This window comes from Dryobates pubescens, chromosome 19 (assembly GCF_014839835.1).
Source record: "Dryobates pubescens isolate bDryPub1 chromosome 19, bDryPub1.pri, whole genome shotgun sequence".
Lineage (NCBI taxonomy): Eukaryota > Metazoa > Chordata > Aves > Piciformes > Picidae > Dryobates > Dryobates pubescens.
The window spans coordinates 14707619-14994144 of NC_071630.1; the positions used below are offsets into that span (position 1 = coordinate 14707619).

The following is a 286526-nucleotide window of genomic DNA, read 5'->3' on the forward strand; positions in this document are numbered from 1 at the left end:
AGCCACTCTAGACTCCATGTGGGTCACACCTGATATGTCCAACTAACTACCAGAGGTTTTCACACATTACTGCCCTTTCTGTTCTGGCACCTGTTCCACACCTTTGATGGACTTGCAGGAGCAGCAGAACATGCATTTTCCAGGACAAGGAATCCAAAGAAAAGAAAAGTTTGTGCTGAAGCCAGATGTCCTCAGTTCATACAGGCTGGCTGCTCGCCCGGACGGCGGCTGGCACGCTTGGGCTGACGAGGGACCACACTGCGCTGTTCTGCTCAGTGCTGCTTGGTGCTGCCGTGCAGGTTGAATCACAACATTTCCACCTGTTGTCCTGTGTCCTATTTTATTGCAGACATCTTCTGAGGAATGGTGCTTGGCTTTTTGTATATGATCTTCCTCCTTGCATTCTTGCCTGCCTTTCCACTCCACACACATTTCCAAGCCCAAAGACAGCATGGACCTCTTCCATATTTCACACCTGAGGCTAGCTGGAATTTTATAAGGTGCTCATCCCCCAGCACCTATCAAGTGCAGATATAGTCTGCTGCAGAGCAGCAGTCAAACAGAAGTTTCTTAGGATGTTGTCCAAGATCACTGTTAGGCTCTTCTCTATCTGGGAATATTTCAGCCTTTGGAGGGAAGAAGCAATAATCTTCAAGGTGCTACCTAGTGGAAGCTGCCTCAAAGGAAGGAGAGACATAATGGTGCTGGGAAAGGGAGTGGGACCTTCAAACACTTCATTAAATGTCAGGGAGTAACGTATCATCCAGGGGTAGTCTTTGGAGAAAAAGGAAATAATATGCAAACAGCCTGGATAAAGGGTAAAAATGTTAAATATACACTGTTCATGTGATAGAATAAGATTGGGTGCTGCAAGCCATGGCACGCCATGGCTTCCAGGAAACACAGCCCTGAAGAAGTACAAAGGGCCTTTAGTTTGAGGTAATGAGGTGCATCTAATTATATTTAAGAAAGAACAGCAAGAACTACTTAGGAATACACTTCCCACCCTTTTCCTTTCACCAGGGCCAGGCAGAATCCCAGTCCTGAGACACCACTATTTTATAAAGGGTGAGGGTTTCAGAGAACATCACAGAAAACAAGGTTATTTTCCCATAACTGTGGAAAAAAAAAATGGCAAAGGCTTTCTTGTCTGTTCTCTTCTTCCTCTCAATAACTCCCATTAGGGGAGGGAAAAAAAAACACAACAAAAAACAACCAGGCCAAAATAAGCCTGGCCGTCATGAGAAATGAAGGCTGTCAGAATGACATCTGACACCGTCGGGCCACAGCTGAAGAACAAGGGAAAAGTTTTCGGACGACTGTCACTGACCCATAGTCCCTCGCTCCTAACCTTGCTCTCCAACATATGTTTCTCATTTCCTTGCTTATAGCTGGTCCAAGCTAATGATATGTGTTTTGGCAGCCATCCCATGCTTGGCATAGTGCCTGCCTTGTTCTCATTGTCTCTGCTACTTACAGAAACCCCTTTCTCCGGCGTTCTCTCTCTCAGAAAATCAGCTTTGTACAACTCCAAGTATGCAAAGCAGCTCTTGCTGCCAGAGCTACCATCTCCAAGGCTCCTCCACCCCACATCCCCCGTCCCTGCCACCAGTGGCCAGATGCGTCGGCAGAAATGCAGGGAGACTGCCGAGGAGCAGGATTCGAGCTGGGGTGGAAACAGTGGAAAATCAAACATATTGGCCCATTAGAGCCTTGCTAAAAATACGGAGAGCAGAGCTATTCTGAGGGACGATGGCATGGGAAAGCTCTGCATGGAATCCTGGGTCCCTGCGAGCAGACAGGGCTCTCCGGCAGACGTGGGAAGGAGAACGCACTCCAGCTCCAAGGGGAAGAGGGCACCATACTTGGCAGACACACGAACATCACCAAATGGGGGTCAGGAGATGCCAGGACAGTTTGTTGTCTATCTGCAATCAATAGTAACTGTGAATGGGCTCAGGGAGTATGTCCTGCAGGGCACAGGACTGGCTGAGGAGCCAGCTGCCCCAGCCTCAGGCTTTCAGTGGGACTTAGACCAGACCTAGGCATGAGTTTGGTGATCCTGGGGCACAGGACAGTGCTGGAGGATAACAGCTGCTCTTGGCCTTGGCATGCTCAGGCACTGTCTTGTCTTGACACACAGATATTTGCTGTTCAGCTGTGTGTTGGCAGGGGGACAGGTCCCCTGGATCAAAAAGAAAAGGCCACTGCTTCTCCATAAGGCACAAACAACTGAAAACACCATAACAAACAGAACAAGTGGTAGCAGCAAGCAATAACCCCAGGCTACAAACCAGCTTTGCTGCAAAAGTGTTTTGATGAATCTTAATATTTCCTTCTTACAAGCTTCCCCATACCCAAAAATAATTTATGTTTTATTCTGAGCAGTGTTTTAGCTACTCTGGCAAGAACTGTGGGCTTTAGAAACTCTGCAGCTTCTTCTACAGCATGCTTTTTCATAAGACACAGAAGTGTATAATTGTATTACCTATCAAAGGCTCCATAACAGCCTGTCCTCTGTATATATATTATATATATCTCCTCTGTTAGTGTACAAACTAATCTTGCTTTTTACTAGCAGCAGAAGTGCAATGATGGTGAAGTAGAATCCAGCACACAGTGCTCAGAGTGAATTCTCGTCGTGTGCGTTCCTTAGGATTTTGCACCCGATGTGACAGTTCTTAGGCTATTGTCACCTTTCTTATATCCAGGGCAGGGTGAAGGACTCACACTAACTCCGATAAATCATCAGGAATTAATCTCTGGCAACAAGAAAGTTGTGCCATCGTTTTAAAGATACAGAGCCAATTAACTCCAGCAGCGCTCGCGCCGCCGCATTTGTTGCAAACTATTTATTTTCATTTTTGAAATAGGGAACAATAGAATTTCAGCAGTTAACTCGTACCCAGCATGATGAAAGTGAAACTTAAATTTTTCCTTCTTTCCTCCTCTCTTTTCTGACACTGTCATCTACTTTAGTGTCTGCTCTTTTAGAGCTTGGTCCAGTGTCACTGAAGTTAATGGGAGATTTTCCATTCTCATTGTAAGGGAGCAGGAGCAGGCCATTACCAGGGCTCATAACCTCCTCGCCACATTCAGCTATTTCCTCTTTGTTCCTGCTCCTTGTATCAAGGTCATTGCTGAACACATTTTATTCTTTCCCTGCTCTATCTACAGAAACTATTTCTTACACAGAAACTTTACTCTGCGTTCTGTGATCTCAGGCGCTGACTGCAGTGACCTCCACATTTCTAGCCTTCCTGGTTATCGTGGTGTAATTTAGGTGAGAAGGGACCTTTGGAGGTCACCTTGTCCAAACCCCCACTGAAAGTAAGGCCAACAGAAATCAAGTTGCTGAGGGCCTTCTCCAGTCAGGCATTACAAACCTCTGCTACCTCTCTGGACACTTCTTCCACTTTTTGACTACTTTCATGAAACATTTTTTTTAGCATCTGCTCAGAATTTTCCTTGTTCAGATGCCTGTTCACTGCTGCTCATCCTTCACTGCATACCCCTAGAAGAGCCTGGCTCCATCCTTTGGTGCCCTTACTGCCCAGCCCCTGTTTCTCAAGCTGTTCTTGCAAACCCCTCCAACCCACCCAGTATTCCAGGCTGCTGCCATGAATTTTCATTCCTCTCTGAAGCTTTGAGTTGCTGATGGCTCCATCTCCTGGTCCCCAGATTCTCAGGCCAAGGAACCAGCTAGACCCAGCCCCTTGTTTTGCACCAACAGGTTCTTGTGAGCAGGCTGCCCAGGATAGCTGAGGGCATTCCCACAGCCTAAGGGCTCTGCTGATGCCAAGAGCTCTCAACCCTGTTTTGGAATGATCCTGAACTGCTTCACTGGGGCAGCTGCAGACCAAGCTGGTGGCCATTGTGAGCTGGGTCTCTGCTCTGAGCAGGTAGGATCAGCATTGGCTCCACAGGCAGGCATTGCCATGGAAATAGAGAGGCTGAGAATATGAACTTCAAGAGCTGCTGTCTGGGGTTGGCCAAGAGGACATCCCAGCCTCTGCTTTCAGCAGCCAGCACTGGGTGCTTGTGGGGAAAATGGTCCTTCCCTGATGTCCCTGTGCTGCGCTCTGTGATGTAGGGATGTTGTGAGCCAGAGATCATGGCCACATCTTTGCACTTTGAAGTCGAACTTTTCATCCTCAAGTTTGCCTTTGTGCCCTGCCAACTGATTCCCATGTGGGACATGTAGCATCTCTGTGTCTTCTTTACTCTGTCCTTATCTCCCCCCAGTAGATCTGTGCCTGGATGTAAATCCAGACCCACTTGTCAGGTTTTAGACACATGCTTCTTTAGAGACTCAGGGGAATACAAAGAAATTTCCGTTTTGGAGATCTGTGCTTTCTGCAAACAGGCATAAAAAGAAGAAAGAAGTACCTGGATATTTTTAAGGCATATAAAGAGAGAGAAAAGGGCAAGAAGACTCATTAGCTCTCCAAGTGACATTGCTAAGTGGGTTATTAAAGGACAGTCTGACAGAAACCCTCAAGGCATGCAGATACCAGGTGCCTGCACTCCTCTTCAGTAATGCCATCTTTGCTTCCATGTAGAGTCCTAAGAAACACCTGTTGTGAAGGAACATCACTCAGGGGACACTGAAGTGTGTAGAAAGAAAACAAAAAAAAAATATTTTGGAGCCTTTCTATCGGTCTCTGTTCCCCTGTAAGAAAAGCAGCTCAGCTTAAAAGGACTTCAAAGCTCAGTGCAGGAGTATGTAGGATGTGAAATTCACATTCACCTTATGGCATGTCAGATGGCAAGGTCACCACTGGCCTTAAAACCCAGAGCATGGATTTCCGTGTCATGCCTTTAGGAAAACTGTTTGCTGTCCACCATGGCCCACAGCAGAACTCCTCCACTGCCTGGGTTGCAGGGAAACCCCCAGCTTCTCGTGGGAAGGTTTCATGTTTTCTAAAACCATGAGACATCAAACAGGGATGCAAGCAGGTATCAGAATTTCTCCATTGTAGTTACATGACTGTATTGCTGGGAAGATGGTGAGTTTTCAGACAAGGCTTTACCAGGTACAGGAGCATGTCTCTTGGTGCAAGGCTGCTGTCAGAGCGTGGGGTGGCTTGGCAGGTGCCATGGGCTTCAGCACAGGACAGGAGAGCTGGTGTTTAAAGGGTTAAAATATCACCACATTTCACTCGTCTTGGGTTTCTCATAAACATTCAGCAAAGCACTTTCATTCAATCACACATATTAACTACTTAAGTTCTCCTCTCCAAGGATGTGGATTGTTATTTTATGCCAAATGTGCTGTAATTAAGTTTGACATAAGCACATGGATTAAATATGTGGTTTGGTGGGCAAATGGGAGATGGCTTTTCCTTCTGGCCATATGGAGAGTGCAGGCAAAGGATGTGAGGCAGGGGAAGATAATTCTTGACTCTTTATTTTGTTATTTGGCATTGTCTCTTTTATTACAGTTGCACAGGTTCATCAGCTGGTGCCAGGAACATTGGCGTTATTTATCCACTTAACGCCAGTGTGACCCTGGCTGGCGTTGTGTGCTCCCTGTGAAATATGTGTCTGCATATACCTATAGAGATGTGATTTCTAGGGTAGGAGTGTTAGAGGCAGCGTATATTGGATAATAATAGATTATTACTGAATTGTCAGTGAAGTTTTTCCTGAGATTGACCACATTTATTTTTTTTGTCAAACCCTAGGAAGAATATTGTGCCTTTCAGTGCTACTTGTACATCAGTGTGCACCTTATCATTCACTTGTTGGATGTTATGTTTTGCAATGATAGAGACCTCAGTTGAGGGCTATTATTATTATTACTACTATCATCATCATTATAATTGTTATTATTATTTGTTATTATGTTCTACTTTTGTGTCAATAGCATCCGTATCAGGATATGGTTGTCATAGTGCTTGTCACTAAGCTCATGAGAAACCATGACACTTACTCCATAAATGTTATTATCTAGTTTAAGGCCAAAGAAAAGTGCCAGTAGTGAAAAACCTGAGGGTAAGGAGATGAGGAAGATGAAGATTGCAATCTCACAATCAGTGAGCACAGAAAGTGATAGTTACAAATGAAATGCTGCATTTAAAATGTCATTGGAGAACATTAACTTTCCACAAGTTTATATTTCCAGGTGAAAAGAATCACTGAAGTCACAGATCAGAATAATAGGGTTTGGAAGGCATGTCTGGAGATCATCTAGTCCAACCTCTGCCAGTTGGGTGGATGAGCAGTTTGGGTTTATGTCCTGGCACTGTTGTGTGTGTGTGTGTGTGTGTGTGTTTGTGGGAGGTTTTGTTGTTATTTTGGGGTAGTGTTTATAGCTAAAGTCATTGCAGGGCAGGGTGGAAGAGGAGCACATGCTGCAGTAAAATGTTTGGGTCTGCATCCCAGAACAGAGAGCAAAGGTTGGGATTTTGCTATACCTTTGTCTTCAGAGAAGTCAAAATTTCCAATAAGAAAGCAATTTTCTCATAGAAGCATGATCATTGTTCCTTTTATTATTCATATTTCTTTGCTGCCAAAGAAAAGAAACTGTCCCCACCATTCCTTGTGAGAAGTCAAACAAAACTCAGATGTAATTTTAATGCCTAACTGATCTATTAGGGATTTTTGCATTAAGAGCGTTCAGCAATCCTTATTTTCTTTTTTCTTTATGTAAATTAAAACATTTAATCTTAACACATTCTGTATAAAACTTTAATTTTAAAATGTTATTGTTTCTATAGTCTGTTTTCTTGCCTTGGACAAACCAGATTCTCTTTCCTTCTCTGTTTATTTTTCTCTTTAATTTCATAATTATCCAACACAAGACGAATGCCCCAATTCACTGAAGCACACAGACCTGCATTAGAAATCCATATCTGTTCAGGGAAGATATTAAGCATACACATAAATCCCACAAATATCAAAATTAATCATGTTGCTGAAATAGGTCCGTTGTTATTTTGCTTTGAAAACTTTTGGTTTATTGCTTCATTATACTGAGTTCTAGCCCCTGGTTCTCTCACTCCTTGTTTGCTTTGCTGAAGCAGAGCACCACGTGTTAAGGGTGATTTTATGACTATTTAACAATCTAACTGAATTATGATCCTTGTGGCTTCACTTCCCCTTAACTACAATTAGGCCTTTGTTATTATTTGTACCTAAAACCAAACACTTCTTTTGATAAGCTGTAAGAAGCATTTTCAGTATCAATGCTTATAAATACTTAAAGGGTGGGTGTCAGGAGGGTGGGACCAGGATTTTTTCAGTTGTGGACAAGAGGTAATGGGCACAAACCAGAGCACAGGAAGTTCTATCTAAACACGAGGAGAAACTACTTTGGGGGTGCTGGAGTACTGGAACAGGCTGCCCAGGGAGGTAGTGAAGTCTCCCTCTCTGGGGAGATTCCAAACCTGCCTGGGCACCATTCTGTGCAACCTGCTCTGGAAGAGGGCTGGACTGGATGATCTCAAGAGGTCCCTTCCAACCCCCACCATTCTGTGATTCTGTATCAGGACCTCAAGCCTCAGTGACTTGCTGCTTTATAAATGACCCTTCACATCCGTGTGACTCACAGCCAGCATCATCAGTAGTTCTCAGAATACACTTTTCTTTAGATGCTTTATCAAGAGTTGCTGCACAGTATGGAAACCTGCTTCATAATGATAATTTCTGTGTTGAGTCACTGTCACAAATTTCATGTTGAGTTTTAACTGGCACAATACACCGTGATGTGGTTTTCCCGCTCTCCTCCTGACGGAGTTTCACAGTCCTTGCCTAACATCCCTTAGCTTTTCATTAAAATAGCTCTCAATATCAGACAGCAAATGATGGTTTTCTTGTTTCTAAGCTACATTTGGTACCTTTTCCCTGGTTTCTCCCACGTCTTTCAGCTCATCTGCCGCCAAACCTTCCTTCTGCATGAGCTCAGTGTTGTCTTCCCTCTGGTCTCCTCCAGAGGTTCATCTCCACCACCTGCAGTATTCAGTACTGGTGGTGTTACTCATTTGTTTGAATGAGAGTTATGATTCCCTAGAAAGCAAAATGGTTTTAAGAGTTTCATCATATTCTAACCTGCTGAGCCCTGAGGGCATGAACAGGGAGGGTTCTTCCTCTGCAATCACTTTAGCACCAAAGTCTTGCCTTCCTGGACAGACCTCCAGTGAATTCTTCATGGAGGAGGACTCTGACATAAAGTTCTGGGTTCTTAATTTCTGAACGGAGGTCTGGAAGCTTTTCTGATAGACCTCCTTTGGGTAATCAGAGCTTGACACAGGTTTACAACACTGTTTAAAGTTAGATTGTGTGATTTGAGAGTTTTCACAATGAGTATCACTGTGAAAATTAAAAAATAATTACTTCCAGTGCACTAATGTTCGTTAGTGCGCAGCATATTTCCATCCTTCATCTCTGCGCTGACACATGTCAAGTGTTGACCTTTTATTACATCTATAGGTCAGTCCTGTGTACTTTTTAAAGACCTGCAACTGAACCTCCTCCCAAGTTTTCTGGATACATTACCATTTCTCAAAGACATATTAAGGATTAGCCCAAAGCCTTTGAAGAGTTTCCAACTGATTCCTTTAAAATTATTAGATGCAAGTGTTCAGGCTCGGTAATTTAAAAGTCTTTATATTTAACAGATGCTATTTAACCAACACCTTTACTATTATGTGATCATGATTATATATTTACCTCAAGGAGTTTGATTACAGATGTGAACCAGGAATATTTCTTCCACAGTTACTGACATTTTTACCCTCTCTGTTTAGCAACGGTTAATTATTGTGCACAGTAATCAATTATTAGAATTTATTCTATCAGTGAACTTTGAAAAGATCTCTGGTTTATTGTTTGTGTTTTGTTGGCAGTGCTCAACCCATCTGACTTTCCTCGCAAGTTCTTCCCATGTATTGGTTTTGGGTTGTGTCGATTGTCACAGATGTTTCCTTGGTTCATTTGTTATACTCTGGTTCCTGATTTTTATAACTGCTTTCAGATCCTCTTTCATCAAAGATGTACAAGCTTCCTTGTGCACAAAAATGTGCAGCTTTTGGGGCACCAAGTACATTGTTACTACACATTGGAAGTGTTCACAGACCATGTTCATGTTCTTTGTTCCAGCCCCCGCTCCACACAGGTGTCTTTAGGGTGGGGGAAGTGATTCCTGTTAAGTGCGTGTGAACAGCTGTATGTGAGTTTAAGGGCTATATCCTAAGGGTTATATCCAAGCTTGGCTCTTTGTGCTTCACTCACTCTAGTTTTGCTCACCAGGACAAGGTCTGGTATTGCACTGACAGGTCATGGCAGAGGATGTAGTGCGTGCTACAGCCATTTCTCTGTGACCTCCCGCCCTCACCAGGATCATTTCACATCTGTAGCATTGAATACATGAATCTTCCAGGCTCGTTCTTGAAGAGACTGCAGACACATCTTCATTCTCACAGCAGATCTTGTGTTTTAGAACCACAACAAACTAATGTGAGGAACAGGGGTACTAACTATTGGCACTTTGCTATAAATGATAGAAAATAGGATGATTTCCAGATTTTAACTATTTAAAATTTACTGAAAACCTGCTGTGTTTGCTTACTGGTCAATGTTTAATCATATGTAAATATGTCACATAAAGTCCAAAACAACAAGTTATCATTAAAGTTTAGTGACCTGACTGCTTCATGGGAAGTGCTGGGGTAATTTTCAGGCTGGTGAATGCTATTAGGTACAGGCTTCTTTTGGCATAGATCCTTGCCATACCATCAACATCTTCATTTCAAAGTGAACAAATCTTTCCTCAGAGCTGGGTAGATTCAAACCTGTTCAGAAATTACCATTACAATCTCATGCATCCAACACACTCTCTGCCAGCACAAGAAGGAGGCAGCACTTAAATTCATCTTCATGTTATCATATGCAAAAGATTGCCCAGAGGTAAAAAAAATCACACGCAGACTTCACATTTCTATGTTTGCTTTCCAGTAGACACCCTGGAAGCCCCTTTGTGGCTCTGACCGCAGCTCCATAAGATCTCTGTTGGTTTATACTCTGCCCAGGTATGGCAGCAGCCTGTAACAAGGGTAACACGACATATTTATCCTCATTTTGCACCAGGGACAGTAATTATCTGTGGTATGAGGCAGGTGAGAATCTGGCCCGTGGCTCCTCAGAGCCTCAGAGCTGGTGGGAGCACCAAGAAGTGCTGAAAGAGGAACAGGAAACAGATGGGAGATGAGATTTCTTAAATTGCACAAAGTTCTCAGCCTGTTCAGCCCAGTCTCACACCTGAGAGAGAGAGCAGCCTGGGGTGCTGTCACAGATGGACAAAAAGAGAGCAAGAGTGGAGGGCCAAGTGAATCTTCAGGTAACAAAGGAAGAACAGGAAGCGTTTTTCTACCCATCTGCATCTTTGTAAAGCATAAAATTTAAAAACTCTTTAAATCTACTTTCAAATGAGCAAGTGAGAGCATTTCATCAGCCTTGGCTTCGTGCAGCACAAAGAGGAGGAGAAGATGAGATGATCCTGGCTCACATGTGTGATGGCCCAGGAGTGCAGCAGGTACACAGTGGGAGCCACACCGGCCTTGGAGCCAACAAATCCAATTGTCCTTCCTGCGGTCTTCCTTCCCTCACAGTTTCAACCGTTCTCTGGGAAACTGGAGGGGTGCATTAAACACCGCCGAGGAGGAGGAGGATGTTGGTGACATCGTTGCAGAGAGGCCAGCAGGACCGGCGGTGCAGAGGTCAGCGGGAGGCAGCTCCCCAGGCTGTGGGGCGAGCGCCGGCACGCTGCGGCAGCTCTTACTCAGGGCGATTGTGTTGGCAGTTGTATTTATATTTTCCTTCAGAGTGGGGCTGAGCTCTTTAACCACGAAGGGAAATTTAATCTTTTTGCTGATAAGACGGTAAAATACTGCAATCCGGCTGACCTCCTGAAAACAGATCCAAACAGCCGGGTTGTCCAAAAATCCGAGACACCCCTCCCCCTGCCCCCAACTGCATTTCACTTGTGACCTCAGGCAGCCTGTGGCCAGGCAAGATCCTTTGAACCCATCCCCGGAGCGGCAGCTATTAGAGGCGCTTTGATTGCCCTGCTCGGCTGGTCCTTGGGGCTCCAGTCCCCGCGCCCCTGCCCTCTCCCCGGGCACGGCTCTGCTCGCTCGCGGGCAAGGTTTAAGGCAAAGCTCCTTCCTCCCCCGCCGGCCCCCTTTCATTTTCGTAGAGCGTATTAAACCTCAAGACGTAGTTAACACTAATCCTGATTTATTTAGGATTTATGTGCATTATTAATTCCAGTCATGTTGTGAAAAAGTACTAAGGGTTCCAGTTTGTATGTAAACTTGGGCTGTTCTGCAGAGAGGTTTATTTGAATCTTCTCCTTAAAGTGATATTTTAGCTGAAATCTCAGACTTTACCCTTTTTAAAACACTTCAGATGGGAGCTAGCCATAATAATTTGATTTATTGTTATTTTTTTTTCCCAGTAAATACCCTCTTGGACTATTTTATGCATTAATCTGGATTTGATGTGGATTTAAACATTTACAATGCAAAATAATTTGGGTTAAAAATAATCCCCCTTGATAAAGCTAAAAAACCCCCACAACTGTCACCATCTCTGACAGCCAGGCATCAGTGGTGATCCTTCAATATGCAAATTGAAGGCAAGGAGAAGCCAGAGCAGCAGGAACCAACCATGGTGTCTCCTCTGATAGTCCAGTCAATCAAGCATTTCAACCCATGAGAAGTATGAAGAATCTGGATCTTGAGCGACTAAGTCTCAAAGCTAAACTGACTCCTTTTGCTCAGTGAGTCTATCTGCAGATCCCACTGCTTAGGTTGCACATCCACCCTGTCCTCAAGTCTGAGATCCTGCAGGAGGGAAGCATTCCTCTGGGATCCATGCAGTGAGGTGGGTGGCATGGGACCACAGCCTCTGTCCCTTGCTCTGGCCAACAAATCCAGAGCCTTGTTCATAGACACAGTCTCCACCACAGAATGGGTTACAGGTTTCCTGTGTCCAGCACAGCTGTTGGAAAGTTGTAGAAGAACCAGCTCAGGCTGTTGGAAACCCTTAGTCACAAAAAAAACTGGTTTACTGGTGGCCACAGTGTGTCTGGGAGTCCTTGTGTCAACTGGGTGTCCAACCCCTCCCTCTCCACCAAGCTGAATCATGCGTTGTTCAGTCTGTAGTTGGGGTTGCAGCTAGATGCCTGCCCATCTGTCTTGGTTTTTGGAAGAACTGTTCAAAACAGTTGTTCATTGGTGTGGCATCCATGTTTTCACTGGAATCAGTGCTGATTTAACCAGAGTAGGAAAGTTCTAAACTGAAGCTGCTTAATCCCATATCCCATCTCTTCCATACCACTCAGAACTACCAAGCTACCCTATAAAGCCAGAAACCGGGGCTGAGGGAGCTGTGCATAGCAAGCTGAGAATCACTTCCACCCCTCAAAGAGCTGCTCTTGGCCCTTGGAAGAAGGACTGGATGGCAGCTGCCCAAGGAGTCTGCCTGGAGTAACCATCATCCCAAACAGCCCCTCCAGTAACCCTCTGGAAACCCACTATGCAGCACTGGGGCATGCTGTGAAACCTCTCTTATGTAGGACTCAAGGCTACCAATCCTATCGGTAATAAGCCATCAGAGGTCATTGCTCTCTCTGTTTATTCGCAGGATCTGACATGATCTGGCCTCTCTCCGGTCTGCAACTAATAGGTAGCAAGACCCCAGGTGTCTTTAGGAACAGACACTGACACAAAGTTAGTGAAAGATGACTGTATTTGGGAAAATAATTCTCAGATGCAGGTATTTCCAGTTTCCAGCTTCCATCAGTAGCAGTGCCAGTGTTTCGGTCTCTCCAAGGCTGAAGTGGTGCTGCTCCTCACACGCCTCTTCATGTCTCTTCTAAACCAGATTGCCAAGCCTATGGGGAACAATTTTCCAGAGTATTTATTTGTTTCCTGAATAGGCACTTGGGACACTGGCATCTCTTGATAATCTCTGCATACAGGAGCAGAATTGTGAGGGCTTCTGACAGCAAAAGGCAACACTGTGTTCCCCAAGTAAATCTTCAACGTGCAAATTATCACAGATGCAATTCCACACCGGTCGTGAAATCTGGAATTCCCTCTTGGAAAACAACAGGAAAGGATGAGGCAATGTAGAGTGTGGAGCTGTCACTAGTCAGGTGGAGATTGTGGGGATACAATTACTAGTTCTCTGTAAATACCTTTTTGGTGTATAGCAGTAATCATACAGTGTAAGGAGTTATTAGAAAAGAAGTAGAGAGAAATCATAAAGGTCATCATGCCTCTGTCTATGTCCCTTATGTGCTGCCTCCGGAATAACCTCTGCAGTTCTGGTCCTATCTTAAAAGAAGGCACAAGAGAATGGGAAAAAGGTCAGAAAAGGGCAAAAGAGGTGATGGGAGTAGGGAACAACGTCTGGACAGTGCAAGGGTATGAAGCAGGTACCACCAGTCTGGAAGGGACAACTGGCACATGATGTGGTGACCACCAGAAAATCATCATTCAATGAACAAGGTCAGTAGGGCATGTTGTCCCTGTCTGTCCTGGGGAGCCAATGAAAATTGCAGTCAGAAAGTTAAAAACAAGCAGACCAAGAAATGAAGCCACTTCTTCACACATGACAAGATTATACTGTACAGCTTTTTAATAACAAGGCTACAGGTGCTGCCAGTACTTGTTCAAAAAGCTCAGTAGCTTTATGGGGAAAAATCTGTTGAGGACTACTAAAAAATGGAATGTGGCTTATAGTTCAGAAAGTCCATTAATCACAAGTCACTGGTGGCTTCTGGGGGCACATCACTGTCCACCCCCTTATTTCATATTCTTGCCCCCAAGACTCTGCTACTGGCCACTGTTCATGACAAGATATTGGCTAGATGGACCATTCAGTTAATTTATCTCCTCATAATCTCTTAACTCGTGTAGAAATGTGATGTATGTGGTTGGGTTACCATACTTTCCTGATATGGCAGGTCCTAGAAATCCATCATTACATCTGTGGGCAGCAGCTATGGATCCTGCAGTCATAGGTGTTTGCCATCAACAGAGCAGAGAAATCTACCAATGCTTCCTTTCAGTTGTAGGTGGTACTGTGGCCTGGGGTAGACCAAAAGAGTCACAGTTCTGAGCCATTATCCCAAATTCTGGTAGTGTCTCTCACCTCCTGGTTTTTTAATTTATCTTCTTTTTCAAAACTATTTTAAATGGTTTCATGGCAGAAGGCACTGTGTGTAATCCATGGTTCCCTTGCAGGTCTGAAAGCAGGATACTTGTGCTGATACACAGGGTCTAGCCATGGAGCGGTAGGAGGTGAATGCCATTGCAGAAGCTCCCAAGTTGTCACCAGGAGTTTTTGTTCAGGCTAGAAAGACCAGCCCACAGCTGGCCATGAACCAGCAGGCTCCTGGCTGGTGAGCAGGGCTGAGCCATGCAGAGCCAGGAGATTCATCACAGGAGGAAAACTGGGCTGTCGATAGGCAGCTCCATGGGGCCGGTCAATGAACTGCCTTTCAGAAGGTTTCCGACCAGCCAGTCTCTCTGCAGCGGCAATCAGGCCATCTGTAGCTGCTATCAGCCACTTCCATCACCTCCCAGACTGGCAGTTTTCCAATAAAGCCGATACCCCCTCCCCCGGGGTACAGCCATCAGCAGGAGGTGGGCATTGTTTCTTTACTCCAGCAATTTGAGGACAATGTTGGCTTACACTCTATTAGCAGACGGACACCTGACCCCTGACCCTGGCATTGACCAGCAGCCAGGGTGGGTGGACGCAGGGAGTTAAGGTGGTCTGATGCAATTCCTCAGCCCAGTCCAGAGCAGGGGTGTCCACCAGGCTCATGGGCAGCCGTGCCAATGCCCAGTGACAGACGTGCTGGCAGGCAAGCGGTGAGTTAGCTCCAGGCTGTGATATGGAGGCATAGATCAGAGATGTGCTGTCAGCAGTGGGGCAGCAGAACACTGCAGAACAACTCTGTAGAAATCAGCATGAATGTCAGTTTTGAGTGCAGCATTTTGATGGACAGTTATAATATGCTCCAGTATCAGACTCAATGAGAATATGAAAGCCACTGGGATATACTGGATGGGTACCTGCCCACCATCTCTCTTCACCTGTGGTGTGTCTGCACTGGCCAGCTTGGACAATCCCTGTTCTGGGAACACACATCTTTGCACCAGTATGGGCTTCCCTCTTCATGGGGTGGGTGCAGACCCCTGCTAGAGGAAACTCCGGAGGAGGAACCCCCATGAGTCCAAAAAGTAAAAGAGCCAGAAAACACAGCCATATTCCTGCCAGACCAGGTTGTCTGACTCCAACTTCCAGTCACTCATCTAAGCTTTTCCCTGTTGAGGACTTAAAGGCCTCCCTGTCAATAAACACATTAGCTCACTAAACATTCGGATGCCTTTTCTTCTCTGGATTAACCCTTCGGGAGCTGGGGCTTCCTTTGGATTTGTTAGGATATTGATCACAGATCATGTTTGCCTTTCAAACTCTCTTTCTGCTTTGGACTTGACAGATAGTTTCAGTGTTGCAGTCAAGCAGCAAATTCACTGCAGCCGTGTGGCGATGGGAGCTGCAGGGAACAGCCCATGCTGTGCTTCTCCCAGGCTGGAAATTCCTCTTCTACAGCCCCCAAAGGATATGTGCTCACCATCATCAGGAGTCACTTGTTCTCATAAGGCATCGCTAATTAAGCAAATACTGAAATGTTAAACAATGTCAGACATAATATATGTATACTTCCAGTATTAGCAAAAGTTGTATTAAATTAAATTAAAATATTCTTTAGCCTAATTTAGCTCTTCTTTTCCCATTGAAAATCATACCCCTTTTCAGTAAGCCTCTGTAAATGTGCATGACAATTTAAAAGGAGGCCAGCTGAGATAGCCCCACTGCTTCTGGTTAAGAACAGATTAAAGAAGCTCTTAAGAGAACGACTTAGAAGAAACTTTGCAAAATGGAAAGGTCATATTTTGTGACCCTGCTGACCCAAATAGATGCAAAAATATCAGAATTAGTGACCTAGCCAGAGAGCAGATCTTCTGGCTTTTCCACACCTGTGGTAAGCTCAACCTCTCAGTCCCCAGAATGTGCCTGAGAATCTGGAATGAAAGGTGTGCTTGGTTTTATGAAAGCCATTTGCTATTGCACCTCTTATGTATTTCATGTCCCCTTTTACGCACTCTCTTAAAAATGCAAGTTCACCTGCCTGGCTCAGGCTTGGGCAAAACAGGTATCATGCTCCTTTGTAATCTGGACCATGTTCTCATGTCTTTGAGCTCCTGGTAAATCTCCTTGTGGATAACTTTGCTGCTTCTCTGCAGTTACTGCCTTCTCTTGCCACTCTAATAAATTATGTTGAGTCTACATGCTTTGGTTTTAGGGCTGTCGGTTAAACTTCTTAAGACCTTTTCTTTTCTTCCATCTAGTTGAGGATTTCTTAGGTTTTCCTTACTTTATGCTTTTTTTGAAGCAGGATTTTTTCAAACTGTGTCATGGACTGCATATGAGCCATGCATTTCCCAGTCCGCTGCACAAAGATAATCCTCTCACCGTACAACATCTAACTTCATCCTCTTTCTAGGCATTAAGTTTAATAACAAAACCCCAAAGAAGTTGGTACAAAACCCCATCCAAACTTTGCCTCCAGCCTTGGTTGCCCTTATGGTTCCTCAGTCTAGAGAGGTTTAACCCCTCTCCTCAGTCACTCTGTTTCCATCTATGTTCTGTTGGGTTTAACAGCAACAGCAGCTTCCTGTGCGTACCACCTGAGCTACTTTAACCGTTCCTGAGCAGGAGGAACATCAGCCAACAACACTGAAGGTTTAAGGCACAGAATACTAAAATACTGTAAAGGTATTACAGAAAAAATGATGACATGGGCCCCTGTAGTACACAAGCTGAAGCTCACGTGGCAGGGCAGGCAATCATCGCAGAGCTTTCATTTTGGTGAAGCATCCACATTTTGTGAATTTAATGTGCTGCTTCCCCCCACCCTGTCATGTTGTATTGAGATCACTCCGCTTCTTTCTGCATCTGATTTGCTTCTCAGTGTTGTTCCTGTTTTCTGCTAGTCCTTGTGTTTACTTTTTGACTTCTCACTGAGGCAGCTGAATTTTCTCATTGTCTCTAGAATTCATGTAACAGGTTTGCATTGTTGTCTGCGTTGTGCACTGGGGAAATAACCAATTCAACACCTAGCTGCCCTAAAACTTCCGTTCCAGCGCTCAATAGAGATGTGAAGCACAATGTTATTTATTGCCTGACTCACCTGACAGCGTCCCTGGCAACTTCCACACCGCAATGCCAGCATTGCCGTGGCTGTGTCTTAAAACTGTGCCCAAATCCTAGAGGGAAAGGTTCTCACCATTTTAATACTTGTGTCAGAGAAGAATCTGATAAGAGTCACAATTTAAAGAAGTTCTTATAAAGCTGGGAATAACTCTACTCCCAGCGCTGCTGCCGGCTTGCGATGCCATGCTCAGGAAGTCACGTCACTTCCGCGCTCCAGAGCGCTGCTGACAGTTCCCTCCTTGTTTCAAAGGCGCGTTGAGAGGATCAGTTAACGCTTTTCCATCATTTGTGCTGTATTAAGTATGAAGTGTCCCTGTGGTTGGCTGCTATGTGGGTAACAACGCGACGCTTGGGCTTATCGATCAGGCTGCTCTGCCAGAGCTTAGGTGGCCACTTGTCCTCCACGAGGCTGGATCCTGCTCTTCTTGGGGAAGGGGAGTCTGACTCCCATGGAGAGTATTTGTTTAAGAGGATTTCCTTTCTCATGCAGGGACAGCAGTAGCCATGCCAATAAGGGTGGGAGCGATTATGAGAGATTGACTGGTGGAATATAATCCCTGCACGATGCTGATCGGATCTGGTGAAGATTGCGTTTCAAAGGTAGCAGCTCATCCTTCTCCAGGAGTGCTGTTCCACCCATAAATAGGGCTCTAATGAGATCCGACAGGCCTGATTTCTCTGGTGATACAGTAAAACAACATGACCAATTCAGATGGTTTGGGGTCCTGACCTTTAACAAGGACTTGCGACGTAGGGCAAACTGCCCAAGAGAGATGGAGGGGCAGGAGGCCAGGGGGACAAGGTCGGCAGATAATGAAGTGGTCAGCATTGGATTTCTGTCACTCACAGTGGTTAAGTACAACAGTGAGGGACTTCAGGAAAAGACAATCTGAAAGAGCAAATGCAGAAAATAACAGAGACCAGGGAATCTGGGGAGGATTTCAGGTCCCTTTCACTGTAAACTTAAACAGTCCAAGTGACTTTGGTAATGGAGAGGGTGAGTGCAGGGATCATGGAAAGAGAGTGAGGGAATGGCGAGGGAGCAAGAGAGATTAAAGAGAACAGAAAAGGAATTCCAACAGGACTCATAATGTGAGCCAGTAGTACAGTCAGGTGCTGAGACCCAGAGAAAGGACAGGAAGCAGCTGCAGCAGCAAACCAGAGCTCTAGACCAGGGCTGACTGAAAACAGAGTCCTTGACTTACCCAACCAGTGCTGCAGCAACCATTTGTGGCTATCTGGCTGTCCCTACCCTCCCTGGCAGGTGAGGACAGTCCTGAGTGCTGCCCTGGCCAAGGATCTGCTCATAGCAATGGCTGATGAGGAGCAATGCTCTGACCACACATCCTTCAGCCCGGGTCCTTCCAACCTCATCCTGCCCCTGGTGCTGGAAACTTTGCTGGGGTAGCAGGGGTGGCTCGTCTCCTTCCAAGTTCCTTTGTACTGCCAGACCTAAATTTAGTGGGACTATTAGCTAAGAAAACAGCAGATTTGGTATCAGAGTACCCCCTGTGAATTCAAAGAGCAAACCAGTGAGAGATAAACTAAGACCTGTTACTAAGGAGGCACTGACAAGTGACTGTGTCTGAATTGAAGATCCATTTCCTTTTCAAGTGTCCTCCTTTAAACCTGCCTTTAATAGAAATATTTCATTACATCTATCTGGGCTGCAAGTGATAGAAATTAAATGCATTCAACCCAAACACTGAAGAATTACATTACTGAACAGCAACCCCAAAATGAACCTGACCAGAAACCAAAGTGAAAATGGAAATTCTGGACATGCTATTCATGCCCAGACATGAATAGGATGTGACTCAGGATGCTAAAAGCAACTAAAATGATGACTGATAAGTAGGAAACTGTCCTTTTAAACCACTTTAAACTCTGTAGCCTACTCTACTTTTATTTACATGAAGAAAAAAAATAATGTAGAGTTTTAGCACTGCTGATCCCTTCAGACATGTTCAAACTGCAAGGTCTACAAAACCCAAAACTATGAAATCAGATATGTGCAGTACTTTCTCGTACAGACGAAAATAACCCTTAGTCTCAGCTACAAAACTATAAGAAGGGTGGCAGAGAGCAACCTGCATCCATAGTGGCTTCAGTCGATGCAAGGTTTGCTCTTCAGCTGTTTTTGCTTTATTTGAGTGTCTGGTTGCTTTTTTCTTTTGTAAATGTGAACACTGGAGCCAGGCAACCTGTTAGCGAGGTGAATTGCATGATTACATTGCATTGTTTTAATTTGTCTCTGGATGAATTCTCATAAGCTTTCATGAGAAAATCTCCCATTAGAAGCATTCATTTAATTTAAGAACAGTTGGGAGAGGAAGGGTTGAGATGACAGATGGAGACTGTGGGTGTCTTATAAGAGAGAGCTGAGCTTTTTTGTATTTATCTTTTTGTGGCACATAGTTGCTGTTCGCTGCTGCTTCCATTTTTTTAATCTATGCTTTTTTGTGCAGTATTTCTTAGAAACCTCTCCTCTTTTGTACTGTAAGTCTAATAGATTTCATTAGTTTTTCCTGTACTGTGTCAGCTTTAAAACATAACAATATAACACTGTACAGGGATGCAGCCTGGTAAGAAAGCAGAATAAAATAGGCTGAGCCTCATCATGTGGCTTTCAATCCAGTTTAGAACTGCAGAGTATTTAGCGGAAGAACATACTGAAATAGAGAACTGGTTTCTTCTCTAAATCACCTTACTGATTGTCCAGCAAGTGCTGTGTGTGTGCTGGAGATCCTCTTCTAGCTGTGCCCACGCCTTTGCTTTGTAATTAATATTTCACTGCTCGAAAGTGACTTAAATCTCACATTTAACTTTTATTCAAATCAGTATAAAAGCAAGTATAACATTGCAAAGTATTATCTTCAAAAAGCACATACACAAAAAGTGTAGAATTTCTGAATGTCAGTGTGCACTGTCAATGCCTATGGGCCAGGCAGTTCAGTTTGAGAAAGCTGCATGAAAACCGGATACCTTTAACAGTGAAGTCAGCCAGTGACAAAAGTGAGGCCAAAGGCTCTGCTTTATAAATACCTAAGCCACCAACATTCACAAACCTGAATACACTCCTAGGAAGAGTCCAGCTGATGACAATATTTTGATAATCAGGACCCTGGTTTGCAAGTTACACCCCTTTAATGCTCTTTGAGTTATAATAACAGATAATGTGTATGCTGGAATGCCTTTGCATCAGGACTGCCAGGCCCCTTCATAGGACTAATTAAAATTTAAAAGTAAAATTAAATCCTGTTAAAGAAAGATGGAAAATGGTGAGATGTTTGTTCTGTATGAAGCTTGCTTTGCTCCACAGTATAAGTAGCCAGATATAAATATAGGGCAGAGATTTCAAGCATTAGTCTGACTTGTTCTCACGATATTCCGCATGAATTTATTTGCATCTCTATGTGCTGTCTGAAATTTGCATTGCACATGACAAAGCAGTCAATATGAGAAGCCAAGTGCATTCCTTAGATTCTTTCTTACTTCTCTGTGAGGTCTGTATCTTAGTATGACCAAACCAGAATTCCATTTTTTCCCTTACCCTTCACCATTTCTGGATGATTTGATCACTCACAAAGTCCCTCTTCCAGGGCTCTGCTCATCTCTACCTCTGATTATCACAGCTGCTTCTTTGTATGCCCCACATCTTTCAGTCCATATAAAACACACTCCCTTAACAGCCTCCTTAGTATTTGATTTGTCTGTTTTATCCCTTCAGATCCCTTGTTCTTTCTATATCCCTCCTTCCTAACAAGTCAAGCTTCAAGTTCACCAGCTCTGGTCCTTCCCCTTCCTGTTTAAGTTTATGTTCCCATAGTCTCTTCATCAGCTTATCAGAGACTGAACCTCTACACTTACTTCTCTTCTTTGAATCTCATAAAGACACCTCTGGCTTTCCTCCACCTGTATCATCTATAGCATCTTCCATAAACTGAACTGCAAAGCTTTTGCCTTCTCGTCTTTGAAGTCTGCACTGGACCTATATGACTTGGATTTTCCAAGGTGAGGTCTCCTGTGCTGATCTCAGAGCTGCATTCCATCACCATAATACTGAGCTCATTAAGGACTTGTATGTGGTGAGTTTGATTTGGCCATCACTGGTGCTGAAAGGACAAGCACAGACTCATTTGCTCCATAAGAAAGGGCAACATCCCACTTGACTCCAGGATGGTTGGCAGTGCCACACAGCTGTCTTTCTTTCTGCAGTCAGCAAGGAGGCATCTCATCCTGGTTAGCTCCCTGGGATCCTGACCTTCTCCTCCCTTTGTCGATACTCCAGCTCTGTAGGACAGCTAACCAGCTTCCAGCTTCCTCTTCCTTCCTCGGAGCATTGCTGGCTCCGTTACAAACTCCTTTCCAGCAGATTCTCTAATATCAGCTGCCCCAACCCTGGAAACTGTTATCCTGTGACCCATTGTCTTCATGAACAGATGGGTAGACAGGGACATTCCTACATCTGTCTTTCCTGCTGTCCTGATTTATTACTCTGTAAAATAATAAAACGTTAAAAAGGTTGAACCTGAACTGAAGCTATGACTATGACACTATTAATCAAACTGTTGGAGAATTACTTTATATTAGGTGCCTTCAGCACTGATCCAGTCCAGTAAATGTTGGCCTGAAACAGTCTAAATAGTGAGTGCTGGGCTTGATTGCTTTGTGTTCCCTCACCGCAAATGATCGTGCACTGTAACAGCAGCACTAATGTGAGCAGTTCAGAGAGGAAGACAATCAAAAGCTGTCCTGGTATGCTGAGGAAGAAGCAGACAGCAACAGGAGAGCTCCTCCATCTCCTCCTGACATGGGGCAATGCCACCATGTTTCTGAGCACCTTTTATACAGTACGAGTTCAGAGTGAGCTGCATCATTTAGAGAACTGTTATGTATGTGATTTGAATTCCAAAGTGCTTCCTGATGCAGAGATACCTCTGGACTGGGAAATGGGAGCATGAACATGATGGCTTCAGGCAGCAATAGCACTGCCACCCAAACAAGCCCACATGGCATCTCACCCACTTTTTGAAATTACTTTTGGTGAGCCATAACTCTTAAAACATCCCGTGCATTCAAGACTTGAAACAGCTTCTGTGGCAACTGCTGGTCCCACACTGGCATGAGAAGTGTCCTAGTCTCCAGCTGGCAGAGACTAGGGATGGAAAAATCTGTGCTGCTTCTCTGTGCCAAGCAAGTAACTCTTGCACTGGTCCTTAGCAGGATCCTAGGAAAAAAGGGCTGAAATCAAACCATTACTTTCTGTAGGTAAACTTGGTATTTAAAAACTGGATATGTTTGCTTCATGAACACCTTCCAGAGCGTTCCCATTTCCCGTCATGAAGAGCTAGTGGAGGCATCATAGTGGAGAGAGCATGTGAGGCCAGAGTACAGGGCTGGTGTGTGGGGTTCATGTGTGGGGCTGGTGTGGGGGGTTGATGTATTGGGCCCATGTGCAGGGCCTGTGTGCAGGCTCGTGCAGGCTCATGCTGGCTCAGAGTGCAGGGTCGGCATGCAGGCTCATCAGGCACTCCTACTCTGCCGGCCATCACGAGCGTCTCTTATCTCAGCCGTCGATGCCAGTCTCGCTTGATGTCTCAGTTCCGGAGCAGAGACGTTCCAGCTGCTATCTGGGAAGGCTCCAGCCCCAAAAATATTTAGTTAGCAGCCATTCAGTTAAGTGGAATTGACTTTTTATCGGCTTTCCTCTGCACGTCTGCCACCAGCGAAGGCTGTTTCCTCCTTCCCTCTTCTCCGCCTGTCAGTCCGCCCCGCATTCCTATCGGCAGCCGTTAGCTCTGATCAATACTAACCACTGTGTAACAGCTCACGCATGGCTGCCTTCGTTTGCATCGATCAGACCCCTCTTCCAACAGGTAGTGGCTATTTGAGGCAGTGGCTTGAGATAAACACCTACTTCTACTTCAGGCTAATTCATTGCAGAGGGTTTCAAGGAGACCTGGTGCCCTTCTTCAGGGACTTGCAGAGACCCAAGGCTCACAGCAACTTCTCTCCCGCCCCAGAATATACCAGACCTTGTTATTTTCCCCATCCCTTCTGAAATGCAGCCTGTTAAAATGGTGTTATCCAAATGCCTTCCAAGGACCTAGACTGAAATTACACGGCTAACTATTCTAGTTAGGGGAACTTGGTGGTTCGGAACATTAAGGATGTGAGTGCTGATTAGAAACAGGGATGGGATGACAAGCTGGGAAGGAGACATCTGTGACTGCCCTGTCACAGCTTCTTATGGCTTCTGTTGCAGTTTGGTGTCTGGGGGCTGTGTCTTCTTGAGCCACATGTGCTCTGGTAGGCCACAGTGTTCCTGGCCTCTGGCAGAGCCAGCCCAAACTCAGCACCAGGCATGGCCTGTGGCTCCCATAGAGCTAGCTGGGAGCCAAGGGGCACTCATCAGAGGAGGCTCGGTGCATCAAGGGGTAGAGCCAAGAAACTGTATCAATACCGACAGACATCCAGCATCCTGACACAGCAGATGACTCTGCTGAAGCATGGAACACATAGTTACCAGGATGGTACCTTTGGGTCTTCTCTCCTGTTTAGACACCATAACGTAACACAGCGCTAGTGCTTTGGTCAAACATTGGAAAAGGAAGGTGCTGCAGTCACCATTTGTGGAGGTGTTAAAAAACTGTCAGTGTGTCACTTCAGGACATGGTTTAGTGGACATGATGGTGTTGGGTTCTCAGTTGGACTTGGGTATTTTCCAGATGAAATGTTTCTATGATAGAGCACTGCAAATGTCATCAGGAGGAATTTCTGCAAAACTGACCAGCAGACAGCAGTGTGCTGGCAATCTTACTTCTCCTGCACTTGCTTCTGTCCCCTAAAGTGCCAGCCTTTAGGAAAGCAGTGACTGTTTTGAAAGAATCCTAACAGATGTCTTTGCACAGACATGCTCCACTCATCATGAAACAGACCTATGCTGCAGCTTTGGTCTGTAGCCTAAAACTACCACACTCAGCCAAGAGCAAGTGTCTTCACTAAAGGGGATGATGCAGTTCTCAGAAGCCTGTAGATCAGCCATGTTCACACCAGAAAGGCTCCTGAAGAAGTTGCAAGCCCCATTTCTGGTTGGTTTGTACCGGTGCCAGTTACAGAGGCAGAAGGGCTGCAGGGCTGCTGTAGCAGTTACAAACTTCCCAGTGAAATGAGTGTTTATTATTATAGGTTTGATGCTGTTCCCAAAAGGACCTAATCAACAAGTAATAAGGCCTCAAGAGAGCAATTGGAAACCTGAACTTTAACTCACTCATAACCACAGGGTAGAAAGCAACTTTCACTTTGGTTTGGGGAATGCAGCCTGCAATGTTACTGAGGAGGAAACAGTGACATCTGCCATCTGAAGTAACAGCAGATGAGTGCTCGTACAGTGAGGTACGAGGTTCATTTTTGTGGCAGGGTGAGTGTGTGTCTGGGAAAAAGCATTAACAGTTTGGGGGGATTCATGGCCAAATATACAGACTCTATCATATCTGGGTTTTTTCAATGCCTCTCCCTAGCTTTAGACAATCACCGAGGGCACTTGGTACCTGCGCACTTGCTCCCTTTAAAAGAAAGAAAAAAAAAGCCTCAGTTGTCCCACTTGTAAAATATCAACACTAAATAATAGTAATAATGATAACAACAACAATAATATCTCCTAAAATGCAGAAGCTTGAGATGTGTGGTTTTCCTGAAACTTGTTTTGAATGCTTTGGATGGGACATTTCAGACAGGAACTGCACATTGAGTAATTCTTGCCATAGAAAGTCACGTGGCTACTGGAAAGCAAAGAATTGCACAATAATATGTGTGGCCCAGCTGCATTGGTGAGCATTGCCCAAGAGGGTGAATATTCCTCAGGGGCTGCCTGGGAGGTGGAGAAAGCATTTGACTTTGCAAGTCTTTGCACAGAGCTGTGGCTGTGCTGACACACACCCACAGACTGTTAACGTGCCTGCTAGTGGAAACTGAAGAGGTTTGGTTCTAAAAAGCATGAGAGTTACAGGGGTTGATATCTGCCCTCTCCCTCCATCCCCCACCCCCTTTTTTTTTTTTTTTTAATTTAATTTTATTTTCAAATACCCTGTTAGAAGGTCATTTCCCCTGGCAGAACCTCTGTCTGTATGCAGAGAGGAGACCTGTGGCTGTGGTACATTTCCCTGTCAACAGGAACTATAGAGAGAAAGCAAATACCATGGCAGTAAAAGCCCAGAAGAAAAGTGGCAGCCTTCCAGTACCTGAAAGGGGGCTACAGGAAGGGTAGAGAGGGACTATGTGTACGGGCATGTGGTGATAGGATAAGGAGCAATGGTTTTAAACTGGATTAGATTAGACATTAGGAAGAAGTTCTTTACTACGAGAGTGGTGAGACATTGGAACAGGTTGCCCAGAGAAGTGTTTAAGACCAGGCTGGATGGAGCTTGAGCAGCCTGGTCTAGTGGCAGGGAGATTGGAACGAGGTGATCTTTAAGATCTCTTTCAACTAAAGCCATTCTATTACTCTATGAAAACTTTCTCCTGTATTTATAATACTGTTTGTCCATTTTGAATTTCTGAACTCCTCAGCAACCTTCTGGGTCAGAGCAGGATGAGCAGATTGACCTCTGTGCAGTGGTGGTCAGTGAGATGAGAATAAAGTGCATACATTTGTACCCTATTGGCTAATGCAAGTCCTCCCTTGCCGGTGAAGGTGGGGCGGGGGGCAACTAAGTTTGCTGCAGCCAGTGTCCTCAGCATACCTATGGCATCCATCTCCACTGTGTGTCCATCAGAACCGTCCCTGTTTGGTGGAGGCTTAATCCAGACAGGATGAAACCACTTCTGGCTGGCTAGGAGAAAGCTGAAAGTGGCAGTGGTGATGTCTGCTGCTATGCTGACAAGGACAGCGTGTGTCTTCCAACACCACCTCCTCTGACCAGCTCAGAACTAGTGGTTTTCCTGTTGTGGAGTTGTCAGTGCAGAAGTAAAGATAATACTGAGTAAAGTGTGAGAATCAGGAGAGGTATTACTGTAAGGATGAAGTCCTGCTGAATTGTTCCTTGGAGAGAAGGCAGGCATTTCCCCTCACTGAAGTGATTGCCATGCTATGGAATGATCAATATCAGGTGGAAATGGGATAAAACTCTGTGACAATGCTGTAGAGAAGTGTCCAGGGAAAACACTTCAATATATTCTTGTTTTCTCTGGCAGGTACATAAAGCCAAAAGGTGCTGGCAGCATGCACATGGCTCATCACGGCCCTTGGCCATGATGCAGTCAGGTATAGGTACACCAGGCTTGTGCAGTCAACAGTTACAGAGCTGTCAAAGGGAAATTCTGCTCTTTTTTTTTTGAGATGGGAACACCAAACCTAAACCAGAGCTGCCCAATTCCTACTCCAGACAAGCAGGGGTACTGATGGAGGCTGCATGGTCCAAAATGCCGTGGCCCAGCGCAGGAGACAGAGTGGCTCTGTCCCTGCCAGCCACAGTGCTTGCAGAGCTGAGCAGACCTTGGAGCCTAAAAGTTGGGGTAAACTTTTAGGTATTCAATCCTTAAACAAAGTTAAGGTCTCAAAAAACTTTGTTTGATGTATAAATGGAGCCAGCAGAGGGAGTGAAATGCAGAGACACTACCCATGAAGAAAGGAGCTGCTGGGGTTTGACCCAGGTGCAGCTGGTCCAATGACACCTCTCGTGAGCCATAGTGTGGACCCACCAGCTCAGTCCAAGGTCACAGGTAATATGGGTTGTTATTTGTGGGAGTGAGAGGCTGTCTACTGCACCATTAGCAATGTAAAAACGGATGTTTTGAGGGCTAACACTGTATGGTTGCAGTATGAAGAAGGTATCCAGAGGAACTCTACTCAGATAATTCATGTTCTGAGGGGATTCTGAGTGCTGTCCTCATAAGAGGCTTCAAATGCTGTATGTTTCAATTGTTCTGACATGTTCATGTGCTCCTGTGAGTGACCATGTAAAACACTGAGAAGCCCAAAACTAAGCATGCTGATGTTTCTGCCTTATTCTCTTATGCTTCCTGAGCACTGATCTTGACATTATCCTGAGCACTAAGTGTGAATAGATATGCTTACAAATAGCTGCTTGCTAATTTCCTAGGAAACTTCTTCAAAAATAGACATTTTGTGAATGGATTAGATCTTCAGCATCCACTTAGGATTTTTTTAGACTCATGTTTAATAGGTCTCCAATGATAGAAGTACAATTTCCTTCATAGATTGAGCATTGGACATCTTTGTTCACCATTTGATTAAAAGAGATACGAAGTGATCTTTATTAAACTATTTACAACATCTGATCTTCTTCTGAAATATTTCTGAAGGAGAACTGGCAGGAAAATGCCAGCTTCAGTGGTCAGAGACCACTGTGGGACTTGGACTGAGAGGTACAACACTCTCATTGTAGAGTTACTCTTCCAGGGCCTCTGCAGATGCCAGCAGACACCAGTTTACATGCTGCTGATGCAGTCAAGGTTCTATCTGTGGCTGTGAAGAACAACACACAAAAAGAAATTGTGTTATTACTTTTAACTCGAGCTGAAATCTCTGAGCAGTGATGCAATAAAATGCAAATTCTACACCCATGGTTTGACAAAAGGCCAGTGCTCTTTGCCCTGAGACTGCTACTGTGGATTCTGTAGCATAGCTCGGGGTGGGGGGAAATATACACACACACACACCCCAAATTTAATGAAAAAACCCCCAGGTTGGTAAAGCATCTCTTGGAGGAATGTTTTTTCTGAAACTCATCCCCAGCTGGGATATTTTCAGAAAGTTTCCTTTCAAAAAGTGCTGAGTACTTATTCCACTGATTAAGGTTATAAAGAAGAAAGGGAAGTAATTTTTTTTTCTCTGCCAGTTCAGTACTCTGATTCCTGAGGGCAGGTGAATGATGTGGTGAGCCTTAGCTTTCAGGACACTGTTTCATACCTTCAAAAGGCAGATGATGATTTCCCAGAGATATGGAGGGGGTGGTGGTGATGGTTTGAAATGTTGATGCAATGTGTAAGCACAATAAACAGTTGTGTTGTTCAGTGTGTGATCTTTTCTGTGCTGTATCCGTGTACGTAGGTCATAGCTCATAAATTTGACTGGATTTATTTCCAGCAGGTCTCTCTAGTGATGCTGACTGGAACAGGTCCACCTTGAGACCTCTTCAGACATATCCCTATCAAAGAGTTGGTCTCACTTGCACTCTTGCCACCCGAATTTGAGGACAATCTTCACCTGAAACACAGTTTAGGACATCATTCTCATTTACTTTGGCTTTTAATTTATTTTAGCTCATACTGCTGTGGTAAATACTGAGAACCAACAGTAGTCTTCTAGTCTAAAGTGCCTGAAAACTTTTGCTGTACAGGATGCAGGTAATGAACCTGTAACAAGTTCATCTCAGCAATTCCAACTCACTAACCATATGAGCAAGAGTTAGAATTAATGGAGCTGTATAAAAGTGGTTAACTCCAGAGTACCAACAGGCAAATTCTGAGGTACAAGTGTCTTCTGAGACTTTAGCTCTGATTCTTTTTTCACTGGAAAATAAATTCAATGCAGAAGTTGTTTGGGAAGCAAAATATGATGTGATTGGACAGCAGAGTGCCAAAAGTCAGTGTAAGGATCTACACTGGTTCAGTAACCAGGGCTTGGCAGCTATCTTCTTACTTTTCAGGACTGCTGTGAAATTTCCAACTTACAATCCTTTCTTTCCAGCATCCCACATTATTTTCAACTAGGAATTATTCATATAGTTCGTTTACTATATTCTTTGGTTTTGAAAAGACTGTGAATCTGTGCTTTAAAACTTAAAGTAAGTGTTTCCTCCTTGAAATGGGATTGTATTTGCACCTGGACACCAATCTTGAATTTGTTAAAGATAAAAATCAGAATAACCACTGCAATATTGAAAAGGTAAAATGAGAATAAAATGGCATTTGGCCAGTGTTTATGAATCACAGAATATGATCATGAAATCATAAGAATAACCACCAGAAGGTAAATAAATTACCCAGTCTACTACTTATTTTCATGTACAGTTTGACACAAAAGCTGATGCCATGAATGATTTATACCTGTTTGAACAATAATACTCATTTTCCTGAAAGATGGTCAGCACTCAGGCTGCTGTGGGCACCATGCCAGTTGTTGAAAGGTTAATGTCTCAGTAGCAATACATTAAATTATGAATTATACCAGTCCCAAAATGGAAGGTTATTAGCTCACTATGTTTAATTAGCCTGACTCGAACTTTGCCATCTGCTAGCGCTGCCCATCACTAATGCACGGCCATGTGGAATAGGAGGGTTGGAAATAAGATGCCAGAAGCAGGAGGCCTTCCGCTTCCTCACAGCCTGACCTCACCTGCTGAGCCTGCCTGGCATGTCAATCCTCTGAAACCTTTGGAGGTCCAAAGGCTGGCCCACATGCCCAGCTCTGGTGATGTCCCCCTTGGTAACAAAGTGATGCCCAGACCCTGAGAAGGTGTTGGCTGCAGCACAGACCACACTGGCCACAGCAGAGAGTTCAGAAAGATGAGGAAAACACATCTTGTTTTCTTCTGAGTCCATAGGGCTGTTCTCCTGCCAAAGCATTCCACTGATGTTTGTAAATTCTCTGTGGAGTTTTGTCCTGGTTACATCACAGACTTTACCATGGGATGAAAGGGAAGAGAGGTGAAGGCCTGAGCCGGGAATGTGCCAGGAAAGGGGTCCAAAGCTGCAGTGAGTGGAGGCACTGGCAGCACTGCGTTGGCTGGCTCTGGAGCAGCATGGCATCCGGCAGGCCAGCGCTCTAATATGTGGGAAGCAACAGCTTGTGGTGGATTTATTTGTGCAGCATCTCTTGCCAATAACTGCACAAGGCTGCAATATTTAGTTTTTCAATAAATATTTAAATTTTACTTCTATGCTTATTTATTTTTTCAGAAGAACAAACAGTAAATTCAGTTGATTTTTTTATTAGTTACAATTACGTGATACTTTAAAAATACAACACACTGAGTATGACCATAGCTAATTAATTATTCACCATTGTCATGAGGGGGCTTTTGGGGGGCTGTGTGTTAGAACTCAGGTCTGAAGCATGCCCTGGAAAGTGGAATGTACAAACACAGGGGAAGAACTGAAGTTGTAAGAAGTCAAACACAGTCTTATTTTTAATTCTTCTTTCTCTAGGTAGGATAACCTTGCCAAGGAGGAAAGGAATTTGGACAGACTTAACACGCAGCCTATGAAGCTTCCCTTAGCTGGACATTAAAATGAAGAGAGAGTTTATTCATTCCCATCCTGACACAGCCCACCAGAATTAAAAGACATTTTAATCTGCAAGGGAGATTGGGTCAAACACTAATACACCCCAGCCTGTCTACATCAAGAAGCCCACTCGATTCCTCTGGCTATCAAGCCTCCATTTTTCTGCCCTGGATGGGAAGAGTAAAGAAGGATTCTGCCAGAATTCAGAAGGCGTCCAAGTCCACGTAAGAGACGACACCAGGTAGAGGCTCAATTCCATTTTCTTAATTTTCTTGTAGAAATTATTCCTTTTTCTCCCCCTGAGTTTTTGCTGATTCCTTCTTCTTGACATTAGCACAGCCTCTGCACTTGTTCTTCTGGAGCAGGTGGCATGGTTGGGAAATCAGAGCAATATGTATTAGAGTAAAACCTGCAGACAAAAATAGAAAATAAATGGAAGATTAATTGATCAGAGGAAAGGCAAAGGATGGAGGGGATAGAATAAAGGGAAGGAAAGACGAGAACAATACCTTGCCTGTGTACTAGAGTAATTCATTATTTTTATATGGTGCCCAGGGTGTACAGTATCTGTTTTACTGAACAAATAGAAAGAGTTCTCAGCCCCAAACAGCCAACATATTAATTTACAGTGTGACAGCCTGACAAAACAAGCAGTCAGGCCAGTGTGAGCAGGAATAATTTAGCGCTTGCAGAGCATGAGTTACTTCATTGTGGTATCCACACATGTGTACCATCAGATGGAAGCCTCTGACTTTTGTAATAACTCATGGTAGAAGAAAAATTTCTCCTTCAGAAAATTTTGGGGCAGGAAGGGTGGAAAGGCAGTGTCTCAGAGCACCTGTTTTATCTGGAGGAGCCAACAGGCTCCATTTCACTACACTGTGGAAGGAGGAGGAAGGACCTGAATCACATCATGGCAGCAGAGGCTTGGGGGAGCACTAAAACCCTGCTGGCTGGGGTGCAGGATTCTTGTAGTAGTCTGAGACATGGTGGAGAGTAAACAGGAAAGAAAAGGACTCGGGAGGAAAAACTGGAGCCTTTTGTCAAAGCCATCTAAAGATGGAGTTCCTAATGAGCCATCCAGTTGGGACAGCAAGCAGATGACCTGAAACAACACACTCGAACGGGAGAGGGTTCCTGTGCAGACGCAAACCTGCCATGATCACAGAACCAAGGGAGCAATAGCAGAGTTGTTTTCCAGCACAGTTATTACTACTTCAATTGCAGTTTTATTCCAAAAGCAAATTCCAAAGTTTTATGTCCATAAAGGTTTAGACATAAACAAGAAAGAAGTCAGGAAAGTGGTATGTACTGTGTAAACAGTTCCACTTTATAATTAATGCTGGAGATCAGGGGAGCAGGAATAGCTGTGCATGTGTGGTCATTCAGATTTACTGTTGGTCTTATTAAAACCTAGTTCTGCAATAATTTTATGCCCAGGTAGGGGCAGAAAGAGAGCAGGATGCCCCCAAGCAACCCATAAATAGTGTGGTGAAGACAAAGCGTTTATTACTTAGCTTCACAAAGGCTCTGTAAGTGCTCTCCCAGGATACGTATACTTGTACCCCAGATGCCAATTCTGCAAATTAGCATTATTTCTCAAAACACTGTGTAAACAGGAGTCATTTGAATACTTGATTTCATCAGACAGAGTCACACATGGAAACGTCCATATCTTTGTTTCCCTTTTACAGAGGGAGCAGAGGTTTTGTGGTTTTATTTCTCTTGGAGTATTGTTACTGATGAAAAAAAACCTGGCAGTGTCTGGGATCTATACAGGACTTATTCTGCAGGACTTTTTCCTGTCTTCTTGCTCCATGCTATCTTAAGAGCAAGTCTGGCTTTCCCATTTATCACTGAAATGTGCTATTTTGAATCTTCTGTTTAACAGTTCCAATTACTATGCCAAAAGTTATTTTCTTGCTGAGACAGAGAGGGAATGGCAGGGGTCTGAGATCCTATCAAATTAGCTTTGGGATGTCCGTTTTTCCTAAGTAGAAAAGCCACCAGTGGGTTTTGCTGATGGGCCTTTATGTTGTTATTGTGCAGCCTACGATTAGTAAGTTGTTTACAAGTTTTTTAATCCATTTTTGCATTGTGTCGTATGTAGAAACAAGTACCTTAATTAATAGACTAACAGTAAAACAGGGTGAGGAAGACAAGTAAAGCTATATTTAAATGACACAATCATTTTGCCAGATAAAATATAATGTATGAAAAGGTAAATGTTTCAGGATTTTCCAGTGCTGAAGGCAACCATTGCATTTTATGGATATGTCTCTCTCCCGTTGGGTGGGGTAAAGATATACATTTAATACTGAATTTTGCAGCGCAGCATGTTGGACTTTAACAGCCTTACATTAGAAAAGATGCCACTGACCAGGAGGCCTGTGCAACAAGGAGGTGTGCATTTCCTGGGAGGGAGGAAGCACTGCTTCAGCAATTACTTTATTTTTTTTTAATTGTATTTGTTTGGACCTGATGGGGGGTTGAATTGTAAGAGCTAATTCTGTGGAAATAGGAAAGGAAGAAAAGGGCGAGTGAGCGCGATCAGAGGTGTGCTGATGGACGTGGTTTTGTGGAACTCCTCGCAGCTGGCGTCTGCACGTCTGGAAGCACATCAGAGTTTAGACCGACACCACACCTTATGTGCTCAGCTGCCTCGCACTGAATTAGTCTCATTCCCACTCAACAGAATGAGAAAATAGGACAAAAAGTGAAGGTCTGAGTTTTGAAGCCTGCTCCCATATGCCTTTGGTTTGGGGCACTTCTAGCACAGCCTGTGTAGTGCTCCGGCTAGTCCTGCAGTGCAGACAAGAAGTCTGTGGCAGAGCTAGGAATAGAAGCCAGGCCCTTGTTCTAAGTCCCAGATCCTCAAGAGTATTTTTAGGCACTTAATACCATTAATTTCATACTCTTTTTGGCCAAGGATCTTAGAAGCAAGATCATGCTTCCTCTTGAAATAATTTTTAAAATCATACTTATGTGCTCTTGGACAAGTTTTTTTAGGGATCATGTATAGTTTAGCCCTATTTAGGAATAAATGGGCTTCAAAATCAGTTTTGGGAAGAGTCCTGTGTGGACTGTGCTTTTGTGCAGCCTTGAAGTTTGACTAAGGATACAGAGGAGACAGTGCAGAGTCTTTGTCTTTTGCAGGGTGAGCAATACCTGTTTGAAAGGGGTTTAGGCAGAAGGCAAAGGAGAGCTTCATTGAATGGCTTTACACTTCAGGTTCCTTTCTTGCAACGTTCTGTGCTTCTGTAGCCTCTTTATTTTGGTTGCAACTTCCTTCTCTCAAACACAAAATATTTCACAAGACCGTTGTTCACCAGTATTTTGATTCAGATGTGCTGAGACACACAAGGCACCCAGAAGCCTTAAGGACACCAGGCTTACAATGCACTGGAGCGTCTCCAGACACCAAGGTGCAGGTCTTGCACGGGCAGCCCACCCTGGCCTGTCAAATCTGACTGAGAAAGGATATAGAAATCCACAGATTTCCACATACAGTCATATTTTCATTGTGCTAATTTGGCAAACCTAGTTGGAGCCCTGCTTCTACATCCTATCCATTATTAATTAATTGATTTCCTATAAGCTCATTATTTAGTTCGCTTTGACTTCCTCGCAGCACACACAGCTTTGCAGACAACAGAAGACAGCTCCTGTCACAAAGTACAAACACATCAAATACACCAAGTCAGGCAAAGGTGGGAGAGCAGCACAAGCAGCACATGGGTTTGCAGCCAGGCTGCTGCACACTCACACCTGCATTACCCTTTTAGTTTTGGGTATGCACCCCAAGATCTCCACAGCTTTTGCCAATGCTCACAGCCACACATTCTATCAGTTCTACATGTCTGTGGCCACATCCAACCCATGTTCCTCCCTATGAACATCCAGCCAGTCACTGGAACAGGTCGCCCAGGGAGGTGGTTGGGGCCCTATCCCTGGAGATATTCAAGGTGAACCTTGACAGGGCTCTGGACAACCTGATCTAGTTGAGCATGCCCCTGCTTGCTGCAGAGGGGGTTGGACTAGATGACCTTTAGAGGTCCCTTCCAACCCAGACCATTTTATGATTCTAAGATGAACACGCAAACAGGGTTTTACAGTGACCCCTGTCACTACTGAAGGAAGAGAGGGTCTTGAGGAGGTCTTGGGGGATCTGGTCACAGGCTGCTGTTGGAACCATGCTGGAGCAGCATGGCTGCCCTAGGGCGAGCACAGGCAAGAAAGGCCTCCCTGGACCTCTTGGGGCTTCTCTCCCTCGCTTTGTCCAGCTCTGGTGGTAAATGTGCTTATTACAGTGCTAATGTCCTGCAAGAGGAATCCTACCTCCAAGTGTATTAGGGTAATGAGTTCACACCTAACTAATGGAGACTTAATAGAGTTACTAATAGGCTGCCTTTTACCCCCACGGTTTATGACCCCGCAGGCCAGAGCTGTCAGGGGAGGGAGAGGCGAGAGGCCACGCTCAACCCCGCAGCCGCCGCAGCCCACACCTCGGCTCGGCCTCCAGCCTCCCGGCCTGCACTGGGCTGGCAGCTAGTTTCCAGGGACATCGTCTCTCCACCTTTCTGCGAGGAAAAATAAACGGGTTGAGGCTCCTGTGTCTTTATTAAACATTTCCTTTAAACTGCATATTTTGGCTCGCTGCCCAAATGCACCAAGAAAGCTTCCACAGAGCAGCTGAAGTCCAGAGCTCCGCTGCAGACTTCCCGGGATAAATAACCCCGGAGGAGCGAGCACCTGCACTGGCGGCTGTGGCCCAAGCTGTCCCCAAGGGCTGCCAGCTCCCCCAGCTCCTTCAGCAGAAGCTGATGCAGCTGGCAGGACTCCCCACATCAACAGCACCCAGAAGCCCTGGGGAGGAGAGCGAAGGAGGCGAGGAACCGGCCACGCGGTTCGCCTGGCTCCGCTCTACGGCACAGAAACGCAACGTGGCAGCGAGGTGGGTGGGGAGCAGCTGGTCCACAGCGGCAAAGTTCATCCAGTGCCATGGGCCAAGCGGGTTTGAGCTGTAGGTGTAAAGGGGGTTGGGAAACTGCTTCAGTCGGGAAGCAGGAACCATTGTATGCTTAGCCTGTCGCACCAGACAAATGATACGCCAGCGTTCAAAGCCGTGTGCTTCACCCGCTGTTGGTAGCACGGCTGACAGTCATCGGCGCGGGGTCGAGCGTGGGTTGCGTCCCTTCTGGCGCGGCAGCCCCCGTCACGCCCCGGGGCGCGGGGGGAAGCGGCGTGCCAGGCCGCATTGTTGTGGTGGACAGGACAAGATGTCTCTGAGCTGCCTCAGGAAGCAGCAGCCCCGCGGCGCGGGGAGAGGCTCCGCAGGCGTGGGCTGGCTGGGCAGAGGGACGAGGGAGGCGAGGAGAGGGGCTGAGCGTGGCGAGCAGCAGGGAGGGGGCACGCTGGTGGGTGATGTCAGCGTTTCCTTCTGGATCGGTCATGTGCGCTTGCCAGGTAAACAGTCTAGAAATAGATGGGAGGAAGGCAGCGGATGGAGCGTGCAGCCAGGCTGGAGGAGCTCTCCCTTCACCCTTTCCTTCCCGCTGCAGTCCTCAGGCAGCTTCTGCAGCCTTCAGTGAGGCTCCGGGAGCAGAGATACTGAACATAGAGCAGAGAGGAATAGTGCAAACCCGACTCTCCTGTGTCACAGCTTAGAGTGCAGTGCCTGCTGTGGAAGACAGTACTGGCAGATCAGAGGAGGCAGAGCTTGTTAATTTTCCAGGCACTTGTTTGCAGCAGACCTGCTTCATCCCTCTCCTTGCTGGCAGAGTGCAGGTGAGGTGGTGAGAGCACTGAGGAATCCTCTCCAGTCCAGGTCTCCTTTCCAGCCCCAGAGTCCTCTTTGGTCAAGGGGCCGCAGCTGCCATCCAGGCTGGTTGAGCTGGGAACAGGTTAAAATCCAGCCGTTTGTTGCAAGCACAGAAGCTGGCTTACACTGCAGTAAAGCATTCCCAGCAACAGAACAACACGAGTTCAGGTACAGAAAGCTCCACAACGTGCCAAGAATAGTCTCAGTTTGCTCTTCCCTCATTCACTAGAAATGTGCCTTTTCTGTTACGCTTTTCAGAGCAGCCTCACAGTTAAATTAGTAGCTATGATAAAAACTACCTGCGCTCCCTGGAGATGGGGTTTTCTAAATCCCCTGTCATCCCAAACACAACATGTGGACTGAGCTCCCACTGCAGCTGGGAGTCTGACCCTTCTATCCGTTCCCTCACCACTGAGCTCAGCAGAAAGAACAAGGGTGTCCCTGCCCATGGCAGGGGGGTTGGAACTAGATGATCCTTAAGGTCCCTTCCAACCCAAAACATTCTATGAATCTATGAAACATGCAGCACAGTGCAGGCTCCTGCCTGGGACAGGGACCATATCTTTTCCGGGCAGGATGGGGGATGTTTTTTCAAGCATTTTCCAGGTGTGATAGTATGATGCTCTGCATCATCCACATGTCTGTCCTGTCTGGAGCAACAGAAGGAGAACGGGAAGACACCCTCAGAAGCACTGCTGATAGCCAGGTGCCTGCTTCTCCCTGCTCAGCACTTTCCTTTACCCCCAGAAAACAAAGCTGCCGTCATAGCAAGTACCCATAAAATGCAAGGCATCCTGAGTGCAGAGATTAGTGGTAATTTTACAAGGACTCAAATAACGTTGGTCTGCAGGGTGCAGCACTGCCTTGAAAGGGAACAGCAGACATTTCCCCTGGAAGCAAGTTTCCTCTTTAGAGCAGTTTACAGCTGAGGCACAGTGTCAGATTGTGACACAAATATACTATCAGCCTTTGGGTTGGAAGACAGACATTTGATACCTCTTTCTGTTGCCGAAACGGGCTGCCCAGACACGACTCCCCGCACGGTTATTTTTTGAAGCATTATGTAATTGGATTGCATGGTCAGTAGTGCTTCCTTAACAAGCCTTTCAGCAAACCCTCTGCCTGCTGCAGCCAATCTTCAACCCTTACATACAGACTTACTCACGCAGGCTCAGTCTGGAGTAAACTCAGTGCTAAATACAGTTAGAAAATAGACGAAACCACTCTCGGAATAGATCATACATTCCCCATGCTACGTGAGATGTGGCTGAGCCCTGGGTGCCACTGTTGTGAAAACGGGGTTGTTCTGGTGTCTCCCAGCCAAGGGGTCACTGGTTGCCTCCTCTGCTATGCCTCTCTCTAACAAGGGAAAAAGCACTGCTTTTTGGAGCAAGGCCAGGCAACCAAACCTGGGGCTGGCTTCAGTGTTCCTGTGTTCTTGGGGCTGGCTTCAGTGTCCCTGTGCTCTTTTGCCTTGCCGTAACAGCCTTATGCATCAGGGACCAGCTTTGGGGAACCTCTCCTTTGGCACTCAGGCCTGGAGTGCCACCAGGGCCTTTATCTCCTGGGTTTTGGTTAATTTAGAGTGCTGACCTAGGAACCAAGTCTCCAGTACCAGTCTGGGTCAGCCCATACCAGTTCTGTGATGCAGCCTGCAGTGGTGCCTGGTCAGCCCCAGCCCTTGGCGGGTGTTTTGTGGGATCTTCCCTGTCCTCCAGCCACTGTCAGCCGGTGGGTTATGGCTCTGCTGAGTCACAGCTTCCTGTTTGTGATTGCTGACTAGTGGCAGCAGTTGCAGAAGCAATAAGAGATATTAAAAAGTGTGAACTTCCACTGGGACCAGAAGATACAATTAGAGCTGTGCCAAGAAACACACTGCAGCGAGCTATTGTTTAAAGGGATGCAGAGCACTGCAACCCCCCATTCCCTTGCTGCAGGAAGTAGGAAAAATGAACATCACTGGCCTTTTATCATCTCTGAACCCAAATAAAAATTGTGTTTGACATCTGAAACTCACTCTGGCTCTTTTCCATGCTCCTCCTCAAAGCATTTGATCCGGCCTTCCAGTCTTGGTCTCCTCTACCTGCTGCTGCTGAGGCATAGAGATCCTTGTTCCTTGCTTTCCCCTAAGACTGATTCTCCACAGAAAGCCTACGTGATGCTGTGTAAAAGGGGCTGCTTTAGAAGGCGTGCACAATTGTAATGCTATTTCCATTCTTTTTTAAATGGGAAATGTCTCTGGGGAAAAGCATGAAAGTATATGGAGAAGGTGCTCTTTGATCATTAAGATCTAAATGCAGCATCCAAACAGTGCGTCTGTGTCTTCATATTATGCTGAAATTCATCCTGAAGTGCTGCTCCTGGGTGGGAATTTTTCTGTTCCTCCTTTCTTGGCTTGAACATTTGGAAACATTGCCACCAGTTTCATCTCCAACCCGGTGATGACTGTCTCCAAAAGTTTTCTCTATCCTATTGTATACTGTGTTTATATCAGCCTTTCAATTTATGTTTTAATTCCCTAGTAACATTTAGCCTGATTGTCAGAATATATATTTTGGTTATTCAGCTAAGGACACATTCTATGGACTTTGTGTCACTTAATTGTGCCTAGGCTGGTCTTTCCTGGGTTGAACCTATACTGCTTTGCAGCTAAAAGAAAAATTCTTCACTTTTGTACTGATGTTAGACTGATTTGGGTTTTTTTTAACCCTGTGACAGACATCAGGCTGAAGACTGGCATAGAGAACATATACTGGGGGGGGGGAACCCTACCCCACAACCTCAGTTATTTCAACAAATACCAAAAGTGGATTGAGAGTGGATGAAGAGGAGGAGGAGGCAATAGTGAACACACAACACAGTTCAAGCTGGCAAGGAGCCCTTTCTTGAAGAATGTAAGTTTAACCTTTAGCATTCAAGTGTCTGGGCTTAAGTGTCATTATGAGCAATACTTTCCTCCAGCACAGCCTCTCCTGCTTGGAGGAGGGTTCTGTGCAACCTCATCAGTTTCCCCCTTTCCTTCACCGAGTATAAAAATGCATTTTTTTGTCTGCACATGCTCAGCAAAGTCACTTCTTGTGGCCATGCCTCACTTGGCAAAGCCAGGCTTTGCCTGGACAGGTGGGTGAGAGGGTCTGCCCTGGCCCGGCACCCGCAGTGCAGTGACTGGTGGAGGCTTTGCTGCGGCTATAGCCAGTGAATGCTCTGCCAGGCTGCTGTTCACTGGCTGAATTTAGCTTCAAGATTTCATGCCCCAGGCTCACAAGTAGAGCCAGGTGGCGAGGGTGAGGTGTGCCCCAACAGCTTCCTGTACCCCAGCTGCCCAGCTCAGGATCAGCCAGCATCAGGAATTGCTGCTGGTCCTTGTTTTGGCTGCATGAAGAAAGAGGATCTGCTAGTGAATTGCCTTTGCAAGAAGCAAACTAAAATGAGGAGGAGGGAGGGATGGGCCTCATGTTGTTACCGTCATCGCCTTCCCCCCCACCCCCAGTGCTAATCTCACCTTTTGATGAAGGCAACACAGGAAAAAAATTAGAGAGACAGCAGCAGACAAACATCAGCCCTGGCTGCAAATGGACAGGCTAGAGGTGCCCCCCAAAATCATCTCCAGCTGTAAAACACTTCAGGGCTGATAGAAACCACACGCATCCCAGGCACAGCCCGCTCTGCAAAGCTGCATTCCAATAAAAATGCAGCATGGAATGAAAGAAATCCTGCACTGGGCTGGGTGTTGGGCGGAGGCACCCCTCACCCTGGATGCACCCCACTGGGCATAGGGCTGGGTGCCTGCTAGGGCGCAGGGGAGCCATGGACCACCCCCCACCCCACCCCAGCCATTGCTGCAGCTCCCCAGTGCTGGGCTCCCTGTCCCAGCCCTCCCTGAACACAAATCAAAGCAGCTACAGCAGCTAATAGGGGAGGGTCGGGGTTAGCTGCAGGGTACATCACACTGAAATCACAGGCTGGAACCCGAATTTCAATAAGCACGCCTCGCTTCGGAGGCTGTGCTGCAAATGTCAGTTGTGCTTATGTTAAATACAGGTAATATTCTGAATGTACATCTGAGAGCATGATTCTTTCAGATTTCTTGTCTGATGAATTTTGCATCTTCTGTTTGTGATTTTTCCATGTGAAGTAGTACAGGTTTTAGAGGAATAAGAGCATATATTTAGAAAGAGGTAGAGATGGACTGTTTGATTAACTGTAGCAAAGATGCTATGTCAAATCAGATTTCTCACTGCTTGAGACTTAGGGTTTGAGCACATGGTTACTATACAGTAAGTACAGCTGGTGTTGGTGCTTGACTCACTGAATAATTGGATTCAGGCTTTACTTCAAATCTCCATCTTAATTCTAAAATAATTTGGAGGGGAAGGAGGTGGCTGGACTGTTTTCCAAGACATGCTTGGTACCTGACTTGCCAGAAAGATGAAAGATGTGTAGAGCTGCCACTTGTTCCTGGCCCACAGCAGGGCATAGCTTCAGGACTGTACTGGTAACCCTGGGACAGGGTCCCTCTGTCCCCAGCTCAGCCTCAGACATCCAGACCAGCCCCAGGACAAGCCACCTTGGTTTCATTACTGCACTGACACACTTTGAATTTTGTGAAAACTACCCTGTAAGCCAGAATCTTTCTCAGTGCTGAAAATAATTATTTCTTTTTGTTTCTAATTCTGTGGGAACTGTAATTTATTTATTTTTTGTAACTTATTTCCCTCTTTTTTCCCCTTTTAAGATGGTTCCCAAACATTTATTGTGGGATTTTTCATTTAAAATAGTTTTCTGGGGAAATTACTGTGACAGTGATTTAATTGTTTAATTAAAATCTGACATTGATGACAACATAAATACAATAGGCATGAGGTGATATAGGCATTAAACAAGTGCAATTGTGGAATACATCCATAGAGCACTCCAAGCACACAGAACAGCTCACAAAGAAATGGTGTTCAATATTTATCAGGTTAGTGAGTCCTAATTAAATGCCAAGACTTTTTTCTTCATTTCTCTAAAAAAAAGGCAAAAGAAACACATAGATGTATTCCAGGTGTTTATTTCCATCACAAACACATCCACTTATCTTGTGCTAAGGCCTAAAAAAAACCCCCAAAAAACCCAAACCCCCAAACCCAAATCCACATTAAAAAGCTGCTAGTTGACGTAAGGACGTTTCCTCAGCCTGACTAGATGAGCCAGAGGTTTGGAGAAAGCTGGAAGCCCAGTGATCTCCATTGCTCCCAGTGCCTATATCAAGTCCCGTGATCACAAAATGGTTGGACAGATTTCTTTTAATAATTGGATGAAAATACAGAAATATTGAGGACAAAAGAAGGGAACAAACGTTCCTCTGAATATCCCAAATCTCTCCCCAGGCCTATAGCATGTATTTCTTCTAGAGACAGACACCCGCTCTCCTCAATCACACCCGCACACCCCTCGGCAGTGAGGGAAGCAGCCCCCTGCCCATTAAATAACCCACTTGTGCCCCCAGAAGCGGCGTTCTCTGGCTGGAACTGCTCAGCAGCATGTCTCCCCAGCCCTCTCCTTCTGAGCCCTGCTGCATTTCTGCATCCCAACAATGAACGCGCTGCTGTTGGAATATCCCTTTCCATGCCTCTCGCTGGGCGTCTTTAAATGGTATCAGATCGCTTCTGTGGCTTAGACAGCCCTCTGCAATCAGTCGCTGCTGATCGGCTGCCCTTTCCCCCCTCCAAACCCCTAAATAACTGCATCTGCTCCAGCTAATTCATGTCAGCCTCCCCCACCTCCTGTATGTGACTTCAAGCAAACAAAGTTTCCAAATGAAAAGACAGCTTACCTGGACAATGCTTGGAGCATAAAGTAATAAAAGCTGATAAAGCCAGACATCCCAACTCCAGTACAGGGATTTGATTGCAAATTTCCATTGCAAAGGAGTAGAGGGAACTGGAAATCTGACAAATGCCTTCAAATTGACCTGTGTTTTTACAATGCACGCTGTGTTTAAAATGAATGGCAGACTTTATCATTTGGAGCCCCTTCAAGGACTCTGGCCCTCTGCGCTTTGTTCTAATTCTTCAGACATATTTCCAAGAAGCACAAAGCTGCATTAGAGGATGATATTAGGGAGATTTTTTTTTTTCGAAGCAGCATTTTTTTTTTCCTCCCTCCACAGTAATTTTTAAAGGCTGAATTTAATAATTTAGCCTGGAACTTTTCTCTTACTGTATCCATACATCAATCCCTTGTATCCAGTCGGCCTCTTCCACCCCAAAGCTTCAGCTCAGTTCCCCTAGTGCCAGGCGGAGGGAGGCCGTGGGCAGCCAGCCTGGTGCCCAAGAAATGCTAAAGGATTGTCGCTTCCAAAAGACTCGCCAGAGGCAACTGACTGGCCACGGCCCTGTGCAGACCTGGCCTGCTCCTGCCTTGGGACAGGGCTGCTCCTTGGCTGCTCCTCAGCTGCTCCCAGCCATGTCCTATTTCCAGGGGAGGAGTTGTCTGCTGGCAGGACCCAGGGAACTGAAGCGGCTCACCCCCATTCTATATGTCAAAGACAACAACCATCTTTTCTGCGAGTTGTGTCCAGAAAGCCATATGTGCTGCCACGGAAAATGTTCTGCTTCAGAGTTGTTCCTCTTAATCTGTATACATTTTTACAAAGAATAACCTTCCTTTAAAATGCTGGCATTGGATCCATCTGTTCAAAATAACAGAGAAATGAAACTGTACGATTCTGTGCGCAAATAGATCTGCTGCGAGACGAAAAAATAGGGTTAATCTAATAATTCAGCTGTCTTTAACAAGTTTCCTATGGGAAAAATCAGTGTTATTTTCCCTGCAGATCTGATACTGAGAGCTTCTTTCTACTAAGCACATTAAAAGCTATTTGAACCAAAAATCCTATCTATGTATGTGCAGAGATACACATATAGAATTGAGAGGTATCCATGGCATTACAGACGAGGCTGTATCAAGATCTCTAATTTGAGCAAGGGTAGTCCCTTCTTACATTTTAGCAACTGGATTGTCTTTTTGCCTAGAACAAAGAAATCTTAAGGGAAGTAAATTTTCTAGAGGAGGAACGCGTACACGTACGTGTAATCGCACCCAACGATTACAGTACAAATTATTCCTTAATTCCTTAGGTTTATTTTGCTATTTGCGCAGCGGTTTATCTGCCTTGTCCTGCAGTCATCACCTGCCCGTTCCTGTCTTTCCCACACACCCCTCACTACCTATTTTTGCACCTTAATAAAAATGGGAACCCTTCTGTTCCCCAGCCTCTGGACACTCAGGATTGAAGGGCAGAGCTCTGCCACCCATCTGCCTTGCTTCCCTTCCCAGCTTCATCTCCTGCCCTTGCCAGAATGGAGGGAAGATGTCCTAGGACTTGACCCCAAGCTCCCAGGAGGGTGAGGGGGGCCACAAGGCAAGCTCCCCTCTCCCTGCTTATCCCCTCGGTTCCTGGGCGCGGCCATGGTCTCGGCGCCTTGACCCCGGCGCCTGCTGCCCTCCTCCCTTTCGGGGCACTCGGGATCACCCTGGGAGCAGGAAAGAAGAATGCAGGAGCAGCGAGAGGCTGTCGCAGGAGGGCTGAGCGCAGCACAGCCAGAGGAGCAGCAGCATCGCCGAGATGGGGGATGTTTGGTTTGTGTTAACTACCCAGACAGATGCACTTCGGCATGTTTGCATTTATGGAATCCATATGTTGTCATGGGAAATCAGAGGACAGCAATACACAACTAGAACCCACGATGCAAACGCCAAGAAAACGTACATGGCTACCAGTCTGCGCCTGCACATGTTCCTGTGAAGGTGCCCATTTCTGGAGGACCGACACTTACTAGATTTGTTCACCACCTTCTTCCCGTGTTTACTTTTCCCTTGCTCTGCACAGCGTGCACAGGCAGCACCCACCCTCAGACCCGCCTGCTGATCTACATCCCCCACTAAAACCAGGCACTTCTAACTTACACAAAGTGCTAAAAGACAAGGGGACTTTATTCTCACCTCAACTACATCACTACAACATGCCTGTTTCTGTTTCAAATTCAGCAAGAAGTTACAAATCACAAGCACCTTTACAGATAGCACAGCAAGCCACCCTGAAAAATTCTACTGGCCCCAGGGCTTGTTGGTTTGGGGGTTTTTATTTTCCAGGTTGGTGTTAGTTTTGCTGGGGGGTGGTGCGAGTTTGTTTGCTTATGTGCTTTTTTGGAAGGTCAAGTCACATCAACAATTATTCTTCCATAAAGTCAGATTGTGGGTAGGGACTGACAAATTTTTAAGGGCAGCTTTTAAAGGCAAACTGGTAACATACTAGAGCCTGTGCATTAAACAAGCCGTATGAACTCTCACAAGAGCATACACACAGTAAGAGGACACATCAGAGCTGCATTTTTAACACCCAGATAACTATGGCACATATTAAAACCTGACTCTCAAAACCTGCATCTCCTAGAAGCAAAACAGTTCCAGTAACATCTCGACCAGTACAGTACAGCCCTGCTCTACATCTCCAAGTCTGTCCTCTTCCTTCATTCCCCCATGCCACTTAAAGGGACTTGTCAGAATTTCAAGTGTCTACCCCCACGGTAAGAAACACAGACAGCCTGACACACAGAATTCAAAACACTTACTAACAAACATGCAGTTTATTACCTTTCAGTATAAAATACACCTACATTAAGGTTCTCCCCAGTAGAAAAACTGACCGCAACCGCATTCCTTGTTCAGTGCTATGAAACAAATCGGGAAGTTAATTATTGGAGTTACTGGGAAAAATAAAAATTTTAAAAAAAAAAGAAAAAGAAAAAGAAAAAGAAAAAATTTAAAAGGCAATTTGAAAAGCTTCTTTAGATTTGCAAGAGAGATGATTTAATTCCGCTGCATTTCTGGCAGTAATAAAATATGTTACAGAAAGATGAAGAAAACATATTCCTGAAGCCTGGACAGAGGTTCTTTACTGCTTCACCTCCTCCTAAAATTCAAACCTCACACTCCCGGCGATCATCTACAGTTTTTTTTTTGCTAGGGCTGGAATGGGGAGGGAAAAGCTGCTGGAAATAAAAATTTTAAATAACAATCGCAGATGGACCCAAACAGAAAGTGAAAAATGTTACCGTAAGGCTACAGAAATATTTATTTAATCAAACCAGAGGTTCTGTTGGGACTGGAGGAATGTTGCCTCCTTTCCTAAAAAAAGGAAAAAAAAAAAAAAGAGGGGGGGGGGAGTGTGGAAGGAGGGGGTGGGGGGAAAAAGAGAAAGCAAGAAAGAAAAAAAGGCAGAGGCACAGCCGCCTCCTGGAGTTCCCCATTGTCCGGGGCTATAGAGAGCCCCAGAATGGCATTAAACTCACAAAAGGCATATTGTGCAGGGGACAAAAAAAGCCCCTTCTTCTACAATAACTTTTAGCTTCTTATTTTTAGAAAATGACAAAGCTGTTGCCAGCGATGGCTGGTGAAACCTGTAGCCCGGCTCCCAGCGCGGCCGGACGCGGCCGTATTGATCCACTGTCCCTGTCGCCACGGCGGCCGCAAAGTTTGCGGGGGAGCGCGGGCCGCGCCGCGGGGCCGGGATGCTGCGGGGCCGCTGCGCTCCGCCGGGGCCGCACAAAGTTGCGCTCCTGCCGGCCGCAACTTTCCCGGCTCCTCCCGGGGAAACTTCAGCGGTGGGGGCGGCGGCGGGGGTCGTCCTCGCCCTGCCCTGCGCGGGGCGGCGCGGCCCCGCCCGGGGCGCGGGGGCAGGTGGCCCCGCGGAGCGCCCCGCGGAGCTGCGCGGAGTGGAGCCGCCCGCCGGCCTGACGTCCCCCTCCCCGGCGCGGCGCTGCGCGGCAGGGCGCGGAGCAGCGCGGAGCGGGGCCCCCCCCCGCCGCGGGCTGGGGGCCGGCCGCTTGCCCCAAGTTTCGGTGCGGCGCCGCCGCCGCGCTCCCCCCGCCCGCTCCTGCTCGCTCGCTCCCTCCCCCGCCGCCTGGGCTGAATCTTATTGATCCAGAAGGTGGCTAATTAGCCCTTCCCGTCGTGCCTGGGTAATGAGGCACATGCGCACTGCACTAATCAGCCATTTTTTGCAGGAAACTAATTAGCAGAATAAAGATCCAAAGAGTTTTTTTTCTTCCCAATCATCAGATCTGAGTCCGGGCGCTTCCTGCTCCGGCGACCGCCAGCCCCGCCGCCCGCTCCGCGCCGCTCCGCTCCGCCCCGACCCGACCGCCGCCGCCGCTGCTGCTGCTGCCGCCGCCCGCGGCCCCCTCTCTCCGGGGGGCTGCAAACTCCCCGACAACGATGCTGCTGCTGGGCAGCGGCGGCGGCGGCGGCGGCTCCCGCTCGGCTCCGGCTGCTGCCCCCGGCTCCCGCTGCTGCTGCCCCGGGCCCCTCCGCGGAGCGCGCTCCTGCCGCCGCAGCCGCCGCAGCCTGCATGGGATCTGTAGCCCCCGCGCCGCCGCCCGGGATTAAAAGCGCCGCCGCCGCCGGAGCAGCGACCGCGTAAGTGGCAACTTTTCTGCCCTGTCCCCCGTTCGGGCTCCTCCTGCTCGGGGCGCCCGGGCTGCTTTGCATGGGGCTGGTCCGGCCCCCCCTCCCGCCCGCTCCCACCCACCGCCTCGGATCCCCCAGCAAACTTTGTGCCGCTCCGCTGTCCCGGAGCCCCGCCGCCGCCGCCGGGGACGCGCAGGTGCCGGCGCCGCGGGGGCCGTTGCGCGCCCCGCGGAACCCCCCTTGCCCCGCCCGCCTGCCGGCCATGGCCGCGGGGCGCGGAGCGGGCGCGGAGCCGGCCCGGCGCTGCCTGGCTTTGTGCGGCGGCAGGCGCGGGCATCGATCGGTGGGGCGGCGGGGGCCCGGCCCCGGCCCCGCGGGGACGCGCGGGCTCCGCGCTGTGCGGCGGCGGCGGGCGCGGGCGGGCTCGGCAGAGCCGGCGCCTCCCGGGAGCCGCCGGGCTCGGGGCGCCTCGAGCGGGCGGGCCCCGGGGGTGCCCCGCGGGCGCTCCGCGCCGGGGACGCGCTGGAAAACAAAGGGGCGAAGAAGTGACTAAAACTGCCCCGGCCGCGGGCGGCCCGGACCGCCGCCGCCTGCCACCGCCCGGGCCCCGCCGGAGCTGCCCCGCAGCGGCCTTGCCAGCCAGAGCCGATCCGATTTTTGTTTTCCGCGGGCAGGCTCAGTTTTGGGAAGAATGCGGCTAGGGGGATGGGAGAGGTGAAGGCAGCGAGCGGCTCTGTAGGCCGATCCTCCGTGCTCAGTTTCAGTTTTTAATTACTTAATGCCGAATCGCACGGCGCTTATCTAAATATTTGCCAACGCTCTTCGCTATCGATCGCTCTGTCCGAGCCCGGCTGCTCAGCCCGAGCCGCGGGGGGCAGCGGCTCCAGCCCTCCCGAAACTCGACTCGCGGAGCGCAGCCGGTGCTGGCGCGGGGGCCGGGCACGGCTCGGTTCGGCTCGGCTTGCTGTGGACACACGGGTGGATGTGGCACTCACGCGGGTTACTTGGTGTGAATTATTTATCGTTTGGGCTGCGAAGATTTTTTGAAATTGTTGACCTCCCCACCTCATTTTTTTAAAAATTACTTTTTTTTTTTTTTTTTTTTTTTTTAATGCCGAGGGAGGTTTGTTTCTCTTCCGAGCCGTGCTTGAAGCTGCTCCCGGGTATGTCCTGTACTTTGTGCGGATATGTAATGTATACGCGTCCCTGCCTCGGCCGGCTGTCTTTCTCCTCTCCTCGCTCCTGTTTAATATGGAGCAATTTTCTGGAGGCTCGGTGCCTCCCTCCTTAGGGTCACATTGAGTTCGAATCCGACTGAAGGTGCAGGAATCCTGCGACGGGGGAAATAAGAGAATAGAGAGAATGGGGTCAAGTTGGCTGCTTAGAGGCCAAAACTCCCACAGCTGCCTTGAAAAATATAGATATAAAATATTTGCTTTTCTTCACTGTATTACAAATCGCAGTCTCCCCTTTCAGGTATTTTCTTTACAGCTTAAAGCCCTCTCTTCCTTTTGCCTCCCCCCCTGCCCTTACCCCCTCCTTGTTAGGGGAGAAGTAGGGGAGGAGGGAAAAGAAAAAGAAATTGGGGGGGGGGGGAACAGAGAAAAAATAAAACCCATTGAGTTTAGGCAAATAAGGTTTGGTCTCCGTATCCTATTACAAAGCACTTTGAATATTCAAGACATCACACAAGACCAGTTATTCCAGTTACAACAAACTTAAAAAGACGAAAAAAAAGAGAAGCATGTTTAGATTGTAATTTGTTAGAGCGAGAATCGTATTTAAAACTCTGTCTTTTAATTTTTTTTTCCAGCCCTGCATTGTATCCAGCCTTTTTCTGATGTCTAGGGTTTTGGTTTTTTCATTATTATTATTAAAATCTTTCTGTTGAGTTTGGGAGGACTGCTGCGAGCAACACATTTTCTGTATTTTTGTTCCCGTATCTTGGAGGAGAGTTGGCAGGGATTCTGTGGTTTGCAGTTACACAATATGTTATCATGTTTTTAATCACTAAATCATTGCAGCGGTTATAGATTTACAGTCTTAGGGTATTACGGAGAGGAGCAGCGCAGACTGCGTGTATGGGAACATACGAGAGCATGCAGCGAACATGCTTGTGAACTTTGCTTTTAAATCATTTCCTGGCCGAGCTCTGGCGGAGAGGAGTGCGAGCACTTCGGCATCACCCCTCCACGCACTTGAGGAAAGTTTGTGGCACCCTCCCGGCCGGGCAGGAGCTCTGATGGGTGCTGTGCATGGCCCGTCCTGTGGCACTGGCGGTAAGCGGCGGGTCAGGGGGCATGAGGGTGGCCGATGGGCTGAGGGCAGCCACCTGCACTGGACTGGGGCATCAGCCACCCCGCTGGCTGCCCTCTGCTCCCGTTTCCCCCTTTATTATGTAACAGAGCCCTTGGCAGCATTAAAAATTCAGCATTACAAGCTGATTGTAATGCTCCCTCATTAGGGAGCACTGTCTGGTCCGGCATTAAGCACAAGACGGAGCGTGGCGTTTTGGCTGCAGCCCCGCAGAGTCTAGGGGCGGTGGTGGAGTGGATTGTCCTGGGCCCCCGACCCTTGGCAGTCCCTGTGGGACTGTGCTGATTTCCCCACCGCTGTGCAGCAGCAGTCCCTCAGCTAGGCCTAAGGTTTGCTGGGGCTCCTGCTTGGCCTCCTGGCTGAGGGCTGTCCTTTCATGCTGGCCTCAGTGCAGGGACCCAGCTTTCGAAGCCGCCCTCCTGCCTGGGTCCTGCTCTGCAGGCAGCCTTTGGCCAGGAACAAAAGCAAAGGCTTATTAGAGGGGAGAGAAGCTCCGCGTCTGAATGCAGAGGTTGCTTTGCTCCATTTGTATTTTTTCTTTCCTCTTTTCATTTTATGTGTGGGCATTTTGGGAGCAGTGGGCGGCAGGACGTTTGCTCCAGTCTCTCCCACATGGCAGTGAAACTGCTCACAGCAGTGCTGGCCCTTGCCTGCCGGAGCCCCTGAACCCTCCCTCCCGCCCACCGCTGCCTTTTGTTCCCGCAGGACTGAGCCAAGGTGCTGCTTGGGCGAGCAGCCCCGTGTGTTTGGCACCTTTGCCTGGCCTTGTTGCGGTTGCTGTCAAACCAGGGCCCAGCAGCAGCGGTTTTGACAAAAGCAAAGGCGCGTGTCCCTTTCATCTTGCTGTTCTGACCCCCGGCCCTGGTTCCTGTCAGTGTCGTGCCGGAGGCTGGGAGCAGCACAGAGGAGCAGATTTACTTTGGGCCTGGTCAGCAGTTGCACGGCTTCAGCAGGAATCACTAAATCCCAAACTGATGCACATATGGCCGGCTGTGTTAGCCTCCCTGTTAACGCTTCCTTCCACTTTCCAAAATAACCACAGTAATAATAAAAGTGTTGCACGGAGAAGCTGAAAAGCAGCTAGCGGGCTTTTACATCAACTTTATTCACAAGCCTGGTTCTGCTGGGGCTCAACTCCCTTGCAGTAGCGTTTTCCCCATTGGTGTCAGACTCGCTTGTCTGTGGTGGGAGAGTTTTCAGCAACCATCTTCTCGTGGGTGTTGGTGGTGCGCACGCTGGCCCTGCCGCGGTGCCGGAGCTCGAGGTGTGTTTCCACTGGAGAGATTGGTGTGGTTCAGGAGAGGCTGAGCGTTTCGTGACTTCCCTTTGCCAGAGCGTGGCTGAGATTCGGCCTTTGTGTGGCTTCAGGGGCCGTGCACTGGTTGGATGCATTGGGCTGGTGGGAAATACGGGCCAGGAACAAGGCTGGGTTGCACATGCTCCCCCTGCTTCCCCCCCTCCCCCCAACTCCAGCCTGGCCACTCACAGGACCCCAACATCGCTTGCGTGGCTGTTCCCATGCTGCAGTCTGTGGTAACTGACCATGAGGGCTTGAGCCTGGGAGAGGCCCTGGGGCTGGAGTGAGGTGCCCATGGGGGCTGCCCCCTATGCGCTGCTTCTATTTTCTGATGGTGGGGTGACTCCACATGCTTCTGGGAGCCTCCAAAGAGGCTGGCCTTGCTGTCCCTTGGGGAGGCAAGGGGCATCCAGAGAGAGGATCCCCTCCATGGGGATCTGGGCTGCCCTTCCCTCTTCCCTCCCTCATTCCCTCACCAGCTGAAATTGGGGTCGGATGTCCAGCGCGTGGCGGCGACAGGGCTGTCGAGGGTTGTCGTGGCAGGAGAGTGGGAATCAAAACATCTGTGCGCAGGCCTGGGCGCCGCAGCCTCTAATGGTTTTGACGGAGCTGTTGTGGTCTGTTGTCTGGAAAATCTGCATTCTGCGCCGTGCCCGAGGGGGGCCGCGGCACCGCAGACCGTGGCGGTACCTAAATATAACTGCCTCGCGCCGTGGGGTGAGGTGAGGGCAGGAGGCAGCAGGGCTGCCCGTCCCGCCTCCTGCTTTGTCTCTGATCTGCGATTCATGCATTTTTGTTTGCTCCCGAGGTTGGGTTTGTGTGTAGGCAGGGATTGGAGAAAGATAAATTTCAGCTAGTTTAAAAAAACGCAACAGGGTGGATGAGTCAGGCTTCCCTCGCTGCCGGCAGCTGGGAAGGCCGTGGTCCTTGCCACTGGGTCGGGGATCCCACTGGAGCTGGAAGCCCCAGCGTGCTCAGCCCACTTGCGTTGGTGTTTCTACTTCCCCTCGTAGATGCTGTGGGTCTTGCTTGAGTGCCACCATGCCGGCAAGGAGCCAGTGCTTTCCAGTACTTCCTTGTTGGCTTGGCTGGGCAGATATGGGAGGTGGGTGTTCTCCACAGCAGTGCTGGCTGGGCAGCGGTGGTATTCTGCACTAGGTGTGTGCTGAGTCTGTTTCCAGAGGTGCACTGCAAATGCAGGTTAAAGCTCATTTCCTTCTGAAATTATTTTTCAGTTGGGGATGTTGGAAAGTGACATCTGTGCCAGCAGCTGTGCCAGGACACAGCTGATATGTCCCGGGAGCTGCTATGGAGGGCCCTGGGGTCCTTAGTTGGCCAGCAAAATGAAAGGACAGTGGGTTGGTTTGGGTGTTGAGGAGCCCTGATGCTGGCAGGCTGCAGCCACCCTGCTTTGCCCTTGAGTTTGCTGCTGGGAGAAAGACACTTAGTTGTTGATTGTAATTTCATTATGTCACAAGTGCCAAACATGCCTCTTGCTAATAAAAGGCAAAGCAGAGCAGCAATATTTTTTTTTCTCCCCTTGGAAAACAAACATTTCCCTGTGTTTCCAACTGTGTGGGGCACATTGCTGGGGAGCAGGAGGGTGCTGACCCTGTAGCACCCGTGCTTTCTGGTGTCAAATCCAGTGAGCACTGAGCCGCACAGGTTCCTTTGCTCAGCAGTGATGCTGGAGCAGAAAATGTGCATGGCAGTGCTGGCAAAAGGTTTTCTCCCATCTTCTCCGGCCCCACCCCACCCCCTAGTATCTGGGAAAGTGAAGCCTGCAGGGCTCTTAGTAAGTGTTTACATTGATGGCCCAAGCATGCCTGCTGGAGAGTTGGTTCCTCCTCAGGAGGGATGGGAGCAGACGCACTCTGACCATAGTGCAGAGTTGCTCCTGACCCCTCAGGTGCCTGTCAGTGAAGCACCGTATGCCCTGCCCTGTGTTTGTTTTGAGCTTGCAGCCACTTCCCCAGTTTGTGGTAGCCCAGCTCCAAAATGGCTGGTCGGCTTGGTTTGGTAGCAGGAGCTTTAACCCTCCTTTTACTACATTGCCACAGGATGCCCTGTGCAAACAGACATGCTCACAGCAGAATTCAGAGCACGTACTTAAATGTTGATAGTACCATCATGATGATGTGCTTGATCCTGCTAGCATGGGTTGCTGGGTTTCCTGAATGTCTGTGACGTCTGGTGACGGGCTTGGAGGCTTTTGGTCTTTCCTTCTTGTTGTAACAGTTGAGTGCGAAAGAAGTGGAGGTGAGGAGGGTGCAGAGGCACAGCCAGCTCAGTTGCAGTCATGTGTGTATTGTTTAGGATGTGTGTTGCAGTCAGGTGCACATTATTTGGAATGATGCAAGATCTGGGGGTTCTTCAGGAAGGTGGTTTTGGTGAGATGCTGTGTAATGGGAAGACATGCTGGCAAGCCTGGAGGTTGGCTCAGAAGACTGAGCAGGGAGTATGTGAAGCCTAGAGCTACTATGTGTCTCTTAGGCACACATTTAAGAGTTGCAGAATCTGCTCACCAAGGCTGCTCCTGTGGTGTGAAGGTGTTCTGGATTCAGGCACACCAGCTTCTGCATTTCTCCTGTACCTCTTGTGTTGCAGAAGCTGGTGCACAGACCCTTGCCTACCTCTGGAAGCAGAGCAGCAAGGCTGCTCCTGAAGTGCTGGGGTGCAGTAAGTTCTGCAGTACAGCTGCAGAGGTGATACCATGAGGTCGTGGTTCTCAGTAGGTTTGCTGTGTTTGACAGCAGCAGGAGCTGGTCTCAGCTCAGCTGAGTGGTGTGCGGTGGCCTCTGTTGCTTTGGGGCTTGTGGGGGAGTGCTACAGCTGGGCAAACGTGGCTGCCTGGTCACTGCTCCTAGCAAGTGTTTCCTGGCTGGGTGAGGGTTGCTTTGTGCTGCTGGCCTGTGGGCCAGTGAAACCCTGCGGATGGCCGAGGGCTGCCTGGAGGAGCGGAGGGCGGCCGGCCGCGCGTCCCCGCTGTCCTTGCGCGGTTCCATCGGCAGCCCCTGACTGTGCCAGACAGAACTGTAGATGTCAGGCTTTGCACAGAAAGAGAGCGGGGAGGGAGGGCGAGGAGACAACGCGCAGCAGCGGGGCTGCCAGCTTCACATTAACCTTCTGCTTTGTTGGTGGCTAATGCGAGGTGCCCCCGGCCCCCAGCGTAACGCAGGCCAGAGACCTGGAGCCGGCGTGATTTACACGCAGCCACGCGGAGGAGTAGAGCTGAGCCCGCAATGCCAGGGCTGGGAGCAGGGCTTCCCTGCCCAGCGGTGCTGGGACAAGGGGATGGCAGGTGCCCAGTACACAATTGGGCCCAATCTAGTGGGTCCCACCAGGGCTGTCTGGGCTTGCTGCAAACCCAGGATGCTGCAGTCAGCACTTCCACCTCAGCCTTTCCTGTGGGAGTTGGGTCTTCAGCACCCAGGCGTTTGCTCCTCAAAAGCTCTTTCAGATGTCAGAGCCTAAATTTCTCCTTTTTAATTTTCGCCTGTTAATTTTGTCCCTTTTAGTCTTACATTTTTCCTTCCCTGCTTCCTTTCTTCTTGCTGTTTTTCATCTTCCGTGGAGACAGTTAAAAGCAGCTTAACACTGTGAGCTTGTTTGGAAGTCAAAAGATCCATTTTAGCTCTGACGCTGACTTTGGGCAAACCACCAAATGTTTGCCTCAGCCGGAGTATGAAATGGGATAATACAGAGTTCACAGGCAGAGACTGTGAGCGGGGGTTAATTATAAAAAATCATAACGTGTCTTAAATTCCTGAAGCATTGTTACATCCTCAAATCTTGTTCTTCATTGCTCTGTCAGTTTCTCCCCCTCACTCTTCCAGACAACTCGCAAGCTGTTACACTTTGTTCCCACTACTTTCTGGGTTACAAATGCCTTCCTATCCAGGGCTGCTGTGCTTGAGCCCTAACTGTGCTGGAGTAATTAGAGAAGGATGTCCTCTCCTCCTCCATCCACGTCATGGATGAAGTCATTCATGCTGTAGGCCTTCCTTGTTTTCCTGGTTCCGGGGGATTTTGTTCTCACACCTTGGAGAGGAGGAACGCTGCTGGAGTAAGTCTGGGATAACGTAGCAGATCTGGACCTGTCAGGCCAAACGTTGTGTGATACCTGTGTGTCACATCAGTGACCGCACTTCCAGATGGTGCAGCAGGGCCCTGTTCCTCTGCCTTCTCACTGCAGTGACCACTGGTGTTGGTCACAGGCCTCGTTCTGCAGATCATTGCCAGTCCTGCTTTGGTCAACTTGATTAGGGTGGGGGTAGAGGAAACAGGTGTCTCTCCTTGTCTGAAACAGGTTTTTCATTAGGGTGAGGTGTGGTGAGCACTCTTTGCAGAGTGGGATCTGCCTTGCTGGGGGCAGCTGAGGTACAAGAGGTGTCACCAAGTGCAGCTTGGCACCACCTGCCAGATAACTTACACTGGACACCTGCGCTCTGGTACTGGAGAAACAGGGTTGGTTGAGCTTTGCTTTGTGATATCCTTTCATCCTTCCTGAGTTTGTTGCTTCCTGGAGCAGATTGGAGGAGGCCTGGGGATGTCAGCCAAGATTTGTAGTTTTAGAAAGAGTCCAAGTGTAAGCAGAGCCATGCATGAAGGTGTAGGCAGGTGTACATTTTGAACTCCATCCTATTCCTCAGGATGAGCTCCTGTGGTCATCATGTTGATTCTGCAGTGCAGGTGGAGGGAGAGGTGGCCTGGAGGAATGTGCCAGCCTTTGGGCTGTGTTAGTCGCCGTGGAGTAAGAATAGCAGAGGAGAAGAGTGTACTGGCTCACAACAGGTTGGTGACGGAGGAGGACTGGTGGGATGAGGTTTGTGGCGGTACTGCATGGTTCATAGAGTGCAGAGCGGGTGGTGTGCCAGGGGTTGTCAGCCTGTGCTCTTTGCCTGCTGCCGTGTTGTATATGGAGCAGGACATGTGCTGTGTGCTGGTGTGGGGTGCCCCATCCTGAGAGGGTGGTCAGCCCACTTGTGCTCCTCTGCTAGTTCAGAAACCAGTTGCTTGGCTGAGGGTGGAGCTGTCACAGATTTTTTTTTTCCTTGGTTGCCTTACTTTAGCCAGCCTCTCCACTGTGTTTCACCTTTATTTTGAGCATTATGGAAGTCTTGGAACTTGCATGAGATCCTGAAAATTCCCCAGGTGGTGGGTCCAGCACCAGCACAGCCCTGTGTGAAAAGCTCTCTTCATGGCAGGATTGCAGCAGTTTCACCTGGAACTCTGCAGATGTTTGTGCAACTAAGTCAAGCTCTAGAAGTGCCCAGGGGATTACTCAAAACATGTGAAGTAGTAAGGTTGAGCTCTGCTCTATGCAGAGCTGCCTGGGGTCAACTTTGCAGTAGGGGCAGTATAAGTAACTTGTCTTCAGCTGGAACCTCCCAGCTGTGCCCAGGGCTGTTAGACCTAGTTGCCAGAAGCCCTCTGCAAAGTCCTCTTGCTGTTGGTAATGCAATTGGAAATGTGCAACCAATCACTCCTCCAGTGATGCTCCTGAATATTACAGGTGCCATTCAGAGCTGATGTTTCCTTCTGTTTAGTCCAAGTGGCTACTGGGTTGTGACCAGGAGAACCTGTGTGGAAAGGTATCAGAGTATAGGTCTTCTGCATTTTAAAATAAAAAAGGGAAACAACAAAAGTGAGTCTTCTGTCTAATGGGTCATGACAGGGGGTGAAAGGTGGTACTTTTGTCACAATTTTAACCACTCAAAGTACTAATATCAAAAGCTGTTTCTGTGCCTTGTTGGAGGCTTTGCTGGATTATGGAGCAGGAATGGGTTCTTTCTGCACTTCTGTTTTTATTTACCTTCATTAAGACTCTCTGTTACTGCTGGTTTCTGGATGTTGAACAGTTCAGCCCAAGCCTGTGAATGGTCTTGAGTGATGCTCCTTGCTGTGCCAAGCAAGGATCTCCTCCCAAGAAGAGGAGTCGGTGCTTTGGTGGCAGACTGGAAGAGGGAAGGGTGCAGTTGAGGCCAGGGCAGCCTTCTTCCTGCCTCTGTTCCCAGGTCGCCCTAAGTGTGACCTCACCTGGCAGATGTGGCCTGAGGATGCTAGGGCAGTTCTGAGCTGCACAGGTGATGTTTGTAACTGCTCCCAACTCTGACTGTTCTGAGATTTTAATAACAAATACCCTGAGCCTTCCAGACAACTAGAAATGAAAGGGGACTGAGGGTCTGATAGTGCAGATCATTTACAATGGGAGAAGATAATGACAAAATAAGGCTGCTCTGGGTCGAAGCAACCACTTTGGATACTGCAACAGAAAGGACAGAGGGTTTGTTCTTTAATGTTTTCATTGTGTATTGAGTATAAAAGTATTTCCTCCCCCCCCCCCCCCTTTTTTTTTAATAAAGGTTCCTTCTTCTTTGTATGAACCTCTTGTGCAGCAGAGGAAGAGAAACACTTAACAAAAATAGAGCATGTGTTTTCCTAAAATGAGATTGCTGTGGCATGTTTAGGACTTGAGACTGTGTGACTTTGAAGTTGACTTCATTTCACGCTGGTGATATCCTTTTAACTGTCTTAAGTAAACAATGCGATGCGGCTCTGAAAAGCATCTTGTGAAGATCTGTGCTCAGTTCCAACTCTGACTGTTCAGAGATTTTAATAACAAATACCCTCTGCTTACTAGCAGCCCTTCCTACTTAGAAAAGTTTGCATTGATTTGTTATTATTTTTCCAAAGGATTTACTCACACATCAGAGTGCCCTGTGGACATTATTTTCAGTTTGAAAATGGTTTGTTTTAGTTTGGCTTAATTGAATTGGAAACAGCTACAGGCTGTACCAGAGCTGGTTGATTTTGAACCAAAACAGGAATGTCTACAAGCAGGTTTACACTGGTGAGCAAATGGAGCTGTGTTCCCACGCCACACGTTGAATTTCCATTGTTTATTCGTGTACATGGACTCTGGGCACCTGGGTCCTGGAGAGGGCTCAACGCTGTCTGCAGTGCTGCACAGGAGGAAGAGGAGGCAGGAACAGGAGGCTGGTGCAGAGGCCATTGCTTTGCACATTGTGTTTGAGGCCAGTACAACTGCTCAGGGCAGCCTTGTCTCGGAGGCTTTTTCCTTTTGCTGGCACAGAGCTTTGGTGCAGTGGCATGGGGAAGTTGTTTAGGGAAGGGATCTGGGTTAGAAAAACTGGCAAAGGAGGAAAATTAAGTTCCTCATAATCTTTTCCTGTGCCTTTTTTTGCCAGCTTCCCTTTAATTTGAAATAAATGTGTGATGTGGTATGTGCTGGAGAAATTACAGTGCTGAAGCAGAGAGGGGATGTGCAGGGGCAGGATAAAGACTTTTCCTGAAGAAGTCACGGCAAGGGACTGCTGGTTCTGCTGCTGTGGAGCTTAGAGCATATGAGGCTAGGGCCCAAATGTGTGGTTGGCGTAGGGCTGCTGTGGAGGAAGGCACTGCTTTTAATGATTTGGAAGAGCAACAACAACAAAACCCTAGTATTTTACCTCCTCCTAGGAGTAGTGTATGGTTAAACCTAAAGGATTCCTGTGTAGCCTTCCAGCACTGGCTGTGCAGCAGCTCTGTCCTGCTTGGGAAGGCAGAGCTGGTCCCCAGAGTGTCATGGGCTCCTTCCCAGTGTTGTTCTCCTTTTGGGAGTCCCTGCAAAGGGAGCTGTTGCTTCTGCTTGGGGATTAAGGTGGGAATTGCTCAGCTCTGCTTATGGGATGCTGGCCAAGCAGCTGGAGCTGTTTGCAGCCTGAGGCCTCATCCTTGGCACTGCTGGATGCTGTCCCTGCGTTGATCCAGGCTCTGCCATGGGTTTGTGCCATGGGTTTGTGCCCTGGGGAGTTCTGCCACCAATCGTCCCACCCCTGCTGGGGCAGGCACGTGGAGCAGCCCTTCGGCCTGGGTGACTTCTGTTTGTATTTCCACCTATTGAAATAAATAAATCAATGTCTTTGCCTTGCTCTGGTCCTCTGCAGCAGCACTGGCTGATGTTACTGTGAAGACAATGTCTCCTGTTCTCCAAGAGGTTCAGGTGTGCCCAGGGTATCTCCATATCCTCTTTCCTGTCCTCTGTTTAGTGTTTTTTGCAGTTCTAAACCAAATATTTGCTCTAAGTTTTAAAATATTTTGCTTTTATTTGAGCAGTTGCATAATAACATTTAGAAGCAGTCTCTTTCAAGTCTTGCTAGCATTGTAGAGGTCTGGAGTGTAACTGGTTGTAGTGGAGGGGTTGGTGGAGAGCTGCACGGGCCACTGGTGAAGAGGAGGGCTGTCTGGGCACACGCAACATGCTTACCCCTGCTGGTAGGTTGTACTGGGGTTGGATTTTGCTCCTTGACGTCAGCTATGTTTGCATGGTATTGTTACTGTGTTTGTAAGTGAAGTGTGTTTGGACTCCATGGGAAGGTCTGTTCAGTCTGTCTATCCACAGCTGGGTGGTGAGGGCTCTGCTTGAGGCCCCCGCACATGTGCTGAGCACTGGCCTGAGCGGCTCCAGCACTGTGCCACACGCTTGGCCCCGTCACTCACTGCTTCTGCAAGCAGGACTGTGGGGGCCAGACCATGGGGACTGCTGCCCCTTCCCAGCTGTCTGTGACCAAGTGTGGGGTTTATCAACTCAAAGCGGAACGTGTGATAAGGCCTAGCCAAGTGAGAAGACAGCCAGGTTTGCCAAGATGCTTCAGATGGGGATGAAGCAATCCAACTCACGCGTGTTCTCCTGTGTGCTGGCACCTCTCCCTCAGCTGGCACCAGTTGTCCATGTAGGTTGTCACACTCAGTTGCCTCTACCAGTTGCTGTAGTGATTTAGCTGCATTCGTGCAACCTCTAGCTCCATTTCCCATGACTTCAGCCCTGTCCCTCAGCAGTTAGTAACATCCGTTGTGCAGATGCCTGTTTTCCTGGCCTTTGAGGAGTGATTCTTATTTACAGCTCCCCACTTCAGGTTGCTTCTACAAGACCAATGATTTCTTAGTGGTTTATTCTGCACAAAGTTATTAGTGAAGAAAATCTTCATACCCCAGAGTGAAAATGTGAGCTTAGCAACTGGCCTTCAAATCAGGACAAAGAATTACTCCTGCAACCACATACTCGAGAGCTCCAACAGGAAGGATGCCTTCTAAACCAGGCGATGCAGAACAGGAGAAGAGAAATTGCTATTAGAAGCATTTCTTTGATACTGTCTGTTTTGAAGCTTTGCATTTGTGGGGAAATAAACTAGTCTAGAATATTTCAACTTCTGTGCTCTTTCAGAAGAGTTTAGGTCTGTATCATCTGCTGTGGTGTGGAAGCTCATCCTTTCTGTCTTGCTTGATTGTTCAAACTTGGCTCCTGTTTAGATGTGTCATGCCGCAGCCTCTCTAAGAAGCCAGGCATGCTCCCTGGCTGCAGATAAAGAGGTAATGTATTTCTAAACACTAGTTTGCAAGTGCCTGCCTGGGTGTAGTTTAATGACTCCCATTTGCAGCGGGGGCTTCCTGTGTCCTTGGCGGGGAGCAGGCAGCACCAAGACGCTCTGCGGAGTCAGGGCTGCATCTGATTGCTTTCTGCCAGAGCTGACAGTCTGTGCTCAGAGTTGCAGTGAGGAGAGACTTGCATTTAATAAAAGTCACTGTGGAAGGGTTCTTGGGATCTTGCCAGGGAGAGTTTCCTGTTTAAAATTAGAAATTGGATTTTTAGGTTTTTTTTAAGCCTTGACATAAATTGTAGTTTTCTTTTAAATTCTAAGATACCAGTGGGGGTGGGGGGTGGGGGGAGCAAGCAGAACCCCAAAACAGTGGAATAGCAGATTTTGGCTTTTTGTGAGAGAAAAAAATAGTTAATGTTGTGTATTACCAAGACATCTGTGGTAATAAGTGACTCGTTAGGCAACGCAAAGCATGCAAATAGAAGGTCCAACTCTGTCCTAGTCCTTGCCTCATGTGCTGGGGAGGGTCAGGGCTGGCTGGGCTGTGCTGCTGAGTGCACCTGCAGCCTCTGCTGGTGCCAGAGAAACTGCTGAAAACCTCGGCAGCAAGGAGGCAGGTCAGGTGAAATACAGCATGATAAAGCAAACTGCTCTAGTTGTGGCTTTTGGAAGGGTAAACTTGTTGAACTGCAGCAGTAGCCCTGGATTTTTTCAGTTTGGGTCATTCTTACCGCTTCTGGCTCTTGGGGATGTGCCTTGGCACGTTGAGCTTGTGATTTGTTATTTATGGTGTGTGCGCCTTCTGCATCCTCCCTGGAGGAGAGCCCGGAGGTGAAGGCTCCTGCGGCTGTACGGTGGCTCGAGGAGCCAAACCTCTGCGTCTCCAAGCTCTCCTGAACGCACGCTGCTTCCCTTGCCTTGTGCTCCATCAAACAGAGGAGCAGCAGCTGGACCCAGCAGATGTGAGCCAGGTGCTTCACCCATGGCATGTCTGTGGGTGGTGGGTGCCCAGGGACCTGCAATGACCACGGCAGCAGGATTGGAGAGCCACAGGGTGTTGGACAGCTGCTCTGTACCCCTGGTACTTGCTGGGCATTGCCATCACTGCTGCGAGGCCATGGTGGCTGCTCTGCTTTTGTTCTGGGTGAGGAGGAGCATGGCTGCTGTGATGGGTGGTCACTGCTTTTGAGTTTTCTCTTGCCAGCTTTTACTTTGCTGTTGTGTGGGACTGAAGGATTTATCCCTTTTTTTTCTTTTTCTTTTTTTTTAATATGGAAGGAAATCTCACCCCTGTGGCTTCTGGTGCTGCTGGTTGTAGGAGTATTGGCAGAGATGAGGCCCCTGGCCCCTGTCATCCCCAGGAGGGGTTGGTAGCCAGCCCTTCTCCTGACCCACCAAAGCTGGCTGGGCTGGAGCTGCCTGTGCTGATGGGCTTGCCTTGGCCTGGCTTGTTTGTCATGATTTGTGGCTGCATTTATATGCAAATACTAACAACTTGCTGCTGACTTAATTAGCATTTTTTCTCTTTGCTTCCTGGAGCTATAGCAAAAGGTCTTTATTCTCCCCATTTTGGTTGTCTGACCTGCTTCACCCAATCCCCAGTGCCAGTGTCCCACTGCCTATGCCGAGGGTCCCCTGCTGCTTGCACCAGGGCTCCTCTGGTCCTTGCATCCCTGCTGTCTGCACAAAGGGTGATGCCAAAGCACGGGAAGAATGGTCTCTGGGTGCTTTGCAGGAGTCAGGCTGTGCTCTACTCCAGTTTATTTTGGGGAGTTCAGACTTGGTTGCATGAACTGTCCTGAGGCCATTGTGAACCCCAGGAGAAACCTGGCTCTTACGTGTAAGCACGCAGAGCTGGTCAAGGTGGTTGCCGTGGCTGAATTCTGTATCTGAGTGAGTGGTTTGCTGCCTGGCTCTGGAGATTGCTGTCTTGCAGAGGAGGAGAACCAAACCAACTTTTTATGTCCTGGTAATGCAGAGTGTTTGCTTTCTAACGTCAGGATTGGAGCATGTTGGATGCAAGCAGATGAACAGTTCTCACCAGATGAGAGGCTCTGAGGGCCTGTCTGGTGACCTGGACATGACAAAGATAGAGTGGGAATTGCTGGCCTTTGACATCAGCTGGGAGTTTGAGTTTTGCTTTTGTGGAGGGGAAGGCAGGCATTTCCTCCCCTCCCGGGAACCACTTCTCTGTGCCTGGTTGGGCTGGAGGGCTTTACACATTTTGATCTTTCATTCCATCTCATTTCTGTGGTCCCTGTAGGTGTTTGCTTTTTGCTGCATGACTCACAGGTTGGATGAGTTACTTGCCTTGCTTTGGGGCAGAGGTGGGAGGTGGGGGCTACAGCAAGAGACTGGGCACTGCTGGACTGAGCAGTGCCGGGGCTGTGGTTCCCAGTTATGATGGGAGCCTGGGAAGTTCTGCAAGCGTCTTGCACTCTCAACTGCTCTGCATGCTTGTCCCACCCTTCCTCCCTTCTGCCCTCAAGCCAAGGTTTTCTCTCAGTTACTGAGTCAGAACTTTTTTTGTGTGTGTGCTTTTAAGTGGTTGTTTTGACTCTGGAAGGTAGGGCCACTTCAGGAGGAGCCTGAGCCTGCTTCAGCCTTCCTTCTCTGCTGCTAGTGTTTGCCCTGAATGGAGGACCGAAGCTGTACCACTCGGCACTCCTTGGGGCTGGGACAGGACTCCCTGCTCTGGGAGCTTGCATACAAGTTCCTTGAGGTGGCTCGTGGTGGAACTGACTGTCCTTTACAAAAGCAGAGCTCATCTAAATGCCAGAAAGCATTTGGGGCAGGGGACAGTTTGTGGGAGAGGTTGTGATTCTCACTCCTCTTATAACCAGTTATTTGAAAAGTTCATGTTTGGGCTCTTACATTGATTCACTTTCTTATCATTTATTTATACACTGTTTAGCTCATGAGTTTTTGGGCATTAAAATGTCTTTAACAGGAACATGAGACCTTAAGGTACCATCTAACTCAGAACAACTTAATGCTTTGAGGCCTGGGATTGACAGTCTCAAGTGGGAAGTGGTGCCCCTTTGCTCCTAGATTGGCTCTTGTCATCCCACTCCAGCTTGGTCATGCTCAGAGCCTTGGTGCCCTGTTACATGATGGTGGAGGAGTGAATTGGAGGTGGAGCCGAGTAACTTCTGCAACACTGCATCTAGCTGTGAGAAGGTACTCAAAGTGGTGCAAAGCTCCACAGAGTCACAGGATCACATCCTCATATGAGAGCTGCTGGAAGTAGCAGCTAGGCAGTCAAGGGGCTTTTACCAGCTTCTGGGGCCTTGATTGCTGCATATTTTCACTGTCACCTCATGGCTAGTAAATTGGACAGGGTTTGGAGTATTTTATTTTCTTTTCCTGTTCCTGTGCCCCTCTGAGTTAACAAAACTCTACTTGTATCCAGCGGTGTTTGTCATTGTTGGCTTTTGGACCTGGGAGATGTGTTTTCCCCTGCTCTTACTTTTACTCTTCCATTTCACATCCTGCAAGACAAAGGGACACAGAATTGCAGACCTGTTCTGCTGCCACACTGAATAACATGGTTGTGATTAATCCAGGGGGAGAAAAGTCAGGTTCTCATAGCAACCCCGATGATTAAAGCTTTGGAAGAGGCAATTATTCCTGGTGCACAAAACTCTCCTACCACACTTGTCACGGGTGGCTTTCTAAAGCTCATCCACTGTGGCAAGTCACTGCTGCTGCTCATAGCAGCACTGGGAGACTTGGCAGCCAGGTGCCTTCCCCTGCCCCCTGTCCTGTCCTTCTGCTTCTACACCTGCTCTGGGCAGGGTTTTGGGGAGCTTGGCTGGGGCCCAGGCTTTGCATGCTGTGCCCAGTCCCCTACTCTCTGGCAACCTTGGCCATGCACCTTTGTCCTACCCCTGTGCTGCCCCGGGTACTCAAGGGACTCTCTGTGGAGGTGGTTTGCCTCTGTAATCATAAAAGCTTTTTCTTGGAGGCCTCTAACCCTTGGGATGAGAAGCTGGCATGGAGCAGCTGCAGACTGGCAGTCAATGGTGGTGATGGTTTGTGAGCTGGAATGTGTCAAGTGCCAGGTGGGTTCACTGACCTGGACTGGATGTCCTGTGGTTTCAGGGGTGTCCAATTATGACACCCTTTAGTCCAGCTCAAGGACAAATTGTCCCTTAAAAGTTCAGAGAGAGATTTTGTCCCTCCAAGCATTCCTAACAGATGCTGGAGGGGTGGTTATTTCAGAGCTTACTGGTGCTTCCCACCACTCCTACCGCTTGCTTTCCCAGGGATTTCCCTTCTTTGATATCTCCTTTCTGGGTGATTTGTTCAAGAGCTCCTCAAAGTGGTAGGTTAGACTCAGGCTTTGGCAGCTTTGGAAGCTGTACCCAGGGGTTCCCCATAGGTATTCCATGTGTCAGGGTCTCTCCTGGGGCTGTTTCCTCACGCTGGAACACCGACACTGACCTGGAGAGGTGAGGTGCACCGGTACCACTCACGTGCTGCTCAAAAGGGTGACATTTTGGAGGTGGGATGGGTTCAGAGACTCCAGCATTGATAGGAGGTGGGCTGAGTGCTGTCAGCACCAGTTCTTGTAGCAGAGGTGGTTTATGGGGAGCTTTGGTCCGAGCAGCACTTGCACCCCAGGCAGTGTGGGTTAGTGGCTAATGTCACTCTGGGGAACAGAGTTCAGATTGTGTCACCACAACCAGATTGCTCTTTTTGTTTTTCCTTTCCAAAATACTTTCCTGTTGGAGGAAAGGGCTAAATACCTGTTTACCTTAATGAACAGCTGAACATCTCAGACTTAGCCCCAGAGGAGCAGATAATGTGCTTCCCTGAGCAGCAGCTTTGAACAGCAGCAGTCCAGGGGATGGCTTCTTTGTAAGTGTTGGCTGGAAGCATGGAATTTATGCTCTGGTTGCACTGATCTTGTTTAACTCAGCCATGGGAGCCTGCTGAGGAGCCTGCAGTAAAGGTCCAGGTTTGCCTTCAATGACTTCCATGAAGTTTTTCTTTAAATCTTGTTTCTGCTCGGGCCCCCTCAGCTTAGTTCAAGCTGACACAGGCAGGCTGTCACCAGCTCTCTTGAAATGCATGCTCCTGTTGGCATCATCTTCCTCAGTGAAGCTGTTGGTGAGGGGGTTCTGCAGAGCAGACAGTGTCAGCAACTTTGCAAGACGTAGCTGCACGTTGTGGGTCAGGACCTCTGTGTCCCCTGGGACAAGAGGCGCTGAGGGACAGGGACCCTGTGTGTCCCACTCCTGCCTGGGACCAGGGATGCTGAGAGACAGGGACACTGCATTCCACACTGCTAGGGACCAGGGATGCAGAGCAGACTCTGGCGCCTGGTCCCTGCTGGGCCTGGGCTGGGCTCCAGCTGCCCGACCCTGGGTGAAAAGTTCAAATCTGCATTTAAAAAGAGGAGAGCCATTGAGGAGTTGGGACGTCTCCAGTCTGGTTGGAACTTCTTTATTTACAGCTGAGTTGGTCCCTTTGGAAAGGGAGCTGAGCCCGGGTGTGCTGCTGAGTGTGCTGCTGGAGCAGCATCGGGCCTCAACAGGGGAGGATGCAGGGTTGGATGCAGGGCTGGGCCGTGATGCAGAGCTGGGAACCGACCTAGGGCAGAGGGCCTGGAGATGGCTCTTCCCAGCAGTGCACAGAGCTCTTCAGAAGACCTGGGCAGCACCTATGAGCTTTCAGCTGGTTACAGGCGTGTTTAGTGCAGGTAGTTCAGCTCCTCTCCATGTGAGATTGGGTTACTGCTGTTACAGACTGGAGCATGACCTAGATGAGGAGGAACTTTGGGTTTTCAGGCAGTTCCTGTCCACTCTGATACTAAGATGATGTGTGGAGAGATGAATTTGTTGCCTCTGTTTGGGATGACGCTGAAGAGCAAGGGGACAGTGGACATCTCTCTCTGTGTGATTCAGTGAGGAGGTGGAGTGGGACATACTCCCACCCATTGCTGATGGAGAGTCCCAAAGTTTAATTTGGATTCCTTGGGTTCCTGCAGTTCTGCTGGCTCTATTGTCTTGCTAAGCCTCTCTACCTTGGTACCCCATGGAGGGACACACCCTCTGGCACAGCAAAATAAGGATTAAGCAGATGGGGATGTGGAGGGATGTGCAGCAGGGGTGAGGTTGGGTGGTTGTGTCCCTTACTCCCCCCAGAATGGGGCTGTCCTGCTGTCAGACAGCAGCAGGTTTGCTGCACACCTGTGGTAGTGGTAGGAAAGGAAATGGTCCATGAGCTTTGAACTCTTCATCTGAGGGCTGGAAATAAGGCTTGGGAGGCAAACAGTCACCCTTCTAATTTTCTGTGTAAGTTCAGAAATGCTGATTTGCGTAAAATCTTCCTGAGCAGATTTCCCAGCACTGTGGTGGGCTTTTAACTTCATAAAGCTAACATTTTGTAAGGAAACTGAGGTCAGCCTGGACATGGTCCAGGCAGGAGGGTCTGAATTTAGGCTCTTGTGGTGCAAATCACATTTTTTTTTTTAAATCTTGTTTCATTTGGGCTGGTGGGGACTGTGTCTGTCACAGTGGTTTTCTCAATGCAAAGGTCTAAGGTAAGAAGGAACTTGAAAAGGCTGTGTGGCATGTGAGGAGGCAAGTTAGCTCTTAATCATATCATATATTAGCCTCCTTTGCAGCAGATACATGTGCTGTAAAATGCTTAGTGCTGAGAACCTGATTGGGCAGCCCATACTAAGTGTTCAAATTCCTGCTGCCTTTTTTCTTCAAACAATATCTTCTGGCTTCCAGATTTCTGATAAATTGATAAGAGGAATTGCATGAGTCAATAGAGTTGTAGACACTTTGCCAATATAACCCTGGCGCTATTGATCTGCCAGTAAATTAAAGTCTTACTTAGAGGCTGCCGATATTTCTAATCTCCTGCCTCACCAATTACAACCTCCCAGCTACCTGGGAAAGACAGCGGATGGCAGACAAGGCTTCAGAGGGTTTTACCAGCGAGTCAGGCTGCAGTGGGTGGAGGGGCTTGGGAACAGCTTTTGGGGCAGCAGTAAGGGGTTCTGTGGTGTTCGTATTGGGGAATGCTGCGGAAGACTTTCTCCAGGTCAGGCTTATCCTGCTGCTGTTCTTGGGGTATAGCTGTAGCTGCTGAAGGATGGAGGTGGATGACAAGTCCCTGTCGCCAAGTTGCATCCAGCCATAGCTGGGGTGCTCTGCCTCTAGCCTTCTGATTGCCAGGGTGGCTGATGCTGTCACATCCCAATGCCATCGCGGTCCCAGCCCTGCAGGAGGCACTTGCAGGGCCCTGTAGCAGGGCAAGTCTGAAGGGGTGCTGCTGGAAGAGGAACCCGCTGTTCGGTGGCTTTTGCCCTGCTGCCGTCCTCGGGCTGGGCTCTCTTGGCTGCCCTTCAAGGCTGGGGACTGACTGGGGCTCTAGGACGATGGATCAGAGAGCTCCCGCCGGGGCTCCAGGTCTGGGGAGGTTTCAGCAGATCCTCCTCGATAAGCCCCTTTCAAGTCTCATTTACGTTTGAAAGTCCGCAGTTGGCTTTGGGAAGAAATCTCCAGATAAATGCTGTGTTCTTTCTAATACCCCAGAGCGAAAATCAATGGGAGGGATAATTCCTTCCCTTGTCCTACACAGACTTTCATGTGTTTCTACCTCCAACAGCACCTTTTAAATACAGAAAAGAAAGAGGCAAAGCCTTCCCCTCCCGATTCTGCCTCTCGGGGCAGAGCCCAGCTGCTGCTGTATCACCCTGACCTGCAGAGCAGTGTGATCAGTCAGGGGGGTTCTGTCTGCTCCTTTGGTTTAATTCAGACATCTATTGGGGTGGGGGGAGTCGCTGCAAACCCAGCGTGTGCTGGGTTTGAAGGGCTCCAAGCAGAGATGTTTCCAGGGTTTAATGTACAGAGTGGTCTGGCAGCCGGAGTGGAGGACCCAGGTCTTGAAGTTGGTGGTAGAGAAACACTGTGATGAAGGGATTTAAAAAATAAATAAATGCTCTTTTCATAAATCCATCGGAGTGAAGGTACTTGCTGTTCTAAAGCTGCTGGGCAGGTGGAAGATGTGCCCATAGTGTTAGGATGTTTTTATCCTCAGCTTGTGCAGAATGCTCCGGGCAGTGACGTCTCTTCTGCTGGGCATCCGGCTGTGTCTGTTTCGAGGCAGATCCAGTTTCCAGAAATACCTTGGTAGGAATTAGTAGCTGAGACAGGTACGAGACAACTCCTCAGACTGCCCTGGAACATGCTTATGTCTAAAAGATGCATCCTCCAGAAATTAAGTTGTTTGTCTGGCCACCTCTGTGCTAGACGTATTGAATTGTATTTCCCCTGGTGTTGTGAAGTTACCATATAGGATGTACATTAAAAGTTGTAACTGTTCCAAGCGCTGCTGTTCTGGCAGGGATTTGCTGAGTCCCATGATCCAGCCCATCCATAATGGAGCAGAAATGCTGAGCTGCAGCAGGATATATTTACACCAAAAGCTTTTTTGTGGAGGAAACATCTCAGCAGATGAACTGTCTGAATGCTTTCTTTAAATTCCTGGTAGTGACGGGGAAGGTGAAGAGGAGCAGCCTCAGGCACCGGGTTACCTGCCCTGGTTAGGAGGGCTGTAGCACTGCTGGAGAGGCAGCAATGGGGAAGCTGATTAAAATCTGACCAGATCCTCAAAAGAGGATGATGTTAAAAAGGTTGAAGCTGACTCTGTCCTTTGTGTATAGAGATATTTGAGTCCTGTTCACACCTACTGGTTGCCAGTGCCTGAGGCAAGGGCAGGTTGGAACAAGATTTCTCTACTGTTTCTAAATGAGTTTTCTGGCTTTGCTTGGGGTTTTGTGCTCTGTTTCCAGCTGAAGATGTGAACTTTCTTTCAGCAGCTTGTGACCGTTCGGTTACCACCGTAGTGATGGCCTGAAGCAGCAAAGGGGTTTCCTGAAGCAGTGCATTGCTGACTGTTGTTGTGATGAGAGCAGAAAAGGGCATTTCAGCACCCCGGTGTAATAGCTTAGGGTAATTACTCGCTATACCTGGAGGTGATGACTGCTCAGCCTGCCTCAGTGGTTCTAATCCTGGGTTCCCAGGGTGCAGAGTGGTGCAGCCAAAAGGTGGCAGTGCCTAGGGAAGACCCTGCAGGATGGCCAGGCCAGGTCCAGCCCTTGGGTTATGCACCTGTGGCCTGTGCCCAGGCCAGCAGACCCCTTGTGATGCAGTTCCAGGAGATGGGTGGGATCATCTCCCTGACCTGCTGCTTCACGGAGACCCGATTCCCTGCACTCCCTCCTGGCTGCAGCTCAGGGTCCCATGGTCCAGGGTTGGACTAAAGGGTCTGTGAAACTGTATGGTAGATAATTCCCTGCTCCTTTTAGGTGGCGCAGATAATGGACATGGGATTCAGCTTGTTTTCCTACAGGCTGGAGCTGCTACCCACAGCTCTCTAGTGGAGTGGGGAGTCACCCATCGTGATGTCCATCATAAACACTGCACAGCATTTGTCAGGGAGAGACAGCACCAGGATGAAAACCATTCATTAGCAGCATCTCTGTGTCTGTCCAGGTTTGCTTTTAGGATCAACTGAAGCACATTTTTGGTGGGTCAGTGGCAATTTCTCTCCAAGTGTCAAAGAGGCAGAACATGATTGGGCCACTGGCCTTTGCATTTCTCCTTTGGATCCTGAAATATTCAGCACTCTGTATGTGAACTTCATGACCGAGTAGGAATATTAGCAGGTTACAGTCCAAAACCTCTAATTCAAATGTCTCTTGACTTGCAGGAAATCTAAGTTTGGGATTTTCATGATCTCTGCCAAGGCTGGAAGTTCAAACAGTGTTCCTAATTTATTTCCATAAATTGGAGAGGGCTGTAATTTACTATTTTAAGAAGCACGTGGTTCAAAAGACCTTTAATTTAAAAAAAGAAAGTTCAGTGCCTGTCTGAAGCTAGTTCACAGGCAACTTCTCTGTGTATTATCTAGCAGGAAAATGGCATTCAGGTCTGCATGCTGGTGTTGAGACTGAAGCTTCTCTCCAGTTGTCTCCATGAATGGCTGATCTGATTAAGCTACACATTTTTCTACCTGGCTATTGAGCTGTTGTCCGTGACAGCACCGTGAAGCCGCTGGATTTGGTGCATAGAGTGGATAGCAAATGCTTTGTTGTCATGCAGAAATGAATGTTAATTTATGGTTGTTTTATTAGTCACCCAACTTCAGTTTCACCACAACTATTAGAAAGGAAGTTGAGGCTAGAAGTGTTGCTTTCATAAAACAGTAAAAGCTGTGTAAAAGAAACACTGCAGGAACAGTAACTTCAGAGGGCGTATGCTTACCTTGGGTTCACACTGAAGACCTGCTTAGAGGTCTTTTCCAACCTTATTGATTCTATGATTCTACTGTGCATGAGGTGTAAGACCACACTGGACCACATACGTGCTGTTTGTGTCCTCTTCCCAGCAGGTATTCCAGTATGGGTGTATAATACTGCTCTTGAGAGGCAGGTTCCCAGTGCAGGAGGTGGTGGGGGTGATACACGCCTGTGTCTTATCCCTGCAGTTAACGGGCTGGTGCAGCCTGTAAAATATTGTCACTGGTATCCTGGTGAGGTGTGGTGTGAGCCATAAAGAGTGTGAGATGCCCAGCAGTGTATTAAACACTAGTTGAGTACAGGAGGGCAGCATATCACAGGAGAGAGATAAGCAAAGTTCTCTGATTGTGGATCAATAAAGGTTAGTGACATCATATCTCAAAGTGAGAGAACCTGCTTTCTGCAGAGCCATTTATCAGATTGCAGGCTGAAGCAGTATTAACCTCTTCCTAACCAGATATCTGCTCCTTGCTGACTCCAGACCAAGTAGCCTTCCCTGTCTGCCGCAGAAAGCTCCCTGCCCTCACCTTCACAATCTTGGCACTTCAGCGTTAGTGTGGTTGTGCTGGAGAGGGGTTCTCTCCTGAGCACTCCGCTTGGCTCTTTGCTGGAGCACACTGTGCCCACGGCACAGCACTGTGCTCTGCCAGCTGGGAGATGGGTCATGGGATGCAGCACCACATGAAGTGTTTCCCATCTTAGTGTTACCTGCTGTTCTCTTATGCGATGTTGTTAGGACCTCGGTGAGGTTCAAGATGCTACTTGTCAGTGCTAGGACACAACAGGAGTTTGTTGTTCTGGTCTGGTGGTGTGCCAAGCATTTCAGGATGTGGTTGCAAAAATGGAAGAGGCATCCCTGGGTTAACTTGTTTTCTGTAGCAGCAGTGGCAGCAGAGTCACTATGGCACAGTTTTTAGAAGTTGTATGGGGTGGCAGGAGGCCCTGGATGCACTGCTGGGTGGCTGCCCTCCTTGAAGCCTTTGTCCTGGTTTTGCTGTTATTGTTACTGAAATAGATTAAAGCTAAATTGAATGTATCAGCCCATTCTGCAGTCCCATTACTTTGCTGTGTGCTGTGAGGCACCAGCTTTCCACATGAATGCAGCTTCTGAATGTAGAGAACGTGGAGCCGTGTGCCTGTGCTGGCTCTGTGTGGAGCAGGGAGTTGTGGGTGACCACTGCCTGTGGCTCCTCAGGCCTCTTGGAAACCTGCCCCAGCAGCACACAAGGTGGCTGGCCCAACCCAAGAGCATCCTCCAGCTGGCTTTTCCATTGCTTTTCCACTTCTGGTCTTGTCTTCACATTGTTGGTAACATTTGGTACCTGTAAATGAGCAGACTCATTTTTGCTGTTAAATACTGTGTGCATCGCTGGGCTAACTGGAACCTTTGCAGTAAGCTAGGCAAGAGCTAATGGATGGGTAGTTAAGACACTCTGTGAGTTGGTGACTTGGATGTGTTTAACTGCATTAAAGCCTGATGGTTTAAAACTTGCCTTGGCCTGTGGTCTTCTGCTCCTCACTGTTCCAAACACCCCAGTGGCATGGGTGGCTTTTCTTGCCATCAGTGTGCTTGAAGTGATGAGAAATCTTCTGTCCCCCAGTGAAAGTGTTGGGGCTTCCTCTGCACGTGGCAGTGTCTGCTTACACCGATGTTCTAAAAGCTTCCTGCTGATCCTCTGGGGCCCCCTTACTGCTGTGAAGCAGCTGGTTTAGTGAAAAATTCCAATTTTGTGAGGCTACTCCTTAAGACTTCTGCCTTGCTGCCAACCTCTGCTTGTGTCTGCTTACCAGTTCTCATCATGGCTTGTGTTCTTAGAGCATAACCCTTCTGGAAGCAGTCTGTGTGATGAGGTGTGTCTGTCTGGGAGCTGTTGTGCACTTTGGAGCTGTCTGGATGGCACAGGTGAAGTGCTTCCACAGTTGAGATCTTGAGACACTTTCAGCCCTACTTTTTCAGCAACACTGAACATGGAACACAGTTACAGCATGTAAAAATAGGGATGATTCTTCATTTTTCACTAGGTTTTGAAGTTTGTGGGTGGCAGTGTATATTAGGACAAAAATAAACACTCCTGTATGTTTGGAACTTGTTTTATATTCTGTGATCCAAAACAAATGACTGGCCTAATTCTCAGTGAGAGTCCTTCATGCAGTCATTGCAGTCCAGAGCGGCATTCACATCAGAGACAGGTACAAGAGCACACACGCATGTAGTGACAGATGGTTAAAATGAGTTGAAATTGTGCTGGGGCTGGTGGAGTGCTCCAAAGGCTTTCTCCAGGTGAAGGCATCCCAGATGCCTGGGGACTTGCAGTACAGCGGCTGTCAGATGGTGTCCTTGGCAGCAGAGGAGTGCTAATGATCCACTGGAACATCCCTGCCCTGGAGTACAGGAGTAGGATGTGGGTGTCTGTGCTGTGTGGGAGCAGGCCTCTGGATTTCAGTGAATGAAAGAAGAGGCTTCTGCCTGGAGGAATCTGCAGTCTGAGTGTAGAGATAAGAAAGCAAGGAAGGATGACAGACAGAGGGTAAGGGGCAAGAGCAGAGTTAATTCCCTGAATGAACTTCTGTTGTCTAGCAAGGAAATACTGTTTTTTTTCAGAACCTACAGAGATTTGAGTTATAAAGACTTTCTGATTACCTTTTCATCCTTTCTCTGCTGGTGATTTCTCCTCACTAAAGGAGCCCCTTTGCTGTGACCCTCTGGGCCATGCCTGGGGAGCAGCTGGGGCCATGCGGCTGCATGTCCTGTGGTCCGGGGGCCGCCTGCAATGTGAGCCTGGCTAATGGGCTGATGTCCAAGTGGAAAGTGTATTTTCAATGAGGAAGTGCTGAGATGTTAGTGGAGCCTGGATTACCCTGTGATTGTGCTGTCAATACTGCTGTATTGAGTCAGAGAGAGCCTGCACAACACAGGGAAACACTTAGCTCACTACTGCTGCTTATTGAGAAGCCAATAGCAATTTACTTGCTGACACTTGACATCGAATCCATTCCCAGAGGTGCAGCTCCTGCTGAACCACTCTTGGGCTCTCCTTCACACCTGCCTTCTCTCGGCCTTGGAGCTATAGGTGGGATGATGCTGATGCTCCTCCATATATACCTGCCCACAGGAGAAGCTTGCCCATGCATGTGGCCTTGCTCTGCTGGGACCATCAGGTAGGAACCAGCTTCCATGGGGCAGTGGGAAACCTTCACTCTAGTGAGCTGTTCTTACCTGGAATTAACTTTGTGTAGATACATTTCCTTTTTTTGCTTATATTCAGTGAAGAAGAAGGAATGTGGGTGCCTGGTCCTTCCATACTGAAAGCTTGAAGCACCTGCAGCCTCTGGGCCATCCACAATATCTTTTATGAAAAACTTGGGATCATCTGTTGCTGCTAAATACTTCTGAGAAAAATGAACTCTGGGATATGGATGGGGTGAGGACAGAGATGGAGTACTGATGTGAAATGACCAGAGAGGTCATGAAGAGAGAGGAGGAGGAGGAGGAAGTGGAAATCCGTGTCCCAGTGATGTACTCAGTCAGGACCACCAAGAGACCAAGTATACATTCTCAGCCCTAATGTGTTGGGGCAGTGAAACTCCCACAGGTTTTCAGTTGCAGCTCTTGCTGGTTCAGTGTATTGCCTGGCAAATAATTTTAACCATTCTCTGCTGTCTGTGGCATTGCTCTTTGGTACACTGTTCCCTTTGTGTTTCCCTTGTATGCCTGCACCTCCTGGGAGAGGTAGGAACCTGCATCCTAAATCTAAGAGGAAACAAAGAAAATGTGATGTGTGAGGAAGACATTGGAGCTCCTATTTTCTTTTTGCAGAAGTAAAATTTAGGTCATGCTGCAGGTCGTGTGTTAAATATATCTGTTGCTTTGTGCTTGCAGTTTGTGTAGCCTGTGTGCAGCTGCCTGGGCTCTGTGGGGTGTGGAGGAGAGGAACTGTTGTGATCTGGAGCCCTGGCAGTGTCTGGTTCCAGCCCAGCCGTGCAGGAGGGCACCAAGCCGCGCCAGGGTGTCTGCTCCTGGCGAGAGGAAGCTGCTCCTGATCGCCTGTGAAATGGCACAAGGCAGGCGATGTTTGGTCTCCTGCAGCTCCACAGCAGCAGTGAGAATGTTACTCTGTCTTCAGGCTCCTGCTGAAGCAGGGCTCTGTCTGGAGCATAGGTAGGGAAGGTGTTGTAGGTGCCCTGTGGTCCCAGCACATGTGGATCATGGTGGCTTTGCTGGCTGACCAGGCAGGCACTGACCTGCTGTCTTCGTTAAACGTCGTGTCCCTGCCAGGAAGCTCCAGACACACTGTGCCTGTTCCACCTTCCCTCAACAGCCCTGCTCTCGTCCCAAGGCAGATGTTCCTGTTTGCGGTCCCGAGCCAAAACAAGCAGCAGATGCCTGTTCTGGAGATTTGCTGCTCTATGTGCTGGCTGTAACTGGGGCTGGGGAACGGACAGTGTGACCAGGAAGCCCATCTGGTGACCTCTGGGAACTGAGCACACTGCATGGGTGAGGCCTGTCAGTGATACTGACTTCATGTATTTAAAAAATGAGCAAAAAAAGAATAAAAAATGATTTGGTGAGGTTGGAGGGAATAGCAGCAGTGGTATAGGGTGGGTGAGAACAGAAGCAATAGGAAATACAAACATCTGATGCCTTTTGAGCATCAGTCATTGAAGGAGCAGAACAGCAGCCATATGCTTTGGGATGTTGGATGGCTAGGATGCAGGTGTGACACCTCAGCACAGGCTTTTGTGGAGGTCCCCATTGCTTATTGTATTTTGTTCTAGTCTGTTGCTAATCTTGTTCAGCAGTTGCTCCTCTTAATTATTGAAGTACTTTTACAGAGATGGAGCAGATTAATCCTTTCTGTTCTGCTTCCTGCCAGAAGAGATTGTCACCATTATTCTCATGCTATGGAAGGAGAGGTTGGAGCAAGAAGCAGGGCTAAATTCAGAAATTTCCACACATGTGCAGTTGTGTATGGTGGCAGATACTGGTTGTGAGCAGTAAGAGGAGTCAAGCTGGGACAGTTCAGTTGAAATCTGGAGACTGACAGAGTCTTGAGGGTGCCACAGCGGTGCTGTGACCTGCCTGGGATTCCTCTGCTGCCCCTCTGCTCTTGTTTCTAGCAGGGAGGGCAGCTGACTGAGACATCACTTATCTGGTCCTTGCCTCATTGGAACACAAATATTAACTGACAAACAGTTGCATAATAAATGGCACCATCACTTGGGCCTGTTGATTTATCTTCCAACAAAGAAATAAACAAGGAAAAGTAGAGAAGTTAAGTTCTAAACCAGTAAACTATTACTGCACTTGCATTGGCATGGCCTGAGGCTTGCTCCAGGACTCCTGGGCTGATGTATCCCAGAAGATCAACTTGGAGAAAATAGAGAAATATTTACTTGTTAAATACACAGGACAACACAGTTGCTTTAGGTGCTGTGTTGTTGCACACATGCAGCTGATTCCAGTGGTGGGGGATCTCCCTGTTGCCTGCCCTCCCCAGAACATTTGCAGAACAGGTTTTAAGCCTGTTGTGGTGTGATGGTTTAACCCACCACCATCAACAAAAAGCTCAGCTGTACTCAGCACCTGGCTCTCTACACAGGAACCTGGTAATTGTCTTGAGCAGAGGTGTCTGATGTTGAAAACTGCTGTCAGTGTTTACTGAAGGGTGTCCAGAGTGGAAATCTAAGTCTGACAGAGCAGGTCCTCTGTAGAGTTGGGGTTGCCCAAGTTGCCTGTTGTTGGAAGCGTTAATGCTGGGCTGGGAAGACTCTTCCCTGCTGGTGCAGGTCTTGCTCTCTGAACAGTGGTGGAACAGTGTCTTCCCAGGACATGGACTGCAGCTGACTGCTTCCACAGACAAGTCCCTACCCTCAGCTGTTCTGCTGGTGTGCATGTCTGTCACCTTCCACATATGGCTCAGAGCCACTTTGGTTTGTGCTGTTGTGTGCTGGAGACCACCCATTCCTGTGGTTGCTCTGCTAGCTGCCTCCATCTGTTCACAGCCAAGTTTTCTCCTGTAGTGTGGTTGCAGTTGTACACACAATCCCAGCTGAGGCCTTGCTGTGCTGTTAGCATGTCACTTATTACTTCCTTATCTCCACAAACACCCTGGATGACATGTGGAGATCACGTTTACCACTTTCACAGCTGCATCCGTTTGGTTCTGCCATCCCAACTACTCTTCTCCCCTCTAACTCCTGGCAGGCAAACACTGAGTTTACTGCAGAAATTCAGAGAAACCTGCTGTATGTTTTATCCTGGTTTCTATCTATTGCTGTCTCTTCAATTATTTTTCCCTTCACCATACTCACAGCTTTGTCTGTTGTGAGATAAAGCAAATAAAACTCACCACAGTGTCTGCCCCAACCCTTTTCTAACACAGGTATTTGCTGCTCTGTACCCAACACAATTCATGAGCTGATGGATTGTTTAGGGATATCTGCTGCTGAATCTGATGTACTTGGCTGTTCTGAATTGTGTGCTGGTTGCTATTGTTTTTATATTCAGGCATTACATTTTCAAGTTTTGCTCTCTTCAGTTACACCAGCTTGATTACTGGGACTTTCTTCTTGTTACTTGTTCTGGTCTTTATTCTTTTTTTCCCCCCCTAGCATCTGTATCTTTGATGAAAATGGAGGTATTTAATCTCAGGGTCTTGGTTAAGTTTTTGTTTACACACACCATATGCCTGAACAGGAGAAGCCTGGACATACAACTCGTGATGCATCTGTGAACTCTGGGAAGTCTGAGCCTAATTGTCTTGCTCCAGTTCCTCAGGGAGGTGCTGACAGCTGTAATTATAGCTCAAATCATCAAACATTAAGAGAAAATGTGAAGGTATCTTGAAAGTTGAGGTGAATGGTCCCCACCTGGGAGTGAGGGGCAGGGAGGGGAAGGTCAGGTTTTTACAGGGTTTTGGTGAACAGAGCTAGCTCAGCTATTAATAGCTAATAGCAGTGGGAGGTTGCCAGACTCTGCTGGTTTTGCAGTCTGTCTTCTTTTGAGAAGAAAAGAGTTTGGCATGATTTGGAAAATTCTGCACTTTTCATTGTGAAAGTTAACTATAGTCCAAATCATGAAAAGTGTGTGTCAAATACGGGATATTTTTTTGACACTGTAGATCTGATCATGTTGGGACAACAGAGTGGGAAGGTATATCACACACTGTGGGACTGGGTAGGACATCCTTCCTCTCTCTGCAGCCAAACTTCTAGATAAAATGGGTTTCACTGCAAGCTTTGCCATGAAGCCAGTGAATGTGGAAGGAGGTTTGTTGGCTTGATTCTGAGGTTGTTTTCCATTGACTGATCCATAGGCCCTGGTGCTGAGTGCTGCTGCACCCTGGGCCTGAAAGTGAGGCTTGTCTTTTCTCTGTACTTCAGTTTTCACAAGAATTTAAACAAGAAGTAAATGAGTATGATGAATAATGGAAGCTGAAATGGTTATAATTGAAACATTTGAAAGAACACAAATTCTCCTAAAGCAGATGTCCTTCTCTGTAGGGATCTCCCGAACATGCTGCTGAGGTAGTTGTAAGGCAGCAGGAGGTCAGGATCATAAATTCCTTTACCCCAAGGGTTCCTTCAGGCAGGCTGAGCACCTCAGTGTGTGTTGGGCAGTGTAACTATGGTGGATGGTGGAAGCTTCCCTGCATGGCTGGCAGCAGTGGGTTTGCTGTGATGGTTTTCCTGCTCTTCCTTTTAGCTTTATTTTCACTTTCGATTAATGCTGCTGCATATATGGTCCATGATTTCTGGCACACAGGGTCACTGGATGGTTGTCCTGGTATGTGTTCTGGTGCCTTCTGCCTTGCATCTTTCTGAGGTGGTTATTCAGCAGCTTCCTTGTCTCTGTACCTCCGTGATCTGTTAAAGCTGGCTGCTGTTCCCTGTGTTCCTTGCAGTGCACACATGACAGCTTCTGACTTGCACTGTGTCTGATTTCTGCAAGCTCACACCACCAGCGGTGCTCCATATGTTGTCTGAGCTGTGGCTGTGACTGGTCATTCTGCCAACTGCAGCTTGTGATTAGAAAGAAAATCAGTCACTGTCATCTTGGACCTCAGCACCAGTGATTTGACAGTCCACAAGACATCAGCTTTTTCCTCATCAGAAGATCTGAGACTCAGGACTGCTCCAAGGGTTGTCCTCTGACTTGGGCTGCTACCAGAAAGCTCATCTAATTTTATGACTAGCACAGTGAGACACCCAGTTTTCCTGCCTGAAGAGGCTGTGGTAAGACCTGTGGGATCCTCAAATTCCAATTTTTTTATTCGATCTTCAGGGCCTCAGTGTATAGCTTCAGAAGAAGACGGGAGAGTAGGAATTGCAGTTACAGCTTCTGTGTGATCACACCCAGGAAATTCCCTGTATTGTGGTTCTCTGGGGAATTCAGAGCCATCATGCTGGCTTTTGGGCAGGGCTGGGACTGCCTGCCACAGCCTTGGGTTTCACAATTTGAGTGCAGATTGGTGGCTGCAGCTGAGATCATCTCACTCTTTTAGGAAAGAGAACTGGTTTGCAGCTCCACTTCCAGAGCATTGAACTTTGCATCTCGTCTGGCCACTGTGAAAGAGCAGCGTTTTCATGGTTGCCAAAGGTCTGATGATGATGGTCGTTGCTTCTGGCTGTGCAAGCTCATGGAACTCCCTACAGCCCTGTTGACATAAGGGATGATCAGAGAGGAGAAGGATCTGCTGTGCTTCACCCAAGTAACTAACTGGTCAGAGATCCCCAAAGGTCTAGGGTATGCACGTATCTTAGGGCTAATGTGCGCCTCGCTGCAAGACACTGATAGGCTGATTTATTTTCCAGAACTGCAATCCTTGGGAAAAATGTAGCCATGCAGGCTTAGCTTTTGTCTTCCTTCTTATTCCCACTTTTTGAGTTGTGTTAAAACTGGATTTTAATTGAATAGCTTGTTCCCAGCTGTATCTTTTAATGCCAGCATTTGCTGTTACTACTGGAGATACTTTAAATAAGATGGAGAGTCATCCATAGGATTATCTATGGTAATGTGTGGCACACATCAGGAAATTATTTAGGGAACAGAGTTAAGGAAGTGTTGCTTGTAGCATTTCATGAAGTTCTCACTTCCCTTTAAGAGTTCAGTGCAAGGAAGAGCTTTGGTTGAGGTGTGAAGGTATGGTGTGTTAATGTGTGTGTAGCTGCAGATCGTAGAGACCTGGAAACGGGTCTTGTGTTCTCAGCGGAAAGAAATGAGATGTGTGGTCTACCAAACATGCTGCCATGAGGTGGACAGGTTTCAAGTATTTGGTGGCTGGTTTTATGTCCCCTTGGAGCTGAGAGATCAAACGCAGGCTGGCAGGGCTCCAGCTCCCTCCTGTTGTGGCTTGGTTCATGGTATCACTGAGAAGGGAGAACCTGAATCGAGTGAGGTAAGAAGAACATTCAGGACAAGGCTGATGGTCAGACAGTGCCCCACACCTGTATGTCCAGCACAGGAGTAGAGGGCATATGGCATTCCTGGAGACATGGTTCCCAAGCAGCTAGTGTATCATTGCTACCAAAGTGAAGGTGCAAGAGGGGATATAGTGGCTCAGCTGAAAGAGGAAAACTGCTATGTGTTTGTGGTGCTGGAGACTGGGGTTCTGCTCAGCTTTTCTTCATGTTCATAATGGGCCTGAGCTAACCACTGGCTTTTCCTTGTGCCACTGCTTCAGAGTGGAGCAGAGATGCTGTGTTGGGAGGGTGTTCAGGGATGTCAAAGCCTTCAGGTATGGCTTGGGCTCACCTGCAAGTCCTGTTCATGGGGTCAAGTGGCATGAGTGACCTCAGCTGTGCTGATGGCTCAGTCTGTATGGTCACGGCATGGGCATGGCGAGAGCTCATGGAGAGGCAGATGTGCACTGGATGTTGCTTGCATGCTGTTGTCCAGTCTTTAGAGAGTAATGTTAAAAGGATATTAAAATGCACCTCAGTGGTTTTGAGGTTTTTCATTTATGGTGGGAAAGGTGTCTGTAAATGTGCAGCTTTTTAACAGGGACAAGCTAGAATGACCTATGGGTTGAAAACTGCATATTTCAACCTCCCTTTCAGACTGATCCTCTTGGATAGAGCTCACAAAGAGCTGCAGTCATTCAGCCTTTGATGCACAGGAGGCCAGGCTGGGTGATATAATGATTCCTTCAGGCCTTGCTTCCTGACACTATCTCCTTATCCTCATTTACCCAGGGAGTTAAAACCTTGCCTGCAAGCACATGGCAGGGTGCCTGCTGCTGCTCCCTGCCTGGCAGGGAAGCGATGTGGGAGTGAGGAAAGGAGTTTGTAAATTGCAGACTTGGTTTGTAAATTAGGTTGTTTGGTCTGACTTGCAAAGCTGGTACCTCTGCCTCACAGCTAGGCAGGAGGGCATCATTCAGACAGCCTGGGTGATGAGATGAAGCTTCCGGGCTGAGGTTCTTGGGAGCCTCTCTGTGGACCTGATAAGCTGTAAGATAAGAGAATATTGGTAAATGCCCTTGGACCTCCACTAGTCACTGAAAGGTCTTGCTGAAGTATTGTCCTCCTGATGATTGTGTTAGGAGCAACATGTTGGCTTTGAAACCAGGGATAATGAGAGTTCCACTCTGCTTAGGGGGAGAGAACAGCAAAAGAAGGAAAAGATGACAGCCAAAAGCTTTGCCATGGTAGCATGGGCTCCAGAGGAGTGGCCACAAGAGGCCAGTACTGGCCCAGGGTTTCATGTTTTGAGGTGGTTCAGGGGCATTTCTCCCTGGGCAGAGCCTTCCATCCTGTGGATGGGGCAGTCATAGTGTGTCCCTTGGTGGGTTGGTTCCCACTGATGTGTCGGGTGGGCTCAGCATAGCACTCAGCAGTATTGGCCCCTGCAGTCCTGCATGGCCATAGGTTGCAAGAGAGGTGTTGGGGTGCTTTGAGAGGAGTGTTGTAAGGAAGGGCAACACCTTCCTGTAGTTTAAATTCTTTCTTTTCCCCCTTCTTTTCATGTTGCCTCTTCTACAAACCTTTGAAGAAGGCCTTCTTAATTAAACCTTTCCCAACTGGGATTTTGCTTTCGAAAGAAAAATTGCTTTGCATTTGGGGGGTTTGATTTTTGAAAGAAAAATAAGGAACAGCTTTCTCATTTAACATCTATTCTGGCTGGTTTAAACTCCCTTGCTGTCTACCATAGTGAATTTTCTCTTAAGCTTGTGTTGTCTTGTGTATTGCCCCCTTTTTTCTCTCCACAGAAAAATCATGTTGCTGCCAACCCAGGCTTCTCTCCATGATGAGTAGTAGGGCTTCCTGAGTAGTGGAATCTACTGATCTTGTCTGTGTGGTAACATGACATCAGTTCTGGTGTGGTGGTTTTTCTTTTTGAAGCTCTTCTGGGCTCTTAACAGGAGTTGTTCTTCTTTTTGGTCTTTTCATTTAAAAAATGAGCTGTTGATTGCTGGGAAAAGTTGTATTTTCCCCCTATTGCTCCTAGGGAGGTGCCTGAACAGGGAGGTGTTCTCAGGCAGTTGCTGGTGGTATAGATGTCTGGTGTGGAGCAGGCGTGTCAGCATGTCCACAAATGATCCATGGGGTTTCAGGGCTGAGGAAATCAAATCAAATATGCAAATTCTGGTGAAACACTAACTCTGCTCTCAGCATGGGCAGGGCATGGTGGAAGTTGGATCAGCATGCCTGCAGGTACTGTGAGGAAACTGTTGTGGAGACTAAATGCATCTTCATTGGCTTGTGATAATCAAGTGCCAAGTCTTGGAAAAGCTGCACATTGTTCCAGGCTGTTTTATGACTGAGATTTTTATTTTTTTTCCATTTAGTAAAGGTGACCTATCTGACTCCTGCCACCTTCAGAAGCGTTGGCCATGGTCATTGTATGTATGTAGTGATCTGTAGCACGCTGGCACGGCTAGCAGTTGAGTGTGATTTAGGGAAGAGTTTCACATGTCTGTTCTGTTTTGAACCTTGACAAAGAAATAAGCTGCCTTTAGAAGTAGAGACTGGATTTCAAGCCTCCTGTTCAGATTGCTTATGATGTAGAAGTGGGGAATTTCTCATGTCATTCTCCTCCAGCTCCTTCCTTTGCTGACACCGGTGTGTACACCAGTTCAGTTGTTGAAGGGGTTCCTTTCTTTTCCACCTAACAGTTTTAGTTATTTGTGGTTTTGCTTATTTTTCTTCTTTGAGAAAGAACTCTCTTTCAAGTGTGAGAAGTTATTTGTACTTTGACACTTTATTTCAGTTATTCAGTTGACTTTCTCATCAGCCTAAAGGGTTTTTGCATGCTGTGTTGCACAGGTTGGTTTAGGTGGCTGCCTGTCATGTGGGAAGAGGTCAGGCTTTAGTCTAAGCTGCTGGTCTGGGTACTTCAGAATGGGTTTCCATTGTGGGGCTGATTTAACAAGGGAGAAAAGGAAGTCCACTTGTCTTCCATCACACATCTAGGATAGCTTTCCTATAAGATTCTTTGGTTCACCCTCTGCAGATTCATGCTCATCTTTTTACTCCTTTTCCTTCTCTGTGTTTTTTGGTGGGTTTTTTTCAGCTTTTCTTTCTACTGTTGCAGCTGAGGCATGGCTGCTGGAGATGCATGTGGTCCCTGGATGCCTCTTAGAATGCTCCTGAATGTTTCATCCTTAAAATGCTCAGCTCATGGAGGTTGTTCCTTTGCTGTGAAAGCAGTGATTTGTTTTCAGTGCAGGAGTGTGTGAGATCACTGAGACATTCCTGTGTTTGACAGTTAACCTATAGATTTAATGTGGGTGCTCAGACCACATTTGTCTCATCAGAGGGGAAAACATTCAGCTGGATGGATCACAAACCCTGCCCAGAACAGAATAACTCCTGTGGTTATGAGGCTCTCTTGTATGCTGTCTCACAGGAAAAGCGTTGCCCTTCTGGAGGGGAGGTGTAGAGGAGGCTGTGTTCAGACCTGGTCACAAGAGATGGCTTATTTGATAGCTTTAGCCCTGTTCTGTCTCTGAGGGACATCTTACCATTTGGCCTAGGCATGGAGAAGTTAAAAGAAGTCTTGCCTTAAGACTCTTTGTTCTCTGTGCCTGGGGAGCCTGACAGAACCCTCACCTGTTGGAGAGCAGCCCTGTTTCTGGGATTGGGAGCCAGCTCTGTCACCCCTGGGGCTCTTGGAGCAAGTCCCAGCCTCGGTCTGTTCCAGTCTCCTCTCACTCTGCCATGCACCTTCCCTTGCCTAGAGCCACAACAAGGAGCCAAGAATTAATTGTTTTGTGTTTCCTTTTTTCCCCTTGTTGTGTTGTGGTCTGATTGGTATCTGGGCTCATTGGGCACTGGAAGTGTTCATTTCCCCTTATGCAGATGCTGGAGAGCTGATGAAATTCTTGAACAGGGATCACAGGGTGGGCTGAGCCTCTTGGGGATCCAGGGGAGCCTCATGCACTTACTTGGCTCTCCTGGCATGGCAGTGGTGGCAGTGGGGTCACAGAATCCCAGAACCCCAGCCTAGAGGGAGTTGGAAGGTACCTCTGGAGATCATCTAGTCCAACCCCCCCTGCTAAAGCAGGGTCACCCACAGCAGGTTGCCCAGGATCACAATGTCCAGGCAGGTTTGGAATCTCTCCAGAAAAGGAGACTCCACAACCCCTGGGCAGCCTGCTCCAGGGTTCTGGCACCCTCACAGCAAAGATGTTTTACCTCCTGTTGAGATTGAACCTCCTGGGTTCCAGTTTGTTCCCATTGTCCCTTGTCCTGTTGCTGGGCACCACTGACAGCTCTTTGTGTGGGTAGCTGTGTTAGTTCCTTACCTGTTCCTTTTTATACCTTCTATGGGACTTTTGGGCTTTAGCATGTATCTGAACTCCAGTCAGATTTCAGTCCCATAACCTATGAAAAGAACTGGATTTGGGAAAGATGGGGGGGGAACATCTTGGTCACCTATTCTTTACAGGTTCTGCCCTCCTGGGATGGAATTGGGGAGCTGAGGGTGGCCTCAAGGGGATTACCCAAGTTTGAGGAACTTTGGGAGCTGGATATCAACCTTGACTGAACTGAGAGGGGGGATGATAGATGTGGTTTTGATCAACATTGACTGAAAAGTTTTGGAGCTTCATGACTTGCTCCTAATTAAAGCCTTGAATCCACTTATGCTGCTGGTGGTGGCCCATGGGACAGCCCTTCCCCACAGCGTCCTGCTGACATTTCACCTCTCTGTCTTTCTGCTTTCTTGAAAATGGCCAAGGCTGCCTCTTGGGGCTTTTTTGTGGATGTTTCTCATTTCTGGTATTTCAGAGAAACACTTGATCAGGAGACCATGTTTCTAGTAATTATACCTCATATAGACCTATTTTCTTATGCATTTAATGGGGCTCTGTCTTTGCAGCTTGTACTTGGCCTGAACTCCCGAGCAAATTAAATTATGTCAGGGGCCTTCTGCAAGATGGGCATTGAAATCTTTGATTTTTCTCAGGGCAATTATTGTGACCAGGTGAAGAAGAGGAGGCTCTTCGGTGAGTGATGTGGGGCAGAAGTGTTAAGACCCCTTCATTAGTAATGCTGAAGTTCAGATTTTCAAGTTCCTGACTTCAGTAGCCTGCTCATGCAGCGGGAATCCCATGGTGACCTGTGGGCTTTGAGCAGTGCCTGGAGATACCCCTTCAAGGGAGCTCATGTAACCAGTGGCTGCCTTTTAGCTCTGCTGGGAAAGTCGTTTCTGAAGATGAAAAAAAAAATTCCCTTAGTGCACCTTTAATTGTTCATTTAGGAGCAGAACTTTCCTCCAGCTGGGAGGGCTTAAGGCTGCTGTAAAGTGCTAATTAAAAGTAATGGTGATAATGAAAACAGATGTTTTCAGGAGAAGTGAGTGGTATTGGGGCACCAATCTGCTGTCCCTGGCTTCTCTGTGGGAGGAGCGCAGGCTGCTGTCCTCAAAGTTCATGTCCAGAAGAGCTGGAGCCTGGGCAGCTCCTTCTGCTTTAGCATGTGGGAATCGTTTTTATAAAGCATGAAGGTGCAGCACAAGGCCACCTCTGAATATGTGCTGCCTTCCCAGTATGGAGAGGTGGCTGTGTGAGGGTGGAACTGGGACCACCATACCCTGAAGTGGCAGGCAGGCTGCCACTGGCTACAGGGTGCCCCAGCGTGGCTGGAACCTTCAGATGCTGCTACAGAATAAACAATAAATAGTGCTGAAAGCAATGAGCTGCAAGCATCACCTGATCCACAGCAGAATCAACCGAGTGCTTCACAGTCCAGCAAGTATGGTGGCTTCCAGTAGGTTGACTTCAGCTTTGAGAAGATAAAGGTTAGGGGAGACCTTATTACTGTGTCTCAGGGTACATAAAAGGTGACTACAAGGAGGATGGAGGCTCCCTTTCTACAGGGAGTCACATGGAAAAGACAAGGGGTAATGGGTACAAGTTACTCCTGGGAAGATTCCAATTGGGCTCCAGAAGAAAATTTTTCACCCTGAGAACAGTTAAACATTGGAATAATTGCCCAGGGGAAGTAGTGGATTCCCCTACTTTGGACAGTTTTAAGACTCAGCTTGACAGGGTGCTGGGCTATCCCATTTAAACCATATTACGACCTACAAAGGTTGGACCAAATGATCCCTGCGGTCCCTTCCAACCTGGCATTCTGTGATTCTGTGACTTCATCACTGCTGCAGCCATCCTGGTGCCACTGGGGTTTGCAGGGGCAGAAACAACAGGGACTGGGGTAGGATGGAAATTCCATCTCTTGGAGCTGTTTTATCCTTCTTCTCATCTGTAGTTTAGTTTATTAGGAACTAGGAAGGTGCTGTTAGCTAACTTGAGATGGAGTTGAGCCTGTCTTTATTTTCTTGTTGTTGTTGTTTTGATAGGAGCAGAGCTGTATGTGGGTAGGTTGCAATCCCCAGTGATCTTTGCCAGAGAGTCTTTGTTTTCTGGTTCCACCATGATTAGTGCCAGCTGTTGCTGCCAGGGCCCTAATCACCGTGCCCAGTACTAAAACGGTTTACCTGGGGAGCTGGGAGTTAACTCAGTGAAGGTTAGTCCCTGGCTTAAGAGGTTTTCTGCAGTCTTTCTGAGCACAGAGGTATTAACAACACAGAGGACAGAGAAGACCACTTGAAATTTCTTCGACCTTGTTTGCCTGTTGTGTTAGGTTTTTTTGTTTTGTGTTGAGAAGATTGATCTGTCTCTCCCATTGCCTGTTCTCATTGACTCCAAGTGGTGACCTTTCCAGGCCTTAGTGGGAAAGTGTGGATGTCTGAAGGATGGGCTGGATGTTTAGTAGTCGTCTTCAGGACTGTTAGTTGGTTTATCCTCCTGTGTTGCAGAAACAGCCCTTCACACGGCTAGCAGGTTGATACCTTCTGTGGAAGCTTTCCTTGGGTGACTGGAGGATTTACTGTCTCATGTTTGTTACTGGTCCCTCCTTGACTTTCTAAGCTGTTGAGGTGCTCTCTCCATTGTTGAAATGTCCATGTTCTCTCCCATTGTATGGAGGAGTAGAAGAAAATTGTTTAAGACTCTGACTCATTTTCTAGAATACTGTTCTGGGAAAGAATAGAGAGAAAAAAAACCAAACCCAGTAAGGCTTCAGGAAAGTGTCTCCACTCTGGGTCTCAGTGAGTGTGGTCAGTGGTTGCTGGTTAATCTCCCAGGGAGGACCCCACAGGGCTGTGCTCCATGGACTGTGCCCTGCGGTGAGCTTGGTGCATTGATTGCTGCATGGTGAGAAGTGTGCAAGAAGCATCACTTGTACGGTTGAGGGACATGTGTTAGTGCTTCAGACAAAGAAGTCAGCTTTCAGACAGCTTGCAGATGTGGAGGTGAGGTTGACAGTGGATTTTCTGTGAACAACAAAGGGTCCCTTGGCTTGCAGAACATGATGCACTGGTGCTTGGGGGTGGCTGCAGTTTATTATTTTGCTCTTGCTGGCCCTAGTGGGAAAGGAAAGGTGGAGACTGGCCCTTTCTAAGGGGACTGGGAAGGGATGTCTTCTCCCTTGTCTAGATTTTAATGAGAGGATTATTTTCATCTTGGTTATATTCAGAACTCTGTCAAGAGTCTTCAAGAGTAGCCCCAGCCCTCTGAGACCTCCATGATGAGCTCTTTGAGGCTCTGCAGCCCATCACCAGTGTTTGGGCTGAGAAGGAACGGGTTTGAGAAGCTCACATCTAGATCTCCAGCCTCTAGGGTTGCTCATTGGAGTGCAATTTTGATCACACTGTCAGTTTCACTGTTAACCTTTCAACTGCCCTGCAAGTGAGCTGAGGAAGTAGAAGTTGTCCTCACAAGTCTGTTGTGATACAGATGTGCACAGGAAAGACAAGGCTAGAAAGGGGTTGATTCAGCACTGAAGAATGAAAGGATTGCAAGGATGTGTAAGGTTTTGTCCTTCACCCTGAAGAGCTTGGCTTGAGAATCCTGTGCTGAATCTGCTTGCAGAGGAAGTGGGAGCCTTTTAAAGGTGGAAGGAGGCACCAGGGAGTAGGGAGGCCATGCTGATGGGAGAGGTCACTAAGAGGAGGAGGAAAGGTTACAGCATTAGCCAGAAGCACCATCTGTGGTCTAATCCAGGTCGAGGCCAGCCTGTGCTCTGACTGGCGTAAAGTTTATTTGCAAATGCTGCCTGTGATTGCTTGGAGAAAGCAACCCAGGTTGTGTGAAAGCAGCCAGCCAAAACTGGAGTTGCACTGAGTACTGCCTGCAGTCTGCAGCATATGGTCCTTTGGGTTAATACCGAGATGAAGCTGTCAGAGCCTTGTCCATACTGGGAGATAATGGGACCCATACTCCATAATTACTGCCTGTAGAGCTGCTGACAGAACCCTGGAGCTTCAGCCCTTGTTAAACTCATTTTCAGCTGTCATTTGGCAGTGGTGGCAACGTGGAGCCCAGTTATGTTATAGTTCTTATTCTTGTTCCTGCTGATGGAGAAGTAATAGATGCTTTTGCCAGCGTAGATATCATCTGGCAGCTTGCATTTTGCTTATCTTCTGAAGACCAGTTGATGCCTGTTACTGTGCTGAATTTGAAAGAAACTTCTTAGTATTTGAAGTGACTTCAGAATCAGTGTGGTCTTGCTTTATGCTGATAGATCAGTTGCTCATGTACCTGGTGGCAGGGTGAAAAGAGTGAGCCCAGGATATGGGGTATATGTGTGCTAAGTAGTCCAGGGACTGTCTGCTTAATGTGACCTTCATTCAAGCAGTAGCTTGGAGGTGGTGGTGGATGGGGGTTACTCTTTGGCATAGTGGAGGCTCAGAAGGGCTTCAGACAGAAGATTATGCTCTGGCAATTCTTATTTTTGTAAAAAGCTCAAGACAGCACTCAGAGCATCTTGCAGGCACCCTGCAATTATCATAATAAACAGTTTTATCATCTGCTTGGCAATCAATAATGTGGCTTATGCTGCTTTAGTATCTCACTGGTATTGATTACCTTAACAACTGTGCTGCGGTCAGCTGCTGTTAACCCGTGCCCCGCTGATGGGGCTGCTCTGTCCTGCTGCAGGAGCAAAGGACCCAGCTTTCAACCCAGACATGCAGGAAGCACCAGTGGGACAGGTCAAACCCAGCTCTTCATCAGACAGGCTTGATGGTGGCATTTTGATCCAGGAGCGTGGAGCTGAGCAAGAATTCTCTGTGCGTGGTTATTTTTAAGTCAGAGGTTTGAAATGTGGTTCTGGGTTTGGGGTCTGATGAATTTGTGCTTTGTCAGAAGGGCTGTTCTCCAAGCAATGCTTGCCCCAAGACCTCAGCCTGTGGAGAAGGAGGGCTGCTCAATCTGCAGCAATGTTGTGAGGCTTTACTGGCTACCTGGGCTCTGAATGAGATAGGAGTGGGAACAGGCGCCGGATATCCCTTCACCCTCTCACAGCTGCCTGGCCTGTGAGGACAAGGCCATGGCACAGGGCATGTGCTGTGAAGCTCCACTGATGCCATCACAGCCTCCCAGGCCAAGCTGGGGGATCTGGATGCTGCTGCCTGCACCAGAGACTTTGTCTCAGCTAAGTGAACCCTCGGGGGTGTTCTGACAGCATTGCCTCCGCTTCTGGCAGAGCAGCCAGCGATTAAGTGTATCAGGTTAGTAACTCACTCCATTTTGGGAGGATGAAGGATGGCTTGCCGTGTCAGCATCCAGATGGGACTCCAAGGAATGACTGAACTTTCTGGGATTTGGGTGTTCCTAAATGGTTGGGTCTTGTGGCCCAGTATTTCTCCTAATGGAATTTCCCATCATTTACTGCCCTGCTGATTTCTGATCAATGAAAATAAAATTGCGTTGCCTCCTGAGAGGCAACATGTATGGCTACAGCCTCCAGCTGTGTCAGTTCCGGTAAGATAATCTCATCAGGCGTGCAAGAGGGTAATAGGAAATAAAAATAAAACCCACAATTAGCAAGAGGCCAAGCAGCAGAGTAACACTTTCAGTCCTGGAGGTCTGGAGAGGTGTGTGTAGCAGCCTCTTTCCTTGCCTCTGCAGGTGCCTGCATCCCTCGCAGGTGTGCCACCATGCAGTCCTGTATGGACCTGCCAGGCACATGCTTTGAAAGCCACATTTATCTGAATCTGTGTCAGCTCTCCCTTGTGGGATGGTTAAACTTTCACTAGAGATGTTTGTTCTGAAGTGTACCGCGGATGTAATGGCTGATAGCTGCATGCTGTGGACTAGGAGAGTGTGAACTTGAGACTTTGAGCTGTCAAGCGGCATGTGGTTATTGACTCCTGTTGGTTGCTGCGAACAGGAGGGCTTGTTTTGACGAGATTAAGCAAGTACCTAGGCTGCACCGGAAGTCTAGAGCAGGGCACTGTTTTGGTAGCAGGTGAGTATGCAGATGTTCTGTTCAGAGGAGCATGGGATTGCCTGAGTTTGCTAAAAGTTTGCCTAAAAGGCTCTCAAATGGGAAGGATTCCAAACCATACTGACAGGTTTCCTTACCTGTTTTTAGGGTTCTGGATTTTTTTAGGTTATCTTCCAGTGATACACCTGTGACTGTAAAATTTACTCTGTACCAAAACCTTTCTGAGCGTGCGTCCTGGTGACTTTCACAGTGAGGCTTTGCAACACCCATGTGTAATTCAGAACTAATGTATGAAAAAGCTGCAGTGTTGGTCAGAAGAACAAGCAGGATGATTAGTGAGTGACCTTACACCACTGAGCCTGCTCTCCTCATCCAAAGTGCTGGCTTTCCCAAAGGGTGGGAAAGAGCAATGGAGCCCAGGACCAGGCAGCATGTCTGTTTCCTAACAAGGACTGGATCTGAGCCCTGGCAGAGCAGATCTGCATGACTCGTGAATCTGACTCTTACCCTCTGCTTGGCCCTTGACACTGGTCTGGAATGCACATGTTGTTTGGGTAAATCAGTAGAAGGGAAGAGTGTTGGCAGGACTTCTCCCCTAAGTATGTGAGTCCACATGTGAAGAGCATTGATCAGAGAGAGCTGCCGAGCAGTGGAGTGTTAGCTTCTCGTGCTGGGCCCTTGGAGCTGGCTGGCTGCTCCTGAGGCTGTGCTTTGGGATTGGGTGAAGCTGGTGTTTGGGAGAGCTGGCTCTTGGGGCAGCGGTGCCTATGCCTCCAGTGTTTCTGACTGGGCAGGGTGCTCAGTGCATTGAATAACTGGAAGATGGGAGGTGATGAACCGTCAGCAGAGCTGCAGAAGCCAGCTGGAATACCTCACTGTCAGAAGTTGCTGCTGTAGCTTGCGTCCACCAGTTTTGCTGTAAATGTTGCACCACTTCTGAGGCTCAGGAACAGTGCTCTGGAGATTTAATAGCACCCTGAATTTGTTGATCTGTATCTTTGTGGTGTTTGAGACTCAGGGCTTCTCTTTTAGCAAGCATCTCTGTGGGTTGGGTGGCTGCAGGTGTTGCCTAGTACAAGGTTTTAGGGATGTACCTGCCCTTTGCAGTGGGATCTAAGTGACTGTAAGCTGCTGGACAGACTGCAAGGGTACAAACAAAGGAGAGGGAAAAGGCAAGCTTCAGACCATGGCCAAAGGGGAGAGCAGTGCGGTCCTCCTGTGAGGTGCTAAGGTAGAGGGGCAAATAGGGACTGAGGAGTCTGTGTGACAGAGCAAGGCAGCTTGTCCTCGACAGCTCTTTAGTTAGTTTTGGAGTTAGGTCAACAACAGTGCACTGAAACACGAACCAGATGCAAATTAAAGCAGCAGCAGAGCTTGGAAAACAGCATTGGACAAGAGATGCTGGGTTTTAGAGCAAAAGGTTGAATTGTGCAATCACAGCACCCTGGAATGTGTGATGTTTTGAAACTGACATGGAAACAAAATCTGAAACTTCTATGGTGTCCTACCCAGGAGAGAGGTTGGTGCAGGACCTGGAAGTGAGGTCCATGTTCGGGGAGAGTGTAAATGCTGTCACTTACGAACTAAGCAAGCACTTTGCTTTGTTTGGTAGAGAGAAATGTAACTTAAGCTAGTTCACCTCTGCTCCAAAATACTTGCACTGCAAAGAGTCTCTCTGGAGGAATAAACGCTCTTCTCCCCAGCTGCTCACTTAAACCCCTCTGGCACTGCTCTGGATTACGCAGCTCTCCATGGCAGTGGGTTGACGATTATATAAATATTTTTGTGTAGTACAGTAGCTGGCTCAAAGGGATCAGCAAACTTGGAGTAATAGTTCATAACAAAATGTTTTCTGAAAAGCTGCCTGAATCTTGTGTTACTCTCCCTGGCTCAATTTTAGCTGGTGTGAAGGATGGAATTAAAAAATGTGGATAATGCAGAAGGTTCACCTTTTCAAGGAGACCCTTTCTCTTAGTTCCATGCCAAGTGCTTGAGCCCTACAGCTTTCAGCCCTGTTTTGTTCAGTGTTTCCTTTGCTTCCTGCTGCTTGAAAAGCTGTTTATGCTAATGATCCTGTGAAGATCTGAGGAGCTGGCTGTGCCTATGCATGTGAGCTGGTGTGTGAGAGAGCACTTGCATTTTCTGTCCTGTTAACGAGCGTGCGCAGTGCAGCGCCTGTTTGTGTTGTCAGCGTGCCAGGTCTGGAGCACAGCCGGCTGCCAGAGGCAAGCCCTCCATGTGGTTGTCTTCCTGCTGGGAGAGGGCCATCCCGTCCTTTGAGGTGCCTGATGGATCTCTCCTTTCTGTAGACCACTGTGTGCTATTTCATCCTCTTCTGGGACCTTGTGCCCTTCAATACCCATTGGCCAGAATCTCTCAGAAGGGTGAGCATGCAGTGTTCAACAGGGGCTTCCAAAGAGGCATGTCAATTTACTGAAAGGGTCATCAAGCCCTGGAGCAGGCTGCCCAGCAAAGTGGTGGAGTCATTGTCCCTGGAGGGATTTAAAAGATGTATAGGTGCAGTGTTGAGGGACATGGTTTAGTGGTGGACTTGGTAGTGATAGGTTAATGGTTGGATTTAATGTTCTTAAAGATATTTCTAATCAAAATTATTCTAGATTTCTGTGAATTCTTGACTGTGCCTGGATAGCAAACTGGTTCATGATGACTTGCAGCCCTGAGACTCTTGTCATTAGATGTTGGAGGGTATGCGTCAGTGTTGGTCGGATCCCTCTTCCACTAGCAGGCAGTTCTGGCTTGCTGATTTTGCTCCTGGTGTAATGATGTTGGATGGGTCCCTGTGTCCAGCTGGAAACAGCACTGTGGGACTGAGCAGTGTCTGCAGAGAAGCTGGAGGAGAAGACTGAGCTTGGGCTTTCGGTTGGTAAAGCCTAACCGCCAAAGAGGAAGAAGGCCAAATGCAGAGCTCATTCAGGATTTGGCAAAACTGATACCTCGTTCTAAATACTTGGCAAACCGTGTTTGTTGATGAGGCAACTCTGCTGTGCCAAAACACTTCTTGGTCTTGCTTGGAAAGGTGCAAGATGTGACTTGCTACGTTAAAGAGGAAGATTAGTTTATAATGTCTTTAAAATGTTGAACTTGGCAAATAAATAACCAGTATTTACCGGCTGAGTTTTATTGCTGTTTGTTTTGTTTTTGTTAGAAATTGCATAAGAGGAATCCCAAGGCACTGATGTTGTAAACTGTTGATAGAAGCCCCCCAACTAGAAATCATTCTTCAAGCTGTGTCCCATGTTCACTATTATGCTTAGATTTTGGCTCATGAGTATCATTTTATGGTGATACTTAAAGCCCTGCTGCAGAATCCTCAACACTCCCCTCAGGCTGGCAGGTATTCTTACTACTTTCTGGCACGTTAATGAATGGGAGAAAGCTGCTATCTGTGTCTTCTGTTCAAGTTAGAAGATAAAAGCATTTTATGAAACTGGCAACCAAAACCATCTCTGCGTTGCTACCAAATTTGAAAATCCATTCCTTGTTTCTTAGGAAATTTAGGAAGGTCTTTCTGTTCTAGGAGGTGAATTTCCATGTGTTTGTGTGGTAACAGCTGCTGACTAAATCTCATGAAGTGACAACATGCTCATGCAACCATATTGTGCCTTCTTATGTGACTATTCTGCTTACTAAGTGAGGCCATGGGATCTTGCAATTAAGGACAGTACCATCCTGCATATGCATAAAGGAGCAAAATTAAAGTTGCTTTGGCAACATACCTGCTGTTCTTCCTTAATTTCTGAATTCTTAATTGTAGGTAATGATTTTTATCATGTCTTTACTCAATTGCCTAATTGTTATAAGAGTGTTTGTGGCACACCAGGTGCAGGGAGGCAACAGAGAGAGCTTTGATTCTCCCCGTTCGCTGTGTCACCACTCCATGCGGACACAGTAATGGCCTTGCTTCCTGCCTCCTGGACTTCCTGCTCTCAGGAGCTTTAGGGATCATAAAGTGTATTTGGCTGCATGGTCACTTTTGGTATATTCATCCCTGTCTTCCAGGCTGGAACAAGTGTCACCAAGTGCTGTCTCTGAAACAGGAGCTTCTTTTATGACTTGACCGTTAGCACTTACCTGGCTCTGTCCGTCTGAGGGCATTGCCAAAGGCCACGTGGAGCATGTCAGGAGGGCTGTGCATGGAGCATCTGAGTCCACCATTAGTCCTTATGTTCTCTTTGTCCTCTTGCTTCTGTCCCTTCTTGCTTCTCCTCAGAACACCAGCCCCTGAGCTGGAACTAATCTAGGGTAGTCCCTCAGCCTGTATTTACGGTATTGATTCGCAGAGCGGCTGTTGGCACAGGGGGTAGGTGTGTATTTACCCAGTGCTGGGGCCGTTGCTCAGCGCTCTCCGACGGGAACCACTCAAGTCCAGTCGCTGACTGTGAGTGTTTGCATGCGCCACATTTGTGGAGCCGTGGCCAAGGGCTTCAGAGCTGGCTGGGGCTGGAACCTCTGCTGCTGGCCAGGTTGCTCCGAGGAGCAGACCCTGCTCATTACAGGGCTCAGCTCTTCCATGAACTGCAGCTGGGGGAGTGGGTGAGGGGGGGGCTACCTAACTGGGTATCGTCCAGGGTGATGGCTGTGGATGTAATGCATCTGCTTGTCTCTTTTCCCTGTCCTCAGCACTCTTTTTCATGGTGCCATGTGGGTCATTAGCTGAGGGAACAGTTTCTCACTGTCTCTTTCTCCTTTTGTTTTCCTCCTTCCTCATTGCTTCCAGTCTTGGTTTACTGCCAAACAGCCTCTTGTGAAAGGGCCGCCTAATTAACCCTGTGCTAATTAACAATTTAAAATTACACAGCACGGCTGTTCATATTTAATTCTCGGGAAGCCTGGGCAACAGCAGGAACCCCCTCCTCCCTCCCGCTCCTGTCCCTGCCACCCGCTTATCCCTGGGGAGGAAACAGCCCACGCTGGGGGCTGGGGCTCCCCCAGCAGCTCCCATTTTGCCAGGGGGGTCCAGGGAGTTGCTTTAGCATCAGCCACTTCTGGGCAGTGGAAGCGTGGCGGTAGAATGGCACATCCATCCCTGTGTGGATGGGGCTGGGGGCAGTGATGAGGTGACAGGGGATTAACTCTGATTGTGTCCTGGACAGAGTGTGAGTGCAAACCACCAGCTGTGGTTAGTAGGAACTCGATGGAAGTGTGGGGCACATAGTGCAGTGCTTTCATTTGCACTGTGCCATACAGAGGTACCTCAGCTCTGGACTGCTATGGCTGCTGCTCCTTCCCTGGTGGAGCACTCCTTTTCCCACTGTGTCCCTGCTTCTCCAGCTGGGTCCCACATCCACTCAGAGGGGCTGTGAAGATGCAGCAGTGCTGAGGGGAAGGAACAGGAACTTGGGCAAGCTGTGTGCCAGGGAAAGCAGTAACCACAGTGGTGGGAGCAGCAGGAGCCTCGGGGGTCACCTGGAGCTGTGTGGAGCAGCAGTGAGATGTGAGGCTGGAGAAGGGACCAGGGAGAGCCCTTTTCGCTGCTGGGGCAGCAGGAGCACAGGGAGTCTCCGGCGCTTCGACTGTTCTCTCTGTAACTGGAGTTCATTGATTTTACGGGAACCCATGTTTACAGACAGAGTGCTGATCGACCTGACGAGTTGACTTCTGCCTCCTTAAGTAAGAACTACCTTTTCTTATTGACTGGCTGATAAACAGAGCAGAGAGCGTGGGGGAGAGGGAGAGGATGGAGGTGTGGAGCATACAGTGGGCGGGTGGTCCTTGTGAGCTCTCCTTGTCCCACACAGGTCTCTTTGGGGCTGTCTGGGATGGAGGAGGATGCAGGGCCTGTCATAGCAGACTTAATAACTACCTTGTATTCCTGCTTAAGAGTTTGCTTTAACAAGGAAATTGTTCTTCATAGTTTAAAGGGACAATATCTGTGCCTCTTGCTCCCTCAGCATCATTCTGCAGGAGTAGCTCTGGTGAGGCAAGAAAAGCTTGGGTGTACAGGGGCTTGGCCTTTCTCCAAGGGCTCTCCTTGGCTGTGTTTCAGCTGTGGGTGTTTCCACCTGCCTTAGAAGGGCTCCTTGTGTATTGAGGAATGAGAAAGGAGATACCTTCAGAAGAGCACCTCCTGAACCGGTTAACTTGGGAGGGGAGATGTTAAAGCAACCCAAGGCAGAAAAGCCCACCAATTAATTGGTAAGCGCTTGCAGGTTTGCCTGGCCTGGCCTGGCCAGGAGAAGAGATTGGCTTTCTTGTCAATAAACAAGTCCCCAGTGCAGCATCAAAGCCGCAGTCCTTTATCAGTCGTGGCCTCCTCTTCCCGCATGTTCCTGTAACTTACCAAGCATTTATTACATTGATTTTACAATCAGGCTGTTAACCCCCCCTGGCCCTGCTAACCCTTCTGGCCCAAGTGTCAGTCAGGCATCTTCCTGCCAATCAAGAGTTCTTGACAACGGACACACTCAACATTCACCTTGTGTCTCATCTGGGTGTGTTTCCTGGGCAGCTGTGCTGGCACATGGGATGTTTTTTTGTCTGAAAGCATCTGTGGGGTGCTTGAAGTCTGCATAGAGGTTGCCAGAACTTTTCTTGGCAGAAGTACAAGACTTGTGGAGGTTTTTGGGTTTTCTTACTTTTTTTTCCTCTTTTTTCCCCGCCCCCACCCAATATGAATGAATTTTGGTTTCATTTGGATTGCAGTTGTCAGTGTAGAAGGTAGCAGTGAGAGGGAGAGTGTTTCATGTGGTGGGGAGGTGAATATGGAGGATCTGGGATCAGGTTAAAGAAAACGCACAGCTAAGGACAAATACTCTGTTGGAGAGCTGGTGCAAGCAAGAACTGTTAGTGCAGTGCTGAAGTGCCTGTTTAGCTCAGGTAAGCAAAACTGGCTGATGAAGGCAACTGAGCCTTCTGGCAGCCGGATTATGATGCTGTCTTTATTCCACTCAGCACACAAGGTTATTTTGTTGCAGATCAAATCACTGTTTATTCCCAATGCAACCACAAAGACAGCAGCGTATGGCATAGGATACTGGGGACTGGAACTGCTGCAAGGCAGTGTGTGTGAACACTCTTGATCATCACATTGTTGTGTCTCTCTTGTCCTTCACCACACTCTTGGAGAAATGTTACTTTTTGTTTTCACAGGTAGTTGTAAATGCTTCTTCTCAAGACTCACCAGAACCATGAAATAAAAAAAAGTAGGGGTGGCTTCATGTAGTAAAGGAAAACAAACTGGTTGGTGATGAAACAGGGAGTGGGGGTGGGGGGTGTGGGAAGATAACACTGAATGTTGCTCCATGTTCTTTTGCTTGAACTAATTCAGGTAATTCATTCAGTGTTACTGTGATAAGTCACCTGCTTTGCAGCTGCTCAGGTCTTCTCTGGCCAATTTCAGTTCTTCTTATGCTTTTCCTTCTTTACCCGGTTGCTGAAGGGCCAGTTGCATGTCTGAACAGTGAGTCCCTGTCGTCTGGCACAGCTGCATGCAGCACAGTCATGCTGCACTTCAGGAGCTCTCAAGGGTCTTCCGTGTTTTGTGGGATCAAATGGAGCTAGGGAGGGCTGGAAACACTTTCTCTGATTACAGTGTTTAAGTTTAGACAGCAGTGTAGGCTGTCAAAACACTAACAGTCTCCATTGAAAGAGACCAAGGGTGTCAGCAGGCTGCTAGTGTGGTTTGAGCTTTTCAAGGGAGAGCCCTCAAACCCCCGAGGTGTCATCTGGGTGTACAAGTCTGTTGGGTGCAAATGGGTGGTGGGGGGGTCCACACCAATAGTCTGGTCTAGCCAGAGCTCCAGCACTGTGTGCTGCTTGGAGTACCTCATGAGCTGAAGCAACTGCTTGGAGGATGCTCAGGTAGGAGCAGCTTTAGGGAAGCTGTAGTAAAGGGAAGGGTTTAAAGAAAGCTTAAAACAGTTTATGTAACCTTAAATGAATTATTTAGACTAAATCCCACTGAGACAGTTTAAAAGTAACAGCATATTGCCAACTCAGAACTCCCTCTGTTCCCCAAACCCTTGTACTGAGTATCAGCAAAAACTCTCCCCAAGTGTCAGTGCAGTTTTGGAACAATGTGACAAAGTGGTGCTTGGTGTTTGTATTCAGTTGGTAGCAGTAAAAATACCGTGGAAAAATCAGTGCATGCCACTGATGACAATGGATCCTACAGTATGAGTTGTCTCTTAGTCACAGATGTTAGCACTGTGGGGTAGATGGCCTCTGCTTGCACAGCTTCTCTTGGTTGTTTTCGAGGGATGTTCTGTATCTGTATACCCAAGAAAATCCGAGGACCACGGGTTAAAATTCACTTTTACAGATGAATTAATAGTGGTTTTAGTTCTGCTGGTGTTTCCTTCCATGTGGCTTGTGCAGGAGCTCTCAATAGGAAGCCAACTACAGAAATGTTTCTGTGCTGGCAGGGTTCTTGGTGGGGTTGCAGCTGTCTCCTGCTGACTTGTGGTCTGCATGACAATGCTTCAGCTCCTAGAGCAGCACTGCCTAATCTCATAGGTCTGTAACCTCTCAAAAGGCTTGTCTTGCCAGACTGGTTTGGTTAGGGCTGCAGACAGTGTCTGCAGCAGCACACAGGGTCAAGGTGTCAGGGAGTAGTGGATGTCAGCCATGCTCAGCAGCCTGTCCTTGCTGCTGCCTGGCAGTCAGTTGGAGTTCTCCAGCTCATCATATTTGGTGGAGTAAAAATGGTGGGAAGTGCCTTTCCTTCTCTAGGACTTGTGTCAGATACTTGCTTCTTGGGGTGAGGGAAAGCTGGCTGTGCCCTGCAGGATCTCTGGGGGCTTCTTGGAGTGTGGTGGGCTGACTGCTTTCCGATCCCCAGGATGGACCCTTGTCAGATCTGGAATTTCCTGTTTGGTTTCTCTCCTGATGCTCTCTGTTTAAACTCTGTCCAGAACACAGCAATTAAATCTCCTGTGCATACCAAATGCTCTTACTCCAAAATCTCTGTGAGTTGCTCTGGGTCTCGTGATCTACCACAGAGGTGCATATCATAGTTCCGGTTCTGTGCTTCCCAAATCACTATTGGAAGGGAATTGCCAAAAAGTAACAGCATCTGGCTTAGGGAGCCACAGACTGCAATTGTTATGATGTTTTAAAGCTCCAGCACTGTTCAGTTGTAGTATCTTAATTCTGTTTCTGTCAAAGCTTTTCCATTATATTTTTGTTTGGTGTTTTGTTTGTTTTCTGACGATCTGTGGCTTTGGGGTCCTACTATTTTCCTCTCCTTCATGAAAGGCGTTGGGAGAGGTTTTTGCCACCTTCCAGGTCCCTTCAATTGTGTTCTCACTTCCATTGTGTTTCCATTGCTCGTTCCCAGTGGTGCATTGTGCAAGGCCAGGCCATCTGTTTTAGAGTCTGTCTTGGGGCACCAACTCTCACAGCCTTCCGTTTGATCCCGAAGAGCAAAGTTGGCAGCGTTTGTGGTGGGAGGTCTTTACAAGCACTGTTTCTGTTCCTTGGCTCACCTGCCTTTCTGCTTCTTTCCCTGACTGTAGGTCCGAGCCGTACCGGGTGCAATGAGCGCTCCGTGCCGGCCCTGCCATGGAAGGCTGTGACTCGCCCGTCATCCCTGGGAAGGACAATGGGTGTGGCATCCCTCAGCACCAGCAATGGACTGATCTCAACAGTACCCACCTCCCCGACACGGCCGGCAGCATGGAGCAGCCCGCAGCGGAGAGCCGCGGCCCCCTGGACAGCCTGAGGGTCCCTTTCCCCGAGCGCGTCCCCGAGAGCAGCGCCGCGGCCGGCCCCAGCGCCGAGCCCGCTGGCAAGGAGGTGAGCTGCGGCCAGTGCGCCGCCTCCTTCGCCGGCCTGCAGAGCTACATGGAGCACCGCTGTACCGGTGCTCACCCGCCCCCGCCGCTGAGGGGGGAGAGCGGGAGCGAGAGCAGCGAGGACGGGGAGGAGGAGAGCGACGTGGAGAACCTGGCTGGTGAGATTGTCTACCAGCCGGATGGCTCAGCCTACATCGTGGAGAGCCTCAGCCAGCTGGTGCAGAGTGGGGGTGCTGGCAGCAGCGGGACTCTCCCCTCGCTGCTCCCGAACTCTCTGCCCAAGCAGGGAGAGCCCTCCACTGCTGCTCCCGTTTACCCACAGATCATCAACACCTTCCACATAGCCTCATCCTTCGGGAAGTGGTTTGAGGGCTCAGACCAGGCCTTCCCGAATACCTCAGCCCTGGCGGGAATCAGCCCCGTCCTGCACAGCTTCCGCGTCTTCGATGTGCGACACAAAAGCAACAAGGATTACCTGAACAGCGACGGTTCTGCCAAAAGCTCCTGCGTATCCAAAGATGTTCCCAACAATGTGGACCTGTCCAAATTTGATGGCTTTGTGCTCTATGGCAAGAGGAAGCCCATCCTGATGTGTTTCTTGTGCAAGCTCTCCTTTGGGTATGTCCGCTCGTTCGTGACCCATGCGGTGCACGACCACCGAATGACTCTGAGTGAGGAGGAGCGGAAAATTCTTAGCAATAAGAACATCTCCGCTATCATCCAAGGGATAGGCAAAGACAAGGAACCCCTTGTCAGCTTTCTGGAACCAAAAAACAAAACCTTTCAGCACCCTCTTGTTTCCACAGCTAACCTCATAGGCCCTGGACACAGTTTTTATGGTAAATTCAGTGGTATTTGCATGGAAGGCGAGCAGGCCCTCCAGACTGGGGCAGCCGGTGGAACAGAGCCGCCGGCAGCAGGTGTCCTTGCCCCTGGCGCGCTCCTCAACCTGGGTGGGCTGACCAGCTCGGCTCTGAAGACTCCCATTACCTCAGTCCCCCTGGGCCCACTGGCTTCCAGTCCCACCAAATCCTCAGAGGGGAAGGACCCTGGAGTGGCAGAGGGGGAGAAGCAAGAGGGGGGCGATCAGGACAGCCTCTCAGAAAAGGCAGAGCCAGTTGAAGAGGTAGAGGAGGAGGAGGATGTGGAGGAGGAGGAGGAGGAGGATGTGGAGGAGGAGGAGGAAGAAGAGGAAGAGGATGATGAGGGTTGCAAAGGACTGTTTCCGAGCGAGTTGGAGGACGAACTGGAGGACAGGCCCCAGGAGGACACTGGGGCTGTGGCAGGTGGCAGCAGCAGCAGCAAAAAGGACCTTGCTCTCTCAAACCAAAGCATTTCTAACTCTCCCTTAATGCCTAACGTGCTCCAGACCCTGTCGCGGGGCACAGCTTCTACTAGTTCTAATTCTGCTTCTTCCTTTGTCTTTGATGGTGCAAACAGGAGGAATCACTTAAGCTTTAACAATGAGGGTGGTGGAGCCAGTGTGGCAGAGGGCAGCAGGAGGCTGGACTTTATCGATGAAAGTGCCAATAAAGACAATGCCACAGCACCAGAACCAAATGAGAGCACGGAGGGCGAGGACGGGAGCTACATCTCCCATCACCAGCATGCTGGACCCCTCTGTGAACTTGGGGGTGGGGAGTGCCCCTCGGGGAGCGGCGTGGAGTGCCCAAAGTGTGACACGGTCCTGGGGTCCTCACGGTCGCTGGGTGGCCACATGACTATGATGCATTCTCGCAACTCATGTAAGACACTCAAGTGTCCCAAGTGCAATTGGCACTACAAGTACCAGCAGACACTTGAGGCGCACATGAAGGAGAAACATCCCGAGCCGGGTGGCTCCTGCGTCTACTGCAAAAGTGGACAGCCACACCCGCGGCTGGCACGGGGTGAGAGCTACACCTGTGGTTACAAGCCCTTCCGCTGCGAGGTCTGTAACTACTCCACTACTACCAAAGGCAACCTCAGTATTCATATGCAGTCCGACAAGCATCTCAACAACATGCAAAACCTGCAGAACGGAGGGGGAGAGCAAGTCTTCAGCCACACTGCTGGGGCGGCGGCAGCAGCCGCGGCAGCCGCAGCAGCTGCAGCCGCCAACATTGGTAGCACCTGTGGGGCCCCCTCTCCCACCAAACCAAAAACCAAACCTACATGGAGGTGCGAGGTGTGCGACTATGAGACCAACGTAGCTAGAAACCTTCGTATTCACATGACCAGTGAGAAGCACATGCACAATATGATGCTGCTCCAGCAAAACATGTCCCAAATCCAACACAACCGGCACTTGGGCCTTGGCAGCCTGCCGTCCCCAGCTGAGGCTGAGCTCTACCAGTATTACCTGGCACAGAACATGAACCTTCCCAACTTGAAGATGGACAGCACTTCCTCAGATGCACAGTTCATGATGAGTGGATTCCAGCTCGATCCCACCAATCCCATGGCGACAATGGCTCCATCTCTAGGTGAGGCTGGAGGGTTTTCCACAGTGTCTGTGAGGGAGGGATTGTGTTTGCATTGCTGCAGAACCCTCGTACCGTGTCCTTCCATTACGTCTCTGTGACCCCCTGTGCCCTACAGGTGCAGTGTGGTTAGGAGTCTTTGTGTGGTGGCTGAAGGTGGAGACTATGCAGTGGAGATCCTTCTGCATTTCCCCAGACAAGTTCTTCTCTTCCTGGGAAAATGTTACTTTTCTGGTACATTTTCTAAGAGTTTTAGTAGGAAGCTAATAATAATAGAAACAGCTTATTGTTGAGAAACATTACATGTTCCTTCTCACTGTGGAAAGCTTCCTTACTACAGTGATCCATCCTGAATTCTCCTTGATTTGGTCAAGTGTGTGAGTAGTCTGGCAGATGGTTTTGTGAGAGGGTCTGATCAGCAGCTGAAGCTCTCAGGACGCTGATGGTGGACTGGTTTGTTACGTGTTGTGCTGTCCTGAGAGGAAAAAGGGGGGGCAAATTTTGAGAGCTGTGATGACTTGAGTGGAAGGTCTGGTATTCTGCTGAACAAACAGCTGAAACCATTCTAAATCTAGTGAGAGATACAAGATTGGAGGCTTGATCAGATGAGAATTGCTGAACTGGAGGAAAATGGCTAGAGAGAGATATTATTTCTCTCATCAGATGACAAGAGTCCTTAAAAATATGCTGCCATGCCAAGGTGCATTTTCCCTGAAAAGGAGCCTTCACCACGTTCACGTTGGCACTGTGTGTTACACTAGGGAAGTGCATACCTGGTCCCCACACAATTTAGCCTCAAAATTCGGCTCAGAGGGTCAGGTCCCGTTAGCTTCCTGCCCCGTGGCATTACATCACCCAGGGCTGGCAGCATGCACAGGCTGCCCAGCATGTTTGAAACTTGCTGCGCCCTGGGACAGGAGCTGGCATGGAGCAGACCCCCCCCATGCTTCAGGTGTGGCAGACTGAGTGCAGTTGCTGCCATCTGCCCTGGTTTGCTGCTGCTGAGAATTTTTCGCATTGTCTGAAGAAAGTGCCTGAAAAGAAGCGAGCCTCTTCACCTGCTCCCGTCTGAACTGATTTCTCAGTGCTGCACTCTGCCCTCCCTAACCTTCTCCAGCCATCGATGCTGTTATTACTGATGCATTCCATTACTGGTTCATTGGGCTCATGCATGTTCTCCTTTCCTTCAGCTATTCATAGCACAGCTCATTACTAGTCCAGAAGGACATGAAAGTCATATGAGAGAACAACAACACATGATACTAAAAGAAGTGAGAAAGGAAATGGAAGAACTCAAGTGACCATAAATTAATTATCTTTCTTTTTTTTTTTTTCCCTGTGGTGTCCCAGCTTGCATGTTTGGGAGGTCAAGGACACAATCTTCTTTAGTGTATACTCCAAGCTGCCAACAGACATAGTAGACAGACATCTGTAATATACCTTCCAGTGTATAAAAGTTAGTGTCATCTGTGGTGGGTTCTGTGGAAGACACCCTTTTGGAGCTCATAGCACCCCCTTGCAAAGCACAGGGCACTCAGCATGAGAGAAGTTGGGAGTATTTTAACTGGAGTTTCCTAAAGCACATTACAAGGTCTTGAATGGATCTGAGCTTGTCTGGAGAGTGATTTGTGAATTGTGCACTTGATGGTTGCAAATCTCAAGCCGAGGATTATGGAGGGAAGTCCTTCCCATGTCAATAAGCACTTGACACACGCTCAGCTTGTTAGATTCCTGTATGCACACAAAGAACTTTGCTAGAAGTGAAGCAGATTTTTCCCATTTTTACACTTCAGTCTGAAACTGAATTTGAGTAGAATATTAATATATTTTAAAAATCTGCTTTGGGGGTTTTTATTGCATGATGTGTTCAGGAGAGACTGATCTAAAGAGAAGATTTCAGAATATAGCCTAAAAGGGATGCATAGAAAAATCACTGCGATTAGGAGAAATAAACCACGGAAGGCAAGAGGTGGGTTCCCTGCTCTTTGGATGCTTAGTGAGCAGGTATGCAGGGTTAGCTGTGCAGAGGGTATAATTCCCCCATGGCAGGGAGGGATCACATGAATCAAGAAAGGAAAATAGTCACTGCTCTGATGAAAAGACAGGTTCATGGCAGTGCATGCAGGTAGAACTTTCCCTCTCCAGCCAGTTGCTCTGTGTGTGAGCATGAGATGTGCTTGATGAATGTGAGGTGCTGTTCCTCAGTGTCAGCATTCAGGTTGTCTTGTAAGCTGTAGCTCACCCCGCCAAGGACTGTAATGAATGTTGTGGTGTTGCATTTCTGCAGAAAGACAGCATGTGCACTGCCCCAGCTGTGGTCATAGACTTTCAGAAAGGTTAGTAATGGTTCTGCCAGAACTTTGAGTGTCCTCTCAACATTGGCTGTTTCTCAGCAAACTGGTTGAAATACAGGAAACTACAAGTTAGGGAAATAAAATCTTTTGATTGACTGAGTTACTGTTGACCCGAAGGTTCCTCTAATAAGATTAAGCTGAGCTGTGACGTAAGAGCAAGGTAAAATACCAAAAAGCTGAAGGAAGTCCATAAATACCTTTAAAATGGAAAAGGAGGACAAGGTGGAGCAAAGGTCCTGAGAAGAGGCTGGTGATTGGTCTTTGTGCTTTGGCATAAAAAGTTGGTCTTGAAAAAAGAAAGTCTCCCTGTCCATGTCTTCAAGGTGTTTGGATGTAAACAAGAGCTAGCTGCATTCTTTAAGCACATACAGCTTACCTCTTGAAGAGCAGAACTGACACTTAAAGACAGTGAACATCTTTCTGGTTTTCCTTGACATACTTTTGCACTCTTATGATTAATAGTGTTTTTCTTTTTGGGGGGACATACAAAGCATCTGTCAACACTGGGTTTAAAAGGCTGTCCACCATTTTGAGGTCTTGGACAAAAGAGGAGATCCAATAGCACAGGAGTGGCACTTCTCTGATTTCCTCCCCCCCTCCCCCCCATGCCACATTCTGCCCCACTGTCCACTCTGACAGCAGTGTGGTGACCTGACTAACTCCCATCGCTTGCACTTGTTACTGTTGACCTCTTTTTATGTGGCAGGGATGGTGCTCAGGTACTGTGTAAGGTAACATTTCCTGCTTCTCCAAGCAGACAAGGAAAAAGCAGGATAAAGCCTTCCACTGTTCTTGAAATGGCCATGGAGGCTTTCAGTGTGGTACCCAAGGAGTTCTTTGTCCTCTGAAAATTTGTGGGATTTTTCTGGCCACCTTTGGTGGGCAGGGGGTTGGATTCTTCTTCAGCATGTGGGTATCAAGGACTGCTGGGGTCTTTCCCCAGCCATACATGCTGACTGTGATTGCTTTTCTCTCCAGATACAGTACTCATGGTCAATGAAGAGAGATAAGGGAGGGACCTCTGTGCTTGGCTTTTGCTGTGTGTGGTGGGTGCAAAGGTTGCACTGAGAGCAGCAGATGTCTTGCTCTGTGCATCTCCTCTGCCAAGTAACAAGCTCAGCTTTTCTGACCTCTTTCTCCCCTTTTTCCTTCGTGCAGTGGGTGGAGAGATCCCCCTGGACATGCGGTTAGGTGGTGGACAGCTGGTGTCTGAGGAGCTAATGAACTTGGGTGAGAGCTTCACGCAAACAAACGACCCATCACTGAAGCTCTTCCAGTGTGCTGTGTGCAACAAGTTCACTACAGATAATTTGGACATGCTAGGCCTCCACATGAATGTGGAGCGTAGCCTCCCTGAAGAGGAGTGGAAGGCAGTGATGGGGGACTCGTACCAGTGCAAGCTGTGCCGCTACAACACACAACTGAAGGCAAACTTCCAACTCCACTGTAAGACAGACAAGCACGTGCAGAAATACCAGCTGGTAGCACATATCAAGGAGGGTGGCAAGGCCAACGAGTGGAGGCTGAAGTGTGTGGCCATTGGGAACCCGGTACATCTGAAGTGCAATGCTTGTGACTACTACACCAACAGCCTAGAGAAGCTGCGTCTTCACACGGTGAACTCCAGGCATGAGGCCAGCCTGAAGCTCTATAAGGTAAGGGTTGGCTTTGCTTCATCTTCTTTCATTGATCAAGTGCTGGAACAAAGGAAAATGTGTTTTGAGCCTCAGTGGATTGTGATCCTTTGGACACAAGCTGCTCAGATTTCTCCAATGGGACCCAGTCTCACTAGCATGGTACTGCTCTTCAACCTACCTTCTGATAGCAGCCACGGTTGTTTGTTTTAGGGCAGTGGGTGTTCATGTCAAGGTGCTTTCATGGGGGTTTGTATGTCTTACAGCACTGCAGACAAATAATACTCATGCACAAAGATTCACAAGGCACTGTTGCAAACATTGTGTGAGGTGGTATTTGCCACGTGTTCACTGGCTCCACTGTTCACTGTTACAGCAGGTTTTGATAACCTCTATGAGGTTCTTCGTGAGCACTCAAAGGCTTTTGCTGTCAGTGTTCATCCTAGCGTTGAGGCTGGGTGGGTGGAGCAGAGAGGAAGAGGGCTGCTGGCTCTGTGCTTTTATGTTCTGTACACGTTAATGCTGGGATCCATAAGCAAAGCATTGCTTGAGGCTGGAAGAGAGAGAAGGCTGAAGGAGAAACCTGTGTACGTGTGTGTGTGATGACCATGCACATGGGCACATTGTATGTGGAGGCACTGCAGGTTTTCATCCACAGCACTATTTCACCTGTGACTGCCACCTTGTTTTCTTGTACTGTTTTGGGTTTTTTCCTCATTTTGTGTCATCTTGATAACCATCTTCTCTTTCCTGACTTGTTTTTCAACCCCTCCCCTTGCTGGCCCGAGCCCTGTGGGCTGTAACCCAAGAGGAGCTCCGGATACAGTAAATAGTCCTTTCACTCGTGCAGCAGAATTGCTCCAGACGTTTCTATTGATTTTCACTGGACTTAAAGCTTCACCTTTTTCTCTAATCATCCCATAATGGCTTTAGTATGAACAATCAGGTACAAATGGCCATAAATCTAGGCAGCCGCATACCTTCCATTCACACGTGCTGTCCCCTCATTGTCTTCTTGGTTCCTTCAGCTTTTTGTGTGCTCTTTCTCTCCTCACTCTTCCCTTCCTGTTTTCCTCTAAATATGGTGAGGGTTTTTTTAATGTATATAGGTGCATATATAGACACAGACTGTATTTTGTGCTGCTTAATTATTCTTTAGAATATTTTTCTTTATGCAATGAGAATGCTGACACTGAACTGTACAGTGCCCCCCCCCCCCCATGTCACAGTGTAGATGGGCTAGGTTTCAAACTCCTGGATTTTCCTGTTGGATTGAGCAGTTCAGCAAATTCAGAGAGGGAAGGGACAGACCAGAGCACAGTACAAGGTTTGCCTTGAACTTGGATTGTTAGACCTGCCTGGAGTTGATGGGGAACTGCTCAAAGGAGGAATACGTTGCTGTTGAGCTTGCTATTGAGGCTAACGCTGCTGGCACCATAATCATCAGAGATCCAGAGCAACTCAGCAGAGCCTGACTCAGAATGGTCAAGTCTACATGTACATCCCTACTCTGAAAGGTGCAGGAGACCTGAGGGAGTAAAATCAACTTGGAAATGAGGAAAGAAAAGTCCCAGGGAGACTTTTAAAAGCCATCTGAGGAACTGAATCTCCTCTGTGGAATGCAGTTTGGGTACAGGAGTTGTTTGAAAGCTCTATTATGAGTTTTAGCACATAATGTTGTTTCCTTAAATAAACATTGCAAAAGTTTAAATATTCTTTATCTAGAGCCTTCATCTACAGGAGTTTTTACTGGGGAAGAAGCAGTCAGGGCACTAGAATTCTTTTCCTCTGAGTTTAACAAAAAAAAAAAAAGAAGAAAGAAAAAAGCCCCACCAAAGTCAGATTGAGGGACAGTGTAGATACTTGTCATAAAGATTCCTGAAATGCTTTCCTCAGACAGGCAAGAGGAGTTGTCAGGTTTCAGGTTCATAAGAGCAGCCGGGGTAGCTCTCGGAGCTCTCACAGCCCCGCATCACTTCTGACACAAAAGCAGTGAAACACCAGACAGAGCACAAGACATTTCAGAGTCATGCAGTCTGTTGGGTGGGCCATACATAAGCTTTCCAGTATTCCTGTGTAAAGCCTGTAGCAGGGCACAGCAGAGGACTGGATTCATGGCAACTTGCTCCAGCACAGCGTTTCACTCCATGGAAAATCTGTCCATGGATCAAGCAAGCTTCAGCACAGTTCCTCCAGCCTTTGAGGGGTTGTAATGTCATGTCTCTTTGATAGCTGGAAAGATGCAGCAGGAGTGGGGGTAGTTCACGGAATGGTTTCTCCTCTCTTAGGCCGTGGTGTGGTCTGCAGTAAATTGAGATTGATTGGATGTTATTTTTCCTCTTGCTAATGTAATCCATTAGCCTGGCACATGCATAATCAGTTTAGAGCACAGTTAACTGGATGTAATCGAGTTCTTCCCTGCCTGCTGGAGAAAATCCTCTCCAGATGCTGCTGGGTGAGAGCACATTCTGGGCTTATCACACACAATCCTCCTTATTCTGCTTTTTCTGCCATTTTTCTCTTAAATCACATCTTATTGGCTGCTTGCATTGCCCAAGAGCCACTTCTGTTAGTGCTGCTTGCTGCCAAAAAAATGTGCTCCAGAGACCCTGCTAGCCTGTAGTCTGGTCAACCTTTTAGTCTCCTGCAATGTTTCCAGTGCTGGAGGAGAAGGTCTGGTCTTCTGCTGCCATCTTTGTCCTGCACATTGCAATAGCTTCATCAGACCTCTTCCCATGTCAGTGCTGAGGGGTCAGGGAGGCCACAGTGGGGTCCTTGCTTATGACAAGAAACTGGGTCTGGTAATCTTTCTGTTATTTTTATCTTCTCCCTGAATCTCTATTGCCCCCTAGAAACCCTGCGACTAAACTGGAGATCCTGTCTATCTCGTGCTTGCTGGGGGAATGTGGCACTTGCGTCTCCCACCGTGACCACCTATCTCCTCAGCGTGGATGGTGGTTTCTATTTTCTGAGAAACCACCTGGGGATACAAGAGCACCATTGTAAATGTGTGTGCTTAAATTGCTGAGGTCGATATACTGGCTCAAGGCAGATGATGACTTTGAAGTCCCTCCATCTAGGACAGTCTGATGAATACAGTGAGACCAGGGTTGAGTTACGCTGGTGGGTGTAAGCAGAGAGGCAGAAACTGTGCAAACTCTTTGACAAGTGCAGGCTCACTGTAACAGAAGCTTAAGTCTTGTCTCCTCCTGACCACAGAGGACTAGATGAGACTTGAAGCAGAGCAGTATTCTGCACATCTGGAAGAGGTCGGGCATGAGTTCCCAGCATATATTGCACAGGTGGAATTTCCAGAAGGAATTAATCTACTCCAGCAAGAGCCAAGTTTGGACGTTTCCTACAACTTCCTGAAAATCTCTAGTTCAAAACCTACAACTCGGAGGAAGTTTAAACAAAGAACTACTGAAGAAACACATTTCTGGCCTGACTGCCAAGTGAGTGCGTTCAATGAGTTCATTCAGTGTCTTCCTCTTCAGTCTTTCCAAGTGCTGAGTTAACTTTTTTAGGGAATAAGGAGTCTGAAGGGAGAGGGTTTTGGTTACGTGATGCCTTGCATAGAGGCTCTTTGTTAATGAGGAGGTGAAGAGCATGCAGGAAAACAATTCCTTACTATCAGAATGCAAGACACTAGTGGTGATGAAACCTTGTGGATCTGTGCTGACCTGGAAATAAATGAAGATGGCCTGTGAAAAGGAAAATAAGAGGTGCAGCTGCAAACTGAGCAGAAGGTGGTGGGAGGTCCCAGTTCCCCTGCGGAGTGGTGTGTGCTCTGTGAATCCTGTCTGCCTCTCCCACAGGTGCAACAGGAGTGTGGTCAGCTCCTGGGAGCAGAGGGTGAGCTGGAGGAGGTGCAGGGAATTGCTGACCTGTGATGGGACCTGGGATCCAGGCTGTGTGGTTCCACACAATACCAAAAGCCTGTGTTCTGTGTGATGTGAGTTGAAGAGCTGTGGTGGGGCCAATGGTCTTAAATGAAGATAGTGAAAGCTGGTGGAAAGGAAGATAACCACAAGGACACTGCAGTGTGAGAGTGCATAATAGGCAGGAGTGACAGAGGAGTTGGGGTGACAGTGGGTGTTAACTTGGCACCAGTGTAACACCATAAAGTCCCCATCAGTGATTTACGTCACTCAGTTAAGAAGAGATACAAGGATGGTGGCTGTGATGTATTGGGGGAAACTCAACAGCCTACAAGAGGAGACGCTTCAGTGACCACTCTGCGGATGGGGTGAAGCATCACGGCAGCTTGTGGTACAGTGACGGAACTTCTGGAGGCTCAACTTGAAGAAACTTGTTGGAAAATCTTGAAAAGGTTTTAATCCTAGATGATGCATGGAATGCTGTACATGATGTTACTGAATGATAATTGCACAGTCAAGCAATATCCTTCCGTAATAGAAACAGGCCAAAGAGCATTTACCAAAATGCTATCTAGCTTTGAAGTTAGAACTGCATGAAAATGAGTGAGCTACTGTTAAAGCAATTAAAAGGGTGTGATACGTGAAGGTGACAGAGGATTTACGTAAAACCACATTAGGTGCTCGTGTTAAATGTGTACTACCCATGAGAAAAAGTTGAAAATAGAGCAGTGGGGAAGCCCTGCCAAAGTCCACAGCAAGTCCAACATGATTAAATAGGAAAGTATTTCAAGGAGAGGTAGAAAAAAGGAGGGAGGAGGGAAGAAGGACCACAGTATGAGGGGAAGGAGGAGTGGATGCTTGTCACATTCAGAGAGCTCAAAGAAGCCTCTTTACATTGGATAAATCCAATAAGTGGCCTCAGATGGAGGAAGAAGAAGAACTGGGATTACCAGGACTGCTCACTAAAGAGTTCTGTTGGAACCTGCACATGAAATGGCAGGCTCCTGGAAGGGATGTGTGCAAGAAACCACAAAGCATTAAGTCATCAAATAGAGAGAAACTTTAGTGAGAGTCTTAGTAGGGATATGGGTTAGAATGGGGTAAAAAGCAGGCTTTTGGAGAAGGTTCTCCCAGCAGGGCTCAGTATCTGGAGTCCAGGTAGGCTCCAGGCAGGGCTGTGCTGGTGCATGCAGGCAGTGGCTTTCCCAGAGCCTTTGCCAAGAATCTTCACGAATAGCTCTTGTGACTGGGGTAAGAGGTCTGTGAAGGATAGCTAGGTGAAGGATGAGAAATCAGTGTAGGAAAGCCCTGCATTTTGTCAGGTACAGGGTTTGAAAGAAATGTCTTTGATTTTCAGGCTTTAAAAGGATCAGACAATCAGCAGCATCAATGAGAAGCAAAAGAGCTCTTGGCTTTTTGCTCCAAGATACAAGAGACTAAAGTGGAAAGCTTTTGGATTTTTCCTCCTCAGTTAGTCTTTATCAGCCTACAAGGAGTTTGGAGAACACTGTGTAGTCCATCCTTTTGCAGCCACAGAGTTCTGTCTCCTGTCACACAGGACACAGCAGAAAGCTCTGCCCTGGCCCTTGCCAGCAAGTGGTGGCTCTGCCATCAGTCTTGGACCAGCCCAGCTCCAGCTCTCGACCCAGCAGGGCTGTGGCAGAGCTCAGCTTGGCACTGCCAGAGCTGTGAGTAGCTGCTGTGATTCAGCTTTGAAATACCCAAATGATTTAACGGAGGCAAAAGGAAACATGTTTGGGTTTGATTTTTATCAAAAACTTCCTTCAATCTCTGCCTTTTAAGGTTCTCAGGGTAAAGTTGCCCACAAAGAGTCTGTCGTGCTTCTTACAGAGGATTTAGAGCTGTGTTAACCTTTGATTTACTCACTGCCTGCCTTCTGTGTGTTTTGGATTTATTTTTGCAAGTTTATCTTTTGAACTACAGATGCAGCAACAGAGCTCTGAATTACACTGGTGAGGAACACAAATTGTGCCAGAAGCCTGTTTAAATTACAGACTATAAGGGACTTTTAGCTGATTTCCTACAAGGTCTTAAGTTAAAATTCCAAGAGCAGCTTCACAAGTGAAATACCCATTTGAGTCTTCCCACAAAGTTGTTTTAAAGCTGGTCTCCAAAACCTTTAATTCACATCTGCCATTCTCCAGGCTTGGTTAAACTCGTGATGAAAGATGAGCTTATGAGCTGAAGCCATTCTGAGGACTAGAGTGTGCTTAAATCTGGAATGAACTTTGAGCCTTGCTGAACCTGCAGCTGGAGAAACTTTGTGAGCTACGCTCTGGTCTGCACACATCATGAGTGGAGTCAAGAGGAGTTCTGGAGCTAGATCCTGTGTCTGGCAAGCTCAGCTCTTGGCTCAGCTTCCCAGACAGGGGTCCACTGCCCCAGCAGCACCTGCAAGCTTCTAGACTTAGAGACAAACAAGCAGTATTTTGCTTCTACACAAAACTGGTTTTCACAGTGCAGGCAGTTCTGGGTGGAACGAGCCCCTGTGATCTGATTCTACTTTCATGTTCTGTTGGGGTTGCCAAGGATTTTAATTAAAACCCCCTCACTGTCTGTTTAACCCTTTCAGAAACCTCCCTCTTGGGACTACGTGTTTCTCTGAGTGACAGATTGCTCCATCACATCACCCTGGCATTAAAGGAGGATTTTACCTTCCTTTAGGTATTCAATAATCAAGTACATTACAGGATCACAGAATTTACACTTCTCTGTACTGCTTTTTGAAGGGGCTGAAATCAGAACTGTTGAGAACACACAGCACTGTCTGCTCTATGTTTTATTTATGGACTTCAGTCACTTAGATTTTTTTTCTTTCAACAGTTTTCCAGTAAGTACTGAGCCATGTGCAACCAATAGCTTAGTGGAGAAACCACCCTGTAAAAGCAACTTGAATAACAAATGAGGGAGACTGCAACTGGAGCAGGGAAAGTGATCACACAGCAGGATCTCAGAGTTAGCCAAAACAGAGCTAAAGGCTTTGGCAAACAGGATTGAGAATTCAAAATATTGGTGGAAATGACTTTAAAAAACCAAACAAACAGAACCTGAGGAGAAAAAAGAAATGCAAACAGCAGAAAAACACCTTGACAGGCTTTTACCCTCATCTGCATAAACTGATGCTTTTTCACAGCTTCTCTTGCAGTCAGCTGTGAAGACCTGCCCACAGCTGCTTAGGGTTTTGGCTTCTTGTGGTTCACTAGGATGGGTGGGGTTTGGGGAAGACACTGAGTGCTGGGAACTGAGGAAGGTCTTGCAGAGCTGTCCTGGACCTCAGCAGATCTCTCACAAGCAGATGCCATCATTTTGAGGAAGTGTCAATGTGAATCTTGTAAGACCTTTGCCAATGCACAATGCCATTTTCATCTCTGTTTATTTTTCTTTTTTGACTGGTTGGTTTGGTTTTGGTGTTTTTTTTCCTTTGGGTATTTTGTTGGTTTTGGGTGGGTGGGTTGGTTGGTTGGTTGGTTTAATCCCAATGATTTTGGGACACATGGATGAAGGTTTAATTTTAAAAGCCAGGATTTTTTTGCAGTTCAGATGATGTTGCTTCTACAGACTTCCAGGGTGAGGACAAGGTGGTTATGGTCGTTGCATAGATGTGAAGCCATTGCCAGAAGTTCTAGCAGACCTTGATGTGGTGGTGTAAGTTTTTGGGGACCTGCTCTCCCTCCTCTACTAGCCTGGGAGGTTGCTGCTCGGCAGAGGAGTGTGTGAAAGGTGAATAAGTTGGAGATGCCAGCCTGGATTTGGGCACTCAGTCACTGAGCATAGGCTGGCACAGAGTGTGTGTGTCCACTCTCTCCTGTCTGTGGATTTAGCACCATGGTGGGGAGCTCCAGTCAGGAGAGCTGAAGTGAGGTTTGTCCAGGACAGGGAGCAGGACTGTTTGTTGAGTTCTTACCCTGATGAACACCCAGTGTTCTGCAGACACCTAGCGCCTGTAGTTGAAGACAAGTGAGTAGGACTGAAACAAGCTGGAGTGTGAGAGTGCTGGAGCAAGCATGGTGAGGAGATGGGGGGACAGTTTTGCAGGAGGCCGAAGTTGGTGAGTGGAGTTGCAGCACAGGGTTTGTAAGCCCCAGCTTGCCAGTGCCTGCTGGGGTTTGTGCTCAGGTGGTTCCCTGCCAGATGATCCTGTGCTCCCGTCTGGGCAGTCATGTTCCTCTTTGGGCAGCATGCCTGGAAGACCTGGGAAATGCTCTTAACTCTTTTCCTGGCTGGGGTGGGGTCAGGCTTTCAGCAGGTCCTGGCCAGGTAACAGCAGTGCAGCTGCAGGCTCTTTGACGACGAGCTTATTAAATAATGGATGCCCATTCATTAACATCCATCTCTAGCAGAGGGTTTATTTGCAAGCTGGGAAGGAAGCCATCAGGTACCTTCCCCAACCTGCTCTGTGTGACATGGCATGAACTGCTGATTTCTGCTGGACTATGCCAGTGCAGCCAGGCTCCAAGGTGCTTTGTCATCTCCTCTCCTGGACAACTGAGCTACTTCTGAGTAAAATTTTGTCACACTTAAAGTTCTAAAAATTACTGTGGAAGCAGCATGGAAGGTTCTGTGTTCAGTACTAGCTCCCAGGAAGTTCATTAAATTACAATAAATAATGTATGCATAATACATAACTTAATACAACAATGTTCTTTTGGTCCTCCTTGCCAGTCCTAAAAATTCTGGCCTCGCGCTGTAATGTGTGCAGTCAAGTTCTGCAATTCAGATTAGGCAATGAGTTACTCTTGTGCAACAGGTTCTCTAGAAGTTGTGCCTTTGGGTATCGTTGGACAAGCTCTGGTAAACCTTACTGCAGCTGTTTGAAGATACTTGTCTCTGGGTTACGTTGCTTCTCTGCCAAAGTGCCACCCACACAGCAGAGCTGCGGGGCACAGTGCAAGTGTACCATGCCGTACTGTGCCGTGACACGGCTGGAGCACGAGGCCATGGGCACCAGGCACATGGGCACCGTTGCCTGAACCACTGGAGCTGGCACAGGGAATTGTGGGCCTGCTGGGCTGCTTTGTTGATGGTACCCAGGGATGTAGCCCCAGATTTGAGGATATAGGTGAATATTTATTTAAAATATAGTGATACCAGTTTGCTCCTTTACTGCCTTCAGGAGTCTGCAGGTCCCTCTTCCAGGGCACAGCAAAGCAGCATGCTGTGATATATTGGGAGGGGTAGACCCTGCTCCTGGGCCTCTGGTGGGGACTAGGCATATCCACGCAGAGTAGAGTTGATTTTTTGCAGTGCTGTATCGTTGTTGTCCAAAACTGCCTTCCCACAACCGTGTTTTGAATCCTTTCTGTTGATGTGAGCTGTAAGGAATTCATTCTGGATGTTGGGGCATCCAGATATGGAAAAGTTGCTGGAGTCAACTCGCAGTACCAGTTCTTGTTTAGGGACCAATTTGGTTTGGTGTTGCCATACAGCTCCATTGTTTCCCTGCTTTTCCTGATACCAGAAAAGAATGCCTGGATTTCTTCCTGCTCTCTCTTGTTCTGCAGTTAAAGCAGGAAGGTGGTTTTCTAAGAGGGTACCTGCATTTGACCAGTGAATCCCTGGTGATGTGCAATTCATCTCAGGATTCCTCTTTGTCTTAAGCGTTAGTGCAGAATTTTCCTGCCAAGCTAGGGCTGCAGCAGCTGGGGTGGAAATGCCATCACTGCCTTGTTGCAGGGCTGTTTGAGTTCATGGTGACTCTCATTGTCACCTTGGGGCTGGGAGCAGAGGGAAAGTGAGAGGTAAGCTCAAGTGGGAGGTAGAGGCCAGGATGCTCTGGTCTGATTGAGGAGAATGTAAAACTCTTGAGTTGTGTCCCTTTCTTTCACCACTTGCGCAGACCTGCCCACAGTACAGAATCAGAAGGTTTGATGCATGCGGCTGTTTGGATTCCACCATGTCGAGTTGACAGTCAGGGTTTTCTGTGGTGGTCAGGGTCCTTCTGAGCTGCTGCCATTTATTTCCTTTCAGCTGCCTCGTGGCCTCATGGCTTCATTCCTGCCTGTCTTTCAGAGAGGGCATTACAGCCCTGTCCCACCCACTCCTCGCTGTCTCATGCTTGGAGAACAACGGTTACAAAGAAAATCACCTGGGGAAGTTTCAGGCAGCAGTAACAAAGCCTATCTCCACAGAGGGGAGGCTAATTACACAGCTAATTAATCCAACAGATGTCACTTTAAATGTCTGTTTCTTTGCAATTCTGTTGCACACATCATGCTGGTTAAACAGACTTCATGGACCCGGTTCAAAATGCCTGCACAGGCTGCTGGAAGCTGCTGGTTCAGCACCTGGTGTGTCCTGTTTGCTCCCTGAGGTTTGTACCGAGGAATGAATCTCAGCGAGCTCAGTCCAGACTGAGCTCCAGAGTGTACTGGGAGAGAAATGCTGCTTGATAGCTGTGTTGGATTTGAAAGCTCTGAATTTGCAGATGCAAGTGGTGAAGAGGTTGTTTACATTCCTGCTCTGCGCGCAGAGGCGAATCAGGGGAGACTGGGTCCCACTGCACCAGGAGTGCAGCTTGGCCTGAGGAGGAGTCTGGAAAGCTGAGCTGCTCCAGTGGGGCACCGGCTCAGACCCAAGGCTGGTGGAGGGCCTGGAGCCATGTGTCTGTCTGACGTGCATGTGGTCTGCCTGGTTACACAGCCAGCACCTCCTGGCCATCTGTGGGGTTCCCTTACACTGGCTCCCTAGAGTGAGAAAATGCATTTCTCCAACATCTTGAGTAACTCTTTGTTTGTTAGGACAGGGACCTGTCCTGGCTGCCCCTTAGAAGGAGGGAGCAGCTCCTTATCCTCTGCAGAGCTGGTCCCCTGCTGCTGAAGTCCAGTGGTCACTGCATGGCAGCTCTTCTCATCTCTGCTGAGAGTCCCCTGATTGAAACTCCTGCATTTGACCTCCAGCCTGCAGAATTTGGGGACACCTGTAATGATGCTGTGATGGTGGCACTGGTGGTTTTATACGTAGGTGCTATGGTATTTTCTCCCCTTTGTGGTGTCTGCAGGCTGTAAATATTAAGGCAAGGAGCAAATGCTGTAGCAGTGTGTCCATCACTTGAGGTAAACTCTGCTGTGGTCAAACACTGTCCCAGTTTGAGATTGTGATTCTGAAACATCTCATTTCCTGGGTGTGTGTTCTTCTGGCTTGGTCTTTTATTCCACTTTCATACTAGCAGAGTCAGGGGATTCCCTGCTCCTTACTGAGCAGATACCTGCTGAGTGTAGGAGACTTGCGTTGTCTGCAGAGCTGGACCCAGAGCCCGTAGCACTGTGCTCAGAGGGTGGCTGCTGGAATGGGGAGAACAAGCCCAGTGCTCTGGGTATAACACAAAAGTCAGTTCTGAAGACTGTGAATTGAGCTGCCTGGTGTGTGGGAAGCAGCAGAGATGCAGCTGAAGGGGAAGTGTCTTTCTTGGGGTCTCCACATTATCGGTAGATCACAGTTGGTGCGCTTGATTCAGTGTAATGGATGTGTTCTCATTTCCCACAGCTGATGAGGATTATATCAGCTTGGTTTAACAGTCTCATTTTCTGCTCCCAGTGCACACTTGTTTTAATGTGTTTCAGTTAATGAGGTAGAAGAGAGAATGAGGTGTTACTGTTTATGTACAGACAGCGAGTCTGTGCAGAGGACTCTGGAGCCCGTGCGGTCCCTTCCCATTGCTCTCCAAGGGACAGCATTAGCTGGCAGTTATAGAAAATTTATTGGCTGTGGTTTATCCAGGTAAAATTTTTCCCAGTGGTGCACAGTTCTCTCTCATGCCTTCCATATGCATTATTACAGGCTAGGAGATATGTCGCTAGCAGCCTTCTGTGAGAAGGGCTGTCAGCAGGCTGAGGAGGCCGGTGTTGTGTCTCACCAAACACTGTGTATTTGATATGGGCAAAGCTGCTGCCTTCCACCTCAGGTAAAAAGTTCACGTGTGCCCTGAAGTAATTTATGGCTGGGGCACTTTGTTCCTCCACTGTTTCACAGTGGTGTTTGCAGGTCCCAGTCAGGGTCAGGGCCACTCAGTACCAGTCATGGTGCAAGCTACTTCATTAGCTGATGCCCTCAGAGCATCAATCCAGCATTGTCTCCTTCCAAGGCAGGGTGTGCTGTGAGGTGCAGTAATGGGACCCTTGCTGCCAAGGCTCAGGGCTGCATGTCAAGTGCCCTAACGAGGGATTTGAGTCTACCTTCCTGAAAAACAGGTTGTCCTTGTGCTGATGGCAAATATTTGCCATGGGGTCGGTTGGAGCTGTGTTTTTCCCAGCTGCAGCCTGGCTGGCTGCTGGTGAGAAGAGCCTATAAATAAAGTTAACGCTGTTATCTAATTTCTGGCCAGGTGCCATGGGCTGGCATCACTTGGCTGACAGCACGCCTGAAAGGCCCTGCACATCGTATTGTGTTTGAAGGTAAAGCTGCTGTTGGTTTAAGCGGGAATTAAACAATTACCGCGTCTTAGTTCTCCCCACCTTTGGTGGATTGACTCTATAAATTGTCAGCCTGTTGACATTTTAATGTGAATTATGTCATATGGTATCCCCTTTGATTTCAACATGCCTCAGTTTGTAAATACACGAGCCTCTCAAAGGGTTGTGGTTAGCGTACACGCAGGAGGCCTCAGGGTTTTTGGTGGGGAGGGAGCACGGCGCTCGCTCGTCTCTCGGCAGCGAGTGTGCCTGGCACGGTGTCTCAGGCTCCGCTGGGCTCCAGCACGTGCAGTGAAGGCTGCGGGGGAGCACCACACGTCCGGGCAGCTCAGAGACCACCAGCTGGGCTGCTGCCCCCCTCAGAATAGGGACCCTCCATGGGTGGCTGCTTCCTGTTGCTGGTGTTTCTGAGCCAGCTGTGGGAACCAGGGTAGTGTTGGTGCCCTGTAAAGGCTTGGCACTAGACTGGATTTGTGCCAGCAGTTGCTGTCGGGGTGCAGATCCACTCCTTGATCATCAGCAAAAAAGTGTGCCAACAGGGGAGGAGCTGCATAGTCATGCCCAAAACTTTTTGAGAGTTAGGGAAGGTTTAGCTTGGACATTAGGTTGGACAATTTCTTCTCCAAAAGGGTCATCACCATCTGTGCCAGGGAAAGGAGGATCCTTGGGCAGGGTAAGCAGAGAAGCGAAGAAATGCAGTGATTAATGCCTCCCTTCAGCTATGACTCTCATCCTCTCCAGCAGTAAACCCAAGGGTGTCCTAATTTGGGACTCTGGTGGAATTGCTCACAGCTAGGTCAGGTTAGGACTGTATTTGTACTTCTGTGAATGGTTGGAGAGTGCACCTGCCTGTGGTACCTGCTGATGGGCCCACAGTCGATGCCCATAGGAGGAGGCTTGAAATAAAAGACAGTAGTCTTGGTTAGTTTTGGCTCTTGACCACCGGCTGTGTTACTAGAAATGGAGCTGATGCATGTGCCCTGGAGGAAGTCCTTTGGAGAAGACTGGCTGTTCCAGAGCTGTTTCTTGATCATGCTTTGACCGTATGTGGGAGATGTTTAAAGATTTTGGAGTCCTTCTGTGGATGGTGGTTTCATGTCATGGGCTCTGTCTTACAGACAGCCTCTCTTGACATGCTAACCCTGAGCAAGGATCTTTGCAAGGAAGTTAATCTCCCACAGTCACAGAAATTAGGATCTTGGGGATACTGGAGTCGGTGGAGTTACACATACAATGCCATTTAGGGTTTAAGAATCTGTCATCTCCTTGCACTTCCTGCCATGAGTGGACACTGCCCCCAAAAAAGATTTTGCCTTTTCTATTTTATTTCTGAATTGTAGGAGTCAATAATTCCTTTTAATGCTGGTTAGTGCTGCCTTCACAGTGTTTATCATTTACCCTGTGTGTGTTTCTGCAGGCTTCATATTGTGGATTACAGATCCAGAGCTGCTAAAACAAATAAATCCCATGCCTGGCTTTTCCCAGGAGTTCCTGTACATGTTCGTGGCACATGCAAATGGATACACTTAAACAAAGGGAGCACCTAAGAGCAGAGACAATCATCTGAGGTTTAGACTGGATGTTAGGAAGAAATTCTTCATAGAGGGAGTGATTGCCCATTGGAATGGGCTGCCGAGGGAGGTGGTGGAGTTGCCATCATTGGAGGTGTTTAGAAGGAGAGTTGATGGGGTGCTTGGTGCCACGGTTTAGTTGATTAGATGGTGTTGGATGCTGGGTTGGATGCGATGATCTTGAAGGTCTCTTCCAACCTGGTTTATTCTATTCTATTCTATCCTATCCTATCTCAAGTTTTATTCTGTTTGTCCCAGTGTGCTTCTGCAGGCTCCTTATCTTCCATTTCTGTAGGCTGTCTTGGAGGGAATAGCTGCAGCAATATACCAGTACAGAATTATCCTGTATTGAATTTTGGATGCACAGAGAAAAACATACATAAACATGACCATCAGGGTTCCAGATGGAGCAACAGAAAGTACCATATGAACTTGGGAAGCTCCAGCTGCACCTTCAGTAGGAATCTAGACAGGTGCAGGCACTGAAACCTTCTTCATATCATGTCATGCTCAGTGCTACATGAACCAGAGGCTAGAGAGCAAAAAGAGGTGGTGGTTGGGGGGGAGTGGTGGTTGTTTTGAAAAAACAGAGGGAAAATTACAGCCTGACCCAAAGAGTTGTGGTACCTTACCACATGCTTTGAATTAGGTCTCAAACTTCTGCTCTCAGTTACAAAAACTGATATTGGAAGGTCCTAGGTAAGGGATATCTTACTGTATCCTTGTGTTTGAAGTGTTAACTGTTCTTGCTCAGAACAGATGCACCATTTCAAGTCTGCTCTTATTTAGCTTAAGGTTGTGAGCACTGGATTTTGCCATGGCTTTTCCTAAAAGTGAAAGAAGCCTGTACTGTGTTTGCCAAGCATGATCGTATTAGTTGTTTGATTTCTCATAGATGAGGTAAAAGGATTGAACTGAAATCTCACTGTAATGCTTACTCGGCTCTACGGGCAAGTGTGCTGTTCATTTTAATCACCCAAGTTTCCAGCATGTTTGAGTCTGCTGCAGCTGTTTGGAAGCCTTGCCTGTTCCCCAGTTGTCTCAGAAATGTTTTTAATTCAGCCTCTCAGGACCAGGGGGGTTGCATTTACCATAACTGTTGGGATTGTGGAAAACATTGCCCCTATTCCTGCTGGTCTTGCAAGTCACAAGCCTGTTGTGGATGACCCAATTCATTCATAGTCTGCAAACTCCTTGAAGGTGCTTTATGTATTATGTGGGCCAGAGAGTTCTGCTGCTGTGAATTGCTATGGGTCATTGACTTGTCCTTTCTGCTGGAACCAGGTCTGCTAGGAAAAATTGTGTGCTCAAGGACTGAAGAGATGTTTCAGTTAAATTTGGAGACAGTTGTTGTTGGAAGGCTTCTCCTCACCAAGAACTTGGTGGCTTCCCTCACAGAGAAATTTCTTAGTGGTGTGGGGTAAGGAGCAATTGCCTGAATTTGTATACACAATTCTTAAAACATATTAGGGTCCATCCAGTTCATGGAAGCCCTCACAACCATCTTAAACATAGGAATATCAAACTTCAGGTTCCCTTAATTCAGCCTTTTGTGTGCAGGCATTATTATATTTTTTAATTATAAGTATTTACATACATATTTTTCCAGTAGGATTCTTGCCTCATTCTGTGAATGAGTAATTATTCTGTTTCTTTTTATCTTCCTCTTTCATTACATTGCCCCAGGCTTTGTCTAATACAATCCAAAGCTTTCACTGAATGAAGAATTATTTATTTTCTCATGGGCATTTCTGTGGTGCTCTGTGTTCTGTTTGTATGTTTCACAGACACTTAATGAACTTACCTTCACAGTGCTTGGCTGAAACCAGACATGCTCCTGTCCTTGTGTTTGGGGATACTGATGCACAGCAACTGCATCAAAGGTTGTGATCTTGGCTGCACAGCTTGGTGTCCAGCCCTGCAGTCTGCACCTCTGAAGAAGGGCTGCTCCTCTGGGAGGGCTTTGCTGACTTAAGTCTTGCTCTACTAGCTTTCATTTCACTTAAAAGGCTCAGGGAATAGTGTGTGAAGGATTCCTTTGGTTCTCCCATGTCACCTGCTCTTGAAAATCCTTTTGTCACCCACATTTTCAGACTGTCACAGCTACTTGACCACTGCTGTTGTCCTGCTGCTCTTTTGTTGTAGCACTCCCAGAGTGAAGACGGTGCCTTATCTTGGACTTCTCTGTGACCTAGGCTGACCCTGTAAGGCCAGCTTGATCAGGGGCATTAGACGAAGAGGTGGGATGCTGGAGAAGGGAGCAGAGGTCAGTGGTGATCTTGATGTCCTGCCTGCTGAGGGGGTGTCACCATACACCACCACAGGTGGAGTTTTGCGAGGGCTTTGTGTCTGGGGGTTTCTGTGTGGCAGGAATTCTGTGGTGAAGCAGGAGAACGGAGTCCTCTAGTTGACTGGGGAAAGTGGAAGCCATTTCTCACAAATGTTTCTCTGTGAGGACTGTGGACAAAAGATGATCTGTTGTTCCTAAATGCATCCTTGCTGGCTCCTGTGAGGGGAGCTTGTGTCATCTATCTCTTCGATATTGATATCCTTCGATTTATGGAGAGGATTAAAAAATCGTCTTGTGTATTGCTGTTGTTATTGTATGGTTATCTGGTGGGATTCAGTGTGGTACATTGCTGTAGGAAGTTATAAAGGAGCGATATGAAAACAAGGAAATCTTCAGTCTATCATCACGCTTGTACCTTCTCCAGAGATAGATGAAACAATAACTGCTGGGCGAGGGAAGTTAATCTGTGTCTGTAGTATTTTATTAAACAACATGCACTCGCTGCGGCTTGCTGCGGCAGCTTCCATTTCCCGCCCGGCTTTGTGGAGCATTATTACAACGGTCCCTGGCTGCGCGCGTGTCCCAGGGAGCACTGCCTGTGGGCAGTGGTGCTACCACTGCCTCCTGTCCTGCCTGGTCCTGCCGCACCTGAAGCTCCTCACTTCCACAGCATTCCTCTAACTGCTGCTTAGGTTCCAGCTGCTGTCACTGGGGCACCTGAAGCCAGGCTAGAACATGAAAAGGCTGGGAGGGCTTGCTGGGGGGATGTCCAGCCCCTTGCCTGTTTTGTGTGCCAAGAGCTGGCTGCCCTCACTGTTACGGGATCCGCTTTCCTCATAGCAGAGTTTCCTTGTGCCACTTCCCAGGTGGGTGCCTCATGGTGAGGAGCAGCCCTGGTGCAAAAAGCTCCTCAGGCTTTTCCAGTGGAGAATGGTGGGTTTGTTCTCAGAAGGTGTAATATGGGGAGTAAAATACCATTTAAATTTAAATTCTTCAAGCAGGCTTCACACATAGAGAGGTTGGGACAGTTGATTTTAGTCTGGGCCAGCATTAACATCAACAGAGGTACGTGCTGTGCCTTCAAACAGGCAGAGCCTCCTTGGAGATCCCTCACAGCATAACATATGGATCATTCCTCCTGCTGCTGCTGCAAATAATGCATCACCTGTACGGGTAGTCCTCATCTTGTTCTGCGTTGGGAAAGCCTTTTTCAATCACTCAGCAGCTACATAATTACAATATGGACAACAGATTTTTATCCTGCTGTCTTTTCAGGTTCCCCCCAGCCCTTTTTATTAGATAATTTGCCTTTTACCCAGTGATTTTTTCCATATTCCTAGGCTGCTCTGGTTCACCTGCGTGTTCACAGCTTAACGGCTCATACTGAACTTATTCAAGTACTCGTACAAAGTACATTCACAAAAGGAAAACAACTGGCTAGTGGGATTCTTGAGCCTGCCTTTGGTTACTCTCTTGTCTTCATGTTCAGCTGTTCTTTTCCAGTTTCTTTTCCCTAATCCAGGGAAACACAAGGCTCCCTGCCTCTTGCCTGTCCCCAGCTCTGAGAAAGAAGCAGGCTGGAAGACCTGACCTTCTCCTCAGTGATGTTGCCGAGTCGTGGCAAGCATTTTCTTGCTGTGTTTATAGCTTCATCCTGTTGCTGCCCATACAGCACTTTGCTTTTAAAAACAAAGTGCAGCTTTTCTGTTGTGTTTCTCCAGGGATGACAACGCCCATGGAAATACAAACTGACAAACCCAGACATTTTCCTGAGGAGCAAAATGTCATCAGTTCGGGCTTTGGTTGACTTGCGAGAGGAACCCCACCATCACCAAAGCACTGTTCTGCTCTGCAGAAGCTGCTGTGTGAAGCTCAGCTCATGGCTGACATCCCTCGTGTCCCTCATGTGTGGCAGGAGAGTGCACGTATGTGAAGTTTATTTGGTTCGTATTTGTCAGAGCTGCAGAAGCAAGTGGCAGTAAGGTGCCCTTGCAGGCTCACAGGGCTGTCACGGGTCCTGTGGTGGGAGCCATGGCTGGAGCAGGAGCATGCAAGGTTGAGGACAGCACTTTTCAGAGCAGCTAATAGGAAATGTACTCTCAGTTGTGCTTTGGTTTTATCACTATAATTAGTAAGATCGATGCACACACTCCTGTATTCATCCTCACATAGAGCAGTGCTTATGCCTCCCTGGGGAGAGCTGTGAAGACTTCAGGGATCTGGAAAATTCTCTGAAGTTGCAGTTGTACAAGAGTAGATCTGTTGTGACTGCATCTCTTGTCATACAATAGTGAAGGAAAGAAAGTTTCCCGGCTGTAGGAAGGACCCTGGGTGCAGGGTGCTCCTAATACAGGTGGAGAATGGCATCTCTGGCTGCTACCTTAATTCCCCTGCACCTCTACCGTCCTCCTGGGAGGTTTCCAATTGGCCAGCCATGCTGCTTCCCCTTCTCTTGGGCTGGAAGGGGATGGCTAGCACAGCCAGGCAAGCACAGGCCTTCTTACCATGGACTTTGTTCTTCCTGGAGTGCGTGGGAGGAATCTCATATTTCCCATGGTCCCACACAGATTTTCATCTTCTAACAAATGATTAATTAGTTCTTTCAGGTCTGTTGCACAAGTGAAAGGGTGGGGGTGTGTGAATACCAGTCCAACCTTTCTTGGCTCTTGTTTTCTCTTAATCTCCGTTGGTTCTTGCTGGCTGACCCTGGGGGACAGTGAATATGTGGGGATGCTGCTCATCACCGTCTGCATAAACAATGTCCTCGTTAAGAGCTGATGGGCTTACCCAGGCCCCATGAAGAAGTTAGCTGCCAGAGCTGAGCTGAAGCTGGGACTGTTGCCTCCCTCTGGGCTTTAGCCCCTCCTCATTAAGCAGGTCCTGGCTATTGATTGGGAGCTTGTGTTTGGAAGAGTCTTACTTACTCCATGCATTATCTTGACAGATTGATCAGACCTGATTGAGAACCTCTTAAAGGAACGAACAGCTGTAATGGGAAAGTTGGACTCTGTCATCCGTTAGGATGATTCTGGGAGCGAGAAGAACGAGTCTGACATCTTGGAGCAATTGTATTTACAATTAACATGGCTGAAAACGATTGCCTCTATTGATCCCCCCTTCCTGCAATTACAGCCCCATTGTTTACATTCCAGCACTTCGGTTATAAAAAGGAAATTCAATAATTATTGCATTATTTAAAGTTAAAGTGCCACAGAGTTTGCTGGCTACGCTTGCTGGTTGATTTAACGTTCAGTAAAATCCATGCTGAGCTCTCCATCTTTAGGCTGAGCAATATTTGGCTTTTAATGAGACTTCAAGGGCTGGTGGAGCAAACTCAGTTTGCTGAGTGGCTTTTGGGGTTGTTTATGGGGGAATCCAAAAGCATTTCGGCATGGCAAGCACCAGTCTCATGGCCAGTGGGTAGAACATCTATGGCCCATAATCTCTGCCTGGGTAGGACCCCATGGAGACAGCTCCATGCAAGGGGTGATCAGCTGCTACTAGGAGCTGCCCAAAATTTGTGTGCCTCGTACATTATTGCTGACCTTTCCCCAGGTGTTGCTTTGGGGCCCCTCTTTGAGGAGAGTCCTTGGTCTTGTGCACAGTGACTGCATTAGCACAATCATGGTAGTGAGGGCATTCACTTAACACCAGAAAGGTTTGGAGGGCATGGACAATACAGATTCAGAAGGAGGGATGTAGGGACTGGCTGCTAATTAGCGTGGTTGTTGCTGTTCTTCAAGCCACTCTATGTGACTCGGGGACTTACATCTTGTATCTCAGCCTCTTTGGCAGGAAGGAAGACTAGATTTCTAGCCTTATTGAAAGAAAACTAAAGATCAGAAACCAAAAAGGAAATAAAAATCCCTATTTGTTATGAAAAGGCCAAGAACAGACCAGTCAGCCTCACCTTTGTGCCCGACAGATCCAGGAACCTTTTACAGGGGCATGCAGTGATACGACGAAGGGTGATGTCTGAAAGAACATAGATTTAGATGAAATGTAAGGAAAAAGCTCTTCACTGTGAGGGTGGTGGAGCACTGGAACAGGTTGTCCAGAGGAGTTGTGGAACTGATCACAACTCGGGGTGGATGAGGCTTTGAGTAGCTTGATCTAGTGGAAGGTGTCTCTGCCCATGGCAGGATGGTTGAAATGAGATGATTTTTTCAGGTGCCTTCCAATCCGAACCATTCTGTGAAAGTCTATTTTGTACTCGTTTTGTGGTGGTGTTTTTAAAGGGCATAAGTGATACAGAAGAAGCTCTAGCTGGAAGTGGAGGAGTGATGCTTACCATTAGGGCATTCCAGTTACCACAAGCTAAACTGTAAAACCTTGTGGGCATGTGATTCTGAACTGCATGGTCGGCAATGCGTGAGATGTTACACAAGAAGCTGGAGAGGTTGGAAAGAGGGAAAGGTTTTGTAACCCTCTTTCTCAAGAAGCAGTAAACACTTGCAGGACATTTGTGGAATACAAAAGAGCATAAGTTCATCTTTTGAACTTGGCATATGGAGAATCAGGCTTTTTTCCCCATTCAAAACATCTGGGCTGGGGGGTGCTGTGAGCACTCCAGTCCTTTCCAGCACAGCCAGCATGGGTCCTCGCTGTGTGCCGCGTCCGCCCCGCATCCCCATCAGCTCCAGGAAATTCCAGCTGGGGCTGCAGGTGTGAAATGAGAGCAAGACGGATGGGCCAGCACTGACTTTTATGGAGTACTTGGAACAGACTGGGATCAGACAGCTGCATCCATATGACTTTAATTAAAAATTCAGATTCTTCTCTTCCAGGATTGTGTGATTTATCTCATGCAGCAGATCAGAGGCACATGGGGGCCAAGAGACACTTAGAAGGCTTCTGAGGTCTGCTGCAGGGTCTCGTTCTTTTCCATGGTGATCTGCAGGTCCCCTCCAGCTCTCATGCAAGGGTCACATCTCATCTTGCTCCCCAGGAGGGCATTGACACAGGTGTGGGTCTTGCTGGCATGTGAAATGTTTCTGACCAAACCTGTTATTAATTACTCATATCTGACTTCACCCTGAGGAGGAGACAATCCTTGGGCATCCTTCTGTGCTGAGATGCGCTTGTGGAGCCTGAAAGCCTCCAGCACCTCCTCCTGAGCATGACTCTGTGCTGGGTTGGCTTTCACAATAACCTTGTGTGGCTCGAGGTCTTACACAACCTCTACAGTGCTTCCTGGTCCTGTGTGTCGTCATGAGCTCCTCAAGGGCCCCACTGGCTCTGATCTTGTCACTGATGCTGCTCACAAGAAGTAAGAGTGGTGCAAGGCTACAGTGGTGCTCCCTTCCATAGCTTTTGTAAGCCTTCAGCAGATTTTTGGCTCCTCCTTGCTCAGCTACTTGTGTCAGTTCTTTTAAATCAGTGTGAATTTTACCCATTTCAATAGAGCAGACCTTGTGCTGAGTTCACTGGTAAGAGGAGTGTTACGTGTGGAAAGAACCTCCTCCAAAGTTGTTCAAGATGGAAAACTTTATCTTGAAGTTCTTGGTAGTTGAGTGGCCTCTGATTGTCCTGTAATATAAGCAGCAGCTGGAGAAAGTGATCAGAAGTGATCTGGAAGAGATTTCTCCAGACTGCTAATCAGTTATCCATGTAAGCAAGAAAGGATGTTTGTGTGAAGAGGGATTGGTGGATTCACTTTGACTGTTCCCATTAGCACTCTCACACTGATCTCCCATCAATTGTCTGGGATCTGGGTCACTGCTGCCACTGGTGATGCTTCTAAGTCAGCAGGTGGTGAGGAAAGGCTTTCTTTTTGCTGATGTTGGTTTTCTCTTTGCTACACAGGGTTCATGAGATTATTGCCCCATGTTAGGTTTTGGTCCCCAGGCCTGTCACTTCATCTGCTTTTCCTTCCCGTGGACACCTTGATGCATGCAAAATTCCTGTTCACAGGTGAGAGGAGCCAGGAGGGCACAGGCTGCATGGAAGTGGGCAGTTATGGAGAGACTGCTGCTTGTAGAAGGGGGCCATTCTCAAGCCTACAGAGAGTTTTCTCATGTTCTGCTGCTTTTCATACCATCAAGGCTTCCTGAGAGTGTAGGTGGGATCTCACCATTTGCAGAGGTGGTTGCATTACAGCTTGCCGGCCAAGGGTTTGTGAGATTCCCACTGCTGTCAGTATGGGTTTGTCCTGAACAGCTTTTAGGGCCCTCCAAAGGGGAGACTTTATACAGGATGAAGTTAAGATTGCATAGAAGTTGGGCCTTTTTCCTAATGAATAATATACATCAAAAGCACAAGATAGTTCAGAGTGGTTGTTGCATCTCCCCGGTGAGCTGGGGTTACAGTTTAGAGATCCCCAGCAAATGGGTTTGGAGAGGAACATCATGCCTGTGGCAGGGATGGTTGTAAGTGCACGTGACCAGAGGCTGGGGCTCCTTATGCAGTGGCTGTAATAAACTTAATGCAGAAGAGGTTCTGAGCAGGCACAGAGTTGACATCATTTAAAATTTAAAAGGCAAAAATTAAAAAGATTCTTAGAAATTGCATTACAAGGTGAACATTAACGACAGTAGGAGTGACAAGGGTATTAGGTAGGAGAGTTCATTACTATCTGATAGCCGAAACATGGATCCTCAGTCCTGGTTACAGCCATTTCATCGCCAAAGACCGTGGTCTGAGAACAGGGGGGTGAGGAGGGGGCCTGCAGTCAGAGGGATTAATACAGCTGTTGCCTTGAATTCCAGGATTATTGACAAATACGGTGGGTGAGGCAGTGTTAGGTGTTAAAATAATCCAACTTTAGGGTGTGTGAAGGATGGAAGTGGAGACAAAGAAAAACTGAGTATGGCCTTGTTCCTGACTTTGTTTAAAAATCAGATTTCCATGGTCATACGATGCAAACATTTATTGTGCTGTTATTTATTAGAAGAGAACAATTCAAGCAGAGAACAAGGGCTGGAAAGTCTGTCCAGCGCCGGTCAGCTTGTCCCAGCGCACATGTGCTCGCGTTAGCTGGTGCCAGCACCCCTCCTGCCCTCGATTCTTCTGCCCTCCTCCTCCTGACCTGGCTGGTGGCCACGTTGAAGGCTGTGGGCAGCACTGGTGTGAACACCCATGAGTAGTCATCTTCTTTCCTATTTGGGGCACTGGGGGCTCCACACAGTGTGATCCTTGAAAGGGTGGGTTGCTGCTCGCTGCCCCCCAGTGCTCTGCAGCACATACAGGCACAAGTTCTGATTCTCTTGTTGCTTATTTAAACTGTGTCTTCAGATCCTCCAAACATGCTGTCTGCTTCAAGCCAAACCCAAAGGAAGGGGGACATCATTATGCAATACTCCCTTAAACTGGCCCAAAATGCTGATTGAGTAGATCATGTGGGGCATGAGTGCCGTTTAGTATAGAGTCACCTCAAAATAACTTTTTTACTTGTGAGAAGCTAAAGGAGATGCTCCAGCGGCCAGCAAGGTAGTGCCAGTGGCACCTCCAATGCAATGCCAGGCTACCCACGTCAGCGGCTCTCCCCAGTGGCTATTCCTTGGTCCAAGAGATTTATTCATTGTCCTGCTTCAGTGCAGCTGTGCCCAGAGGAGATTGTGCTGGGGTGTGAGGGGCAGAGCCAGGGCTCGTGATGTTGAGATAAAATTGCCAAACGTAGCAAACTGGTGAGGAGCTGTTGTTCTGTGGGGAAGGACTATGGTGAAGCTCGGGTTCAGGCAGCGCAGGGGTTACAGCAAATGGAGGAGATGAGGTCTTTGAGCAGGATCTTGCTGCACTAATTGCTGCACTAGAGAGAGAGAGCATGGCTTTGTCCGAGCACTTCCCAAATGCAGATGGGCAGGATTTGGTTTGATCTGCGTGCAGGAGTAGGTGTTGTGAGCGGCACGGTGCTGCAGTTAGCATACGTACGGGAACAGCCCCTGTCCCCTGGGAACTGTACTCGTGAGCCGTATGGTTTCCATCAGAGCGTTCCTCTGTCTGTTTCTGATTTAAAGTGGAGCTTTGACTAAACCTGATCAATATTTTGCATGCCATGCGTGAAGAACCAGATGTTGGAAGTTTCCTATTGTTGAGAGGGAGGGGGCAAACACCACCCCCCACAAGACTTGCAGAAATCAATGTTCCCTGACAGAATTTGGTTGGTTTTCCTAGGAACAATATATTCCTTTGATTTTCAACCTGTTTTGTCCTCTAACAAGGTTCTAGTTTAATATTTTGAATTTGTTTTCTGTGATACGGGTAAGTTCTCACTAGGGGAAAGCTTAACAGCATGATGGACATTAACTACACATACTTGTCCAGCAGTTCATCACTCCCAGCCTAGTACAGGCTTGTCTGTCGTGTTGTCTTACTCTGACCTGCTCCTTTCCTCTGCTGGAAGTCTGATGTGAATCAGAGGGAGCTGTGTGATGTCATGCTATATCCAGGGTGGACTTGGTGGTGTTTGTACCCTCAGGTGTTGTCTCCTCCAGCACAACAGGCAGATGAAATTGACCCAGGTACAAGAGATATTTGAACGTGCATGGAGTGGGAGCCAAAAAAAAAAAGGAGCAGAAAATAAGACATATTTATTAAACTGCTTAAAACCAATGTTTTCCTAAAATCCTCTTTTAAATGAGACTGTGCCTCTGGTTCCCACAGAGACCATGTCCTTAGTATTTCCTTGAACCTGTGACCAGATTTTTCTCTAATTGCTCACTGGGGGTTTCCTAAGCCTCTCGCAGAAGCTGCTCCTGAGCCCTTTGGCACTTCCTGAGCTTCAGCCCGGTGTTTGTAGGACAGGGGCTTCCCCAATCTGTCTCTTGATGGATAGAGGACAAGGCTTGCTGTGTTTCTCCTGCAGCAAGACCCTGGGGCTTGCTGCGCTTCTGGATCAGGGCCCCGAGCCCTCAGTGAGATGGGGCAGTAGGGAGGTGTTACTGCCAAGATCAGATGCAAGCAGGGCAGAGCCAGGCAAGTTAAGCCAGGATGTGCAAGGCCAGTCATGAGGCTGTTGCGAGTGTCTCACTAACCTTAGCTTTATGTGTCTTAAGCCTTTTCTTTCTTTCTGGCTCAGGAAGAGGGTAATTCATGCAAACAATAGAAATGAGAGGAAGAAGAAGTTCTTACGAGGGAAAACAGGAAAAAAAATCTTTTGAGGGCACCGGTGGGATTAGTGCCCTGGTGGATTCTTCAAATATTACAGTGAATTTAATTAAATACATCGCAATCCCAAAAGAGGCTGGTCTAATTAGCCAGATCTAGAATACATTTATTCTCTTCCCTCGCCCTTCCAATCAGAAGCCTCAGCATCAGCTCCTACCCTATTTTTAATCATTCCTAGACTCAGAGGGCTCTCCTTCTTCCGTGTTAGCTAAGCACACAGCACGGGGTAATATGTGTCTTTAATCTTATCTTAGCTGTAACTGAGATAATACACGTCAGAATTTTTACCAGAAGGTCCTGGCTGCACGTAGGCAATATTTTTGATTGACAAACCTTGAGACCATGTCCGAATCACCTTCCTTACATGCCCGGGGCCCTGAGGATGCTTCACAAGATGACCCGGAGGACAAAAAGAGGTCTTGAGATAGGATGGTAGGAGCTGGCAGGGACTGTTGCTAAGCTGAAATGTAGGTGTTGTGATGGAAATACCAAATAGCCTTCACTAATGAGTCTTTGATATCATTTGACTCAGGTATCCATTTTTCCTTAACTTCTGATAAGCCCTTATTGTGGGAATTGGGAATGCTAGTGTGAGCTCTCAGCCTTGCTGCTGACCAGACCAAAGGGAGGGTGGCTGTGCCATGGCAGCCAGCACAGCTGTGAGCAGCAAGTTCTTCCCTCTGGTTTTAAGAAATAATTGCTGGGGTCCATGATATAAGAAAGTCACTGGTGTCCCTGGTGGCATGGGCCAATGTGCCAGACAATTGATAGATTCTATCAGATAATCAAGGTAGAATATCCTCAGGAGAGCTGTATTGGCTGCAACAGCAAAGCTTCAGAGGGTGACAAAATGTTTTTCCAACTGCTAACCTCTCAGGAGCTGCATACTCACTGCTAGCTGTTCAGCCTGGGTCTCTGTCATGGCCATCTCCCAGGCCAGACTACTGTTTCCTTCACATCCAAGGGGTTCTACTGAGCTTTGATGCCAGAATATGGAGTGCAGAATAATGGATAGAATGGCATGTGCTCGACACTCCACTTTCACATGCTGTTTCCAGGACCTCTCGATCTAATGGGTTCTCTCTGTTCTAGGATTGCTTTGGTTTTATTCTTCTTAGTTTTCAAGGAGAATTTATCAAATTTAATGTTTGACATGAAGTTGGATCTCCTCCCAGGGCAAGCTTTAAATATGAAAGAATTAGCCATACATAGGTCATGAGGAGCTGTTAATGGTGGATCATCTCTGAAGGAGATGGTCTTGCCTATCTTGATTTTTGTTTCTGTGCTCGTTTCAGTTGGTTATGTTTTTCTTGCTTCTGAGCAGGAGGGCATGTGGTACCTTGAGAATAAACAGACTTGATCTTGCCATGTCTTTGTCCAAATGTGGTATCTTACTTAATTCCCAGGTAGCTTTTAGCAATTTACAGTAGACTAACCCAGGGAGACTGGAGACGATAAAGGAAATTCGCATCTCTCTACTTTCTTCTTCACAGCACCTTCAGCATCACGAGAGCGGGGTTGAGGGTGAAAGCTGCTATTATCACTGTGTCCTCTGCAACTACTCCACCAAGGCCAAGCTGAACCTCATCCAGCATGTGCGCTCCATGAAACACCAGCGGAGTGAGAGTCTACGGAAGCTTCAGCGCCTCCAGAAAGGTCTCCCTGAAGAAGAGGAAGACTTGGGACAGATCTTCACCATCCGGAAGTGTCCAGCTGCTGAGGCCGGTGAGTGGTGTCTCTGTTGCACGGCCAGGTCGGGTTCTGCGTCACAGGGTTTGACTCGCAGCATCAGACCTACCAGCAAGTTTGGTGACTACTTCATTTATCTTCCCTGCTGTGGGGATGATGCTTGTTGCTTATCAGCACCAGAAGTCCCAGCTACCTTGATGTGGGTTGAGAGGCGTGCTGTACCCAAACATCCAGCGTAGCTCTGCCCTACGGGCTTGTGGGTGGTGGCTCTGAAGCACCAAATACTTACACATGTGCTTCAGTCCATACTCCTAAGTGGTGCCCTCTGTTCCCGTGAGCTAAACAAAAGTTTGACTTGTAGAAGTGTGTGTGTTTGTTCAGGTTAGTGCCTAAAATAGGAGAATATTGTTTGAGCATCTGAAGATACCCATCACATTTGGACACCTCTAACAGAGCAGTGAACTGTACTTCGCAGATTTTTGCCCCATGTCAGATGAGGTCTTGTGCAGCTGTGAAAACCTGTTCCAGCATGTTCATTCATTGCTAATACTTAGGCTGCATTGAATTGGGATGAAGAGCTTATTGGAAGGGCTGAGCAGGAGAAGGGACAAGTGTTTTGTCTGTTTTCTGTGTTGCCTTTTCACAAGGTGGAGAAGATGAATGTTTCAGGTGAAGCATTTGCTCATACAGAAAGAACAGGTAACAGGAAAGAGATTGCAGCCAGGAACCTGGAAAGAGAAACTGTGCTTTAAAGGGAACAGCTAGGCTTGGCAGAAGAGAAATTGTACTTTATTTATAAATAAGGTTTTTATGTTATTAAAAATCAAGATCTCATTAAGGCCTCTTTGGAGGGAGGGGGATAGCCTGCCCAAGTCAGCTGATACATGTGCTGTCAGGGATGTGAAGATGCTGTAGCTGGGAAGACGCCAGTGGAAGCCTTCACAACCTTCGTCTTAGCTTCAGCCAGGACATCCCTCCATGACTTCTGTGGAAATGGCTAAATCTTACAGAAAGGGACTCTGAGGAGCTGGCATTCTGCAGTTACTGCACACAGAGACAGGGAGGGGGATCTTAACTTAAAGGCACTGGGAAAGCAGAGCAGCACCAGCTGAAGAATTCTTGTGGGTCTTAGAAGTGTCTCTCAAATTCAGACCTGGGTTGTGTTGCTGTCATCTGTGTTAGTAACAAGGATCTCAAAGAGTCAGAGGACACCTGAAAAGCAGAGCAGGAGAATTTTCACTGAGAGTTAAATTCAGTCTCATGGAAAAAAGTGACCTATCTGTGAACTCAGGGGCCCAGTGGAGTGGAGGGCATGGAACACGCTTTCCCAAAGGTCATGGTGACAGTGGAAGCGTGCTGTGGTTGCCACACCATCCCGGAGGGGACAGCAGCTCTTGGAGCTGTTGCGCTTCTCTGCTGTGCTCCACAATAGAAAAATACTCGGATTTCAAGAGGGATGTGTCGGCCAGGGTTGTATGGTTGGTGAGCTTTCTTAAAAGCAAAGTGAACAGAGAGGAGAAACCCTCTGCCCTTTTGTAGTACACAGAACAGTCTTGAAAAATCTTTGTTTACTTTAGAAGTTGTTTACCTTGTCTTTTACTTTAGAAACCTTATCTCAGCCAGTGTGCCCGCCAGGATTGTGACATTGCAGGTACGGAAAGTGCAGAAGTTGACCAGCGAGAGGGAGAATGGTTTGTTGACCATTTAAAAAAAATGTTGTGGCTGGTTGGTTTGTTTTTTCCCTTGAACTAAAGGCCTTGACAAGTCACCGAAAGAAATCGGACTTGAAAAATACTTTACTTTAGCAAATGGTTTGATACAATTCTGTTTAAGCTTGTTGGCTCCTCAGCAGAGACTGACAGCAAAGAGGACACTAAGAATTTCTTTATCATATTTTATTTCAAAGTTTATAGATACAAGTGAGGGTAAGACTCTATAGAATGAAAAGTGGGGAAATATCTCGTGTGTTTTGCAGATCACTTTGACCTGAGATACTTAATTTAAACACGCTTTCGCCCATTGTTGAACAGGACTAAGCAGGCACAGCTTGTGCCTGTGTCCACAGATGCCAGGGAGGCACTGGTCTGGTTATCCCCACAGCGAGGGAGTCAGATTTGGGTGAGAAGCTGCAGTACCCCTGTGGGGGAGAGCAAATGTTTTCCTCTTCTGTTTGTTCTGTACCCATTATGGAATCAGAACACCAACTCAAACAGAAATTGGGGTGCTCTGTCACCCCGGGCCAGGCTTGAGGATGTATCCCAAGTGACAACATGCCAGCTGGAGCTGGGCAGCTCCCCTGGATGCTGGTGGGTGCTCAGGCTAGTGCATCAGCTCCCAGGTGTCAGGTCAGGTGGGGGCACTGCCCAGCACCCAGAGGGGATCCTCACAGAGGGTGGGGTCAGCCTCTTGCAGGGTAGAACAGTAATTTGCTTCCCAGATTGATTTGTTCAGTGTGATTTATTCATGTGTGAAAAGATCTGCTTCAAAGAGGCTGATCCTTCCCTCATTATTTGGGTGGCTAGTGTTATTTTTCCGTAGTTCAGGTGTCAGTGATGTGTAGTACACATGTCCCTAGGCTTGAATTCACTCTTCTGATGTGTCCTTGGGTTTGGCTGTCCAACCTGGTCAGGAGAGCAGCACACACTGCTAGGGGAGGCTTCACCTCTGGATCCATGGTGAGGCTTCACCAATGGACCTTCCCAGCACAATGCTGCCAGCACTGGAATCACTCTTCCTTTGTGGCAGGGCCGTGCTGGGGTTTGCAGCTGGCTCTCTGCATTTCCTCCTCCTATGTAAGGTGATAGTGTCTCTGCTGTACCTCTGTTACGGTTTTTAGTGTTTTTTCTGAGGGATGGATGGACTTCCCTCACTGCCTTTTGACGGGAGGCTCTGGTGGTAATGGATAACATGAGAAAATCCTCCCTGTGTTTCAGACACCTTGAGCAGAAAGTGCTTTTCTTATCAGTGACACATTTCTACCAGGGGCTCAAGGGACAGTGACATTTGTGCTGCTTTGCTGCCGTACAAGTGCAGTGGTTTGTTTTGATGCTGCTATTCCTCCCTGGTAATCATCAGTGTGATTCTCTTTCCCCTTCTAGTTAATTACATTTGTTTTGAATTCAGTTTCCCTAGGAATATATCAGCTTGTGCTTTCTTCCAGAGTGAATCCCCCTTTATTATCACTGCTCTTTCTGAGGACTCCTAAAACATGGCAGCTTTCCCAGCTTCTTTGCCTTCTGCAGAACTCCTCCCTGAGAGGAGCCTGAGGAGATTGTAGAGTCCCCATCCTGGGAGATGCTCAAACCTTATGAATGAAGCTGAAGCCCTGAGCAGGACCCTGACTGGTGTCTGTAGTCTCTCCCTGTAGAGCTGCAAGTGCTCAGGGCAGTCTAAGGTGGCACAAACCCTTCTCTGCTGCTGCTGCTCTGGCTTGCCAGCTGCTGGTTTGCTTCAGCAGGGGTGTGAAGCCTCATGCCTCTGCTTGCTCTTCAGTCTGGTGTGCTGTGACCCAGAGCAGGCATGCACAAGGGATCATGTTGTGAGAGATCCTGAATGGGGGGCTCCAGCTAGCTTCCAGATCAGATTCCTGGGCCAGCTCATGATCCATGGCAAGGTGCTGGCACACGGCAGCCACCATCATTGCTGCTAGAGGCCTTTGTAGCGTTGCTAATTATGGTGAAAGATTATTTATTTCCTTTCTCTTGCCATAATTTAATCCAGTTTGTGCCAATCTCCTCATCCCCAGTTCAACCTAAATCTGCTGGTTGCAGTAATGAGTAGCTCAGCCTTGTGCACTTTGTGCTAAGTGGGACTGCATGGACCGGGTGAGTGAATCTGCCTTGATCCTCTTCCCACTGCAGATCCTGTTGCTCTGTGGCACAGAGCAGGTGACAGGGCTAGACACCAGGTTGCTCTGTGTGTGTGCACTCAGCGGTGTGAGCAAGCATGTAGGAAAGAGCATTACTGCCTCAGGGGCGTTGGGAAGATACTGGCTTGTATGGATGTATCTCAATCTGTTGGAAGAGAGCATCTGATCACACCTTAATTAGTCCTCTAACAATCTACAAAGGTCAGTGCCAATTGCCTGTTCATTTACATTTGTAATTGTGATGGTTCTTGATTGCACATTAGTTGCAACTCATTCCCTCCCACCCTGCAGAAAACACATGAAGCAGCCTGAGCAACAGCCTGGTAGACACAAGGACCTTTGTCTCTGCCAGCAGTACAGCCCTCACTGAAACTTCTCTGTCTTTTATGGAAGAGAGCTTTAGAAGCTGCACTCTACTTCCAGTAAAGGGATGATGAAGTCTTTGGCAGGGAAATTACATGGACAAGAAACCAAATCCTCCTTGAACTGGATAATTAAAGACAATTAAACTTTTCTGCTTGCTCTGAGAAGTGTGCTAATTACGCAGGAGACAGGGAAGCAGGGCCCAGGCCGGACATTCAGCTGTTTTGTTCTTCAGCAAGAGTACAGCTTTAGGGGTTGGGGTTTGTTTTCTTCTGTGGGGTATTTTTGGACATCTATTGCTGTAGTATCTGGGCTGCTGCCACTGCATATGTCAGCCCCTTGCTGCAGAAGCATCTGTGTAACGTTACCCATAAGCTAATTGATTTTTAATGATGGGGGTTGAGAGGAGAAAAAAAAATAAGCCCATAATAAAAACCAAAACGTTCTCAAGATGTAGGGATGGATGCACTTATGACTCATTAGGTAATGATAGAAATAAGAGTGAAACAACCTGCAACAAATTTTCAGCCTGGCTTTGAAAGTGTTTCCTTCTCGAAGGCAGGGGGCACAGGCAGCCATTTGTCTCTGGGACAGCCTGCGTGGAGCAGCCGCTCCGCAGGGGGACTCTGCTTCATCTGCGGCCCGAGCTGCGCAGGGACGTGCCCAGCTCCAGCACGCCCTTCGTCACTCTTCACATGCCAGCCCCACGGGTGGGGGTTTGTTACAGCCCCTGCTGCGCAGCCTGTTTCTCCTTAGGCAAGTGTTGCTCATAATTGATCTGCATCCTCCCTTACCTATTTCTTCTGACTCCTCCAGTTTTCCATCTCTCTCTGCTCTCCCTCTCTGTGGCTGTCTCCTGTGAGAGGAGCAGAGGGAGTTTGCACACTCTTCCCAGTTTAAAGGACAGAAGTCCATCTGGTGCCTGTCAGTTGTCTGCAGTCCTCACCTGCGCCAGAGTCCTGGACAGTCCTGGCCAGGGGCTGCTGCTTTGCGTGGCTCCATGTGTCAAGGCCTGACACACTCCTTAAGTCAGAAGGAAGTCCTGTTGCTTGTGGTGAGTCTGGCCAGAGATTTCTCAGATGGACAATAACTACATCCACAAGGATCAGGTGGAGGTGAAGCAAGAGACCACCTTGACTTTTGTGATGCCCTAGAGTTTCATTGATCATCCTTTCCTATAAGTCCAGAGTTTGTTGACATCTTTGTGAGGAAGCAGATGTAAATGCAGAGGACAATCTGCGTGGCCAAGGAGTTGTGTTGGTACAAACAAGTTGTGCAGAGCCACTGTGACTGGAGAAGAGGTTCCTCCCCTGTGGCACAGGTGGCTGAGACTGAGACCGTCTGCATTGTCCAAGTTGGAGCGGACCGCAGCGAGGGAAAGGGGAGGTTGTGCCTTTCTCCTTCTCCAAGGCAGTTTGAGTACTGCAGCCTGGACACAGGCTGTGGGACTGCTGAGAATGCTTTTGATGAAACACCAACAAAAAATATGGCAAATGAGCCTGGAAAAGTCACATTTGTTGATCTTTACAGTTGTGCTGGAGGCCATTACGGAGCTTTGTGGGATGATTAGGATGACTTGTGGAAAGGTCATGTAATACTTCGTGGGGAATGCTGACCATGTCTCAACTTCAAGAGTCACCCTATAGACCATTTATAGAAGTTGTGTCTTTACTGTGAAAATCCATAGGAAGGCTATCAAAAAAGTCAAATAATATCTTCTGTTGAGTATGGCTCTAGGTCATTTTTTCTTATCACCATATACTTCTGGAGAGCCTCTTTATCCTTTTGGAGATGAGAGTGGTCCCCTTAGACCAGGCTAAGCCAGCCAGAGACCCTACTTGTCATGAAGAAGTATTGAACTATTTGAAGAACTGTTTTGCTGGACACATTCTCCAGGGGCTGCCACAGTCTCCCTGTTCCAGCGCAGAGAACCAGTCCCCTACGGTGGATGCAGGACTGTTTCAGCAGTCCTGCTTATCTCTGCCAAATCCTTCATGGCCATCTTCCTCCAACACACAAAGACATTGTGTGAAGGGAGAGGGCAGGCTTTCTGAACTCCTCTGCTAGACTCAGCCAAGCATGGTCAAAAGCTGCTTTGTTCGGGCAGGAAAGGGGCTGGAGCGGGTGTCAGAAGTGGGATCGCTGCCCAGCATCCCATGCCCAGCCTTGCTGGAGCATCCCTGCTGCTCGTTCTGCCAGCAGGCAGCAAGGGACTTGCCATTCTCCCCATTCCAAACAGGTTGATTGCAATTATTTAGAGGAATGTCTGTACTGTAAAGCTCTGTTCTGGTAGTTCCCTGGAAGCTACTGAACCCCAGAGCTCCCTGTGAGGGAGGAGGGGATATCCCATGGTTCGTACTTCTCTCTCTGCCCTCCAAGCACTGTCTGTCCATGCCTGCCTTGTGTTTCAGTATCCGACCTTCTGAAGGGCTGCAAACTAGACTGAAATCAGGGTGTGAATTTTTTATGAAACCAAGAATGTAAACAGAGCTGAGGTACAGCTAGAGCAGTTGCCAGAGCAGAAAACCCCACGTGCTTTAAAAATGCTAGTCACCAAACTCAGGCTCAGCTCTGCCTGGGGTGTCTGCAGACAGCTGGGTGCTCATATGGTAGTTGTGCCTCTGTTTTCACTCTGAGTCATACGAAGGAACATGCTCGTGTTCCTCTTTCCTAACAGCAGTTTTGTAGCTGCAGCAGGGACATGAAGGCTTTCAGGAGGGAGGTGATGGTGGAGGGGAAGGGAAGTGAGTTCCCTGTGATCGGAGTAGATTTGGTCATGAAACACAGAGGATGTGGTTTGAGGAATGAAAAGGTTGTTCATAGACAAACATTTTCTATTCAGCAGAAGGTAGGTTTGGTGCCTGCCACATTTATCGGTTTAAATGGGGGACCTGAGGTCTTGCAGTATACTTCTTCCTCAAGGCACTACAAAGTCCTCATTTTCCAGGTCCTCCCTTCCCTTGGTGGCCATGCCCTGAGCTTAGGAATTGCTATCAGCCAGCTGTAAAATTAATTGAAGCAAAAGGTTAGGAAAGAGATCTTCCACCGAAACCTCCTGTGAGGGGTACTGTCCTGTGATTTTTCCCACCTTGAAGAGTGGGCAACCATGCAAAGTATTTCTCGTTCACTATTGTCAAGCATGGAGTAATTATTGATGTAATTTGTTACAACAGGGATGTGAGATACTCCGAAGGAGTGGCTTCTCATGATTGCAGGCTCCATACTTCAGGGGAACTTCAGGACTTTTGAAGTAAAAATGGATAATGGCAAATGATACTTCTCCCTGCTCAAAATAATTCAGATTTATTAAGATCTGATGTCCTCCACTTGGTCTCAATTAAAGAAGATGTGGTCATGACTAATGCTGGAGAAACATGCATGTTCCTCTCCTACATCTGATAGAGGTAATGGAAGGTTTTAGAAAGGAATAATTAGTTTGCTTTTGTAAACCTCTCTCCACTTTTCTGTGGGACTTAATTGCACATTACAATTAAAACTTCCCAGAGCAGATACTTGTGCAGTGTTTGCAGGAGAACAGTGTGCAGAGTTTGTGCTCTGGCATCTGCCAGCCTAAAGCACACTGCAGTTCTGGCTCTGCTGGCCATGCACAGGCTTGTCTGGCTGGAACATGTGACCCTTGCAGAGGGCTAGGGAAGAGTAATGTGTAAGGTGCACACTTGAGGGATTTGATGTGAAATGTCCCACCTGGTGCAAGCAAGAGTTCCTGAGTGATGTTCTGCATGCCATCTCCTCCCACTGCCTCTGCTCTTATGGCTGGAGAAGCTCCTCTGGTCTTGTGCCGCCTCCAGTCACCCTCTGCTCCTCAAAACGAGCTTCCTTCTGCTGATGTGTAACAGCTAACCTCGTTTCACACGCTTCCCCTTGCCATTTCCAGGCTTGTCCTTGATTGACACATTTAATAATCTGACAACCCAAATGACAATCTGAGCTCCTGTGCGCAAACATCAAGTGCTGCCCAGCTTCATTAGCTTCTCCCAGGCTTTTCACCTCTCTCACTCCCCACAACCCAATATTGTATTTTCCCAATATGTTCTCTGTAACCCCCTGAAGGCAGCAGCCTGCTCAGTCTTTGTTTCCCAAGTGATGCATGTAAATCCAACCAAATCACTGGGACGTGAGTCATCAAGGAGGTGCTGTGTCCGTGCTGCAGCAGGTGCTTGGGAGAGGGCCAGGAGGCCATGGGGAATTGTCACCAGCACCCAGCCTTCTGCTGGGGGCTGTTCCTGTGGCTGTAGTGTGCAACAGCTTCACTGTCTGAAGAGGAAATCTGTGTCTGCCATCTCCTCTCAGACATAAGGAATGAGAGGAGCTATTGTCCTGTTTTGAGGAAACATTCACCCGCGGTGCAATAACATACATGAAATAGCAGCAGAGAGAACAGCTCCTGGCCATGTGTATGTTCAGCTGATTAAACTGGCAGTCCCCCTTTAATGCAGCATTCCTGATCTCTATGCCAGCTCCACCAAATACCCGCATATGCAGGATTATCCACTTGTTTTCCAAGATGTCATGCCCTGTGTTAATTTAAAGCAGGAGGACAGCTTGTTGCACTCCCCTTTGTTCTTCTGCTGAACCCTGGATTATTTTTGGGGTGGGAGGCAGGATTGAATGGCTTAAGGAACTTTTACCTTCCCAGCAAGTTCCTGATGGGAGTCATGATATTTCTGCACAGGGTCTCTGCTCTGGCAGATTCCAGAGGCCAGGCAGATGGTAAACTCTCCCTTTCGTGGATGGACAGAGAGGCAGTTGGAAACATTTGGTTTCATTTCATACTGCTTTAATGGTGGTTATAACCCAGCAGAAGTTCTTCCTGCAGCTGTGGGTCAGGGTTGCTGCACACAGCTAGCTCCTTTGGAAGGTCAGAAGAAATGAGGTGAGACACATGCTTTGAGAAATTCAGTCCCTTTAGGAAACTGAGTCCATATAAGGGGACTTCTCAGTCCTAGTGTTACTCTGTAGCATAATTTGTACCTCATTGTGTCCTTGCATCCTTTCCCCTACCCAAATTTTGGAGAAGGCTATTCCCATCCCAGCAACATCTTTCTGTCTTTGTGCACATGAGATGCCAGGAGCTGCTCAGATCTGGCTTTGCAGAGTGCAGGGATAAACTTGGTTCCACTTTAATATCTGGCAGAGGCAGATTTCCTTTGTTACTTATTTGTTTGGGGTTGGTTTTGAGTTTGAAGTAAAAAAACAGTAGTGCCTCAGCTCTGTTTTGACCAACCAGCAGTGAATAGATAATCTCTAACGGATATGAAAGGTTTAATAATTTTAGTTTTGTTTTTATTAAAGTTTATCATGACTGTTTTTCATGTGCCCCTGGTAAAGCAGGGGAGAGGCAACAGAAATCTGCACAAACCCCCAAGCATTCGCTTAATGAAAGTCTCTAATGGGAGGCGCCTGGCGGGAAGGAAGTGGTTAGATAGCTGGGCTGGGGCAGGCGGACCAAAGGCACGCTGCAATATCACTGAAACGTGGCAGGAATCTCATAAAGTCCCCATCTAGCTCCAGCAGACACTTGTCACCGGGAGCTCATGGCTTTCATTAAGCAGAAAGAGAGGAAGCTCTGATGGCTGACTTGTTCCAGAATGTTTTTCTTGTTCAGCTGCATCTTAAAGCCCTTTCCATTTAGGAAAGTGAAGGGGGAAACATCACCAGATGCTGGAGTGAAGCACTGGGAAACTACTGGTTTCATCTCCTACTCGAGGTTTTCCTCCCCCATCAAAACAGACTCCAAAGCCAGACTGAAAGCAATTTGTGGGAGCACAGCATCTCTTCTGAGCTCAGTCAGCTGCTGTTGCCTTTGGGTCAGAAGAACTTCATCCCTGTCTCTGTAGTCTCACACTTGGGACTGAGTTTGGTCACTAAAAGCTCTGTAGCCAGTACCAGCTGCACTTTCTGCTTCTCATCACTGTTTCTCCTTTCCCCTCTTTCCCTTCAAGTTTTAAAGTAGGGAGCTCTTCTCTTTAGCAGTTCAGGATAGTTGTTGCAATGGTGCAGGTTAAATTCATTCTGGTGGTGATTCAACAAAGTCTTGAAGATATTGGAGGTTGAACAGCAAGAAGTACTTCAGTCCTGTGTCAAGATGTGTTGGAGAAGGGTTTGATGTCAGTGTGAGGAACACAGGATTCATTTTAGCAGCAAATTCAGCTCATGTTTAAAGTCTCATCAGCACGATCATGCTGCTTCTGACCAAACCTCACACTCAGTGCAGTGTCTGACTGAGACCCCTGCTCTGATGTTCTGGTGGTAAGGAGAAAAAGAAACCTTCCAAACACTTAGACACATACTTCAGTGATTATTCCTTCACCTGTCAACCCTAATTTATGATGTTCACCTCCACAGTATCACATGGTGGCAGATATCTCCAGTGTCTTTCCTGCAGGTTTGACTGTTCCAGCCATTGCCACTCTGCTGTTTACTTGGTTTCAAATTAATACATCTGGAATTGCCATGCCGCCTTCTATGTGAGCAGGTAAATGAGTTTAGAGAGGTGCCTCACTTGCATGCTTGTATTGATGTATTAGCTCAGAGTCTCTTTTCTTGTTCTGCTGTTGAGCTGAGCTGATATGGGCAACTGCTGATACCTTGATACCTTCTGTCCTGTGAACTTGCCCAGTAACACATTCAGTGGGGACAGTATCCTGGGGGGCAAGACAACCAGACAGACCTTCCTGGGATTATGCTGCCTGCCAAGTTGTGCAGCCCCAGCACAAAAGAGTGATAACCAATGCCAGAAGGAGAGGTAGGAAGCTAGCCTGGCAATGCTAGTGTCTTACTCTAGCACCTGCAGAAGGAAATTTGGCACCACTATACAATTATAACCTACCCTAAATAAGGGTCTTATCCTTATCCCTACTAAAGTTGGGTTCATATCCTTGAGCAGGAGTATTTCTGCTTCTTCCAAATAGTTGGCTTTTCTTAGTTGTATATCTTGATGTCCTTGCCATATAGTTTGTTTTGACCTCAATGATTTCTTGAGGCCACAAGTTCCAAAGGTTAATTGGGAGCTGTATGAGAAAGTGTAATCTCTATTTGCTTCAAATTTGCATTTTTTTCCATGTTCATTGTCAGAGGCTGGAGGATGAGAGAAGCAATATTGGTCCAGCTCCCTTCATTTGGATGCTCCTGTCAAGGCCCCCCATATTACTTTTCAGACCAAGCAGTTCTAGTCATTTCCTTTTCTGTGTAGGTGCCTCTTCCTACCCCTCTTCTCAGCCTTTTGATTCATCTGTGGCCGCTTTATTAAGTTAATGAGTGCTTAATTTTTTTTTCCTGTTCCACACATTCTTTCCCATGCACTGTGTCAGATGCAGATTCCCTTTGGTCTGTGGGTTGGAATGCCCTGGCCTTTCCCAAGCAGGCATGGTGCACCACATACATGCCCACTGGATGCCCTCACTGGTCCCACATCAGGCCCCAAGCCCCTAAATCTGGGATTTCTCCTGGCGTGGTGTGTGTGGGGCCCCTGCACGGCCCCAGCTCTTGCTTGCCAGGCTCAAAGGGAGGGAAGTGGGGACGGACTGAGCGTGACTGCGGGCGCTTTTCATTGCTCTCCTGCCTTGCTGGTATTCATCCAGGGCAGACACTTCTGCTCCTTTTCTGGGAACTTCTCTCTCATTTGGTTACCAATTAAGCTGAAGCGTTCTGGCCTTTTCCATCCTCCTTTTTATTGTGATGAAGGGTGAATTAGGGCTTGGTGTTTAGGATTGTTCTCTGGCCTCCGCTGCTACTTTGCTGCCTCCTTTGTGGCAAAACAATGGCATTAATTTTGGCCTTTGCAGGCGGGCCGGCAATCTGGCAGCACACAGTGCCTGTCCGTTCCACTTCACTTGTGCAGCCACCTCTCCTTTCCACATCACCTACTCACTTTTCTCCTCCCATTCTCTTTTTTTTTCATCCCTTTTGTGTGTGTGTGTTGTGGAGGATTGCTCACAGTTTATTTTGTCCCAGTCTGGGAGGGGTTAGAGGTCGAGGCCGGGATGCTGAGTGAAGGGGAGCAGGCATGTGGGCGACGTGGAGCGAGCAAACCTTTCCCTGCTGAGCCTCATTCCCTGAGCCAGCGCCTCGCTGTCCCCAAGGCTCTGATGAGATGTGAGGAGAGGGAGATGGGTCATGCCCTCCTATTACCCCTTTCACCAAGCAGTCCCTCTCCCAGGGCCTCAAGTAGTGTCGTGAGAAGGCAGTGATGTGAGGAGGACAGATTCCTCCTGGTTAGGGGATAGGGATGATGACGATGCCCTGGAACAACAGGAGCATGGATTTGAGTGCTGGAGGGCACTGGTGCAGACCTATTGGGGGATTCCAAACACACAGGGGCCCTGGGCATCATTGGGAGCAGGGCCATGGCTGGTGACAGGGCATGGAGTCTGGCTGCTCTCCTCTGCCACGCCCCTGAAAGCAGCAGGTCATCTTTGCCTAAAATCAGGAGGGTGGCTGCCAGGCAACCAGGTGTCAGGACCACTTGTGCTGGGTCCTGGAGGCAGTAAGCAGCCACTACTGGCTCCACCCTGGACTTCACTTTTCCAACTGATGGATGGCTGGGGAGGACATGTGTGAGGTCAGGAGCATTGCAGCAGCTCCCCACAGTCACCAAGCACCTGCTCCCCACCACATCCTCTTCCTCATGGCTGTACAGCTGGGGAGCACTGTGACTCCTCACTTTTCCCTCTTGGAGTTGGGTATACGTGAGGAAGCAACCCCAGCCAAGCCTGCCCAGGTGACTGCCCCTGCTGTCGGTGCGTGAACAGCCTACAACAGGGACCGACTCCTCTCCGGAGGTTTTTGGTCAGTGCTAAGCTTTCTGGTGACATTTGTGTTGCCTCTGTGCCAGCCACCGACTGGTGCAATGAACCCATGCCTGGGTTCAAAGAGGAGAGCTTGCAGCATGGATGCAGTTCTCAGGGCTGTGGGACCAGGGACAGGGCCAGATACTGACCGTGTCTCACAAGGGAGCAGCACTGGTGAAAGGAAAGGAGGAAAAGAAGTTTTAGCACAATTGCCAGGATCAAGGTGCAGTGGGGTTTTGCAGTGCCTCTCACTGGTGTAGAGCGTTAAGTCCTCCAAAACTGGGTGCCATTGGAGAGTAAAGATTGAAAGCTAGAGCAAGGGGAAAAAAATCTACTTCTAGCCCCAAAAGTTAATTAATAGGAAATAAGAAGCATTCTGAGCTTCTGTCAGATTGAAGGCTGCTCTAAAGGGTGCAACTTTCAGAGGGAAAGAGCAAAACAAGGAATGATTGTCAAATTCCAGTGGAAGAGCAGAATGCTTCTCAAAGGTAAGGAGAATAATTCTTAATGAGCAAAGTGATTGAGACTAGTTTCTTGTAGCATGTAGGATGATAGCCCCACACTCTCAGGGAGCTGCGAGGAGGAGGAGTGTGGTACTGGGGCCAGTGGACCCAAGGTGGAGAGCTTGGATCTCACTTAGGTCTGAAGCCGACTAGGGACACACACTAGGGAAAGTCAGAAATGTGAAATGGAAGCTGGTGTGTGGTAGTACCCCAGCATCACCACACTGCTGCTGGAGTCATGACAGCTCCCAGGGGAGTAGTGACCCCATTGTGGTGTGAGGTCAGGATCCCTTTTTGTTTCTTGTTAAGTAACATAAAAAAGCGTAGTGGGGTTGGAGGTCATTGCCCATGGTGTGTTGTGTTGCTGGCAGTGTAGGGCAGTGCATTCCCCAGCTCAGCACCAAGAAGTAGTTCCAGCTCGATAGGGCCAGCAAACTGATCAGAGGAGTATATTCTCTATGGCCTGGCCTCCTGCCCTGGCACATGCTCCTATGCCTCTCAGTGCCACTGGCCTTTTGGCTGTCAGAAATGCTCCCCAGGTCCCACAGCTACTTTCAGTCCTCAGGAGAGGTGGTGCAGGCTCAGCTCTCTTCCTCTCTTCACGAGATTTTTGCACAGGACAGCTCTCACCTGCTGGCCCACAGCAGCCCAGACCCAGGCTGAGTCTTGTGGGCCAAAGGAGCATGGCAGGTGAGATGGCTGCCTGCCCACTGTCCAAGCAGGCCCATCCTCCACCATCCAGCAGGCAGCGACCAACTGCATCAACGGAGTGCACACAGTCAACAGTTCGCTTTCTTCTGCACAAATTGGCAAGGACTAACCTTGTCATATCTAGTGCAGCGCTAACGGGCGCCTGCCTCCGAGGGGTAATCATGCAGGCATAAATTCGGAAAGTTGCTAAGCTATGAGCAGTCTTATGAGCATTAAAAGTGTCCTCTTTGCCAGAAAGGTCATTCATAACTTGGCTGCGCCGCTGATGTACAGTCAGTGATATTGATTGATTAATGTATAAAAAGCACCAAATCCATTTGCTTCTATGAAAGAGAATAAAGTGCAGTCGACTCTCTCTTTATTTTCACCTCATCCTTTGGTTTGAAGGACGTTGTGGGTTTTTTTTTTTCCTCTTTTTGTTTTGCCAGCTAGGTTTAAGGGGGTTACAAAAAGCCAGTTTCTGCCAAGTAATGCGTTCACAAAGGGAACATTGATTCACATCAGTGTCGCTTGAATTACCCTTAAAGGTTTGCCAAGGAGTTGTTCTTATATTAACCTTCTGTTCATCAAAGACTAAATAAATAAATAAGTCATAAAATCAGCTTCAGTGCCCACACTGGAGTTGGATGCAAAACAGGAATTTCTTCTGTTAGGGGTTTGTGTTCCAGGTGCTGCTGCTCGGCCCCTCTCACCGTGCTTCAGTCTTTCTCTCATGCAAAGGTGCCTATTCCGGAGCCCTGGCCAGCTCCGCTCTCCTGGGGCTCTCCTGGCTGCTTCCTCTGACCAGGCAGCAGGATGGGTGCTGGGCTGCCCCTGACACTGCCCATGGTGGGAATTCACCTCCAGGGATCAGCTTTGAGCCGCTGTTGCTCCCCTCACACCGTGTGACCATTCCTGGCCACAAAGACAGGAGGACAGGTGACATGATGGGCACTGGATCTCCAGGGGGACCCTGCCAGCACCAGGGCAAGGGTCCAGCCTTGCAGGTTAGAGCCTGGGCTCGGAGCCTTAGGCCTGCTGGGGCTCAGCTGCTCTCGCAGTGGCAGTGTTCTCGTGGCTTCTGTGGCTGTGTGGGTGCAGGGACCACATACTGACCCCAGAACCCCACATGATGTGCCAGTACAGCACTCACTTTGGTCTGAACTGGGGATACTGGGGATAATGTTGATGGGTGGGGGGCAGGGGGTGTTCCTGTAGGGTGTGTTTTCTGAAGGATTTTGTACAGAATGTGGATTTTATAATCACAAGCAATTGATTTCCACACAAAAGGATGGCCTTGTGACAACCCAGGACGTTCTGCCCCATCTAGCTTTAGCATTCTTCTAATTCACCCTTAAGTCTTGTTTGTTTTTCTGGACTTATTTGGCCACTGGTAATTAATTACATCATGTTCTCACTTCCTGATGGTTAATTCTGAAATGGGAGCTGTTCTTGTGCCTAGGGAGCCTTATGCAACATCTCACCTTTCTCCAGAGTACATCTGCATTGTCCATCCTAAATTACCCTCTCCCCACATAAAGGCAGCAAGAGCATTGCAGCTACCTGTTCCTTTAGGGACAAGGGCTGGGGAACATGAACCCAAGCAATTTCTGGTCTCTGCAGCAGAAGCTGTGCTTCTTTTTGTTAGTGGTGTTTAACCAAACTTAAGTGTTTTTCCTTGGTCTCTGTTGCAAAGGCTATGGAGGATTATTCCGCTGCATTTTTTCTCTTGAGCAGGGAATTTCTTTGGCTTTGTTCTGCATGTTGGGCAGCTGTGCATGTCACCCTTGTCCATAAAACACAAAGCTCAGATATCACTCTGCATGAGCTGTCCCCACCTGGCTGTTGCAACAGTGTCCCCGGCGTGTGAGCTCATGATGGCCCCCAGGTTCTCGGTGTTATTTCCAATAGCCTGAGCCATTCAGCTGCAAGCGGTGCGGGAGCCTGCGGCTTCCAGCTTCGCTGCACATTTATGCTGGTGACCTCCCCCAGCTCCTGGAACGCTGGCTGGAGCAGTGGAGATGAGCTCCCAGGCTCACATTTTGTCAGAGCCCAGGTTTTGCTGAGGGCTGGGAAAGAGCAGTGCTGACTTTGTGGCACAAAGGGCAAACTGCCTAGATGCACCGGCTGGCTGAGGCCACTGGTGGTGCTCCGTGGTCGTGTTAGGGTGATGGTGTTACAGTGGTGATGCTGAGTAGTAGTGTTACAGTTGCAGTGGTGGTGTTACAGGGGTGCTCTGCACTGGCGTGTGAACCCATGGATAACTGAGGCAGCAACAACCTCCACAGTGCTGCCCATAGGATGCTTTTATTTCAGTGTCTCTTTCCCAGTGAAGAACAGTGATGGTGATAATGCTACTAACTGCCAAGGGTGCGTGCTGTGGTGTACACTAGGAATGGTGGAGAGTGCAGGACCACCACAGGACATTCTTCCCGTGAGTGTTTCTCTGCCTACATCATTGCTTCTGTGGTGCAAGTGCTGTGGTGATCTGTGGACCTTGCCCTGCTGATTTAACATCCCCAGGAAGCAAACCTCTTGAGCCCTGCATGCCACCCAATACAGCGGACAGCAGGGGTTTATCACCTTATATTCCCAGGAAAAGCTTCTTCCCCATGCCTCCTGCAAAACCCAAAGGGAGAATCATCTTATTTTTTAATCTTTTTCTCAGATTGTGGGAGAATTGCAGAGCGCTGAGGCCCCCTCCCCCTCCAGCGAGGCGGTCGGGATTGGATCAGATGATGCAGAGTGAGCATGCTGAGAGTGAATCCATTTTCTCTCCTCCATCTCCCCAGAATAAATTAGAATTTGCCTGATTTAATAAAATGGCTTCATCTCTCTGCCATCTTTTCTATCTCCCATGTGTTTCATCCCCACCCCCACTGCAAAATAATAGATCTCGGCTCTTCAGCTCCTGTCCTGGGCTGGTGATTAACACGCAGGGTCCAGGTGTGAGCATCTGCAGGCACAGCTCGCAGAGGGGTCCGGCCACCAAAAGTGTGCGGAGTCAGTCCCTGTATCTCAATTTCCTTATTGTCAGTGGTGATAGTTCTAATTGCTGTCGAGGTCAGTGTAATTTACTGTCCATCTGCCATTAACCTGACCTCACGGGTGGATGTGACTGCCATACAGATATTGTTTGGGGAGACTGGGAGTGGTTAGCGAGAGAAATTTTACAGAACAAATTTGCCCCGGCCACTTTTCTCCTTAATTGGCAGGTATTTGTCTATGCATGGAGTGGAACCGGAGCTCGTTGCCGCAGACTGAGAGGAGGGGTTATTGTTAGAATTTAGATGGTTTCACCACAGCTGAACCTTTTTCTCTCACTTGAATCTGGTGTTGTAATTTCTGTTTCCTAGGTTGATTTTTTTCCTTTCCGTTCTGACACTAATTATGCCAGGCGCGTTGGGAGCGGCTGCTGCTGAGAGGTACCCAGCTAAGTGTTAAGAAAGGTTTTAAAAACAGACTGAACTCTTTCTTAATGAGGCTCAATCGTGCTCTCCTCCGGGTGGTTTTGTTTTGCTGATCTGTCAGTTTTTCAAGGATTTAATTGCACTTTTTCCGTATTAGTCTTTGAAATGGGGCTAAGCAGCTTTCTGTAAAATAAAATATATTTAAAAAAAAAAGAGACATTACTGGCTTTCCTATTTTCTGTCTTTGCTTTCATCACTCTGGGATCATCATCTGCCACTGACTCCTGAGACCCAACTGTAGTAAAGCACAGAATTTATGAGAGCAGCAGACACAGCGGCAGGCTGGAGCGCTGTGGCAGCTCCAAAACTGTAAACCTTTACAGGCAATTCTCTTTGCCTCCCTGCACCTCAGTCTGGCTCCTGTCGTGTTGCTGCTCATGCTAATCCTAGAAGACTTTTCAAATGTTTCTTTTGGTAGAAGAAGTAGGAAGCAAAGGAGGGTCGAGGAGGGCTGTAGTGGCTTGTCCAGTGTAGCTCATTTCCTGCAGAAATGACACAAAAGTGATTCAGAACCCAGCTCTGCTGTGGAGCTCCGGAACAGTTGGAGACTCCGAGCGGCAGTGGACCTCTGGAGGTCACCTCGCCCAAGCCCGGCTCAGAGCCAAGCAGCTGCAACAGCATGCCAGGATATCTCCACAGGGTTCTTAAGTATCTCCCGAGGATGGAGACTCCCCAGCCTTGGTGGGCCCGTTCCAGCATTTGGGCTCCTCAGGGGAAGGGATGCAAAGTACATGATGCTGGATGGGAAGAGGCAGGAGAGGAGGCGGATGTATCTGTGATGCTGTTATCTTTATGGCATAGAAAACATGTTTGAAGCAATCAGCATGGAATTCTTAATTGCTTCACTTAGTTGTGCTCTCCTCATGGGACAGATTGTACGAGCGCGGGAGCTGCCAGGCCCTCGTGTTAGCGCCCGGTCCCTGCTGTCCCTGCTATTTTTAACCAGCGCTTTGTTTTGCAAAGATGCACAAAGCTGCTGTCTTCTTTTCCCGAGGAAGCTGGTAAATAGTAGAGGCAGTAGGAGCTTTCTGATCCACTGACAGTGACTCTGCTTTCTCAGCCTGCAATTCATCTTTCCTTCTCTTTCCATTTACAGTTCACTTATTCTACTTTCTCTTCCTTTCTTTTGGTTTTGCTTCTCTTCCTCCATCTTTTCTTTTCATGTGTATCCCTTAAATATTTTAAGAGTCTTTTATTTCTGGTCTGAGTCTCTCAAGAATCCTCCCTTGCCTCCCTTGCCTCCCTTGCCTCCCTTGCCTCCCTTGCCTCCCTTGCCTCCCTTGCCTCCCTTGCCTCCCTTGCCTCCCTTCCCTCCCTTCCCTCCCTTCTCTCCCTTCCCTCCCTTCCCTCCCTTCCCTCCCAGCTCCAGTGCACCTCTCATGAGAATGTAAAATCCAAGAACCAGATCTTTGAGATTTCAAAATAAAATAAAAGTAAACTCTGCTTTAAAAACACTTTAGCAGGATAGCCAGGCTAATTGTAAATCAATGAGTCTTAAAATGCAACATTGATCTCCAGTTAGAAGTTTGAAGGGGAAAGCAGTAATTACTGCACTGAAGGTAGATTTTTTTTCTCTTAGTAAGTTCTGGGCAGAAGGAAGGCTCATTAGGGCAGCACTTCGGAATCTGAGTAATTAGTTTAAAAAGTACTTTTGTGGTGTTATTCCCAGGGCTAGAAATTATTGGAGTCTTCACAGATTTATAGTTCAGCTCTGATAAGGTTTGATTTATTATTGTGTTTGTCGGGGAAGATCCTTCCTACATAATCACCTGGGTGAAGATCTGGAGCAGGATTAGTCTGGAAAGGATTGCTGTGAATGCACAAGGCTATGGCAGGTCTCCTGGCATTCCAGTGGAGCTGCCAGCCCTGCTTGCTGCTTCCCACCCTCATGTACTGCCAGTGTCACTTCCATGGGATGGGATTTGTGCAGCACAATGGCACCGTGCCCACGGTAAGCAGCTTCCATGCCTCTCCTGTGGCCAAGCTGCTGTGTGCTCAACCTTTGTGTCTTGGCTTGACACATCTCCTCTGTGGCTGCTTGTCCAGCCTCATCCTCATGCTTCCGGGGAGCACAGGCAAGGTGCTGGGCTGCACAGGGAGCTGGGATACCAGTGCCATGGTGGCAAAGAACCCTGTGAAAGCTATGATGGGGTGCCGTGGTGCCATGGCCTCACCCCTTGGGCTCTGAGCTGTTACCCAGCAGTGTCCCCAGGGCCACAGAGGCTCTGGGACACATGGAGTGTGTTGAGGTGTGCTGAGGTGGCCTGTGAAGGACCGGGAGGTGGTGGCCTGCTGGAGAACTGGGGAGAGGGAAGAGCCCCCAGCCTTCAGTGACAGGGCAGGTGACTGTGTCAGCCCGCACAGAGGGAAGGCAGTTCACGTGTGCCCTAAAGCTTGTAGGTTTATATTTTTTTCCAAATTCTTTTGTTAGATTTAGCAATTACATCTCTAGATATTCTCATTAACCTTAATTAGCTAATCCCTTTGGTGAATATTGCAGAATTCTTGGCCACAGCAACATCCTGTGACAGTGATTTCCACAATCCAATTACCAAGTCTAATTCTATAGGAAAAAGTGTTTGCTTCACCTGTGAGGTCCCGCGGATCCATTAGCTGCTGGCTTTCCTGCACTTACACACTGCCACAGGCAGCACTGAGGAGGTCAGCAGCTGGGGAGAGGGACAGAGGTTGGGAGCACTGAGCAGCATGCTGATGTTCCCATCTGCCTCTGTGGCTGCAGGAATATTTACCAGGCTTCCAGCTACGGTGCAAACGCTGCTCCAGAGGAAAACAAAGCCTACAGCATCAAGGTAGTCGATGTGGCACATCTCTGAGACCCTTGTTGCCTTCTCTGGCAGCCTGCTCCTGTCTGAGAGCAACATCATCCTCCTGGACTACAGAATCCTGTTGTCACAACTGGTAGGACAAGAGGAAAGGGTGAGGAGGTTTAGGAAAAACCTCTGTACCAAAACAGTTCTCAAGGACTGGAATAGACTGCTCATGAAAGCGGTTAATTTGCTATCTATCCCTGGATATATTTAAAAGCTGTCCAGATACGGTGTAGTAGTGGCCCTGGTAGAATTAGATAATGGTTGAACTTGATGATTTTAAGTGTCTTTTCCAACCATAGTGATTCTGTGATCTGTCTGGTGGGAATACAGGATCCTGACCACATGGAGAGTAAATAGTTCAAGTTCTTTTAGAGCATGTTCTGCTGTTGAAATCTCCTTGGCCAATAGACCGGTGGAAGGGAGGACAAAGTCAGTCAAAATAGGTGTTCTTACTCCTTGTGAATGTCATTTGCCTTCTGCCAAGTTGACTGAAAGTCCCTTCATCTGGTTCGTGGGAGAAATGGCTCAGAAAATCTCACTTGGTCTTCTTCAGCCAAGCAGCAATTTTGTGCTCTTCTATCAGGTTGTACTCTTTGCCACCTTTCTCAGGAAGGCAGGGCTCGTCTCTTGTTTCTGTCCAGGAGAGGCTGAGGTCCTGTGTTCCTTATACAGCTTTCTTCCCGCAAAGATTTGAGCAAGGGGCGTGTCATATTACCCCCAGTGCTGCATGTAGCATCACAGCCAAGACGGCCAAGCTCCTGCAAAACCATGTTGCAGCCTCCATGTGTCTCCCAGTGTCAGCTAATTCTGCACACGAGCAGCGCAAATTTTGCTCTCCTGTTCCAGGCTGAGGCTGACAAAATGGAAACAGGCACTAGTAGAGGGCTGTGGATGCTGCAGACTCATGTGACAGCACTGTGTAAAGATACCAAGTGGGCCAGGTCACTCTGGAGGTGGGGTAGTGCAGAAGTAGAAGTGCTTGTTGTCCATGCTAATTGTGACCCTGTGATTAAAATGAATCCCTGTGCAAGGAGGCTTTCTGGCACAGCTCCTGAGCCTCTACTCATCCCTCAGGAGGGCGTTTGTACTCCTGCCCACCTTTGATATGTGAGGCTGGGGTAATTGTAGAGCCCAGCTTCGCAGTCCAGCACCTCTGGTTGCCCTACTTTGCAAGTCAGTAAACGCTTTTGCAGGAATTGTTTCATTGGCAGTGACTTATAAATCTGATTCTGCACAGAGAGGAAAGGGGAAGGTCTCTGGAGGCAGAAAACCCTTGTGTGGCAGAAAGCCTGCTGGGAAGTCAGCTCAAGAAGAATTAGAAACCCTTTAAATAAATGCTTACTTGACGTGACTCTGTCTTCCACAGTCTAACAAGCAAGGAAGCGAATGGCAGCCGCTGGCCAGAAATTGATTGCATTAATTGATATGCCAATAAGAGAGCTTGTTACATCCGCCATTGGTTAGGAGGCCGGCTAACAAGTCCCGCTGATCAATGGAACCAATAAAGATTTCATCCATTAATGAGCAACATGGTAATTAATGTTATCCATAAACCAATTAGCCCGGGTAGCTAATGTGCTGGTTAGCACAGTGAGTGGCAGAGGCGTGGGTGTGCACAGCCTGGCCATCCGGAGCGAGGAGGGCACAGCTCTCCGGTGCGGCTGCCAGGTCAGAGGAGAAACAGCTCCTCTGGGCCCCTCTGAGAGGAAGAAAGTTGGGAGAGTGGCTGATGGGATGGGTCCCATTTTCTGGGAAGGGACACATTTCTTTAGATTTATGAGGCCATTTCAATGATTTCTTTGTTTTTTGTTAAACCTTTGTGTGGCACACATGAGGCTCTTTTCCTCTTTGAATGTGGTCTGCAGAGATGTGCAGGTTTACGTAGCTCATGTTCCAATGGCAGCATGCAGAGCCTGCCCTGTGCTGTTGGAAAGCTGCTTATCCACTACACTTAGGCCTAGAATTCTTCCTTCCAGCTCACAGGAGCTGTTGTCTGTACTGCTGCTGAGTTATGCTTTTTCCTCACCATAGAATTGTAGAATCACAGAATCCTTTTAGTTGGAAAAGACCTTTAAGATCAGCAAGTCCAACTGTTAATCCAGCACTGTCAGATCACCACTAAACCAAGTCCCTCAGTACCACATCTCCATGACTTTGAAACCCCTCCAGGGATGGAGACTTCAGCACTGCCCTGGAAAGCCTGGTCCAGGCCTTTAGGAACGATTTCTTTTCCAGAAGAGTTCTCATGTCCAACCTAAACCTCCCCTGGTGCAACTTTAGGCGAGAAAGTCTTCCCTCAGCCTCTTCTCCAGACTAAATGACCTCAGTTGCCTCAGCCACTTCTCAGAGGACTTGTGCGCTAGACTCTTCACCAGCTTCACTGCTCTTCTTTGGACACACTCCAGGACTTTGATGCCCTGTTACTCACTGGGTTAGTGCAGAAAACACAGTGTGCATGTTGAAGGCTGTTGTTTAAAACCACTTACCATGGGGTTGCCATAAGTTGCAAGCTGCCAGTGGTGTGCCTGTGTTGCTGCTGGGGTCACAACCGCTTGTGGAGTGACCTGGTTTGCAGCAGAGTCCCCTGCAGAGCTTTGAGTGGGTTTCCAGCTGCTGCCAGTGGCTCAGCCATCCCCATCCTCAGCTGGGGAATGGCCATGCCCTAGGGAGAGCCACACAAAGTTCAGGGCTGGGCTGCCTCATGGAGGAAGGGTCACGAACTGTTATCAGACAGAACTTCTCCAGCCAGGGGTTTTGAGGGCAGCCCTCTGCCTGCAGTGCTGCCTTCAGGGCTTCAGGGGCTGGAAGGTGTTGAACTGTGTGCAGGGTCTTGGAAGACACAGCCCTGTGAGGCTGCAGATGGGAGAGGGACCTTGGGAAGTGGGCTGACAGTGATTCCTCTCTGAGAGGTTATGGTGCCTGGAAAGGTCTGAGCAGGAGGAACTGAAGCAGCCCCAGAGGCATGGGGCAACATCCATCCCACTGTTCTGCTGTGGAGCTACCTCGCATTGTTAGATATTGACCCTGGGAGACCCCTTGTGGGTTCCCTAATTGAAAATTAATACCAGATCAATGCCATGGGCAATTTGCATATTGATCATAAACAACTTTGAAGGCACCAAGTGCATGTTAGATCAATAGAGCTCTTGAGCAGGCTGCAGTGGGAGAGCATCCCCCGCACCACTCACCAGAAGTTGTTAATGCTTGGGAAGTTTGGGAACTGCTTTGTGACAGCAGCAGTGATGGTGGTTGCCGCACCAGCAAAGCTGGGGTCAAGGAGCTTGTGCTAGACTGGAGTCATAGCATCCAACTAACAGTCTCTTCCTATGGTTCACTTTGGAAAAGAAACAGGAGAAGTGCTTTTGTTGATTTTAAATACCAAAAAATTAAACCCAGGGTCATTTCACAGTGCTGGCAGGGCTGCTTCCTGGATGCCCAGGCCTGGGGGAGTTCACAGCATGTTTAACTTCATCTTTCCACTCCTCCACTCCTGTCACCTGCAGCCTGCTGCACTTATTTTTGACACAGGTGATCAAAAGTTTCTGGGGAGCCCAGAAGAAATCTCTTCTGGTCTTTTCAGTGGTTTTATCCTGTATTTGCTTTTTGAGGGTAATACTTAGATTCCTTGTTCCTCTGCTTGGGACATTCACAGGTTACTTCAGAATGGTCTTGGGTAGAAGGGGACAAATATTTCAGATGAAAGTCCAGTAAATAAACCCAAAAACTTCATCTGAAAATATCTAAAGCACCGTTGGAAGCCTTCTGTTAGAGGGACGTGTGCGGGCAGCGGAGAAAAAGTGTACAGATGGTGCCGCTTCATCTGCTTGCTTTCAAGCACGTGTGCCAGTCACGCAGAGCAGAGCGACGCCTCAGACCCCACAAGGAAACCACATCTGACTTGGCCACAAACCCAGAGTAACCCACAGTCCAGGCATGAGGGATGGGCAGGGCTGAGGACTTGCTGCCCAAAGTTGCCTCTTGTTTTGAGCATGGTGCCGGCCACTGGTGCGCAGCCGATGGCTCCGGGAAGTCGCTGTGCATCTGATTAGCGCATTACTGAGCTTTCATTGACTCGGCTGTGCTGCGCTGATGAACTGAGACCGGGGACAAGCGCTCGTAATTGAGAGAAATAAATTCTTATCACAGGCCTCGGCTGGAGCCGGCACCTGGGTGTGTGCCTCGGTCCAGGTTTCAGCAGCGTCTCGAATCCCTGAGCCCCCAGCATGCCCTCATTAGCTTTTGGGGAAACCAAGCGCAGGGGCTGTGGGCACCAGGAGTGTCCCACGGTAACCAAAAGGCTCTGTCCTCCCAGCCCGCTGGCCATCACTGACCTGGTGCTGCCTCAGTGGCTGTAGGCTGGGCAGCTTGTGAGCCACAAGTACCTTCAGTGTCTTCTTGCTCCTCCCTCTTCCTTGTTCCTCTACCTTTCACTCCCAAGTTAGAGCAGCCATTCAGCACCCTCTGTCTGTGCTTTAGATTTGATGGCGAGTGCAGGGTCTTTCCCTGATGTGTGACAGGGGACATCCCCAGTATTATAGGGAGTAGTGTTTTGTCTTGATGCAAAAGAAAAAAAGAGCCCCATCTCCTGTTTTATATTAAGAGAGGAAAAGAATTCCAGGGGTCAGCAAGGCTCTGCAGCCCAGCTGTGGTGTGGGGATGTGTGGACAGCCCTCCCTCCCTGCTGCAGGGAAGCTCTGTTGGGATCTCCTGGGCTGTGAGCAGCCCCTGTAATTTTGCTGTTCTCTGGGCTGCAGAGCAGGCTGCTGCCCTTAAGGCAGCACCAGAGGTGGGGAGGTGCATGGAAAGGCTTCACTTGACATTCCCTGACCTCCCCAGTGCCGCCGAATGCCAGAGAGTCAGGGCTGAGATTGCAGTCGCTTTCAATTACTTGAAGCGGAGAGAGGTGGAGAAAAAGGGTCTGTTGGCTCCAGGAAGCTGAAAACTGCTGCTGCCGAAAGCTTGTTAGTACAAGGGGAAAAGCAATTACTGACGTTCTGCCAGTGCCACTAACCCAAACCCTGGGAAGGGACAGCTCAGTCCTAGGACATGGCTATCTCTGTCTTGGTAGGTGATGTAGGGGTCCTCATATGTGTCCTCAAGGACAGCTCCAGGGCTCTAGAGCTGTGAGTTTCTGGGTCACCACTGCCTTTTCTGCTCAGAAGGTGTTTGCTGTGCATACCAAAGCTTGTGTATGTTATCTGCTCCCTTCTCTGTATGAACCCAAAGTGTGTTTGGTGTCAGAGAGCTCTACCCATGGCTCAGTGGAGACTGGCAGAGGGGACACCAGGGCGTAAAGGTGTAGGGAGGATAGACCAGAGGCTGTTAACTGGCAGGGCTGAAAACAACATTCTGCGTTTGAGGGGCTGTGTCACTGCCATGGCCTCTGTCCTTCAGCAGAGGGGTGAGACCACAGCTGTTCACTCCAAGAAGCTTTGGTATTGCAGCTTCCCATCATGATGATTTTTATGTCTGGTTAACCTGTGGAGGTAGCACAGTTCTGGTGACCGAAGTGTCAAGACCCACTCAGCTGGTGGAGTCAGTGTTGTCTCTATCTAGAACTGCTGGGTATGTCTGCTCTGTCCTCCTCAGGGGATGCTCCTCAATCTTTCACTTTGAAGTCTTCTTAAAAGCCACAGAGCACTCTGCTGAAAAGTCTTTGGTTGCCACCACCAGCTGCATGTCAGCACAGTTTCAATCCTCATCTGCTTCAGCAGGAAGGAACCCCATCTGTTGCCTTGCCCAGGTGATCCAAGCAGCCCTGCAAAGTCATAGAATCAGGGAATGTTAGGGATTGGAAGGGACCTTGAAAGATCATCTAGTCCAACCTCCCTGCCAGAGCAGGATCACCATGCTTCCACAACCTGCTCTGCCCCACGGTCAGCAGCACACCCTGAGGTGATCCTCTTTTATTTTTTGTTATGTACATTATTTATGGCCATTTATGATTTCCCATGTTCATATAGTCTGTTAGTTCCAGGAAGAGCCTAGCAGCACAACACCATAGCAGACATCACTGTGAGCTGGTTGAGAATAAACCAACCAGGCCATGTGCTTCAGACCTGTTTGGACACAGCCTGTGTCCAAACCATCCTTAGAAACACTTCCTTAGAACCTTTGATGATTTCTTCCCATTCTTTGTAATAAAAAACTTTCCTCCCCAGACACAAGGAATGGCAACTTGCTGCAGACCCCTCACAACAAGTTGGTCGTGCTCCCCTGCTGCCAGGCCCACTGCTGTCCTCAGCTGCCCGTTGTCTGTTTTCTGTACCTCAGGGTACAACGTGCTGCAAGAATATTTTAATTGTCCCTAAACCAGCACACTATAATTATGGCTTTCCTAAGTTTTTACCTCAGCTGAAAAGAACTCCAAACATGCTGAGGTTGGGAAACATTTGGGGAGGGGGAGAAAAAGAGTTAGCAACACATTAATTAACTTTTCCTTGGAGTGGTATCATGGAGAGTGAGAACAGAGCAGAAGTCATGGGGGTTGTGTATTAAAAAAAATATAACCAGAAAAAGGATGTTTTAGTGTTTGATTTTAGTAGGGGTTATGATGGTGTTACAGGGGAAAATTAAGGTTGTTGGGAACACTCCTGTGCATGTCCAGTCCTTCAGGCAAAGCATGAATTAATTACAGCTCACTTTTGTTATAGTTAACATATTCTCAAGAGGTACCTTGTTGCTGAAGTTAGTGCTAACTTCAGTTTGGCTTTAGCTCTGGTTTTGTGTGTGAACCTGAAACATTTTTCTGCAGTGTGCCTATTCATAGCAACCACAGAGCACCTCTTATATTGACCACTGTACTCCACTCATGTAACCAGCTGAGGACAGTGGAAGTTGTGCCTTGGGAGGTTTAGGCTGGACATCAAGCAAAATATCTTTCCCAAAAGGTTTGTCAAGGCTGGAACAAGCTGACAGGGCAGTGGTGGATTCCAGTCCCCAGAGGAGTTTAAAAGCTGTGGAGATGTGGTGTTGAGGGACATTGTTTAGTCATGACCTGGCAGTACTGGATTGATGGTTGGGCTTTTTGAGCTTAAAGATCCTTTCTATCCAAAAGGTTCTATAAAACTTCACCATTTTCTGCTTCAGCAGATTTACTCTGGGTTTGTAGGAGAGGGAAACTGAGCTAGGGAGGAAGGTGGCTGCCAGGGAGGGTGGTGAACAGACAAAGAGGAGATGCATGACCAGAGAGTATAAGAAGTGGATGGTGGGGCAGGGCTGCTGGTGGGGAGCAGACCTCTTCAGAGGGGCCAGGAGCTGTTGAGAAATAGTGTGGTGTTGACATGTACTGGCTTTGAGCTTCCTGAGGAGGTTGCCGTGGGAGAATCTGCCCTGCGTCTTCTGGCAGCACCTGGGTTGTCTGGCCCAGTAAGGACACCCATGGGGTGGGGGTTGTCTGCAGTGGGCCAGGACCACTGCTGTTCCCTTCATTCACAAAACTTGGCCTAGGCACCATGCCTTCTCTCCCCTAGCAGTATTTGCTGTACCCCAGCCATGTCACTTCTGCCACCCCATCTCCTCCAGCCTCTCCTCCCCGCTGGTCCCCTTTGTCTCCTAACCCTCCTCCTGCGGGGCTCTGTGTTGGAGACCACACTGTCCTCTCCCTGCAGACCTGAAGCTGGAGATGGGTTTTCTTTTGTTTTGCTGTTTGATCCGTGTTTGTGTTTTTGCATGAGTCTCCTCTCCAGCTGATTCCGGTTTGGAGCTAGGTTAAACTGTGCAAAATACTGTTAAAAAGAAAAAAAGAAAGGAACTTGTCAAGATGCATTTGTTAGATCACGTTTAAAATGAAATAGCATTGAAGGTAGTTTTTGTCCAGAGAAAGGGGGGCTGAAAAGCCGTCAAGCCGCAGGAGAAAGCCCCTCCTTTGTTGTCCTCCTGACATTGAAGTGTAATTTTTCATGGTTATTTGGACTGGAAAATGGGGGGAAAGGGAGAGATGGGCTTGCGATTATTTCCCATAAATGACAACACAATCACATCACGCTCCACTACAAACATGCTCAAGGAATTTGCCTTTTTTTTTGCATTTCATGTGTGAAAATAACAGCAACCTTTCTAGTTCTGCTGAAATTCAAGGGGGCAAATCCCTGGCGGGTTCCACTGATTTAAAATTTAGCCCAGTTCACAAAAATGGACAGCCTTGTTCCCAGGGGCAGGGAGAAGTCAGTGCTGTCTTTGTTCATGGAGATACCAACATCCCCTGGGAGCATCTCCAGTGATGGCCATGGAATCACCTGTAGAAGGTGCATGAGGAACTGGCACTGTGAGGAGCCCTGAGCCCACATAACACTTCCAAGGTTCCTGGCCCTGTCTCCTTTTGCTATATAAGCCTGGCCACAACTGTGAGGTGGGCCCAGCTCATCGGTGGCTTGTTCATGCAGAGATCTGTATTGATGTTTTCTGATAACACTCTTTTCTGTGGAACAAGGCTCTGTCCAACTCTCCAGTCAGGTGAAGTCTTCCAGAGCAATCAGGGCCTTTCCCAAGCTTGTTCCCTGCACATCTGGCATCCAGACCCACTCAAGCAGATGGGGCTTTTGCACCCATAAAGCTGATGGTGGTGATGGCACAGTGCCACCCCAGACTGGCTTTGACTTTCTGCTTGCTGTCCAACTCTTTCTTTAGGAAAGATGGTGGCAGGTTTCACTCCCACTGACTTTTGTTTTCTTAAGAAAGAAAATGTTTTTTCTTCTAATTATCTGGTTTTGATAACATTAGTCTCTTTCCTAGTACTGCTACATTTTGTTAGCAAAGCACAGAGCCAAAGGTTGTGTGATTTTATCTGCCCTCCCCACCTACCTCTTGACTGTGGGCACTTCTCCGCCATGTGGGGCCAGAAGTGGGGTGTCTGGCTGGAGCTGGAAATCAGTGACTGAATGCAAAAACAGTAACTGTGCTAGTAAAAGCATTCCTCTTACACAAGAGATACTAATGTGTGGCAGAGGGTCATCTCCCTTCTGTGGTGCAAAGAGCTTGTTCAGGAGATCACCAGAGACCTGGATGCTGTTGAAGGAGTTTCAGATATGTTCAGGAAACCCAGCCAGAAATTCTGGTATTTTTTTCTTTGAAGCAGAAAACAAGGGAATATAAGCTAAAAGTTGCAATTTGCTGTTGAATTTGTTGGTTTATTTACCTGAAGTCTTGCCAGTATAGTTAACCACACAAAAGCCAGATAAACTCTCCCTTCCTTGAGCAGACTGCCCACGGAGGATGGCTGTGTCAGCTGGGGCATGGTGGTGGTCAGCATTCTCTGTTCTGTCAGTGAAAGCAGCACAGCTCTGCTCTGACCGTGCCCTGAAACAAGGCCATCTTGGGAATGTGTCACTAGTCCAAGATGTGTGGGATTGTTTTCTGCAGCCTTTTGTCAGACTATAGGACTCACCCGCCAGTTTTTGGATCAGGGCTGAAGTTCTGAGGGCTGCTTGTAACCTGTGCCTGGTGCTTTCTTGTCACTGCTTGGAGTCCTGCTTTTCTCTTCAGGAAAACAATAGGAGTAAAGAAGTTTATGTAGAATAATCCAGTTAGGAGCTAGCACAGAGTGTATCCATGTATATATACACATCCTGGATCAGAGCTGCAAGGGCAGTGACTGCCTGGTAGCCAAGGTTACCTTAGGGGATGTGCCCCAGACAAGCTTGAGCTGGGTAAGAAGCACAAAACCTCTGAATTTACCTCCATTTCCATGTGGATGGATCATCTCATCTTCAAATGCAAATAGCCTGCAAGGCAGGGAGAGGTGGAATTATTATTTTTTCTGTTAGGTTGTTCACAGACAGTCAGACAAGTTATTTCCAGGGTGTTTGGTTCATGTCCTGACCTTTGCCAGCTTCTCTTCTTTCACAGCACTGTTCAGGGTTGTGCTCTCGCTCAGATTTCAGCAGGTTGAAGGGTGACAGGTTTGCTATTGCTCTGTAATACTGTGTGCCACCAGCAGCTGCAGCAGCACACGTGGCTGCTCACCTGCACTGTGGGTGCTCACACATCCCCTGGCAGGGCGAGCGCTTGGAAATGCACAGAGGGAGAACGAACTAAAAGACAAACCACTATTTGCTCCTCTGATCTCGGGAGCTTTGCGTGCCCCAAACAAGAACTTGGCCATTGTGGCACTGGAGCCCAGCAGCACCCATGACCACCACCAGTTTCTCAGAGACCCTGTAGCATACAGCTGCCCAGTGGGAGCAGGGATGGGTGTGTGCTGCAGCAGATCACTGCCTGGGTCACTAGCCTGCCTCCTGCCCCAGCTTCTGGGAATGCCTGGTACAGTGCCTGTTTGGAGCCCTGCAGGAAGATGGCACTGCACATGCAAGGCTGCAGCAGCAGTTAGACAGGTCCTGGGGAAGCTCTTGTCCTTCTGTACCAGGGACAGTAGTTGATGTAGACCTCCTTCACAGGCTGTAAGTTTGCTGTTCCCACAACCAGGAGCACCTGGCCCATGGGCATGGTGCAGGGTGGAACCACCTCCCCTCCCCATGCCTCTTCCCTGTCAGGATGAGCAAACCTTTCTGAGCCAGCATCACAGTCCCACATGGGCAGTTTTGCAGACCACTGGACAAAAGCTGCTGTTAGGACAAGCAACACCAGATTGTGCCCAGTGACCCTGGCGTGGGTCAGGGTAGCTGAGCTCCTCTTGGGCTTCTCAGGGTCCAGGAGGGCATCAATGACTCCTGGGCCACCTGAAGCTTCTTTTGCTTCTGTAAAGACCCAGATCACAGCGTATCTCCTCCCAAGGCCCTGGGACCTCACATTTAAACTAATTTACAGCAGTGGAACTTGTGAAACATACTGGGCTACAGCCCAGTGGTGTGACCCTGGTGTCAGCAGGAAGAGCTGCCCTCCCCAGCCAGCAGCTCCTGGGCAGCCACGGCACGGCACAGCACGTGTGTCTGTGCATGTGCAGCCATGCAGCCGACTGCACACAGACCATCACTGTCACCTCACCTGACGGTGTCACCTTGCCGAAGTCATCCAGGTCTCAGTCCTGTCCTTCTGTGAGCTTTTTTTGCTATTTATCCTGAAAAAGGGAGCATCAGGGATTCTTTTTTGTTTCAGAGGAGCGACCCTGTGTACAATTAAAACTTGTTTCTGGTAAACCTCGTTCCAGGAAAGATGAGCTTTTAACAAAAGGCTTTTGACAGCTGCAGGGTATTTCATTTTTTTAATGCCGAATGAAAAATCAATACATTTTTCTAGGTTATACATATTCAGAACAGGCTTGATATTTCCATTATAATGGAAAATGGGTGTCTGCACATCTCGCCTGTCAGAGCTGCACCACCGCATTTTCCAAGCCACTGCTAAATATTTCAAATCTGATTTGATTGTGGTTCATGACAGCTAATGTTTCTCAGCTCTTGAGCCTGCCGGAGGGTGGAGAGGCAAGCGCACGCTCCTCTCTCCCATCCCCACATTTCCGCCACCCCCGGAATGCCCCTTATCCCTTCGGGTGAGAGGTCTGGGTTTGGTAAGGAAAATACAGCTGAGAGAGGGAGAGGCAAGAGGTTGTGCGTTTTTCAAGCTGGCCTGGATTTGGGATTTGGGATTTGCCAGCTTCTCCAGCACTCAAACTTCCCGGGTTTCGAAAGGGGCAGAAAGGCAGCAGCTGGTCCTGCGGCAGCGTGGTCCTGCGGCAGCGGGGTGGGGTTCAGGCACTTCAGTGTGTCACTGAGTCAGACTCCCTGACATCTGCAGATGTCAGACGCTCATGATTTTCCAGCCTCTTCTCCTTCTCTCCCCACCCGCCCCATAGTGAATGGTTTAATTTTAAATTAAAAGGAAATGCCACTGTCTAAAATGATTTATTCATGAAGGAAGAAAAGAATTCTCCTAGAATTTTGTTGGGGCAGATTTGGTATGATGGAGGAACAGGGTCCTTGAGCTCCAGGTGCCCCACTGTTCCACTTGCTTACTCTTGATTTTGTCCTAAACTTCAGTGACTGAAAAATTCCTTTAAGAAAATATATTAATAGAGCATGATGCCTCATGGGTGATACTCCAGCTCAGCTGGTGTGGTTTGTATTTCAGTGGGACATAATCCCACCCATGCAAATCCCACAGCAACAACACTTGTACCTGCCCTGGCAAGCTCCCCACGGGGGATGCAGTCCACTTACCAGTCCTGAACTCATAAACGCTGCGTAGATGGAGTTTCTGGCAACCAGACACCAGTTTGGCACCTGGATCTTTTGGACATAGGCTGCAAGAGCATCTCTGGCTTTCCAGAGCCCCTTACAAGGTTTCCAAGTGTGGAGTCAACCCTTCCACCTCTTACAGAACATCTTTTGTGGCAGAGCCCTCCCACCTCTGGTTGTGGTGCCCCACCATGCTCCCCCAAAGTCCTGGTCAAAGTCATTGGCTGGCAGAGACTCACAGTCTACTGCTGAAACGCTGCACAGACTTCTTACCCTCTGGATATCAGCCCAGACTGAGGACTTAGGGTGTGCAGTTTTAAGCTGACTACCTTTTAACTTAAAATGACTGGTGGAATTGGTCTCTGTCTTCTTGAGGTGAATACAGCTAAGCCAATAGGTGAATGAGCCCTAACATTGCATAAAGCTTCAAGGAGGTATGGTCAGACAGTAACAAATGGCTCATGGTGGTTTGGAGATAAGTTCCCTTCTTTTTGCTGACCATGGCCTCCTTCAGCCTTTGGGAGCTGGTCATGAGGTAGTCTTCAGACTCAGCTGCAGGTCTATCCCATAGGGTTCTTCAGATGTTAGGTAAAAGGCAGTGGTCAGGTCCATTGGGACACAGCATGGGAACAACACAGCATCAGGGCCTGCAGACAATTAAAAGCTGCTTATTGCCTGTGCAGGAGGCTGAGGAGAAGAGCAGACCATTCTCTACCAGATAGGATGCTGGCCTTGTCTTCTCAGCAGGATGCCCCAAACAAATGCAGGAGGATAGATGGTTGGGTGCCATTCACATGTGCCTTTGCTGCCTAGACCTGCAGTCATGCTCAGAGCTGCCACTGCAGCTGGGCAGCTGCAGAGCTGTTGGCAGAGTGTGGGTGAAAGTCTTTTGGGAACAGTTCTGATGCATTTTATTGCCAGTGATGGAAGCTCTCATTGTTGGAAACTGGGTCAGATCACATGCTTGAGCCCCACATGCAGTTGGAGGCTGATTCTCAGCAGTTCAAAGCCCTCTGCAGTGCACACAGCCAGCTGAGGAGTGGTGGATGAGGGCTCTCCTGACTGTCCTTGGAGTTAGCTTCAACACTGGTGGCTTCAGAACAAGTTGGGCTGAGCATGGTGAGCAGAGCTGCACCCAGCCTTCCAAAAAGGTCTGCTGAAGGGGGATCACAAGGCAGCCAGGAATTAATGCTTCCCTTTCACAAGGGAAGGTGTTGCATCCCTGGGGTTGGTGGGTGCAAGGAGCTCCCAGGGTGTGCAAGGAAGAGGAACAGGAGGATTGTCCTCAGCAAAGGCCCCAGGAGTGAGAAGCCAAGCAAGAACCGTACCAGGGACTTTCCCAGCCCGTTCAGAGATTCCCTGGGCAGATGTGTCTCATATTCTGCTCCCTTCCCATCCTGCTTTAAAAAAAAACACCAAAAAACAGCTCAGCCTGGAGCAGGGTTTGAACTGTGTGTCTGCACTCAGCAGCCCTCCTGCCTGGCACAGTGGTGTTTGAACCAGGGAGGCAGATCCCTCCAGAGAAACTGCTTCAGGGTGCAGACTGGGTGCTGGTAGGGTGCTGAGTGCAGGGTGTTGAGCTCAGCCAGGGCTCAGTGGGACGAGCTGTGCCTGCTAGCATGCGAGGGGCCACGGGCTCAGCGGGGCAGGAGGATTTGCTGTTTGTAGCCCTGGTTTTTATTCGTTCTCTAACTTGCATTTCTCCAGTTACTGTCAGGCTGGGCTTTCATCCATTTTAAAGAGCTATTTTTTCCCTTGTTGATGTTGATGGTCTAAAGACAGACGGTGTAACTGCTTATGAATGTCCTATATTATTCCCCTCGAACCAGACAGTGCACTTGAAGCCGTGTATTATTTCCACATGCTCAGGTTAGAGCCCAGACAGGGCTGAGTCGCAGCCGGCTTGCCCTTCCTCTTCCTCCCATGCCGATGCTGACACCTCCGGGTCGCAGCCGGGAGTGCCGCCAGCCGGGCATCTTTGTTGTGTGGCTCCGGGCCGGGAGGCTCCGGGTTGGGGCCCTGAGTAGGGCTACTGTGGCCACTGCCAAGCCCACAACGGAGCCTGTATGGTGCTGTGCAGCTGGGCCAAGGATGGAGCAGGGATGGGGTGGGCAGTGGGTAATGGGTGATAGACTGGGTGATGAGCAGTGGGAGGTAGGCAATGGGTGAGTCCAACTTCCCACCCACCTCAGCCAGCCCAGCTGTCCAGAGGACCAGGGAGTGCCAGAGCTAGCCAAGTAGGCTAGGTGTCCGGAGAGAGATCAAAATGAATATTTGAGTACAGTAACAAAAACCCTTAATGAAAGTTTTTATTAAAACTGTCTGAAATCTGCTGTCAATGCCAGCAGCCTCTGTAAGAGAAAGCAACTCACCTGGCATGGTGGCATTTTGAAGGCAGCAAAGTTGTTGGGGTGGAGTTGTTGGGTTTTTTCCCTGGAGTGGAAGAAAAAATACTGTATTTTGATTTCTGAGACATGAATTCAGCTGCTGGTTTCACAGCCCTGTTCTCCAGCCAGCCTGAGCACTCAACCACTCAGAAGACCCATGCATCAGTCATTTGTACCTTCTTACAGGTTAGGTGCCCAGTGATGCCACCCATCACACCTCTCTGTCTGGGGTTTTTATGTCCCAGATGAAGGCTGCTGGGATGCCCACAGCTCTGAAGAGTTTCTAGCTTTTAAAAGAGTGAAGGAGGGATAGAGTATCAATCACAGTGCTTCCCCTTGATACCAGTGCTGATCTCTGGATGCTTTTACAAGTTCCTCCCTGATTCAGGTTGTCACATGTACTGTGGAGTATCTGCAATCTCCTAATACATACTTTTAATCTTGATTTCCAGCCCTGTCTTTGTTAGTGGGAAGATGGGATATGGGGGAGGGGGTGTTTAACTGGTTAGGTAATTCATATAAAACCCATGGCAGCCTAGGCTTTACCATGACCAGATAATGCAAGTCAAAATTATGAACTCTCCTGCCTTAAAGAGGATGCAGTGGCTTAAAAGTGCCCTTTTGTCCTGGTGTGGATGCAGCCCCCATGAATCATGTAGTAGCTGTTGAGCTACACACACTGTGCATAACTACCCACTGTATTAGGAGACAGTGTGGCTGTTACACCCTGGTGTAGAGTTCTGGTGGCTGCATCTATCTGGCTCTTGGTGCCCCACCAGCCGACAGTGCCTCTGTGTGGAGCTACACCCTGTCGACGCGCTCTGTGCCACCAGCCTCAGCGCACCGGTGACAATGGCTGGGGCAGGGGCACTTCATGTTTCTTTCTGAGCTTTCAGCGCTTCACTAAGAGCTTTTTCTCCTGCATGGTTTTGTACCTGTGTGATACCAGCCATGTGCTCAAACTCTTCCCATGACTGGGATGAGAATGAGGCACCCACGAGCTTCCTCCCATGCCTTCTGTCAGGGCCATGGCTATGCCTTGCTCTGAGCAGAAGTGAGTGGTGGTGTGTCTGCGGTGAACTCAGGGGGTCTCAGTGACCAGCTACATTTGGTCTAAATATCTTTAGATGAGGATGAGGAGGAAGGCTGAGGCTTAGGGTGCTGGAGGCTCCAATCAGTCCCTGACACTTCACTAACCCATGGCATGGTTGGGTAGAACCTTCTCATACCAGGCAAATGTTTTGCTGTACATCAGTAGCTTTAAGTGGTAGAGGCAGACATGATTCTTCATTTTGTCTTCATCTCTCAGGTTTTCCCTCTGTAGGATCTTTCTTCACCAGGATAGCAGGTAGTGTTGGGAAAACACTGGATGACACTGATACCTGCCACTCAACACTTGTGCTTCAGCACTGGTTGTTGTTCTTGTCCACTGACAGTTACTTGCTCTTCTCTTCTGAATTCCATTTTTATGATAAGCTTTCTGCTTCTCTTGTTCCAGAAGAATCCATTGAAGATGTGGAAGGGCCCAATGAAACAGCTGGTGATGCTGAAGAGCCTGCCAAGGAGCAAGAGAGTGGAGCAGATAAGGACCAGAGTAAGTGGACAGGTGGGTTTCTGTCCCTCTTTAAATCCAGGAAAGGAAAGCAGAAGGAGCAGTGGTCTGCAGAACTCTTCCCATAAATGACCACCCCACGTAGTACTGCTAGCATGACATAAGCGTTGTCTTCTCTGAAATGTAGCTTCATGGCACACTCGCACAGTTTGAGCTGTGGTTGGTGGCACAGCCCCCTCCCTGCCCTGGGCCGGCAGCGGGGCAGAGCTCCCTGTGCTCCATGAAGCTAGACCTGACCCAGGAAGTGGGGATCAGCAGTGAGGAGAGAGGAAGGAGAAGGGGACTGTCATTCTGGCAGCAGCCAGCAGTTGGGGTGAATCAAACATATTGTGAAACTCCACCCTATGTTGGTAGAACTTGAGAGACTCTTTGACTGCTTTTTTTTGTCCTGGTCCTGGCTCTGGTGTCAAGACTTTGATGCAGGAGGGCAGAGCAAGGACAGTCCCTCTGTTAACCGCTCTGTGTCTGCTGGAGCCATGACATCCTGGAGCAGAAATGGCAGATACACAGCAGTACTTAGGTTGTGGCAGTGGAATCTGGAAGGTTTCTCTTAGCAAAATCCTTAGATGGATTAGTTATGAAGGTACTGGTTTACTGTGTCTTTCCCAGAAGATGGTTGCTGTCTTGCAGAGGTGAGTGGGAGGAGTCTTTTAAATATTCCTTGCCTTGGAGCAGAAAGCAGCTGCAGGATTGTCCTCCGGAGAGAGTTGTTCTCTCCTCAGCTGGCACTTGCTAACCACTTCAGCATGTGTGGGAACAGAGGCTCTGGAGGTGGTACTCGCTTTCTGTGACCCAGGATGGAACAGTTCTGTCCCCCAGTTTCTGAACAGTAACCCAGGGGTTTTGCCAGCTTAGGTTTGCTTAGTGTGATGCTTCTCAGTTTGCAGAGGTCCTTCCTCCAATGCAGTGTTCTGCCGTGTTTGTGGTTGTCTCTTAGAGAGCCACAGCCAGAGAGATATTTTGGCTTACACAGTTTTCAAGAGGCTGAAGTGTGGTCTTTCAGCTAAAGAGTTTTAATCTCAGCCAATCTCAGTCAGCTGGAAGGTCTTTCCGAAGTGGTGAAGGAAGCAAGCTGTGCTTTAGTGCTGGTCAAAGCTCATGTTCTAGCTGACGTTGCTCAGTATGTTGCTTGCCATCGCAGACCCGTTCTTCAACCCAGAGATGCAGATTGTGTGTGGCTGTAGGTAATTTTTTCTCTCTTGTGTGGGATTGTGTGATTCTAAACAAAACCACACTCGGTGAGGTGTCACAGAAAGATGTAGTGTCACGTATTTGTTAAATCTCTGAAAGGGCACGTGGGGCCCTTTGCCCAAACCTTACAACAGCTGACCTACATTAATAAGATTATTTTTAATATGTGGGAAAATGAAGAGCCTACTTTTACTATCCAGAAACTACATTTGGATGGTTTTATTTCTTCACCCTGCTGGTGAAATTTCTGAGCCATTTTTGGTGTTTGTCAGTCAATCAGCAGATCAGAAATGGACACATCATTACGTCTCCAAAGGAAAACACATGAAGAAGTATGCAGACTGCGTACATAAGCCCACAGAGCTCTGGACAAGTCTTGCCCAGAGCCATTGCAAGGCTGCAGGGTGCCCCCTCAGCAAGGTGTATGCACATGCTGATGTTGAATTCAGGTCCTGCTTTCAGACATGTAACAGCATTACCCTGAACTTTAAGGCAAAACAAAATGTTATCCCCTGTTTGTGTACAATGGAATGTGGAGCAGGTACCACACCTCAGTCTTGTATTGTTTCTGCTTTCGAGCTCCCCTGAGGAATTTAGCTATGCTGCCATGTCCTTCTGGACCTCAGACATGGAAAGCAATGGAAACTAGGTCAGGTTATTCATGGCAACCACAGAAGAGCCATGTCTGCATGTACAGGAATATCAAAACACCACAGTACAAACTGGGATGTACCAGGGAGGGAGGCGGGCAGCAGCACAGAAGCACTCTTAGAGCGTCACTTGCTGTAAGAGGAAACTGCAGAGAAGAGCTGGTCTGCAGCTCAGCAGAGCAGGAAGGCCATCAACCACCATGTCCAGAAAGCTGAAGAGCATAAAGCCTTCTTTGCATTCATCTTCACTGAACAGACTGACTGTGTGAGAGCCCAGAGCAGTCCATGCTAGCAACTCTGTAGGGAGAGCTTGTCAGAGCTGCAGAGCAGGCTGCAGAGTACTTAGTGAAACTAGATGTCAGATCTGTGACCTGCTGCCTCTTACCTGGGTGTTTGAGAAAGAGACTGAAGCATCCTCAGACCCATCAGCTGCTCTCTCCTGTGAATGCACAGGAAACAGTGGAAGTGCCGCAGGGGGACAGACGTGGTGTTAACTGTGGCTGGAGATGTAGCTGGGGAACTGCACACCTGCCAGCTCCGCTTGCCCCAGATTTCCTGGGAATTGACCAAACAACTGTTTGTAAGTACTGATGGGAAGATAATGAGATGAGTAACAGTCGACACGGATTTGTCAAGAACAAATCATGTCAACACGACCCAATTTCCTTCTGTGTGAAGATGGTCCTGTTTGCAGTCAGTATCTTGTGTCTTCTCCTCAGGAAGACTTTTGATGCTGCTTTTCAGGATACTCTGAAAGCAAAGCACAGGCATTGTGGTATAGGTGAAAATATTGTGGAATAGATGGCTTTCTTCATGCCTGGAAAGATGTCTGGTTCTGAGTTGGAGTGTCAAGAAAGTTGAAAAGCAGTTTCAGAAAGTCCAGAAAGCAAGAATGACCCAGAACAGCTCATGGTCTGCACAGTGTCAGCTGTCAGGAGAAAATGGAACAAACAGGTGTATTTGACCCAGAAAAAGAACCAAAGGGAAGAGAAGTTCGGTCTTTTGGCGCATAAAGTGCTTCTGAGAGGAAGGAAATAATTTGTTCTCCATGCTTAGGATAGAGACAACAAGAAGCAATGGGCTTAAATTGAAGGGAGAAAGATTGAGGGTAGATAATGAATTTTTTAAAAAAAATCTCCTGGTACAGCTCATGAAGCACTGGAGTAGATTTTCTGGGAAGGTTCCTCAGAGGTCTTTCAAGAAGATTAGACGGGCTGCTGTTGGGAATGAAGTGGGCACAGTTTATCCTGCTCTGGATGGACCAGCTGACCTTTGGAGGTGCCTCTGAGCCATGCAATTCTGTGAAAGTGGGAGATAGGCAAGAGAGAAGTGCAGGCTCAAAGCCAATAGTGTGTTGAAGTGGAGGTTGATAGACCTGTTCTCTGTTCATCACACCGCAATTTGATCATTATGTTCTTTGGCAATTTACTCACCTTTTGTGCCTCAGTTTCTAGCTGTGCACTGGGTGATTATTTTCTTCCTCTTCCTTGAGGATTTGTGAGATCTCTGACAAAACGTTGAGGGTGTCTCCCTGGCTGCCTCCACACAGACATGCTGGTGGTGGGTCAGGGTTGTTTGGCAGCTTCACAGTACATCTCTCCACAGCAAGCTGCATTGGCAGCAGTGAGTGCTGGGAGGAAAAACTCTGCTTTCCATGTGGAAGTGTCAGAATGTCTTCTCTGCAAAACAAATCCATTGATTCACGGGGGTTACTGATTTTTAAGTGGAATAATCTCAAGCAGAAACATTTCTTTTTGTAGATAATTCTTTCCATTAAAAGATACACATGGAAAACTCCATCCCAAATAAGGATTGATTTTACCTTGATTTTTACATACACATTCGTGGCTCCTGAAGACATCTGGAAGGCGGCAGGGCTATCCGCTTCCAGCCATGCTCACTCTGTCTCCATTATTCCCAGCTCCCAATGTGCAGCAGTGCTTACAGGACACCTTAAACACTGCATAGAGAGCAAAGGGCTGACACTCCCATCTCTAGACCAGTTTGCTTCCTCTTTTTACCCTCTCTCCAACAGTGGGATGAGCAGCTCCCAAGTGCTGTTTGGTGCAGCCCCCTCACCTCAGAACCACTCCTGCCCTCTCACCGCAGAGCCAACCCTGCCCAGCTTCTTTCTGCCCCAGAGCCAGCCACCTCAAAGCTGGAAAAGGGAGATGTACTTTGCATGGTGAATGTGCTTCAGAAAGTACCTCATCTTGACTAACCTGAGATTTATCACAAGCAAAGCAGGAAGGAGGAGAGAGATCATGGCTATTCCCAACTCCATTTTTTCCCAACTCCATTTTTAAGGCAGGATGTAAGTGATTGATATTCAACCCACTGGCTTCCAGCTAAAGCCAAATCAGACCAGGATGGATCAGTAGGAGACTTTTAAGATTTGGGGTGGGGCTTGGGTGTGTTTTCCAACTAGAGCGAAGCACTTCATCTGCAGTGACCCAGCTACGAAAGAGACTTCCTTAATGCACTCTCAGTTGTATGGATACAGAATATCAGCTTTTCTTGCACAAAACCAAGAAACAAAGTCTACTTAAAATATAGATTGAAATGAAATATTTCTAGAGGACTAGCCTGAAGGGCCTTTTTTTTTTTTTTTAATGATTTTTTTTTTTTTTTAATCCATGATGCTCACCTAACAGAGCAATTAGTGCAATGGAGCGTCCCTGATTCGAATCCGTGGTAGATTGCTATTAAAGGAGGTATTAATGGGCTGCCGAGAGCTGGGAAATTGTTGCAGAAAAGTGTGTTTATGGAGTATGGTGCTGGCAGGCATGATTTCAATCGGATTTGACATGTTTAACATAAATGTATACTGCACAGCTCCTGCAGTTTATGAATAATTCCTACAGGCCCACTGCCTTTCTAATTACTGAAATTGAAAAAAACAGGTCAGGCACATCCTGACGGAAATCTATTACTGCCCCTCCCCCCCCGGCCGCTGTTCTCTCCTTTTTTAATATATGGCGTTTGTTGAGCACTTAATAGCTGGGGGTTCTGTGGAGCAGCGTGAAGGCAAGGGCAACAGCAGGCTGGCAGGAAGGGAATGAGGGCTCCTGACCCCGGTGCTGAGTGAAGGAAACCTTGGAGAGAGGACAGGAAGGTTGACTGTGGTTGTGCTTCTTTCCAAGGATTTACAAAGCACAAAAGGCTCAAGCACAGGAAAACAGCAGGGCCAAGTGTCTCAGGGCCACAGCTCACTGGGGAGGCTGGGCTGGGAGCATGCTTGGTGCTGGCACTGTCTGCAGAAGCTGGGCGTCTGGTATCTAGGGGAGTGAAGGGGAGGTAATGGCCAGTGGTGTGGCTCTGGGGGGACCCCAAAGGCCCATTGCTCTTCCCTAGAGCTGGCCATAGGATCCTCCCTGGGCTCTGCAGCCAGGCAGCCCCAGAGCATCCCAGGTCACTCACACAGCATCCTGGCTCTGCCAGGCTCACCCAGTCCTGGTCCCTCCATGCTGCTCCCTGCTGAGCCAAACAGCAGGTTCAGTGTGTTCAGTTGGTCCTCATGGTCAGCCAGATCATTTTTATGACTCTCTTTTTGGACTTTATTTTGTTGGTTTTACCTAGCAAAGCACGGCTGCTTAAAAGATGAAAAGCAGCAAAATTGCCAGTCTGGCCCAAATGGAACCAATTTTGACTTATAGCTGTAAGACATGGTCCTGTATACCTCCTAAACTGGAGCTGGTCCTCCCTGCCAGCACAGCTCCCTTCCTGCCCTCCATGGCTGCTTGGCTCTCCACTGCCTTTGCCAGCTGCTGATCTTGAAAATATGTTTGTGTTGGGGTCACCGCAGTAAACCCCTCTGCTCCCTCCCCAGTAGTGGTAACACATACTACCATGCCAACAGTCCCTGGCAATGTGGAGGGCCCCTCTCAGTGGCACTGCTGGATGAGTTGCACCAGAGCCTGTCTCACAGCTGCTTTGCTGTTTTCAAATACTTTTCATGCATGTTCTTCCGCGAGCAGGTCCCTGCTGAGGTCTCTGCCATCCGCACGCTGTGTTGGCTCTTTTGTCCACAGTAGTTTCTGCTTGCCCAGTAGCTGTGCTGCTCATCAGTGCTGGTGATCTCTTCCTGCTAGTTGTAAGGAGTTAGCAGAATTACTATTTAGACCATCTGCCAAGGTCAACACATTGATTTAATAGATTAGTTGAGACGGACTCTGATGGTAGGTTAGTTGAAATATTTCTTAGTTGAGTTGGACAGTGCTATGCACACAGACTGGTAGCTGGCTCAAGAACCAGGTCAATATAGAAGATTGTTGCATCTTTCCTTTCAGACACCTTGTGATTAAAAAAAAAGAAAAAGAAAAATTTTTAAAAATAGTTTTCCCACAGTTCTAAAGGAAGGAAAGCTGCAGTGGGTTGGGTTACCACTTTGCAAAGGTGAGGTCGCGCTGGGTAGAAAATAGGATGGTTTTCTGTGTTGCTCATCTTGCCTCCTGCCCAGCATAAGTCTCTGTACAGCAGAGTGGGAGCTGTTGCTCCCAGAGCAGGGAATCCTCCTGGCTTCAAGCCAGGACTTTTCTTTCGGGTTTGTTTACCAGAGCGTTTTGCTACTTGTATGCCAAGGTCAGCTTCTGCAGCAGCCAGTGCCACCCACGTATCTGTGAGCACCTGGACCCTGGTCCCAGTGTGGCCAGGCCACCTGTGATTCCCCTGACTTGCTCCCCAAGTCAGAGTCAGGATTCTAGGATTGATGACAAGCAAAGTATTGCTGCCTCATGCCCCTTGTGCTGCCCAGTGTTTCACCACAGCATTTTCTGGGTGTTCTGTGCTTGTGGCAGGAAAGCCTAGTGGCAGCTGGGGCTTCTGGGTACTGTGATATGAATATTTAATCGTAATTCAGTTGTTCATACTCACTGCAGGCTGGAAGGTATGACACAGCATTAGAAAAACAAATTACTCGACCGCTTTCACGGCCACATTTCTGAAAGGCAGCAATAAAATCTGGGTACAAAAGTGTGTGTGCAAATCTCTCTGTATTTACTTCTGTCCATCGTGCAATCTTGTTATTTATCAAACAGAGAGCTGAAAAAAACGCTGTAGAGCAACAGGCAATGTACAGGCAATGTACAGGCCTGTTAGGATGGCTACAACATCTTATTAGAACGGATGGTACCTTCAGGGAATGAGGGATGTAAACAGCCTGCGTTTCAGAGAGAAACATCCAGCCATGTATTATTAAGACAAGAGGCAGCAGAGGGGCAGCACTGGAGCTGTGCCAGTTGCCCAGGTCCTGTTTGGGGAGGCCTGAGTAGGGCTTTGGCCAGTCTGGTGTCACTGAACATTCAGTAGTGGAGTCACCTCGAAGTTGTCCTTGCTGCATGAACACAAGTTGTGTGTTTCTGTGGGATAACAGCTGTCTGCCGGAGACCAGCACTTCCTGTGCTGTTACTCTGAACTCCTCAGCTGTTGCTTCTGGAGCTGTGTAGGTTGGTCTAGACCATGAGGCCTGGCCTTGCCCATCCTCCACGGTGAAAACAGCACGAGCATGGAAACAGTCTTGGGATTTTGGGAGGAAAATAGGTTGGACTTGGTGATCTCTGAGGTCTCTTCCAACCTTGTTGATTCTGCGATTCTGTGAAAATCACAGCTTCTGTGAGGATGCTTCTCCACAAGACCTGTGCTGGGGTGATGGCTGGACAGCTGCCATCATGAGCGTCACCAGAGCCGTGCAGGCGCAGCAGGCAGGTCGGTCTGGTCCAAGGGCTCATGGTGCTGAGTAATTGCTCCAAGGAAATGTCAGAGGAGGTTTGAGGAGGGAGGCACCACCAAATATGGAATTTTATTTTCCATCGGGCAGTGAAAACACAGTTCCCTGGTCCCACTGAAAACTTTTCCCAGGCCAGCAGCTGAACTTAGTAGGAAGGGAGCTTTCTCCGTAGGCTAGGGGCAGGGAGGGTGTTGATTTTAAATCAATGGAGATAGCAGAAACCCCACTGTAAATTTCTAGGGCAAGTGGCAAGCTGGTTTACGGAATGCAGGGAGATGAGAACCTCTGGCTTACGGAAAGCAGCATGAATTAATAATCATTTAATTGGCTTCTCCATTATGTTGCCTGGTTGGGAGATGGAAGTTTAGATGAAGGGGCTGTCAGTGGTGCTTTAGCTAAAAGAATCTGATGTCTGGAAGGGGGGTGGCAACGCCCTTCCCACCAGGATGGAGAGCAGGCAGCTTTGGGGACCCTGGCTGGTTTTGCCTCTGGACCTAGCAAAGGAAAGGATCCCACATTAATCTCGCCTCTGAAGTAACACTTGGGAAAATTTCTCCTCATCCTCTGAAATGCAGATGCTGCTGAGGAAGAGCGAGAAGACAAGTAGATCTCCAGGAGAAGTGCTGTGGTGGGCCAGCACTCCTGTAGTGCTGTCCCATTGTACTTGGCTTTTGTGTACACTTGTTGAGAACTGCAGCTTCTCCTCTAAGGTCTGTAAATCCATTACAGAGTCAAAATAATAAAAATACCAAGTGAGGCATTGCACTTTAAACCTAGATTCCTTTTTCCTTCCTGCAAGGCCTGGATCTCTAAGCATGATGTTGAACACGACAAGGGCACAGGTGGTGTGCCCCAGTTTCTCTGGTGCTGTTTGGGGACCCTTTTGGCATTTTCAGGTGAGAGCACTTTGTCCCATGCACTCAATACAGACACAAAGGTCCCATGAAGCTGCCAGCAAGCTCTGCAGGCAGTCACTGAGCTGCATGTCCTCATTTCGCCAAGCAGAAGAGAGTTCTTCATTCCTCTGATCTGTGATGTGGACTGAATGTGTCACTTCATGCGTTTGGCTGTTTATCAGCAATAAACTTTGGTCTCGGTGTTAAAATTCCCACTTGAGCTGTCAGCACAAAAAGGAATACTTAGAACAAATATTCTATATGCATTTTCCAGAGCTCTGCAACAGACCAGTTGTTCTGGGGTCTGGACAACCATTAATAATTCTGGGTTTGAAGGATTAAAGTTATGGGTTGGATCAAGGGCATCTAATAAAACTGAGCACTTTGGAGATGGTAAGTAAAAGCAGATTTTAACTTTTCCCTAATTCGAAGCACAGTGCTTCCCAGGAGAAAGGGCATAGTAAAATGCCCTATCGTGACTCCAGAAGTTACAGCTGCTGTGGGGCAGTTGCTAAATTCAGTCACTGCAGATGAAAACATCACACCAGTGAGTTCTATGAGTGGTACATAGGGAAGCTGATGGCAGAGGGGTGAGGATCAGGGGTTTCCTGAGTTCCTCGTGCCTGGCTGTGCTAGCTCAGATCCCACCACTGGTGGGGACACGGGGGTTCTGTAAGTGTCCCAGGCTCACTCCATTGAAGCTCACCTGAGTTTATGATGCAGTTTTGTGGGTATTTCATGGTTCTCACTCTGTTGCACTGACACCACAGACTTGTTTTATACAAAGACACAGAGGGGACCTTATTAACATCTATAAATAGCTGAGGGGTGGGTGTCAAGATGAAGGTGTCAGTCTTGGTGGTGCCCAGTGATAGGATAAGGAACAGGTACAAGCTAGAACACAGAAGGTTACACATCAGTATGAGGAGAAACTTCTTTACAGTGAGGGTGATGGAGCACTGGAACAGGCTGCCCAGAAAGATTGTTGAGTCTCCTTCTCTGGAGATTTCCAAGACCCTCCTGGATGAGTTCCTGTGTGGCCTGCCCTAGGTGATCCTGCTTTGTCAGGGATATTGGACTAGATGATCTCTAGAAGTCACTTCCAACCCCTAACATTCATTCTGTGATTCTGTGAGCGTTTGGAGGTGGGGTCTGGCAGGGAAGGTGGTTAGAAATGAGGGTTGTATTTCTTACTGTGATGTGGCACCTCAAAGTACAGCTCATGGCAGTGAGCAGAAGGATCCTTGAGAAGGAAGCAGTTCACCTGCGTCTTACCCTGATGGTATTTTCTGAAGCAGGGAGCGGATACCAGCGGGTTCACAAAGAGAGTAAGAGGCAAGAGGAAGAGTATGGAGGGACCGGTCTGAGAATGCTACAGTGTCTTGTTAATCAGCAGCCGATCCATCATATTAAATATCCAGCTGTCAGATATTACCTTTCAAGTGAAAATGAATAACTCCCATTAAGGGCGAAATGGGTTTGAAGTCGATTCGAGACAGATTAAAGTACTGTTATGAATGTGTGTTCGGGGAGGAGGAGATGGGGGCTGTGTATAATATACTTGTCCTTACAGTTTTTAAATAATAGATGTCCCACAAATTTATGTACTGCAGGCTGTCAGGGTTCGGAGGAGGGGAAAGGTCAGCGATGCAATTCTCAGAGCACCACAACTTGCAGAGTGTTTTGCTGTTGACTCCTAGCCTCGTTTGCCTTTTTGTGCTTTGCTGAACTAAAGTCACCTTTCCTTAGCTGGTTACAGCCTGAGAGTGTCCTAGTCTCATCGCAGCACTGACTGCAGGCCAGGTCTCTGCCATCAGGATTTTGGTGGAACCACTTGTTGAAGCTGAGCAGAGTGCTGCTGCATACAGCACAGAGTGCATGGCTGTTTGGTTGATGGCAACAGCTGTCACCAAGGCAAACATAATCCAGATTATTCTGTGCAAAATGTCCTGGGTGAGCTGGGAGGGTGAGTTCTGCATTGTTGAGTCAGTCCAGCTACTCCTGGAGATGACACATGAGCCTCCAGGTCTGGCCAAGCATTTTTGTGTCTGGACCAGACTCTTCTGCCCCTAACATGTTGTAAGCAGCCCACGGGAACAGCTGAGATTTCTCTGCTTCTAGCTATAAATGCTGTGGTTCCCTTACTATGGGAGATCACAAGGAATGAACTTCTTTAAGCCAGGCGTGCTTTGTAGGACAGATGTTTGTCCACAGGCTTATCCTCCTCCAAGTCTTTAGTATGTGTTTCAAGCAACAGCAGCAGAATAAATGGAAATACTGTCTTTGTCCAACTGAAGCCTCTTTGGGCATGTCCTGATATAAATCTGTTTCTGTTGCAGCACCGGCCAGCCAGGCAGAGAAGGAGCTGACAGAGCCTCCAGCACCCTCTAAACGAATATCATTTCCCTGCAGCTCTGAGTCGCCTCTCCCCTTTAAATGGTCAAAAACTTCAGAGGAGACCAAATCAGAGCAGGTAAGGAAGGAGAACCCAGCTTCTACAAGGAGGTAATTTGTTCCTTATGTGCCAAAAGCAAAGAGTAAAATAGGAGACAGAAGATGAAAGGCGATAACTGGTGGTAGGAGAAGGCACCAAATTATTAAAGTCTACCTGTAAGGAAAGAGGGAAACAGCAACTGTAGCAGCTGGGTGATTCATTTGTCTTGCTCTGCAGATGTATCAGTGCCCATACTGCAAGTACAGTAACACAGACGTGAATCGGCTGCGGGTGCACGCCATGACCCAGCACTCGGTGCAGCCCATGCTCCGCTGCCCGCTCTGCCAGGACATGCTGAACAACAAGATCCATCTGCAGCTGCACCTCACCCATCTGCACAGTGTGTCACCTGACTGTGTCGAGAAGCTCATCATGACGGTAAGTGGCTGCGTAGTCAAGCGTGTCTGCTGCCTTCCCAGCAGAGATGAAGAGCAGAGGAATGGCCTGACCCACGTGGGCTGACTTTGCTGTGGTGGGCAGCTCCTTCATCTGTCAGGGCTCTCTCATCTAGGCTTTTCCCATGGCTGTTTTGTCTGCAACGTCTCTCGTCCATGCTTGAGCACTGTGGAAGCTGGCAGCGTTTCAATGTTGAGTAATTCTCCTGTGAAGAGATGAGAAAAAATACTGTTTCCTGTGACCACTGAGCTCGTTGCATGGGATCACATTCTGCACAGGGGCTTCTGGGAGATGCGGGAGCTGATGTGCTGTGCTGTAGCAAAGAGAAAGTGCTCCTGTGTTGATGAGCACTTCCCAGGAAGGACAGGGTGATTAAGGTAACATTACAGGAAATTGCATATCAGGTTTCGGCTTAAAATATGATTTTGAGAACCAATGGAGTAACTTCTCTTGGCAGTCTCATCTCATGGAGGGAGACAGTCCTATTGTGCAGCATATGTTCTGCACTCTGTTCACTTAATGAGGATCATTGTTAGGGTTGTATGAGATAAGCTGGATCTGTTCCTTCCATGAGGAGTTGCTCCATCCAAAATTACAATGCTTTTGTTGTGTAACAATTCCCTTTTCTCTGGGTAACCTGAACAAGGAAGGGATACACTGCTGTTGGCCCAAGGGAGGTGGAACCTTATGGGACCTCGTTGAATGCTAGAGCTGCTTTTTGAAGTGCTTTTTAAAATGTTTGGAAGGGCCTGGGTTTAAATTAAAATTTAAGCACAGGCATTTAAAATCCTCTGAGGTAGGAAGTCAGCCACTGAAGTGTGGAGCGAAAATTCTCTGGATCTAGTTAACTGTCCTCATGTAGAGCTCAAAACTTGTAACAACTCCACTTCTCAAGTTGTTGGAGGAACAATATTGTGCCTGTGTCTGGGTGGTCATTGGTTTTGTTTGTGTGTCTTCTGATGGGGAGCAGACGCTTCAGACACAGACTGTGGCTGAGCACAAACATATTTGCACCAGATTCTTGTTCTACCCCACATCCATGGTTGAGCAGCTGGCTTGGGACTCCTTCTAAAACACTGTGTTCAAGGAATCAAAATTCATGTAACTCATGAGCTGATGCTTGGTGAAAAGAAGCAATTTCACAATGCAGTGTCCAGATTCTCATTGGGTTTGTGCTCTGGCTGGTTCCACCTCAGAGCTGCTGGCCCAGAAGCTCTGCTGGTGGCATGCGCCAGGAGCTGTGTGAGCAGCTGCCAGACCTCTTCTGCAGTACTTGTACCTGCTGTGGCAGTGCAGATGCCCACAAAGGCTGATCCCCCTCCCCAGTGCTCAGGTGCTTCCTTCAGTAAATAACATTTTGAGTCCCAGCATGTTTCTTTCATGAGTTCCCCTTTCCCAGGTTTCACACGAGTGCTCCATTCCACCTGCTCATGTCAGTGTAAGGTACAGGTAGAATTAATGAGACACTTTGCAGAAACCCTTCTCAGTTCACAAATGGGTTATATTGTCCCATTTCTACACTCTTGCTTCTTTGGTGTAATTGTCAAGGCAGGGTTGTGTCTGCATTTAGGAACTTGTCACCATGTGTATAAAATAAGTGTTTATGTTGATTCCTGCCAGTTCTTTCTGCTTGTTTTCACCCTTCTTTGCCAGTTCCTGACAACGGAGACAAATAATAATCACCTTTGTCGTAATTCTCATGTTCTTTATCAGCTCCCCTCCAGCGACATCATCTGAGCAAGACCATGCAGCATGGCCCTGCTTTTCTCTTACAGTTCTCTTCCCTTTCTAGCACCCTTCCAGACTTCTCATGGTCTTTCTTAAACACCTTTATGTTTATTATTTTATTTCTTTGCTTTACCAGTGTCACTTTTGTGCCCTCTCAGCCTCAGCAGTCCCTTGGACTGCAAAGGCCCATGGTGGCCATTGTTGGGCCAGGGGCCTCAGCCAATCACAAGAACCAAGCCTGTGTCCCAAATAGGAGCTGCAAAATGAACTCCATTAAAAATCCCCCAGGCCAGCAGGTCCCAGTGCTATATGAATGACAAAATACAGAGTGGAGGGGAAGAAGAGCACCAGCAGTTCCCTGCCCCTCTGAAGCCAGCCCTGCCTGTGGGCTCTAGTAGTGCATAGCTCTGCTCCACTGACCACTCATGCACCTTGGTCAAAGAGCTTTCCCATCACAAGACCTCAGTTTCTGCAACCTGCATCTGTTTTGACTGATGGTGTTTAAGTGTGTAAATACCTTCGGAGGACTCAAATGAGTCTTGTTAGCTTGTGAGTAAGTTATGGAAGACATTTTGACCTTAGAAGTGCAGTGAACAAAAACTGAGTCCCTTTATTACACCAGCAAGCGTAACCAGTTTGCTAAGGGTATCAGCTTTGCTGAGCTGGGCTCTTGGCAGAAAGTGCAGTCTGAAATGGGTGCAGTTTGGTTGATCCATCCTCTTGGCCTGAGTATGTCTGCGTCCCCCAGAATACAGGGAAACTGACAGAAGCTATTTGTTAATGGCCAAAGCAACTGCAGTACTGTGGAGGACAGTCCCCTTAGTTGAGCACATCTGCTGTGCTGGAGCAGGGCCTCATCCTGCTGCTGCAGACCAGGACTTCTGCTGAGAACCATGGAGGCCACCATAGCTGTAAAGTTCATCCTCTTGATTGTCGCTGTTTTTTCCACCTTGCCATTGCCACCAGCCCTGGTTTTGTTGGTATGCAGAGATGTCTGGGGAGGAAGATCACCCCTCCAGCCTCAAGTCTAGTAGTGTGCAGGGCAAGAGGGCAGTTCTCTTTTTGCATTAAAGGACAAATAGGTTGAGAAGTCAGTGTGACTTCCGCAGAATGTGGCAGCACCAAGGCTCCTAAGGCTCCTGTCCCAGTCTGACACATAAATCGGGTCTTGGTGCCACCATGAGGGAGCTGCAATCCGGTAACCAGGAGCCAAGTCCCTTTCGACAGTGTCTTTGGGCTCGGCACTGGGAGGAGGCTCCAGTTAATAATACCTTATCAGACGCCTTTCAGGAACCTGCAGTGTCTAATATGTCTGTTGCCATGGTAACGGCTGCTTGCCTCTGCTCAGGATCTTGGGGCTGGCTGTTCCGTGCCCCATCCTTTTCATATCTACAAGCAGCCAGGCTGGCTGTCCCATGGGACACCAGGTCCTCCCCACTGGCCTCAGTGCTGGCACAGGGGCTGGCAGGGCTACAGTCATGGGCTGAGGGGTGAGTGGCGTGGTGTGGAACCAGAGAAACCCTTGTGGGGCGAGGGGTCCCACCACATCCTCCCCATCTCTTTCAGCATCCCTTCCACAGGGCTGGTGGATGGATGTGGCCGGGTTCATCTGACATGGCATTTCAGCCACTCAGAGCGGGTCTAATCGCCATCTTCCCACATAACAGCCTCTCTGCTAATCTCGGGCCTGCACCGCTTCAGCAGAGAGCCCCTTAATGAGGGTGAAGTGCAGTTCGCCCGCACAGTCGATTGACAAGACTGATGGGCTCAAGCCGGGAGAAGGGACGGCTTCCCGAGAGCCTCCGGGAGTGGGGAGCTCTCCCTCCTCCCACAGCCTCTGCACATTTCTCTCCCATCGTCTCTGTTGTCAGTTTTCCTCATTTTAGGGCATCTTCCCTGCATTTCAGCTGTCCTTCCATCTTTTCCTCCCTTTCCCTGAGAGTAATTCCCGCCTGTCCTTTCCATCCTCACTTCTCCTTGCTATCTTTATGTTTTTTCCCTCTTTCCTATTGTCTTTTCTTATTGCTCTCTCCCTTCTGCTGTCACTCAATTTTTCTCTCTCCCTCCTTCTCGCCCCCTCTCACTCCCCCCTTTCCCTCTCACTCTGTGTCTCATTCTCCATCTCGGATGAAGGTAATGAAAATAATCGGGCTTCATTAATTCTGAGCCCTGTGAGATGATAGCCATTTGGAGCCATGTTTGCCAATTAGATGGTCTAAATTAGAAGTGACCTTGGTATACTGCCATCGCTTTGCCTCTCTGAGTCTAATGAAGCTTTTCACTCCAGCACCCTCTCTCTCTCTTTGTAATGGAAATTACCTCCTTTGTCTGGTTGGGAACCTTGCATCTCATGTGTATCTCCCCCTGGTTGCATGGACATAGGGATAGTAACATATCTTCTCAGACCCCTTCTAGAGATTTTCTTTTCCAAGCTGCACGGTTTCATCATTTGGGGGCACTTTCAGAGGAACTGCACGGGCTGTCCATTCATTTGGTCACTTGGTCGGGAGGAAAGTCAGAGCAGGCAGAGCAGGGCACAAGGGGAGCTGGCTCTTCATGCTGTCCAAAATTAATTTTTCAGCCGTGCCAAGAATATGCCTGTGTCACGCTGCCGGGGCCAGCACAAGAGGCGTGTTGGGGCTGCGAGCCTCCGGCCTGTGCTGATAAGCAGCTCTTCAGCTCATCACCTCCAAAATCTGGTGGATCCAGTCATGACAGGAGCCATGCTTGTCACTGCTGGGGGTTGTCACCAATGAGGAGTTGGACCTGCAGGTTGTTCTCTAGAGCGGTGACAGGTCTGTAGGTGTCAGGACATGTGTGATTTGTTGAGGATGCTCACGGGGCAGGGAGGCAGGAGACATATCCTGTGAACCCTTGGGCTTTTGTAACAGTCCCTGGACCACATTGTCCGTAGAAGTAGCCATTGAATGGGGTGCCCATGCTCTTCAGTGGATCTCAGAATAATAAATACATTTTACCTGCTTAAGGGGATCTGAATTTCATCTGAAAGAGATGGTCCTGGGACCAGAAAGGCTTGTCACAGCAACTCTCTGTCTTTTAAAGCAGGTAATTGGCTTCCTTGCAGCCTGCTCTAGAGGGAAGCTCTCCAGTCAGTGTTCCCATCTCCAGTACAGACCACAGGGGTGATGTTTCAAAGTGGGGCGCAGGAGGGGCTGCCACAGTTTCTGAACCAAACTTCCCTATTCTTCATTCAAGCAAGTTCCCTGCCTCAGTGAGTGGGATAGGGCAGGGACAGTGGTTGGAATGATGGGTGTCCCCTGAGTGCCTGCCCCAGTGTTAGGGGTTTTCCTGAAGGTGCTGGCTCCCAGTCATTGAAGTACCAATAAACAGAACCCGACCCATGTATTGGTATCCAAATGCCAAAGCAGTCAGAAAGAGTAGATGGCAGTGACCTGTCAGCCCTTCCTCACTGCTCAGTTTTGTTTGGACAGAAAGGTCAAGAGTGATGTGAGTCGAGGGGACTGTTCGCTTTTCTGTGCCACAACGTTGGGTGAGCAACCTCAAGGAGACATGGCTTGAAGAGCGTGGGGGACAAATGCTCTCAGGGCTGCACGCAGTGGATCTGGTGTCTCACAGTAGTGTTTTCAAGCTGGAAGGCTTTGTGGGTTGCCTGTGGGCCAGAATATCAAGTCTGCAGCTGCAAAGGGGGTGCAGTTTAATGTTAGAGCAAAACAAGTACACAGAGGAAGGAAAGGGTGAAGACAGATCTCATTTGTCAGACTTACATCTGTAGGGTGGTTGTTTTAACAATGGCTCATGCTGGCTGACATATTGCCATTGTGGAACACTTGGCACTGAAGAGACATCGAAATGGGGGGGATGGAGGCACTGAGCAGAGCTGAGGATGGATGCTGGGATCACATGCAAGGTGTTGCTTACTCAGGTGAGAGAAGGCAGAGCATGTTTAACAGCATCACGTGCTAACACAGGCTGTGCTGGAGATAACCACTTTCCTCTCCATCACCAGAACAGTTAATGCCGCTTAAGTACACCTGAACACAGAACAGTGTGTCACAGAGCACCGCTCCCTGTTTATCTGCTGGGCAGCCGTGGACCACTAAACCCTCCTGCCCTATGGTACTCCCACTATTTGTTGAAATTAAAAACAGCCACAGTGTGTGAGGCTTCTCTGTACAAGGAAATAGTGCATCCCCCGACCGGTTTGCAGCTTAGAAGGACAAAGAGTTCAAAATGGTCAGTCTTGGATTCAGTGCAACTGCAGAACGATTTGAGATGTGCAGCCCACTTTCATCGTTATCTTTGCTCCCTGCTAGGGGTTGTCCATGAGGATGAAGAGGCAGAGTAGTCCTGCCCTGGAGCATGGTGTAGGAAGCAGGCAGCATTTCCAGGAGAAGCCTGAGTGGTACTGAACAAATAGAGGACTAAAGTGGCTCCAGCTGCTGAAGCAAGACCAGTGCCTTGTTCTCAAGGTTTTGCTTCCCAGGGCCAGCGCTGTCTCGACTGCTGGCAGTTGCCCTGCATCCATACCCAGAATTCAGGTTTCCTGCACTTTTTTTCCAGGCTTTTTTCTCTTTGCCTTTTGGGATTTTGTGTCTGTAACAATTTAATGTGCCACCACCTGCTTTTTATCTCCCCCTGCTTTTTTTACCTCCGGTCTTTTTTATTGTGGTGGGAGGGGTAGCAGCAGGGTGAGAACTGTGGCTGTGGAGATGCAGGTAGATAAAGGTAATTACTTAAACACATATAGAGCAGGACTTACTGGTTTGGAGACCCAGATTAAGATGCAGAGGAGCATGTGAGGTTGATGATTATATTTCGGGGAGAGTTAATTGACGGAAGGTGAAGGCAGACAAAGAACCGCTGCTTACTGCCTTCTTGAATCCCAATCAGGAATTATGATTAAAGACGCGGCGAGACAACAGAGGCCTGATGAATTGGTGTCTTTTTTTTTTTCTTTTTTGCCGTCATTCACACTTGATTGACTTCAACCTTTCAAGTGCAAAAGTCTCTCTTTTCCATTATTATTCATAGCCATCTGAGTTTTTCTAATTAAAGTGTATGAAAACAATTACTGATCCGTCGTACTGAGCGTGGTAGTGGGGATGGCTGCCGTACTGTAACGCGTCTGAAAAGCCCACCGTTCTCTATAATGATGTGCAGCTGAGGTGTTAGATAATTTTATTCTTTTTCTACTCTGTTGGGGTTTTTTTTAATTTCTCGTGATTTATTTTTCATCATTCCTAAAGATCCTAGGAAAGTACTCACCCTGCTGATACAGCTGAGGGTGATACAGCTCCTTCTTGCTTCCCTCCAGTACCCCTGCTTGTCCCCCTCCTCCAAGCCCAGCTACCAGGAATTAACCAGTGACCTTTCATGTCTCCCAACCCAACACCCACAGCCATCAGATACTCCTGCTTAGAGGAAAAGGTGGAATGAATGCGGTGCGTGCTCAGATTCCCTCCTAGTTGATATGTCAGTGTCAGTTGCCTTTCCTGCAGGCATCGGTGGGACCCGGCGCTCACCCCGTGCACCAGCTGTCCCAGAGCAGGAAGGGAGCTCTGTGTCCCTCCCAGGGACTTCAGATGTCTGTGGCCACTCATAGGTGAACCTTTGTTTCTGAGGTTTTCTGTGCTTCCATTCGCTTAGTGAATTCAAGGTCTAGTCTGTGTTTGCTTGGATTTGACATGTGTGTAGATAAGGAAGATCTCACATCCTGCACATAGGTTTCCCTTAAGCTCCACCACAGATCTGCTAATATCTCATGCAGTTCATTTGGAGCCTTGTGGTCTTTTGCAGCAAGCATGGCACACAGCATGCAGATAACAACCTCACTCACTCACTCTCTCCTCAAATCTGAGGTTCAAATGCCTTCTGAGTATCTGACAGGATGGAGGGACTTGTTTTGCTAGGAAACATGCCTGTCTAGGAGCATTTATTTGTGCCCCAAATTCCCAGTAGTCAAAGGCTGGGGCAGAATCACCACAAGTGTGCGAGTCACTGCTGTCTCTGTTCCATCAAATACCATGGCCCTGGTGAAAGGGAGATGGCTCCTGGGTGACAGCAGAGTGAGGCATGCAGCTGCTTGGAGCTGTTGAGCTGTCTTCACTTGGCACAGACATCCCGACAGTGCTGGCAGCCAGGTACTGGAATACAGCATGGCTGGAGATAGTGGTACTGGTCTGCCTTTCCAGCTGCTCTGGAGAGAAGGGCTGTGGGGCAGCTTTCCAGGTGGTGTGAGATAGTGGCTCTGTGCCTTCAGAAGGGCCTTTGTTGTCCTGCATCTGATGCCAGCCATGTGCAAAGAGCTGACAAGGTAGTTTGTATGTTCTGTGTCTGACCAGATACACCAAAAGACACACAGTTTCCCAGCCAAAGATGGGCACATCCATTTGACTCTTTCCAAGAGTGTCTCTCGTTGAAGCGCACAGACTCCACAGCTCTTCACAAATGTTGGTGCTCAAGCACTGCACTGGTTATGATGGCACAGGTTCTAGGCAAACGCTCAGAGAGAGGCAAAGGAAACACATCAGTCGGAGCAAGGAAAGGGTTACAAAAGCTTTTCATTTTTCAGACAATTTGCTGTCTTTTTAGTCTTTCCTTATTCATCCTTTCCTTTGTCACCTCTCTCCTTATTTGTACTTTTCTTTCTCATGCCCCTCCTTTTCCTGCATCGATACACTTTGAAAACAGTGCTGCAATGCTCCCTAGTTCAAGATTACAGTGTACTTTACGAGGTATGATTTAATTAGGGGCCTTATTATGTTTTCAGCAGCTTAAGGTGGGCCTTTCAACTTATCTACCTAATTGGTTGCACAAGAAGTTTCACAGCCCATGACAAAACATTGTCAGTGATCAAAGTCTGAATTCTACATAAAGGAAAAATATTAATAATAAGATTATTCTTCAAGTGTGCACTGCTAATTATGTCCAGAATGTAACTGTAGAAACACTTTTGACTGATGTGAGCTTTGTCTAATAAATATGAGTCTTCAGTGAGCTATGAAAAGTGATGCCTCTGACTTTAAAATACTGGTGTCTGATTTTGCCACTGAAGATGTTTAAAATGTTTCCCTGTGTTTTTCTTCTCCCCACATCCTTTACTCTCCATCTCCAGGTGACAACACCCGAGGTGATGATGCCCAGCAGCATGTTTCTCCCAGCAGCCACTCCAGAGAAAGATGGGAACTCGGCTGCAGAGGAGCCAGGGAAGCAGCCTGGTGAGTGAAGGTCAATGAGGTCCATGGGTCCTACCACTCCCTGAGCTCCCATCACCTGGACAAAGACTGTGTCTGGGGACATCACAACCTAGGAGACTTCCATGTGCCCAGCTGTCTCCTGAGAACCACAGTCAGACAGTGCCCAGCAGGGCCATCTCCCATTGCCTGTGCCACAAACAGGCTGGTGTCCTGAGTGTCCCCACTGCAGGGCAAAACAGGGCAGCTCAGAGAGGAAGAATACAGCTTACCACCCTGGCAATTCATAGGGAAATAGTGTTGTATCATTGCAAAGGAGAAGACCAGGTCTGAGCAGCAAAAAGCAGAGCAGGTAGAGGGCTGAAGGGGTTTGGAGAAGAATGTTAAAGGTTGCAGCTGCTGGCATTGTGCTGCCACTTCTGCTTGACTTACTCCGTTGCCATCATAGTTCAGGCATGGACACTGGCTGTGCAGTAAGGGGTATTTGAGCTGCTGCTGTCCTTATCCTCCCCAGATCTCCTCAGTTTTTTCATTGCCTTACTGTGTTACGAAGGCGTGGCTGAAAAAACATGGCTATTTAGACCTGGCCTTGTTGTGTGATGTGAGAGCATCCCATGAACATCTTTCTGCACAGGCAGAAGCGTCAGATCTCATACCTGGCAGGGAATCAATGCTAGTCTTCCTTCTGTGCCCCCCCTAGAAAGTCTGTGAGGAATCTGGAAATTAAGGCAGACATCATTTCCTTTTAGGCAGACAGCCCCAAGGCAGTGGTACTGGTGGGGCAGCACTGGCACAGCCAGGGTAGCTAATGCTGCCCTGTGCAATGGGATCCCTTTTCTGGAGTCCACCTGTATCACACTGTCTTTTCCAGCAGGAGTCTGCCCTTAGACCCTGGAAAAGTGGCTGTGTGCTGATCACTTGTTCCTTCTCCTATCCTCCCTCAAACAGCACCTTTAGAGCTGCTGCCAGTGGGTCCTGAATGTCATTCCTGTTGTTTTTAGCTTTGATAGGACCAAGGCTCAAATACTGCATTCAGTTTGATGAACCTTTTTGTTGGAAAACAGGCAGTACATCAAAGAAAAACAGCAAAGACAGAGAGGTGGCTCAATGGCCTTCACTTAAAAGGAAGAATTAAAGGTGATAAATGCACTGAGGGAACGTGTGTGTGTGTGTGTGTGAGTAATTTCCAGATACTCAAAGTGGGCAAGAAAGTAAATTTTGTAGGTGTATGCAATGGGCCACAAAGAGGGTAATGGGCTGGCATTAAAATAAATGAATTAAGATAGAGAAATAGAAATCCCTGTTGTCTTTCAGAGGGAAAAACACAGATCTGTTAGGGACAAAAAGAGGGTGTTGATCTGCCTTCCTGTGCTGGTGTAATTTTCAGGTTTGCTCTGATTTTGTTTTCACAGAGATCTCTGAGGACTCAGGAAAGAGTCTTTTGCCATCGGAAGGTGCAGAGCACAGTGGCGATCCTAAGCCTGTCCCAGCTGATCCAAGCTCTGCCAGGGAGGACTCCAGCTTCCTCTGCTGGAAGAAGGGCTGCAACCAGGTATTCAAGAGCTCAGCAGCCCTGCAGACGCACTTCAACGAAGTCCACGCAAAGCGACCTCAGCTGCCGGTATCAGATCGCCACGTCTACAAGTATCGCTGCAACCAGTGCAGTCTGGCCTTCAAAACCATTGAGAAGCTGCAGCTCCATTCCCAGTACCACGTCATCCGGGCAGCGACCATGTGCTGCCTCTGCCAGCGCAGCTTCCGAACCTTCCAGGCTCTGAAGAAGCACTTGGAAACCAGCCATCTGGAGCTGAGCGAGGCGGACATTCAGCAGCTATATGGTGGTCTCTTGGTCAACGGGGACCTCCTTGCTATGGGTGATCCTTCACTTGCAGAAGACCACACTATAATTGTCGAGGAAGATAAGGAGGAGGAGAGTGACTTGGAAGATAAGCAGAGCCCAACAGGTAGTGATTCAGGGTCGGTGCAAGAGGACTCTGGCTCAGAACCAAAAAGGGCCCTACCCTTCCGAAAGGGCCCTAACTTCACTATGGAGAAATTCCTAGATCCGTCTCGCCCGTACAAGTGCACAGTCTGCAAGGAGTCTTTCACACAAAAGAACATTCTCCTGGTCCATTACAATTCAGTTTCTCACCTGCATAAACTGAAAAGAGCCCTCCAAGAATCTGCTACTGGGCAGCCCGAACCTACCAGCAGCCCAGACAACAAGCCTTTTAAGTGTAACACCTGCAATGTGGCCTACAGTCAGAGCTCAACCTTGGAGATCCACATGAGGTCCGTCCTGCACCAGACCAAGGCTCGGGCTGCCAAGCTGGAGGCCGCTGGGGGCAGCAGCGGCAGTAATGGCGCTGGCAACAGCAGCAGCAGCAGTCTGTCCTTGGGCTCCTCCACACCAAGTCCGGTGAGTGCCACCAACAGTAGCACTTTTACAACCACCAACACAAGCACTTCAGGCACGGCTCCCATTCCCAACCTGCTCAACCAGGTACCCAGCGACAACGTGGGAATCCCTCCGTTAGGTAACCCTATAAGCACTAATATCTCCTCCCCTTCAGAGCCCAAAGAGGTCAACCGAAAGAAGCTGGCAGACATGATTGCATCCAGGCAGCAGCAGCAGCAGCAACAGCAGCAGCAGCAGCAGCAGCAGCAAGCTCAGACCTTGGCACAAGCCCAGGCCCAAGTCCAGGCCCATTTGCAGCAAGAACTGCAACAGCAGGCTGCTCTCCTACAGTCTCAGCTGTTCAACCCAGCACTTTTGCCACACTTTCCAATGACCACTGAGACCCTTCTGCAGCTTCAGCAACAGCAGCATCTTTTGTTTCCGTTCTACATCCCCAGTGCTGAGTTCCAGCTCAATCCAGAGGTCAGCCTGCCTGTGACCAGTGGTGCGCTGACATTGACTGGTACAGGTCCCAGTTTGCTGGAGGACCTGAAGACTCAAGTTCAGCTCCCTCAACAGAACCATCCACAGCTCTTACAGCAGCAGCAAGGTCAGCTGTCTTTGTCACAACCTCACTCCATCCTTATACAGCAGAGCCAGCACTCTGAGAAGAAGAATAAATCCATAGTGAAGGAGAAAGAAAAAGAAACCTCACGGGAAAGGGAAAATGCAGAGAGGGGAGACAATAATGTAGCATCCAAGGAGTCTCTGCCCGATAACTTGAAGCCCAAAGAGAAGAAGGACCTTGTACCAGGCAGTAGTTCGGAGCCGTCCTTACTGCCTCCACGTATTGCCTCTGATGCCAGGGGGAATGCCACGAAAGCCTTGCTGGAGAACTTTGGCTTTGAGCTTGTCATCCAGTACAACGAGAACAAGCAGAAGGTGCAGAAGAAAAATGGGAAGACAGAGCAAGGTGAGAACTTGGAAAAGCTTGAGTGTGATACGTGTGGCAAGTTCTTCTCAAACATCCTCATCCTGAAGAGCCACCAAGAGCATGTTCACCAACATTACTTTCCCTTTAAGCAGCTAGAGAGATTTGCCAAGCAGTACAGAGAACACTATGACAAACTGTACCCACTGCGGCCTCAGACCCCAGAGCCACCGCCACCACCTCCACCACCCCCACCTCCGCTCCCTCCAGCACCTCCTCAGCCGGCCTCTACTCCTACCATTCCTACTTCTGCCCCACCGATTACCTCTCCTACGATCGCACCAGCCCAGCCGTCTGTGCCACTCACCCAGCTCTCCATGCCGATGGAGCTCCCCATCTTTTCACCACTTATGATGCAAACCATGCCACTACAGACATTACCTGCTCAGCTGCCCCCCCAGTTGGGTCCCGTAGACCCTCTGCCTGCTGACCTGGCCCAGTTGTACCAGCATCAGCTCAACCCTAGCCTTCTCCAGCAGCAGCAGAACAAGAGGCCACGGACACGGATCACCGATGACCAACTCAGAGTCCTTCGGCAGTATTTTGACATTAACAACTCCCCAAGTGAGGAGCAGATCAAAGAGATGGCGGACAAATCTGGATTGCCCCAGAAGGTGATCAAGCACTGGTTCAGGAACACTCTTTTCAAAGAACGCCAGCGCAACAAGGATTCCCCTTACAACTTCAGTAATCCTCCCATTACCAGCCTGGAAGAACTAAAGATAGATTCACGTCCCCCTTCTCCAGAACCTCAAAAGCAGGAGTACTGGGGAAGCAAGCGGTCCTCCCGGACACGCTTTACTGACTACCAACTCCGAGTCCTGCAGGACTTCTTTGATGCCAATGCTTATCCAAAGGATGATGAATTTGAGCAGCTTTCGAACCTGCTGAACCTCCCAACACGTGTTATAGTGGTGTGGTTCCAGAATGCCCGTCAAAAAGCTAGGAAAAACTACGAGAATCAGGGAGAAGGCAAAGACGGGGAGCGGCGGGAGCTTACAAACGACAGGTACATTAGAACAAGCAACTTGAACTACCAGTGCAAAAAGTGCAGTCTCGTCTTTCAGCGCATTTTCGATCTTATTAAACACCAGAAAAAGCTTTGCTACAAAGATGAGGATGAGGATGGACAGGATGATAGCCAGAATGAAGACTCTATGGATGCAATGGAGCTCTTGACTCCAACCAGTTCCTCCTGCAGCACACCAATGCCCTCGCAAGCCTACAGCACACCTACGTCTTCAGCCAATGCGACCTCCTCAGCTTTTCTGCAGCTCACAGCAGAGGCAGATGATTCCTCCACCTATAGTTCTAAAGTAGAAGCTACAGATGAGAAACCAAAGCAGTCTGAACCTCCAAGTACACAGCAAAACCAAACTCAAGAGAAGCAAGTGCAACCAAAGCAAGAGTCTCAGCAGCAACAGGACCAAGGAGAACAAAAGACAAGTTCAGCACACCAAAAGATTTCACAGTTATCCTCCCCCTCTTCATTGCAACAGCCACCTCCCCCTCCTCAGCCCCCTCAGTGCTCTTTGTCACAGTCAAGCCCAAGTCCATCTCAACTCTCACATCTCTCCCTCAAACCCATTCACACATCCACCCCTCAACAGCTGGCAAACCTACCTCCTCAGCTAATCCCATACCAGTGTGACCAGTGTAAGCTGGCATTTCCTTCCTTTGAGCATTGGCAGGAGCATCAGCAGCTCCATTTTCTGAGTGCACAGAACCAGTTTATCCACCCCCCATTCCTGGACAGGACACTGGACATGCCATTCATGCTTTTTGATCCCAGTAACCCACTACTTGCAAGCCAGCTGCTGTCTGGAACATTACCGCAGATTCCAGCCAGCTCAGCCACTTCACCATCAACTCCAACGTCCACAATGAACACACTGAAGAGAAAGCTGGAGGAAAAGGCCAGTGCAAGCCCTGGAGAAAATGACAGTGGGACTGGAGGAGAAGAACCACAAAGGGATAAACGTCTAAGGACAACCATTACCCCAGAGCAGCTGGAAATCCTTTACCAGAAATATCTGCTCGACTCCAACCCAACACGGAAAATGTTGGATCACATTGCACATGAAGTGGGCTTGAAGAAACGTGTGGTGCAAGTTTGGTTTCAGAACACCCGTGCACGGGAAAGGAAGGGACAGTTCAGGGCTGTAGGGCCTGCCCAAGCCCACAGGCGGTGTCCCTTCTGCCGAGCTCTCTTTAAAGCAAAGACAGCTCTGGAAGCTCATATCCGATCCCGTCACTGGCACGAGGCCAAGAGAGCTGGATACAACTTGACGTTGTCTGCTATGCTCTTAGATTGTGATGGGGGACTCCAAATGAAGGGAGACATCTTTGATGGAGCAGGCTTTTCCCACATGCCACCAAGCAGCAGTGATGGACAGAGTGTTCCCCTCTCCCCAGTGAACAAGAGCATGGAACTGTCACCTCGAACTCTGCTGAGTCCGTCCTCCATTAAGGTGGAAGGGATAGAAGACTTCGAGAGTCCCTCCATGTCCTCGGTCAACCTGAGCTTTGACCAAACAAAACTGGACAATGATGACTGCTCTTCTGTCAACACTGCAATCACAGACACTACAACGGGAGATGAAGGGAATGCTGACAACGATAGCGCGACAGGGATTGCAACTGAAACCAAATCAGCATCGGGACCCAGTGAAGGTCTGACAAAAGCTGCCATGATCGCAATGTCTGAATATGAAGATCGGCTGTCTTCTGGCCTGGTCAGCCCAGCTCCCAGCTTCTACAGCAAAGAGTACGATAATGAAGGTACTGTGGACTATAGTGAGACATCCAGCCTTGCAGACCCCTGCTCACCCAGCCCTGGTGCAAGTGGTTCAGCTAGCAAGTCTGGAGAGAGCGGCGATCGGCCCGGACAGAAACGCTTTCGCACTCAGATGACTAATCTCCAGCTAAAAGTTCTTAAGTCATGCTTTAATGACTACAGGACACCTACCATGCTGGAGTGTGAGGTCCTGGGCAATGACATTGGACTGCCAAAGAGAGTTGTTCAGGTCTGGTTCCAAAATGCTCGGGCAAAGGAGAAGAAGTCCAAACTCAGCATGGCCAAGCATTTTGGTATAAACCAAACAAGTTACGAGGGACCCAAAACAGAGTGCACTTTGTGTGGCATCAAGTACAGCGCTCGACTGTCTGTACGTGACCATATCTTCTCTCAACAGCATATCTCCAAAGTTAAAGAAACCATTGGAAGCCAGTTGGATAAGGAAAAGGAGTATTTTGACCCAGCTACTGTACGTCAGTTGATGGCTCAGCAGGAGCTGGACCGGATCAAGAAAGCCAATGAGGTTCTTGGTCTGGCAGCTCAACAGCAGGGCATGTTTGATAATGCCCCTCTTCAAGCTCTTAACCTTCCTGCTGCATACCCAGCACTACAGGGCATCCCTCCAGTCTTGCTCCCAGGCCTCAACAGCCCGTCCTTACCAGGCTTCACTCCATCCAACACAGGTGGGTATGGATGTTACCACCCTGCTCAGACACACAGCTGAGCTTGATGCAGCTTTAGCACAGCAGATGCTCCCTTGAGAATGGCTGACAGTAGGATACCAGCCCTTGAGTTGAGTGTGTTGACTTGACAGCAAATAAGCAAAAGGGGTTTTTTATCTTTAATTCCTGAACTCAGGTTTTGTAATAAAGTCTGAAATAGAGCAAGATCTAGACATGCTGCTTGTCTCAGTTCCCTTAGCACAGACTAAGAATTCTGAAGCACCTTCAAGGAGGTGGAAAATAGAGGCTTTATCAAATGAAGCAGGAAAAGAACAAATGTGCTGAGCACATGGGTCATTCTACCTTTCCTTTTGGTGTTCAGCTCAGTTTGTGTAGTGCCATCCCAAGTTTTCAGTCTTTCAGAACTGTTGCTAAGGAAAAGTGTGACATGCATAGTAGCACTGGTGATACTAACATCTGTAGCTAATAGTGACCTCCAGGACACATCCTAATGTAGCTAGGGGCTGGGTTTTGAGCAGTGGCTGGGCACAGCCTGAAAGTAGCTACTCAAGAAACAACAGTGGGACAAATCTGCTTTGTACTTTGATAGGGCCTTTCTTAACAATACTAAAAAAAAAAGAAATTTGGCAAAGGCCTCTGGGTGGCCTAATCCTAAATACTGGACTTTTGTTTTAGAGGATGCTCCTTTCTTGTGTACGTGGTGGGTGAGTGGAAAGTATAAGATGTGTGGCAGACACTGGCAATGGAAGATACTGCTCAGTAGACCAGCAATGACCTAGAATCTAACTTCATCAAAGGGCCCTATTTCACCCCTGCTACATCTGTGGCATCCCAGAGATGTGCCTGTGTCTGAACTGCCACACATGAGAGAGTAATTGATGTTCTCTAGGAGGCCTATTTTCACTTGGAAGACTTCTTTGTTTACTTCTGATGGTCCCTCTTCAGGCTGACTTTCTCCAGGGCTGCTGTGTATTTACAGAGATATCCTGAGAAGTATTTCCAGTGTCTTGTCTCAGCAATAGGCTGAGTCAGTCTGGGGCTGGAAGGCCCATGACAGCCTAATGCCCAGTGTGGTTACACCATCTACTCTGCACCTGTGTTTTCCACACTGCAGCAACACCTGTCACTAATAGACAGTGTGCAGAAATGACAACTTTTACTGTACTGAACTAACTGGCTAATGATGAGTTACAGTTTGTGGTGTGAAGCCTAAATAAGATCTGAGCAGTGGGGCTTTCATTGCTAGAATTTTTTCTGTCCAGGGCTGCTGCCCATTCCTGTTCCTTGAATCTTGGACACTGTTTCCCATAGCATTCTCCTGCAGAAACTGGCTGCTCATGGCTTGGAGGGGTGGACAGTTTACTGGGCTAAGAACTGGCTGGACGGTCAGGCCCAAAGTGTGGAGGTGAATGGAGTTAAAACCTGTTGGTGGCCAGTCACTTAGTGGTGTTTCCCAGTGCTTGCTATTGGGGCCCGTTCTCTTTAACATCTTTATCAGTGATCTGGATGAGGGAATGGAGTGGACCCTCAGTAAGTTTGCAGATGACCTGAAGTGGGGTAGGAGTGTTGATTGCTTCAGGGTAGGAAGGCTCTGCAAAGGGGTCTGGACAAGCTGGGTCGATGGGCCAAGGTCAACTGTATGAGGTTTAACAAAGTCAAGTGCCAGGTCCTGTGCTTGGATCACAACAACCCCAGGCAGCTACAGGCTTGGGACAGACTGGCTGGAAAGGTGCCCAGCAGAAAAGGACTTGGGGATGCTGGATGACAGCCATCTGAACATGAGCCAGCAGTGTGCTCAGGCAGCCAAGAAGGCCAACAGTATCCTGGCTTGTATCAGGAAAAGCGTGGCCAGCAGGAGTAGAGAAAGTGATCCTGCCCCTGTAGTCAGCACGGATGAGGCCACACCTTGAATACTTTGTTCAGTTTTGGGCCCCTCACTATAAGAAGGACATTGAGGTGATGAAACATGCCTAGAGAAAGGCAGTAAAGCTGGTGAAGGGCATAGAGAACAAGCCTTATGAGGAGCAGCTGAGGAAACTGGAATCATTTAGTCTGGAGGAGGCTGAGGGGAGACCTCATTGCTCTCTACAGCTGCCTGAAAAGGAGGTTGGAATGAGGTGGGGGTCATTCGCCTCTCCCTGGTATCAGGTGATAGGATGAGAGGAAATTACCTGAAACTGTGCCAAGGGAGGTTTAGGTTGGATATTGGGAGAAATTTCTTTACTGAAAGAGTGGTGAGGCATTGGAGCAGGCTGCCCAGGGAGTCACTGTCCCTGGAGTTGTTCAAGAAATGAGTGGACGTGGCACTTCGGGACACGGTGCTGTTAAGTTGATGATTGGACTTGATGATCCTGGAGATCTTTTCCAACCAAAACAATTCTATGATTCTGCTCCTAGATATATGCCTGAGGGCACCTCTGCATGCCAGGACTGTTTTATTCAATACTTTTCTTACCAAAGATCTGATTCCAGAGGCCAGATCCAAGAGGATCTCTTTGGCAAATTACGTTGTCGTCTTATCTCGGATAGCTCTGTGCAGTTTAGTTTGTACCCCAATTTTAGAACAATATCTAAAATGACTTTTGCACGCACTTCTATCTGGTTGCTTTTGTTTTCCTCACAAGAGCAGTATGTGTCCTGGGGAGATGGGGCTACGTACTACAAATGTTAAAAGCGATCAGTGGCTGCCTAGACAGGACTAAGCTATTTAGAAAGTCAAACAGACTATTTGTGGCCTTTAGATAAAGCTCCAAAGGTCAGGCCATCTCAGCTCAAAGCCTGTCGAAGCAGATAAGGCTGTGCATCCAGGAATGTTATGAATTAGCCGCTGCTCTTGCGCTTGAACCTCCCAGGGCCTGTTCAGCTAGGAACTTCAGTTTCAATGGCATCTCTCCATAATATGCCCTTATCTGAAATCTATGAGGCTGCTGTGTGGAGGCTTCCTCTGTACACCTCATACTTTCACAAGTCCCCATTGTCTTGGTACTGCGTTGGTTCAGGTGCAGGTTTCAAAAGGGCTTTGACTAAGCTGTTGCTGAATGGTCCCAGCCCCTGGCCGTCCTCCTGCCAGTCCTCCTGCCCCAGCTGGCCTCTATGGAGTTACAGTAGCTTTGTTGCTGCCCCTTGCTTGGGATGCCAGCACCAGGGGCAGGTGTCCTGCACTGGTGGGTGAATGCAGTGCTGTGGACAAATGAGCTGTTTGTCACAGGAAGTCGTGCAGCCAGGTTTTGGAGAGTGCTTTGTTTCCCTGATGTGCCAGCTGCTGCTCAGAGAGAGGAAGCAGTTTTCTGTGCTCCCCAGTGAGAAGTATGGGCTACACCAGCCTTAAAGGGCATGGTTAAATAACAGGCTCTTGCAATACAGCAGTGCAGGAGCAGTCTGGGGTTTGGTGTCCAGAAGCCTGAGGAGCACATGTGCATTTGCATAGAATTTACATCTTGTTTCTATCAGCCTCTGCCCCAGGTTCTGCCATCTGCTCTGGCCAAGGACCTGGATGTCAGGTGGCCTGCTAGCAGCAGGGCAGAGATGGTGGAGGACGTATACACTTGTTCCTCAGGATCAATTGTGGTAATTTAAAGACATCACCTAGATAAATGGGGCAGCTGAAGCTCAGACAGAGCTGTTGGATTCAGCCCCTGGCTGTGTTTGACTCCCACCTTGGCAGTGGGAGCGATGTCCCTACTGGCACACTTCTCTTTGGAAAAAGCTTCAAGCTGACAATGTGCCCCAAACCATCCCTGAAAGGAGCCATTTCCCCTGCTCCTTCCCTCTTCCACTGGATATATCACAGAAGGGGTTCAACCTAAAGTAAAAGTTACGGTGCCTCTGTGTCTGATTCCTAGTTCTATGACTGTCCATAGCCAGATTCCAAGCAGTTGCTGTTGTGGCTGTGAGATCCTGGGCTTTGTTAACAGGCGGCTGGACTTTGTTGAGCAGTTTTATGGCAGAGGTGGATTGACAGTATCTGGCATTGCAGCCATTTGGCAAAAGCGCCTTCCTTCTGTTGGAGTCCTTTGGCTGAAGGACCAGTTGTGCAGATGTAGGAGAAGCACCTGTCCCTGACACAGGCATTAATCATTTGGGAGTTTCAGAGTGGTCAGTAAAACAATGGCTGTGCTGAGCATCCTGAGTGGCTGGTGGGTGCCCTGGCAGAGACAGCCTGTTCAGTGCTGCTGGGCAGCCTGACTGCACTGGCCACGGGTGATGGGGGCTGACAAGGCTTATCCTCATGGAATGGGGCCTGGGGGAGTGGGGAGAGGAGCGGTTGTCCTGGAGGAAATGGGAACAGCAGCCAAGCTGCACTGCTGTGGCATGTGAGTTTGGGCTGGTCACTGCCTCCGTGCAGAGGGGATGGCAGTGTCCAGAGGGTTGCAGGGCGGGCCAGGGTTGCCTCAGCTCATGCTTTCTGCCTGCCCAGCGCTGATGACTCCTCACCTCTCTCTCCTCCCTCTCACAGCTTTAACTTCTCCCAAACCCAACCTGATGGGCCTGCCCAGCACAAGCGTCCCTTCGCCTGGCCTCCCCACCTCTGGATTACCAAATAAGCAGCCCCCAGCCGCACTGAGCTCACCCACCCCGGCACAAGCCACGGCGGCCGTGGCCCCGCAGCAGCCACCGGCAACGACCCCACAGCCGCAGCCGCAGCAGCCACCCCCGCCGCAGCGCAAGGAGAAGGAGAGCGAGAAGGGAAAAGAGAAGGAGAAGACACCCAAGGGAAAGGGGGATCCCCTGCCAGGGCCGAAGAAGGAGAAGGGGGAGGCGCCGGCGGGCGCGCTCTCTGCCCCACTGCCTGCCATGGAGTACGCAGTGGAGCCTGCCCAGCTCCAGGCACTGCAGGCTGCCCTCAACTCAGACCCCACCACCTTGCTGACGAGCCAGTTCCTTCCCTACTTCGTCCCTGGCTTTTCCCCCTACTATGCCCCACAGATCCCTGGTGCCCTGCAGAGCGGGTACCTGCAGCCCATGTATGGGATGGAGGGGCTCTTCCCCTACAGCCCAGCGCTGTCACAGGCACTGCTGGGGCTGTCTCCCGGCTCCCTGCTGCAGCAGTACCAGCAATACCAGCAGAGTCTGCAGGAGGCATTGCAGCAGCAGCAGCAGCAGCAGCGGCAGGTGCAGCAGCAGCAACAACAGCAGCAGCAGCAACAACAGCAGCAGCAGCAGCAGCAGCAGCAGCAGCAGCAGCAGAAACCGCAACAGCCCAAAGGAAGCCAAACCCCCGTCCCCACGGGGGCTGCCACCCCGGACAAAGACCCTGCCAAAGAACCCCCCAAGCAAGAAGAGCAGAAGAATGCACCCCGCGAGGTGTCCCCCCTCCTGCCCAAACCCCAAGAAGAGCCCGAAGCAGAAGGCAAGGGCGCGGACTCCCTCTGCGACCCCTTCATCGTCCCGAAGGTGCAGTACAAGCTGGTGTGCCGCAAGTGCCAGGCGGGCTTCAGCGACCAGGAGACGGCCAGCGACCACCTGAAGTCCCTCTGCTTCTTCGGCCAGTCCATGGCGAACCTGCAAGAGATGGTGCTTCACGTGCCCACCGGCAGCGGCCAGGGCAGCGGCTCGTACCAGTGCGTGGCGTGCGAGAGCACGGTGTGTGGGGACGAAGCCCTCAGTCAGCATCTCGAGTCAGCCCCGCACAAACACCGAACAATCACAAGAGCAGCAAGAAACGCCAAAGAGCACCCCAGTCTATTACCTCACTCTGCCTGCCCCCCTGACCCCAGCACCGCATCTACCTCGCAGTCGGCCGCTCACTCAAACGACAGCCCCCCGCCCCCCCGGCCCCCCCCGGCTTCCCCCCACGCCTCCAGAAAGCCCTGGCCCCCAGCGGCCCCCCGCACCCCGCCGGGGAAGCCGCCGCCGCCGCCTTTCCCTCCTCTCTCCTCATCTTCAACGGTTACCTCAAGTTCATGCAGCACCTCAGGGGTTCAGCCCTCGATGCCAACAGACGACTATTCGGAGGAGTCTGACACGGATCTTAGCCAAAAGTCAGATGGACCGGCGAGCCCGGCGGAGGGGCCCCGGGACCCCGGCTGCCCTAAGGACAGTGGTCTAGCTAGCGTAGGAATGGACACCTTCAGATTGTAAGCTTTGAAGATGAACAATGAAAAAAATGAATTTAAATAAATTAAAAAAAAAAATAAAAATAATAAAAAAAAAAAAAGATTAAAAAAAAAAAAGTTAATAACAAACCAATTTCAAAAAAAAAAAAAATAGACTAACTGCAATTCCAAAGCTTCTAACCAAAAAAAAAAAAAGAAAAAAGAAAAGAAAAAAAAAAAAGAAAAAAAAGAAAAGCGTGGGTTGTTTTCCCATATAACGATGCCGGTGGGTTTTACATTTCTTTTTTCCTTTCCTTTTAATAAAATAAAACTTAAAAAAGAAAAAAAGAAAAAAAAAATGAAGGGGGAAAAAAAAAATAAAAAGAAGAAAAATAAATCTGTTACATTTGTCCTTTCGAAGGTACTGTTGGTCTGGGAGACGAAAGCCCGTGCTGCCTCCTCACTGTCTTCGGAGCTTGAGCCCCTTGTACATTGCCCCTGCCCCATCCCTCCCCACGTCGATAGCACAGCAGAGGCCGGCACGCACTGTATGGGAAAGCAGCCCACCGGGTCACAGTTTTAAATTTCTTGCTATCTTAGCATTCAGATACCAATGGCTTGCTAAAAGAAAAAAGAAATGTAATGTCTTTTTATTCTCAGGTCAATCGCTCACACTTTGTTCTGTTTTCAGAATCATTGTTTTATATATATATATATATATATATAAAATTTCTTTTGTTTGTTTTGGGGGGTTTTGTTTCATTTCATTTTCGTTCCAGAAAAGGTTTTTTTTTTTTTTCTTTTTTTTTTTCCTCCTTTCTTTTTTTTTCTTTGTTTTTTTTTTATTTTTTTTTTTTCTTTTTTTTTTCTTTTTTTTTCCTTTTTTTTTTTTTAATTTAAAATGGGCAGAAAGTATTCAAGAGAAAAAAGAAAACCACAATGTGAACCGTTTTAGCTTTTCGGGGATTTTAAGGGTAGCTTTTTCTGCTGAAGTCAATTTCGAGGGGAAAAGTTAAGCACTCCCACTTTTCAGAAAAACAAAACAAAACAAAAACAAAAACAAAACAAAACCCACACAAAGAGTGTTGAGGACTTGGAGCTTAAAAAAAAAATAAGTTTTAAAACAACTGACTTTCTGTATTTATGATAGATATGACCATTTTTGGTGTTGAGTAGATTGTTGCATTGGAAATGAACTGAAGCAGTATGGTAGATTTAAAAGAAAAAAAAAACCCTTTTGTGTACATTTAGCTTTTGTATGGTCCAGCTGACGGCTTCTCATTTGATGTTGTCTTGTTCATTCCTAGCCAGATAGATTGCAATCCATCGACTCGCCTGAGCTTTTCTCCCCTTTGTACCTTTACTCCCCGGTCCCCCCGTCCTGTAATCTTCCACTTATGGTCACTACCTTCATTTCTTAGAGGGTGGTTGCATAATTATTTTATAAAAACTAAAGAAAGAAGTTCAAAGGGTTTTGGGGGGTCAGTAGGATCCCTTGCGGAATATTTTTTGTTGGGGGTTTGAAACTTTTTAAGGCGTATACATACGATTTACCTATGTCTGTTACCCTTGTGCACTTATCTTTCTTATTTTCCATTCTTCCTTTTGTTTTCTTTCTTTCTTTTTTTTTTTTTTTCCTCCTTCTTTTCCTCATTTTGTAAATGCTTCAAAGACTCTGTTCCTAAACGATAAGCGTTCGTTTCTGTTTGTGTAATTAGGCTGCACTCTGTTCCTTCTTTTAAAAAAGAGGTTTTGTTACTTTATTTTTTTTTTTCCTCTAAAGAAAATTCATGCTTTAAATAAAATCCAAAGACATACCCTTTCACCACTGGTGCAGAATGAGCAAAAAGGATTCTTTTTACTTGAGAATTTGTTTCTGATTTAAACAAACGAGTCTAAGTTTAAATAAAGAATAAAAAAAGTACCCAGGTTGTTATCTGTGCTTCTTCTGCAAGCAGAGAGACAACTCTTAGCCAAGGCAGGTTTCTCTTTCCAAGTCTCTTTGTGGTGGGCGGTGGAGCGGCCAGAGCTGCGTGAGGCGGGCGAGGGGCTGCCAGGCCCCCACGTCCTGCCCGGCCCTGTACCCCGCTTGTGGGGACGCGCGGACGCACGCACACGCGCAGTCTCATACGGCCCGGACTTCGAAAGGAAAACTTTGTGCTGCTAAAATGTAGGGTTCTGGAGACAAACAGATGCTTGCTGTTTCACTTCCGTAGCCGAATGTCAACAGAAACAATCTCCTTCCCCTCTCCCCATCCCATTCCCTCTGACCTGAAAGCGTGAGAGCCTTCTCCCATCATCTTCATCCTCCTCCTGCTTCAAAAGGGAACTTCGAAGACTGTGAACGCAGGTTCCTCCCGCCGCCTCCGGCTTCTCCTCCCCGTGCCGAAGCCGCTCGTCGACTCTACGAGAGACTGGAGCATTCGAGAGATGAACGTGGGGTTCACGTGCTAGCGGGACGCTTTTTTTTTTATGGATTTTTGGGTTTAATTCAACGAAAGACTAGATCCTGAACTGTTGTACATATTTCTAACTAGGCTAATGCACAGTGCAAATTCCTTTTTTAATTGTTTTTTAAGTAGACGATACTAAAGAGAGTACCATCAGATAATTCCTACCAGTACCCAGCTGTAGCATACGGTGTCAAAATGGAAACACAGAAAGCGTTTGCTGTTTTAACAAACTCTTTTCTTTTAAGAGAAGTTTCTTGTATTTCTCCCCGTGTTTGAGATGAACATTTTTTAAATTCTAAAGTTGTACAGGTTTTTTTTGTTTGTTTTCCATTATTTTATCTTGTTTGTAATTCTATGAAATATATATATATATATATTTTTTGCCATTTAACTGTTGTATGTTACTGTGTCTGTATCATATAGAATTTTTTGTTTGTTTGTTTTGCTTTCGATTCTCTATGTGATACAAGTTAACAACCTAACACTAGATTTATCTGTCAAATTCCACACGGTCTCTTTTGGAAATCCTTTTGTTTTGTCTCAGTTTGTTTCTGTTTTTTTAATTATATTGCTTGGCCATAGTGCAATTTCTCTCTCCTTCTCCTCTCCCCTCCCCCCCCCCCGCCCTTCCCACCCACCAAAAGGTTTTATAAATTCATTTCCTTGTATTTTTTCTAAACCTTTCTAGAGACTTTCAGTGCGAGGTTGCCTCCTCCTCCTCTTCCTCTTGCAGCCCAGGGCCAGCGCTGGGACCCCTGGCCCCCGCTGGTACCCCCGGACCCCGTCAGCCCCGGCCTCGCGCCCCACAGCCCTGTGACCTCCTGGCCGCTCCAGGGTGACTGCAGGACCGATGCCGGCACAAGGTCCCCCTGTGCGACCCCTTTGCCCACGCGTGGCCTTTCTGACAGGTGTCGGAGCGGGGACGGGCAGGGCACGAGGAACACATTTTGAACTGAGCATTGAGCGGGTTTCTGTTTTATTTTTAATAAAAAGCTTTTTTAAGTGGTGAAGATGGCCAAAGTTTCATACGATTGAGAATAAAGAGGTGTAAGGGGTGTGTGGGGGCCGCCCGCGCCGGGACAGATGGGGGCTCGGGCGGCGACGATGCAGGCCAGCACGCTCGCTGATCGTGGGAGTATATTTTGCTTTAAAAAATAAATTAAACTTTTAACTAGAAGCAGAAATTGGGTGGGTGGGTTGGTTGGTTGGCTGGTTGGTTGGCTGGTTGGTTGGTTGGTTGGTTTGGTTGATTGCTTGGTTGGTTTGTCGGCACTGAGATACTGCCCACTGTGAAACACAAAGCTTTGACTATTTTTTTCTGTTTGTTTTTTATTTTCGGGGGGCAAGTTTGGGTAGAACAGAAGGCATAAATGAGGTGAAGAGGGATATGAACAGCCTTTGCAATGTACAAAAAAATAGAGCAAGTGAAACCAAAAATGATGTTCTTGGTGTTTTTCTATAATGTAGTCTTGTTAGCTTTTTTTTGTTACTGTAACAATGCTGATCTCGAACTGTACCAAAATACATACATGGAGACTGACAGAAAACAGAAACCACGTGGAACTTTCAGAACTTTACAAAAATTTGTCACAAAAGACTTTGTTGTCATAGTTGAGTTGACTGTAGATGGTAATTGAATATACTCCTTTGGAAATACTTCATCACGTATGTTTCCTGCTCATTGTGATACATTAAAAAAACAAAAATGAGCAAAAGCTGTGTCTCCGATGTCCGCGCTTGTGCGGTGCAGGGTCTTGTCTTGGGGTGGGTGAGTGCTGTGCCGCTCAGCTTGGCTCGGTACAGCTTGGCTCAGCTCAACTCTGCGGAACGCCTGCGTCCATCCAAGCTCCAGGCACTGCTTGATGTGTCCGCGTTGTTGGTGTGACCTGCCCGTGCTGGCGTGTCCACGTCCCTCCCTGTGCGCGAGCATCGTGGTGCCCGCTGGTGTGAGAGCACCTGGCCCCATGCTATGAATTAGTGCTGAAGTGGGAGCAATGAGCCAAGCAGCACCATTCATAGTACGGCTTTGGGATGCGTCATGTGTGAGAGACATGATAAGTGCATTTAATTTCAGTAAATGATTGTGTAAGATTCTGGGCACACCGCTGTAATTAACGGTGAGAGGGGAAGCATGATGCTGAGATGGGTTGAGGTCATCTTGAAACCTGTAAACTAGAAGTGAACTAAAAATCACGGCTTGTTTTCTTCACTGATCAGACCAGGAGGAGACAAAGGTAAGGCAGGTAAGTGGTTGACTCACTGCCGTGCACTTGCTGTGCCTCCTGAGCAGGGAGGAAAAGCTGATGAACTGCTGAGGGTTAAACACAATTCTCTTACCAAAAATTGCCCCTTGCAGCAGAAAATGCTTGAAACTTATTAATAAGGACCACATCCAAAAGAGAGCCCCAGGGGCTACCATTCATCTCTAATTTATAACTGCAGCAATAAATAATTTAAAAAAAGAAAACCCAGCCCACTGCTGCAGGTGGGATGAGGAGCCTGGAGCCTGTCCAGTGAAGGTGTCCCAGCTTCTCTTTCCCTGGAGAGCAGAGGCCAGAGCTCTGCAACATCATCCACATGTAGCAGAGGTCACAGCGAGGAAATCTTGCACTTAGCAAGGGCGTGGGAGCTGCCATTAATTAATCAGGTCAGAACATTCACTTGCAAGTCAGTAAGTTCAATAATCAGGTTGCTAATGCACCTTCAGGAGAAAAAAAATAAAGAAAAACAAACACTTAGACCGATCCAGGCTCTAAAAATGCACGGAAAATTAAGTGGGTCAAACTCCTGGTGCTAGGGCATATGCAGACCAAACCACCCAGGACCTGGCCCTCATCTACAGCCCCAGTGGAGCAGACCTGCACTTTGGCAACAGCCAGCAAAGGCAATTGCACCCAAATGCATGCTGCTGCTGGGTAGCCCAGTGCTCCATAGGCCACGCTGCCAAGTCTTGTCCCCAACTTGGGTGTTGCTGTTCTGGCACAAGCTTGAATAGGTCGACATCTGGACTGTCTCTTGGCTGTTTGCTTCTTTTTTAATGGGAAAATCCAGGCTGCATTTCCCACGAGCGGACGGGACTGCGGCAGTAATGGGTTGCCAGCGTGACCCTTCCGACGGTGTTTGCACTGCGCTGTGTTAGTGACTTCACTGTTGTGCCGAGGCCTGCAGTTCTGTAAGTTTATTATGTAATGTTGCTATTTATTCCTGGGTTGAATTCCAGTTTAAAACAGCCACGCTTGAGAAAGCACCTCTCTAATGCTCAGAAAGGTGTAAATGGCCTCCAGTAGCTGCACAAACTGCAAACTAAAAACCTCTGTGTGAGCCTCTCTGCTCAGAGCTGTGCTTCAGCAGAAACTCTGAACTTCTGACAGAAAGCAAAAGGGGGTTCCATGCTGTGACCCTGGGAAGAGGAAACTTTAATACCTTTCCATTGCCATCACCCAAAAGCTTAGAGGTTTAGCTCTTTTTAGTACACCCTTACAGACCAAAAAAACCGAGGAGAGCTCAGCAGTCCAGTGCAGATGGGAACCTTCCCGATGCATGTGGAGCCAAGGTCCTGGCTGGTGGATGCTGCTGCCTTCGGGTGCCGCCCATTTTCTGCTGTCGTCAGCACTGCAGGAGCAGGACCTTGGCCAGCTGCCCTGGGGAGATGTCCCAGGCAGCCCCCGTGTCACAGCCTGGAGTTCGCTGACACCAAAAAAAGGAAACTGTTCGTATCTACTCATTGTTCCCAATCAGCTTTTCCACAGGGAATCCTATCAAGATGTACAGCAGAGGTGATCCAGGCACATGAGCTGGGCACTGGGTGCAGGAGTCAGCTGCTGAGGGACACCTCTGAGCTGAGGCCAGGTTGCTGCTGGAGACCTGCTGCAGCACAGGGAAAGGGCAGACCCTGGACAGCTGATCCTGCAGCCCCTGAGGTCACAGCAGCCCACAGGCAGCTCAGCCTGGACACAGGCCTGAGAGCAGCAGCTGCAGCCATATCACTTCTGTAGCCAGATGTCTGCTGAGCTGAGCAGGGTCCCACGTTAACATCTTTGCTAAATGACATCTGAAGTTTGCTAAGAGAGACGACTGCTCTAATGCAGACAGATGCTCTGAGGAACTGCCACCAGGCTCAGGCTGTGCCAGCAGTGGTGAAGGGTTAACTCCATCAGTGCTTAAACTAGGAATGTGGAGCCCATTCTCTCCTCCAAGCTCGTTAACAATGTACACCTGATGATCTAAAGCACTAGAGAGTCATTTTAATTAACGCTCTGCCAGAGGGGATGTGGTGAAGACACTGATTTCACTCCAATGACTTTCTATTTTGGTATATTGCAGAACCGGTGAATTACTTCCCCGGGCTGCTGTGGTGAGCTAATCCAACAGCACTGCCTGGGCATGGCCTCCGCAGGTGGCAGCTTTGCACAGAGGCACTGGCACCATCCATGGCACAAGGTCACCGCTCCTCAGCAGAGCTGCGTGGGGCTGGCTCCAGTGGCATCTCACAGCAGGACCAGGCTGGTACCCCAGTGCCCACTGACTGGGTGCAGGTGGCAGTGGGTCAGCAGCACCACAGAAGTCCGATGGCCATGGGAGCCCTTCCATGCACCCACAGGGGCTACCCATCCGTGCTGCTGTCCTGGCCAGCCATGGCTGCCCCAAGGGCAGGTGGCAGCCCCAGCTGCAGCTGGCAGTGCTCCGGCTCTCTGCAGACTCTGCAGTGATGGAAGAGACTTCACAGCACGCCCCAGAGAAAAGCTGGCGGTACCTATAAATGGTATTGTGCTGTTGGTTGGATGGTAGCATGATGTTACTTAATTAATGTTTTAATACCCTAGGCATCTTCTGTGCCGTATAATTCATATTGATTCAGCTGTGAGCGTGTTCAGTTAAAAAGACTCTCTCCTAAGCAAACTTCCAATTGTATTGAATTGTCACAGTGCAAAAAGGGCCTTTTCTCAGCACGGGGAAGGGGATTCTCTGCCAAACCGCTGCTGGCCAGACCAGCCACACACATGCACATGTGCACGTGCACGGTGCCCACAGCCTCCTGCCCCAGCATTTCCTGCCTCCCAGAGCCACCACCTGAGCTGACCCCAGAGATCTCACACTGACAGGTGTCACCATGCCTGGTCCGTGGCATCACCTTCTGTGGGTGCCCAGGCAGAGCAGCCTGTCCCCTCCAACTGTTGCTGGGCTGGCACTGGTGGAGGCTGGCCTCAGCCTGGTGCCACTGCCTGCCACCAGCCCAGGTGCCTGGGCAGATGCATCCCCAGAAAGATTTCTCACAGACCCTTGGCAGAGCTGGCTGGCAATTGTCACAGCCAGCTATTTTTTGCCCATGGCCTTGGCATGTCCTCATCATGGCTGTGGACTGCTGGCTGCCCACCACACTTCACAGGGGTGGAGTGCCATGGGTCACTGGAGCCTTGCTGCTCCCCAGCCAGCCCACAGCTGCGGCAGGAAATGAGCAGAGACCAGGCCTGGAGTTTGCATGGGCTTGTAGAGCTTTGGGAATCACTGGTGTTTGCTGGTTTGGTCTCTGTGTCCCATTTGTCAAGGCCTTGAATATCTGAAGCAGGTAGGCATCCTAGGGAGGGTATTCCCAGTTTGAGTCTGCATGTCACATGGATTCCAGAGGGAACATCACAGAAATTTCCTGTGTTGATGTGCCACCTACCAGCACAGGCTGAACCCCAGATCTGGCTCTGTACACTTGGTGTCGGTGACTCTGTCCCTCCACCCTATGGGGCCATGGGGAGGGTGTGGGGTGAGCAGAGGCAACACAGCCCCAGCACATCGGCTGTGGCGATGCCCATGCACCTCTCCAGGACTCAGCACAAAGGCACCCCCTGCCAGCACCATGGAGCTGCTCTCACCAGCCCCAGGGGGAGCAGCACAGGGAAGTGCTGCAACATTTTTAAGGATATATGCTTGCTTGCAGCACCAGAAGAGCACCTTGATATTCTGGAAGGATAAAAGATGTCTGTGAGCAGAGAGCCATGGTGTGTCAACTCAGCCGCGTGTGTCACAGCAGCAGGCAGCTGCCAGCTCTGTCACCAGCCCCTGCCACGGTGCTGCAGCCCCTGGGGCCATCCCTTGTCCTCCAGCCCCGCTGAGCCCAGGATGGGGGGACATGAAGGCTGTTCTCTGCACAGGCTATCCTTCTACTAGGGAGGCTTCATTAAAGATTCCTGTGCCTTTCTTTTTTGAAATAATGAGGCAAAGATAAAAATTCTGTATTTTCATTACTCCCTATTTTCACAGCCCGCTGAACAAAAACACAAAGCACTTCTCCCGCTGCCCCTTGCTCCCTGGCCCTGCCTCTTTCTCCCATGGAGTTCAAATTAAAGAAAGGCGAAAATTGAAGCTGTTGTACGCAAGGCGATTGCAACATGCATATTTGATTTTTATGATGGATCTAAATTGCTGAATAAGGCCGTGGAACAAAGGGAGACTGCAGCTTCCTGCCCATCACAGCCAGCCAGCCACTGCAGAACAAAAGCGCCAGCCATTAGGGGCTCAGCAGGGAGACACATTTATAAATGACTTTGTTTCGCTGCCCCTTCTCCCCCACGGGGTGCTCTGGACTGGGCTGGGGGCTCCTGATTTGCACATGCCAGGGAGCCCGTGTGTCTGGTGCAGAGCTGTCGTCGTGGCACAGCATGGCTGCGGGAGCCCAGCCAGCCTGGCACACGCGGATGCAGGGTGGGCAGGGGTTGGGGGACTGTCGGCAGAGACCCTTCTGCAGCCACGACCCTGCCAGGCAGGAGGTGCCTTGGGGCGGGGCCGAGGCTCTGCCTTTGCTCTGCCACCATGCGGTATGCCTCTATGCTCATGCTGGCTGGTGGCCCTGGGCACACTCAGAGCCACACGGCCGTGCAGGGGCTGCAGCTTCAATGGACGCCAGGCTCACTAGGGCTGCAGGACGGCTGTGCAGGCAACCGAGCATCCATCAGACCCTGTTAGCCCTGCTGCCATGGGGATATCCCTCCAGTATTTGGTGACATATCCCTTAACAGCACTTTTTGCAGCCCAGGCTGCAGTGTTGCATGCCAAGTGGCACTCAGGTGATTCTGGACAGATATCCCTTAGCAGGTCAGAGCCACAGCTGACCCACAGCAGCTCAGTGCAGCCCCCTCAGCTGACTGTTGGTGCAGCACAAGCACTGAGCAAGAACAGCTGGGAAAACCATTGCGGTGCCTCCACAGACATCCTCATCGTGCAGTGCCATGCATGCCATCTGCTCAGCTGGGGGTGCCAAGTGCAGGTCTGGGATGTGCAGTGTGCAAGCAGAAGGCAGTGAGGTAGCAGCCAGCAGTGGGAGGGTTTGCACCAAGCTGGGGAGCTGCTGCTCGCAGGAACCACCTTCTGTTTAGTAAAAGGCATTTGTGAGGGAGGCTCCAGGCGGATCTGGGATTCCTCAGGCTGCAGCGGAAGGTTCTTGACAAGGGCAGGATCTGGTTAGGATCAGATTGGGTTGGGGAACAGGTTTCCCACTGGTTCCTTGAAGCTGCCACAGAGAAGAGTAGGAGTCATTGGGGTAGCTGTGCGCAGCTCTCCACAGACTGTCTCTGCATGGGTGGACAGTGTCCCAGGCTGCTGCACTTTGGTGATCCGGGCACATCCCTCTGCAATGCATCTGAGTGATGAGCATCACCAAGGAGCACCAGCACAGCCCCTGGCTATCCACAGCCTGTGACGCTACAGGGATATCTCATGGCATAAGGTTGCCCCTCCTGACTGTTGCACCCCAAGTATGATCCCAATCATGACCCCAGGGATGCCCTTGGAAGAACCCAGCTACAACCTGTGTGTCATGGCCATCAGACTGAGAAATGCCTTCCACTTGAGCCAAGGTGGGCCTGAGGGGTTACTTCAAATGGCTCCTTGAGTCCTGTGGGTATGGCAGAGGCTGGCCCCTGTCACACTGGTGTCCAGGAGGGAATCAGGCCTGTAGCTGGACCAATGTGGGGCCCTGCATGAGCAGCTCAGGCTATGGTGTGGGATGCTGGAGGGCTGCTTGAACTCATCAGCTCCTGCTGCAGATGTGGCCCTACTACTAGAGAAAAGTAAACCACCAGCCAGAATGGAAACATGCTCTCCTTCTCTACTGCATCTCCCAAGCCCTCTGCCTGTCACCTGCCCCTCTGCACTGCACCAGGAAATTCCATGTGTCCATAACAGTGCCTTAATGGATTTCCCCTGACCTCAGCCCTGTGCTTTTGAGGGTGGGAGGGAAGGTATCATGCCTCCATATCTGCTGCCCCTGGAACTGCTGCTGGAGTGGGTAATGGACATAGACCCCACCACAGCCCCAGCCTCCTACCCTGGCCCCGCACTGCTCTCCATCAGCAGATGGGAACAAATGTGGCTGGAGGGGCTGGTGCCTTAGTTGTGCTGAGCAAGCTTGGGCAAGACTTTCAGCAAGGCACCAGCCTGGGAAGGCTGTCCCAGATAAAATCCTGGTCTGGATGGGGAAGAGGTGGGAAAGTCACTGTCCAGGGATACAGCAAAGCATTGTGGCTACAGGGAAGTCTGTTTAGAGACTGGGAGAGCGCTGGGAGCAGCCTGAGAGCCAGAGGGGATGTGTTCAGCTCTTTAAAGTTTGATTTCCATGACCTTTTTTGCTGCTGGCTGCCTCTCCCCCAGTGCCACTCCCAGCACTGGGTCATGTTGTGCTTTCCCTGCTAAGGAGCTAAACTGAGATGCTGTGTGTAAGAAATGGGAAGTGACAAGATATGACCGAAGCATTGGAAATCAATCCAAACTAAATGTGCTTCTTAACTATAAGTGAACAGTTGAAAACAATCCTCTTTTATAGCCATGGAGATAAATACTCTGTTTTTATTAGGAAAAAATTGCTTTGGACTGAATAAAGTCATTTGATTAACAAGTCAAAGCAGATGGTTTATTGATGTTTCAGAAAGGAGTTTACAAGGTCTAGAGAAAAAAGAGCCCCAGCTCTGAATTAACAAATTACCCTGGTCTATGGGACATTGACAGTTCACTGCTAATAGATTTATGGGCTACTGCTGGGTGTTTCGTCCCCATTTGGTTTATTATGATAAAATATTGGGGCAAGGGTAACCTATAGCCTCACTGCAATATACTGTATCGACCCCTGACCCTGAGAACCTGACAGCAAACCTATATATTAGATTCTTAATTTGTCTTAATCTAACAGGATCGGCTTCCGCGCTGTAATTATTTTCCAAAGGCGACGGTGTGAGCGCGTGCAAGAGATGCAGGTGGAGGTGGATCACTTTGTCTGTGGCACTGGACGTGCAGTTAAGCTGCTGGAGACCAAAGGGATGGCAGTAGGAGCGAAGCAGCAGCAGCAGTGTCCCGTGAAGCAGGACACAACATCAAGAAATAATAAAATTCTCGGGTGCTGTAAATTACTTCCACAAAGCAATTTACCATGAGACCCTAGAAGCATCTGGAAATCTGCACAGATCTTGACAGGAAATGCAGGGACCTGCAAGGATGGTGCAACAGAGCTGTTCCTTTCTCTGGACATTACCACGGTGGTTTTGCACCCCTGTGCCCAGGGCCCCAGGGCCCATAGGACAGCAGTGTCCAGTGGGCAGCGGGACTGGCAGCTTACACAGGCAGCCTCCAAGCCAGAGGCTACAACTTCATGTTTGATATTTTGGAATTAAAAGGTAGTGATTGCATGGCTCTGTGCCAGAGCGATTGACTAACATCTAGGGCATGGGCACTGCCATCTCTCCCACCTTGGGGCTGACCACTGGCTGTAATGACAGGCCAGTCTCAATGCACCAAGTGGTGCCCACTCTGTGCCTAAGCCAGGCAACAACTCCAGATTCCTGGGAGCATGATGTCCTCACATGTCCTCAGCCCACAGTGATCTGCAGTTATCTTCATGTCCATCTACACCACAGGCACAGGTGGTTGAGGCCCTTTCCTTGGAGGAAACACTGCTGCTCAGTTGTGGGGCCAGGCAGGCAGAGCAGGGATAAGACCTGCCAGTCAACATGTCAGTGAGACAATCAGGAAAACACTGCCCAAACTCTCCTCCATTTGCTGAATCGAATAATTGTGAGGACCTCGTGTGAAAGCTTTACCTCACCTTTGTTGCTTGTGTTACGGTTTGCATGTGGCTCAGATGAGATGATGTGGGGACGCCGCAGCTCAGGATTTTGTGCCCAAAGAGGGTAGTTGTAGTGTCTGGATTCATGCCACGGTTCTTGGCTTTTGACCCTACTCTGTGCCCAGCACTCTCCTGCCCATGAGACCAGGCCAGGGGGGACCACTAAAAAGAACCAGGGGGAGAACACTGGGGCAGGTGCTGCAGAATCAGGGGCTGTTAATTCCCACCCACCCTAGCCCTGCTGAGCAACATCTGCATGCACCAGAAGATGACACGGTGATGAATGGGGGACCAAAGTGTCTTTTATTGCTTCCCCTGCACACAGGCATTTTCTCTCTCTTTTTTAAAGGGACTGTCAGGCTGCTGGATGCAGGAATTCATGTGATTTGTTCTGCAGCCATTTCTCCTTTCTCTTCTGTAACAGAATCTGCAGAAATAATTTAAAGAGCTGAAGGTAATTTAGTATCTTCTTTACTTCTCACCCCATACTTCCTATGAGTTCACTAGGTACCCTCTAGATGAACTAATCCCACTGTAAAATATTATTTTTAGGCTTTATTCATCTAATTTATTAACTGTCTGCAGCTTTATTTACCACATTCTGTATTAACTCTGAGACAGTTACTGTTCAGAGCTGTTGCTTGTTTCATTGCTGTATCTCACTCTGTTTATCTTTTCTTTGTGCAGGAGGGGCTCAAACATATACAAACTGTCCTGAGGCTCAGCAGATATTCCAGGGAATCACAGGGCTGTACCTCATCTTCTCTAGTAATTAGTTGCTGTCTTAGACCATGAGGTGGATTGGTAACTGGCTCAAAAACAGAGTTCAGGGAGTTGTGATCAGCAGCACAGAGTCCAGTTGGAAGCCTGTGGCCAGTGGTGTTCTGCAGGGATCAGTACTGGGTCCAGTTTTGTTCAATCTCTTCATCAATGACCTGTTTGAGGGGATTGAATGTACCCTCAGCAGGTTCACTGATGATAGGAAACTGGGGTGGGAGGCTGACACACCAGAAGGCTGTGCAGCCATGCAGTGAGATCTGGACAGGCTGGAGAAGGGGAACCTCATGAAGTTCAACAAGGACAAGTGCAGTGTCCTGCATCTGGGGAGGAATAACACAGGCACAAGTACAAACTAGGGGTTGTCCTGCTGGAAAGCAGCTCCATGGAGAAAGACCTTGGAGTCCTAGTTGACAGCAAATTCTCCATGGGACAGCAATGTGCCCTTGTGGCCAAGAGGGCAAACAGTATCCAGGGGTGCATTAAGAAAAGTGTACCCAACAGGTCTAGGGAGGGTCTCCTCCACCTCTACTCTGCCCTGCTGACACCGCACCTGGAATACTGTGTCCAGTTTTGGGCTCCCTATTTCAAGAGAGACAGGGATCTGATGGGGATGACAAGGATGACAGCAGGACTTGAACACCTTTCCTATGAAGAAAGACTGGGAGACCTGGGGCTGTTCAGTCTTGAGACAAGAAGGCTGACAAGGGAGCTTATTAACATCTATAAATAGCTGAGGGGTGGGTGTCAAGATGAAGGTGCCAGTCCCAGTGGTGCCCAGTGGAACAGGTATGATCTAGAACACAGGATGTTGCACATCAACAAGAGGAGACACTTCCTTACAGTGAGTGTGGCAGAGCACTGGAACAGGCTGCCCAGAGAGATTGCCCAGAATCTTGTCTGGAGACTTTTGAAACCCATCTGGATGCACTCCTGTGCAGCCTGCCCTAGGCAATCCTTGCCTTGGCAAGAAGGTTGAACTAGATAATCCCTAGAGGTCCCTTACAACCCATAACATTCTGTGATTCTGCTACATGCCCCTGCTCCCCAAGAAGAAGGAAAATATAATTTTAGTATTTTAATAGCTGACACTACAACTTTTAATTTCACCCCAAATGCAAGAGCCCTGAGGGAATGGAGTGGTGGTGTTCTGATTCACCTCAGCTGAGAGTGAGAGCTAGTCCCAGGTACCCACCTGTGACCATGGCCAGACCTGGTATCACAGCTGACTCTGGGTGGAAGAGCTGCAGTGCTGCTATATAAGCCACCTGGGAAAGGTAGTAGCCATTCTTCATCCGTTAAGAAGGTGCCTGCAATGGCTCAGAGGCTTTTTGGGTGGTCAGGAGAGCTGAGAGTCCATCTGAGGACAGTGCAATGGAAGCCTGGCCCATGCCAGGGACCCTACACCGTACCGGAAGGCCAGCAACAGCCATGTCTAGGTAAAAATCATGCATTATATGAAATACTAGTCAGGAACAAAGCATTTCATGTTAGCAAAGGGGGTGGGGTGGAGGTGTTTGTTTTACTTTTTTCCTTTTCTTTTTGTTCCACTTTACCTTCAGAGTGTGGTATCACTGAAACGTAAGGGCTGGTGTTGTTGGCATTAAAGTGGTTAATGTGAGAGTCTAATTCTGCCCTCCTGAATGCAGTACCTCTCCTCACTATTATTCTGTTCTTTTACTTCTCCGGTTGTATATTGTCTAATTGTGATTTACTGCATATTTTTCACATAAATTACTTTAATGGACTCTTTGTCTGGGCTGCATTGCATGGTAGAGAGTGCTACAAGGTGTCATATGAACAAGGTTATAGAACAGATTGAAAAGACTACAAACTATTGTGTGAGTTGAGGAATAGCTGGTGCTGGAAGGATGCAGACATTAAGGGGCAGAGTTAAGGGTTTGGTGTATAGCCTTGACTCCAAGATATTTCTTATCTCAAGTGTTTAACTGTGCAACCCTTTTTTTATAATGGAGTCTTTTCTAATGGAGTTTGAGGGGATTTTGTTCCAAATGAAAAACTGAGAAGCTGAAGCTCTGCCAGACCTGCTTGTCCTGCATAACTGAGCCCAGCACTGCCTCACCCCTGCACACTGCCAGCTCCTTTGGCCACCAGGCAGGACAACCCCCCTGGCACACCCTGCAGGGTCCCTGCTGTGGCCCCACCATGACATGGTCATTGTATGAAGCTGTCACAGCTGTTTGCACAGGCTCCACCAGAAAGATTGTGCTCAGAACCAGCACACCTATGCACCTTCTGGCAGCTGGATTAACAGCACACATGACTCTGTGCATCCAGCACCCTTCAGTGGGGAGAGAAGGAACATGGAGTGTGCCCAAGGGAGTAACCAGTCTGCTAGCTGACAGGATTTTCTCTCCAACTGCTCCAGCACATGATGGCTCCTCCCTGTCCTCAGCTCTTTGCTGTACCTTTGTGGCTGCTAAGCCTTGCAGCTGGGCTTAGTCATATCTTGGTGGATGAGGCTCATTTAGCACCAGGAGAGAGAGGGAGCGTTGCTGCTTGAGCTGCTTTTGGAGTGCTCAGGCTTAACAAACCTTCCTAGCCCATGGCTTGGGTACAGCCCTGGAACTGTCTCTGCCAGCAGCCTGGGGAAACTGCTGAGGAACATGGCTTGGTGTGCTCTCCATAGTCTGCCACCTCTGCCCTGCCTGGGGTCAGACCTGCTGGTTTGCACACATGCAAGCTCATCATGCCCCAGTGAGGGGACACTGTGGCACTTCCTGACAAAGAGCCAGCATTGTTTGTCATGTGAGTACTGCAGCACATGGATTTGCATCACTGGCTCACCAGTTCTTCTGGCAGTTTGCTGTGGTCATTGCAGAGGCTGGGAGAGGTGCAGTTCCTGTGGACAACCTGTTTGATGACTCTCCAGGAAAGAGAGTTTTGATGCACTGTCCTGGCATCCTGCCACTTCTCCTTGGTCAAGGCCTATTTCATTAGCATTTCCACGATGGCAGGTGTAGAGGATGAGAGTGAAAGTCTTCTCTTGATTCATTGACTGCAGTGTAGTAACTTACTAGGAAGCAATTGCAGTTTCAGGCCTTGGCTCAATTCCAAACTAGGATGGATCTCAGTCTATAAGTTGCAACAGAATAAACTAGGAGTTGTTCTCTGTGGTGGGCTTCCTTACACCTGGTTTGGACACCAAAGCTTCAACATCACATGCTGGTTTGATAATAGAACAGGGCAACCGGTGGTGCATTTCTGCAGAGTTCATTGAATTAATGTGTCCTTGAAAGAGAACCAAAAGGATCTTCCCTGTCTGAGGCATTAGTAGATGTCCCTGACTGTCTCAACCAGCTTATTAAAACAGCCTGAACCCCATACACTCACAAATGCCCAATCAAAGGCAGGCTGCCTAGAGGCTTGTTTTGCTTTTCAGTGCTCCTAATTTCATGGTTTTGACCCTTGTATGTGTTGACTGAAGGATCAGTAAGAGAAGGAAAGAAAAAATCAATATAGGGAAGTTTCTGGTTAGGAAATTCTTAGAAAGTCATGAGTGAGGAAGAAGAGTTGTAGTGGAAATTATCACAAAATATGATGTAAAGCCCAGAGCCAAACAGTGGCCATAGCTGTGCTCTGACCACCACAGTACCCTGCTTTCTTGCTGTCTTACTGGATTTCACACACTGGAATGACATCCTCTTTTTTAAAAAGAATTGGGAGCTGAACTTCTCCCAGTATGGTACCACACTGTGACCCCATTTATGCCATCTTCTGTTTGAGCCACGTACTTGGTACAGGAATATTTTACATTTGAGCCTCTCTACATTTTTAATGTGATGGTCCATTGAACTTGGGTCTTTTGGCCTTATGAGCTAGACCAAAAAAAAAAACCCAAACCAAAACAGAAGTTTCTTCTGTAGCAGGAACTGTCTTGTTATTTCAGGAGCATCTTGAATGCCTGAGGCAAGCAGGATTAGTGAGGGATTACTGTGCATGCGCACATAGCTTACAAAGCTGCTTTGATTACAAAGGCCAAAAAGAGGATATTAAATTTTTATTACAAAAAGATTTGGTTTTTCTTCATTCCTTTTTCAAATAGAAGACAAAGTTCCAAGCATTCTCTTGCTTTGTGGTCACACTTCAGTTTCAAACAAGGAAAAGGAAGTGACTTTTCGTGGCTGTTTTTCTTTACCAAGATCATAGCCCGTTGCTTTTGTCTGGTCTCAGTTCCATCACTGCAAGCAGTGCCATGGACAGGCAAGACTTCATCCTACTAAGGAGCTATGGCAGAGAGGAACTGCAGCTCCATTGTTAGCACTTGTGCCATCTGCATTTCAGTAAGCCTGAGTCACTCCCTGCTTCTCTGTCAAAGAGCATTGGGACAGCCTTGCAGCCTTGCAGCTCCTTGTCTCTCATGATTTAATATTTGTCCATAAATTTTTGGTGTTTTCTTCCTTTTTTTTTTTTTTTCCTACAGCAGTTGGATTTTCTCTGCAGTGTTGTGAACAAATGCCTGATCATGCAGGTTTCCCAGCTCCAAAGCTTGGCTTGTAGTTCACCTGTGCTAAAGGCATCTTTTCCATCCACCTTTCCATTTCTAAAACTGGCTGCTTCTCTTACCAGGGAAAGCAAGCCAACTTTAGCATCTGCTGGGTTTGGATGCTTTCCTCTATCTAGATTTAGATCTGTGTATGGCTTAGAGGCAGCAGTAACTCCTCCAACTGCTTGTAAGAGACATAAAACAGGTGCCTGCCTTGATAGCTCTGGCTTGTTTTATAGCTTGTGACATGAAGCTTGCAAGGTGATTTGGTGCAGGACCTAGGAGGGCTGCTTTCCAGCAGCTGTTCTCAGGAGAGCCACAGCCATGAGACACTGAAGGACAGTTCCTTATATGACCTGAGACACCCAAATCATCGTACGTGGTTGTTTTTTTCCTGTGGCTTCTCTGTATGACAGAGGACACAAGCCTTGCTGTTCTCCAGATGGCTCTTGGGCTGTAGATACTCAGCCGTACGCTACCTAGACATTCAGTCCTCTTGCTTCAGTGTCTGGCCAAGGTAAGGTCCCAAGAGCGTGTTTTGTGGATGTGTGTGTTTGTTTTGTGTAGGGGGGTGGGTGGGATATGCCTGCTTTTTCTTAATAAGGAAAAGATTGGAAGCAGGTAGAGCCATGCCCTGTAAAGGCGGGGGGGAGGCGGAGGGGAGGGGGCTGGGCTCTCTTTAGGGAGAATCGTGTCTGCTCTTGTCTGCAGCGCTGGGACAGTATGCACACTGTCTGTGCTTCCGGCTCCAAAGTGAGAGCAGTGGCTGGACGAGCTGCTCCCTTCAGCCGTTTCACAGACCGCAGCAGATTTTACCTCTTCTCCCAGAGAACGGGACACTCTTTGGGCAGGTTCCTCAGCCTCAGGGCCGCTTCCAGAGCGGGTCAGGGATCTAGCCGGCCGCATCCCACCCCGCCGCATAACGGGCAGGGGCTGGAGGCAGCCCTGCTGCCTTTGAGGACGCACCATCGGCCGCGTTGCTCGTCAGATACGGCGGCGCTGAACCGGCAGTGAGCTTGGACCAGGCGCAGAGATGCGACGCGGCACGTCCCCCGCCCGTCCCCATGGCAACCCGACGCTTGTCGCGTCTGCTGAGCTTGGTTGAGAGCCCCGCCTCTTGTCCCCTGATGACCAATCGTCGACAGGCATGGGCGGGAGGCTGAGCTCCTGTTGGGCAGCTCTTACGTTAATCAACGACCCCGGGCTGCAGCAGGATCACGAGGCCTTCCGCGCGGGAAGGCGTTCCCACAGGCCGTGCTATCCGAGTTCTGATTGGCTAGCTGGATCCTCGGGGTGGGGTTTTGTCTGTCTCTCCTCGGGATTGGGCAGAAGCGACGTCAGTATGGTGCGGGGCGGGGGGAAAGCTTGGCGGCTCCGTTCGAACGGCGGTGTGTGGTGGGCGCTGGGTGAGGAGCCGCAGCCGCCAGGTGAGGCGAGACCGGAGCTGGGGCTACACCTGGTCAGGGGCTCGCGCCTGGACCTGCCGCTATCCTTGAGCGACGTCGGGCCCGGCCGCGCTGGGGGCCTGGCACCGCCCCCCGAAGGGTCTATGGCAGCTGGGCCCTGCTGCAGAGGGGACGGCGAGCGGGCAGTTCTCAGTTATCTTTTCCGTACGGTCCTCGTGTGGGCTGATGGGCAGACCTGGGTCTGTCTGACGCCGCCTTCTCGCCTTCCTCCTCCTCGGGCAGTCTGGAAGGGCCAGAGTTCCGGTCCTCGGTGCCTCCTGCTCTGCCCAGCTCCGGGGCAGGCTGCACTCCTGCGGACCCCTCTGTTACCATCCTGGAAAAGGCGATGGCGGTGGCACCTCTGCAGTTTCCCGGCAGGGTGGAGATACTGCCAGGACCTGGAGACATCTACGCTAAGCTGTGTAACAGTAACTGAATCCATAGCCGGGAAGCCTTCTCTAGGAAAGAGTGGCCTGGCCGCCAGCCCCTCTGGCAGAGGGCTGATGAACGCAATGCACGGTAAGCCGGTGGTGACTGGTTTTTAGCAGCTGGCTGCAAAAGTCCTTCTCTAGACAGACTGCGATGTAAAGATATCGGGAACCACGATCTGGTGTGTTTTCTTGCTGAGAAGAGGGATCAAATATATTAAAAGCTGTTAGTAAAGGCCTCCAGGGACGGAGATAAAAGCTGAAATGCTAAATGAAATTAATTCTTGTTCACATTGCTCATATCTAACCACCTTAATTCAAGACTTTAGTTTGGTTTTGCAAAGAGATACAGAAGTAGGGAGTTGCCTTTACTGAATCAAGCTCTAGGGGGAAAAATATTACTAAGGAAAGTAAGGAACTAAGGTTCTCTAAATTTTAGCCTTGTTCCTTGTGCCTAGAAAGTGCTCCTAGGCCCACTGGTTGTGTTGAACTGAGATGAGAAGAAATCTGTGTCTTTTGCACTGGGTAGATCAGGATGCTGTTGAACATCAACTCATTTTGCTTCTAAATGGAAACTACAACATGGACATTCCTGTTATAGTGCCTCCCAGAGAATAAGCCAGTCTTTATTCTGCTCTTGTAAGTTTCATGGCTTAAAACTAGGTGTGAAATCACAAGGTGAATGATCAGGTGAGGTTGGTAAATACACTGTGGGCAGCTCGAACCTGTTTAGTTACTGACACTTGCATGCTGCTCCTTGCCACTGGCTGTTACTGGAGTGTGGAAGTCCCTATGTCACAGAGTAGCAGTCCTGGCCAGTCCTCATCTTGAGAGGTTGCCTCAGATTTTGCAGATTGGCTCTCAGAATAACATTCACTGGCATGTGAGACATTTATTTGAACAGAGCATGCTTAGGCTCATGATCCTTGCATGTGGGCCATGTCTCATTCTGACTAGATTGTGGTCTGAATTACCAATTGAACTATCTAGCAGAGTCATGCTCTTTGTGGGTGACCTGGTAATTCTCTGAGGAGACCCCTTTGTACCTAGCTGATGTTTAATAATGAACACAGGGCAGATATAAACATCTTTGGCTTGGTGTTATTCTGTCTGAAGTAATTGCTTCTTCTGTAGTGTAAATTGTTTGGATTGAGTTCATTTTATGTATCTTTAAAGGTAAAAAATACTAACTTTGATTTTACATTCTAGATGTGGCTGCTGTGACTGAGAAGACTTAGAGCAGGTGTCTCATACCTGGAAGTCACAGGGACAATGGTTACTGTTGTGTTGCAGAACAGCATAGGTAAGAGGTAAGTAGCCCCTTAAACTGTTACTCACTGCAATTAATTTCACTCCAGCTTTCAGTTTTTAGAGCCTCACATCTTTTCTGTCTCCTCTCTAGTCAGCTGTCTTTGACTTTTTTTGCCTTCTGTCCTCATCAGGAATTGTTTTTAATTTCCATATACTCATGGCTTAGGCTTCCAAAAAGTAGCTGAGATCTTAGTACTATCCGTAAGTATTCCAGAGTGTGAAATAAAGTTCTTTTCCTGCTGCCACTGCTCTGTTAACATTGATTAAATCCCATAGATATCCCCTTATCTGTGAAGGTGTGCTGACAGAAATCATTCCCTTTCCTATTGGTACTTGGAACTAAAATAAGGCTGTAAAGCAGTGCTGAATCCATCCAGAGAGTCTGTGCTCACCTTCCACTCAAGCAGAGCAAATGCAATCACCAGTGTTCTTACCTGTTTTGTAGGGCTGGAGCAATTGAGAAGAATTAGATGATTTGTAGATTGTGTCCCAGGCCTCAGTGTGAAGAAAGGGCAGGTGGGTTTTCCCATTTCTGAAAATCAGAACCATTATGTGCAATCCAACCACCTTTGATTCCTCAGTCATTGTATTTGTAAGGAGTATTTCTTGGGGAAAATATGTGGGTTAGGGTGACAATGACTGCTGGAAGTGATGAGACGTTTGGCTTAATTTTTGTATCACTTCTCTTGTGAGTATCAGGGTGAAGCAGGGCTGGGGAAAATGGAGGAAACTGCCTTATTAGAAGCATAAAGACAAGTGACTTTATCTTGGCCACTGTTCCTGATTTTTCCAGTAAGCTGTCTGCTGCACGGAGGTGTATAACCCTAATGGCTTGTTGTATGCCATTAAAAGGTATTGTACACTCATAAAAGAATGACATTTTGATCAATGCTGTTAAAAGAATTACTGTCTTGACACAGAAAAGCTTTCCTGCTGCAAGTTTAAAAATATGCCTTTAAAAGCTTTTTATTGAATACCTTTGCATCCCTCAGAAATGTGCTATTTTGGCACAGGGCTGCTCTGAAGTATTCTGTGTTGTAACTTAAATGCAAGACCTTCTGTTTACCATCAGAAGGGAGTGAGGCAGGCAGGTGTATTCACTTAACTACTGCCATGGGGAGGAAGAAAAAGCACCTTGAGCTGCTTGTATGCTGTCTAAAAATAAGAACCCCTCGTTTTTAGAGTTCAAAATCATTTGAAAGCTATTTGTTTTTGTTTTGCCATTGATTCCTCACTGTCCCTCCAGCTTTGTTTGAATGTCCCTTTGGGTTTGAAGCTGTATATTGATGTTGGAGGGAGGCAGGTGGCAAATGGGGAAAACCACAAATGTCTTCATTGTAGCTGGATCCTGTCTGGCAGGCAGGCTGCATTGAGGAAAAACTTGCTTTGGAGATGTCAAGGTGGTCCTGTTGTGGTAATACTTCTTGTAGCAGAGATCTCCCCTTGGTGTTGTTAAAAGGTCTTGCATCAGAGCTATTGTTTAATCGCAGCAGCTGCAGTAATGTACCTGGCTTGATTGAGCTCTTCAACACAGTTCAGATGTGGCTGTTGCTGACAGCTGCTGTTGGGTGGGAACCTGAGGAATCCCATCCCTGTGTCTGATTGGTGATGGAGGTCACCTGTGTCTCTCTGCCTCAGAACTTGTAACAGACTTTGATGCCTCTTACCATATTCAGCCTAAGTGTTAAAGCCCCAGGGCTTTAACCCCAGTCAGGGGTGTAATCCCTCAGCTGTGTTGTGCTTTTTACATGTCCTCCTGCACTTCATGTGTTCTTTGAGTAAGTGTTTAGCTGTGTGTGAGATGCTAAAGACAATGTCACATAAAGATGGGGGCATTTGCTGAAAGAGCATGGTGGGACGGGTTTTGGTACAAAGACATCCTAGGCAAATGGATGTTCTGGATGCATTTGGCATGCTTCCTGTCCTGAGATTGTCAGCAGTGGGGTGGGACCAAAGCTCGCTCTGTAGGTTTTGTAACAGGTGAGTAACATCATAGCATTGTGTGATATTTCTGTGTCAGATGAAACAAGCTTGAAACTTAATGGTAGAATTTCATTGCCAAGACAAGCAATGTTCCATATGTGAGTAGCTCCTTCTGAGCACTGCTTTCAGGATTCAAGATTTCTTTCAGGAAGAGGAAGTGTTAATGCTCTGTTAGCTGCAGAGGCAAGGTACAAAAGAATGAGCAGGAGAGCTTGAATGTATGTTATTGGCATGTGAGAATGTTACTTGGAGACCTATGATTAGTTAAGATGTGTACTGTCCAGCCTCAGAACTACTTCCTAAATGTCTTTCAGATGCTGGAGTTTTGTCCAATTTAACTTTCAAGGAAGGCAGGAGAAGCCAAAATGCTTCCTTTGTTTCAATTTAAATTTGGGTAGCTTTCTAGGGGAGGGTTTTGTTTGTTTAAATATGCGAGTTTATATTGAACTTAGATTGCTAAAGCTTATGTCAAGCAATTTTGAAGTAGTCCTCTGTGCTCTAAGAGTTCTGTTAAGGATGTGGGAACAAGATCAATGCCAGCAAGAGCAAAGGCTGACACATGGCAGAGAATTTGAATGTGGTGGGTGCTTGGTAACTTGAGAAACTCTCTCTGAAGTGCTAACAGAAACCTGAAATGTGTGAAAGGACACAGAGGTTTTTCTTGCTTTGTGTCCTGCAGCATAGTTTCCCACCAGTGGTTCCAGTTTATTTTCCCATCTTGGGCCAAGATTGAGGCAACTGGCACTTTGGTAACCCTTGTGTTTGATAAGGAAAATATGCTGCCTAAGTTTCTGGCAGTAGCTCCTTGGATGATTACTTGCTTATTTCTGAAGTCCTGCCACCTTCTTCAGGAGAACCTATGTAGCCATGCCTCTAACTCAGGTGTTGCATATTCTTTCCCTTTATGGTTTAGGTTAGTCCCCAACCCACACTAAGCAGTATATTCTTGAACTATGTATTTATTTCCTGTGGTCTGTTTTGGTTTGTTTCTTCTCCTGAGGTTGCAATTTGCATCTGTATGCTATGGGGAAAAGCAGAAGAGGTTGGTGCCTTGCAGAATAACTGTTCCCCAATATCCTTGCTTGTCCTCAGCTGAAGGGGGAAAGGGGGCAGTGCCACTGGGCTCATGTTCTTGATTATTGCCTACACTAGCCTCCTGGCTCCCCTTTGCTTTCTGTACAGCATGTGGCCCTTCCTGCTACCAGCTGTTGTCTGCTGTTTTCCAGCTAAACCTTGCTTGTGTAATTTTAGCTTTGGAGGAAATAAGAAAGTAAAATTATCCCCATAGTCCTGTTTACCCACAGTATGTCACTGAAGCTCCCTACAAATGTTTTTCTACACTGACCTTTTAGAATACCTGCTTTCAGAAGAGGCTTCCAGCCTGTGAGTGTGGCTTAGGCATATTTCCTTACGTTTAGCCATATTAAAAACCATGATCTTTGCTTGACTCTTTACCAGGCAAACTAAATGGCTTTTCTCACTCTAATCTGCAAATTTGTTCAGTAATCATTTTTGTGGTTGTTTTTTTTTTAAGAGCATAGACAAGACTGAATAATATAGGGTCAAGTTCTTGAAGGTGGGGTAAAAGGAACTATTCTCTTTTGCGTTGATATTTAATTGGTGTAAGATGGAAACATTTAGTGTTTGACCTCATCTGCAATTATGTTTTGAGGCCTATCATTCTCTAGCCCACTTGATGTGTCATGCTGATTTTGAGTTTCTTAATCAAATGTCATTTTGCATCAAATCAACTGCCTTGCAAAAATCTGCTATATCTTGTTATTAATTAGCAATAAACTCATAATTAACAATCAAGCTAGTCCAAGAATGTTTTCTGAGAATTCATGGCATTAATATTACATTCTCCTCTCCATTTCTCTCTAGCTAGAGTTTTGTATTGGTGGTTCTGTTACTGTGAGATCAGTGCCAGACAGACAAGATTATAGTTACTCAAGTAGCCAGAATGAAATAAAAATACTGCTATTGCTTTTCTGTCCTCTCAAATATCCCATGTTTTCCAAAGGATACCAAAAATGAGCATTAATGGTCCAAAAAGCTCTTCAGACAAGGTCACTTCTAATCACCATGGAAATTGAAACCCAGTTCTTAACTCTTTCCTGTTTGGCCTAGTTCAAGCTACTCAATTTATAAATGTCCTAGCAGAGTTGTATGACTTCCTGTGGGACTTCAGCTTGCACTAATCCTTTATCACTGTGAAGTTTCCTGAAGGTCCTCTGCTTACTAGGCCAGATAGGCATAGGCAGCGTTAAATGTTTGGGTTTGACCTTGAAGGCCTTGTGCCTGGTTTTGGCATCGATGGCCAGATGAAGGTGGAACAGAAACTGAAGGTCTAAATCTCTTTGGGCTATTTTAGGTGAACTGCTTTGCTTTGGTTTGTAATTGATTCATACTTTGATGCTAATCTCTGCTGCGGTGAAATACAGAAATTCAACAAACTTTTGCAGCTAAACCAAAATCTATAGAAATTGATCATGCAAGTAAAGAATTGTAATCATTCCATCTGGCACAGAGGCTAATTGTTTGATGCCAATATCCAGATCATATAGTTCTCAGATGTCTGACTGATAAGAGATCTGGTAGGAGTAGGTCTTTGGGCAATAGAAGAATGTAATCCACTCCTGCATAATCACTTCCAGAATCAAGCTGTTGTGTTGTCCCATGTTTATGGCTGGTTTCCAGTTGTCATGTCTGTAGAATAGAATAAACCAGGTTGGAAGAGACCTTGAAGATCATCACATCCAACCTATTATCCAACCCACCTAAACAACTAAACCATGGCACCAAGCACCCCATCAAGTCTCCTCCTGAACACCTCCAGTGATGGTGACTCCACCACCTCCCCGGGCAGCCCATTCCAATGGGCAATCACTCTCTCTGTATAGAACTTCTTCCTAACCTCCAGCCTAAACCTCCCCTGGCACAGCCTGAGACTGTGTCCTCTTGTTCTGGTGCTGGCTATCTGGGAGAAGAGACCAACATCCGCCTGTCTACAACCTCCCTTCAGGTAGTCATAGAGAGCAATAAGGTCACCCCTGAGTCTCCTCTTCTCCAGGCTAAGCAACCCCAGCTCCCTCAGCCTCTCCTCATAGGGCTTGTGTTCCAAACCCCTCACCAACTTCATTGCCCTTCTGGACACGCTCCAGCAAGTCAACCTCCTTCCTAAACTGAGAGGCCCAGAACTGGACACAGTACTCAAGGTGTGGCCTAACCAGTGCAAAACATGTAATGTTGCTTCTTTTATATGCACAAGATAAATATGAAGATGATACAATGAGAACAATAATTGAAGGGTTTGTTACTGTAAGAGGAATAAAGGTTGTAAAATGGTGTCCCTTCATGGAAACACAGAAATTGATGACTCACCTGAAAGATGAGTGAGTGATACCTGTTGAATGTCTCTTGGGAATAAACAGATCTACAAACCCAGCAATACCAGACTGGGGGGGGTATGTGTTTTACTACTTGAAGTCATGAGAAACACTTCACTCAGGAAAAGGGCATATTCTCAATTCTGGAAAGCTCTTGCAGAGGTTTTTCTTACATTGTACTAAAGTTTTTGAGAAGGAATAAATCAGCTAGGAGTTCAAAGTAAGGTATGCTTTTAAGTCTAGAACTCTGATTGCAGTAGAAGGCAATTTTCTTGTTAAGGGCCTTGCCTGAGGAATAGTTTGTATGGGGATGCTTTAGTGACTCACATGTTGAGAAGAGATCTAGTTCATTACACTTGCCTTGTATTTTTAGCAATGCAGGATGTTTTCTTTGTAGCTCTAGTGTTTGGGCTATGGGGATTTCAAATCTTTCAGAGGAAAAAAAAAAAGATAGCTTCAAATTCAGTTCAGAGTTTGATATTTGTTTTATTAGTGGAAATTTTTGTCTCCTGTGTTTTCCCCATTCTAGATAACCTTTTCTTGTCATCTAAGAAATTAATTTCTTTGTTGGAATCATTGCAAGTAAACTTGATAGCAGGAGTGCTGTTATTGAAGCAGCTTACACAGTGATTTGCTAAGTACAGCCTCTTCATATAATGTGAAGCAGAAGTCGATTTATTGACCACTACTGGGATTTCAGGAATCTGTTGAACTACCTGGGTTTTATCCTTCTCTCATAAAACTCACGATTGAATGTCCTTTTTTTCATACCTTCTTGGAAAGGATTCCCTTTGATATGCAGTTGTACAGCAAGAGCAATCTTTCTGCCTGCTGCTTGTACTATAGCTTTTTAATAAAGTGTATAGAATGTCATTTAATGCAGCTTATGTGACATCAGCCTCTTGAAGGTTTCTCCTAAAAGACTTTCCCATGCCAAGAGGTCTCTGTCACCTGTCCAGGCTGTGAAACATTGGCTCTGGGACTATGCTGCTAGTCCTTTCCATGGAATATATTTCAGTTAGAACAAAATATTACCAAAAGAAAAACCTAATCAGCTGTACTGTGGGCACAACATTATTTACTTTGCTGGACACCTCTGTAAAACAGAATCTGTTCCTTTCCTGAGGAACTAAGAAAATACTGAATTATGTACTTTGAGTTTGTGCTATTTGCTGTGTAGTCATCATGCTTTTTCGTAAGTTTCTGCAAACATTCTTCTCTAAAGGTGTCTGTTAGGAATGATAACTATTTGGTCTCCCCCTGGTAATCTGTAAAAACATAGGCATCCAAGTGAACTGCACAAAGTGAATTATTGAGTCTCAGGATGAAAGGAGGCTGGGGTGGGGGGTGGTGTTTGATTTAACAGGCACTAATGGAGAAATAATTTTGTGTCTAGTTCATCTGCTGGATCTCTTGACAGCTCTTCCTAGCCACTACTGCATACAGGATACCAGAGCTGATGGTCATGGGGATAGAAACTAGAATATTTATAGGTTATGGTCTGCAGTAGGGAAGGCTCAGCATTAGGTGTATTTATCCTCTGTGAGAGACATAGCTTGCTGTGTGATGTCTGACCACAGCATAATACTGCCTGGAACCGAAGGGTATGGTTTAAATCTTATTTTTGTTGTTCCTTTCACAAATTAGATTTCTGCATGAAACAAATGAGTATATTCCAGATACCCTCCTTATGTTTGCCTTCATCTTATATTAATTTGGTGTTCTGATGAAGCCAAGTGCTGGATTATGAGAGTCTTAGCTGACTTTACTAGTCCCAGAATAACTATTTTGCTGTCAATTGCAGATTACTGAGACTCAAAGGGGTGCAGAAAATCTGCAATTCAGAAACAGGCTCCTGCTAGCTTGTAGAGTAGGATTATCATCCCTATGGCCACTTTATTTTTCTTTCCAAAACCACACTTTTTTGCTATGTATAATCTGGACAGGAGCTCCGATCTCTGAAGGTGAAAAGCTGGGACCTCAATTGTCTCCACAACTCATGCTTTGGGTTAAGTACTGAAGTTCCATCTGTGTGCTTAGGTGTGCCAGCCAGAGCCCCAGACTCGCTGTTTTTTCACTAATGCTTTGTCAGAGTGCTGTCCTCTTCAGAGAGATTGAAATGAGTAATAGTCTTTCGACACTATTGGCAAGTGGCTTTCACGGTCCATGGCGGATCTAATGAACTACAGCTGCCTGGCTGGAAAATCCTGCTTTTGATTATCTGAAAGGACTTCTGAAAGTCTCTGCTTGGATTTGCTTATCTTAAGGATTTTTATATTCCCCACCACCACCACCACTCTTGGAAATTCCTTCCTAATTCACATTCATAAATGTCAAGTTCAGAACATGGTGCTTTGCACAGGAAAAAAAATTGCAAAGCTGACACATTGCAGACACTCTTGGAAATGGAAATAGTGAGAGGTGCCCATCTGAGGAGAGCAGGTGTGTAGAGTGGCTTCTATACTCTCGACAGAGATCCCCCATGAACAGATATTAAAGGTTTCCTTTTCATTAAGTATGATATCAGAACAAGAGGACACAGTCTCAAGCTGTGCCAGGGGAAGTTTAGGCTTGAGGTGAGAAGAAAGTTCTTCACAGAGAGAGTTGTTAGCCATTGGAATGGGCTGCCCAGGGAGGTGGTGGAGTCACTGTCCCTGGAGGTGTTCAAGAGGGGATTGGATGTGGCACTTGGTGCCATGGTTAGTAGTCAAGAGGTGTTGGGTGACAGGTTGGACCTGATGATCTTTGAGGTCTTTTTCAACCTTCTTGATTCTATGATGTGACAGAGGCCTCTCTAAGTAGTTGCTATGTGTACAAATGGTGGTGCTGCCCAAGTGGCATGCAGCACACGTGGACTGTCTGTATATTAGGCTTGGGATCTGTAACTGGGCTGGGTTTTCAAAACAGCTCAACAATCAGTGTGCATCCAGTATGCTGATTTGGCCTAACTTTCCAACACTTAAGTGTCTCACGAGAGCTGGGTTGTGTTTTGTGGGGGATGTTTTCGTTGTGTGGTTTGTTTTGGGGGGTTTGTTTGCCTCTGGGGTTTTTGGTGATGTTCTTTTGTTTGTTATTTTTTGGGGGTGTTGGGTTTTTTTGGGGTGGGTTGGTTTGTTGTGGGGGTGTGGGGTTGTTTGGTGGGTGGGTGGGTTTTGTTTTGTTTTCTTTCAGAAACTGGTCCTTGGGATAAATTTCTTCTGTGAAGGATGGGGCAGGAAATAATTTGACATACTTAATTTTTTTTAACCTTAAACTTACTTGTTTCCTGACACTCCCCCTTCCCTACCCCCTTCACATCCTCACCTATATTACTGTCTGTTCTGCCTGCTAGCTGAAAAGCTTTTACCTGAATTTTGGAAGATACACTGTAACTTGCCTGTGACTAGTACTGTTTTGAGTTGCACATTATTGCAATCCACCTTTGTTTTCAGACTGGATAATCATAACAGCATGGAACTGGAACTAGGCTGGTATGGGCTTTTGCAAACATCAGTGCTGATCCTTAAAGTAAAGAACAGTGTTAGTATATTTCTGCTTCTATTTACTTACTTTTCAGTTCCATATCCACTCCGTTTTGTTCCTATTTACACAACTTCTTACTCACTTTGGCATATCCCCTGCCTTAGGGATATCAGCTAGCCTAAGCTGATAAGGAGGTGCTGGTTGGAATATCCTGGGGTCTGCAACCCCCCTATCTCTTAGCTCATGGGTGGGAGTGCAGGCAGGGAGTTGGGATGTAGCAGAGCACACAGCTGTTCCTTCCAGATGTTCTCCATCACAGGACTGAGCACCCACTCTACCCTGTTCCAGCAGGCTACCTGGAGGGCGCCGGGGCTGATGAACTACTAGAAGATTCCTACTAAAGCATAAATGCTATCTGGCAGACTGTGCTTCTTGCTTACCTGGATTTTTGTGGTTTCATTGTTAAAGACAGTTTGTCAGTGGAAATGAGTAATAATTCACAGCATTAAAGCTTGGCTTAGGGGAAGCCCTAGCACTGAAGCGGCAGGGCTGATGTGGACACAACTGGCTTCCGCTGTTTGTGGTAGGGGTTCTTGCTATGCTTTAGCTGTTTTCTAGGTAAAATGTTTATGTATGTAAGTCTTGGGTATGTGGTCTCACCTTCTGCATTTGCAATGTGAGAAAATATATTTGTTTCATGTCTTCCCTCCTCTTTTTTTCAACCACTTTTAGTCTACCAAGTAGTTATCCAAAGAGAAAGCTGAGCCCAAAATGGTGAGTGAGCCAGAGACTGTGCTATGCATCTTTGTGGTTCAGGCACCACAATGCAGCTTCTCCACTCTGTCTTTAATTAAACTTGGGTTTTTCTGTTGTTGTAGCTGGAAGCAGTGTGCTGACACAACTCACTCTTGTATAGAACAGATTAAAATGTCAATGTTTTAATGTTCTCATCTGTGGGAAAAAGAAAATAGTTATAAATAAAACTTTTAAAAGAGACTGTTCTGTGGAAAAGGTTTGTGTGTGCAAGATGGAAAATCACAATTAAAGGCACAGAGTCCTATTTAATATGAAGTGTCTGAAGGACTGAAAAGACTGAAGGGGGATGCAATCTCTTCAGGAAATAGGCTATATTGGGGCATGGCAGTTTGAAATAATTACCAAGTTACTGTATTTTTAATTATTCTGTTTTCATTGCATTCATGGCACAGTGTTCATGCATCAGCTGAGGTACCCAACAGGTGATTGTGTTTAAGAGGGAAAAGAATGAAGGATGGTCAAAAGTCAGTGCTGTCCTTGATGCTACATGATCTCCTTCTAGAGAAGGAAGTTGCATTTCCTGGAGAAGAAATAGTCACAAGAATAAAACCATTGTCTTCTGCCAATTTGTTCTCTTGGCAGTTTGAGAGGTGCCAGTGAGTTCTTGGAGCAGTACAGCTCCTTTCACATGGCTTTGCTGGGCCATTAGCCCATGTATTGGAAGCCTGCTCCCTCACCACCACAGTGAATCTGTCTTTGCATTAACAGGGCCATGTGGCTTTTGGGTTGAGTATTTGAGCTTGTTTTGATGTTTCAGAATAGTCTCTCTGACAGAGGGCACAGAAGTCAGATACAGAAGACATGAGGGATTGTTCCCTGTCTCATGATCTCTTCATCGCTTTTACCTATGGAAGCAATGGATTTACTGTGAGGTAACCAGGTAAATGTAGAAGGTTGTCTGCTGAACTGGGCTGAAGCTGACAGCTTAATTGCCTACTTTGGAAAAATGCTGCTTTTCTTCAGAAAGTGCCTCCCAGACCTTATTTAGAGATTTGCTTAATTTGGGCTGCCCTCGGGGTTAACATCTGTGGAATCTGTATTTCTCTGGCAGTTGTCTCCCTTGCATGTAAATTACAGATGCTCACCAATGCCCTTTTGGGTTGTTTCTTTCCTAAGGGGGATGGAGGGAAGAAACAATCCACTTGAAATAAGGCAAAAAGAAGAGTTCCCACTGAACACGTCTATGAAATGAGGAGTGCTGCATGTCCTTCTCCTTTACTTACTTTCTCTCCCACTTATTTACTTGAACCCATCTCCTACAGCCTTGCTGCTGTGGGATCAATTTGTTGGCAAGGGTTATTCAAACATTAGCAGAGTGCATGTTCTTACTGCTCTTGTTGGACTTGGGTGTTGAAGCCAACAATAACAGCTCTCGTGTGGGAACTGATGCTGGGTATTTGAGTCAAGCTGTTCTTGGTGGTCTGTGCTTTACTGCAGTGGAAAAAAATGAGGGGTTTCTTTTCCCATAGTGTTCATTTGTGTTCCTGTTGTTCTTTGTTTATACAATCACTGTGCCTGTGGACAGTTGAAATAGAGTTGAATAAATTCTGTGGTTTTCTTCACTTTCAGCTCTTGCTTTAAGTTTGGGGGTTGGATATCTTTAAGTATGGAGGTTTTCCCTCTAGGGCTTAATTTCTCCATCCTCCAATTGTCATAGGTGTGTGGTGGGGAGTTGTGTTGTTGTTTTTCCCCAAGGTAAAACCATACTGTGGGGACACTTCCTAGGACAAACAAGGTTCAAGAGCAAACACACAGTGCCTCTGGAATGCCTTGGGAGCTAGCAGGGGGTAGGTGGTGTTTCCGGCTGTGCTGTGGCTCGTAACTGGGAAGATGCTGCAGTTTCAGCCTGGTGCTCTCCTCACTGAAATCAGACCATGCTTTTCCAGGAAAACTGGGCATTGAAACATTTAGTGCTGTGCTTGGTTACACCCATCCAAGTATTTGGTAACTGCCACAAATTCTTTGCTGGTTGTGCTTTGTTGCTTAAGTGAAAGTCCAGAATGCAGGATCCTTGTGGGAGCTGAATGGTTTTGAAGCTTTCTGTAATTTTTCCTGCTACCCTCAGGGCGCTCTCTGAAAAAAATTACCTCTTTGTAGAATCTTTGGGATATGATGCAGTCCCAGATCAGACATTTCTCTATTAAATAAAAAGTATGATAAGCCTAAAAGCATTGAATTTGGTATCTCAGATCTCTAGAGACCAATCCCAGTGTGTATCTATTTGGGCTAATTTACTGAACTATTTAGTTTCTTCTCCTGCATAACAACCATTCCACCCCCAGCATTACTGAAGTTAGTTTTGCCTCTGTGGCTGCCAGGAATGACTTGACTTTGCATGGATAATTAACAGGATTGAGTAACAGAGGAAAAAACCCCAACATTTTATTTCCACACAGTGGTAATAATAAATCAGTTACTACTTTTGGCTCTCCATGTTATTACCATAGTTGGGTATGTCTTAATGAGGAAGTGGCTTCCCCTTCCTAAGTTTAAATACCAGTGAGGAGCCTGGCTCCTGAACGTGGGCCTGGGTGTGTGAGAGGCAAAGGGCAGAGGGTGGCTGTTCTAAACTAGGCAGTTGGTCCTGCACTCAACTTTTTTACTGCAAGCTGTAGATTTCCAGTCTTTGCAACAAGGTAAAACCTGAGATTTCTGATGTCAGAATCAAATCTTTTCAGAGATGAAGAACTTTCAAACTTGTTTATATTTTATAACCAAAGTATTGAAGAGTAGGTTTAATGGTTGTCTGCTGTCCTAGGAATTCTGAAATGGACTCTTTCCCATGGGGATATCTGGAGCACCCAACTTTGTGTTTTCCACAGTGCACAAGTTAAGTAGGGCTGGGACCTGCCGAGCTTAGCACAGGAGCTGTCTCCAAGGAAGTAAAAACGTGAAGCTCAGATATGACCTTGAGTTGCTCATGAGTACAAGAACTCCTTCTCATGACAGCTTATCTGATACTCTCTTGACTCTCCATTCTCCTTTTCCCATTTATGTTCATCACCTGTGTTTTGTCTCCTGTTCTGGAGCCTTGTTTTCCATCAGCCCAAGAAGGCATGAAATTGATTTGTAGACTGTTCAAACTGACAGCTTCTGAGAGCATTTCTGGTTTGGTTTTGGTTGGTAGTGGATGTAGAATCAGTGGAACCTTTCTTAAGAACCAGAGGAAGGCAGTTTGTCATCTCCTGGTGCCTTGAGTTGAATGTTTAGACCATGTGCAGCTCCTTTTATGATGAGGTTGGTCTAGCTTGTCAGCTTCTACCTGACTTGGGCTGCCAAAGGACCCCAGAGCATGGCTCAGCATTTTGGCACTCACAGTCCCAGTGCCTGTTCTTTGAACAAGGGCTGAGTGTTTTGCCAACTATCTGCCATCTTGGATTAATGTACTTGATCACTTTGGAGGGCACTGCTGTTGTGACACTGTGAAAATGGGCAGAACAGCCATTTTTCCTGGTTGCCCTTCAGCTGATTCCCTGGTTGCATCAGTAAGCCCTGAAGATCCTGGAAAAGGGGAAGTAGCACAGTCTGAGGATCAGTGTGAAGCAGCTTTGGCATAAAGGGTAGCACAATGGAGAGCTAAAAGCATCTGGGAAATAAATAGGCAAATGTCTCTGGTGGCAGTGAAAATAAGGGGGGCTATTTTATCTTTGCTTGTGTGCATTACCATTTCTGCCCATCTAGCCTAGATCCTGCAACTAAATTCCCTCTGGCCTCATTCATCTCTGCTGTTTCTTTTCTATCATGCTTTCACCACATAACCTTCATATTCTAGCCACTGCCCTGTCTGCTCCTGCAAAAAACAAAATGCAAGCATTAAGTCAGCTGCACTCGGTAGGGCTACACAGGTGGAGTGTTTGCAAGGGAAGGGGAAATTTGTAACCATAGAATTAGAGCTGCAAAAGTTTGAAGGTTGTGAAGCCAATCACTGAATTTAGAAAAGACAAAAGGAAACTGTTCCATAAAAGCATTTAAACAATCCTTGGTGTGAATCACAGAATCACCAAGGTTGGAAGAGACCTCAAAGATCGAGTCCAACCTGTCACCACAGACCTCATGACTAAACCATGGCACCAAGTGCCACGTCCAATCCCCTCTTGAACACCTCCAGGGATGGTGACTGTACCACCTCCCTGGGCAGCACATTCCAATGCCTAACAACTCTCTCTGTGAAGAACTTTCTCCTCACCTTGAGCCTAAACTTCCCCAGGTGCAGCTTGAGACTGTGTCCTCTTGTTCTGGTGCTGGTTGCCTGGAAGAAGAGACCAACCCCCTCCTGGCTACAACCTCCCTTCAGGTAGTTGTAGACAGCAATAAGGTCTCCCCTGAGCCTCCTCTTCTCCAGGCTAAACAATCCCAGCTCCCTCAGCCTCTCCTCATAGGGCTTGTGCTCAAGACCTCACCCCAGCCTCACTGCCCTTCTCTGGACACGTTCAAGTGTCTCGATGTCCTTCCTAAACTGAGGGGCCCAGAAGTGGACACAGTACTCAAGGTGTAGCCTAACCAGTGCAGAGTCCAGGGGCACAATGCCTTCCCTGCTCCTGCTGGCCACACTATTCCTGATGCATGCTGTGAAGTGTACTTTGCCAAAATATATTTTCATTTTATTGAATCATTCAAGTGTTGGATGGGGGTGGGAAAAAGTCAGAAAAATAAGTACTCAGAAATCAATGCCCATGCTCTGTTTGACAGAAGAATTTGGCTTTCTTTTAAAGTGTTTCTGTATAAATAATTATTTAACAAAGTTTATTTCAATTGTCAAAAAGTAGTTGGTTTAGGTTTGGGGTTTTTTCAGTTTACATTTCTTTTGGTGTCTTGAGTTGAAATTTAAAACTAATTTGCAATTTTAATTAAACAATGGATAGAAGTGCTTGTGAAAGATGTGAAGGACATTAGAGGTGTGACAGTGTAAGCTACTCGAGATGCACCAAACAGAGTATTGGTCAGTAGGAAGGCTGCTGTTTGCTACCCCAGCTGGAGCATGATGTTTTGATGCCAGAAGCACCTAAAATTGACACAGGTGGTGATGAGAATGGGAAACTGGTAAGCATAAATTTCTTGGTACCAGCTCTTGTATCTGCTGTTGGTGTGTCTAAAACCTGTGCCTGCTTTCCATAAGAGAGGAAAATAAGAAAAATATTAATGTGGAGTATTGCAAGGCTGAGGTTTTTAAACTATGTCCTGGGTGTCCATACATGGAAGAGATGATTAAAGCTGCAATACAACAGACTGCCTTAAAGTGAGCTGGGAGTAGAAAAGTCAATACTGAAGAATGTTTTGAATCCTGAAGCTAAGTTATTGCTCTTGTGTCTTCAGTGTAATGCTTCTACTGCTCCTGTTAGTTGAAAATAAAAATAAAGAGAAGTTGGTGTAAGGAGAAGTAAATCATGGAAGTTACTTTCCTTCTCGAGAAAGCAAATGGGGAAACTTCCCTCATTTTAAGTGTATGCATGAGAAAATAGAATTTGCTGAAGGAAGATAACATGTTTGGGATTGACAGGGCAGGGTTTGTCACTCCTTCCTGCCAGTGCTGAATGCTTGTGATCTGAAATGGTCTCATGGAAAACAGGGTGAATCTGTCACAGCTGCTGTGGCTAGCAAAACACAGAGGCATTCTAGGTGGGGTTTACTGAAGAGAGAGTCTTTGGTTTAAATACAACATACACAGTTCTTAATTGCTTTAAGTCTTATTTTTAGCACTGCAACTAGAAATGTGATCTTCCTGACTCTGTATTATTTTTAACCATTCAGCTATCCTGTGTCAGAGATGAGTACACATAGCAGTGACAAACTTGGGATACTTGTATCTTTCTGGAGATAATAAACTCAAATCTGTAGACACTCCAAGGAGGAACTTGCATCCTGAGATAAAGGAGAATTGGGGCTTGCACAGTGTCTCATGTCAAGCTGTAAAGGTCAGTCCAAAATCTGATACTAAGTGCAAGACTGAAGAACACAAATTGACACATGGGGTAGACATCACAGTAACACCTTCCGGCTCTGGTCACTCCCTTCAAGGGTCACAACACTTCAGTTTGATGTGTTGCAGGTATTGGAAGACTTCCAGGCTCCAGCCTGCAAGCTAGTGCTGTATCCCCAGGTCAGTGGGGCAACTTGTGTTTGTTTTCATAAGCAGAACCTGGCAGTCTCAGACCTGTGGAATGGAGACACTGTTAGCTCTGGCTGGTGGACCTCCCAGTGATGTGGAAGATAAATCAGAGTGCACGTGCCATTTCACAGGTCTTATGCAGATGATGGATAGTTTTGTTGTACCTCCAGCACTTGCAGTAGATGGAATTGTCCTTCCATGACTTACCTATTAAACAGTAGTCTGGGACACTCATTCATTTGGTCTGGATCCTCTTTCATGCTGTATTGCTTCTTCTCTGGGCTGCATGTCTTACAGGCTGTTTTACATGCTAATAGCATTCAGCTTTGCCTCATCACTGATGAGCTGGAAATGAAAGTGTTACTTGGTGACAGTAGGCGTCTGTATGAGAACTAGACAAGCTGGGGATAATGCTGGTAGATTGGAAGGAGCTTATACCACGATCTGGAAGGGAGCAGGACAAGGTGCTTGTAACATAAGTTCTTAATTTACTTTTTGTTAGTTTACCCTGCTTCTGGGTACTTAACAGCTATGGCATGTGTGCCGGCTTCCCATCTGCTCAGAATGAGACAAATGGAATTGTGTAGTTGCTTTCATATGTAGACCTCAGTTCAGTTACTTCAGGACTAGACAATTGAAATGAGCTGTAGATTGACCAACATCTTGAGGCCATCTGAAGAACAGCTGGAGACTGAGGTGAATTCAGAACATGATGGGCCAATTACTCGAATTTGACACATTGTGGTTTTCTTCACATAGGACTCTAGGGAAGACTCTGTACAATTCTTGAGTGTTTGTGCACACCTTTGTCTCTAGCAGGCTTGTCTGGGCTTATTTAGGGACAGGGTTGACTTTTAAAACTTTTTTTATTTTAAATCCCAGAGCTGCTCCCTTCCTTCTCTGTGCTGTTCTGTATTTGTTTTAGCATTGATCTGACTGTGCAGTTGTAAAACCTTTTAAAATGCAGAGCCTAAACATAATCCACCAGCAGAGCCTTTTGCTTTCTGAGTCTGGTTATCCATTTACTTAGTTTGCAGGTGGCCTGCAGCATGGTGTCAATGTACAAACCCCTGACTATGAGAGGTGTCAGAAGATGCTGGGATTCAGTCTTCATCTGCCCATCGTTATTCAGGGGTGGGCATGCTTTGGAGTAGGGATAGAAAGTTCAGATAAATAATTCTTGTTTTGTAAGGGTGAAAAAATAGTGAGATTTGGCCCTGCAACTAAAATGTTTGTCTGGTATTACCTTGGATCCTTAATTCTGGCTAACTTGGTGTAAGAATTAAGGGAGGAATATTTGAGAACTCGCTTGTGTGCTGCCTTTGGTAGGGAACTGACTCGGGGGGTACATTTCCTACTAAAGGGAACAAACTCAGTGTCAGATGTAATTGACAATGGCAACCACCAAACCCCCACAACAAATGACAAATGTTTTCCCTGAATTACGCTTCAAGAAATTAAGAATTTAAACACTTTGCTCATGCAGGTTAGTTGTACTATTAGCATTCTCTGAAGTGAGCAACTTGCCATCACGTATTTCTTCCAAGGTGTTACATGTTCTCCCCTCTTTGTTACTACTAATCTTTAAGAATACAGTTTAAAATGTTCTTAATGAGCTAAGATACATAAAAATGTATGCTCTAAGAAAAGGAAAAGGATGCATTTTGTTCAATGTTGGCAATTAGTTCTGAATTCTTTCAGGAAAGTCAAGGCTAAAACTGGGCAACCCTTGCCCTGGTATCTCTGCAGGTGAGGAACAGAAGTGGGCTTAGCACTGGCAAGTCTGCCGTGTGGATGGGCATAGCACATGGGGGTGGTGTATCACCCAGTTCAGGGATAGGGCTGTGAACACTGTCAAGGGGCAGACATGGCAAACAGTGGCAGCAGCTTGAAATGAGTTAAATGTCTCTACATTTAGGCTGCAGAAGCAGTGTATCATGTACAGTTGTGTATTAAACTTTATTGTAAGTTGGGGAGAAAAGCAAATATGAACTGATAAACTAAACAAACCTCTGAACACTGCTAATCCAATCTACTGTGATGGTTTCTGGAGTTTTTTGACTAGCACAAGAACAACATGTTCTGCTGGTTTCCTTAGGATCTGGTCTCTGGCAGCCTGCAAGGGCTCAACACACATCAGTCTGTGGACCCAGATGAAGTGCACCCCAGGGTGTTAAGAGAAGTGGTTGATGCCAGTGCAAGACTTCTATCCATGGAGTCCAGGGTGTATCCCTGGTAATTGGAAGAGAGCAAATGTCACACCCACCTACACAAAGGGCCCAAAAGCATCCATGAAACTAGAAGTCCATTGGTCTTACTTCAGTCTCTGTAATGGAAGGAGTCCTTTCAAACTATTTTAAGTCAGAGGAAGCAGGTGACTGGGAAAAACCAGCACAGATTTAACAGAAGTCAGTCATGCCAGACTGACCTGATCACCTTCTACAACAAGGTAACACTTTCTGTTGTCATGAAGAGAGCAGTGGATGTTGTTAACCTGATTTTCAGCAGTATGTTCAGCACTGTTTCTTAGTTTCCACCTGGGAAAACACAGACTGAATGGGTAGTCTTTGAGAAAGGTAGGAAACTGGCTAACAGGCCATCCTCAGGGTGCTGATCAATGGGTTTATTCTGTCTGGCAGCGTATCCAGATGGGGTTCCCCAGGGATCAGTATGGGGCTCCATACTCTTCAACACCTTCATAAATGATCTGGTTGGTGAAAACACTCTTAGCAAGTTTGCTGATGACACTGAAGTGGGTGACAAAGGAGATCTATGACAAGGGAGAGCCACCTCAGAGACCTGGCCTGTTAGAGTTGACTCATCCAGCCTAAATCTCCCCTGGTGCAGCTTGAGACTGTGTCCTCTTGTTCTGGTGCTGGTTGCCTGGGAGAAGAGACTAACCCCCACCTGACTACAACTTCCCTTCAAGTAGTTGTAGACAGCAATAAGTTCAATATCTTTATTGATGATCTGGATGAGGGTATTGAGTCCATCAGTAAATTTGCAGATGACACCAAGCTGGGGGCAGGTGTTGATCTGTAGGTAGGAGAGCTCTGCAGAGGGACCTTGACAGGCTGGACAGATGGGCAGAGTCCAAGGGCATGCGATTTAACACATCTAAGTGCCGGGTTCTACACGTTGGCCACGATCAGACCTTTTAGAGGCTGGTAGAAAATGTACAAAAGCATGCTCATAAGAAACAGGAGAAGTAAAAACAGGATCTTCTTGTGGTTGGAATCTGCTCTCCTTTTCATGGCAAAACAAGTCAGGCCTCTGTGGACTTTCTAAACCAAATGAATTATGGTCTCGAATAGTAATGTGGTGTTGCGAATGATGTCATTGCTGACCACAGCTGCTGGCAGCAAGGCTGGCATTGTCATTTTGTTCCTGATGTATTTTAGAGGTGTTTTGCTTATTAAATTAGTTGACTGTTCTTACATACTGTTCAAGCTATCATCTTGAATTAATGAATTTGGGAGTGTGGATAATGCAGGTCTATGAGCATATGTTCCTTTTTGGGTGATGCTGGCAAGGACACACACCACGTTGTTAAAAATACTTGCTTAGATGATTTTTCTGCATGAATTCTGAGGTCTGAAACAGGCTGGGTATAGGTAAAAGTAGCCCAAGGACTAATTCATGTTATCTGCTTTGCTGGAGTATCAGCCTGAACAGAGCTATCGGTTCCTGGAACCACTGATTCCTGCTGCTTGCCCCAGTCTGAATTTCAGAGTGAATATCTGAGTTAAGGAATGAGGGTTTGAAAACTTTTTAAGCCTTTTGAGAACCTGTGAGATCTTCACTTCTTCTTGACCCGCTCAGCAGCTTTTTGTGCCTTGCAGTGCTTAAATAGTAATGTGTTTTAAACTAGGAGTAAAGTGTGGGCCATAATTCCTAATGCACTGGCAAATTTAAGGTGAAGTTAAACTGTGGAAGATGGATCACTTGGTTTTGCCTTCTCTCAAATTATACCAGGGTTACCCTGACTCTAGTCTTAATACACAAAAAAATTGAATTAAGAACATTTCCTTTGAGCTAGCTTGCTCTGAAGCTGTCCTGAGCTGCTAACACTGCTGGCCTGTAGAGCAGGTTCCCGCTAACTTCAGCGCTGATGTTAGTCCTCTCAATCTTTTTCTTAATTGCCTTTCTCTGCAGAGAAATTCCAGCTGAGCACATGCTCTCACGTCACTGGCAAAGAATTCAGTGTGGGCCTGACTTTCTGCCCTACAAATAAACATGAGATAGTACACTCCAGCCTTGCGGCGAAATGACTGAGACACCTCTGTGGTCAGCCGTTGGGGTGGTATTCTCCTGAGTGCTGCTCTCCAAAAGCAAGCCAATGCAAAAGAAGTAACTTGATTGATCTGTGTAGTCTAGCCACTCCTGAAACAAAGGCCAGCTTTATGGAGGAATGGTTGGTTAGGCTGCTTGGATAAAATACTGAGTATCTTCAGTATTCCTGGAATTTATTTTGCCTTGTTCTCAGAGAGGGAAGACCCAAACTCGAGTCATCAGTTTGCAGAAACACCAGGGTGCGTTGTGGTTTTGGGTTTTTTTTTAATCTTTCCTGTCCCTGAAAACACCTTCTTTAGGCTGGCTTCAGAGAGACTACAGTAACTACCTTCTAGATAAATAACATAGGCCTGAATTGAAAGCAGTCCGTTCCTTAGCTCTGCTGCTCATATGTTGAGGAATGCTTTTTTTTTTCCTTCCCCTCTGACCAGTGTTAAAATTTGAACTGGAAATACCTCCTCATTTTTAAGAGACTCTACACACAGAAATGGCAACAAACCACCAAAAAGGAAAACTGCAGCCAAGCCAGCATCTTTTCATTACACTTAGGATCTAAGTTCCATGGGATTGTGGAGGAGTTAATACCCGTAAGGACTGGAAGATGTGCACCATGGGAGAGGCTGCAGTGCCACATAGCATTTATGGACTGCAGGCTGAAGTCCTCATGCCACATAATCCTGCACTGAGGAAGCAGGAAGAGCAGCAGGTCAGTTCTTTGTCTGTGGGGCCTTGCACCGACTTTGGAGATATCTGATGTACCTCATGGTACCTTTTGTGTAACAGCTGCATTAAAATCTCAGCATTTTCAGTTGGTGCTTATGGTGCTCAGGAGAGGAGAAGGAAGGGTAATGGATTACTGGCAATAATAAAGGCCAACTTTTTATAGTAACTTTTGTATATTAATGAAGTCCAGCCTGTGGACCTAAGCCATTCTGGCTGCTTTTCCTTTAAGTGCTCAGATAAAACTGCTGATCTCTGTCCTGAGGCTGCATGCGCTCCTTGGTTCATGCGCAGCACACGCGGTTGCAGAAGATCTCAGAGTTTGGGAGGGTTCAGCTCTTTCTGGTGTGGTGTTGCTAAGAGGCTGGGGAGTGTTTGGTGCCCCCAGGCTCTCTGCATATCTCTGATTACAGTGTGCTTGGACCCACCATTCAGTCAGCTCAGTGTAGCGGTTTATGCTGCGATCCTGTGATGCTTTTATTTCGCACGTGTAGACCGAAATTGTTTATAGATTCCAGTTTCTTCTCTCTGACTGTAACTGACCTAAGGAAATAAAGAGAAAATGTTGAGCAGAATGATGTCCTTGGTTACATGTGAGCATCTTGACTGATTTTAATTATATCATTTGAATGAAAATGAGAAAGGAATGATTTGCCTTGGGCCTGTACATGTACCTAGCATGCTTAGTCACATGCTGGATAAAAAAAACCTCTTGAACCTTGCCACTAGTTTATATCTTCCCAGTTTGTTTTTTTTAATAGCACAGCACTGAAACCAGGGAATCCTGGATTATTATTATTTTTTTAAGGGGAGTATTGTGACTTGCAAATGTTTGATTGGTTCCCGTCCTGTCTAACTGTTCTGTGTAAAGCTCATTTATTGTTGTGTGGTTTTTTTTTTTCCCTTTAAACTGTTAGCTGACCTTACATACGAATCCCAGCTGTGCATTAGCATTGCTTGGGGATGTGTTTGTATCTTTTGTCTAAAAATACCCAGCCGGTAGGATTCATGATCCATGAAAGCTAATTGAAACAATTTCTCTTCAAGTTTTGGCAAGCGAAGCATGCATTATAAGCATTAATATCTATAAATTGAATTGTTAATGAATCTAGACACTAATAATGAATGCAATTTTGCAGGCTTAACTAGAAACACTAAAATTATCAGGATCTGGAACAGAATTTTCAATCATTTTTGCTTATTAAATAGCAAAGCTATGCTTTTAATAAGCTAATCATTTTTATTTGACCCCATAGGAGTAGCTCAGCTGATTAGAAACAGGTTTCTAAGTGCAAAACAATGTTGTTTTTCTCTCACTGTTTTAACCACCACAGTGCTGAAATTTCTGATCAGATACTTATCTTCCATTGTGAGCATGGCACGAATGCTTATTCTGCAGTTCCCCTGCAGGAATTTACAGCGGGACCTGTATACATCCCATTTACTGGGAGAATACTCTGTGTAGATAAATAGCATGTGTGATCTGCCAAAACAATGGGAGTGTTCCTGAAAGATTGTTAGTGCACAAAAACACAGTGTATGAAAGAGGCTCCTGTTCAGCCTTTGTTATGTCCAAAAGCAGAAGACTGCTCGATACAATTCAAAACTCCAGTTCAAAATTAATAAACTGAAATCTGTTTCCCACCCAACTTAAAATTAGCCCTTAGGGTTATTTTATGCAGATGAAGAATGTGGTAAGATTGAGAACTACAGCAAGAAAATCTAAACTTCTGACGGTTTACCTTTGAAAACAGTTTTGTGAAGTACTTAACTTCTACCATCTCTCATGGCTAGAGACCAGGAGGACACAAGGAGACAGATTATTCTTCAAGTCCCTTAGGTAAAGTTTCTTCCAAAACTAATGCTGCAGCTCTTGCAGACAGGCTGTCAGACTTTATGGATCACTGGTGTCTGGTAGACAAGCAATTTCTTATACCAAAAGATTTAGTAACCCTACACCATTTGTTAAATGAAAAAATCAAACTTGGTTATCTTGTGAGATAATGGTGAAGAACTGTCCGTGAAACTGTAAGGAGATAAAAGGCTGAAAGGGATGTCAGGAATTTATTGTTGGATATATGGCTGGAAAACTCCATGAAGGGTTTCTTCATCTATGGAGATGATTGACACCCTTATGGGAATTATATCCCAGGGCTTAATTAGCCTTACTATTTGAGAGGGGCATTTTCCTTTATTTAATAGAAATCTTCCTTAGTCCAGTTCATGCCTACTTCTACTCTGTCTTCTGTAAGCATGGAGAAAGGTTTTTCACTTTGTCACAACCTCCTAAACATTTAAAGGCTGTTCCCTGTCTCTCTGCTGCCCAGATAAGCCACACACCATTTCCTCACTTCTTCAGAGTGGACAGGCATGAGATGGCAGCGAGCTTACTGACTGACTTAATGTGCGCTGGCAAGGGAGAATTACTAGTGACCTCATCAGATGAACTGGGGAGGAAAGAAACATCAACAGATGGAGCTACACAGCACAGTTGGGTGTTTCAAAATTCTTCACCAAAATACTAATGGGAAAGGAGTGCTGCTCCATAATGTGGTTTCAAACTCAATGGGAAATTAATTAAAACGAATACAGAAATGCATATTAATTAAAGTGCAGAGTGCTATGTGCAGTAGCTTGTAGTACAGCATATAAATGTTACATTTTAATCTCAACTATTCAGCCCATGTATTTTAGGATATTTTCACTCCTTGGACTTTCAGGTCTGTAGTGATTTTGTTCATGTGCACTGGAATACTGTGCTACCTCATGGTTGTCAGTGAACCCAAGAACACTTTCCCCCAGGCCCCTCATTTGACAGACGTTTTTCCTGTACCTATGTCTGTTGCAGACAGCATACTGCAAATATCAGATGGGATGACTGTAATCACGTCAATGACTCTGAGAGCCTAATCTAGGGGCTAAACAGTTTCATCACTGAGATGTATGCAAAATGAAATTCGAGAGAATTTGAGGGAGGGAAAAACCTGCTTGTGCCTGCACATTCAGACCTTTGCCCTATTTGTGCTCCCATTGCATGGTATGTTGACCAAATAAAACAGTTGAGACTTAGAATAGAATTAACCAGGTTGGAAAAGACCTTTGAGATCGAGTCCAACCTATCATCCAACACTATCTAATCAACTAAACCATGGCACCAAGTGCCTCATCCAGTCTCTTCCTAAACTTGGTCAGTCTAAAGAGTAGACCAGTAGGCATGTAGCAGGATGCTGGGCCTGAGCTGGGGCTTTTTGTTTAGTTTTTGTTTGGTGGTTGTTTAGCATATTTACATAGTGGAACTTTTTATACTACAGGTTGGCTGATGACTCCAGGGAGAAGTGTGTGTTCACGCTACATAGGAAACGCCATCTGTCTGGAATACCTGAAAGAGTCTCAGGTCTCCTGATGTGGCTGCACAAATGTATTTGCCAGTGTGTCTTGAAGTTTGTTTTCTAATTTATTGGAGGGGGAAAAAAGGCAGTAAGTTTCACAGAACCTAGCAAAACTGACATTGTTTCTTGAGGTTTCAGCACTAACAGGTTTGTGGAATAGCCATATCATTCTCCTGTATCACAGTATCACCAAGTTTGGAAGAGACCTCAAAGGTCATCGAGTCCAATCTGTCACCACAGATCTCATGACTAGACCATGGCACCAAGTGCCATGTCCAATCCCCTCTTGAATACCTCCAGGGATGGTGACTCCACCACCTCCCTGGGCAGCCCATTCCAATGGCAAACAACTCTCTCTGTGAAGAACTTTCGCCTCACCTCGAGCCTAAACTTCCCCAGGCACAGCTTGAGACTGTGTCCCCTTGTTCTGGTGCTGGTTGCTAGAGAGGAGAGACCAACCCCTTCCTGGCTACAGCCACCTTTCAGGTAGTTGTAGACAGCAATGAGGTCACCCCTGAGCCTTCTCTTCTCCAGGCTAAACAATCCCAGCTCCCTCAGCCTCTCCTCACAGGGCTTGTGCTCAAGGCCTCTCCCCAGCCTCGTTGCCCTTCTCTGGACACGTTCAAGTGTCTCGATGTCCTTCCTAAACTGAGGGGCCCAGAACTGGACTCATGCAGGAAAGCAGGATTTCTACATGTTCTGACTTCCCCCTCCCCCCCCCATACTTTTGGGTTACTTTTAATTTTGCTTGAGCTTCAGTTGGGTTTGAATTTCAGTATGTTGTTTATTGAGGTAATATCTCTTTGTGTTGCAACATAGAGCAAGACTTGTATTTGTCCTTTAGGTGTTTGGCTAAAATAAAACTCTGTAGGTGAAACAAAGGCAAGCGTTGCCTCAAACGTAATTCTGCAGTTGTAATGGCTGGGCACCTGCTCATCCTGTGCTTTATGTACCCAGAAGAAAATCACTTGCCAAATGTTTTTGGGTTTTCCTTACAAAGAGGGAACTGTTGTCTCGGTCCTTCCTTGCAGATGGAAGACAGCCTTGCTTGTTGGGCTAGTCTTTATCCCCTTGACTCTGTCACTGTGCCGAGGCATGTCACATTGAGTCTGAAAATATCTGGTAAATATCCAGGAAGGTCTAAGAAGCTGAGAAGTTCCAAGTGGCTTGAGATCTAGTTTTCACTTGGTACTGAGACAAGGGTAGAAGATAGAGGGTTAAGCATTTGCAGTATTTGGCTATGATTTAAAGTCATTAGGCTGAGTTCACAAAGTATTTGCTTTGTTCTGTGGTGGCAAAATCTGAATGGAATTCCCTTTTGTGAGAGTTTTGGGTCTTTAATGTCAAGGTGAATGGTATGTTGACTGACTCTTCCCCTCTGGTTTCTCTGATTCCTAAGATACTCCTCAGGTTTAGCATCAGCTTTCTCCCAGCTCCTAAATGATCTGAAAAGCCTCCCAAGTTTGTGCATGTGGGATTTTTGGGTGGGGGGATGAGGATGCTTTTGTTTATTGTTGTAGGAGGCAGGTAAACGGGCATCAGGAGTTGCTATCTTCTTACAGCTGCTTTGCCTCTGCTGGCAATTTAAAAGAAATCCAAGACTTCCCTGTTAGCTGGTACTTGTTCCTCTGCTGTTTCTTCTGTGAAAGGTCCATGTTCTGGGAGACAAATATTAGTATTATCTTTAATAGCTGGTATTAGAATTCATCCATTAGTGACCAGTGTGTTTGGTTTTATTCTTTGCTGTCTTCTACTTCCAAAGACTCCTTTTCCCAAACCAACAGCACCAAAAAAGTCATCTTCTCAGGGCTCCTGTCTATTGACATTCAGGAGACTAACTGCCCTGAAGTTAATTCCTCCTCTTTAAGTAAACTGCTTCATCTGGGGCTGTTAGCACTGAGGATATTGGCATTCCTTTTTACTGAACAGTAGTCTTCTATGATGATATTTTAAAAATTAATTTAGTATGTGTACTTTTCAACAAGTTCAACACATAATCCAGATCAATCTAGGAAGGTGCTAGTGAGTCCCATGCACACTAAACAAAAAAATATTTTAATCTTGGAGTAAACATTATGAAGTGCCTCTGCCCACCCTTTGCAAAGGGATCAAGTTCCCCAAATTAGTGAGGAATTAAATGAACTTAACTTAAACTGGAGCATAAGTAATCCAGCAGCAACACAGCTGCTTCATAGCAGGATGCTCTGCAATATCCTCATCTCAAAGTAACTACTGGCAAATGTTGGTGAGGTTTTTTTTCTACAGGCAGATGGAACACTGCTGCATGGTGCACTGTTTCTGTCCACCTCCAGAGACCAGTCCCACAGTCTCTTATGTTTTACTGTCAAAAAGACTTTTGACAATTAATCTTGTAACAGTGATGTGCTGTTAGAAGGAAAGTTACTCAGCTGGAGCTGCACTTCTCAGTGGATTTAGACAGAGTGCCTGCATTGCACAAACCCATCTGCTGCTTTATGGGCTCAGCACAGTCACTGAGAGAACTGCTCAGCAATTTCGTAGCTAACACTTGCACTGAGTTGCTGCTTCAAGGGTGGTGAAATACAGTTGCTGTCAGAGCGCTGCAGTGGCTCCATCTGCATCCACAAAAGAACTAATACCTTTTTTTTTATACTTTAAATATTTTGGTGGCTGTGAATAATAGTGTAAATCAGAGCAGCAGGAGCCAGGGAGATGATTATCCCTCTGTACTCAGCACTGGTGGGGCCACACCAAGTACTGTGTTCAGTTCTGGGCCCCTCACTATAGGAAGGACATTGAGGATGTCCAGAGAAGGGCAATGAGACTCATGAAAGGCCTGGAGCACATGGCCTATGAGGAGTATCTGAGGAAGCTGGGGTTGTTCAGTTTGGAGAAGAATCTGAGGGGAGGAGACCTCATCACCCTCTACAACTACCTGAAGGGAGGCTGGGGTGAGGAGTGGGGCAGCCTCTTCTCCTTGGTGTCAAGTGACAGGACTAGAGGAAATGGTTACAAGCTGAGCCAGGGGAGGTTCAGGCTGGATATTAGGAAATATTTCTTCACTGAAAAGGTTATAAAACATTGGAATGGTCTGCCCAGGGCATTGGTGGAGTCACCATCCCTGGGGGTATTCAAGTGGCATGTGGACCTGGTGCTAAGGGACATGGTTTAGTGTTGACCGTTCAGTACTGGGCAAAAGGTTGGACTGGATGATCTTCGAAGTCTCTTCCAATTAGATATATTCTGTGATTCAGATAATATATGACAGCTTTGCAGTGTCTTCTATTGGTCAGAAGGCCACTTGTCAGATGCTGGATGTCCTCCAGAAGTTTCTGTAACTTGGAGAAACCTTCACTGAAGTCATTGCACTGACACAGGTAGGAGCTAGAGAACACTCAGCCTTCACAGTTGTTGAGAGACAGTTTTTTCAGCAATAAAAACCCCCAAACACATACTACATTTAAAACTGCTACTAGAGAGTCAGGACTCTGCCTGTGTTGTTTGGGTTTTTTCCCTTCTCTCTATAAACAGAAAAATCAATGGTCTTTGTTCTTTTATTGAAGAAAAAAAGTACATTTTTCACCACATGGGAGGGCTAATGGGATAATCTGGTCCACAGCACAATTTCAGCTCTGAGGGAGGTGTCCCTGACTGATCTTTATGAATTAAATTCTTTACCTAGCCTTGCATGACACTGTTGGTGTGGAAGGTTCCAGGTTCTGGCACTCCCTATCCATCACTTCTCTGTGTGGAAATCTGTGCCAGCATGATCTGAGCATGGTCCCAAGCAAGAGTGTGATTTGAAAGTTCTGGTCTTGTAGCTGGCCAAATGTCTGGTGGTGCTGTAGCACGCTTCCATACTTCTTACAAATCTGGTTGCAAGGATTAACTGTTTCCATGGCCACTGCTGTCCTGCTGGGGACACTGCTTGGTGCAGAGAACAGTGTTAAAAACTTGGACTTAAACATCGTCTCAGCTACAGCAACTAAAGTTATTCAATGAATCTGCTGCTTATCCCCCCAAACCCTGCTATTATTCCACATATTAGCCCATTTATTCTGGTTATCGGCTTACAGCCTTTAAGAGGATCAGGATCATCAACTTCATGGACACAGCTTCTTGGCTTCTGGGTCCCAGACATCTCAGCACAGAAGCTGTCATGCTGGAACATCTCCTAGGTCATTTTCCAAGCACATCATTTGCACTTCTGAAACACTTATAACTAGCAGCACTCTCTTTCCTCCCAGAGCTGCTTCTGGCTGTTTGGAACAACTGGGAAGATTTGTGTACTTCCTGCATGCTTCCCTGAAGAAATTCTTTCTAAAGGTCATCTTCCTTCATCAGCCAAGGGCACACTTCCATCTGCATCATCATTATGGAGCTATCCCACCCTTTCTGATAAAAATTTATAGCTTGCAATCCCATGAGCAAGGGAATTTTTGAAGTGGTTTTGGGTTGGGGTTGTTTGGGGATTTTTTTTGGCTGGTTTGGTGGGGGTTAATTTGTTGTTTGGGTTTTTTTAAGGTACTGCTGAGGAGCTCTGCATTCCTCTGCTTTGCAGCTCTTAAGTTTTGCTGCAGTTTCCAAGTAAGGGAAACAACTCCAGAACATCTTCTTGAGGGGGAGAAACCCACCCCATACTTTACTGGTCTAGATATATTGGAAAAGCAGGCATATTTTTTTTGGCATGGCTTCAGTCTCAGTTGGCAAACAATTTAAGACTCATCTGTCCTTTGCTAGCAACCTCCGCATCAGTTTTGGGTTAGCTCATACATGTTCATTAGCCAAACATACTTAACCCTGAGCTGTCTTGCAGCCTGGATTGATCTCAATGGTAGTGGCAACAATGACTGCAGCATTAGCAATGCCCCAAACCCAGAGCTTCAGAGCTGTTGAGTGAAATTTGGTCCCTCAGATTCAAGGACCTGACGTTTTAGAGTCCAGAACACTTTATGGGTGGCTGGGGGTGTGGAAAAGGATATGCTAGCCAAGTGTAAACCCATTTGTTGTTGCCTGGGGAAGATGACCAGGAAATGATCACACCACAAACACTAGCACAGGACTGAGGCAACATCAAATAAAAGGTTAAAACCAAACATAATGAGGTAGTATTTCATGCTGTAGGATTAAGCTGCAGAACTGGCAGTACTGTTGCAGTTGTGGATGCTACACATTTACATGGGTTCAACAGTGACCAAAAAAAATGATAGAGAAATAATTCATCAAGGACTAACAAAAAGAAAATCCCTCTGATTTGGGATGCATGAATTGCAGGCTGGAAGGGTATTCAAAACAATGCTTGCTTCCTGTCTTGCAGCCTTTAGAGAGTGGTTGGTTGAGCTTGTAGTCTGCTACCCAGCTGAGCATCTCCTTGAAGAGTCCTTTTTGACAACCATCATTTTTCCTGTGTCTTAAGCTTTGTTGGCCAATGGCTTGAACTAAATATTCTTCTTTAGTACAATGTCTGTCACTGTGATGACACTGGATTATTAATCACCTGGAATCCTAGGTTGCCTTTCTGCTTCTTACCTTTAGACAGTGGGCTGCCAGGAGAGGCTTGCTCTGGTACATGATGATGGCAGCTTCCAGACTGCTGTATGAAGCTCAGTGATGAGTAAGACTTTTGAACTTCTTTTGGGGTTTCATACATGCTGAAGGCTCATCTGCAGTGTAGCTTTACTTCATTATTAAGGGGGAAGAGAGAACTTCTGGACATGTCCTCCACTGGGCTTCCTTTAAGCACTGGATGCTTTTTTTAAATGGAAAACCAGAAGTTTGTTCTAGCAAACTAAAGAATGATATCCTAGACTGATTTCTGGTTTACAAAACCAGGAACAGAGTTGCAGTAAGACATGATCCTAGACTTCACTTCAGCTCTAGCTGCTCCTTTATCTGCTGGAGGACCTGGGGACCCCTGCAGACTCCTAGCCCTTGACAGCACTGTGAGTCCTTGCTCTGTCCTGGTTTGGGATGGAACTGCCTATATCATATCTCCTCTCTTAAGCTACTGTTGATAGTTCCACTCAAAGAAGAGGGGGTTTTAGTAGTGGAGATGGGTCTCTGCTACTCTGGGGTAACTTCAGATCCTTCTTTAATCCCCTGTCACTGAGGTGCAAATGCAGCTTCCAAGACAGTTCTCTCCAAGAGCTTCGCTGAACTCTTATTTCTGCTGCATGCCTTTGGTGTATTTTTTTTCCTAGCTTTAATAGCTTTCTTACTATTTACAGTAAGTGTTTAAGTGTCTTATGCAACAAGTTATGTATTGTTAGCATGAAACATACTGACTGAACAGATTCTTAGTAAAAGCCTGAGTTCTGTTTCGCTGCTAGGTCTCTGTGGAGAATGCCCTTTCCTTTGCCAAGTCTGGTCTGAATTACTAGCTTGAATGACTTTTGGAACTTCTTCCTTCCCTGCATTCCACATTCTACCAGGTTTTGCAATCTTGGGGTCCAGCTCCAGCACTGCCTTTTCTTCATTTAGGATTTTGTTTTAATTTCATCTAGACATGTATCTCTGTGCTGTATCAATCCTACTATGGATGTCACGAGAGTCTATTTTCAATTTCCAGAGGACTGTAACCAAGGTTTACCATGATAGCAGCCCTCAAAATCAAGAGAGAAGTGGCATCAACTTTGCAAATAATTACAGTTTCTTTTGATAGCCAAATGGTTGAAGCCTTCACCTAGAAACATGCAAACTGGCTAGCAGGCTGTGTGCCATGTTTGAGAGGCAGAACTGCCCAAAGGGAAAGAGGTCTCACCCCTACTGAGCTGCTTCTACCACACCTGCTTGATACTGGGCCAGTGCAGGAGCATCTAGGCTTTGCAGATTGAGCCTGTCCAGCTTGAAGGTATCACGACCTGTCTCCTGTTAAGCATCTAGAAAGAATCTGCTTGGAATCATTTCTGGAGTTAATGTACCTATATTCAAAAGCTGTAAGGGGAAGGTTGCTTTCGTGTTATACTGTGCGTGTGTCTATTTATCTTTTTTCTCCTTATCTTCACAATTCCAAATTTTGTGTCTAGAGTGGTTTTGGCTGAGTGGAACTGGAATTTGCCACAGTCCACCACCGGATAGGAGAAAAGCACCTGCACATGTGCACGCTTCTGAGGTACAGAGTTCACCAAGTGCTTGATTGTGGCATATGATGGATGTGAATAGGTAATGATTGTCTCCCTTTATTCTCATGCAGGAACTACTAGGTGACAACTGGTTTACAAAAACAAAAGGAAATACTTTTTAACACTATGTAGTAAAATTTATTGTAAAGGCTGAAAATATAGATGCTTTTCTGCATGGTGATTCCTGTGATCTGTGAGTCAAATGATGATAAATCACTGCATGAAATGGAAATTCTAAGGAACAGCATTCACAGTGACTACTTTTGTCATCTTTTGCTGTCCTGCTAAATTTGATAACTCAAATTATTTAGGAGGAGAAAATACTGAGCTTGCCCCTCAAACTGAAGAGATGGAAGGTACAAATGGAAATGTAATAACTTGGGGACAACAAATAATTGCTCAAGTGGAAGACCTATTAGTAAGTTGTTTCATGGCACGTTATTGTCTGCACCTGCAAGAGAAGCAGGTAGATCTGCATAGGGTTTTGACATCAGCCCTGGCTTTCTCATGAAAGTGCAAACAACACCTAAGAAGTCTGGAGGAGGAGGAGGAGAGGAGCTTTGGACTTCCTTTTCTTGATAGTTTCCCAATAGTATATTGGCACTGGTTTTTCCATCAGTCCACCCTTCACTCCAAGTTAAGAGGCATTTTTGTTAGCAGAGGGCTTTTTTTCTTTTTCAGTATAGCCAGTGTTACAACTGACTATATTTTACAGTGTATTCTTGATTCAGAACTTCCAGTCTGTTCTTCTGCAATGTGGTAATGAGATCTGGGATAATAATGTCAAGCTGTATCTAAACAATTGGATTAAAGGAAGCCCTTGGAATAGGACAAAGGTTGGTGTAACTTACTGGATCACGTGGCCGATTGCTAGCCAGTTCCCAAGGGACAAAGTTTTTACTCCTGGCAGAGCTTAGCAGCTAGCTTTCAGCTTCTTTCATGATCAGCATTTTGTATCCAATGTTTTAAAATGTTTGGAAAATGCAGCATAAGGGAGATTGAAGGTGTTATCTTTAATTGGACTAACTTAAAAAATTAATATTGAAAAGCTTTCTCCTAGTTTTGTTGTTATTGACCTGATACTGAGAAGGGCTTGTGCTGCTCAAAGGAGAGGAGGAGGGGAATGTGTGTTGCTTTGGGATTTTTGTGCTTGGTTTTTTGAGTTCTGAGTGGACAGTAGTGGTTGAATTTATAGGCAAAACTGAGGAATAAGTAATGGAAAAAAAATGGGGAACGGTTCTAGAATGGCCTTGTAGCCACTATTACTTAAAAAAACAAACCCCTAACCAACCAACCGAAAAAACAAACCAACCAAAACAACAACAGCCAACCACACACAAAAAAACACCCCAAAAGGTCTGAGGATGAATAGGAAGTGTTTTCTAAGCTGTTTCTACTTGCTGGTCTGCCTGTGCTGATGTGTTCATAGCTCCAGCTGTGAAAGGCTCTGTAACCAGTGTGCAGATGTGGGCAACATCATCCTCAGTTCCCTTGGTCGTGACCCAGGTTTGGAAATCTGTTCTCTGCCTCTGCCATTGTGGAAGCTGAACTCAGTGCCGCAAGCACAACACTTGGCTTAAGGAACATAACTGAGATCATAGTAAGCAAGAAAGGTTGTCTGTTTGTCAAGTTTAAAACCAGGAGCATCCAAAAGGTGGATGGCCCTTTGTTTTTTATCATGGCGAGGTTCTATTTCTAATTATTGCTAATTACACTTAGAGTGCCTGCTTTATTGAATGGTATTGTAATTGCTTGCTTTGACCTCAAAATATTACTTTGTCATCCTTGCCTTTCTCTCTCCCTTTCTCCTTGGAATAGCTTTTGTTTTGAAAATGTTAGATAAGAGTGAGGTAGATTCTGTCCTAGCTTATTCATTAGCGGCAGCAGCAATGTTGTTAATTATGTTTTGATTGTAGACCCTGTATTATGAGTGGCCAGAGAACACAGAATTAGTTTCAGATTTTCATAGCTAGAAGGTGGGAAAACCCTCCTTTGTTTTGCAGACTAAGCAGATATACTCTGGAGATCATCAAGGCATGGTAAACTTCAGCTTTGCTTTTCCACTGCTTTCAGTGCCCAGATGTTACTGTGGGAAATACAGCCTGCTTCTCAGAGCATCCCCTTCAGTTTTTTACATATAGCATCTTCTCAGTGCTGGTTTGGTTTTCTTTTGCTGCTTTTTTTTTTCCTTTTTGAATCTTATAGTATCAGTCCAGGTTGGAAGGGACCACAAGGATCATCTAGTTCCAACCCCCCTGCTATGGGCAGGGACATCCCACACTAGATCAGGCTGGCCAGGGCCTCATCCAGCCTGGTCTTAAAACACCTCCAGGGACGGCACCCCAACCATCTCCCTGCACAACCCATTCCAGGGCTTCATCACTCTCATGGTGAAGAACTTCCTCCTCACCTCCAGCCTGAATCTCCCCACCTCCAGCTTCATTCCATTCCCCCTAGTCCTATCACTACCTGAGATCCTGAGCAGTCCCTCCCCAGCCTTCTTGTAGGCCCCCTTCAGATACTGGAATGCCACAATTAGGTCGCCTCAGAGCCTTCTCTTTTCCAGACTGAACAGCCCCAACTCCTTCAGTCTGTCCTCCCAGGAGAGGTGCTCCAGCCCTCTGTTCATCCTCGTGGCCCTTCTCTGGACACCTTCCAGCACGTCCATATCCCTCTTGTAATAGGGGTTCCAGAACTGAATGTAGTACTCCAGGTGGAGTCTCACCAGAGCTGAGTAGAGGGGGAGAATCACCTCCCTTGACCTGCTGGCTGCACTTCTCTTGATGCAGCCCAGAAAAACTCAGTCAAAATGTATTCCTCAGGCACCCTTGACTAACTATTTGTGTCTTCATCTACTTGAACATTACCAGTTAGTAGCCTGCCAAAGCCTACAAACCATTTCTGGGCAGACAACAGTGAGTAGAATGGTAGCTGGTTACTTTGCATCTTAAAGCTTCAATGTTGTTTATTTTTGAAGTACTGTAATTTACTTAGTTTTGCAGAATTATTATTTTTTTCAATCATTTCATAAATGCAGTAGATCTGTCTGGGACTGAGGATATCTGATTCACTTGTCAATAAAAATGCCACCCCAGGCTTGTGAGGGAGTGTGGCACTTCAAATATGTTTATCTTAACAATTCCCATCTCTCACCTGCTCTTCCCATCCCAACAGACTGAGGTACCAGCATTTCTGTCAGAACTGAAATTAAGATAGCCAGTTGTCTGACACTTTTCTGACTCGCTGGATCTTCTGATAGAGTCTCTTTGTAGTCTGTATTTCATGTCTCTCATTTTCTTTGTTCCTTTCCAAGAGCGTGTTGGGGGTTTGTTAGTCAGTTGGATATATTCAGCATTGGAAGAGTGTTTCTAATAACCAAATTTTACTCCTGGTGTCTATATTAAACTCCCTCAGGTCTTTCCCATCATTTCTTCTGAAGAAGTCAGTTTACACATGTTCCTTTGGGCTTTTTGCATCAACACTTGATAAGTACTCTGTGTTGATAAAACATGATAGCACATCTTGAAGAATCCCTCAAAGCACATTGCACACATTTCATGGCACGGAAAGAGACAAACCATGTTTAAGATGATGTGAAGCAGGGCAGACCCTTCTCAGCCCTGATTTCCTTAGAATTTAGTGGAAGCTTTAATGTCTGACAAGGAATTTGAGGTGCAACATGAAACAATAACTTTTATCCTAAGTTTAAGGTTAAGTGTTGGTATTAATTTTCTCCTTAGTAATTACAGTGATTTTTTTTTCTTTTTTCTCCTTGCTCTCCAAATCTGTATCAGTAGAATCTTTCAAGTAATTGCTCAGAATAATGAAATGGAAGTCGAACATTAACTCTAATCTCCTTTGCTGGGATATTTGCAAAAGGAGAGTGAAGACAGAAAACTTGCATGTCAGATCTGCAGCTCTGTGTCTCAGTCCTTTGGAGTCTGACCAGAGGAAGAGCAGCTGTGTATTACCTTTGTACACCGTAAATTCTTGCTTTCATGGTACTGAGTCTGTGAGGGGAAGTTGCCTGTGCTGGGAAATACCAAGATATTAAAAATTCCGATAAATTTGAAGGAACTAAGCAACTGGTGAACTAGAAGTGCAAGAAATACTTAAAAAGATAAGAAGCACAAGTAGAGAGAGAAACAGGGAAGGATTTAAATATATCATAAGCACATCACAACTAATTCATCTGATAAAGGAAGATACAAGACACAAGAAGTGATTGATGTAGCTCAAAGATTTGAGGGTACAAAGGCGCCTTTACTTGAAATGATGAAAGAAAATAGGGCAAAAAGCAGAATATTATTTACGATGTAGCGAGAGGGACAGTAATAAAAAAGACTGAGTAAATTCTGCAGAGAACTAAAAGAAATAAGAATTAGCTTACAGTGTGTACTGGGGGGGTGGTGAGGAGAGTAAAGAAATCATTACTAAACAGACTCAACCAGTAATCTAAAATGGATGAGCGACTGAACTGATTTCATAAATGGGCATTTACAAAGGGGGGAAAAAAACACAGCAGCAGATAGCCTATTCATAAGTAATGAAGACATTTCAGAATGTGGGATGGTAATAGAATGCTTGGAAAAGATGACTATAAATAGAAAAACAGGTCTATGTATATTATGTGTCCTTTATGTTAAAGAAATTAATTACTTTTTTTTTTTTTTTGGCAAAACATTGAGAATTAATTTGCAGGATAATAAACTGCTGAGAGAGCAAGGGAGTGCAGAATCTTTTTCCTCCCCTCAGAAATGGTACTCAAGCTGGTAGTACTCAGTAAAATGTTGTCAGGATTCTTTTGTCTCATCTGTGAGGCATGCTCCCTAAGAAGAATCCCAAACTCAAATCTCCAGTCTGCAAGGTATGTTTTGTGCTTGAGAAGTGAGGAGCTTGGCATAGGCAGGCATTCCTACCACGGCTGAGTTTCTGTTCTACCATCACCAGATACAGGAACATGGAGAGGGCTGCTGAAGGTCCAGAGTCCCGATGGGTATTGGATTAGCACTTGCCCTCCTCAATCAGCATCAGGCATGTTGCTGGCAATGGTCAAGGACTCCACTGGCTGGGGAACCACCTCAGAAGCAGAGGAGGGGTTAGACAGATGGTACCATGTGACTTTGTGCTTCAAAGGCAGTGAATTTACATTGTATATAAATTTCTCAATTATTTTATATTAATTTTTGCATGCAAGGTAGCAAAAAGAAATTCAGGAGCTGAAAGATGTGAAGAATGAAAATATGTTAGGTTGCCATTACAAATCTAAGGCTTTCCCTATTCTCCTGTTGTTAGCATCCTGGCCTGCATCAAGAACAGTGTGGCCAGCAGGAGCAGGGAGGTCATTGTGCCCCTGTACACTGCACTGGTTAGGCCACACCTTGAGTACTGTGTCCAGTTCTGGGCCACTCAGTTTAGGAAAGATGTTGACTTGCTGGAATGAGTCCAGAGAAGGGCAATGAAGTTGGTGAGGGGTTTGGAACACAAGCCCTATGAGGAGAGACTGAGGGAGCTCGGGTTGCTTAGTGTGGAGAAGAGGAGAATCAGGGGTGACCTTATTGCTCTCTATAACTACCTGAAGGGAAGTTGTAGACAGGCAGATGTTGGTCTCTTCTCCCAGGCAGCCAGTACCAGAACAAGAGCACACAGTCTCAGGCTGCACCAGGGGAGGTTTAGGTTAGATGTTAGGAAGAAGTTCTATACAGAGAGAGTGATTGCCCATTGGAATGGGCTGCCCGGGGAGGTGGTGGAGTCACCATCATTGGAGGTGTTCAGGAGGAGACTTGATGGGGTGCTTGGTGCCATGGTTTAGATGTTTAGGTGGGTTGGATTGGTTGAGGGGTTGGATGTGATGATCTTGAAGGTCTCTTCCAACCTGTTTTTATTATTATTATGCAGAGTGCACAGACAAAAATAAAGTGGAATTAGTGCAAAGCCCTGGCAGTTAGAAAAATGCTGGAACAGTGGCTGTGAGATTAGTAAATGTGGATCACAGGCAACACCATTGCTAAAATAATTTTTCTGAGCAAAGCTGCATTTAAGGGCTGGAAGTAATGATTTATGAAGAAATGTGAAAAGAATTAGGTATGTTTAACTTGGCAAGATAAATGAAGAGTGTTGTACTTGTCCACAAGCACATGAAGAGCGTAAACAGAAACCATATAGAAGAATTGCTTTGGACAGAGCCTAAGGAATGCAAATGAAATGTATTGTGATCATAATACAAGAAGGAAAATGTATCTCAGATATCAGGTAATCCTCCATTAGCAAGATTTATGAGACCCATCATGATAGGAATGTGAACAAAATGATGGAAAGTCCATTGACTGAGTCAACTGAAATTGGATTAGAAGATGTAGAACAGTTCAGCCCTGAAGAGGAAATTGTCATGTGCCTAACAAACATTTCAGTCTCCCTTGACTTCACTGATGCATAGGTTCTATGCTGCTGTAAGAACTTGGGAGCACAGTCACCGAGTGCAAAGCCCAGGCTTCTCTCTTGGCTGAAGTTCCATCTGAATCTTGTAGCAGTGAGTCTTCATAAATAATACTGTGGTTATATGCTCCTTTACCCTGTGAGTGGTCCCAGAACCCATCTGCAGAGAAACTGGTGACAGATGATCTTGATCTCACTCTGCTTCCCAGTTTGCAGGTACTTGCATGGAGGTCTCCCAGACTCTTAAGGCTCACTTCAGAAGCCCAAAAGTGTTGAGTCTGGTGGCCTGGCACTGCTTCAGAAAACTCTGGCTCTGGTAGTCTGGTGATAAGCCTAAGTGGTAGACTTGGATGTGGTCCCACTCTTTTTCACCTTCAGCAACTTGCTTTCAGGAGTCAGTTGCTGCCAGAGCTGAAGCAGACTGATGGTTTGGCATCTAGCACCAAGTGTTTCTTTGGCGCTGCTCCATATCTTATATCATGCTCAGCACAAAAGAACTTCTGAGTATTTATTGGGCTTCTCTCCACAATTGGCTTCATCACAGGCTCTTGGGTCAGTGCTGTTGTCATAACAGCAGTTTTATTTAGATTCTTACCTGAGAACATGGCTGTACTGTTCAGCTCCTGGAAAGCTCCTGTATGGCAGTGATTGGTCAGGCTTTGCCCCATTTTAGCCCTCTATGCCATAGGGTTGTCAGTTGACTTGTTTCCCATTACAAAGGCTGTATTCTCAGCATTGAGCAATTCACTACTTTCCCTTCAGGGCTGGAAATGTAGCTTTATGGAATAATTTAGAGGAATGGTTCTCCTTGAAAGGTCCTTCATAGATCTAGAGATCAGTGCTCTCCAAAGTGGGATGCACAGGAAGTCCATAGGGGTACACAAAGAATGTATTAAATAAAAAACAGTTAAATTCTAAAAATATTAATTATTTTTCACCCTTACCCTTTTTTAGTTTCTATTCTTGAGTGGTTTATACAGTGCATAAGACAATGGTACATATATATAATTTAGAAATACACCTCTTGGGGGCCATGCTGGAAACATTTTACTGATGAGGGGGGTGATCACTGATCTAGATGTTCAGAGAAAGATAAGGGTAATGGCTGTGGCACAAAGGAGTTCTTCCATAAAGAGAATCCTGAAGGCTGATACTGACTTTTTAAAAGGGAATTGCAGAATCACAGAACATTACAGGTTGGAAGGGACCACCAGAGATCATTGAGTCCAAACCCCCTCTCAAAGCAGGATCACCTAGAGCATGTCACACAGAAAAGCATCCAGATGGGTTTTGAAAGTTTCCAGAGAAGGAGACTCCACAATCTCTCTGGGCAGCCTGTTCCAGTGCTCCTTCACCATGAAGTGTCTCCTTGTGTTGGGATGGAACCTCCTGTGTTCTGGCTTGTACCTGGTCCTTGTCCTATCCCTGTGCACCATCAAAAAGAGTCTGGCACCTTCATCTTGACACCCACATCTCAGATATTTGTAGACATTGATAAGATCCCATCTCAGCCTTCTCAAGACTATGCAGCCTCAGATACAAAGATTTAACGTTATGAAAGGAGACCTTGGTAGTGCTGCTGGGAAGTTCTGGGTTCCCTGTGCTGTCATCCAAATGCAGGAACTTTTCCTCATGTAGGCTAGGGTATATTTTAGCCCAGGGTGTATTTTAACCTTATCCAAATCCATAGTTGCTGGGTAGTTAAATGCCTTCTGGGTTTCCTGTGTCTGCTGGTTCTTAGCAATGGATGCCCTGTTGCTGGCAGCCTTATGTCCTGTACCAAACTGCTATCACATGGAGTATCTAGGCCTGGTTTGAGTGGTCAGGCAGCTGTGAGTCCTGGAAGACCCAAGGAATGATGAACACCCAAAGGGGATGGAATGCAGCAGGTTTCATCTGAGGGTTGGTGCTGTGTTTTCAGCTGTAACTGGCAGCTGCAACCACAGGCTGTTTGACCATCTAGAACATTAACTACCCAGTATGCTCATGGCCCTGAGCTTCAGCAGATTCATTATAATGACATTGCCATGGCCCTGGTGACTATGAGGCCTTCTCAGGAGGTGGAATGTGCTAAAAAAAGAAATGGTATCAGTTTCTAAACTATCAGGTCTCTGATGGGCATCCACACTCTGATTGTTCTTTGAGACTAATATCACAGCCAGAACTAGGCAGTCAGTCTTGCCCAGTGCAAGTGGCATGTACCTGTTGCCAAAGCTATATGCTGTCAAATTTCAAGCCTTCCTTCCAAGTTAAGATGTTAGAGCTTTCCTTACCTGTGCTAAGTCATTAAATATCACTCAATTATACTTGGCCTGAGCCTTTTCTTAAATTCAAGCTTACTTTACTGAAAGGCATCCTGTCTTTATTTGAAGATACGAAAAGATGAAGGATCTTCTTTCCTTTCATAGGGTAGGGTGTTTTAATGTCTAATCATTCTCACTATAAAACTGTGCCTTATTTCTAATTTAAACTGGTCTGGCTTCAGCTTCCAGCAATTGGTTCTTGTTATGCCTTTCTCAGCTAGATTAAAGAGCCCTTTAGGACCTGGTATTTTCTCCCTTTGAAGGTACTTATACATCGTAATCAAGCCATCTCTTGATCTTTTTAATAAACCAAACAGATTGAACTCCTTAAGTCTCTCTTTCTGAGGTGGTTATTCCAGTTCTCAATTTTTATGTCTCTGCACCATCTCAAATTTTCCTGTGTCCTTTTAAAGATGTGAACAGCAGAAACAAAGGTACTCAGGGAATTTACAGTTACCTGTTTGCCCATTTTCCCCTAAATTCTTTAGATTCTCTGGTTTCCATGCTGTGGATTCCCCACTATGCAAAAGACTATTTTTATTATTTCTAGCTCTTAGAAACTATGACCACTATGGTAAATTGTTCCAGGCAAGCCAGAAGTGCTCCAGGTCAGATAATCTGGTACCAAACAAATGTAATCCTTATCACTGTTCTTGTCCTGTGTAGCTTTAATTGAAATATTATTTAATCTGAGAAACAAAATGGATGAAGTTTATTTTATGAATACCCAGTTAAGTGTTTTTCTTACTTGACCACAAGCTAGTTCATTCTGTCACTCATTCTGGAGCTCCAGACTGTTGGAAAGCTTGTGATGGAGAAGTAGTATTTTTACTGGCTCTTTGAAACAGTACTGTTCAAGGAATAGTGTTGGGTGCCTCTGAGAGAGGAAAACAGCTTGAAGAAGCCAGAAGTGTAACTCAGCAACCTTGTGTGTGTGGAGTGCTTTCAGCCTGGAAGACTGCCTTCTCCTTCTGAGAGAGGCGCTGCTGGCACTGCTTGCTTCTGGAAGGGCTCTTGCAACCTTTCTCCATGACATCTATCTATTAAATCCACTGGAACCTTACTCCAGGGGTATGTCAGCTTCTTGCATGGGTATTGGAGAAGAACATGTTTGCACTCTATTTTATTTTATTTATTTTTTTAAAATATAGGTGAGATACAATTGCTCCACTTTTCCTAATGTTTGCCATTGTTTTTTAATGCCCCATCCTTTAGTTTAAGCATGGAGATGTTATGCTTGATTTGGGAAATTCACAGCAACAAGCAGAGAGAGGCCTGAAAAGCCTTTGTGAGGAATCTCCTACCTGCTGTCCTGATGCTTGTACTTAGGCTAGGCTGCTGCTGGCCACTGTCAGACCCCAGGAACTGGACCAGGTGGGCCTTTGCTTTGATGTGTTTAACTGCTCTTAGCTTATTTGGCCTGCTTGTATTAACTGCTTTAAATCCCTAGCTTTTTGGAACTGGGATCTTCGTGTATTTTACATTGTAAAATGTGTTTCTTGCCCTGCAATCTATTTGTGTTTATTAAGGAGAAGGTGGATGATACTCCACCCTAAAGGAAATGTTTCCAGGTGTTGCCTTGGTGAACCACCCTGTTTCTGTTGAAATTTACTCATCCTCTTTGGTCTCCTTTCTGATCCTGTTCTTGTTATTAATCATAGTTATCTCCTGCTGAGTATATGAAAACTGGAGGACAGATTTGGGGTACCTTGTGTTGACAATATGAGGCATTTTTTTTGTTGTACAAACCAGCTCTGGCCTCCAAAGTATTTATCCTTGCAATTATCCACAAGGTAGGCAACAGCTATTCTCCTTGGCTTAAGGCAGGAGGAGGAGGAGCTGAGGCATGGGAAGCTCCAGTAGGTCATGCCTTGAACTCGGATCTTCTAAATCTGGGGTAATTGTGCCTCCTTTCTGTTCTGCCTTTAAAACATAAAGAACATATGTTAGTTTGGAGGATCACTTTTATCTTTACTGCCTTCAGAAATCTCCCATCATCCTGACTGCACTGCAGTTGCCCACTAATAGTTGCACCAAGGCTGTTTGTCACTTAGGCTTGTCAGTTATAAAACACTGAGGAAAAACAGGAACCAATTACAAGTTTAACATTGAAGATGCAGTTTCATATCCTTTCTGGAGTCAATGTAATTTTTTAATACTACCTGAAGGGCAATGAGGCTAGTGAGGGGTTTTGAACACAAGTATTGTGAGGGGTGTCGGGGGGGGGGGGGGGGGGGGGGGGGGGGGGGAGGGAGGAGGAAGAGGCTGAACAACCCCTCCTCACTCTCTACAACTCCCTGAAAGGAGGTGGGGGCCAGGTACTTCTCACAAGTAAGAAGTGAGGTGATGAGGGGAAATGGCCTCAAGTTGTACCAGGGGAGGTTTAGGTTGGGTATGAGGAAAAATTTCTTCACTGAAAGGTTCACCAGGCACTGGAACAGGTTGCCCAGGGAAGTGGGGGTCACCATCCCTAGAGAAGTTTAGATGTTTGGATGAAGCCCTTAGGGACATGGTCTAATAGTTGTGTACAGGGAGATGTTAGGTTACGCTTGGACTCCATCACCTTAAGGTCTTTTTCAACCAGGCAATTCTGTGATTCTAAGCAGCAGAACTCCCTGTGCATCAAATCGGGCACATGTAACCTGGCTTTTTTTTATATCCCCGCTGTGCAGAGGTTGAGAGGGACTGAGCAGGCCCTGGGATCCACTGCCCTCGTCCCCTCGGTGCGGGCGCAGGGCTTTGGCCAGGTACTGCACTGTGTATGTGTGCATGTATATATGTGTGTGTGTGTACATAGATTTAATTCATCCCCCTGGATGGGTTGTTAATTAAATTGCAGGAGGGAAGAGGGCACAAAACGCTGCAGGGCCGTGCACGGGGTTTGTTCCTGCGGGACATAACCGGGTAAGTGCCACCGCCAAGCATGGTGGACAGGGGCCAGCCATACGTCCGATCGGTTCGCGGTAGTAACGGAGTCGATGTCTGCAGCTTCCCACGCTACAAGCCTGCCCACCCTCGGGCCTTCCATCGTTGCCAGCCGCCCGGGGCGGGATGGCTAGGATCGCTGCTCCCGCTGCCTGCTCGCCGGACCGGAGGGCTGTGCCTCTCCTCTGCCGGACCTCCTTCTCCGCAGATGCCCTGCGCGCAGAGTCCCATCTCTTCGAGCCGACCCTGTCCCTCCGGGCCCGTCCCGCCCTGCGGCGGACGCCGGCGGCGGGGCGGCAGCGCCCCCTGCTGCGCCGCGGCGGCCGGACGCCGCCTGCACGGGCCCTGCCGCCGGCCCCGGGCTCGGGAAGCCCGAGCAGCAGCGGGGGCCGCGCCCTCGGCGTCGCTCCGCACTCCCTGGGCTCCCCGCGGCAACTCTTCCATAGGGGGGCGGTCAGGAGCGTCTGTGGGAAAGGGGCAGGAGCCGTCGGTGCCGCAGCGCTGCGCACGGGCCTGTGCCCAGCATGTGCGGGCAGAAACAGGGTGAGACACACGGTGAGGGGCAGCGGCGGCCTGCGCCCCGTGCGATGCGCTCTGGGGCGGCACCTGTAATGCGGCTCCGCGCTCAGGAGCATTAAGAGTGGGAATGAAGCACTGTCCTGGTCCTCTATGTCACGACTTTGTCGCGATTTGTTTGGTGCTGCTGAGGTCAGCTGACACAGCCATGCCCTGCCAAGAGCTCGCTGATCGTTGCAAAGGTTCCAGCTTGTATCAGTGGGAGGTGGAGGACTCCCGTAGCCTGGCCACTGCGTATCACATCAGCTTGGAGCTTCCGTGAGCTGTCACCAGCTCCCAAAAGGCGCTTTGGGCTGAGGTGCAGGAGCGGCAGCCAAGGCCTCCAATACAGGCTCCAGGAGGAAGTGTGGTTGCCACGTTTCAAGTGACCCCCCCTGCACTCCAGCCACATTGTCCTGGCCTCCTCAGCCAGGGACCAGGCACTGGCACCCCTGGCATGGAATGTCCTTTTTTCTGCTATGGCTGCAGCACATGAGGAGGCTGCAGGCTGGTGCTGGCTGTGTGTGCAGGGAAGAAAAGCCTGAGGCTGCCAGAAAAAAAACCTGTAAGGAGGAAAGCCTACAAACTAGGAAAAGCATTCTGCTTTGACAGAATAAAAATAAAACCTGGAATGGGAAAGGAAAGGCATGAAAGAGTTAGTGACAAAATATCATGTACAGCTGGGGAGATGATGGTTTTATTGGTATTGCAGGGGGGGAGGGAGAAGCTGAGAGGCAGTGAAAACACAATTTGGCCTAAAATTGAATTTCTCTGATAAGGAATTTCAGAAGCGGCTGCCTCATTCACTGTGCGGCCAAATAATCATATGCGCTTTAATAATCTTTATTTTACAGGAGTACGTTGCCAGGGCAACAGAGTGTAAGCAGGAGAACAGCACCTTGCAGATCACAAAGGCAAATCTGCAGAAAGAAATTTCAGCGAGTTTCTCTCTCCCTTTTGCAATGTAATGACGACTTATTTTTCATGCACTGATTTAATAATCTTATTGAAAGATCCTTTCCCTGTTTCTCTTATTCTTGTCTGTCTGAGCGTGGACAATGGCAGAAACCTGGAATTGTCGAGCCCACTGGGCTAAGCAAACTAACAGATGTAATATGTTTAGCATTTTTATGTAATTACTTTTTATTGCTATTTTACCCCTACCTCTGTTCCTCCCCAGCTAGTTGCTGCTTCCTTTCCCTTCTGGCCCAATCAGGTGATCTTCAGGGGCTGGGGGAGAGTTAGTAATTGACTGCATTAATCGGAAATTATTAGTTGGACGTATTTTCAAGGGTGGGGGTTGGCTGCAGAAATAGACCTTTTAGGAAGGGATGAATTGAATTATGGTCAATGCAGTAATGAAGCCTCTAGGCTGTAAGCTGTGGAGAGGACAGTCATCCTCACAAAGGTCTTAGTGTTATTTATAATGGGCTCTGCTCTCCGGGCAAAAAACAATATGTTGCCCTTCTGACATCCACTGGAGGTGGGTGTCTCGATTAGCTGGTCTGAAAAATAAGCTGATTTGGTGTGATTAAGGATGAAAACTTCTGAAGATCTTCGATGCTGGTTAGACTGAGAGCAGGAACACAGCTGCCAAACCTTTGTCAGGGCGCAGTTTGTGACACGTCTCTCTCTTGTAAACATTTTGCCTCTTGTTCCCTTTCCCAAGGGCCAGAGCTTAGGAAGTAAGCGTGGGAAAGGCAAGAATTGTGAGCTGCTGAACAGGGGGTGAGGGGGAAGGTTCTGTAAAATTAAGCCCAAACCCCGGGTTGTGTCACAGTGGCTGACAGATTCCAAGATATTAAGAACAAAGGCTGTCACTTAAGCTCAGCTGTTCTGTGGTGTTGCGGCTTGGGCAGGTCTCTCGAAGCACCAGGAAGCAGCAGAGAATCTGAGTGGAGGGTTTGGTGTTCTGACATGGCATGGCTGCGGAAGAGGACACAGACCTGAGGATGTCATGCTGTATGTGATTTGAACTTGGGCTTATCCGTGATACTCAAATGAAACCTTTCTTTACAAAGCTAGCCTTTCAAGAGATAGTACGTGGACTTATATATTCTGTATTGCATGAAACAATTAGCATATGGAACAGTGTGTATATATAGAGAGAGACAGAGAATATACTGCTATATTCTGGTACATGGGATTATATAGAATAGCCCAGTACCATTTTCACTGCAGGATTCCTTCTTGACAAATAGCACCAGGATTCTCTTAGTTAGCAGCCTGGTTAGTTAGCATCCACCAAGCTGCTCTAAATGTGGGATGTTTCTTGAAGTGGAATCTCACAAAACAATAAAAACTGGTGTGAGGCATGTTGCAGAAATCAGTGTGAGCTGATTTGAGAAGCATGTTGTTCTTCTGCAGACAGCAATAGCAGCCATTTGGGGTTGTAATTGATGGGGCATGGAAACATGAGAAGTATCTTAGGGCTGGGCATGGGACCCATGTCTTCATATATTTTCTTGTCTCCAGGTTCAGAATGTTTTCAGTCCTATGATATCATTAATAATGAGGTTTGTGGAGTCATTATTGCTAATGTCTAATTAGCCACACAAAACCTACCAATCTGAGTTCTGAGGCCTTGTTAAAATTCTGTTGACTTTAAAAAGCAAGACAGTGTTTAAACCTTAGCCATCAGAGTCCAGTAAGTGTGTTCTCTTCATAGAGTTGCCTGCTCCCCTCTCAGGATAACCAAGTATGTTCAGAATCCTCTGGAGTACACAATTTTCCACACATTTTCAAACATTCTTTCCTATTTTGGATAGCTCCTACTTAATGATTGCTTAAGCTACCTGTGCTTTTATAGTATATAAAAATTGTGTTCTAAATAATCAAGCCTTTCATTCCCCTTTATAATTCTTAAGGAAAAATACAGGCTAGTTAAATATTTCTGTTAACAATCATTCTTGCCCATTAAAAAAAGGGGGGGAGGGAAATTTTTTAAAGCTCTACAGAAAATGCTGTGTGCTTCCATACTGGAAAGAGTGGGAGAGCTCAATGCTGTGCACTTCTGGCACTGCATTTACTGACAAGATAAAACCTTTACCAGTAGTTAAGTCATTGTTAATTCCTTTGGTTAGTATCAGGAAGATGAAACCTGAGATATGCTTCTTCAGATAGAAGAGGGGGAGGGGGTGGGTGTCTTATTATTATAACCTTAAGGGTAATGTCTTTGTTCCTAACCCACTTAATCTCCCTACACATATACATGTATAATACACTTAAATACCTATATGATCCTTACATATATTGTTTACTATTTGCTGGCTTCTGTCAGATCCAGGTAAATCTTCAAAGTTTTGTGCAGAAACACATTTCACAGAAACTCTGTACATCACTTGGGTTTAGAACATATAATCTGCTAAAAGCAGTCATCTTCTGTGAAGCCCACAGGAAGGCAGCTGATTACAACAGACCAGGCCCCAGAAAGAGCTGTGGGGCAAGGTAATGAGTTGCCAATCGCCAAACACTGAACAATATTTCTTCTTTTTATTGGCTTAAGATACTGTATTTTTGACTTCTTAAAGCAGTACCGGACAAGAAGAGCATTTATTGGAGCTTCCTCCACGATTTTTAAGTCACTGTTTTTCAGTTATAAGAAGTGTTCAAATGTAGAAAGTTAAAAGGATCAGTGTCTGTTCTTTATAAGAATCTATGGGGAAGCCTAAAGTTTGAAGCAAGATGGTAGAAACTGTACTTGCTGTAGGTAGAATGATAGTTATTCACCATCGCGATATATAAGGCTTTGTCTTTGCACTGATTTGTCTCTTCCTCAGAAATTACAGGATAAAATTTTGGTAAGAAATTGAAGCCCAGCTGCTTAAATACCCATGATATTTCTAGCACAAAATCTGAGCAATTTACTTTCCCCTTCCTGCTAGTTTGTATCCTGCTGCCTTTTGAAATGGAAACTCTTCTGACCCTATAACCCCTGTGTTACTCTGAATAAAACTCTTTTTAATTGTGTTTTGAAGGAGCATGCAGGGAGCTCCCACACTACTAATCAGCTTTGCTGGTTTGGATATGTATCTCCAGGATTCATGGTGGCAGAATAACTTGATATAATTGCAGCTCTGCATCAGTGATTTAATGCTTAGGAACTTTAAAGGTACAGATCTTCATTTCTATCTGCATATTATTCTAGGGTGAGACCAGCTCCTGTGTGCTTCTGCCTCCCTGGTGTGTTGCAGGAGGACAGGAGCAACCTCTGCACACTCCGCAGGGTGACTGAAGCCTCATATTGGTGTCGCAGAAGAGCCCAGTCTGAACTGGCACACTGCTGCTTGGCAGGGCTTGTTAGTTCAGGCACAGCACAGATTTTCTGTGTGACTCTTCATACTTTATTGCTTGCAAGGTATGATGTGGAAATGGAGATCTTTTCACACAATTAACCAAAAACCTACTGGATCTTCTCTATACAGAGAGAGGGATTGCCCATTGGAATGGGCTGCCTGGGGAGATGGTGGAGTCATCATCATTGGAGGTGTTCAGGAGGAGACTTGATGGGGTGCTTGGTGCCATGGTTTAGTTGTTTAGGTGGGTTGGATTGGTTGATGGGTTGGACGCGACGATCTTGAGGGTCTCTTCCAACCTGGTTTATTATTATGATTATTATTATTATAGAGTCTTTGGGTTTTGCTGCTCAAAGCTGGTCTGGCTCATTTAAAGGAAAGTTCTTAAAGCAGACCTGTCTTTAAGCTGTTTGAGGGCTTTGCCAGCTTTTATTTGAAGTACTGAATGGCTGCTTTCCAGTGCCAAAACTTGAGCAGTATGACAGGCTGTCCTGCTAACATACCTCTCTTGTACACTGGGAGGGTGTCAGTGAGTCAATCTGAACTCATGCTCTGCATAAGCTGTTCCTTACATTCTTTGCCTTCTCATCTTCCTCAGCAAGCGCTAACATTGCTTCAGCTTCTTTGCGTGGCACTATGAGTGCATTTAACATGGAGCCTTGCTCCAGCAGGACCCTGCAGACAGTGCACAGAGTTGCCTTTGGTTTGCAGACGTTCGTTCATAGCTCTGCTAATGTGGCTCTGTTTGGCCTTCAGCATTCCAAAAGTAGGAATGCCACTTAACCCGAGTCCGGGCTCCCTGTCACTGTTTGATCAGTAACAGTAATGCGGTAACTGCCTCGTACAAATGACTATACTAAGAACACTCCCAATTGCCCTGTAATAAAACCACTATCCTCCCTGAAAGCGAAGATGAGGATAGAAAGGGCAAGTATGATTGGAAGGTCAACAAGTCTGAGCACTGACAGAATGAAAGAAACAAATTACAATGCTGAGGACATGATGCTGAAAATGCCCTGTGTCTAATTCTTGGTTTTGCTTGAGCCAGGGTGTGTTAGCTCAAGTGTCTCAAACTCCACAAAGAGGATGCAGAATCTCAACAACCCTGCAGCCTCTGGGTGGGTGATCGTTTCTACGTTAAACCTCAGCACTGGAGATCATTCACAGAAAGATTAGAAACTACTGAGTGCCATGGTGCGAGCTGCTCAGTGTGAAAAGGGAACTCTGTGCTCTGTGCCAACAAGGTTTCCAGACCTCAGCCTCCCTTTCCTAGCCCCAACACGCCTGATGTAGATCCTGTCGTGTACTGGTTTACCGAGGCTCAGAGTGCTCCTGGCTCTTGCTAGACTGGTGTCAGAATTTGTCTCTTTAATAAGGTGCAAGGAGAAACTTGCCTGCAAATGTGGTTGGAAAATAAAAACATTTTACAGCTTCTGTTTTCTGTAATCTTGTCAGTTTGTCCCACAGGGACAGTTGGCAGAGCTGGCTGCCATACTTCAGCCCACTGATGCCAGAACTGGGAGAACGCCTGCTAGCTGATTTAAGCAGCCAACTTGTGGAAGTCCTGGGTTTTTGTTGTTTTGTTTGGGTTTTGGGTTGGGTTTTTTTGTTGGTGTTTTTGGGGTTTTTTGGCAAAACCTTTTACTTGTTGTGGTAAAATGAGGATAACCTTTAGGGAACTTTTGCAGCCTTACATTTTTGCTGACCCTAAGCTCTTCTAGATCTCGAGGATTTTTGAAAGGCTGTTTGCCTTTAGGATTTGAAACCATTAAGATTCTGTATTTTAGTTGTGGTGGTTCTCTTTTCTGTTGTAAACCTACAAATCCACCTGTGTCCATACAATAGTCTTACGTTTCCTCTCTTCCCCAAAGTCTGAGCAAAACCAGTGCTGATTGTTGGCTGCTGGATGGTTGTATCCACAAAATGCAGCCAGCATGGGCTCTGAGGGGCCCAATGGAGTGCCCAGATGTGCACACGGGGAACAGGGGCTTGGGTTTCTTTTGGAAAGCAAGGAATGGAGAAAGAGGCAGCAGCTGGTGGAAACAAACAATGCAAAAGAGGTTAGAAGGAACAGCTATTTACCTTGTCTTGCACCTGTGAGCTGGCAGCACCCATGCCTTCCTGATTCAAGCCTGGGACTCATGTCCCTGTCTTGCACATAGGAAGTCAGTGCTGTGGCTACTGGGTGCCAACTCTGCTGGACTGAGCCTCATGTGGTCTGCTCAGCTGCAGCTGTGTCATTTCTATAAGTCATTTGGTGCTCAGTGGAGTAATGGCTTGAACTTGACTGTTTTATGTTCCAGGTACTACTTTGACCCTTGGGCTATAACATCAGCCCAGTGATTATTCAGTTTCTTTTATGAAGTGCCTCAGTGCCAACAGGAAAGACTGCAAGACATCCCTGTGCAGCCTGATGTTCAGAGTGCTCATCTGGGATGTACGAATGTGGCAGTACAGCGCTCGGACATAGATCTTCTGCTGTCCCATGGTGGCTGTGACTGGTTTGATAATGCAGGGTTTTCTGCAGGAGCAATTAATGCCATGACCTTCAGCCTATTTTATTTTTATTTAATTTTTATTTGTTTAAAATGTTTTTTCTTTCTTTTAAATTATCTTTAATTTTTATTATTTAATTTTTATTTCAATTTGTGTTTTAAATTTTTTTCTTTTTAATTTTATTTGTTTACATAGATAATTTAAAAGCATCGTCTATTTTGTTTCATTACCCCAAAGCATTGAAGAAATACTTGTACATCTCATAGAATCAATAAGGTTGGAAAAGACCTCAAAGATCATCATCGTTTCTGAATGTGAAATGTGTGAACAAAGGAGTTTAAAACAATGTGTCATACAGACTGTAGGTTGGGAAGTTTCTTGGGGAAAATAATTTCTGCAGAGAAAAGGTCTTAGTGATCAAATTTTACTGCACCACAGGACTGTGAGCAAAGCTGGGTCAGGTAGAGTTTAGACCTGATTAAGCAGCAGAGGAGTGCGTCCAGTCTTTTGTTTAGCTGTGCAGAGATAGATTTGTTTTCTGTAGATGAACATTCAAATCTTGATAATGACAGAGGAATGAGGGGTGACCTCATTGCTGTCTACAACGACCTGAAAGGTGGTTGTAGCCAGGAAGGAGTTGGTCTCTTCTCTCAGGCAACCAGCACCAGAACAAGGGGACACAGTCTCAAGCTGCACCAGGGGAGGTTTAGACTCGAGATGAGGAGAAAGTTCTTCACTGAGAGAGTCATTTGTCATTGGAATGTGCTGCCCAGGGAGGTGGTGGAGTCACCGTCCCTGGGGGTGTTCAAGAGGGGATTGGACATGGCATTAGGTGCCATGGTCTAGTCATGAGGTCTGTGGTGACAGGTTGGACTCAATGATCCTCGAGGTCTCTTCAACCTTGGTGATACTGTGATACTGTGAAAACCTCACAGGTCAGTTGGAGGGTAGTGTGTCACACACTTCCCTTTCTGATTCTCTAGTTGGGAAGAATGCAAAATGTAAAGCCCAGTGGCAATGTGTGGTGGGATTGATCAATAAACCACAGGAAGTTTTGGATTCTGGAGCAGTAAGGAACAATGCAGCTGTAGATAAGAAACGGTAGCAGAAAGCTACCAAAGTGAATTGTCAAGGCCACAGAAAAGTGAACAGGGGAAGAAACTGGACCCTAGCACATAACGTAATGCAAAATGAGATGCTGCGTTGCTGAGGCTGTGTCCTTTACGTAATGACTGAGGTAAAAAGGGCTCTTAACCTAAAATAGGACATTTTTTCCCCCCTCTGCTCTGTCCCTAGATGAACTTTCACAGATGTTCTAACTTTGTGCAGATGCCTTTAGTGAAAGAAAGTAGCAGTGCAGTTTTTCATTGGCCAGATCCACATCCTGGCTATAGATAAGGAACATACCTTGCCTTCTGTAAAGATACCAGAGATCCGGTTTGTGTCTCATTAAATCAAGTGGTGCCCAATACTCAGGTTCAGTACCTGTAACAGTTGAATGTCTTGGAAGTTACCAGCACTTCCAAGGAGGAAAAACCCATGCTAGGTTGTTCTTTTGCTTCCTGTGAGAGGTGACTAGATCAGGTGCATTTACACTTGCCAGCTTTTGCTTGTTCTGCAGGTGCTTGGGGAAACGAGTCCAGAGGAGAGGCTCTGGAGTCTTATGACTGTCGGTTTTAGGAGAGGATCCTTTTAGAAGCTGTCCCTGCATTCAGCTGGGACTCGGAATGACATTGATATAGTCACAAAAAGGCCAGAAATTGCTGAAGTCTTGCCTGTGATGTGGTTTGCTGCATAGCAGCTGAACTGGCAAGTCCTCGTGAGAATTTTTTATCTCTAAGAGCTCTTTAGTGAAGCCCAAAGTTACTAGAACAAAAATCTTCCAAGTCCTTTTAAGCAGAGTCCTGGTTAAACTGCTTAGTAGTTTGTGAACTGAGGTGGTTGTACTAATTGGGTGTTAGACAGAGGGCTGATTGAGTTCACATCTCACAACAAGTGAAAGCTTAAATCACCATGCTGTTATCACATCACCTTCTGTTGCAGAAGTCCCTGGCCTTTGTTCACATTGCACTCAAATTCATGTTGTAACATACAGTGCTTCCAGTAGTCCAGACTCCTCTGTCTGTCTTGGCCTCAAAAGAAGCATCCAGATCCCAGGCTATTTGAAGTTCTGCATGTTAACATATGAAGCTGAACCTCCATACTCATGAGCTCAGCACAGCTCTGCTTGGTGTAAGAGCAGTAATTGTCACATGTGTCCTCTGAACAAGTGTTTTGCACTGGGGGTGGTCCAGGAAGGAGAAAGAGGATGTTGCAGGGTCACTTCTCTTTGATAGAGTCCTCTGGTTACTCAGATCATAGGATGATCACTCCTGAGGCAGGAAGTTCTTTGGGGACTTGTGTTCAAGATCCCTCACCAGCCTTGGTGAAGCTTGTAATCCTTCATGTAATACCAGAGGATTACACTGACCTGAACAATAAGGATCCCAGTTTATTGGTACCGGTGGGCAAGAGACCGTTTCTAAATAGTCTTTCGGAGCCCTGCAACTGATCTCATAACTGAGGTGCTGGGACTGCACTGTCTGCATGGCCATAGGTTACCAAACCCAAGTCATCTTTGCCTGTTCTGAGGACTCTTTCAGGGACCTCTGCCAGCTGGACCTGCCTGTTTGTAATCAGTTACTAGATGGCTTACAATCTTGTGTTTGCTCCACAGGTGCTGTTAAGGGTCATTGTCTACTCCATGGTCTTGCACGTGGTGGCACCTGTAGGACAAGTGGGATGGAAATAAATTTCAGAGACAGTGGTTTGAGGTATGTCGCTTTCTTTTGTTGGCCCTGATGACAAGGAAATCAATTCTAAGAGAAACCTGTTTTAAAAGATGAGTTTGTTGTTAAATTTTCGCTTGATTTGTCAAATAAATTCTCCATAAACCAAAAAGAGATGAAAAGGTTTTATCTGTGTGGGGTTTGGTGGTATTTTTTTTTTGCATTTTTTTGGTCCATCTTTTCCCTGCTTAGCCAAGGAGATCCACAGTAATTTTCCATAATGCTTGTCATGTCACCTTACTTTGTTGACTGTTTTGTGACTGTTTTGTTTATTGGATTTCTTATTTAAAATTTGTTTCCTTATGGCAGCCTCTTCAATTTCTTCTTCCTCAGCAGAGCTGCACAAAGGTAAGCTGAGTCTCAGAGCTATTCTATCCTAAGTTCTGGCATTTTTTATATATATATATATAAAAAACTTCAGGGCTGATGGCAACGATACCTGGGATTATTTATGGGTTTTCATAAAAAAAGAAAGAGGGAAATACGGAATTGCATGGCTTCTCTCTTCCTTCCCCTCTCTCCCCAACCCCCTCCCCACAGAGGAGTTTAATTTTAAATGATAAATGTGGAAATTAGAGACCATCGAGAAAATCCAATTTGGTGAGGAGTTTTAAAAATCCCATAATAAACGCCGAGTGAAATGTATGATTTAATGCGGGGCGCCAATGGCTGCTATTATGTGCTATTAGCAAATCGGGGTTGAGAGTGAATCTTTATCACTTGGTGAGTGCGGGCTGGGCTGCCTTTGCCTCTGCTATTGATTTGTAGCCGCTTGTCATAATGACATCGGGAAGCAATGAATGGAAGATGTGCTTTTGATAGGATTGAAGGGGTGCAAAGGGGGGAGAAAAAATTCAGCAAGTTTTCTATCTCTTCTGCCTGATTAGATTTTTTTCTTCTTTTAAGAGCTTTCACATTCCAATAAAAATGCTAAATCAGCTCTGAAGCAGAATTGTTAGGGAGTAAATAGCTAGTCACATTTAAAGGAGGAAAAGATCTGACTTTACAGCTCTGACTTTACAGCAGTGGATGAATCTAAAGAATATTTCTGGCTCCACAAAAATGATAGCGGTGGGTGGCGTGAGGATGGTTGGGAGCTGGTAGGAGCACCTGCACTTCTCTGCCTACAGCCGGGCCCAAAGAGTTGCTGTGTGAGCACGATGGAGCTGGTCAGATGTGTGGGAATTAAACCTCTGAAGGGTCTTTATTTAAGAAGGGGAGTATGTGTGTCGTGATCTCTGAACCAAAAGTGCTTGAAATTAAAAACCCAGGCTTTGCCTCATAGCAGCGAATGATAAAGGTTTCCTCTACATCTGGGAAAGGAAGATTTTTGTCACTTTAATTACAGGTATTTCTCATCAGAAACCTAAACCAAGGTTTGATGGAAGGGAGCGTAATTGCTGCACTCTTTGGAGAATGCAGGAAACAAGAACTGGCTTATTACCCAGCTGTGGTTCTGGTGCACCATAGTGATGAGACAAAATCCATGTATCTTTAGGAGTGTGTCTGAGTACAAGTCTGCCTGTGGTGGTCCCCTTCAATTTGATCAGTAGATCCATACCATTTTTATGTCCTTCCTCTCAATCATACTGCTCCCTGGGATGGGGTCACATGCATGCATCCCAATGAGCAGAGTTCCACTTCGAGTTCCTTCTTATGAAGGTCTGTACATCTCTTCTCTCATTCTTACCATTGTTGTTGTTGTTATTATTGTCAGCGTTATTACTCTGTTCAGCTGTGCTGAAGAGCTGTAGGCTGAATAAAGGTTGTGACTCTGACAACTCAGAAAAGTTTTTAGTCTAAAGTAATAATACAGCAGTCGTGGGAAGCTGGAATATTTGGGTAAGGGAACAGCAAGACAGACCTACTGGTGGCAGTGCAGGTTGTCCATGTTGCAGGCGGGCTCAGACCTGATGCCAGTGTCCTCAAGAACATCCTGGCAAGGTCCCTGTGCCAGAAAGCAGTGGACTGGGGAAGTGCAGAGCACAGCAGCAGCATCCGCTGTGTGAGACAGAAGGCAGGGACCGGACAAGACAGCGTCTGGTATGGAGACAGGTTCAGCTGGATCTGGACCTCAGCCTGTCCTCTCAGCCAGGCTGTAGGTGGGCAGAGGAGCCCATGGAGTGAGCGCAGATCCCCTCACCCAGAGCAGGAGTGCTGCTCATAGCAGCCACCATCTCAGTCTGCAGCTGCCCTGGTGAGGTGGATCAGGATCTCTCTGGAGCAGGGTCCCATGGCCAGAATATGCTAACTGTAGACTCAGGAGAGAGCCTGGGTAGTAATGAGAATTGTCTGTTATGCTACTAACAGAAGAACCACTTTCATGTAATTCGAGGCATACCTGTCAGCATTACACCTTCAAATCAGTTTTGAATAATGGTGGTTTGACAGAAAAATAAAGATGTTACATGGGAATTCAGGCACTTTTTGAGCAGCTTTGCTGTATCAGTCACTTCTAAAAGCAGAAAGAACAGAAGAGATACCCTGCCTGATTCATCTAGTCCAGTGCTACCTCTCCAGCAGTGGCAGGATTGGTGCTCAAGAGCAAGTAGCTTCAGCATCTGTGTACACACAGCACACATTATTTCTGCAGGCATGAATGAAGTAGTGGGACCCCTTTGCTAAATGCTGTTTGGTCCAGTCTTTCATGGTGTTTGATAACAAGATGATAACCTGAACCTCTGCATTTATTTATGGAAGTAAATGAAGGCTCAGGATCAGCTTTGGAAAACTTTTGGCGCTCATGTGATATTGCTTCTAGAACAGTTGCTCATGTGATACTTCCAAAGAGATGAATCAGCAGAAGTACAGCAGGCAGCGTGCCAAGCTGTTTTCTGTCTCGTCCTGCTGGCTCTTAGGTGCAAATTTTATGATCGCAGCAGAGAAGGCTGATATGACAACAGCTTTCAAACACAAAGGAGCTGCTGCCAAGGGGAAGGGAATCATCTGTTTTCAGTGTTTAAGAATTAATGGCTTAAATAGCAGCTAGGTTAGACCAGCAGCCTGGGATCTGAAGTCTGTGGACCCCTGGGGTTCTTTTGAAAGCTCTCTGGTCCATCTGTCTGTAAGGGTTAGCCGAGTTGTGATTTCTCCAGTTAACTGTAGAGCAGTTTGTATGTAGGTTTTGGTTTTCACCTTCAGGAACAAGGTTGAACATACACTAACAAGCTCCTGAGCAGGCTGGTTTAATTAGACCTTCCTTGAGCAGGGCGTTGGACTAGATGACCCTAAGCCATTCTGTTATTCTATGATGTGTATGTTTTGCCCCAAGGATACTGGGGCTATGTGGCATTGTGGCATGACTGAGCAGTCTGATGCAAGTTGCATGAACTAGGCCTTTGTAAGTTGAGACATTACAATTCTCTTAACCTGTTCCTTTATTCTGTGTTTAGGGCAAAGTGGCACAAGTCTACTTTGAGCTTAGAAGTCTGAAGACAAAAACAGTGGTGAAATCTGGGCATCTTAAGTTTAAAGAATTATTTGCAGTACTCATGGGCATTTTGGGAGTTAATTTCTGTAACAGGCATTGATATCATTCCTGTTCCAAAGGAGAGCTTAAATATAAATCTTGCAGTGAGAAATTGGCACATGGAATTTATTTTCTGGCATCTAAGTGAGGAGGAGGAGGAGAAGGAAAGACAGTTACCACACCATCATTTCTAGACCTTGACAGGACCCTCCACGACCAGTCATGTCACTGTTCTTCCTCTGGTCTTATGATGGGGAGGGGGAGAGGAGTGGAATTATGCTGTCAATATGGGGGGTCAACTGGTGCTTTAGACATTTCCTCTCACCTCACATTTGCTCTGCTTCTTGTGTTCCTTTGTTTTGTATTTCATGAATCTGACATAAACCTGGATATAGAACCCCCTAAACTCACAGTAGCAAGGAGAAACAAAGGCATGCCAAACAACGGCATAATCTTGGTAAGTCTGTGTCAAGAGACTGAAGCTGTGTGTTGCCAGAACTATTTTTGTCCCCCTGTCCCTCTTCTATGTGTTTCTCTTTGGTTTAAAAGGGAGAAGGAGAGAGTAGACTTTAACACAAACTTCTCCAGTAGTCTCTCTTTTTTCAGTCATGGTGATCTGTCTTTGATAGCCCCTAAAAGCATGTTGATCATTCTCAGTTTGGAAGCTTTTATATAATAGCACTGTTTGTTATTGAAGACAAGTTTGGGGATATTTATTGAGGTACTATCTGTACAGCTCAGGCTCTGAATCTGACCACAGCTGTCTGGAGCTCTGCTTAGAGCTTCTCAAAGTCCTCAGCAAAGATGAGAACAGTCAGACAATAGCAATATTTGGAAGTGATGGATTGGGATAAGTGAGTTGACTTAATCATGATCTTTATAACAAGATGCAGCAAATTTCCTCTGCAAGCAGTTAGGAGGCAGCCTGTCCACTGCCAAAAGTTCCTTCTAATTCCCTCATTAAAAAAGAACAACACAGCAGTGTTTGCAGCAGTGCCAGGCAAAGACTAATCAGGTCTGGTAGGGAGGACTGTCTTGTAGTTCTACCTTTTTTGTACCTTTATTGCTCTCTACAACTACCTTAAGGGAGGTTGTAGACAGGCAGATGTTGGTCTCTTCTCCCAGGCAGCCAGCACCAGAACAAGAGGACAGTCTCAAGCTGCACCAGGGGAGGTTTAGGCTGGAGGTTAAGAAGAAGCTCTACACAGAGAGAGTGATTGCCTATTGGAACGGGCTGCCTGGGGAGGTGGTGGAGTCACCATCATTGGAGGTGTTCAGGAAGAGACTTGACAGGATGCTTGGTGCCATGGTTTAGTTGATGAGGTGGGTTGGATTAGTTGATAGGTTGGGCGCAATGATCTTGAAGGTCTCTTCCAACCTGGTCTGGTCTGGTCTGGTTTATTCTATTCTATTCTTTTTCAGGTTATCTTGTTTCTTTCCTCACAATGTAAACATTTAGATACTCATGATCTTTGCTGTGGAGCCCTTCTAAAACTAAGGGTGCATTTTCTGGACCTGTTTAAACCTAGAAAACTGGCCATGTTAAAAGGGAGAGTTCCATCCCCCCCATCTTGCCTTCCCTTGGAACTTGTTCTTGCCGCAACCTTGTACCAGCACTGGTGCTCTATCAGTTGCACCCCAAGCCAGACAAGAGTGGCAATCCAAGTGAGAGCTGACATAGGGTAATGGCATGTGGGAGGTGGAGGACATCATCCCCCTCCTCCTCCTCCTTGGATGTTATCTAGGCATATTAGATGAAACTCATGGTTAAACCACGTTGTGACTTTGATGAGGGGTGCAGAATGCTCTGTATTCACTGCTTTGGGATGGAGGGACAGCAAGGTGAACTCCAAACCACTTTTAATGCTCCAGGACTCTGGTGCAATGCTGACAGGCAGCACGACAGCCATACAGCAGATGAGCAAACAGAGCACTCACTCCCACCTGCTCTGCCGGGAGGCAATGGTTCCGTGGGACGCGTGCCAGCTCTGTGAGCATCCTGTGACCATATATCTGGCTAGGCAGGCAGCAGGAGTATGTTAAGCAGTAGCCTCACTCCCAGGCTTCCGGGATGACAAATATTCCTTAAAGGAGTCCATTAAAGTAAAATAAACCCATCTTAATGTATGTGGGAACATATATAACAAACTGCACAAGGCACGTGTGTCTTGAAAGCCTGACTTGGTGAGAGTGGCACAGCGTCTGCTTCGCGTAAGGTGCACTCGAGGGCTGCTCAGTAGGGACATGATGTACCTGGAGATAATTTGTTGTCTTCTCAACTATGTTTGTATTCTGAGCTAGGTGTGTAAGATACAGGACAACAAAGTATTTGCTTTCATGGAAATGTGATCCAGCTGGTCTGATGAGGCACTTCATGCTGCTCAAGACAAGACAGCTGTTCTAACCATGAAGGCATAATATAACATTTCAGGGTTTAGAGGCTGACTGTCCTCTTTCCATGCTCCCAGGGCAATTTTGTCCCATGTTTCCACAGCCTTTGGAGCAGATGGTCTCTGACTGAGTCTGTGCAGCTCATTCTCCTGTTCATAAAGTCCAGCCCACAGAGGACAAACAGGCTTTACCTGTGTCTGTGGATAAAAAATATGTGCTTGGGAGATTTGTAATGACCTTCTAATACATGTGATGGAGCATCGTATTCACTCAGTGCTGATTGCAAGAGGCTCAGCTCGGCTTGATGCTGTGTTTGTGTGGCAGTTGTCACATTGCTCCTGGTGTTTCCTGGCCCAAGTGCTGCAGATCACTTGCCTGACTATGCTTGGCATCATATAGCCATCTGCAAAATGCTTGCTGGAGTAACAGTAAGCACACCTTTAAACACCAGAACAAGAGGACACAGTCTCAAGCTGCACCAGGGGAGGTTTAGGCTGGAGGTTAGGAAGAAGTTCTACACAGAGAGAGTGATTGCCCATTGGAATGGGCTGCCCAGGGAGGTGGTGGAGTCACCATCATTGGAGGTGTTCAGGAGGAGACTTGACAGGGTGCTTGGTTGCATGGTTTAGTTGATTAGATGGGTTGGATATTAGGTTGGATGCGATGATCTTGAAGGTCTCTTCCAACCTGGTTTATTCTATTCTAAATATCACCTCTTTATGACTCTACCTGTACACCTGATGCTTGCTTTAGCTTGTAGCTGTTCAATCCATACTTAGGTGAGACTCCTCACCTTCTATTGTGCAGGTCATTGTGCTGCTAAGTGGGAATATGCCAATAAAGAGTGCCCATAATTCCAGTTCTGTAGCATTCTCTGGACATTCACACAACTGCCCTGACTTCTCTGTCTCTTCCTATTTTCTTTGGGAGGCAGGTGAATGTACATGGCACGGTCTTGGCTCTGGATAGCACTGCCACAGTGTCAGGTCCATCTATGTGCCAGGCTCTCAGTGGTACAAGGCATGTGCCTTGCAAGTGGAACAGCAAGTAGGAAGTGGTCTGGAAAGCTCAGGTCCTGAAGTGGTGAGCTGTACATGCGTTGTTCCCAGTGCAGAAGCCTTTTCCGTTTGGATGTGGTCTGTCCTGAAATCTTGAGAGCAAAGCTTGGCTCTGTGTTTGAGAAGAGGCAACTTCCTCCTGCAGGGGATCTGCTTCGTGGGACTGCCTGTACACAAGCAGAGCTTCAGAAGCAGGAATCTTCCTTCTGTATGCTGGAGCTGGGTGGCATGTTCTCTGTTAGCAAGGTTGTGATGCTTTGTTGAGATGAAATGTAATTAAAGACCTTCTCAGAAACTTAGCAATGGGATTCAGAGTGCTAAGTGTTGCCATTAGATCTGTAGGGTAAGGGGATAAACACAGTGGGGCTGTTCCCCATGTCCTGAAAAAGAAGGTAAGGTGGATGCTTTGGGTGACAGGGAACTAGTAGCTGCAGCAATTAAGGGGGTTCAAGCAAGGCTTCAAGCAGGGGGTGTGAGTGGGAGAAGCGAGTGCAAAAGAAGTACTAGTTAGTAATCTTCCCATCATGCTGCTGTGAAAGTAGGATGGTGTTACTCCACCCAAACCTATGGAGCAGGGAAAGCTGCAGCCGTGTCCAAAGCTGTACAGCTACAGCACAGAAGTGGAAGTGAGGAGTTGAGATCAGCTATGAGTGAGCATTAGGAACAGATGTCAATGTTGATGTGTGACAGTGACAGACAAGGAAGGGACAACAGGAGCTTTAGGCTCAGCAGTGCTTATGTTTCAAGCCGCAACACCAAAACCCATTGAAACACCTGGGTGGAAGGAAGAGAGTCAGTAATGGAGAAGGATGCTGGGAGTTATGAGTGCTGAAGGGTGTCTGGAGACAGGGGATAAAGACCAAAGGAGCAAAGGACTGAAGAGGGAGGACAGACTTGAAAAGTGTGTCATATCCTGGGTCATTGAGTCATGTCATGAATTGATGTGTCCTGATGGCCCCATGGGGTTGAGCAAGAAGATGAGCACAGTACTGAAATCTGCAACAAAAGAGATGAGGACAGGTCAAGAACAGACCTTTGTATCCTGCAAAGAGCTTGTCTATGAAATGGAGGCATGACCTTTGCTACAGCAAACCCTGAGCACATTGCAGTGTGTTCCATGATTTTAGGATTGCAGGAAAGGAGAAGGATAGAATAGTACGTGGTAAAATCACTGTGGTAAAGAAACCATTCTGAGGGGTGAAGAATGTCATGGTTTACACTTACAGAGAGAGATGCGAGCTGGCCAGCAAGAAGGGAGAAAACAGTGAAGCTCAACTGATCTTGTCTTGGTGTGGGCATCGTGCTTAGGGATTCTTGCAAGGCTCAGGAACTGGTGGAGCTGATGCAGATCACAATGGCTCTGCCAGCACAGAAAAGCAGTATTTGACTGGTTGTAGTGTTCTCTGGGAAACACCAGAGTCTCCTGTAGAGACCTCTGAAGATAATGGGCTCTCAAGAGAGTGGCCATTCAAACAATTAATCTGGAACTAATGGGATTTGTGCCTTTGGACTGTGATTTTTCTGTGTACCTTCTGTGTCAGCCTGGAAGTCTGGTGAGATCTGAACTATGCTGTAGTCACTGCCACACAATACCACAAAGGTTGCTCTTTAAACCAAAATCTAGTCTGATATACTTTCCCTGGCAAATAAGCTTGAATAATTACTGCATTTTAACAGTAAAAAAAGTATCTGTCCTAATTAGGTTTCAGAGAATTAAAATCTACCACCTTGTCTAAGTGCAGAAAGAACAGCTGGCAAAATGAGGTTTCTCTCTGCATCCAAGATGGAATCTGTCTTCACCAGCCCCAGTTAGTTCCTAGCCTGTTATTCCTGTGTTAATTAAAGATGGTCCTTCATAGAGCCTTAATTGAGGGGAAGAAGGAGGCAGCAGTGATGCTGTCTCCCTCTGTGCAAATTCTCCCCTTCTTGCCTCACAGACACCACTTTGGCTTGCTGCTCTGGGAGGACAGCGGTCACTGCAGTGACGCTTTGAGTAATGACATTTGTGACAACCAGGATTTTTCAGTTGGGCCCAAGTCCTGCTGGCTTCCAAAGAGGGGAATTCAGACAGGCCATGAATTCCTAGACCACTTGGGAGCTTCAGCCATCTAACCAGCCTTGAAATTGTGAGAACAGCTGTAGAAATTAGGTTTGATGTCACCAAAGGTGTTAGAAATAATTTCTGGGCTTTGGATTGACTTCACACAGAAAAAAGTAATTTGGAGAGTCTTTCATCTCCACCAGTAACAAAACAGCAATACCCCAAAAAAATACTGTTGTGTGTCTGTGTTCTGTTGGAAAAGGAAAGCTGTCCTTTTTGCACACCTTCATTGTCGTGCAGTTTCCCCCAGTGCCTGCACGCAAAAGGTACTCCTGTTCTCGAAGGCTGCAGTCTCTGTTCCTCTTGTCCAGCTTTTGGAAATCCTAGTTGTCCTTTGTGAACATGCTATGGCTGTGGTGGAGAGAGCAGTTTTTCTTCAAACTCAGGTCATGCTGGGGCCCTTGAGTTGATCCTGAGGATGGCAGAGAGCAGGAAGGCTGGCTCCTTGGGGATCTACACCTTTCTTTCTGGGGAGGGAGGAAGGGACTTGGCAGAGAGAGGAACTTCAGCCTGAAT

General features: G+C 47.3%; 1 protein-coding gene across 1 annotated transcript; it reads left to right on the forward strand.

Moving 5' to 3' along the window:
* Positions 1 to 30729: 30729 nt before the first annotated feature.
* ZFHX3 (zinc finger homeobox 3) lies at positions 30730 to 202964 on the forward strand. The gene is made up of 12 exons (XM_054170119.1): positions 30730 to 30790; positions 39089 to 39264; positions 46478 to 46834; positions 99356 to 102099; positions 105609 to 106105; positions 132854 to 133085; positions 169601 to 169708; positions 180516 to 180649; positions 180848 to 181048; positions 189891 to 189993; positions 191382 to 196838; positions 201295 to 202964. Exons 4-12 carry the CDS (start codon positions 99402 to 99404, stop codon positions 202917 to 202919), a joined length of 11055 nt encoding a protein of 3684 aa, XP_054026094.1. The 5' UTR covers positions 30730 to 30790; positions 39089 to 39264; positions 46478 to 46834; positions 99356 to 99401; the 3' UTR covers positions 202920 to 202964.
* Positions 202965 to 286526: the final 83562 nt, after the last annotated feature.

What these genes read in the sequence shown, in the direction of transcription:
- ZFHX3 (XM_054170119.1), top strand. Translation starts at nt 99,402, where the DNA reads ATGGAAGGCTGTGACTCGCCCGTCATCCCTGGGAAGGACAATGGGTGT. An exon ending in GGAGCCAGGGAAGCAGCCTG is followed by an intron (nt 189,994 to 191,381) that starts GTGAGTGAAGGT and finishes TTGTTTTCACAG; the next exon opens with AGATCTCTGAGGACTCAGGA. An exon ending in CTTCACTCCATCCAACACAG is followed by an intron (nt 196,839 to 201,294) that starts GTGGGTATGGAT and finishes TCCCTCTCACAG; the next exon opens with CTTTAACTTCTCCCAAACCC.